The sequence below is a fragment of the Triturus cristatus genome, chromosome 7 (genome assembly GCF_964204655.1).
Source record: "Triturus cristatus chromosome 7, aTriCri1.1, whole genome shotgun sequence".
NCBI classification, from domain to species: domain Eukaryota; kingdom Metazoa; phylum Chordata; class Amphibia; order Caudata; family Salamandridae; genus Triturus; species Triturus cristatus.
The window spans coordinates 1560526799-1560774512 of record NC_140590.1 but is presented as its reverse complement, the minus strand read 5'-3'; the positions used below and the strand labels follow the sequence as shown (position 1 = coordinate 1560774512).

At 46.8% G+C, this 247714-nt stretch overlaps 2 protein-coding genes across 2 annotated transcripts; one reads left to right on the top strand and one right to left on the bottom strand.

Moving 5' to 3' along the window:
• Positions 1-75186: 75186 nt before the first annotated feature.
• LOC146812367 (ankyrin repeat domain-containing protein SOWAHA-like) lies at positions 75187-247354 on the bottom strand. Its single transcript, XM_085619367.1, has 11 exons — positions 247228-247354; positions 245735-246272; positions 242636-242697; positions 232070-232357; positions 204428-204565; positions 171840-171899; positions 171577-171690; positions 112809-112895; positions 95949-96021; positions 92027-92119; positions 75187-77739 (listed from the first exon to the last, which is right to left on the bottom strand). The coding sequence occupies exons 2-11, from the start codon at positions 245856-245858 to the stop codon at positions 77540-77542; spliced, it is 1239 nt and encodes a 412-aa protein (XP_085475493.1). The 5' UTR covers positions 245859-246272; positions 247228-247354; the 3' UTR covers positions 75187-77539.
• Positions 164847-171192, top strand: LOC146812368 (splicing factor U2AF 65 kDa subunit-like). Its single transcript, XM_085620383.1, has 7 exons — positions 164847-165013; positions 166456-166589; positions 166855-166898; positions 167003-167106; positions 167598-167749; positions 169021-169137; positions 171130-171192. The coding sequence occupies exons 1-7, from the start codon at positions 164965-164967 to the stop codon at positions 171190-171192; spliced, it is 663 nt and encodes a 220-aa protein (XP_085476509.1). The 5' UTR covers positions 164847-164964.
• Positions 247355-247714: the final 360 nt, after the last annotated feature.

Sequence of the window (247714 nt, the reverse complement as noted above, 5' to 3'; positions counted from 1 at the left end):
ATGCACCCCGGATAACAAATATACAGCAGAAACTGCAAACATAATCCATAAGCCTAAGAAAGCTGAAGTGGGACAATGATCCCGATAAAATATACCGAAAGTAATGAGAAAAAAAATAATCTACCTTCCTAAAAGAGGCTGTCCTTTTCAGGTGTATTGCAAGTGCTCTATGGATATCTAAAATATGCAAAGACAACTCCAGATCTAAAAAAAGGTGAGGGAAAGGAAAAAACACAGGTGGCACAATGTCTTGACAAACATAAAAATCTGAAGGAATCTTATGTTCAAAAGATGGTCTCATAAGAACAGACCTTCATAACACACAAGGATTCCAAATTACACCAATGGCGACCATAGAATTTCAAAGACTCTGGTCTTCTGCACTGATAAATAGACAAAACTACCTCTTTTTTGAACATGCCTGCTACTACAGTTTTACTCTCTCAAGTGACAAACCTCTAATGTCACTGGAAGAAGGGAAGATTGGAAGAGCAAAGGACCTTTGAGGTGGGAGGGATGAGTCAGGAAAAATCCAGTAGGGGCAGCTGGATTAGCAGAGGAAACAATGGACCACCTCACCCAAGATAGCACCAATGATAGGACCAGAACATGATCCTCACAGATCTTCTGTAGCACCAGAGCAATCAATGGAATTGAAAGGAAAGCAAACAGAAGACCATGTAGCCAAAATCAGGATCTGATTCAAATTCATGTTTTACCAGGTACTAAAGAATATTTGTCAACCACCAGAGAATGAGTCCCCTTTTCAGTTTGCCCAAATAATGAATATCGAAGGACAATGCTGGTGAATTCTGGGGACTGTCGATCAAGGAGAGAATTCTGCCTAAGGTGATCAGGCAAAAAGAGCTTAAAATACCTAATGAATTTAATTTCTAACTTTATAAAGACATTTTGTTTGAATCTCCCAGACGTGGAAGGGAATTTAAACAAATGATCCATCTTTTGAAGCTATGTTCATTCGACGAGCCAAGCTCAAGGTCTTGGTAGATGGGTCAATTGTAACCTTCTCAGATACAGTGTCCGTGCAAAAAAGTTTGAATGAAGTCCAAAAAAAGGTAAAAACATGAAATTAAGGTGTAAAAGTTTGTATTATGCACACATTTGCAATGCACATTTTTAGAGCCTTGGGCTTTCCTATGGGTTCAGTATATTGGTTTGATAGATGGTAATGTTGAACTCGACTGATTACATAAACTCACTATGTCTCCCATGGGGAAATACCTTTTACCACGCAGTTGGAACCATACAGTGCTTTTACAATGCGGGCACTACAACAAACACATCTTTACCACGCGTTCCTTTAGCACGCAAGTCATTATGACGACTTGCTTTAGGTAATGTGTTGTTTGACTGGTGTTGGATTTTAAGTCCAACCCATTTCCTACTGTTACAGAGACTGGAATTGGAATTGTAAATTATACTATTCCAAATTCTAGTGCTTCAATATGGCAAGCCGTTGTAACGACTAGAGCATGCTAAAGGAACACGTGGTAACGACCCATTTGTTGTATTGCCCGTGTTGTAAATGAATGCGTGGTTCTGTCATACAACCATGCCATATACATACCCCTAAAAAATAGGTGCTTAGAGTCGCACCATGAGTAGTCCGAGCGGGAGTTTCAGTGAGGATGGGTGGAATTTCTCTGGAGTGGAAGAGGGTGGCACTACCAGAATGGTAGAAAGGGGGGTAGGGAGGTGGAAAACAGATTACATTTAGGTCTCAAAAATATTTTTAAATGGTTCTCACATCAGGTATTTGGAAGTGGTTCTTCTTTTGACTCCATGAATAAGTTTGAAATGTTGTATTTAAATGTTAATGCATTCAATAATAATAAAAAAAAAAAAGAAAGCTATATTGTCGCAGGCCCGGGATCAGAGTTCTTCTACAGCTCAATTACAGGAGACACATTTTAAAAAGTCCTCTTCAAAGGAAAAACTATTTTGATTTCCTTTTATGCTAGCAGCGACTTCATCAGCTTCGGTGGCACACAGAGTGGTGGCAATTTTATTTTTAATAAGTTCTCTTTTGTTATCTTAAGAACTTCTCAAAAATAATGCTGCTAGATGGCCAGCAAGGTGCTTGAAATTAACCAATGAAGCTTGACAGCAGTGTCCCACTATGGTCCTTTTAACAGGTTAGTGACAGCATTAATAGATTTCCCTGAATTAATGATAATAGGAGGGGATTTAAATTTTCTGCAGTCTGTCGCGCTGGGCTCTTCGGAATCGCCTATGATATAGAGAAACCTTTGTGTTGCAAGAGCTCTGCATGTTTTTAAATCTGAGTTGGGGCTGGTCAATCCGTGGAGGCTCCTCATAGAACGGCACAACTCTTCACATTTTTTTTTAAGAGATTCCTAACAACTTTCCAGACAGTAATCTTTTAATTTCAAAAAGTTTGATTAATGCTTCACTTATCGTTCCGCTGAACTGCTTTTCCACCCATACAGCTTTTGCACCAAACTTTTCAGTAGCACTTAGGAAGAAATCACTGTCCAGATGGAAGCTAGGCAGATCACTACTGCTAAACAATGATTTTATAAGATAATAAAAATAGCAATAAGAACTGCTTTGAGCAAAATATGGGGTCGGTCTTGATGGAAATTGTCTGGGGAGCAATGGGACAACACCTATGTTAGGAATGTGATACCTGTGGCGAGATGTTCCTTTTACCAGTGGCCTCTGGAATCCGCATCGCGATGCTGCGATTGAGCCCCAGACCCACCTCTAGCTCCAGCCCGCCCTTTTCCCACAGTGTCCCAGTTCTGACCTGGACTCAGAGGACCCCACACTCTGCTGGCCAGCTGGAGTGCACTAGGGGCAGCAGATGTTGTCCCACCAGATCCTCACCGCACCTCAGCATGGACACCGATGGGCCTAACATTAGGGCATGCATACTGGCAGTGGCGTAGCGTGGGCGGGGCCACAGGTGCAGTTGCACCGGGCGCAAAATTCTTAGGGACACAAAATTTAAAAAGAAAAGTGGAAGGGACTCAGGAAGTGCCAACGGTCCGCAGGTTAGGTGACGCAATATTTGCCTGCCCTGTGGCACCACGCTACGCTGCTGCATACAGGTCTATAGAGACCAACCTGAGTAGGAGGAGGGTTTTAGAGGTCAAAGACAGATGCTGGCCAATCAGAGATTGAGGATCATGGCGGGGCAGTACTGGGAACCAATAGTATCGCTGTCAACTTTTGTCACACCAGCCTCATAATTGCAAGTAGTGGGTGATCGCAGCAAAGAAGCCTGATCACTGCAAGGGAGGTTTGTGGGGTTCTCCCCCCAAGGAATGTTTTTTAAATATATTTCAAATATGTTGTGATTTACAATACATTTTTTATTTCAGAATCTGGTCTACTCATTGAAATGATGAATTAAGATTGGGGACAGGACTGCATGGCTCAAAGAATGATTAGTTGGTTGACGAGGACGGGGTGGATGAATTCATTCAAGAATGTATTGTATTGTAATTGCAGTTGTATAGTGCTTACTACCCCTGACGAGGCGTCGAAGCGCTTTTTTCGGCAAGTAGCACGCTACTCCGGGACCCATGTGTGACAATGAATAGAGACTTTTAGCTACGCGGAGCAAAAGGTCTCAATGCTGCGCCCAAGGGTCCATGGGTGGATGCTCTGTTTTTCATTTTAGCTTCTGCATTAAAACATCACCCTCCCAGAACATTACCGCGATCGACACTTGAGGAACATGCATAGCTTCGATGTATTTAACACAATGCTCAGTTGAAGTGTCTCAAAGATTTAAAAACAATGAATTAAGCTCTTATCTAAAACAGGAAAGAGAGATATTCATATAGTGGCTGAATTGTACAACGTAAAACAAGGAAAACTTGCGTTACTCCTGGCTTTTGCTTGACCACAGTGTGTGATCCTTGGCAATTCGTTTTTTTTCTCAGTGCCTTCTTTATAACATAAGAACACCTTTAAATACATCAGTTCAAGTAAGTATATTTTATTACAGTTAATAAATACCATACAGGTTAAATGAGAGGGGCATAAATACAAATATCTCATTCCTTAATCTACAAAAACCATCCCTCTGGAAACCAGAGGCGCAATGTAGACTAAAATAGCGTTTCCCACCAACCGAAAATAAATTTCCAGTCATAGGCACCAAGGACCAGTAAAGTTCTATTCTTGCTTTGATCTAATCCCCTTTCATACTAAAAGTCAATGAAATCTTTTTAAAACTGCAAATTAAAAAAAAAAAAACTATGTAAATCTAAAGTGTCATTGCTAAAGTGTAACAGTTTAAGCCAGCATTACTAAAATGCCAAGTGACATAGGTCATATTAAGCATATAGTACTAAAGGGAAGAGTGACCAACCCACCCTTAAAACCGTCACGATACATCAGTTCCAGATATGCGCAGCACAGAAGCGAAAGACTTTAATGTTCCACCTTCTATAGTAACACCCTTGGACACTTATAGGGAGCAAAAGTCAGATGATTGGACTCTTGGTTCACTAACAGCATCGTCGTCTGGGCAGGTGTGGGGGCTAGAATATTCTTTAAGTGCATTATTAAAATCTGTCACTTCTAACTATTGCCAATCAATGTCAAGATATAATTTAACATACTAAACTTAGCATTGCTAAGGTTATATTATGAAGAAATACACTGATTTGAATTTTGAAGAGACTTTATATTATATTTACTTCACTATCTGTGCCAAGCAAAAGCAGATTCTTCACACACCACCCCCTAAAGCCCTGAAGGTCAGTGTTGCTTTAAAAACATTTGTTATGCATGGTTTATTTTTAAAGCGCCAAAGCGATGTGAGCAGGAAAAGCAGCCGGCCTGGCCCACAGCATCTAAACCGGCCCACAACAGCAGTGAAGCCAACCTCCACCCTGCCAGCCCATCGGGGAACACCCAGTGCCCGCAGCACCAGTCCGGGCCAGGATCACGCAAACCAGCACTTCTTGGGCAGAAAATGAAGTGCCAGTAGGGGAATCATGTTGCTTCACAACTTTCTTAGTTGTATGGTTCCTGCTGATATATAGTTCATTTGTCATATGGTTTTCCACAACTTTGTTGGCTTTCCCTCTGTTTGCGTATTCCTTCCCTTCAGTACCTCACATACTTCCCCATTTTACTCTTGGGCGATTGTGTTGACTGGTGACAATTAGTAGCACCCAGTTCCTTGGTCTCCTTAGAGAGACAATTGAAGGATTATTGCCAGAGCTCCTTGTACCATGCCCCCGCCTAGTTGTGAGTCGATGGCCCATGAGGATACTGTACAGTGCTGACCATCTGGAAGAAGCCCAGGTTTTAAGGTCGCCTTCAATCTCACGCATTCAGTGGGAAAGAGATCCAGGAGTTGGACTCAAGCACCATTGGACAGAAAAGTCTGTCTCGCCTGGGAAGTGGCACCACCACTGGCAGTCACCCTCACCCTTGGAACATAAGGACACACACAGGTTCTGTCTTCGCACTTTGAACGGTTCATCCAAAGATCCTCCAGCCCAATTGCTCATCAGTTGGCCTGGAGGCCTACATTGTGCAACAAACACATAAGTGTAGAGGGTTTCCTGGGAAGGACAGGACCCCCATGGGATTGCAACGCCAATGTGACGCCTTCAAGCGGGAAACGCAAAGCCTGATACTTTGCCTATTCAGCTTGAATCACTCTGTGCGCTTCCTTTCAAATTCTTCTTCCATCCAACTGCAAAATGTCCCATGACCGTAGGAGGGCTCTGTTTTCTTTCTCCTTCACCAGTAGATGCCCTGAGTGAACCCCTTACCTCCTCTCAGATGGAGGACATGGCGTCCATGCTGGAAGGAATCTCCAGAAACTGCTGTGTTTTTAGCAAGAGTACCAGTTCACTTTACTTTAAACTCTAATTTCTGCTTCCACTAGGGCAGGCATTCTGTGGGGCTCCAGCCAGTTAGTGCTTTACCCTAATTCTTTTCTACCCAAACTTCCATCTCTACTCCCTCCCACCCCAAACCTCCAGAAAGCCACATCACTGGAATGGGGCCCATGTGGGACTAACATCTCTTGCAGCCACCGTGCATTCCTCATTAGGTCTACCTCTGCCTCAGACCCTCTACCTCCCAAGACACAACTGCTAGGAACGATCCACACAGGATGAAGTAAGTATAATCCTTTCTTTACTTGACAATGTCCTCTAACCAACTGCTCGCGTCTGCCTACTTCTCTTCACCAACATTCTATGGTCAGCTCCACATGAAGATACTAAATTGGAGCGCGGAACATAACAAAGGGTAATGAACGGGGGGGGGGGAGTGGGACAGAAAAGGAGGGGAATGTACCATGTTAGATTACAACAACAACCTCCTTCAAAGACCCCAGCTGTTTGTTGTCAAATGTGCACTTGCAGATAGAAGCACACTCACGAGAAGGCTACATTTATTGGGGTTTGGACCTTTGCTCATCTCCCACGATCAGTAAATATGATTTTGTTTGGGTTTACTGGATGGTAGTGTTGATGTACCACACAATTGCTTTTTATGGTATTTTGCTAGAATTGCTGCCAGTTCTAAAGTTATAGGTTCCCGGCCCAGTTCCTATTGGCAAAGAGATGGTCTAGGCCCCAAAGGTGAGACACACTCAACTCACAAGCGTGGGTGGCCTAGGTGGGAGTCTGTACAAAATACCCCGACGCCACTTATCAAAACCATTTTTCCTATATGTATTAAACCAAGGTTATCCTATCAGGGGAGGGGGAGTTAGAAGAGATAGTCATCCATTCATCTTCCAAGGTATATATCGTAGATCAAGGGGGAATGGATCACTTGTAACCAAAAATTAGCGGTTCGTGAATCTGGGTGTGAAAATATTAACACCTAGATAGGTGTTAATGAGAACCCTCAATAGCGTATTTTTGAGTGGTATGGGCGGTTCTGGGCGGTTTATCTTGATTCTCCGCCTTATCAATACGCATCAGCATTATCATTGGGTCTCTTTTGTCATGCTGCCTCCACCTGGAGGGAACCACTGTTTCTTGGTAGTGATCAGGAATAATTGTGAAAAAGTGATAATAGTGAGGTTAAAAATGTCGTCCCACACTACCTTGAAGAAATAACAATTTATTCTGGTGGGCGTGTGGGTAGACTATTAAAAAAGAAGAAGTGGTGCTACAGGTTAGATTATATAACTTAAGCACTGTGGGTGTCCGTATCAAAAGGTCGACATGTTTCTGCCCGTTCAGTGCCCCAGGAGGGGGTCGTGGGGCATTCTTCAGGACCTATTAGTGTGAGCTGTTGTTGTACAGTTCAAGTATTAGAAAAAATGCTGTCTTCAGACAATATGATAGATAGCAACGTCTCAGAAATTACTGTTACCTGTGAAGAAATGAAATTGAAAACTAAGAGACAAACAATCAGGAGAAAGCCCCAATTTTGGGGTGGTAGTAGGCTAAAAATAGATAACAGAGCTAAAATCATGGACAAGCAAAAAATGGCAATTCTTATTGATACTGTCAAGCAACTTATATAATGGCAAATCTCTGATATACTGTGGGATTATAGTAGCCAAGGAATGATATATCTATGTGGGCGGTACGATTGGCCGATCACATTTCTATGATATGTTTCCCTTGGTTTATCGAGTGATTGGAACGAATATGAAAAAAATGAAAGAAATCGACAAGATAAAATAAAGGACAAACGTTACAGTCATTCCGATATTTGAACAATCGCAATACAAGCAGACCCCAACGTTGGATAGACAGAGGCAGATTACCTTGAGACGCATCCGATTTTCGGCTTTGCCGTGGCAGCGTCACTATCTTGCCTGTGTAAGTAAAAACGGGGGAGACAGGGAGGGGAAGGGGAGGGAGGTGGGGGGATAGGGTATTATAGATACCGTTAGTTTGTAGAGCTTCAGAGCGGTTTTGTTGACCACCGACGGGATGTGTCTTCCGTACCTCAGTTTCGGGCAATGCACGACTTGTGCTGACGCTGGCAGGCAGGGCTCGTGGAGAACGAGATCCTGTGCGTTGTCGGTTTTAAGCTCCGTGTATGGAGAGACACTGAAAAAAGACTTGTGTGTTGTTCAAAAAAAGGTGGAAGTGGGGTAGATTTTAATAAAAATTATAAAAAGGGCATATAGCCACTCTGAAAAAATAATAAAAATAATTAATAATGATAATGTTCTCCTTGTGTGTTTTTGAAGTGGTTGAAGAACGTTTTAACTTCAAAGAGGTCATTGCTTGTATATAGTTCAGAATTGGGAGCTGATTGGGTAGAGCAGGATGGCATTTTTCAGCGTGTTTGGTGCTATGTAACATTCATCATGTCTTATTTGAAGTTGAGCCAAGGTATATTATCGTTCAGGCCTTTCGTGTCTGTACTGAGGCGGTGGACCCACCTCTGTTCTCTTTCGAAGAGAATTTTCTCGGCATTGTTCTTGCACCCTATTAGTGTTTCTATTACGATCCAATTCAGATCGTCCACTGAGTGTTGTTGTTCAATGTAGTGACGGCTCATTTTGGTGGTTTCACGTCTGCACTTCACATTGCTTCTGTGTTCACAGATTCTCACCTTTATTTTTCTGCAGGACATTCCGATGTACCTGAGATTGCAAGGGCAGGTAATCATGTAGACTACAAAGGCTGTGTTGCAGTTGGTGTGTTGTTTTATGGTCCACTTCAGATCGGGTAGCAGTTGAATAGTTTTTGTTGGTGTTGTTAGATGGCATACGGAACACTGTCCACATGGAAAGTGACCTGTAACTGGCTGGAGGTCCCAAAGGGTATTTTTCAATTTGAGTGGGGCCGCAGGTCTTGTGTGCACCAAGATGTCTTTTAGGTTTCTAGTCCTCTTATTTGCAAATCTGGGTTTCTGCCATTTTAGGTTCCCCGAAGTCAAGATACGCCAGTTTTTGTTAATTACTTTCTTGACGGCAATACTTGCTGTGCTGTATGTGGTGACACAGGTAGGTGTATCATCTGTTGGGTTCCTTGCTGTAGTTTGGAGTAGACAATCTCTAGGTTGGTTTCTCGCTCTTTTTTTGCATTTGGAGATAATCTTGATCGGATAATCCCTTCTGAGCAGCTTGGAGCTTAGGTCGTCAGCTTGTTTTTTGTATTCTGCTAGATCGCTGCAGTTGCGTTTGAGCCGTAGGAACTGGCTGTAAGGTAGATTTTCTTTCAGGGGGCGTGGATGAAAGCTGTTGAATGAGAGGAGACTATTTTTAGCTGTTGATTTGAAAAATGTTCGTGTTTTGATGGTATCATTCTCAACATAGATGGTTAGATCTAGGAAGTCAAGCCGTACATTGTCGGCTGTGTAGGTGAATTTGAGACACTCATCTTGGGAATTCATCCATTGATGGAAGTGGTTAAGGCTTTCATGATTGCCTTCCCATATCACCATGATATCATCAATGTATCGTTTCCAGAAGAGGATGTTGTTAGTGTATGGGTTTATGGGGTTTTGTATGTACATTTGTTCAAACGCACTCACGTAGAGTCCCGCTACGCTTGGCGCAAAGGTACTCCCCATCGAAGTTCCGTGTCGCTGTTGGTAGAGTTTTCCTTCATATTCGAAGTAGTTTTCTGTGAGAGCCAAGGTACAGCATTGTAGGATGAAATGTCTGGGGGTTTGGTATGTCCAGTTTTGACCAAAGAGTATGGTTTCTAAGGTCTCGAGAGTTTTTTGTTGAGGTAAGCTGGTATATAAACTCTCTACATCGAAACCTACTAGAAGCATTGTCTCAGAGGAGAAATTCACATTTTGCAGAAGATTTAGTAGGTCGCGAGTGTCCTTTAAGTAGGTAGGTGTTCGTTGGACTAACGGTTTTAGGAAATGGTCAGCAAATTGGGACAGCGGCTCCAGGACCGATCCTATGCCCGACACAATGGGGCGGCCTGGAGGTGGTCTTTTATCCTTGTGTATCTTGGGGAGCGAGTAGAAATAAGGTGTTCTGGGTGAGATGGTTTTCAAAAACTCAGCTTCGTTGTGTGATATCCATCTATTGGTTTCGGCCTCTTCCACCATGATCTTAATCGTCTGTTGTAATCTTTTGGTTGGATCTATGGTAATTGGACTGTAGTATTTCTCATCTGACAGTAAGTCAAGACATTGATGGTTATAGCCTTCTTTGCTCAATAGAACGATGCCTCCTCCCTTGTCTGCCGGTTTTATTATTATCTCTTTGTTGTTTTTCAATGTCTCCAAAGCTTGTTTTTCTGTATTGGTTAAATTCATGAATGGCTTTTTGACTGTTAATTCATCAATCTCTTTCATTATGGCTTGTTCAAAAGCCAAAAGTTCGATGGGAACCTGATGATTTAATGGGCAAAAAGTGGACTTAAGGCGTAGGGATGTATCTCCTTCTTTGTTTTCCGTCTCTTTTCCAGTAAAAAAGGCTTTCAGTTTCAATTTCCTGCAGAATTCGGAGACTTCGCATTTTGTCTTAAAAATATCCAGATTGGGGGTTGGTACATATCCTAATCCTTTATTCAACACTCTTTCTTGGGCCTGTGTGAGGGTTGTTTCTGTCAGATTGATTATTAACGAGTCGTGCTCGTTCCCGGTTTTTCCTTGGTTACGTTGGACATGCTCCTTGTTTGGACTTGTCTCTCTGGGTCTGTCCACGTTACTCCTTTTCGTCGTCCCCTCTGGTTGGTTTGGCCACGTCCTAAAAAAGAAGGTTGTTGTTGCATATAAGGTCCCATGTATTGTCCCATGGGTGGGGGCCCTGTAGGTAATCTGCCTCTGTCTATCCAACGTTGGGGTCTGCTTGTATTGCGATTGTTCAAATATCGGAATGACTGTAACGTTTGTCCTTTATTTTATCTTGTCGATTTCTTTCATTTTTTTCATATTCGTTCCAATCACTCGATAAACCAAGGGAAACATATCATAGAAATGTGATCGGCCAATCGTACCGCCCACATAGATATATCATTCCTTGGCTACTATAATCCCACAGTATATCAGAGATTTGCCATTATATAAGTTGCTTGACAGTATCAATAAGAATTGCCATTTTTTGCTTGTCCATGATTTTAGCTCTGTTATCTATTTTTAGCCTACTACCACCCCAAAATTGGGGCTTTCTCCTGATTGTTTGTCTCTTAGTTTTCAATTTCATTTCTTCACAGGTAACAGTAATTTCTGAGACGTTGCTATCTATCATATTGTCTGAAGACAGCATTTTTTCTAATACTTGAACTGTACAACAACAGCTCACACTAATAGGTCCTGAAGAATGCCCCACGACCCCCTCCTGGGGCACTGAACGGGCAGAAACATGTCGACCTTTTGATACGGACACCCACAGTGCTTAAGTTATATAATCTAACCTGTAGCACCACTTCTTCTTTTTTAATAGTCTACCCACACGCCCACCAGAATAAATTGTTATTTCTTCAAGGTAGTGTGGGACGACATTTTTAACCTCACTATTATCACTTTTTCACAATTATTCCTGATCACTACCAAGAAACAGTGGTTCCCTCCAGGTGGAGGCAGCATGACAAAAGAGACCCAATGATAATGCTGATGCGTATTGATAAGGCGGAGAATCAAGATAAACCGCCCAGAACCGCCCATACCACTCAAAAATACGCTATTGAGGGTTCTCATTAACACCTATCTAGGTGTTAATATTTTCACACCCAGATTCACGAACCGCTAATTTTTGGTTACAAGTGATCCATTCCCCCTTGATCTACGATTTAAACCAAGGTTACCCATACCTCACCGGGTCACCAAACGCCAGTGAGCCTCATGAGCCGGAACATCCGTAACTCTATCCTACTCTCCGGCCAAGTACCCAAAATCTTGCTGCATTTGTTCCCACTGGCACAAAGCCCCGGATCTAAGGGCAGTGATATGCAAGCAGTCCCTACAGATTTTATGGAGGACATCATCAGTCTTGGGCAAAACTGTTGGCAGTAGGCTGTGGTTCACCTCTCAGGATTCAACAGGAACCATCATTACTCATCACTACTTCAGTGAACATGCTATTCCCAAGTCAAAAAGGAGATTGGACACCTGAGTCAGGTGAGGCAGGTATAGCTACCAACCATGGGACACCTGAGTCCTGGCCACATGTAAAACAACCAACCATTTGCTCGTCTTTGGAGCCTTCTTCCTGCCATTGGTTTTAAAGGAAGACCCGCCCCCTTTAGATCCTCTTCCTGCTGGGATACTTGTGAACTGTTGTTGCCATTCAGTTTGCTCTGGAATCTTTGCAGATGGCTTTGGATGCCATGACACTTCCCCTGCTGAGAATCCTACCCCTTCGCCCTTGACAATTTGAGCTACCCTATGCCAGCAGCCACTGCAAGTCCATTGGGCCAGGCTCCTGTGAGACTCCCAGTGCTGTTACAGTTCTTCAAGACAAGCACCCAAACGTTGCTCCTCTAACCTAACCAATGTAACAACCTTGCATAAGTCATACTTTTACATGACTTTACAATAGCAAATATTCAGTGCGTTAGGAGCTTAATTTGTACCAAAAAAAAGTGCCAGGGCCTTTGAGAGATTGCACCGCGAATTGCCCCTGCCAGTACCAACACAACGGGTAACCATCACACTCCTACCAGTATGATACTTCGGACTATTCTAGGCCTTTGAAATCTATCACAATGGCCAGGAGGCAGGTATTTTTAATGGCTATTGCATTAGAATACATGGGATTCTACGATTCCTGTATGAAAACCTGCCTCCAATTTCTTTCTAATAGGGGGCTTCTGACACACCCAGTCACAAATTATAAGGAAATGATGTCAGAACTCAACTGTAATAAGGTCTGCCAGAACCTGCAGCAGAGGGGGAGGCAAGTCAGGTCAAGGAGCATAATTAAAGCAACCTTTGGCCTTGTTTCTCTGTATGGTCATGAAGCTCCTCTGTAACTCGCGATATTCTTATAATATACAGCAGGGTTTCCTTTAATCCATACATTAAACACTCTGTTATTGTGCTCACCTCAAAATTAGACAAACAGCGCCACCATTTGGCGCACTTTCATAAGTGCTGGTGTTGAAAAATAAGTGAAGGTGCTGAGAGAGCACCGGACCACCCACAAACACTCGCTCAAATTAAGCATTACCCTATTAAATATAGACATATCCAGTTTTGCCACCAGGACTCTTAAAACACTCATAACATTTAAAGGGAATCTCTTTTATGGCTCATGCCAATATAATGCACATTTTATCTTGGAAATGCCTAAATAAATATTTCAGCCTTGAAGTGAAGAACATGGAGCAAAAGAGTCAGAGTACGAATAACATCCTTATGACATATGCAAAGTCTTTCCTTATGTGGAAGATGACAATAAACTTCCTTCTGACAGGGCAGAACCGATTTCCAGCCTCACAATTGAGATTAACTTCCTTATGTCTACATCTGCCTAATGACACAGGCATGGATGAATGTTTGCCATCAACTTCACTTCAAAATAGTGGGACCTGTATGCTAAGCCCCCTTAACATAAATACATTTATGTATGCTTTAAAAGAAGTAAGACTTTTCAAAGAGTGAAGATGATATACCAGAAAAAAAGACCTTTTTTTAAAAACGTATTAGAAAAAAAAACCTCTTCATTTTTAAGATGAAGCCCTTTTCATAGAGCTTCTACTGCTGGTGTCTCATTGCTATTAACTTACAATAGTGTTGTAAACAGCAGGGGCCTTTCTATGGCAACCCTTCAAAATCATTGTCTTCTTCTCTTTTAATTAACCATTCCAACTCTAATTATTACGATGCCTCTAGGTTTCCATGAAGTGTTCTGCATTTTCTGGAAGCTCTTAAAACCTTTGAATTACAACCACAGGAATCTTCCCCTAAAAGGCAAATCACTACCTATTTTATGCACAATTGCATTTATCTCTAGGCAAGTTCCATAATTTTCCCATTTCCAGTGAGAGGCAGCCTGCTCGATAGAGCTGCCTCCCCCCCTTTTTTTTTTTTTAGCTTTGGCATCCTGCCAGTTGAAACATACACCACCATGCACTCGCAGCGCACTAGAACTGCCTTCCCTTCAGTTAGTTTTGGCATCTCACATGCCACTTGAAATGTACACCACCATGAAATCACAGCTCACTGGAGTGGCTGCACTCTCTTCTGTGAGCTTGGGCATCTCACATGCCATTTGAAACACACACCAATGTGGGAGCAAAACCACACCTCAATGTTCAGGACACACCAAAATTCAAGAACACCCAAAATGTTACTTCTGACGGTTCTTCTGCTGAAAGTAATTGCATGAAAAGGTACCCTTCCCGCCATCAATTTAGCAGAGTAGCAAATATAAGTAGCTGTGACCACTCAATAATTTAGTTCTAGATCAGAGAACAGTTAAAGGTTTTTATTACAAAAAAATACAGATTAAATACCATGCATGCTTTAAATGCAGCGGATTTGGGGTTTTTTGGGGTAGTTTTATATAGGGCAAACTTAACCCGAAGGTATCATATCAGAGTGCCTTACATGAGCACCAGTTATGTTACAGATGGACACATTCGATTGTTAGGCAGGAGAAGATTAAGTGATTTGCCCAGAATCACAGGATGCTGAGCGTCCCTGCCGAGACCCGAACCTTGTTCCCCAGCTTTGAGGTCGGCCACTCTAACCGTTAGGCCACATCCTCTATACAGAGCAGTAAAAATTAGAAAACATTATAAGTCCCAGTTAAGCAGCAAAATCAAAAGACAGTCAGACAGCATCCCTAATAGATACTTAAAATCCAAAAGAATCTCTGACACCCCTAGAATCAAGGGGTTCTTATACAAAATTCTTGCATAGCAAATTAGTAACACAGCAGAATCATTGTGGTATAATTGAAATTAGCAGCTCTTTGGTGAACCAGAATCTTGACTATCATTACCTTAACACATATGCGCTATTCTATTTCAAGAAGGCATTCAGCAGCTTTGATGCTACTGCCATCCTCAGTGGCTCAAACAAAAAATGAAACATTTCAACAATGATACTTCACGCGAATAAATAAGACCAGCAATGGAGCTACAGTGGAAGGGCCTTGGAATTTGCAACAAGTAAGAACTACAGACTTCATTGAAAGGTGGAAATAAACTATTACATCAGTTTGACTTCGCTCTGCAGAGCTTGTGAGAAGAGAAGATGTGCAGGGGGACACGATGGAAGGGGAAAGAAACAGGAGCGGATAAATGACAGAGACTGCATCCATTTCGTCCAAGATGGCATTTTCATATCAATGAGGCATAACTAAATTAGAGTTATCAACTCACTTCTATACATCATACTAAACTTGTTTCAACTGTAATCATATTCACTCATCATATGCGTGTTGGAACCAACATAAAAATATTATTATTCATTATTTATTAGTAATTGCACAAAAATGTATGACTAGAAAAACACTTTCACCCCAACACGCAATCACAGTGTGCTAGAACAGCTGCCCTCAGCGGCGGCTCCTCCACAATGGCGGAGGACCATTGCCCCACTGCCTGGCTCAGAGCCAGCAGATGAAAAATCAACAATGTTCATGCATTGTTTCATTTTTCATGTGCAGTCTCTGAGCCAGTGCTGTAGGGAGGGGCGGGGCTGATGCATGGGAGGGGGAGGAGAAGTGTTATGTGCAATCCCTAAGTGCGCATGTGTGTTTGGCCGGCTCTCTCAGGCTGGCCCATGCGCACTTAGGTTTCTCCAGCCTGGCTGCATTGAAAAGCCGGGCTGGAGAAACCCAACAGACTCCCGGGTCTGAGCAGAGCGCCTTTCCAGCCCCCTCAGGCTAATCCCTGCGCTGCACTGCAGCATGGGGATTGGATGGGAGTCTGCCCCAGGGACTGCTGGGACTAGGAAGAGGACAAGAGGTGCGACGCCGGAGGTGGTCGGCGGCTTCAGGCAAGATCCTGTTTTTTTAATATATTATTACCAACCCCCGCGCCACTTGACTCCCCCTTGCTCTTCCCCTCTCGTGTTCCCATTTCTCCATCCACCCCAACCCCCTTTGTTTGTGGTGGGCGCCACTGGTTGCCGTCTCTTCTGCGAGCTACGCCATTTCACATGCCAATTTAAACACTTACCAACATACAATCACAGCTCACTGGAGCTGCTTCCTCCTCTTCTGTGAGCTTTGGAATCTCACATGTCATTTGAAACTTACCCACCACGCAGTCACAGCTCATTAGAGCTGCCTTCACTTTAGTGAGCTTCGACATCTCGCATGCCAATTGAAATGTACAGCAACATGCAATCACAGCTCACTAGAGATACTCCCTCCTCTTCTGTGAGCTTCGGCATCGCACAGGCCATTTGAAACATACGGCAACACATAACAGCTCACTAAAAGTTCTCCCTCCTCTTCTCTGAGCTTCAGCATCTAATATGCCATTTGAAACATGAAGCAACATGAAATAACAGCTCATTAGAGCTGCCTTCCGTTCTGTGAGCCTCGACATCCCACATGCCAACTGAAACATACACCAACATGCAGTTGCCTCAGTTCTTTGTGGACAATGGTAAAGCCCCTATTGGGAGCTGTAGTTCCTAAAGAGTAGATGATATCTTGGCTGTCTCTCCTTTTGGTAACACAATCTTGGTTAAAGTTTGTTCCAAAGTGCAAAACCATTACTAAGACCTACATTATGGTCACCAAAGCCTGACTCAATATGGAACATACATTTTGAAGGAAAGTGTTGCTCTTCCCCACTGAAGAATTGAAATTGAAACAGTATTTCTAAAGCGCCTGTTACCCGTGGGCATCCCCGCGCTATTGCCTGCATACACACTGAACACTGAACCATTGTTTAAGGGAAGAGGAATGTTTTAATCTGTTTCCGGAAAATGAGGTAGTTAGGTTGGGCGCGGATCTGCAGGGGCAGACTGTTCCAGATTTTAGCAACATTATCAGTGAAGAGGCAGCCACCACTGCGTGCTCTCTTTATTCTTGTTGGTAACAGTAGGTGATTGGTTTCTGACCTCAGAACCCTATTAGGGCGGTACCATTAAACAAGGGACTGAATAGCCAAGGATCCCTTACCTGAGAGAGCCTTGTGTGCTATGCATAATGCTTTGAACGGAATACGCTCCTGGATAGGAAGCCAGTGTAAAGATGCTAAAGCTGGTTTCGCCGAAGAGCGCTTTGGGATGTTCATAAGCATGCGCGCCGCGCAGTTTTGAACAATTTGTAGCTTCCTTATCGAGGCGCAGGGGGCTCCAAGATATAGGACATTAGCATAGTCAAGACAGGACAGGATGAGGGCCTGGAATAAAACTCTTCTTGCTGGAAAAGGGAGTAGAGGAAGCACTCTGCGGATCATTCGCAGGAGCCCATAGCAGCTTGCTGCTACTTTCTGCCCTTGCTCTTTAAAATCAAGGTTCCGGACAAGCCAAACACCCAGACTTTTGATTTGGTCTTTAGGAACGGGAATAGGACCAAGAGAGCTAGGCCAGAATGGTCCATTATTAGCCATTTCTTTATTCCCTAAGAGCACTATCTCAGTTTTTGACCTATTAAGTTTCAAAAATGAGTCTTCCATCCATCTTGATACTTTATCCAAACAGAGGGTGAGACCAGCACTGGTGGAATCCCGTTGGTTGAAGGAAACAACCAACTGGGTGTTATATGCATAAGTGACAATCTGGATTCCAAAAGGTAACACCACCTCTGCCAAAGGTCTCAGATAAACATTAAAAAGTGTGGGACTCAGGGAGGACCCCTGAGGAACCCCACAATTAAGAGGTATAGGCTTAGAGGAAGTACCGCCTTCAAAAACTTCAAAGAATCGATCTTCTAAAAATGACTGCAGCCAGTTAAGCATGGCCCTGGCAATTCCCACCTCGCTTAGCCTTTTTATCAGCAACCGGTGGTTGACCTTGTCGAAGGCCGCGCTCAGGTCCAAAAGAATAATGGCTGCGCAGCCTCCAGCATCTCAAATGTTTCTACCCTCTTCCACTACCACCAGGAGAGCTGTCTCAGTATCCTGTTGAGGTCTGAAACCCATCTGGGAGGGGTGGAGACAATTATTATTCTCCAAGAAGGAGGACAGTGCAAAGTTCACATGTTTTTCAGCAATCTTGGTGATCGCTGGCAGCAGGGAGATAGGACGATAATTGCTCCACACTTCCGGTTCCAGGGTTGTTTTTTTCAAAAGGGCTTTAACCATAGCCCGTTTCCACAGTGGGGGAACAATCCCTGAGGAGAAGGAGGCATTATTCAAGTTGAGAATTACTGGAGAAAGGGTTTCAGAAGCCCAATTTAAGATACTGGGAGGGGCAGGGTCAATGGGGGAACCAGATTTCAGTTTGCTCAAGGCCTCGAGCAAAGTGGACAGGTTAAGTGGAGGAATTTCTTCCATTATACCAGCTCCCACTTTGTCCACGTTCTCCTGCTTTCCAATGTTTGATTGACTTGTTATTTGAGGGAAAGAGGAATATATGATTTGGATTTTGCTGTAAAAAAATTCTGCCATGGCATTACAGCGCGCTAAAGTGTTTTCAGAAACAATGGGGGGGGGAGGGGATGGTAAGCAAACCCTTGGCTATGCGAAAAATTTCGCGTGGAGAATTGGCTGCTGCCAAAATTTTCTCTTCGTAGAATAGAGTTTGAGCCGCTTGTATTTCAGATTTGTAGATTTGTATAGCCTCTCTATAGATTAGTTTATGATTAACAGAGAAATCCTTCCTTTCAGCTCTCTTACAAATCTTCTTGAGTTCACGGAGTTTCGAGGAGTACCACGGGTTTCGCTTGGTTCCTGCCTTATTGTATGTCATTTTATTAGGAAGGACGGTATCCAGTGATGATTCCACCCAGTTGTTAAATGCATTGTAGGCTAGAGGAGAAATGAGCCCCAAATTGTCCAGGAGTATGTGTATTGGAGCAACCCAGTGCAGACTTGTTGGCCAGGGTCCCTTCTGCTGCTAAGGAGAAGCAGGCATAGAACAAACAAGAAGCCACTGGTGGCAACAGAAGAACTTATAAGAACAGGAAGAGGCCAAGCGCCCTGAGCAGGAAAGTATCTTGAGGATTTTTTGTGGGGCGTTACACCCTCATCAATGCTTCCTGGGGCTGATAGTCTGGTACACCAACTTCACGTCAGATGTGGAAGTCTGTGTCAGGACTCCCTGGATCAACAGCACTTGCACATGTATGCATTCATGTAAACCTTTCAAGTATTTGTTTAGTCCAACCTCCCCTTCACAGGACAGGACAATGAAAGGAACCAAGTAACAGGCACTGGGATTGTATTGCCCTATAATGTGGTTTCTGCAATGACAAAAAAATACGAGTTTATTGTTTTTTGAGGACGTATTTTAACACTCACATACATACCCTCCCAAATAGAGCAAATAAAATATAAAATTCCCCCAATTCATCAGTCCTTCCGTTTTTAGAAATTTGGTGGTGTGTGAGAATGCTAGAGCACAAAAAAAGCAGTCAGTATTTCTCTTTGTGTGTTCATCTCTTTATGGCAACACAGCACTAGAGTATCTCTTTGCAGCGATTTCATACTTCCCAGCTCATATTCTTTCTGCTTCCTCACAAAATTGCATTTTTCTATTGTTGGAGAGTGGAATAGAGAGCATATATTTTTCCTCAGCAAGGCGAGGAAACAGTATTTCCCGCCATCTGTAAGTGGTTGCACACTTTGGGTGTACTCCGTCTCCATTCTCTATTAGACATTGTCTAATCTTATGGTGAGCACAGCAATAGAGTGTTGAATTGAACAGAGCACATTAAAAAAATAATACCTGCCTCCCCGGCCTTTCTTTTAGATTTGGGTGTCGTGTAATAGTCTGAACACAGCTGACTATAATCTCATCTCTTCATGGTAATTCACGGAACATTTTAAACTAGTTTGTGGGTCCTTTGCTGATAGCTGCAGTTTCTATCTTTACCATAAGGTGGCAGCTAGAACCAACAGATTCTTGCTGGGTCTTTTTTAACACTAGGATTAAGTAACACGATTCTATGATAATCACATTACAGTGGGGTTTCAAAAATAGATTAGAGGCTGCTTGTGGCGTCTGTTAGAGGATTTTCAAATACGCTTGCTTTTAAAATATCCTAGCAATGTCTTTTTTAAAAGGGCAAGTCCCAGTTTCCGCTATTTGGTTCATATTTATTTTAGAGGGTTACCTAACACCGAGAAGATACGGACACACAGAGAAATAATTATACAGTTTATGCAAATAGTCCCATAAAAAAAAAACAGATTCACGCTAATAAACAAAGGAAAAACACTCACGGTTGAGCATCACACAGGTTGCAGACATACATGCAGCAAACCACACATGGAGCAGCAGCTGTGATTCAGATCACATGTAGAGAAACTGTGCAGACAAGCTGAAAAAGAACAGGCAAACACAAAACTGTGCTTGAGACGTTGAAAATGCCCCGTAGTCATTTTTATAACACTGAAACACACACCCAAAATAAACATGAGCCGCCACAACAGAAACCCTTTCACAGCTGCTGAGTCACCCTTCGGACTCTGCCACATCACTGTTTTGCTAATCTGGTACCCTCGCGACATGAATGATCAATCAGCAGGAAGGGTGTGAAAGAGAACTGAAGAATGAAACAAACTACCAGGAAATACTTCCAGAATAAACAGCCTTAAACAAACACGAGCCTGACACACAGAGGGATCGAAGATTAGAAGTGGGCTGTAGGCAAGTCAACAAATGAATAGACAGAGCCGAGCCAGAGCGCACCTAACGAATCCACCTAAGGGTGTGCTTGATTCGCGCATGGCCCGGGAACCCAATGTTTTGCATGTAAATCGTGCAACAAGCGAAATGTAAAAATATGGCTAAGTCTCTTCAAAAGAACCAAGATACAGGTCAGATGTCTTGTGCCCCCTACAAATGGCCTGTATAGTTAATATACATACCTTATTAGATCCTATTTAACCATTTACGAGAAAGGTTTATGTGCCATGTGCATCCTGAACCGAGTTATTTTTGAGGTGCTTTAAATGTAATCGAGAAACAAGCATTGAAAATGCAATAGGTCTCGCCCTCGTTTAAGTTAAAGTAATTCTATTTGTAATTAGGTTGCTTTTTAGCTTTGCTTTTATTAGTGTTTTTCAAACTTTCATGTACATAACATGCATATGTATGCATATATGTATGTATATGTATTCATGCATTTATATTTATATAAATATACAGATGTATATATATGTTTATATATGTATGTATATACACATACATATATATAAATGCATATGCATATATATACATATATATGTGCATATGTGTGCGTGTAAAGAGGTAGAGGGAGAGAGAGGTAGAGGGGTAGAGAGGGGTAGAGAGTGGAGGGGTAGAGAGGGGTAGACAGTAGAGGGGTAGAGAGTAGAGGTGTAGTAGAGAGGTAGTAGAGGGGTAGTAGTTGGGTAGTAGAGGGGTATTGGGGTAGTAGTGGGGTATTGGGGTAGTAGTGGGGTAGTAGCGAGGTAGTGGGGTATTGGGGTAGTACAGGGGTATTGGGGTAGTGGAGGGGTATTGGGGTAGTACAGGGGTACTAGGGTAGTAGAGGGGTAGTAGGGTAGTAGAGGGGTAGTGGGGAAGCAGAGGGGTAGTAGAGAGGTAGTGGGGTAGTAGAGTGGTAGTAGGGTAGTAGAGGGGTTGTAGGGTAGTGGGGTAGTAGGGTAGTAGAGGGGTAGTAGAGGGGTAGTAGGGTAGAGGGGTAGTGGGGTAGTAGAGGGGTAGTAGGGTAGTAGTTGGGTAGTAGTAGGGAAGTAGAAGGGTAATGGGGTAGTAGGGTAGTGGGGTGCTAGAGGGGTAGTGGGGTAGTAGGGTAGTGGGGTGGTAGTAGGGTAGTGGGGTAGTAGGGGGTAGTAGGGCAGTGGGGTAGTAGAGGGGTAGTGGGTAATAGAGGGTAGGAGAGGGGTAGTAGTGGGGTAGTAGAGGGGTAGGATAGGGGTAGAAGAGGGGTAGAAGAGGGGTAGTAGGGCAGTGGGGTGGTAGTGGGATAGTAGAGGGGTAGGGGGTAGTAGGGTAGGGGTTAGTAGTGTAGTGGGGTAGTATGGTAGTGGGATAGTATGGGGATAGTGGGGTAGTAGGGTAGGGGGGTAGGGGGATAGTGGGGTAGTAGAGGGGTAGTGGGGTAGTGGAGTAATAGAGGGGTAGTAGAGGGGTAGTCGTGGGGTGGTAGAGGGGGTTGTAGTGGGGTTGTAGTGGGGTAGTAGAGGGGTAGTAGAGGGGTAGTAGTCGGGTGGTAGTGGAGGGGTAGTGGAGGGGTAGTAGGGTAGTGGGGTAGTAGGGTAGTGGGGTGATAGTGGGATGGTAGAGGGGTAGTAGAGGGGTAGTGGGGTAGTGGGGTAGTAGAGGGGTAGTGGGGTAGTAGAGGGGTAGTGGGGTAGTAGGGTAGTAGAGGACTAGTAGTGGGGTATTAGAGGGGTAGTAGAGGGGTAGTGGGGTAGTAGAGGGGTAGTAGGGTAGTGGGGTAGTAGGGCAGTGGGGCAGTAGAGGGGTAGTAGGGTAGTGGGGTGGTAGAGGGGTAGTAGAGGGGTAGTAGAGGGTTAGTGGGGTAGTAGAGGGGAAGTAGAGGGGTAGTAGAGGGGCAGTAGGGTAATAGAGGGGCAGTAGGGTAGTGGGGTAGTAGAGGGGTAGTAGGGTAGTAGAGGGGTAGTAGGGGAGTAGTAGGATAGTAGGGTAAAGAGGTAGTAGACGGGTGGGGTAGAGGGGTTATAGGGTAGTGGGGTAGTAGGGGGTTAGTGGGGTAGTAGGGTAGTGGGGTAGTGGGGTAGTAGGATAGTAGGGTAGTAGACGGGTAGTAGGGTAGTAGGGTAGTGGGGTAGTAGAGGGGTAGTAGGGTAGTGGGGTAGTGGGGTAATGAGGTAGTGGGGTAGTAGAAGGGAAGTGGGGTAGTAGAGGGGTAGTGGGGTAATAGAGGGGTAGTAGAGGGATAGTGGGGTAGTGGGGTAGTAGAGGGGTAGTGGGGTAGTAGGGCATAGTAGGGTAATAGAGGGGTAGTAGGGAAGTGGGGTAGTAGAGGGGTAGTAGGGTAGTGGGGTAGTAGAGGGGTAGTGGGGTAGTAGCGGGGTAGTAGAGGGGTAGTGGGGTAGTAGAGGGGTAGTGGGGTAGTAGCGGGGTAGTAGTGGGGTAGTAGCGGGGTAGTAGAGGGGTAGTGGGGTAGTAGAGGGGTAGTGGGGTGGTAGTGGGGTAGTAGGGCAGTGGGGTAGTAGAGGGGTAGTAGGGTAGTAGAGGGGTAGTAGGATAGTAGGGTTGAGGGGTAGTAGAGGGATGGGGTAGGGGGTTGAGGAGTAGTAGCGGGGTAGTAGGATAGTAAGGTAGTGGGGTAGTAGGGTAGTGGGGTAGTAGTGGGGTAGTAGTGGGGTAGTAGGTAGTATAGGGGTAGTAGAGTAGAAGGGTAGTAGAGGGGTAGTGGGGTAGGAGAGGGGTAGAGGGGTAGTGGGGTAGTAGGGTAGTGGGATAGTAGAGGGGTAGTAGGGTAGTGGGGTTGTAGAGAGGTAGTAGGGTAGTGGAGTAGTAGAGGGGTGGGGTAGAGGGGTAGTAGAGGGGTAGAGGGGTAGTGGGGTAGTGGGGTAGTAGAGGGGTAGTGGGGTAGTGGAGGGGTAGTAGGGTAGTGGGGTAATAGAGGGGTAGTAGGGTAGTGGGGTAGTAGGGTAGTGGGGTAGTAGAGGGGTGGTAGTGGGGTAGTAGGGTAGTAGGGTAGTGGGGTAGTAGGGTAGCAGGGTAGTTGGGGGTAGTAGGGGTAGTAGTGGGGTAGTAGAGGGGTAGTGGGGTTGTGGGGTAGTAGAGGGGTAGAAGGGTAGTGGGGTAGTACAGGGGGTAATAGGGTAGTGGGGTAGTAGAGGGGTAGTGGGGTAGTAGGGTAGTAGGGGTTAGTGGGAAGTGGGGTCGTAGGGGGGTAGTGGGGTAGTATGGTAGTGGGATAGTGGGGTAGTAGAGGGGTAGTAGGGTAGTGGGGTAGTAGAGGGGTAGTGGGGTAGTAGAGGGGTAGAGGGGTAGTAGAGGGGTAGAGGGGTGGGGTAGAGGGGTAGTAGAGGGGTAGAGTAGTAGAGAGGTAGAGAGTGAGTAGTAGAGAGTGAGTAGTATGCCAAGGCCAAGTTACACGGCGCGCGTTTCAACAAAATAAATACAAAGTCATCAAACTACGACAAGCTCCGTACAGGAAATGGCATTCCCATTGCTATAACACCAAAATGCGGCAAGCTGCGTACTTCCAAACTCTTCAAACCCCGGCAAGCTGCGTACTGAAAGCAGCCCTTTTAACAACAAAAACACACAAAAATGCGTACCAAGTTAAATGGCGCGCGTTTCAACAAAATAAATACAAACTCAGTGTAAGCGGCATTTTTAAGAAACGTGACGGTTAAGAATAAATAAATAACCATTTTCGTTGCTAGGACACCTTCCACGCCGAACAGGAAACATCATTTCCGTTGCTAGGACACCAAGATGCAAAATGGCGTTGGGCTGTCCACAGTCCCTACGGACACGCGCATGCTGTTTGCTATGGACAAATGGCAAGAGCAGCCATGTTTGTCTATGCAGACGCGTGCATGCAAGCCCTCGGCAGAATCGATTCCAAAAGGTACTCGCATGCGCTGCTTTCGCTAGGCGAGACCTAAAAAGGGGGACAGTGCAGTAAATCAAATGCCCAGGAATATACAATTTGGTCAAGCAGGAAGCCGGGTTTGAACCCAGATTTGCTGACGACACATTGTGCAATTCTACCAATGGATGGAGAGCTCCTTCTTTCTTCTATTTAAGAGCAAAAGGGCAGTTCCTTGTGTTTAATTCTTTGAGATAAAAATAGTAAAGATAGGCAGTATGACACTTTAAATCAACATAAGAGGTGTTTCTAGAAAAAAGTACAAAATTAAGGGAAGGTAAGACACTATTTTTTGTTAATATCACTGGCTTCCCTTGAGTAAGCAAACAGAATGGATTCAGGAGCATCTCAACACCTCATTAAAGGCATTTAACACTTATTTGAGATCCTACAGTTACAAGTTTTTACTGCGAAAAAAGTGAAGTGCAGAACTCACACAGACTTTCACCCACAGCTCACGCGGTCACACAATAAAATGCAGTCTGTTTTTGCATTTTTGATTATCCTCAGTGAGAGGGGATAGCACCTTAGATGGGTTGATCTTGACGGCACTGTGAAAGTGCCCAGAGAGGGACACAATGTTAGCTAGATTTCAAATTATCTAATCACACAAAAGACTATTTAAAAAATCACTTGCATAACATTCCACTCAGCACATTCACCTTACTCCATTGATGATCAGCCCATCTGAACATCTCTTCCTCTCCTAACACCCCCCCACACTACTTTGGGGATGGGGGGGGGGTGAATGAAGCTTTGAGAATGAGGGGAGAGTCCAGGCAGAAGGCACATTGAAATCCAACATTATGTTTCCTCAGGAGTCGAAGAGGACTTCGGGATCAACAAGACCCAGACATTTGGCTCGAGCCAGGCTTGAAGCTTCAATGACTCGCCCACCTCAGTCGAAGATGTTGTGTATCGCCTAGATCTGAAGTGGAAAATAACCAGTCAGCAAGTCTTCCAAAGAAGCAGATAATGACCACCTGAGGATAGACCTCATCTGACAACAAACATTTGTGCCTGCTTTTGTTGCATGCCTGCTCAATGCCCTTTCACATGTTTTATGTAGGCGCAAATTGACAAAAGGGTTTGAAGTGGTGACGGATGTCATAGGATCACCATCTATATCTGAGACGTCCGGAGACCAAAGACTTCAAGCACTTCAGTGGGTCATGGCACATGCAGAGGTGTTCAGATTCTGGTGTGCGTGTTATTCAAAGGCCCTAACCATGGACATACACTCACACAAATGTTAAGAATAGAAAAAAACAAGTTATTTACCTTCGTAATGCTCTTTCTGTTGAAAATTCTATATATAACGCAGATTACTCACCACCAGAATATCCCCATGTGTAAGATGGATCTGGAGAATTCGTCCACCAATGCTCCCAAACACTGGTAGGTGGTGCTGTGAGGCTGCGTGTGAACTGTGTAACATCTCAGAATTGGCAGAATGGAGCTGCATATTAGTGTCTCTCCTGCACTCTGATGTCAGTTTCTTCTATCTGTCTCTCTCTGTATGTCAGACACGAAGCGTAAAATAAATTGTCTGAGACAGTGTACTGATCTTCTAACTTCGGACCTTTTTAGATGTTAAAAAGAATCAACTCCCATAACAGGGAGGTGGGAGGGCAGTGAGTAATCTGTAGTGAGGGAGAACCTACACTAGAAAGAGATTTGCCGAAGGCAAGTACCTTTTCTTCACATGCCACAGCAGTAGTTCCCATTGGTGAGGTTTCTGGAGAGTGGACTAAGACCACAAAGTCCTGCAGAACAGAGCAGTGGGAGTGTCTTTCCTGCCACACCAAACTGTCAAATGCCTAATGTATGCATTGATGCCCACGCTGCAAATGTCTCGAACAGGTGACCCCATGCTAAAGCAATTGCAGCGGAAATGGCCCAGGTGGAATTGGCCTGCAGGCCTACTGTGGGAATTTTCTTGGCCAGTGTGTAGCAGATTTTAATGCAGAAGACCATCATGCTTGGTAGGGTCCTCTTCTGCACTGCTTTGCCTTTACTTATACCAGAAATTTCCACAGAAAGCAGATAATGTAAACCAATGCGCTTTGTGCAGTTGATGTAAATGCTTAACGCTCTATTCCTCCTTCAAGAGGTGAGGTGGGGGAAAAAACTCAGGCATAAGTTGTGGGTGGAGATTCATTCTTTATGCTGGTTTTTCTTGGGATCCAGTACTCCTGTCAGGTTGATGACACTGTTTCTTTGATCTTCCCCCACTGACTTTCTACTCGGTCTCTGTCGTCCCCTAGTTCTTGCAGCGACTAAGAGTTCAAGTATTCACCCAGTTTCTGAGCTTCTTTGAGGAGGGTGCGGATATATTGCTGGAGTTGGCTCGTCAGTTCCATCCATGCTTTCTTCAAATTTAACCTTAGCCTGACCACGACAAGAGGATTGTCTGACGCCACGTCCGCTCCTCTCATCACTCTCACATCCAGCAGGGATCTCTAGAATTTCTTGGCAATGCAAGCATGGTCGACCTGATTCTCTGTTGAATGGTCTGGTGACACCCACGTTGCCTTGTGTATTCTTATGTGTGGGAATACACTACCGCCTATCCCCAGATTGTTCAGGGCACAGAGATCTGCATGGAGGTCCCCCATCAGAACAGTGATGTCTCTCTAAAGGCATTTCTCCAGGATGGACTGGAGTCTGTTGTAAAAATATTATTTTTCCTCTTCTATGCTGTCATTTGTAGGTGCATAGCACTGGATAACGTTCATGTTGATCCTCTTTTTCTTTGTGCGGAAGGTCGCTGTGATGACTCTGCAAAATCCAACAGAGCAAGGGAAAGAAAGATGCAGTCAACGTCAGCCAAAGAAGAGCAGAAAAAGCAAATGCTCAAGGCAAATACACCATACAAACAGGGAATTCAAGAGAAGCTTAAGAGCAGACAAGTGAAGATTCATGGATGGTCTTGCCACAGAAGCCCAGCAAACCATAGACACTTGAAAATACTCAAAAATCTAACAAGGAAACTGTCCAGAAAATACAGCGAACCAGAAAGGCCTGTTTAAGACAAAGCTGAGTAGACAATTATGGGAAACAAAGGCCAATAACAGAAGATGGGTGGAGCACTTTGAAAAACTGCTAAACCAGCCAGTGCCACCGTCTCCACCAGACATATAACCAGCTCACAAGGACTTGCCAACTGACTACAGCAGACCAAATATGGACGAAATGTGGCAAGCCATCAAACATCTGAGAAATGGGAAGATAGCAGTACCCATAACATTCCTGCCGAGGCACTGAAGACAGACATTGAAACATCAGTAGATATGCTCTACCCCGTTTGGAAGGATCTGGGAAGAGGAAAAGGTGCCATCAGATTGGAAAGTGGGATATCTCATCAAGATACCCATGAAAGGGGGACGTGGCCAAGGAGCCGACAATGGCGGATGCGTGAGCTTGGAGCTCCGCACCAGCCAGCTATTTATTAGCCCAAATCACCGGTGCCCGGGCCCAGAGACTGCCCAGAGTCTGGCCTGGTGGTGCCAGGACATTGGGGAGCTGGTTTGGACGGTCCTATCGGCTCCCAGGCGATGGGGGAGAGCCTGAATTTCCAGCAGTGGCCGGAGCCGGGCAACCACAAAATGGCAGCCCGGGACTGATCGGCGCCCAAGAAGCGCGGCGGAGCCTGGAGCTTGCTGGGGCTTGTCTCCCAATTGAGGTCTCATCACCTATCGGCTGGACTGGGCTGCGGAGCAAAGTGGGGGCCCGGTGGCACACAGTGGACGCATCGCAGCGTGGCCTCCGGAGGTGAGGAGAAGGGCGGGCGTGGTTGGAGCCCGAGTTGGGGCTCGAGGACTGGAGTGTGGGCCTTGCCATTGGCCCTGGTGGCAGAAGAGCACCTGTCGTCCCTTCTGACCATGAGGGAGTGTGGGGGTACCACACGCCGAATCCGGAGGCAAAGAGTTCCTGCCAGTGCCTGCAGTCTGATGAGAGAGTGCTGCTGAGGGGGCAGTGGGCTGAGTGCGGCCTGTGTGCTCCCCCCGGAACCGGGTCCGGGGACTGCAGTGCCTTGGCGGTGGGCTTTGGATTCAACCTTCGGGGGAGCAGCAGTGGCCATTTTGGAGGTCCGTCTATGCCCTGGCGTGCAGAGTGGGTCAGAGCACGGCATGTCTGCTCCCTGTGGTACACATCAGATATTGCCCTGGAGTTTGGCGGGCCTCTCTGAGGAGAGCTGAGGCATCATAGGGGGGTGCACCCCAGACTACGACACAAGTGGCTGTGGGCAAATCGCCGCCTGGGACCTTGCGAGGGCGTGCCTGATTTCCGGTGCGGATGGCTGCCTGGGTGAATACTCGGCCATTGGAATGACACTGAGACACAAAGGATAGTGGGCCTTACAGTAGAGAGACTGCTTTGGGGGTTGAAGTGTTGGGACCCTCCCAAGTGCCACAGGCCTGCACCATCATGCATGTGAGGGAGCCGCGCAGCTAGTTGCTGGGTTGCCTTCCCTCCCCGGCGAGGTCCATGAGCCGGGCAGGCTTTCTGGTGCCATGGGTAAAACTTGAGGCTAACAGGCTGGGGCCTCGCAAGACCCGGAGGACAGTGCCGAGGAGCAATCTCAGACTGCTCCAGAGGTTCCAATACAGCAACGGCTGGGCAAGATTCTGGAGGCTATAGCGGACACGAAGGCTACTCTCCACCAGGATATCAGTACATTGGTGGTAGGGCTCGGCCTCCTGGGAGAGGAACACAAGAAGCTTTCTGATAGGGTGAAGGAGGCAGAGTTCAACATTAACGCAATAGCTCCCGTCCAAAAGGTCTTGGAGCAGCAGTTGGGGGCCCTAACGGACAGGGTGGGAGTGCTGGAGCAGCGGGCTGAAGATGCAGAGGGAGGCAACAGGCGGAATAACATTCAAGTCCTGGGCCTGCTGGAGGGAGCTGAGGGCAGTGACATGGCATCCTATTTGGAACAGTGGCTGAGAAGCGTGGTGGCCCCGAGGGCCTGTCGACCTTTTACACTCTCGAAAGGGTCCACAGAGTCCCGGCCAGGCCCCTGGAGCCTGGGCATCCTCCACGGCCGGTAGTGGCCCAGCTGCTCTATTTCAGGGAAAGAGATGTACTCCTGCGGAAGGCGCGTGCAGAGGGCCCCTACACCGTTAACAATAGTAAAGTTTCCCTCATCTCGGATTACACCCTCGAAATGCAGAGAAGGCAGGCCTCGTTCCTAGAGGTCAAGAAGGCACTGAGTGAGGAAGGCCTCCAGTACTCCCTGATGTTTCTGGCCCGACTTGGGATCATCTTGGATGGTGACACTCACTTTTGTGGCAGTCCAAAAAGGCCTGGGATTGGTTCGAGGCCTACAAGATTGGAGCCCCCCAACCCGCGTGCCCTAAACCAGAGTCGAGAAAAACGGCGAAGCTTGGGAAGGACTCCAGGCAGCGCTGACACAGGGGAGCCCCTAAGAAACCGGCTCCTTCAAAAACCGAGAGGAAGAGGGCTGAATCCCTGCAGGTGGTGGTGGTGCTCATGCGGGGCAGGAGCCCCTCCCCGGAGGTGGAGGCCCATTCTTCGAGGGATACTGGGGACAACGACTCAGACACCTCCCGCAGTGAAATCGTAAAGTTGCCGGTAGTGACTCCGAAGACAGCTGATGAAGTCATCTGAGGTTGCTTAAACATTGTGGCGATCCTGGCTCCTGGTGTATTGCCGAACTGGTGGTGGCGGACCCTGGTCCCGAGCTGACCTTTTCCTGAAGGGTCGGCGCGTTCCGGACGGTTTGTGCGCCAGAACTATATCTTTTTCTGTTTATCCCCCTCTGAGTGCCTTACTGGGTTAGGGCCTCCTCAAGGGCTATGTTTCACATGCTGTTTGGGCGACTGACCGTTGTCAGGCTGCCCTGGGGTTGGGGAGTTGTTCAACATGGGCAATCTCAGACTGCTCCAGAGGTTCCAATACAGCAACGGCTGGGCAAGATTCTGGAGGCTATAGCGGACACGAAGGCCACTCTCCACCAGGATATCAGTACAATGGTGGTAGGGCTCGGCCTCCTGGGAGAGGAACACAAGAAGCTTTCTGAGAGGGTGAAGGAGGCAGAGTTCAACATTAACGCAATAGCTCCCGTCCAAAAGGTCTTGGAGCAGCAGTTGGGGGCCCTAACGGACAGGGTGGGAGTGCTGGAGCAGCGGGCTGAAGATGCAGAGGGAGGCAACAGGCGGAATAACATTCAAGTCCTGGGCCTGCTGGAGGGAGCTGAGGGCAGTGACATGGCATCCTATTTGGAACAGTGGCTGAGAAGCGTGATGGCCCCCGAGGGCCTGTCGACTTTTTACACTCTCGAAAGGGTCCACAGAGTCCCGGCCAGGCCCCTGGAGCCTGGGCATCCTCCACGGCCGGTAGTGGCCCAGCTGCTCTATTTCAGGGAAAGAGATGTACTCCTGCGGAAGGCGCGTGCAGAGGGCCCCTACACCGTTAACAATAGTAAAGTTTCCCTCATCTCGGATTACACCCTCGAAATGCAGAGAAGGCAGGCCTCGTTCCTAGAGGTCAAGAAGGCACTGAGTGAGGAAGGCCTCCAGTACTCCCTGATGTTTCCGGCCCGACTTGGAATCATCTTGGATGGTGACACTCACTTTTGTGGCAGTCCAAAAAGGCCTGGGATTGGTTCGAGGCCTACAAGATTGGAGCCCCCCAACTCGCGTGCCCTAAACCCGAGTCGAGAAAAACGGCGAAGCTTGGGAAGGACTCCAGGCAGCGCTGACACAGGGGAGCCCCTAAGAAACCGGCTCCTTCGAAAACCAAGAGGAAGAGGGCTGAATCCCTGCAGGTGGTGGTGGTGCTCATGCGGGGCAGGAGCCCCTCCCCGGAGGTGGAGGCCCATTCTTCGAGGGATACTGGGAACAACGACTCAGACACCTCCCGCAGTGAAATCGTAAAGTTGCCGGTAGTGACTCCGAAGACAGCTGATGAAGTCATCTGAGGTTGCTTAAACATTGTGGCGATCCTGGCTCCTGGTGTATTGCCGAACTGGTGGTGGCGGACCCTGGTCCCGAGCTGACCTTTTCCTGAAGGGTCGGCGCGTTCCGGACAGTTTGTGCGCCAGAACTATGTCTTTTTCTGTGTATCCCCCTCTGAGTGCCTTACTGGGTTAGGGCCTCCTCAAGGGCTATGTTTCACATGCTGTTTGGGCGACTGACCGTTGTCAGGCTGCCCTGGGGTTGGGGAGTTGTTCAACATGGGCGTTTATTTGTTGTAATTTTATTTTGGTTGTTTGCAGAGGAGGGTGGTTGTGCATGAACGAGGGAGGGGTCCCCCTTACGTTGCTGTGGGGCATGTTCCTGTAGCCATGGCAGGTACACCTAACACTGTAAGATTCCTCACATGGAACATTTAAGGCATGGGAACAATGGCCAAATGCCACAACATTTATTCCTACCTGCGGCGCAGGGACATGCACATTGCATTCCTCCAAGATACGCATCTTTATAGGGAGGAGGTCGGGAAGTTAAAGAGGAGGTGGCAGGGTCAGATCTTTGCGACCACCTTCTCGGCCTTTGCCAGGGGGTTGTTGATCTGGGTGAAACCTGGGGTCCCCTTCCACCTTGAACACTCCTGACTTGACACGGAGGGGTGGTATGCCCTGCTCACGGGTAGATTAGCGGGGCAGGAGGTGACCAAAGGCAATGAATATGGGCCCAATCAGGACCAAGTGGGTTCCCTGGAGCATTTCTCCGCCTCCCTGGCTCACCACTTGAACGGTTCCCTAATCTAGGGGGGCGACTTTAACTGTGCTGTGGATCTTGCAGCTGACCGTTCCCACCCTCCCCGACCGGGAACTGAGCCACACCGTATGGCACTGGGTTTCTGAACCTGGATATCCCACTGGGGCAATGAGGATACCTGGAAACTGCAGCATGCTGGGGACAGGGAGTACTCCTTCTTTTCGCTGGTCCACCAAGTTCACACTAGTCTTGATAGGTTCCTCTGTTCCCCGGCTTTTAATATTTCCATCTCCCACTCCGAATATTTGGGGTGCACTTTGTCAGACCATAGCCCATTAATCATGTCACACCAACCACCGGGGCAGCGTCCTCTGATCCCCACGTGGAAATTGAACCCATCGTTGCTCGACAATGTCCCCTTCGGGCCTCACTGCTCGCATTGGTTGGATAATACTTCCCTATTAATGCTAACACAGCCTCCTCCCCCCAGGTAGAGTGGGAGGAGTTCAAGGAGGTTGTACGGGGCCACTGTATGAGTCAAGCGTGCCGAGCTCATAGGGAGCTTCGCTGGGAACTCCTGGACCTGGAGGGGACCATCCATAGACTGGACAATTTACAGGGTAAGGATGATGTGGCCCAGGTGACCTTACAGGAAACACAGGTACGTTATAATGATGCGCTGGGCAGGCTGAGGTGCTATGCCTATAAGGATTACCTAGATAGAGTGCAGAGGGAGGAGGGGAAGGCGGGACGATTGTTGGCAAGGATAATCAAACCTGAGCTGGGGGGGAGTGCCTGTCACACGGCTTGGCCTGGACTCAGGCGTCATGGTGCATGACCCAGACGCAATTAATGATACTTCTTAACGTACTACGAACGGTTGTGTGAGGCTCCGGCCACGGCCCCCTTGCCGAATATACAACGCTTTCTGAGCCCTCTGCAGCCCAGTACACTGTAGGCTGATGCACGGGAGGACCTGGGGGACCTGATCACCTTGCAGGAGGTCAAGGCCGCCATATCCTCCAGGCTATATAGGATATCTTGAGGGTCATGGCAGGGATGTCCCCTTTCCCCACTCCTGTTGAACCTCTTGCTGAACGGTTCCGCCTAGGAGGGGAAGGGCTGGGCTGTCCCATGACGGGCGGCAGCACCACATCTCTCTATATACGCGGATGACATGTTGTTATACCAGACGGAGGCAGTTGAGGGTGCTTCTGAGGTTTTGTATATCCTGGATGACTTTGCTCTGCTCTCCGGACCCAGGGTCAATAAATCCAAGACATATCTGTTTCCAATAGCAGGTTATTGCCCAGACCAGTGGCATTGCCGATGGACATTCTTTGGACACAGCGCACCTTCAAATACTTGGGCATCCACATTTTTCACGACCTAGAGGATCTAAAGGACGGGAACCTGGGAGGGGAGTTCACTTCTCTACTGCGTCCATTTCTGGCGCACCTTACAATTACCCATCACCCTGTCCAAATAGTTATGCTGCCACGGCTGTTGTACTTTTTCGTAAATTTCCCGGTATTGATGCCGAGCAGGTGGTTCTGCCTTCTGAACACCCTTCTGCGGGATCTTGTGTAGGGAGATGGGCTACGAGGGTGTCTTTGAAAACTCTACAGCCCCCTATGTCAGAGGGAGGACTAGGGGTGCCGAATTTTGAGTTCTACATGCTGGCTGCCCAGTTAAAAGTGGTTAGCACAGTGGGTGGAGGGAGTAAACAAGGAGGGAATGTGTCTGGCGGACCCGGCGTCCAGCCCCGGGTGGGTGACAGTAAAGCTACTGCTACCGGCTACACCCACTCCTTACTGCTCCCTAATGCAATGCACGGCCTTCCAGACGTGGAGAAGGTATCAAGGAGGAGGGCAGCAATCCACAAGGTATTCCCCCATGCTGCCGCTGGTGGGGCTACCGCATGATGACCTCCAATCTATATTTACGAGTGACCAACTGGCCCGATGGTCAGAGGATGGACTGGACAATGTTGGGTTCTGCTATTTAGACAAGGTATTGATTCCTTTTGCAGAGTTAGTGGATAGTTGTGGGCTTCCCCCATGTCAGTTCCTACAATACGAGGTGCTGACGTGCACGTTTGCACACCTATTGGGCAGCAGGAGGGAAGAACCTGATACGCACCCGGTCCTCTACGCCCTATTCACCCTTGGCACCGAGAGACACTAGGTGAAATGGCTTTATGCCACGTTATTAGAAGCTTCCGTTGGCCCCCTGGATGGGTTGCGGGCGCGTTGGGACAGGATCGGGGGCAGAGTCCTTACAGTCTCTGAGTGGCGTAAGGTTTTGCATTACCCAAAAAAAATCTCCCGGAATACCAGTTTGAAATCTATCCAATTATACACATATGACCTACATGACGCCACACCGGCTTAATGTGACATATGGAGGGGAAGTGTGACAATGTCCCAGATGTGCCCACCCAGATGCCGATTTTGGCCATATAACCTGGGATTGTCAATGGTTGCATTCTTTCTGGGATGCAGTGTTGGGTAAGATCAAAGATGTATTAGGAAGGGTGTTGGCCCCAACGATACAGACGTGCTTGTTGGGCCTCTTTACTAGGCCGCCTAAGCGCAAGGCCGGGAACAGGTTGATAGATCTTGCGCTGGGTCTCGCTAAGCGCAGGATAGCGATGGAGTGGAAATCTGCGAGGGAGTCACAGTTTGCAACTTGGAACCGGGATGTTATCACATGGGCTGGAGCAGAGGGCAGAGTACTAAGCTGGGAGGAAGCCAAGGGAAAGAGAAAGCGCCCAATTGCTGAACAGTGGAGAGAGGCAATGGCCGAGTGGGAAGAAACTGGTGGGCTCTAGTAGTGAGGAGGGCGGGCCAGATCATGGACCCCACTCAGGTGCCGCAGCACAGGTCGCTCTTCTCAGATCCCCTGTGGCTTCAAGGGTTTAAACCGCAGGGGGGTTGTGCATGGGCTTTGGTTGTCGTGGGGACTGTTAGCTGGATGCAGATGGGATGCCGGTTGTCGGGGGGCCCCTCCTGGACCCGCTCGTGGGACGTTTCTGCTGTCACTTCCCTTGGGTATCAGTGATTTAACATATCCACACCACTCTTCTGCACGTTACTTTTTCTTTCTTCTTTTTTCTTCTATTCTTTTCCACGGTTTGAACCTAGTTATTACCACGATATGCACATGTCTATGAGTGGTATATGCTTACGATGGACCGACGTTGGACGGCTGCCCACATAATTGATGTACTATAACTGTAATGGTGGAGCAAGCACTGCCGAGTATAGTCAGTATCTGAAGAGGTAAAAAATTTTGTTTTCCTTTCTGTGTCCGGTGTGATGATTTGCATAAAATGCCAATAAAACTATCTTTAAAAAAAAAGATACCCATGAAAGGTGACCTGAGTAACTGCGCAAACTACAGAGAGATTTGATTTTTTGGTTTTGTTAAGCGCTTGAATGCCCTTAGGCATCTTGTCACTGCTTTCTGACTTAACAGAACAGGGGGTGCTACTCTAATGAATAAAGAGCCAGGTTTTAAAAGATTTCCTGAAGGACAAGAGGTCTGGGTAGTTCTTTGGCTTCATGGGGAAGAGAGTTCGACAACTTTGCCATACCCAAAAAGAAATTTATGCCTCCTCATGATGCTCGTTTAGTCTTGGGCATTGCTAGAAGATTAGCATCAGAGGATCTACGTTTTTTAGATGGAGTATACCAGGTAAATCTATCTCGTAGGTAGACTGGTCCAAAATTATATAATGCTTTAAAGGCTATGCATAATGCTTTGAATTCTATTCTTTTCCCCCTGGAAGCCAGTGCAGCTTCATCAGGGCCTGAGACACAGATTGATGTTTAGAAATTCAGAAGCTGAGCTGATGCATTTTGCAACATCTAGAGTGTGTGGAGAAATATTTTCTGAATACCTATGAATAAGGCATTACTGTAATACAATTTGGAGATGGTTAGGATGGTCACTATCGTTTTTAAAAAATCTGATGGGATGAAAGGGCATGATTCTCAAAGTAGAGAATACTGAGGACGCAAGGGCATTAACCTGATCTCCGTAGTTGAGTTTATTGTCAAAGACAACTCCCAAGGAGGACGAGGAGAGCAGCATACACTTGAGGATTCTGCTTTTACATTGCTACGCTGTCCGTTGGAGGGCGGGGCTGCTCAAGGAGTCGCAGAATTGCGGAGCTGTGAAGTCCTGTGAGGTGCGCCAAGAGGCCGTTGAGGCCGCTGGCTGTGGAGGCTGTCGGGGCACGAGACATCAGGCAGCTCTATCTACGGTTCCTACCTCATCTCACCCCCCTGAGGGAGTGGAGCAGAGAGCTGTGACAGTCGAGACAGGATAGTGTCAGGGGTGAAGTGTGGAGCAAGCATGTTACTGAGCGCAGTAGCCATAGCAGGCTGTTGCAGAGAGTGAGCCCAGGACCCTGCTGAGGCAGCCCAGCCAGGACTGTGTGCAGCTTGCAGGGGGCAGCCTGGAGATCTCCAGCTCGACCAGCAGCTCCCCTCGCCTCTTACTCAATCAATCAATCAATCAAGAAATTTATATAGCGCGCTACTCACCCGGAGGGTCTCAAGGCTTTTCGGGGGGGGGGGGGGGGTCTGCTACTGCTCGAACAACCAGGTCTTGAGTTGCTTCCTGAAGGAGAGGTGGTCTTGGGTCTGGCGGAGGTGGATGGGGAGGGAGTTCCATGTCTTGGCTGCCAGGTAGGAGAAGGATCTTCCTCCCATGGTGGTTCTTCGGATGCGTGGGACGGCGGCGAGGGCGTGGCTGGTCGATCGAAGTTGGTGGGTGGGAGTGTAGAAGGTCAGGCGGTTGTTGAGGTACCTGGGGCCCAGGTCGTGGAGAGCCTTGTGTGCGTGGGTGAGGAGTCGGAACGTGATTCTCTTGTTGACGGGGAGCCAGTGCAGGTCTCTCAGGTGTCCGGAGATGTCCAGGATGAGTCGTGCGGAGCCGTTCTGGATGCGTTGGAGTCTCTTCTGTAGTTTGGCTGTGGTTCCGGTGTAGAGGGCGTTTCCGTAGTCCAGTTGGCTGGTGACGAGTGCCTGGATGACCGTCTTCCTGGTTTCGGTGGGGATCCATCGGAAGATCTTACGGAACATGCGTAGGATGTTGAAGCATGAAGATGAGACGGCGTTGACTTGTCTGGTCATCGAGAGGGAGGAGTCCAGGATGAAGCCCAGGTTGCGTGCGTGGTCCGGTGGTTTGGGTGCGCTGCCCAGGGCAGGGGGCCACCAGGAGTCGTCCCAGGCGGAGGAAGAGGGTCCCAGGATGAGGACTTCCGTCTTGTCTGAGTTCAGTTTCAGACGGCTGTTCTGCATCCACTCGGCTACGTCTTTCATCCCTTCGTGTAGGTTAGTTCTGGCGGTGGCTGGGTCGTTGGTGAGGGAGAGGATCAGCTGAGTGTCGTCGGTGTAGGAGATGATGTTGAGGTTGTGTTGGTGTGCGACGGCCGCGAGGGGGCTCATGTAGATGTTGAAGAGGGTGGGGCTGAGTGAAGATCCTTGTGGTACGCCGCAGATGACTTCGGTGGCCTCGGATCTGAACGGGGGGAGGCGAACTCTCTGGGTTCTTCCGGCGAGGAACGAGATGATCCCCTACAGAGCCTTCTCTTGGATTCCGACGTTGCCGAGGCGTTGTACTAGGGTGCGGTGGCAGACAGTGTCGAACGCTGCGGAGAGATCCAGGAGGAAGAGGGCCGCTGTTTCCCCGTTGGCGAGCAGGGCTCGGATGCCGTCAGTGGCTGCGATGAGGGCGGTCTCGGTGCTGTGATTGGCACGGAAGCCGGACTGCGAGGGGTTGAGGGATCCGTTCGTCTCGAGGAAGGCGGCAAGCTGTCGGTTGACGGTCTTCTCGATGACTTTGGCAGGAAAAGGGAGGAGCGAGATGGGGCGGTAGTTCTTGAGGTCGGTGGGGTCTGCTGAAGGTTTCTTCAGGAGGGCGCTGAGTTCTGCATGCTTCCAGCTCTCCGGGAAGGTGGCGGTGTTGAAGGAGCAGATGATGATGTCTCGGAGTTGGGGTGCGATGACGGAGGCGGCCTTGTTGAAGACGTGGTGGGGGCATGGGTCGGTTGGTGATCCGGCGTGGATGGTGTTCATTGTGTGGATGGTGTCTTCGGTGCTGACCGGGTTCCAGGCGCGGACGGTGGTGGTTGGGTGCGTCGGTTCGGTGGTTGGGTGCGTGGGCTGTGTGCCGAAGCTGTTGTGTATGTTGGCGATCTTGCTGTGGAAGAACGAGGCGAGTGAGTCGCAGAGTTCTTGCGAGGGGGTGATGGCGTTGGTTTCGGCGCAGGGGTTGGAGAGCTCTTTGACGATGCTGAAGAGTTCCTTGCTGTTGTGTGAGTTGTTGTCTAGTCGATCCTTGAATGCGGTCTTCTTGGTGGTGTGGATCAGCTGGTGGTGTTTGCGGGTGGCGTGCTTGAGGGCAGTCATGTTGTCTGTAGTCGGGTCTTTGCGCCAGGCTTTCTCGAGGGTGCGGCAGTTCTTCTTGGAGTTCTTGAGATCGTCGTTGAACCAGGAAGCCTTCTTGCTGCCGGGCCTGCTGGGATGGTTTTTCAGCGGTGCGAGGTCGTCCGCGCAGTTGGTGATCCACTGTGTGAGGTTGTTGGCTGCTTGATTCGGGTCCGTTGAGCTGGCGGGAGGATTCTGGTTCAGGGATATGGAGAGCTGGTCAGAGGTGATCTTGTTCCAGCTCCTACGGGGAACCGGCTGCGGGTGATGGGGAGTCGTGGTCTTTCTGAAGCTGAAGTGGACGCAGCTGTGGTCTGTCCAGTGGAGTCCGGTGGAGTGGCTGAAGGCGATGTCCTTGCTGGAGGAGAAGACTGGGTCAAGCGTGTGTCCGGCGTAGCGGGTGGGGGTGTTCACCAGCTGCTTGAGTCCGAGGTTGGCGAGGTTGTCCAGCAGGGTGGTGGTGTTGCTGTCCTTGTTGTTCTCCAGGTGGAAGTTGAGGTCCCCTAGGAGGATGTAGTCAGCTGAGGAGAGGGCGTGTGGGCTGATGAAGTCTGCGATGTCTTCGCAGAATTGCTATTTACTATTACTGCAGCCTCCCACCATCTCTTCCTCCTGGGCTCAGCCATCAGCCCCAGGTGTCTTGCCTAGGCGTGTTGCCCATTGACCTGGCGAACGTGCCGGATTAACATGATTGGGTTCTCCGCTGAAGCGCCGCACTCACAGCACATTTAGCAGCCAGCTGTTTGCGTCCCGCAGCTCTGGCCCATGGCTTTTGGCTTTGGCAGGTCGCCGCTTTGCTCATCAGGACACCAGACAGCCATAATACAGCCAGCACAGCAGCACGGCAAGGGAATACGGCGCTCCACCCATCTCCCCATCGCCTGCTAGGCTTCCCCTTGGCCAGGAGCTCCGGCTATAGGGCAGCGGACAGCCAATAGTGGAGTATAAGTGGAGGGAGCCTGGGTGTGGCTTGGGGAAGCTAGGAGTATGGCCCTCTCGTGCAGGGTACCCCAGTCCCTGCATCTCAGTAACCCAGTGGCACAGCAGGAGCTGCAGCATTTGGTAATAGGCAGTGGCGGCACGAGAGCGCGAGCAGACCTGCTCTTGAAAAACCTCCTGAGCCGAAGGGGGGAGCGTGCCCTAAACCTGTTCGTAAACCACTATCCAATTAGAAGCTTCTCATCCCCATCACCCAAACATGCTAAAAGCAAGGGCCTAAGGCATAAAACCCAGGGGACCAACACAACGCACCAACAGAGGCGCACACCAGTTGTTTGCTTAGACCAGCATAGGTCTAAGCAAACAAGCGACAAAGTGCATAAGTACACAAGGACGCACGAACCCCAGAACTCTGAAATCTGGCAGGGAGAGGCAAACGGCTACATCGATAATAAACAAAAGGAAAAGTAAGAGCAAAAGAATTAATTAACAAAACCGTTATGAAAAAACCAGCGATGGAAGAAAATGACTCACTCCAATGCTCGCCTCTGGTAGCGGTAGACTCTACCTTATCCACCAAAGCAACAAAAACTGGCTACCAGCCAAAGATCTACACAAAATGTTCATATGTGAAGGATGCAGGGGCGGTATTATGCTCAAGCAACGAAAGCCTCAATGGTCGCCCCTCCCCAACAGGGAAAAGGGTCTCCTTTGCAGAAGACAAGGCCGTGCTAAAAGAAAGGGCCCGCGGATTGTTCGCCCTGCAGAGCTACACTAAACCTCTCCTCCAACCCTATTTAGGAGCAGGTTTTACAAAGGCAATAAAGGAAAAATATCTTCAATATCGACTGGGTATTCTCCCATCCCTGCTTCACCTGCCTCCTTGGAAACAAATACAGACATCTACTAACTGCCACCTATGTGGGAAAGCAAAAGAGGTTGTGCTTCATTTATTGTGCATATTTGGGAAATTTCAATATGAAAGTAGACTGCTATTAAAACCCATTTTCAAGATCAAGGGGATAAGAGCATGCAGGCAGGCAGTGAGAGCATGTTTTGAAGGTGGAGAAGTTCAGTTGATGTGTCGCTTTGTACGATTCATGGACATAGTGGGGGGAAAAACTTGTCAATAACCAGCAGTTCATATCTTTTTTGCCTTGCAACTATAGGCACTCAAATGTGCACCCAAGATCTGTGCTGGTTTCTGAGGACAGATGGATTAATCTTGGACTGGGAAGAAGTCGAATGGCTTCTTGATTTTCACTGCTCTCTCACGAGAGCTTCTGGCTGGGCCTCAGTTTTGGGTTACAAGAGTCCCAGAAGTGTTTGTCCTGGATCATCACCCACTTCTGGTACCTATATTTGGTCTGCTGCTCATTCTTGCACTGACAGATCAGACATTTTGCGTGAGGGCGTGTTACGCAGTTAGCTTCATCTGGTGCTCTGGGCCTTTATCATGCCTTGTTGACAAGGCTTAGGGTCAGATGCATCAAGCATTTTTCTCATCACAAAAGGGCCGATTCGCAGTAGCGGTCCGTTTGCTATTGCAAAAAATGCTTTTGCGATGCATCAAACCCAATTTTGCAAAATGGGTTCGCGATTCACTATTTGGAAGGGGCGTGTTTAGGGCGTCCCTTCCAAATAGCAAATCCTACCAGTATGCATGAATGTTTTGTGACCGTGAATGCGGTCGCAAAACATTCGCATTTTACCACCTACTTCAAGTGGTAAGACATCCGCAAATAGGAAGGGGTCCCCAAGGGACCTCTTCCTCTTTGTGAATGTTTGTAAAAGTGTTTTTAAGAGCAGGCAGTGGTCCCACAGACCACTGCATGCTCTTAAAAAATGAAAGAGAACCTTTTTCATTTTGTAAAGCATCTTGTTTTCCTTTAAGGAAAACGAGCTGTTTTTAAAAAAAAAATGACTGCTTTATTTAAAAGCAATCACAGACATAGTGGTCCGCTGATCTCAGCAGGCCACCATCACTGTGATTTTTGCGATTCCTAGGGGGTTGCAAATTGCAACCTACCTCATTAATAATCATGAGGTAGGCCATTTGCGACTCCTTAGGAATCGCAGAAAGTGTACTTCACACTTTCATGCACGCCGTTTTGAGATTCCCTATATTAGGGAATCGCAAAACATTTTTTTGATGCATCTGGCCCTAAATAACTTACTTTTATTCTTTGTCCACTGGGGCTCAGTGAATCTCTTTCATAGCCACAAGTATATCGATGTATTGCCTTCTGGAAATTCACTGTGTCTGTTTTTGGTACGCCAATATAGACTGTTCTCCAAGCCAGTGGAATCATCGGCAATGGAGGACAAAGTTTAGTGTCAGCGGTGACTAAATTATTTAAAGTGGCACATTCTGTGGCAGGGTTATTTCAACATTTTGGCCCTTATTACGATGTCGGGCGGACCACCACTGACAGGCCCTCGGTGGCGGTCCGTCTGACATCTAGGTCAGAGCATTGGGAGTGGGGGGTGGAGGACTGTTGCCTCCGACAGGCTCAAGAAGCTCATGGGGCAGCGATTGGATTGAGATCCCTACAATGGGGTAGTGCCTGCAAAAAGGAAAGAAGGCAAAAATGAAAAAGGTAGAAAGAAGAAAAGAAAGAAAAAAAGGAAAAGAGTAGGCAAGAAAGTAAGAAGGCAAGAAAATAGAAAGGCAACAAAGAACGTAAGAATTAAAGAAGGAAAGCAAGAATTAAAGAAGCAAATAAGGCAAGAAAGATGGAAATGACAAAAGGAAAGAACAAAAGAAAAAATGAAAAAAAAGAAAAGAAAATAGGAAAAAGAAGAAAAGAAAGAATAAAGAAAGAATCCAAAAATGAAAGAAAGTTTTATCTGCATTTCGGTGAGGCGCAGAAGAGTATAAACTCAGTTTTGTTCTGATTTAATTCCAGGAAGTTAGTAGACGCTCAACCTTGTATTGTTATCATGCAAGTTCTAAGTAGTCTAATGTCCTTGGTAGTGTAGAATTATAGCTATATTTGCATGCCATTTGCGTATTGGTGGAAAATCTGGATGAATGATTAGGGACCTTGTTTAGCTGTTTCAAGTAAAGGATAGTCGGCATAAAAGGAAAGAGAAGGATAAAGAGTAAAAAAGAAAAAGGAAGAAAGACAGAAAAGGAAGGCAAATGGAAGGAACGAAGGCAAATATGGAAAAAAAGAAAGAAAAATGGAAAGAAGGCAAAACAGAAAGAAGGCAAAAAAGAAAAAGGTACAAAGAAAAAGAAACTACCAAGGCAAGAAGGAAAGCTAGAAGGAAAGAAAAGAAGAAAGAAAAGAGGAAAGACAGTAAAAAAGGAAGAACGCAAGAAAAAAGAAAGTAAGAGCTAAAGAAGGAAAGCAAGTATTAAAGAAGGAAAGAACACAAATAGAAAGATGGAAAGAAAAAAGGAAAAAACAAAAGAAAAAAGGAAAAAATGGAAGAAAGAAAAAGAGGAAAAAGAAGAAAAGAATAAAGAAAGAAAGAAGCCAAAAAAGAAAGAAAGGAGAAAAGAAGACAAATAGAAAGATAGAATGCAAGAAAGAAAAAAAATAAGAAGCCAAAGAAAAAACAAAGAAAGAAAGAAAGAAAAGAAAAGCGACTCGAAGGAAAGAAAGAACAAATGAAGAAAAAACAAGAAAGAAAGAATGAAGGTAAAAAATGCAAGAAGGAAGGAAAGAAAAGGAAACAAGAAAAGTAAACAAAGAAAAAAGAAAAGAAAACGCAAAGTAGACAAAAAGGAAAGAAGGCAAAAAGGAAGAAAGAAGGAATTGAAAAGGAAAGAAAAGGGAAAGAAGGGAAGAAAAGCAAGGAAAAGAAAGAAGAAAAGGAAGCCAAAAACAACAGAAGGAAGGCAATAAAAGCAATTAAGAAAAAGAAGGCAATAAAGGAAAACAATTCAAAAATTAAAGAAAGAGAGCAAAAAAGAAAGAATTGTGGTAGGAAAGAATGGAAGAAAGGAAATAAGGAGGGAAAGAAAAAGAAAGAAAGAAAAGGAAAGGAAAGATGGTAAAAGAAAAAAGAAAGGGAAAAAGAAAAAACTGCACAAAGGCAAAAAAGAAAGAAGGAAGGCAGGAAATAAGGGAAAAAAGGAAACCTAAGGAAAGAAATGGGGAAAGAAAGGAAAAAAGGAAAAAAGTAAAAAAGAAATCAGAAAGGCAAAAAAGAAAGTAACAAGGCAAGAAAGAGGGAAGGAAATAAAGAAGTCAATAAAGAAAAGAGGAAAGATCTTAATAAAGGCAAAAAGGAAAGCAAACAGAGATGCAAGAATTAAAGAAGGAAAGAAGGCATAAAGAGGGAGAGAAAGAAAGTAAAAAGGAAAGAAGATAAGAAAAAAGGCAGAATAGGCAGAAAGAAAAAACAAAGAACGAAAACAAAGAACAAAAGACAAAGAAGACAAAAGAAAGAAAGAAAAAAGGAAAGAAGGAAAAAGAGGAAAGGAAAAATGAATTTAAGAAAGACTGAAAGAAGAGAGAAAGAGAGAAAGGAAGAAAGAAGGCAAAATAGAAATAAAAAAGGAAAGAAAGAAAGAAAAAAGGTGACAAAAAGGTAGGAAAGAATAAAGAAAAAGGGGAAGAAAAATAAAGATGAAAAAAGAAAGGCAAACAGCACGAAGGAAGGAAAGGAAACGAAATAAGAAAAGAAAATAGAAAGTAAAAAGGAAAGGAAAGAAAAAATGAAGGAAACAAGACAAAAAGAAAGAAGGAGAAAATGGAAAGTAGGCAAAAAAATAAAAAAGGAAAGAAGGCAAAAAGAAGGAAGGGGAAAGGGAAAGAAAAATGAAAGAAAGGGAGAAAGCCAAAAAGGAAGTAAAGGAAGCCAAAAAAAGAAAAAAGAAATAAGTAAAGACAGAAGGCAAAAAGAAAAAGGCAATACATCTAAATGATTCAAAAATGAAACACAGAAGACACAAAAGAAAGTAGGATGGAAGGAAAGAGACATGAAAAGACGGGAAGGGGAAATGAACAGAGAAGACACACAAGAAAGAAGAAAAGAAAGAAGGAAGGTAAGAAAGAAAAAGGAAAGGGGTAAAAGAAAATGCAAAAGGGAAAGAAAAAACTGAAAGAAGGCAAAAAAGAAAGAAGGAAGGAAATAAAGGAAAAAGGAAAAAAGGAAAGGAAAAAGGAAAGAAGGCAAAAAATGAAAAGAAAGAGGGCAAAAAGAAAGCAAGGAAAGACCGAAGAAAAGAAGGCAATAAATAAAAGAAGGAAAGAAGAAGGAAAAATAGAAAGAAGATGGAACTAAAGAAGAAAACATAGAAAGAAGATGGAAATAAAGAAGGAAGGAAAAAGAAAGATGGAAAGAGGGTTTTCAGTGTAAGATATTGTATTCTAAAACCCACAGCCCATTTATGTTTGAAAAAAAGTGTTGCAAGTGTGATCAAATTAAACATGATAAAGTTTGGTTTTCTTCCTGTGCAGAGTTTATTAAAGTACTATTGGTAATACAGAATCCAGGAACACTATATTGTATGTTGTGAAATAGCATTAGTCAGATAAACAAATGTCATTCCAAAAGGAATTTACAACAGCATTCGCAGGAGAAAAGAACTGTTAAAGATGGAATGTACCCTGTGCTCAGTTCAAGGCGTCCTGCTATCACGTCAGGCAACACTAAAGAAATGACAAAGTAAAAAATAAAAACACTCACTCTGAAGGGAACTAAGTTGTGTGCGGATGTGCCCCTTGTGAAATAGCAAAATGGAGTCACTCAGGGTGAAGTTTACCAGTGATCTCAGTAGGCTGTCCCACTGCTGCATGCTATAGTGGGAGGAAGCAACATTTGAATAATACAAATCACAACAGACCAGTTGATGAAGAGAGGTGGCTGAAAGCCCCTTTAAGAAAATATATTAGACATATTATTTTGTAAAATCAAAAACGTATGACAGAACATGCACTCAAAAATGTTTTATACTCTGAGTAAAATGACCAAATGCCCTGTGGTGGATGGGCTGTCGTCAGAAAGGTTTTAGACAACAGAGCCTGCAGTGGCTCTGCTGTCAGAAGCCCAAAGATTTATCTATCTCTACATAAGCCAGGAATTTGGAGGACGGACCATCTGCTACTGTTTGGAAAATACCCCATATCTGCAAAAATGGCCCCCTTTATTTCAATTTTAGTCCTAAGTGAAAACAATTGCAAATAGTATATCAAATGAACAATGATGTGCAAAACATAAATACATGGAAAAGACTTGGTCTGTGCAAGGTTGTTGAGTCTCTTCTCAATGTAAATATTTGCAAATCTAATAAACATTAAAAAAAGGATGGCATGAATGATATTTCACCCTTTGCAAGTGAGAAAATGTATACATAAAACAAGGTCCCTTTAAGGGACACTTTATGATATAGATTTATGCACCAAATCCATGTGGGTTGCTTGAGGGCATTTTCCTACAGTCAGTGCTTAATTTGAAAAAGAATGAGCGCCAGTGCCTGAACATGTGCTCAGGAGCCCATGGCTGATGCTATTAAACGTTGGTGTGTCAAATACTAGGCAGTAGGTCTTAAATCCACCTTATGCCCCTTTAATCCACTATAGAATACTCCCTACCCTTTTTAGGTATCGCCTGCACAGCGCATGTGCTGCACTTGCAAGAGGTATTGTTTACAATAAAGGGCTTGGAGCCTGCCCATTTATTACCATTTGTTGTCTTTATTGTCACTCTTCTATGCTTCCTACTAATTGGACAGTGCTACGCAAACAAATGATGGACGGAATGCTGAATAAATCATACATTCACCCCCAGTCTAGAGATCTGGGTTAAATCCATCGTTCTTTTGCTCACCATGCCACCCCAGTTTAGACCCAGCCATATGCAAATCAATCTCGACCCTGTGCCTCATGGGAACAGTCCAGACCAAACTGCCAAGCCAGGTCCTCCCCGGACCAGAAACAAGCATCCTGGGACCGGTTTCTGGGTGTTACCCTTCATCAGCCAGGCTAGCTTGAATCCAGTGGCACAGTGAGCAAGGGACCCACATCTGGGCATACCCATACCACTTAGGGTGAAAGTGCTATGCAAACAAATGATGGACAGAATGCTGAATAAATTATACATTCACCTCAAGTCTAGAGATCTGGGCTAAATCCATTGTTCTTTTGCTCACCATGCCACCCCAGTTTAGACCCAGCCATATGCAAATCAGTCTCGACCTTGTGCCTCATGGGAACAGTCCAGACCGAACTGCCAAGCCAGGTCCTCTCTGGACCGGTAACAAGCTCCCTGGGACCGGTTTCTGGGTATTACCCTTAATCAGCCAGGCTAGCTTGAATCCAGTGGCACAGTGAGCAAGGGACCTACGTCTGGGCATACCCATCCCACTTAGGGTGAAAAGTGCTACGCAAGCAAATGATGGGTGGAATGCTGAATAAATCATACATTCACCCCCAGTCTATAGATCTGGGTTAAATCCATCGTTCTTTTGCTCACCATGCCACCCAAGTTTAGACCCAGCCATATGCAAATCAATCTCGTCCCTGTGCCTCATGGGAACAGTCCAGATGGACCTGCCAAGCCAGGTCCTCCCTGGACCGGAAATAAGCATCCTGGGACCGGTTTCTGGGTGTTACACTTCATCAGCCAGGCTAGCTTGAATCCAGTGGGACAGTGAACAAGGGACCCACGTCTGGGCATACCCATCCCACTTAGGGTGAAAAGTGCTACTAATTGGACAGCACACACCAGGCGTCACTTCTTTTCTTTCTGGAGAGCATTGATTAAGCATAGATTGATTCATTTTAATTAGTGGCCATCTGCTGATATCTCTCTGGACTCTAGGCATCACTTAGTTTTCTTTCTGCAGAGCATGCACCAAGCACAAACTGATTCAACATAATTAGTATCCGTCCACTGATCTAGCTCTCATTCATGTATTTTTTCTTTCACTGCTGCCATCTGGCTCCATCGTCTTTATCCCCAACTACGACAATATATGTTGCTCCTTCACCCATTAGCCCCTTCCCGGTCTAAAGCACATTTAATTTTTAGACAAACCAGTTCTAACAGACGCACTGTACATGCTAACAACCTCCTGCATCAGATCAAGGGCATCAGAAGTGTACATAAATCATAGGTCGAGATAATTGGTAACCTTTTGTATTGTATTATATTTGCATCTATGAAGCACTTACTAGCCCTGATCAGGCTTCGAATGCTATAGGAACTATTGGGCAACTTTCCATACCACACAATACCACTCCATGCTACACAAGTCCACTCGACTCAACATCACACAATGTGACTCCACTGCTTGATACTATATGCTAACTCCCTTCACTCTACTATACTCCAATCCCTTCCACTCTATGCCACTCTACTCTAAGTCACTTTACTCTGTGCCACTCTGCTCTACGCACCTCTTCTCTACGCACCTCCACTCTACGCCAATCCACTCTATGCCGCTCTACACTATTCTACTATGCGCAACTTCAATCCATTTACGCCATTCTATTCCAGACCACTGTACTCTATGACACTCCACTCTACGCCACTCCACTCATCCATTCTCTGTGCCACTCTACTCCATGCTGTTCCACTCTACTCTTCACCACTTCCCTCCACTCTATGCCACACCACTAACTTTTAGCCACGCAGAAGAGCAGCCATACTGCTGTACAACACGACAAAGAGACATTGGCAGAGCCCATAGCTCTCGCTTAGGCGAGACCCGTTGTCAATGCTTGTTCTCATTCCTGCAGTTTTGTGCTTTCTCGCTTTGTGACCATTTTTCCGCTTTTCTCTTCCTTCATCTTTCCAATGTGTGTGATTTTCCCTCTTGCAAATATCTGATGTGGAAAAATAAGGGCCAGAGACCAAAAATAAGTGCCTGTTGGCCCCACCGACTCAAACTAAACCCTGCCTATACTTACACTACGGCTAGCCGTAGTCATCTGCTACTACCTCAGTGATAGTTTCTGTGCTGTCATCCAAAAAGGTCAGCAGAGGAGTGATGACGTTTTGCAGTTGGAAGTTTGGCGACTGAGTACTTTTAGAGGTCCATTTTTCACAAGGACTTCCACTCCACTTAGTGTGAAGCATTATGACAATAGTACAGATTTCTCAAACTTTTGCCTCAGAAATGCAGGTGAAATCAGGCGTTTAAAGGGGTGGCCCCATTAGGTCAATGGGGAAGGAAGGCTTTTTCTTAGGGTGAAATAGTTTGGAATAGCGGGTGACCTCATTAAAGTCCACAGAGGCATCATGTTTATTAGGCGGGTGAAAAAAAATTGAAAGAGCGATGCCTGCCAAATGCTGGTGAATTGACATGTATGGAGCAGGCTTGCCCCACGGGGTTATTGAATAAGATTGTATTTGGTGCAAAGCATTGCATTGAAGCTTGTGGGCACAGCGCAAAACTGCACATCACCACACAAGCGCCTTCAAAACGCCTAATAAACAACCTCCTTCGTTCATGAGGTTGCACTGAAAGTATACCTGCCAACTTGAAGAACAATCTTACACTGTGAGGAGGGGCCTTGAAGAGACGGGGCCTCGTCTGAGAAGTACTTAAGCAGCACCTTTGAACTCCGGTACCACCCTCAAACCCCCCTCCTCCCCTAAATTTTTTTTTTAAAAGCTTGCTGAGACTGGTGATGTCTTCCGGTGTTTTCACACCCCTTAATGGGCGTCAGCACTTCAAAGCCTTGGAAAACGAGCTGGAAAACTACTATTTACAGTGGTTTTCATTTTGTTTTCCCTTCCACCGTGTGATAACGGCTCCTCATCGGGAGGCCGTATGATGTGAGCCAATATCGTGTCTTACACGGTGGCGCTGTGTGGGTTGGCAGGTATGTGAAAGGCTGCCCAATAAAGCATGTCTGCTCATCAGCCTAAACAGACCAGGAACCATAGAGCTGTCGAATCTAGGGCGACCAACCATCCGTAAATTTTACGGACCGTCCGTAATTTGGACCTCACCTCTGTGAGGATCCTTTTTACCAGCGGCGTAGCTGGGGAGGGGGGGGCGGTGGGGGCGTTCCGCCCCAGGCGGCACTATTTTGGGTGCGGCCACGGCCGCGCGGCACTGGTGGCCCGTTGCGGCGGCCTTTATAATTTATTTGGGGACACTCACTAACACTACTGTCATTACAGTAGTGTCAGTGTCCCCAAATATAATGTAAAGGCCGCCGCAACAGGCCACCAGTGCCGCGCACGTGGCCCCGTTCGAAAATGTGTGCAAGCGCACCTGACTGACCTGCTTAATTGTCTGCTGCAGCTGCCAGTGCCAATTGCCGCCGCGATGTACCGCGTTTGTGGTCCGTCCCAGGGCCGTCAATCATGTAGCGCGCGAGCGCTACCAATGATAGCCCTGGGCATCATTTTGGCCACCCCTCGCGAAGAGAACGTATCAGTGACGCGTCACGCGCTTCACCACTACGTGCTCTCGTGAGGAGTTGATTCTGGGGCAGTGGCAGTGCTCAGTGCTGGGCGATTTGCTGGCTGCTGCAGCAGAAGAACCAACCCCTGTCATAGAGACCCTGGCTGCCACCACTGTGGAGTGCTGTGCTGCGGGAGGCTGAGTGAGGTAAGGTAAGAGCTAAACGTTTTCAGAGGGGCTATTTAGTGAGTGGCAGAGTGGCAGCATAGCTGCCAAGGTTTCAGATTGAGATTGCTGTGTGTGACATTTTCATAACTGTGTAATTATGAGTGACATTTCAACGACTATGAGTGATACTTCCTTGCAAGCAAAATCAAGCACTGAAGACGAGGGAAATATACAAATTTTAATAATTACACCCATTTGAGAAACAAGAAACTCTAAGACGTTCTTAAAACTGCAGAGCATCACAGCGACAGTGTGGACTCCAGGGCCTCTTTGTCCCACGTGGGACCCAGCCCAAACAGTATTTGAGGCCCCAACAACATTCTTTTGTCAGCCTCCTAGTAGTGTTGCAGGGCAGGCTGGCAGAAAAACAATACAACTGATTCCTGCCTTTGCCTACCGGGCCCCTGGACCCTCCTAGTGACAATCAATCAAATCAGATCCTGCAGAGCATCACTCAGTGGACTCCAGGCCACTCTCTGTCCCAAGTGGGACGCAGCCCAGGATGTAAGCCCTCAACAGCACGGATCTCTCTGTCTTCACAGCTGCAGTGCCTAATTAAAATTACAAGTTAGTCAACACAGTCAGCTGACTAGTCGGGGACAATGAGCATTGGGTAAGCCTCAGGCTAAGCCATACAGTCATGTCACATAGCTCACAGCTGGCAGCCAGGGCGATGTAGTGGTCTCAACCAAATTATTAACATGAAGTGGTTACGGTCGGTGTGCCACCTTCTGGCTCCAGCCCTGCAGTCAGCAGCACAGATGAGCTCTCAGCTCAGCTGCCTAACTATAATAAGTTTTAAGTCTAGCTGTCAGCACACAGAGTCAGTACTACCCGTTGACTGACTCGACAACAGCACCACCGGGCTGCATTGATTGGGCAAGCCTTAGGCTAAGGCACTACAGCGCAGCAAGTGCTGTAATATTTCAAAAGGTTCGTCTTCGTGTGGCTCGTCCCTGAACTTCACAGTGTGTGACCTGAGTCCAGACAGAATGAGACTCTCGCTGTCTCGCTGTGTATGACTGCAGCCGCCGTGGTCCGTTGGTTGGCTCCCATTTGCGCAAGAAAAATCATGTGCATTAAAAAAATGTAACCGCGGCGGTGCAAGCAGCACTGCCATTTGCCGCAGTTCCACTTGACTGCCTACGCAGCCACCCCCGCTTGCGCCACAGTTGGCAGCAGAACGTAGCGTTATGTACTGCCTTAGTCGGCCGGGTCGTGAGGTCAGTCTGTGATAGTGGCGCCACGCCAGGCAGGAATGCACTACGGCTTGTTAAAAAAGAATACATTGTAGCAGCCTCTCTGCTGTGCTCTGTGCTACTGGCAGCGCACGCCCGGACCGGCAAGTGACATCTGCGGGAGCAGCCCCGGCGCAGGCCAGCCACACAGGCACTCACGCAAGCTAGCAGCCTGGAGTTGCCAGTAGTGTACTGGAATAGCGCTTTTTGTGACAGCAGAGAGAGTGGAATCAAATGCGTGACTGCATTTCAGTGAGGTGATGCGGATCACCACACTGAAATGCGTTAGTCTATTGCCTGATGCGTGATACTTGGCAGGACTGCGGCAGACAGTTCACAAGTCCTATAAAAAGAAGTGGGGGGGACTAACCAAGTTAGGCAGTTGGCAAATTACATCATGACACATGCCATCTATAGCTGCCAAGGTTTCAGATTGCTATGTGTGACATGTTCATAATTTCAGTGTGGTTATGAGTGACATTTCAACCACTATGAGTGACACTTTCTTGCGAGCAATGAAGATGAGGAAACATACATATCAGAAATTAGACCCATTTGAGCAACGAGAAACTCTCAGAAGATCTAAAGGGGGGACCATGATGTATGGTCATTTAATGTCAGCTGTAGATGATGTATCCCTGAACAGTGTCATGTATGTGCATGTTTGCAATGTGCTGAGGGGATTGCCAGGTAATCGTTCACGCAGCTCTCTGATGGATGTCACATGCAGTTTTTCTGAGTCCCCAGACAGATCATGTGTTCCCTGTTGTACTGCCAGTCACCGGTGTATTCAACTGTGTAGCCTTGGACCGTGTCATGTATGTGCATGTAACTTGCATGATCAAGGTAGCGGCAATACTACGTGTCTCTCTGACCTCTTTCAAGTGCACGCCGACCTTTTTCCTCAGCAGCCTGCATCTGCATGCAGATGGTGGCTGAGTGGATGGTGCTTAATTCATTAAAACTCAATGCCGACAAAACGGAGGTCCTTGTGTTCGGCAAAGATCAAAACATCTGGTCCAATGAGTGGTGGCCTCCTTCCTTAGGAACCTGCCCTATTCCCTCCTCTACGGCTAGGAATCTTGGGGTCATTTTTGACACCTCACTTGCCATGAATAGCCAGGCTAACAGGACCGTGGCTACTTGCTGGGGAATTATTAAAATTCTAAAACGCATTATTCATTATCTGTCCCCGCAGGCACGAAAACAGACTGTCACGGCCCTCGTGGGCTCCAGATTAGATTACTGCAATGCACTATACGCGGAGTCTAATAAATATCTGATACAACGTCTGCAGGTAGTACAGAACGCGGCCGCTAGATTTGTCCTAGCACTCCCCAGGGACTCTTCGGCGACGATGGCCAGGAGGAACTTGCATTGGCTCCCTATCAGATTCAGAATTTCATTCAAACTTCTCTGTCTCACTTATAGGGCCGTGCAGGCTGGCCCCTCAAATGCGTTGGGGTCTCTGCTTACTCGATATGTTCCTGGCCGGTCTTTGCGTTCTGCAGACGCTAATAAGCTTGTGGTCCCCCGCTCTAAAAAATCCAGATGGGGGAGCAGAGCTTTTTCCACCGTTGCGCCCCTACTCTGGAATGGCCTTCCTCTAGAGATTAAGGCGCTTCCCTCTTTGTCTTTGTTTAGAAAAGCGCTTAAAACCTGGTTTTTTATAAAGGCATATCAGTAAGCTCTCATGTGTTCTTTCAGTCAGCTTTTATGTTAGGCGCCTTGACGCCCATTGGGCTAAGTCTGCGCGTTACAAGTTCCGCTTCATTCATTCATTCATTCACCCCCGCCCCCCCCCCCACGGGCGGCAATCTGAGGGATAGCCCCGGGCGCCACAAGCTCGAGCTACGCCTCTTCCTTTTATGGACGTCTTTTGTCTGGAATTGTGGGCACTGCAGGGAACAGCACTGTTCCCTGCATGAAGCCTCAACTCCCTGATGGGGCCGCCTTGCACTCCTCCTCGGAGCACAAGAGCAGCTTCACACGTCCATTGTCAATCTGTATGCTGGCTGATTGCCACATACAGAATGACAATGGGCCAGTCTGGTCTGGTAACGCATGTGGTGGGCCTCCTCCAGCCCCTGTCTCGGGCAGGGCGCTCTGTCAGACAGAAGAAATGTGCAAAAATGCAAATGCTGCTATACGAGAATCCAGTTCAAGAAAATAAGCTGGTGAAAGAAGTTAAAAAGAAGGGGCTAGAGTTCTTGCACAGTCTCGCCATTTTCGAACTGATACATTTTCAATATTATACTGAAATAAGCCATGATTGCTACTTTTTATTTTATGCAACTAACAACCATTGACAAAGTCAATAGTTCTGGCTTGTTGCCGATGTTACGTTACTTGTTGTTATATATCTGGATACAATGACAGAAGAGGCAAAATACCAGTCAGGCGGTACACTATACTCAGCACAGATTTTTAGCTTAGGTGTTTTAAGCCATGCCCTTAATTACATCGAACAACCCCTTTGGAGACACGCCTCAGTTTTTTCATCCCACTTAAAGCCCTGGAAACAACACTATGTCACAGTCACCTCATGGCCTGGCACTGTGCATCATGCATGACTCATGACTTAGATTGCCTATGTACGGGGGCATAGTGAGCCCTCCCCACCCCACATTTTGCTTTAGGAACCATAGCAAGGGTGAAATTCTTGATGGGCCTCTTCTGTCTGAGATCATAAATGTGTGTGCATGGAATATCTTTCCAGCATACATATCAAACATCATTTTTCAAATAGGTCTTTTAATGCTTCTATAGCTCTTGCCTATAATACTTCCATCGGGTACTATTGGTTTGATTTCACTGAGTTGGGACCAGTAGGTCTTTTAGAACCGGGTGCATCCGCATTTATGTGCTGATCATTCGCTGAATTGATGGTTGATAATGAAGCTGAAGATGAGGCAGATGCCAGAGAGAATTACTGAATATATTGTCATCTCCTGCATCACTCATGAGTGGAAACTTTTTTTTAGACAACTCGCACAATCAGCGACACCACTTGCAATCCTCCAACAACACTTAGGATTTGGTTCCGTGTCAGAGCGAATTTCAGAAGAACACCTATCCATTCTGCTGCAAGAGGTGCGAGCGTTACTCGTCAAGGGTGAATTTGAGAGGCTAAGGGACTCTGAGGAAAGGGTTGTTACTCTCTATTTACTTGTGCCAGTGAAGGACGGGGGGTGTCTCGTTTGTGTTTTGTACCTTTGACACCTAAATGCCTTCCTATAGAAGGACATTTTCCAAATGCTCATGCTGGCCCAGAATCTGCCTGGTTTGCATCCATGGAACTGGATGATGTCTTTGAACCTGCAGGATGCATATTTCTTATAACCTTCCTGCAGTCCCACAAACTACCTGCGGTTCAAGGTAGGGCAGAAGCATTTTCAGTTTGCGGTGCTCCCTTTGGGCTTCGTCAGTGTATTGGGTGTTAACAAAAGTGATGGTGGGGGGTCACTGCCCACTTTCCAAGGTCTGCATACCAGTTTTGCTCCTTCCTCGACAACTACCTGTTCAAGTTGGGCTCACCACAGTTAGTCTTATGCCACATCCAGACAACGGTGAACCTCCTGCATAGTTAAAGTTCACTATCAACAAGTCGAAGTAGCACCTAGCTCCTTTTCAGATGCTTCAATTCATTTAAGCTGTCCTGGATACAGTGCAGTTCAGGGCATTCCCTCCGCTGCAACAAGTCCAGGACATTCAGTCATCTGGGAGAGGTAGAGCTCATAGTACTCTGGTCTCTGCCAGAAACTCACTTCCACATCTGTCTGCTGGATTTACAAACCATTCATCTAGCTCTGAAGGCCTCCCTCCAAGGGGAGGATGGTGCAAGTCCTCATGGACAACTCCACCACCATGTGGTAGTACTGCAAGTATACTGGAGTGGGATCCTGTGCCAGGAGGCTCTGCGCCTCTTGAGTTGGTTGGAGTGCAAGGGCATTTCCTCAATAACAAACCCCCTAGCAGGGTTCCTGAATGCCAGAGCTGAGCAAGTGACATCTGTCAGATCACGTGTTGCGTTTACATCCTGAAGTGGTGCAGGACATCTTCCAACAGCGGGGAGAATCTTTTGTAGAGCATGTGCAATGTTGAAAGTTTGTATGTTGAAGCTTACGCGAGAACACTCGTTAGGAAATGCATTTGAGCTGGAATAGAACATGGGACTCTTGTATCTCCCCCACCCACCCCCACCTCTTGAAAGGGGGATTGAGGCTTCATCTGTTGGACTCTAAAAGGAGCTCAAGCTTTTACATTGATTGCACCAAGCAACATCAGGTGGAAGATCAGCTTCTTGTGGTATTTTCCGTGGTGAAGAAAGAAAAGGCTGTGCAGAACAGGGAAGGTAGGTTATTCTCTAGATCAAATACTGACACTAACTGGCCAAGAACCAGTCCCAGAAGGTCGGAGAGCCCAACTCACCAGGGCAAAGGCTGCTTCTACTATGTTGGCTCATGGAGTACCCATCCTCAACATCTATCGGATTACAAAGTGGGCCTCAGTGGATACATTTACAAAGTACTGCTGCCTTGACAGCCAAGTCTGGTGGAAGGGGTATTTTACCAGCTCGGTCCTGAAGAACTTTGTGGTCTAAGTTTAATCCACCAAACCCTCCAACTGGAGAGGTACTTCTTTGGTATCTATTGTAGGGTGAGGTATCTGCAGTTAGGAGTATACATCAGAACAAGTTACTTACCTTCATTAATGCTCTTTCTTATTGATACTCCCATCTAACTGCTGATCCCTCACTCCCCTCCCACCTTCTTGTACTTTTAGAGAGGCCTCTGTTTAACATCCAAAAAGGTTTCAAGTTATTGAGCTCCTTGGTGCCCTCAATTGTTCACGCTCTGCGTCTGAAGGCGTGAAAATAAAAAACAAGAAGCTTACATCAGCACAAAGGGGTGGTGCTTAGATGCGACTCCACTCCATCATTTCTGGGGCACTACAGAACCGACATGAAGCTGCAGGGTGCCACTGAGCCTTGTGAGGGAGCACTGCGGAAGTGTTTCTGAATCCAGCCTGGCACTTGGGGGATACTCTAAAAGGTGGAATCTGTGGTTAGGTAGAGTACCCACCAGAAAAAGTGTTCCCAAAGGTAAGTGACTTGTTCACCAGGCAGATCTTTGAAAAAAGGGAAATCCAGGGGCAAATCAGAAGTGCATCCTGGGCATGTTTGCCCCTGTTAAACAATGGGCATGTACCTGGAGCCTAGAGAACTTCTGGAGAATGCAACCGTTACAGCTACTTTAAGAAGCGTGGGCGTCATCCTAGTCCTTCTCGATAGCGCAAAAAGGATTTCACCATCCCTCTGATGTGGCTCAGAATGAGATGGGATTTTTAAAAAAGCAAGTGATCTAGACAAGAAGAGGCTACATTTTTCACCGCCTGACTCACGCCGGCCACCAACACGCCACGGACTCCCGTCCGGTGATTCACTCGCCCTTCAAATCATTCCTATTGACTGTGTCTCCCGCCCTCCATCAAGCTTTCACGGACCTCCCCAATTCTCTCGAGGCCGTGCCCCGCTGGATGATATTGTCCCCCAGTTTCTTGCAACACTGCCCCAAGTATGTGTAACCAGTCCTGATGATGGCCTAGAGTATTACAGGCCGAAACGCCGTCGACTTCAACAGCGTTACTTGTGGCGCCTTTTTACCATGGGCATTTGCTCTATTGTTCCTTGAAAGTTCCAACATTAATTGTGTAAATGCCCTAACTCCGGCATATTTAATGTACCATTGTTTTTTCTGTTGCGCCTTCTTCACCGCTGTACATACCACTTTATGTGTCACTTGTGCCGTCACAAACTCCACGAGCACTTGTGCACAGTATTCTGTTGGTTACATTGCCACTAATTGTCACGCAGTGCTTCTTACTGATATGATATGTACATATGACGTAATATGTCCATCATGTGTTGAACATTCTTAAAATATATTTTTCCCTTCATCCTTGGTCTCCCCGTGTCTTCCCTGTATGGATTCATTCCTCTAATAAGTACTCTATGATACGGTTCGCTTTGAAATAACTTGTCCTTCCAATGAATCCCACATTGAGACATTGTTGTTAGATATCATGTACCGCCCCAGTCTCACTGTGGTTTATGGGCTACCTCCTGTGGCCGGATACTGTTGTCTTTAGGTGGTACAGCAAAAAAAAAAAATAACGCAACCATTTGCTCACCCGTTGCAACCATATATTTTTTTTAAACACCCTAGACTTCATGTGTGCTTCCAAACCAACGAAAGCATGAGTGAGCTAGAGGCAAAAAAAACCACCACTGTTCCCATGATGTCGCTTTGAGATAAAGCCACAATGCCAAAGAGGAGACTTGCAGGCCACGGTGGGAAGTTAATAAATCTTTCAAGCTTAGGTAGATCCTATTGGTCGCTTCTTTAGTAAAATGCCTTCACATAAGATTGTGATAGTGTCTTGTGGGAAGCAGTAGAAATGCGATCTTCAGAATACTGGTTATGTGAACTTGATATCCGGCTGCCATGTTGTTACAGTAGGCGGAGGATGAAGACTTGTGTGGATCTGGACCAATGATGCTGTACCTCTGGGTCAGACATTGAAATTGATGAGTAGGTATTAACGCCAGAGCGTGTCTGAGCACCGTTCCTGCCACACATTCTGTGCCCCATGAGCATTGAAAAACCCACACAATGGCACATCAGGCAGTCCTCTGGCCACTGGTAGCTGGCCTGACTGACAACAAAGGTAAGGGTGCTTGATCCTATACTCAGCGGCTAACCTTTGAGCATGACGCTTCATCCCGTAAATACCTAGGCAGATCTCCGCACACAAAGCTGTGTAAAGAGGATCATCCACTTAAAACAACACCGCCTTGGCTGCAATCCCCTGACCGCTCTCTTCTCAGCCAGCACCTGACCTACTGTCCTGACAGGGATCGACCTTATCCCTGATGGGCTTTGCAGGGTTTGGATAATCCCTCGAAAGACCATGATGAGGGGGTCTTCAGCCCTAGCAGTCACAAATCCTTCACTCTGGCTGGCCGCAGCTGCCTCGCAGGCTCATGTGGCGGGGATGTTCCATTGCCACCTGCACGTTCACCGTCCTCTGCTTTTTGCCCCACAGTCCATTCAGTCATATCCCGGTGGGGTGCACACGGAGGTTGGTGCAGGTTCTCATGGAAGGGTTCCCATGATCCAGCCCTGGAAGTAACCACATCACTTTTGATGGACTCAGTTGGAACATGCACTATGATGGACACTATATGTTAAACGAATGTCATTCTTGGCATTAAATTCTGGTGGAGCAATTAATGCATGGGCCGCCTTTTTTCAGACTGGCACAACGCCTCTCATCACACAAAGATTCACCTGCTTTGTATTTCTCTTTTTCCATCTGCCGTACACTTTCTTTATGGGTTTATAGATAATTTTCAGCTTTTTCAAAAAATTGCTCTAGGATAAAGTGGCCGACCTCGAATTAATGGAATATTTCTTAAACTGCTTCAGCACTACCAGTAATTTCCATACATTTTAGAGAATGCATTTAACAAATTGTGCCGTGATATAGGCTGTTTGGGCGCATTTTTTTCCCTCACGTTTTTTTAGGTTGATTCTTCCCTCAGGGCTTGTTTCAAAAGGTTTGGCAGGGCTTATTTTGGTGTTCAATCCATCGCTGCTCCATTGAGCCATCTTTATCTGCTCTGGCGACCTCTTCCATGGCGGATCTAGAGCTTGTACTAGGAAAACCAGACTACTGTGAATTTTCCTGTTGAAACCGCATGTGTGATGTGGCACCCGTGCTTCGGTAAAGCACTAACTGCACGAGGGAACAGAAAAATCAGAATTCGATTCACCGGGCTCATCAAAGGAGAGCAGAAGTGAGGTAATCCCGTTACCGCTGACTGCTCCTCCTTTCACCAGCTGAAATCTGGGCTGTACCAAGGGTAACGGTATTCCTGCATCTGCCGCCTTACTCCTAGATTTGCAGCTACATCTTCAATCCGCATGTTTTAGGTAAAATCTTGTAATGTATCTGTCCTCACTTTACGGCATCTTCCACAGTGCAACATCTTTCTCATTTTTCCCTCTCCTCGTGGTTTTTCACACTTCACCCTTTTTTGTTTTCACTCCTTATTCCCGTTCTCTTGCTTTATTTCAGCCTTTCCTTTTATTTCTTCTACTCCACTACTCCCAGCTTCGTAAATTGTTCTTCTACACTCCTATTCCCCAATGACTTTACCTTTTTCTTTCTCCTCTGCCTCGATTACTCTTTCCTTCCCCTCTGCCTCGGTTACCCTCGGTTACCCTTTCCTTCTCCTCTGCCTCGATTACTCTTTGAATCTGTGCATCTGTCCTCGCACCCTCCTTCAGTGCATTTCTTTCCAGATCTCCACTGACCATCACCCATCCTCCTACATGCGCTGACTTCCTTGGAGTTGCTGCCCTAGTCTCTCCCATTTTATTTTTACTACCTCGCTCTTTTATTTTTATTCTTCTATCCTACAGCCACAACATTCTCCCATTTCTCTGTCCTCATACCACCCTGTTTTTGTTCTCCTTAAATCTACCCACTTTCCTGTGCCTAGCCTCCCTTAATCTCCTCCCCTGCACGCGCTCCTATTATCTTCTCAAACGTTATCTCTCCCATCCATCTTTATTTCCTCTCTCGTAACACACCATCTATACCCCCCTCCACACTTATTCTCATACTCCTTTCACTTTATCCTTTTCTACATTTCCTTTAAGTCTTATCCCTCTGATGGAATTTTCTTCTCCTCTGCCCTCCATTCCCTCACGCAGGACTTTAGGTGGGCCGGGTCTAACCGGTACTGTGCACCGGCAGTTTTTTAAAGGAGGCCCCGAAACGGGTCTCTATCCGTCTCTGTTTTGTTTGTGCCCCGTCACAGGCGGTCCATTCTTTCCGGACTGAAGTGACAGCAGGCACATTATGTGCATGTCCTCACACTGCTTAATTCTCACTTGTGGAGAAGTTAGGGCATGACGTCATGTCAGGTGAGCGTTGTAGGGGGAAGGGAAATCCTATAAAGAGTAATTTTCTCTTTGGATTTCCCTTCTCTTTTTAAAACTCAGGAGCAGCAACATTGTCGTGGTGTCATCAGGGCTTTATGTGGAAGCTATTTCAATATTATATACAAGCCATAGTTTCTGCTTATTTATCTTTTGCAAATAACAACCATTGACAAAGCCAATAGACCTGACTTTTTGTAGGTATGATGTTACTTGTTGTATCATATGTGGATGCAATGACAGAATGACAGAAACCGCAAAATACAAGTCGGGTGGCACACTATGCTAAGCACAGATTTTTAGTTTAGGTGGTTTAAAACCACGCCCTTAATTACATTAACCACGCCCCTTTGACCCCCCCCCCCCCCGTTTTTTCATCCCACTTAAAACCCTGCCCACAATGTTTAATACCTCAGTTTGTCTCCCACTTTTCTACTCTTGGACTTTTATTTTGGAAACCATTCTTATCAGGTGCCTTATTGTTCCAATTAAGTCAACGAATGCAAGCAGTGACCACAGCTCCCACAATCCTCTTCGGTGTCGAGCAGAGGCGCAACTAGAGCCACATTTCGGGGGGGGGGGGCTGAGCAAAAATTTCGGGGGGGTGGGGGGGCTGAACTTTAAGCAATAGGCAGAGTGGAGCTACAGGGGCTCTTAGAGGGGGTGAAACAACAGCAAGGCATCATTAACATGCAAATGGTCTTTTAAAGACCTGTGAAGTGCTCGGGTGCGGCTGCTTTTTTGCCCGGGAAGGTGTCTCAGCCCGGGCTGCCACACACGACTGGGGGGGGCTGAAGCCCTGTGAGTCCAATGGGTGTTGCGCGCCTGGTGTCGAGGAAGTCCCAGGGCTGCAAACATGGTGTCATGGCACGCGGAGTTAAGCATCAATCCCACTTCCTACGTCTTCCGTTCTCCCCATCTCAGCACGTTACCCTCCCTGAAGCACACAGATTACGCATTAATCACTTTTGATAACATGACCGATTAATCCCTAGAGAGTTTGCTCTTATACTTTAAACCGCGTAACACTATTAAGGGATTGAAAAGGCAGTCTCTCGTTTATTTCTAGAGTGCCGGTGAGCCCTTCTGTTTCCCCAGCTCTAGCCTCTATGGTCACTGGTCTGATTCGACTAGGGTGACCAACTGGCATGGGTGCAAATTCAGGACGGTGAGGGTCAAAATTCAGGACAGGAGGTCAAAATTAAGGACAAAAGGACACATCAGAGGAGGTCGCACAATATTGAATATGCTACTTACCAGTATGCATCTGTTCTTGGCATGTAGGGCTGCTGACATTCATATCTGTGCATAGATCGCCGCCTAGTGTTGGGTCCGGATGTTTGCACGTTGTTGTCCTGGAAGAGTCTTCGAAGTATCCTGGGATAGGTGACTCCTCCCCTGGACTACAGTGCGCATGGGCATCCTCTCCATCCTCAGATTGTTTTTCGCCATTGTGGCAGTGATGGAGTAGATACAGAAAGTGATGACCATGTTTACAGTAATTTTGAGAGCTGCAGCTGCTACAGGCGCCGGGGAGGAGGGTGGGCGATATGAATGTCAGCAGCCCTACATGCCAAGAACAGATGCATACTGGTAAGTAGCATATTCAGTTCGAGGCATGTGGGCTGCTGAATTCATATCTGTGCATAGAATACATAGCAGTACCTCCCATTAGCGGCGGCTGCCAGTGCCAGCTGCAGCGGTCTGAAAAAGAGTTTTGAGAACAGCCTGTCCTACAGCTGCCTGCTGTTTTGATTGCACATCTACACAGTAGTGTTTGGTAAATGTGTGTGTAGTGGACCAGGTGGCTGCTCTACATATATCATGCAAAGGGATGTTTCCCAGGAGAGCCATGGAGGCCCCTAACTTACGTGTTGAGTGGGCTCGGGGGGGAATCGTTAAAGTGCGTTTAGCCTTTTGATAGCAAATTTGAATACATTTAACGATCCATCTGGCTATACCTGCTTTGGAGATAGCGTTACCTTTGTGGTGTGGGGCAAAGGCAACGAAAAGTTGTTTAGTCTTCCTAAAGATCTTAGTCCTGTCGATATATTACATGAGGGCTCTCTTCACATCTAGTGTATGGAGTGCTCTTTCTGCGACAGTTTGTGGGTTTTGAAAGAAAACAGGCAGTTCAATAGTTTGATTCATGTGGAACTGCGATATCACCTTGGGCATAAATTTGGGGTTGGTACGTAGTACGACCCTGTTGGCGTGAACCTGTATGAATGGCTCTTGAACGGTTAGTGTTGGAGTTCACTAACTCTTCTTAAAGAAGTGATCGCCACTAGGAAAGCTACTTTCCAGGTAAGGAATTGAATCTCGCATGAGTGTAGAGGTTCAAAGGGTGGACCCATCAGGCGTGTGAGGACCAAGTTGAGGTTCCACATTGGAGCCGGTGGGTGGCTTGGAGGAATTACTCGTTTGAGTCCTTCCAAGAATGCTTTGATGGCAGGCACTCTGAATAAAGAGAGGTGCTGCCTGGTCTGGAGATAGGCTGATATTGCGGTCAAATGGACACGTATAGAGGTGTACGCCAGATTGCATCGGTATAGGTGTAAGAGGTAACAAATTATGTTTTGGATGGATGCGTCCAGCGGGTTAATGTCATTATTATTGCAATAAATGACGAACCTTTTCCATTTGGCTGCATAGCAAGCTCTTGTAGTGGGTCTACTGGCTTCCTTAATGATGTCCATACAGTCAGGTGGCAGGTTTAGGTAGCCAAACTCTAGGACTTCAGGAGCCAGATTGCCAGGTTCAGCTGTTGCGGATCTGGGTGCTGAATCTCTCCATGGTTCTGCGTCAAGTGCGCGGGTTTGATCTGCAGCCTTTGATGCGGCACCACGGAAAGTTCGAGAAAGGTGGTGTACCATGGCTGGCGTGCCCACGTTGGAGCAACCAGGACGAGTGTCAGTGAGTGTTGTCTGAGTTTGCGAGCCACCAGCGGTATCAACGGCGCTGGGGGAAAAGCGTACGCAAATCTGCCGGACCAGTTCATCCATATCGCATTGCCCTGCGACTGCGGATGTGGGAACCTGGCGGCAAAGCTTTGGCATTTTGCGTTTTCGCTTGTGGCGAATAGGTCTATCTCTGGATGACCCCACTGCTGGAAGTACGGTTGGAGTACTGATGGGTGTAACTCCCACTCGTGCATCTGGTGGCTGTGTCTGCTGAGCAGATCCGCCATCTGGTTGTCCTTGCCGGGGAGGTGTTCCGCCATGAGGAACATGTTCCTCTGAATGGCCCACTTCCACATGCTCTGAGCCAGATGAGACAACTGTGGAGAGTGTGTTCCTCCCTGCTTCTGTATGTAGTACATGGCGGTCATGTTGTCCGTCCGGATCAACACGACTTTGTTGCACAAGTGTACTTTGAATGCTTTCATAGCCAGGAAGATTGCCATCAGTTCTAGAAGGTTGATGTGCATCTTCTTTTGTTGTGTCGTCCATAGTCCCTGCACTGTGTAATTGAGTACATGAGCTCCCCATCCCTGGAGAGACGCGTCCGCTGTCAGTATTATCTGTGGAACAGGCTCTTGGAACGGTCGGCCCTTGCAAAGGTTTTGTGGATTCCACCAATGTAGAGAGTTGTATGCCCGACCGCTCACCAACACTAGGTCTTTCAACTGTCCTTGAGCCTGATTCCACTGACGTGCTAAGCACTCCTGAAGCGGGCGCATATGTAGTCTCGCGTGTGGGACTATGAAAATGCAGGAGGCCATCATGCCTATCAACTGCATGAACACTCGCGCGGGAAGGGAGTGTTGTGGTTTGAACTTGGAAATCAGCATTTGCATGCTGTTGATTCTCACTAAATTTGGCTGAGCTGTGGCCGCCAGAGTGTCTATAGTCGCACCTAGGTACTGTTGTACGTGTGCGGGTTGGAGATGGGATTTTGGGTAATTTAGTGAGAACCCCAGACTGTGAAGGAGGTGAATGGTGCGGGACATGTGGCTGGCACATTGCTGGGCTGACTTTGCTTGAACAAGCCAGTCGTCCAGGTAAGGGTAGACGTGTATGTGCTGCCCCCGTAGATGTGCCTCCACAGTAGCTAGGCACTTTGTGAAAACTCTGGGTGCTGTTGTCACGCCGAAGGGAAGGACTTTGAATTGGTAGTGCTGCCCCTGAACAGTGAACCTGAGGTATTTTTTGTGTGAGGGGTGAATGGGTATGTGGAAATACGCATCTTTGAGGTCCAGTGTGGCCAGGAAGTCTCCCTGCTTGAGCAGCGGGAGGACTTGCTGTAAAGTGAGCATGTGAAAATGCTCGGAGAGAATGTAGCGGTTCAGGGGTCTCAGGTCTAGTATAGGTCTGAGTGACCCGTCCTTTTTCGGTATTAAAAAGTACAGGGAGTACACCCCCGTGCCTTGTTCGTGGACGGGTACGACCTCTATTGCGCCTTTTAGTAGCATACTTAGCACTTCCTGCTGTAAGAGCGTTAAGTGCTCTGAGGACATAGGACGGTGTTTTGGAGGTATTGTGGGTGGAGTCGAGGTTAATTCTAGGCAGTAACCGTGTTTGACAATATCTTTGACCCACCTGTCCGTGGTGATGGAGTTCCACGTGGACAGGAACCTTTGTAGCCTTCCCCCGACAGGTGTTATGTGGTCGGGAGGAAGGGAGAGGGCGTCCCTGTTTGTTCTTGGGGGAGGACCTGGTGTTGCCGTATCCGCGTCCTCTGCCCTTTGTGCTTGAGCCACGATAACCACCTCGGGTGTTTTTATCGTAGGAACTTTGTGTGTTTCCTTTGTTGTAGGTTTGCTGTGACCCCTGTCCTCTACCTGCTCCTCTATTTCCGGGGCGACGAAAGGAGCCGCTCCGAAAGGACTGCGTTTGGAGAGCCCCCATGGACTTTGCAGTGTCTGTGTCCTTTTTTATTTTCTCTAGGGTGGTGTCAACCTCTGGCCTGAATAAGTAGTCGGGGTTGACAGGTTGGTTGAGTATGTTATTTTGTACCTCAGGTTTGAATCCGGAGATTCGTAACCAGGCGTGTCGTCGCAACATGACGCTAGTGTTTATGGCTCTGGCAGCTGTATCCGCGGCATCCAGTGCACACTTAATGGATGCGTTTGTGAGGAGTTGCCCTTCCCTGATGAGGATCTCTGCTCCCTCTTTGAATTGGTCAGGGAGATGTTGGAGTAATTGTTCTAATGTGTCGTAGTGTGCTCTATCGTAGCGAGCGAGGAGCGCCTGAGTATTGGCAATGCGCCATATGTTAGCTGCCTGGGCCGCAACCCGTTTGCCGGAGGTCTCTAGCACCTTAGACTCTTTGTCCGGGGGAGGAGCATCACCTGTTGTTTGCGAGTGTGCCCGTTTGCGAGCATTCGCAACCACTATGGAATCTAGAGGTAACTGGCCTCTGATGTAGGTAGGATCCCCAGGCGCCGACCTGTATTTTTTGTCGATCCTGGGGTTTATTACTCTTGCCCTGGTGGGTTCCTTGAAGATGTCCTTTGCTGGTTTGAGGACACCCTTCAACACGGGTAGAGTTTTTATATTCCTTTCTGAGGATGCGAAAGTATCCATGAGAAAGTCGTCCTCGACGGTGTCAGAGTGGAGATGCACACCATGATTGGCCGCAGCACGTTCAATGAGGGCGTTGAATGCGGCAGTGTCCTCTGTGGGAGACGTTTTTGCTCCATAGAGTTGCGGGTCCTGTGTATCCATAGGTGCACCAGAGTCTACAGGGTCATCCCAAGCTTGGTCAGGGTCCTGTTGGCCTTCAGGGTCCATCTCTCCGGGGTAGGGGACGTGGTCACCTAGGTAGTCCTCCAAAACGTCTGTGTCGGAGTGCGTGGGAGAGAAGGACTGTGGATCTTGGTAAGAGGAATGGAGAGGTTCGTAAAGAACTGGTTCCGAAGCCACTGGCAGCTTTTTCTTAAGCGGGATCCGGTAGGAGTCCAAAGCTGGCTCGGAAGTTATTCTCCTCTTGTGGAGCATCATCCTGCCGGTGTCGGCGTCGATGATGTGTGATGGTGACGTCTCTGCAGGAGAGCTTTCGGCAGGCGTGATCGTGGTGTGGGTGACCCGTGTTCGGATTTGGAACAGTTTCGGGGCCGTGGATGGCGGCAGGCCAAAAGTTATGTTGGCTGGTGCCGAAGAGGCTGGTGGATCCTTTATCGGCTTGGAGCCTGACGTGTCCTGGAGGACTGCTTTGTGTTTGACGCGTTGCGCAGCAACTGTCCACACCTGGAGCGCCATCGATTCTTTTGCGCCGACCGGTTCTGTAGAGGCGGGCGTGGACTTCTTCGGCGCCAGTTCATCGAGTCGAGGAGCGGTAGTGGCCGTCGACGTCGATGAGTGTGCCTTTGGTGGTGCTGTCGAAGCGGTGTGAGACGCAGCAGGCAGTTTGACCTTTGGGGTCGGCGCCGATTGTTTCGGTGCCGGGAGCCGAGAAGGTTTGGTGGCACCGAAGGTCTTTTTCCGGGTGTCGGCGCCGACGTCGGCTGCTGCAAGCTCGGCACCGAAGTCTCGTTTGGTGCGGTCGGTGCCGACGGGTTTTGCTGGCGTCGAAGGTGTGGTGGGCCTCGATCCGACCAGCGTCACTTTTGGTTTCGGTTTCTGGTGAACCAATACAGCTTTCGGTTTCGGTTTTGAAGAAGGGAAACCAGCCGTTTTGTGTAGTAATGGCTGCCGCTGAATGTCCGAGGCCGGGCCAGAGGACGGGGCCGAAGAACTGCGGGATAGGTCTTGGGTAAGGCCCGAAGGCGATCCCTCGACCGGAGCCATAGACTGGCGCACTGGGATATCCTCAGTCTGTACAGGTAGGCCTTGCTCGTCACCGGAGCTACTCTCTTCGGCCCCTAAGGCCTCATCGTAGTCTCCTACCTCGGTGTCGGCTTCATCTCTGTGAAAGAGTCGTTCTTCGACATCCTCCGATCCGGAGTCGTGTTCGGAAGCGGGGCTGGAGGGTAGGTTCTCCACGTCTTCGTCCTCGGCGCTGAAGATGTTGGTCGGGGCCGGTGCCGCTTGCTGCGCTTCGAGTCTCGCTGCTCGTCGATTCCAGAGAGTCTTCTTGGATCGGAATCGGGCACAGGCCATACATGTAGACTCGTCGTGATCCGGTGAAAGGCATTTGTTGCACACCGGGTGGACGTCGACATGGGGATATTTCGCATTGCATACAGGACACCGCTTGAATGGTGTCCTCGATTCCATCGTCGATGTCGGGTCGATGGTCGGGTAGGATGCGAAAAAATTGGTTCTGGAAGTTAGTAAACTAACAAAGGTACTATCGATACCGATAGGGAACAGTACCGACGCGAACTAAAGGCCTTTTGGCCTGGAAAAAGTGTTTCCTAACTTGAGTCAAGATAAGCACACCCGAACCCAATGGCGGAAAAAAACAATCTGAGGATGGAGAGGATGCCCATGCGCACTGTAGTCCAGGGGAGGAGTCACCTATCCCAGGATACTTCGAAGACTCTTCCAGGACAACAACGTGCAAACATCCGGACCCAACACTAGGCGGCGATCTATGCACAGATATGAATTCAGCAGCCCACATGCCTCGAACAATATAATTAAGCCCATCCATATCCAAACATTCAATCGTTGGCAAACCTATCCATCATGTATTCTTCCATCCATCATTTCATTCATCCATCCCCCCTTTCACTCATCCATTCATCCATCCACCCTAGTCCTTGGTCCACCCACCCATCCATTCACTTATCCATCCAGCCTTCCATCCTTTCACTCATCCATCCATCCACCCTTTCTCTTATCAATCCATCCATCATTTCACTCATCCATCCACCCATTCACTTGCCCATCATTTCACACATCCATCCATCCTTTCACTCCTCCATCCACTGTTTTACCCATCCATCTACCTGTCCACCCATACATCCATCTTTTTACCTTTTCTCTCATCCATCCTTCCACTCCCTCATCCATCTGTTCTCTCATTATCCATCCATTCACCCTTTCACTAATCTATCCAGCCATCCACCCATCCCTTCACAAGTTAATTTTTCGTTCAAAGGAAGGAGACCTGATGTATTCAATAAGTGATCATCTAATATTATTTTATTGTTCCATGGTCTGTTTATACGTGTTCCCAGTTTTTTTCCGGGCCTCATCTTTATTATTTCCCCAGCAAACACTTTATTTCCTCATATCTTGTGTCCGCTTTCTTGCCTCGTGGACCTTTCCTCCTTTGTTGTAACCTGGCCTGGTCAAATTGTATACAATAGTTCAGTGTTTGGATTCCCAGCCATTCCTGAAGCTTGAGAAATGTGTACATTTCAGTTGGCCAGTGCACTTCACGGCAGCAGGGATCAATAAATACAGCAATTCCTTAACCTGACGAGAGCAGCTTCTTTCCTCTACAACCTGTCCAAGAACGGTAGTTTGAAGCCTCATTGAAGAAGCCAGGGCAATACAGATTTTTATCCCTACAACCTCTGTCTGCCTACTCTCCAGGTGCAGGTCACAGTGGCAGCTCCTCCACAATGGCGAAGGAGCATCACCCCACTGCTGGCTCAGAGCCAGCAAATATATAATAAAACTATGCTCTTCCATCGTTTTATTTTACATTTTACAAAGGTGTTGGAAGAGGCGGGGCGAGGGAGGGGGGGGGGGGGGGAAGGAGTGCTACGAGCACTCCACTACCTAAGTGCGCATGTGTGTTTTGGCCGGCCGTCTCAGGCCGACCAAAACACACATGCGCTCTTAGGTTTTCTCCAGCCCAGCTGCATTGAGCAGCCGGTTGGAGAAACCCCACAGACTCCCTGCTCTGAGCAGGGCGTCTTTCCTCCCTGCTCAGATCAATCCCCATGCTGCAGAGAGGGATTGGACGGGAGTCTGGGTCCCAGGGGCTGCTGGGACCCAGGAAGGAGGTGAGGCAGCGAACGCAATGCGATGCTGGAGGCAGCCGGTGGCAAAAGGTTAGGTTTTTACCACCACCCCCCACACACGCGACCCCACCACCCTTTGCTGTGTTGACCGCTGCTGGCAGTTCAACCGCGTGCGATGACTGCCTCCTCCTCACCGATGACACCATCAGGTAGTCTGGTGAGGGTTGCTCTAAATAAAGAGCATTTGAGTCCAGATTCTAGGTTTTCTGCTCCTGTGGGTTTAAAGCGACAGCATTGTCTGGTAGAATGCATTCATTCTGCGAAGTAGAATCAGGAACAGTTTCATTTGTTGTTGATGTTGAATATGCCTTAGCTATCAAATCTTTCATCATGGTTCGCAATTCCATGCTAAATGATACCACCCATGGTGGTGACAATGTCACTTGGTCTGAGAAATCCAAGACATATCAGATTGGGTAACAAAAGGCTTTTCAGTGGCTGGAAGCCAAAAGTTGAAAAAGGGTCTTAGAAGAGGATCTGAATTTTAACAAGGGAAGAAACTGGGTACATACTTGGAGAACAAGTTACCTACCTTCGGTAACACCTTATCTGGTAGAGACTATCTCGCCACAGATTACTTAATTTAGAATTATGCCCAGGTGTCAGAATGGATCTGGAAATTCTTGAGCAGTACCCTATCTCACACTAGGTTGAGTTGTTCAGCTCTGCATTGGCTGCTCCGGAGTGACGTGCGTGGTGCCTATATAGGCACCACCTCAGCACGCTGACATTGGTTTCTTTTTGCGACATTGAGATGAAAAGAGTCTCTGAGCGAGAGCCACCTTGGAAACTTCAGCGCCCACAACTGATGACAATGCACATTCTCGGTGGCGGCGAACATATCTAATCAAGGTTCTCCAAACTTTCAGAAGAGACCTTAAAACACCTCTGGGTGGAAACCCCATTCGTGATTTGCTAGGTTATCGACAACTGAGTATCTCTACTCTGGAGTTCAGATGCTGACCCACCAGGGAAATGCCCTAATGTAAGAGCCATGTCCAGAGATGCAGGGCCTCCTGACACAGGGTGCACGATTCCACTGTACCGTTTGTTGTAGTACCACATGACGATGATGTTGTCTGTGAACACCTGAACTAGTCTTCCCTTGATCAACAGAAGAACGGCTTTTAACGTCAGTTGGATCGTCCGCAGCTCCACCAGGTTGATGTGGAGCTGGGACTCTGCCGGAGACCAGAGTTCTCTGATCTTCACCTCTCCCAGATGGCAGCCCCATCCCATGAGTGACAACTGTCAATACAGTCATCTCTGGGCAAGTAAGGGAGAGGGGTCTGCCAATGACCCAATTGCGGTTCGTCAGCCACCACTGCAGATCTGGACCATGTCAGAGAGATTATCCTGATGCTGTACCCCCCGAGACTTCAGGTCCCACTGTAAAGTCAGTTTATGCCAACGGGCATGCGTTGCCAGCAGGATGAAGGTCCATGAGGCTCAACAGCCACAGATCAAGTACCAGGAACAGCAATTTTAAGCAGCCCCTAAAAAATACGAAGAGAATCACTAATTTGGATTATTTTCTAATATCCAAACAGAAGTTGAGGCAAGCGTCGGTCGTTCCTCCTAGGGGACAACTGTACTGTTTTATACAAATAACATCACGTGTCAGTATTCTAAATATAATGCACATTACTTTCAGGCTTTTATACATCACTCCCCTGAAGAGCTTATCCTAACTGGAGTCATTACATCATGATGAATACGGACTATAATTAGTGCCCTTTGTAAGTGTTTACGAACTGTGATTTTAAAATGTATGGGAATTATTATTGAAAAGTTTTATTAATATGAAAAAGAATAAGTTTACTTTTTGCAATATATTGTGTTTGTAAGGACTCAATGTTAATACATTTATAATGTTTACATCTTTTGTGCCAATTTAAGTCCATTTGGTTTTCAAACAGAGTACCCATGCATTCTTGATATACAAAAAGGACATTTATATTTTTCTAGTTTTTAACTACCCAGTCCCTTTTGTCAGGTAAGAGTGACTCTCCTTTTTGGATTAGCCAACAGCCACACTCAGTCTCACTGAAATCCAGGATAGAGGTTGAAACATCGGCATCATATCCTGAATATTGTGGACACACTGTACAGGTGGCTAGGCCAGAAACTGCACTGTGTCCAAAACAGCTCTGATGAAAGGGAGCTTTTGAGAGGGAGTCAGGTGTAACTTAGGCATGTTGATTTTGAACCCCAGCAAGTGCAGGAGGTACGCGGTAGTCTGGCGATGGGAGATGACTCCCTGGTGTGAGCCCACCTTTAATAGCCACTCATTGAGGTAAGGGAAGACTGGAACCCATGACCTCTGCAGATGTGCTACAACCAGCACAATCACCTTGGTGTAAACCCGATTGGCGTGGTAAGGCCAAAGTAGAGCACCATGAATTGAAAGTGCTTGTGGTCCACCGTGAACCGCAGGTAACGCCCTCTTGCATACCAGACACTGATGGGGAAATAGGAGCCCTGCAAGTTCAGCGCTACCAACCAGTCTCCTGGGTGGAGAGCAGTCAGGACCTGAGCTAACGTAACATCTTGAAGTTCTTCTTCAGGAAGAAGTTGAAAAGGAGAAGGTCTAGAATAGGATGGAGGACTCCTTTTGAGCACCAGAAAGTAGCAAGAATAGCAACCACAACATACTTCTGATGCTGGCACTCTCTCGATAGCGCCTTTGACCAAAAAAGCCAGTTCTTTCTGACAAAGCAAAAAGAGATGGACCTCCGTCAGCCGGCTGTGAGACTGTAGCATGGGTGGGAGGAGGCTTGTGTGAGGAGGGGGTCCAGAAAGGGAATGGAGTAGCCACTCTGGACGATTTGAAGAACCCACTTGTCCTATGTTATAGACTGCCAGTGAGGCCAATGATGGTGAATCCTGCATCCCAGTGGGTGCTCGTGATGCTATGAGGTTAAACTAGAGGGGTTTAGAGTCTCCCAACAGAGGGGGAGGTTGACGGCAGACGGGGTCGATCTCTGGCTGGTTTGAATTTGCATATTTAAACATAAACCTTAGAGAAGTGGTAAAATCAATTGATGCATCAATAAACTTTCCATTATGAATTTATGTAGTCTTATCACTAGATGCCACCAATGCTGACAAACAAAATGAAGAGACTAGGAGGTGAACACAAAACATATTTAAGGCATTAAAAATGTGGTAGAAGAGATAGAAAGTAAAGAACTTCCTGAATGATCAATAGGTAATACCAGCTTCAGTGGCCCCTGAGGAATGATGCTGTGTACAGAAAATACTCTTTGCCTCCGGGGGTATTGTTTAAAATGAGGGAAGGTTTCTTTCACCAACAACATTTTGTGATGTTCTCAATTTTCATCCTTCATGAAGTTTACCGCTTTACCACCATATGAGAAAATGTCTGCAGAATAGTTCTCCTCAAATTTACCTTTTACAAAACTTCCCGCTGCACAATCTCATTGCACAGCAGAACACAGACTCCAAAGTATGTTTGGTGAAATAAGTTTGTATAAAAAAAGTGGTTGCATGACAAATTAGAAGTATCATGATTTTCACGTGAAAGAGGCAAAGAGAAAAAGTTAGCAACCATTACGAAGTTACAAAGTTTACCTATTGATAATGTCGCAAATAAACAAACTTTGCATATTCCTAGTTTGAATATCAGCAACAGTTTACACAATATATCCTAGTTTTAGGTCACGGAAACTGATAACTTTTAGCTGTCTGTTTTTAAAGACCTCTTATGGGAAATACCAATACTTACAGAGGACATTGGGGTAGTCTACAATTTACTATATGCTGGCCTTTTCATCAGACTTACTTGCTTAATTACTTGGATAGCTTTCCTTCTTGAACTTGTGTATGACCATCCCCTGCAGAACATCTTGTTTTAACCATACTTTTAATTGGATGACTTTTATCCTTCCACAGCTTACATTCTGGAAACTACTTTTTTGTTTAGCACTCCAAGTGAATGTATATATTTTCCTGCTCTCTCCCTCATGTGCCAGTGCCACCACTGTAATCCATACCCCACTAGTTGCTTGTCTTTGCTTCCCCCACCCTTCCATGTTTTGTCAGCCCACAAATAACTCACCCGTAGCTTTACAGCCTTCCCCAGCTACTGCTGCTAGTCAGCACTTACAATAAAGCTCCATCATAGTTTCCCCTCTCTCGTCCAGTCTCCTTCGTTAAAAAAAATAAAAAATGTATGCAATTTAAAAAAATATATTTTGGAGGATCTCGTAGCTGCAATTTGCTTTGCGCTTTGATGCCCTTTTATACTTATTGAATGTTTTGCTTCAAGATGGCTGCCACCAACTTGGAACAGTAAATTAAATTATATAACAAAAGGGCTGCACGTGTGATGAAGCTGTGGCTGCTGTATCATCATAATGCACGTGCGATGATGCATGTTATGAAGCACAAAAAAACTCTGGGGTTTGTAATGGAAACAGAAATAGGAAGGACTAAAGGGAGGAACTAAAAAAGAAAGACCTAGCTCAGCAGTATTCCTTTTAAAGGACGATTTCCCTCACCCACCGTAGGTGGCGTGCTTCATCATAGGGAACCTCCTCGCACCATGATGCCTAGTCACAGTTTGGGCTACAACTCCCTCACTGAGAGGGAGGAGCTCTGCAGATGTTTTTTATGGAGGTATAATAAATATCCTAGAATGAGCAGTGTGGTGAGGTCAGCAGAGCATTGACAAAGAAAACATATGAGGGTAAAACTGACTACATGGTCTGGAAACAACTTTATTAGTGCGTCCCTGGCCCATGATTAAAAAACAGGACACTACTTACTGGTGTCACTAGGGAAGGTCTGTTTCCATTGCAGACTCAGGAGTTCTTTTGTTCTTTGTGGTGTTATATTGAGGAGATAACCCCTGCTGGTCTTTAAACCTCCCCTGGCCCTTCTTTTGTGATTTGATGACGCATGTTCACATATGCTTTATTGCACAGTTTTTTTTTTTTGCCAATGCGGTTTCGCATTTGTAAACAAGCATTTTTGTCTTTTGGAAAGGTCAATGTAATGGGAGACATATCCTCTTTGACAATGATTGTTTCAGAAAGGTTTAGGTGGGTAATGGGATTTGTAGGTGGGTATACATATATGACGGTCTCGTCTCGATACACAAACTTAAGGTCACCACTGCAGTGCCTCAGAGGGCCAATAAGCCATCACTACACCTGCAGTGGTACTGCAGCCAAAGAAGTTGTCTTAACCATTCTCCTGTCTAACAGTATAAAAAGACTGTGCTTATATGGTGGTGAAATATTTTCCCTGCCCCTTCAAATACCTACCAGAACCACCTGCTAGGTAGCACCACCATTCACTTGATGCCCTCTTGCTGAATGATGCTGTTTGAGTCCCATTTCCTGTATTTCTGATTTTCTTTCTCCATTACGCCTCCTGGATTCCGGTTTACTTTCCACCCGCCAGTGTTTTATATTTCTCTCTTCTCTTGTATTTCTTTCTCTCATGTCAGATTCCCTGTAATCCAGTCGGATGTCCTGAGACTTTCACTGCCCGCCAAAACCTCCCTCTAAAGAAACAGCAGCTGCTGACCCCCAGTATTTAGGTATCTTCTGAGCCCCATACCTGGCAGCAGCTAGGTTAGTTGAAGACAGTCTGCTGTCTGAAACTTATTGTAGCACCAGTCCTACTGCATAAAGGAGAGATAGCACCGTGGGAAGGACAGTCAGCATTGGCAAAGACACAAATACAGTATATCACAAACAGCATATCAGATGTCAAAGTTGTACTAGACTGTGTGCCCTTCTTTACTTCCGGGACTTGCACACTTTCCTTCTCCTGCACACTGAGTACGACCCATAAAAAACACACAAAGAAGTCCTTTCAATCTAGATAACACATTTTAGCTTAAATCTTCAGACAGGGAAGAGTGGAAAGACTTTGATTAAGGACTCCGACTTGATATATTTATATTTATATATTAAAGTATAAAATGCATAACGAAATACAATGCTTCTTTAAAATACATCATAGTGCCTTCATAATAAATATATATTTTAAAATAAAGCTTATACACCCCGACTTAGTGGTGAAAGAAGGAAGCATCGGTGAAGGAGAGGCAGGAGGTGCAGCCTTACCAGCTCTGCAATGGCAAATAGTGGTAGATCCCAGAGGTGAGGTGCATTGAACATGTGAAGGACTGCCTGAGCATGAAAAAACACAGGTACACTGGTAGAAATGGGGGGCAGGGTGAGCTGATGCAATAAATGGCAGGAGTACTGAAAGTCGGGGTTGATATGTGCTGGTAGGGGTGTAGAATCAAAAATAGGCGAAAAGTAGATAAAGAATGAAGTGCATGCACAGACAGAAGTTTGATGAGCATAAAAGTGCTATATTCTGCAGGCCTGAGAGGCAGGGCTGTGGCAAAGGGAAGGACTGTTAGTGGATAGAGAAAGGGTACAGAGGAAAGGGTGTGGTAAAGGAATTGGAATGGACTGTTGTGGCTTATGCTATGGAATCCCTGAAGGAAGTAGGTCAAGCTGCTGTATTATGAACTGATTGTGAATGAAAAACACTGGGAAACCTGTGGATTACAGACAGGTATAAAGAACACCTGGATAACATTTCTAAATATTTGGACTAGGAATATTATGTGGTGCTCAGGGTTATGGTAACCTGGAAGCACATATATTTTAAGGCACATTAGTAATGTGGAGCCCTCATTATATTTTTCTAGGATAAGACAGGCACTGCAATATTGCAGTGAAATACCAGAGTGATGGAGGTTTTCCGATGTTTGTACTGCATTAAAAAATGGATGCCAGAGAGAAGACTTAAATCTGCAGTGATGTGATCATATGTTATGTGCTAGGCCATTTGTACAGCGCAAGTTCAGCTCTTGGCGCTATAAGCGATATAAGCTTTAAAGAACCAGAACAGTGGAAATAGCGAACACGTTCTGATCGGCAAATACTACAGGCACTTTCTTGCTTTTGCAGACCACAGTGCTGGTACTTATCGGCAATGTGTGCATGGACGTCATTTGGGGATGGGGGAGGGGGGGGGGTTGCAACTGTGACCTCCACTTGCTCCCTGCTACTCCTGACACTTCCTTTTCGACCCCTGGTCCCAGAGGAGGCAATTTGCCCCCTCTGAAGCCAGGGGTCACAAAGGAAGTGCCAGGAGTAGCAGGGAGCAAGCTAGAGGTCACAGCTGCGACCTCTGACTACCCCATTTGACGTCAATGTATGTGCATAAACTGAGAAGCAGTTCTTTGCAGGTATACTTTAAAAACATGGCATTTCAAGAGCAGAGTGTGTGCACCTTCGTGTGTGAGTAACACTCAGTGCGTCAGTGCGCTTACGTGGAGATTAGTGCCAAAACCTGTCTGTGATTGATCATTTGGATCGTGTGACAAAATGAGTGTGGCACGTCAGTGTGTGGTACTGTTTGTGTCTCTTTTATAATCTATGCAGGTATACGTGACCGCATGTATCTGAATGTATGTGACTGTGTCAAGAACAACAGAAGATAAATGATGTGACAATGTGTTGTAAGAGACAGCATCAGTTACTGTGGCCCTGTCATCACTGAACTTGTTTGGGGCTGACATCATACAGTTAAAAGATACTCACTCTCTCTCTCTCTCTGTTAATGGCAAGGGGTGTGTGGATAGTAAGTGCGTCAAATGATGGGCTATATCACCTGGCGGTGCAGGTGCAGCAGCAGGACAGGGTGCGGAACACGGGCACACAGATGCATGGAGTGTTGAAATCCAGGACTGGGACACAGCCAGATAAGGTGTGAGCACTGAGGGCAAGCGAAGAAGAGCACAGGGGCGTAGAGTGCGATTACAGCAGGGTGCAGCGGATAAAGAAAGAGCTGCACTAGATCTCGGAATTATTGTGCCAGGGCACGTGATTAGTGGGAATAATGCACAGTGGAATGGCTGGCAGGATGTGTAAGGCACAACGGCAGGAGACATACAGACAGTAAATCTAAACTTTGGAAGTCTCAGTCAGGATTGGTTTACAAGTCCAGGATATGGGGGATCCAAAGAGCAAGGTATAATGGGCACGGAAGGTTGGACGTGGATCTCGCGGGGAGAATATGGTGCGGAATCAAGTAAAGGGATTGTAGTCACAAGTGCCAACGTAGAGGGCTTCAGGGAAGTCTATGAAGAGTTGCATAGTTTATGAGGGCAGATGAGGCCGAATTCATCGAAGATGAATCTAGGCGAGCAGCCTGCATAACACAGGCAGCTGATTTCGCTGGCAAGATCCACGATTGCACCTTCTCGTCCCCTGGCTTGGTGGTTATCGCGAGAACTTGCGCACTGGGCGGTATGAGGTGGGGAGTGCTAGATGGTGTGAGTTCCCTTTTTCTTCTTCCTCCTCCTCTTCTTCCACCAGATCTTCAGCTGATCCCCATCGCTTTTTAGAATGGCCGCCGCCTTTGGCCAGAAACAAACTAGCAAGTTTCCGGTTCCTGCGTTCTCCCCTTGCTTGCTGGAACTCTAGATACGGAACACAGAAGTACATAAAGACAAGGTTTAGAGATGTGACACTGCGAGAACAAAAAGGAAAACATTAATGAGGAAAAGAAACAAGAAATTTGAGGTGTGAACAAACACAAATATGGAGTGGGTGGGGTGATCATGCACAGAAGGGAGGTTAGGACACACCAATGGTGGAGTGAGGAGAACAGATGGTGAGTACACATTAACCTGGGCACATGGACCTAGACAAAAAAGTTACTTACGTTCGGTAAGGTCTTATCTGGTAGAGACTAGATCTAGCCGCAGATTCCTTACCTTAGAGTTATCCCCAGGAACCAGACTGGATCTGGACATTTTTCTACAGCAGTACCTCTGCGCGTCAGTAGAGGGCGCCAGGCGACTCAGTACGACAATGTCCACCGGATGGGACGTCGTCAGAGTACATATAAGCCCGCTCCTGACGTCAGTTTCTTCCATGACTACTTTCAAAGAAGGGAACCGGTGAATCAGTTCGCAGAGTGAGGGGAATGGGTGGGTCGGTAAGGAATCTACAGCTAGATCTAGTCTCTACCAGATAAAGCATTACCGAAGGTAAGTAACTTATTCATCTGATAGAGACATTTAGATGCAGATTCCTTACCTTAGAATAGATACCCAATCAATACCCGCCCCGGAGCACGGATTATGAACAGATTCCAAGAAGCATCCTCGACCAGGCCATTCAGCAGCATAAGAAAAAGAAAAGGTCATCCCACCAGAAAACTCGGGGAGAACCCCGCATGGAACCAAATCCGCAGCTGTGCAACAACATGGGAAAGGACAACATGACAGAAGAACAAGACGAGTGGGGAGAACACTCCATAGAAACCTAGCACTACAGTGCCTCCCCGAATGTCAACCGGCCCAAGAGACTGTGGCGAGAGGCTAACACTATTCGCAAAGGCTCCGGGGCATAGAAAAAGAAGGCAATGAAGAGGGCACCAGTGAATAGCTCAAGAAGCATTGCAAGCCAAAACCACAATCACAGCCCCAAACCACATAAGGTAGGGGAAACACCGCAAGGGAAGCTCACTGGGGCTATGCAATGCCAAAGTCCATGAAGAATACAAAATAAAATAAAGAGATAGGTTTCAAGATAGAAAGACGTAGAAATATATCTAAATATAAACATGCACAGAATAACAATGTGCCCAAGAGGGGTACATGCAAGCTACCAGAACAGCAGTCGGGAAGAAGGCGAGACAGTGGTGGGCTGCAAACCAGCCACAGAGCACATTGAAAGAGGAATGGTAGGGTGGAAACCCCACATACACCCTAGAAAATCAAATAAGCAGACCGAAACAGCACTACCGACTGAACAGCACTATGAGACAGTTAAAAGACAACTGAGAAGTAACTCACAGGGGAGAGACACCCGCGCCAGAAGAGAGAAGAAAGACCACAATGGAGGTCTGGAAAAAAGGGTCATGTTGAACAGGGCCAACACAGGGGAGGCCTAGTCAGAGAAGTAGGCCTCATTGTAAGTGAAAACAGCATGGGAAGACCAACGCTACAACTGAATGACCAGCCAAATGCCAGTGTAAGAACTGAAGGGGTAACGTCCAGAGCCGAACAAGCATGAAGCCCAGAAACACTGCGGGCGCATAGGACAACGCGCGACTGGTCAACAAGTGGGGGAGCAACGTGAGTGAGCATCGCAATGTCACCCAAGATCGAACTCGGTTTAGGGACTAGCACAAGGGAGACGAATTCCCAAGGGGAGGAATCGCGCATGCAAGCAGCGGAGGAAACACCCCGGAAGAGAATCCAAAGGGATCACAAGCCTCCGTACCAGCAAACCCAGAAAGGATGAGCAAGGAACCCAGATCCGAAAAGAACGGAGGATGGAAAAAACAGCCATATACCCCAAGAGAGGGAGAAGGCACATCCAAGAACAGCCAGTCCAGTAACAAAACGTTGGGGTGGAAACGGAAGAGTCGAGGAAACGTCTCCGATCATAGGGAAAAACACAGCTTTGCGCAAGGCAGATGCAAGGGTAACAAGCATTTACAATGCAACGGTCTCGGCATTGTTAAAGTTAGAGCTATTGGCATTGCTCATGACAATGCCGTTTCTTTAAATGTTTTAAAAACAAAAACATAAACAAAAATAATGTCATGAGCAATGCCAATAGCTCTAATTTTACCAATGCCGAGACCATTGCATTGTAAATGCTTGTTGAACAAGGGGTCAATGTCCCCTATATCTCTGTTCCTAATCAGTATAACAAAAGGAAAAGTTGTTCAAAGGCCCAGTCAAAAGCAGTATGTAGCTGTTTGCCGAGGTTTAATTAAAAACATGCTGTGGGTAGGCTCGTCAACAGAACATGTAAATAAATGCGTATTTATTTTTCAAACACCTCGAACAGAACCGCTAAGTAACCGCTACGTACCTGCCAGGGACCCCTCCTCCCTCGATCGCTGCGGGAACAGCTCCCTTCTTATTTAAAAGGCTGAATGCACCGCTTAACTCCTCAAGTAAAACGTTAAATGACACACCTTCTGTCACACTTAAAACAGGAAGCGACCCACAACTTTCCAGTGAAAGTCCACCCTCATCCTGCAGGCGACGTCCGAGTGCCCTTCTCTACCAGTACAATGGGGGGTGGCACGCCTGTCTCCCACATGAGTCTGTGGGTACCCCTTATTAAATATTCTTCTATGTAACTTAGGCCGCGCAAATCCTTTCTCCTTATTGAAAACTGGAGACCCCCTGCTCTCTCCCAGTATAACACTGGAGACCCCCTTCCTCGTCCAATTAAAAGCTGGAGACCTCTTCTTTCGCAGTTGAGGCTCCAACGGGTTTCAACCAGGCCTTATAGTCACATCCTTAAGTTTGACGGCCAAAAACACTGGTCATGTCTAAACAACGTCACGGTAATCAACATGTCAGCGATGACCTCCATGTTTACACTTTACATATTTACTTCATCTTGCATTACTTTTTTCCATATGTTGTGTTTCTGTAGTTTTTTGTTTGTGCATTACTATAGACTCCTGTATGTGTCTTAGTGGTTTTCAGGAATGAGGAGGGGATTCATGGCAGGGCGTTACTGAGAGCTTCTAAGAGAGAGCTGGGGCTGAGGGTAGTTAGTGAGAGGTTCTCAGTGTGCCTGCCGGTGGTTCTGGCTACAAGCCCATCCGGTCACTGGCCTCTCGGCAGCGTGCACAGAGAGATGGTCACACGTGCTATTTACTGTTTTATGTGAAAGTGTCTGAAGGCGGTTTATACAGCTGTTAAAATATTGACAGTGCCAGAGGAAAGAAACTGCTGTCTCCAGCGAGACAGTGAGGAAGATAATGTGTTAGATATTCAGAGGCAGGCCATGAATTGGGCCGGGTCCCTCCGGGTCTCAGACCCGGCAGTAATTAAAAACAGACGCTGACACGGGTCTATATCGGGCCATATAATTATGCCCTTAACTTTATAGACCAACCACCCTGATGGGGTGATCAATCGCTCTAAAAAACAATCCATGTCAGCGTTGTAGCTCCGCTTGCATTTGACATGTTTTAATCAACCTCGCCTTCCCATAGAGTGGTTGCTGTTTCAAGAAGTTGTGTTTTTGTATATTAACGCCCTCCCTAGCTGTCTCTGTGAGTTCAGGCTGTGTGTAAGCATACATAGCAGGCCATTTGAGTTTGAAGCCAGTGCTAGCGCCTTTCAGTGGGCTATAAAGGGATTCAAAATACATGTACATCCAATCCTTGGCCTCTCTGCAGATCTCACAGTGGAATGGTCATGTTTGCCAATTGGAATTGTGATTGTATGCAAAGTTTCTGGAAGGGGGTACACAGCTATTAAAATACTGACAGTGCGAAAGTAAAAGAAAGTGGGTGCATTCTGTGGTGGGGACAGTGAAGTGAAGCAGATACAAAGAAATACATGCAAAAATGAGTGAAAAGAGGGTGCTTAAGAGGAAAGAGATGAGGTGTGAGATATGCAAATGGGGGATTTTACATATATGTGGGGAGTAAAGGAGGGTGGGTTGTGTGGTCTGCAGAGGAAAGTAGTGACTGTAAGAAAGGGGGTGCTTGAGATCCCAAGACTACCACACCTTTCACCGATCTTTAAATGTTTAATTCACTCATATTTTCCAAATTGAAAGGTTTTCAGTTCTAATTACTACACAATCATTGCTGTCACTCATTTATCTGTTACTGGTAACAAGCACTGGTAAAGGCAACAGGTTTGGCTTGGTTTAGGTGCATATCCATTACTGTGGGATATGTCTGACAAAAGCTTAAAGTGAGGCACCAAAATACTGGTGGGGTGGTACTATGGAAAGCATAGTATTTTACTTTACATATGCTAAGCCACACTGTTACTTAGGCAACACCCCTTGCACGGGATTCTTAGTTACACATCCTAGGCCACACCCCTTTTGGAGACCATCTATTGTTTTCATCCCGCTTCCCTGTTCAGAGGGAGGATTTCAGAAAGATGAGAGGAGCAAAAGGGTGATACCGAGCGATAGACTTCAGAGTAAATTGTTGTTAATGACAGCACGGGAATGACTGATGCTCCATGAAGAAAACTATCCCTTCCATAGACCTCAGTACTATTGAATTAATCGTTTCATATTGTCAGAATGTAAACCTTTTCAGTTATAATTTTTTGCAAGATTATCATTTTTTTAATCGTATTTACATGATACGGCTAACAGTCACTGACAATGCCAGGTCTCTTTTAGGTTATGTTCTTTGTTGTGCGATTAATTTGAATTCAGTAACCGAAAGGTCACAGGGAGCAACCTATGTACTGATTAGGTGTCGTGTGAAGCACAGGGCTCTAGTTCACATAATTTAAGCCACACCCTTAATTACAAAGACCTTGTCTCTCGGAAAGGATTCCTAGTTACACTTCTTTGGCAACGCCCCTTTTAGAGACTCCCACTTTTATTTTATTTTTACTCATACCACTGACCGAACCTCCACACCGCTTCCAGTTAAAGACTGGGGTGCAGCAGGAATTGAACCGGAAGGGCTTCTCTGCCAGGCTGATGACGCAGAAACGCACACTGCACATGTGTGTGCCACCTCCGGGGGTCGCCGCCAGCACGAGAACACACATCTCGTGCAGAAGAGCGTGAAAGTATCTCCACGTGTGCCCTCTGACCCCCCCCCCATCCCTACGTAACATGAAGGTGACAGCTGTGGGGTTTCCCTGCCCTTCCTGTACCCCCGCCCCACTACCGGATATGCAACAAACTCCGTGAGAAGCCACTCCTGGACATGGTGGCAACATCTGGGCCCCAGATGGGGACGGTGGCTGTCTGGGCCTCATCTGTTTCACCCCCCCCCCCACCCTCTCCCCCGTTTCCATCAAAAGCCAGCTTCCCTGAAACCTGAGAGCCAAACTTTCATGTGTAACACAATCCTAACCGGGTCGGGCTGGCCGCTTGAAAAGAGGAGGGAGCGGTTATCTGGGGTGGGGAGGCGTCTTTTGTGCACCTTACTGTTTGGCATTTGCCCCCCAAATCACAGGTAAAATAGGTTATATGTCATCCTCCTGTAATGCATGAAAGTCTGATTTGGGGTTCTGAACTGCGATCAGCATGTTAAAAACAAGGCAGAGCAAAAGGCACACCACCGCCTTTCTCCGAGGCAGAGCAGAAATGCCTCGGAGAAACGCAGCGTCCTTTTCGGATTCGGGGGCGTGTTTTGCTGTTGTCTCCTCCTTGAGACTTCTCGCAAAAAACACGCCCCCCGATCCGAAAAGGACGAGGCCTAATCGGAGTGACTGACCTCTTCTCCAGTGGCTGGCCAGCATTTACGAGGCCAGCCAATGGAGAACAGGGGAGAAGAGGGGCGGGTTCAAGCCCCTCTTCTCCAAGTCATTAAATCTCCGACTTCCGGTTCTGCCTTTCGGCAGACCGGTAGTCCTCGACCTAAAAAGGCCATGCAGAGGCACAGCAGAGTTAGGGCAGCCGAATAGGACACCCAGGCCAAGAAACGGACATGGGATGATCGCAAGGAATTGGAGCGAGACAAGAGAACAGCAGGAGCCCGTCTTGCCCATGCAGAGTTCGAACGAGCACAATAAGTGCTAACGCCTGAAGAGAGAAGAAGAGACACCACTAAGAACAGTACCGGACAATGCACTCTAGGTCAAGAACAATGATCATTCCCTAGTGCCTGCGAGGGAAGAAGGGGACCCGACAGAGTTAACTAAACCCCAAGCCGATGTGGAGAAACAAGAACGGAGTGGGTGGCTCTGGGGGACAGAACCCCCAGGCACCATCCACCGACTTTCACCGGTACACAAAAACACTGCATATGGAGTCCCCTATAAGGGATACTCTGGCATGAGAAACAGATGGCGGAGTACCTGTAAGGCAACAGCGCATCGCACAATACCAAGAAAATACCACAAGCAGAACTGGGGTAGAAAGCAAAGAATACCACGCAGTCACCAACGTAAACACGAAACAAGGTCAAAAGTAAGAGGTGTCCCGAGAATCAACCAGGAACCACAACAGGTCATCGACAGGGTGGAATGCTAGAAAAGAAAATGCCTGTAGGGTAGGGGCACACCAGATGCGGTGTGGAGGCGACGATTGAAGAGAAGAAGTAGTAGAAACTAACTGGCGCTGCCTTATAACAGTCCACACATAAGTTAATGCAAGAGACCATTTCTAACCCAACCGAGTACAGGGGGAGGAAGAGGATGGTATGGGAATCCGGTATTAAGAGTTCGCTCCATTCCGGCTGTCTCGAAAATGGCGTAAAGCAGAGTTCGCTTGAGAGTCAAACAGATATTGACCATCGAAAGGCATGTCCACCAAGGCGCACTGAACAGCCTCAGAGAAGCCAGTGATGCGTAGCCAGGCACGCTGGCGTAGAGCTACCGAAAGGGCAATGGCCTGCCGACAAACTCTGTGGTATCCATGTCACCACAAATCAGCAATGTAAGGCCTGACAGTCAGCCTGGAACAACTGAGCAAGAGAGTGTCTCGAGAGTCATCGGGGACGGAGGGGAGAAGGGGCAAGACCGAATCCTACAATACATGTGAAAAACGGCCCAAAACAAGTCGTATTAAGGGACCACAAAGCGGAGCAGGCAGCAAAAAGGATATTGGGCCAAAGCGTCCAGCCCTTTAGACTCTGTCCGGAGGGACGTCAGGTAAGGCACTGATGTCGGGGGAGGCGGTAGTAGCCTGAACCAAAAAGCTTCTCAGAGAAGCAGGGGCGGCTGGTGACATTTGAGAATGGCGGGGCGTAAAAGTGCTGGAGGAGTGCCCCGTCAAAACGCACTCTGAAACTAGGCCCAAAACACCCCTTCCCCTCCATGGATTTTCATCAAAACACTTGCAATCAAATTTAGACCTTCCCAACTCTCATCCCAGCTAAGCAAATCCACTCGGAACCACCTACAACACCCTACAATCGAACCCCAAAAACATGCAAAACTCACGTTTAACATGGGCTCCTATGGCAGCTCCTTCCCTTCCTCGACTTTGCAAAAAAACACCCTTCCCATCGATCGATTCCTCCCAAACTTCCTGCACACCCATCAATTCCCCCTCCCTACCACTCACAGCAGCCCCGTTCCTGTTGATCCACTGGAACACCCTAAAAACCACTTCACCAACCCAACCCTACCACCTAACCCTAAACACCACCCCAACCCTACCACCAGCAGCGGCAGAAATTAAAATTAATAAAATTAAAAGACACTTACCTGACCGCCTCTTCTCCTGGTCCGCGTTGGCGCCTCTGCCCCTGCAAACCGGTCCGGAACACCACGTGACGTCAGCACTGGAGTCAAGTGACTGGCAAACCCTCAGCCAATCCTGGCGCTGCTGCAGCGCCAGGATTGGCTGAGGGCACAGCCTACTCCTCGCCCGCCGCCTGCCCATTAGGAGACCGAGGGGCTCCTAATGGGCATGCGCAAGGCAGTTAAAACACAAGTACGCATGACTGGGCACGGGCTAAAAATTAATCTCCATGCCTACTCATGCGCACTTGTGCTGCCTTTCCCTGGCTTGTGACAATGCATGTCAGTCAACTGCATGTCAGTCAACATGACGCCGGACCGCCCACGGTCCGACGTCATGCTGACGGACATGCATTGTCAGTTCTCCCCACCCTCGGTGTCTCTGAACTTAAGTAAACTAAGTTCAGAGACACCCAGGAGGGAGCTGCGGGCGGGCGGGTGCGGGGGGAGGCAACGCCCCCACGCCCCAATGGACGCACCGCGCCTGCAGAGAAGGCTGATGGAAAAGGCAGAGCGGGTCTCCAGGGGCAGGATGGTGCCTATGAGCAATAGACCGGTATACAGAGACCCTTGAAACGGGCTTAGCGCAAGTGCCCAAAATATATATCAAAGAGGGTTTCACTGAAAGGAAGTGCAGGCTCAGTTCTCTGCTGGCTCTGCGAAAGCACCTTAAGTAAGGAATCAATTACCCTTTCCACAGGAGGAAGCTGCAGCCCCAGAACTACAACAACTCTTCGCAAAAGCGGAGCTAGCCTCCAAAGCGAGTTGAGGAGGAGAAAACAGGCCGAGGATGGGGGAAGAGTTAAGGCCACTAGCGTTACAAAGGTCAGAGACCCAATGAAACTCTCATCTATGTGAGCACGCACATCACCAAAACACCTGTGCGCCACGGAGAAAAAAGCAGGGGGCTCCTCCGAAAATCGGAGGAAGGTAGCCCGAAGGGGACTGGTCCACCGGTGCCATTACCACGTCGATTTTACACCTCAGCGTCAGGGAGGAGAGAAAAAGTGGAGGCGATTGCTGCCGTCAAAGCCGGAGTTGGCGTAGAGGATCTGATATAGGCATCGGTGGGAACCCTGATGGGCTGTGCACCGGGGGCAAAAGGGAGATGAACACGGATCCGGAGGGGCTCGCTGGCACAGAGGGAGGTCCTGCTGGTGTGGAGTCAGTTGTAGCCTTGTCGACCTCCTCTGGGCCGAGAGGCATGCCAGAGGGTTGATGAGAGACACAAATGGCATGAAGGGAGAGATAGTAGCCCCTTATCTGAGCCCCAGTTGCCTAGGAAAAACCGGAAGGTGTGCAAGACACCGCTCCGATTCTGATATCGGAGGAATAGGAGGCGAGTCAGGGACACTGTGTATACATGGTAAAGTTGGGGAAGGCCGTTGCGCCGACCTCCTACGGCGTAACTTACTAAGTGATAGCAAGAACGAAGGACTTCGGGAGCTGGCTCTTGAGCGGTCCTCGAAGGAAGAGGACCATGACCAGCAAGGGGCTGTCGACCACCGTGCGGCTACCAGTGTCATGCGGTGCACCTGAAGCACCGATGATGGAAGCTGAAGACACGAGTTGCACCATTTGCATATAGGATGAGGGCTCGACATTGCAGTCCCCAGGACATCGAAGATATCCAGAAAAAAGCACACTATTCGAATGACATCGAGGTAGGCCAAAAATGGCCAGAGGTACCACACTCTGGATCTGCATGCTAGTGCAGAAAGGAAGAATCTGACATCAGAGCGTCGGGGGTGGGGTGGGGGGGGCTTATATTGACTACGACTACATCACATCTGGTGGATGAATTCGTACGAAGACGCCCGGCGCTCTCTACCGACGCGCAAAAATACTGCTGTAGAAAAATTTTCAGATCCAATCTAGCACCTGGGGATAATTCTAGGGTAAGGAATCTGCGGCTAGACGTCTCTATCAGATGGGTATAACCAAGCAAAGATGAGATGGGGAGGATATATACACACAGCCAAGGGATAAGCGGACAGAGAGGTGGGATTAGGACACAGTCATGGGGTGGCAACACAATCATGCAAAGCCCACACAGACATAGGTGGAGTCAGTGTAATGCATACAAAGTGTATAGATAGGTTTATAAGGTCTAAAAGCTTCTTGGTAGAAGTGACCATGAAAGACAGTCAAGTGGGGAGTGGTTTGACTTTAGTTTAAGACGTCTTTAAAACAGACTTCTAATTGTTATGCTTTAATGATTATATTCAGACTGGGATCACCCAGGGGAAGGTTCTTTAGACTGCCAAAGCTGCAGGTAAGCCATAATCTTATCACAGAAAGTTAAGGCTGGAAGTGAGTAAAATTATGTGTCTGTTACAGTCAGAAGCAGTTGAGAGTTGGGATTCCGCTGAGACCCAGGTCTCCTGAAGAACTTTTATTCAAGGTGGTCCCAGGGTAGAGCTTTCGATTTAGAAACCTCAAGAAGACCCCTTGTCATGTTACTTCAAACGAGGGGTCCAGCTCCTAAATTACAGACTCATTTCAGTAGAGCCAAACCCATAGATTAAAATCGTACTGAGGTGAAAGTGGCCCAATAAAATCCAATCTAGGCACCGATATTAGAAGATTTAATGATGCTGGTGCTAACTAGTGAGACAGAAAACAATGCAAGAATGAATGGATTTAAGAGGTTCCTTGAAAAGCCTCATCCCGCGAGTATTAAAGTGTACGACTGGGAGGGGGCATATGCGGTTTCAGAGGGACACTAGCCTGGTGTTAAGATGGAACTTGAGAAGATTATTTTTCACACCATTATTTTTCACCATTTAAGAGAGAGGTCTCACTTGTCCTCAGTGGATACTTATCATAGAGTATCACTCTTCATGAAGTAGAAATGAAACTTCCAGGGTCCAAAGTCGTAGTGAACTGACCTATGTAATTGAGAAGACTCGCTTACAAAGTTACCTTCAGGACCACTGGAATTATGCGGCAGGGGAGGCCCAAATAATGCGGCATGGTTGACTTAAATTATACTGCAAGAAAAGGCAAATTACGTGGCATAATGTGCCACATTTGGTGATATTACTTCTTTATATAATAATTTTTACACTTGTTAACACTGTCTGGGCAAAGGTTGCACCTCATTAGTACCAGTTTAACCCACAAATATAGCAACAAGTAATAACAAGCATTGGCATAGCCAATAGGTCTCGCTTTTGGGACCTTTTAAGTGTTTAGTTATCCAGCACAATATCCTTGGTGCAACAACATCAACTGCATGGCTAAACACTTCTAAGGACCCAAAGGTGAGACCTATTGGCTATGCCAATGCTTGTGCTTATTTTTGTACCGGCAGGGACATTAAAGTACCAGTCATGTCGGTAATAAACGGCCAGGTGGTAACCCTAATCATGACAGAATTAGGCTGCAGAGGACTCCGCAACTTTATAGACCAAAACTGAGGAAAGATGGTCTGTGGGGTTTAGACATCTGAATCCTGATCGACAGCATCGTGTCTGTTCCAATACTGCGGTAAACGCATTCTCAGTGGTTCCCAATGGTAATGTGCAGCCTCCCCACAAGGCTTGCCACATGGATCTGGTGGCAGGAAGCCCTGTTGGCACGAGCCCTCTTTCCCATCCTCTGAATGTTTCATCGAGTTCCGGTTGCCACCTGTCAATGTTCTGCCGCAGGAAATCTGCTGGATGGGAGAATAATACAGCTCTATTTGAAAAGCTTAATTTCCAAAAGCCTGCCTGCTACGTCACCCGGAGACTCACAGAACAAATGGAACACAATGGTTGCCCAAACAATCATGTCAACGCTGTTTTTCATGAAGAGCTGGTCAGTGACGCGACAGGCGCTTTGCACGTACAAAGTATGAATGGGTGTAGGCCGTCCAGATCACGCATGCTGGCGCACACGCATATCCATGCACTCAATTCTAACCACACTCCGTGGATATGTAAATACCTCCTGGAGAAATGTCAATAGGCTAATAATCATTACTCACTCTGACTGACTAAGTGATGTAGATAGATGTCAGAAGTTAGATGACAACATCCGAACTTTCAAAACAAAACTATTCTCCAGAATACCAAACCAATTATTCACGGCAGCCTTGGAAGCCAGCGCTCAGTGACGTCGCTCACGGGGCAGAACTATGTCGGTGGCACATACTGAAGTTGTAGCTAAGTGTGGATTCTTAGCCAACTCTGCCTTTGGCACGCACAAAACGTGAAGTGCAATGGGGGTCATTGGGCCAACCAGGGCACCAGTCCTAAACAAGCCACCCGTGACGCTGGGCCATGAAGAGCCAAAAAACCCCACCGCTTTATTACAAGCGTGCTGAGCTACAAATCCGAGCTGCCAAGGGAGGGGGTGGCAAATTGTGATCACTTTCGCGGCCGCTTTGATGTTCTCAGCGGCCGCGCAGCTCACTGAGAACATCAAAGCGGCCGCGAAAGTGATCAGGCAGGCTGACAAATGGTGCGCGCGCCCGGCGCACATGCACCGTATTTGGAGGCCTGAAAAGCACTAGTTTGCACTTCCAAATCCCCCGTTTACTAAAGCTCTCACCAGAGCAGCGCTAAAGCGCTGGCTCAGGCGAAACCTAAAAAGGTGAACAGACAACCTTTGCAAAGGGCCTTCCACTGTGTGGCAACATGTGTTGCTGCGTTTTCAGTAACCGTCTGAGCTCAAAGCACGTTTTAATCTACAGATTACCCAATGCAGCAGATGGTGGATCATGTGGAAAATACAGAACTATGCAATAAACACAGAGGCCGCACAATCACATAATTCCAGTGGCCTTGGTTATTTTGTACATTGCTTCATTTACAAAAAAATTAAAACACTTTACACATTTGAATGGTGAGGACAATGTTTTTTTTTTTTTTATAATTGACCATGACAATAAAGTGTCTATTCAAAGTGACAAAGTAGCGCCACCCATACCATATAATTATGGTATGCGAAAGGAACAAATGGATTCCATACAAACAACTAGAACCATTATATTCCTGGTCGTTACTTGCTCTGCATCCCATGACCACCATTTTAAGTTAAAGAATGACTCTGGTCAGCTTAATTTTGCAAAACCAAGAGAGTGAGACCGGGTTTGTGTCTTATCACAACAAAGTCATTTGTAGACTAAAAGAGGAATCTATTATTTTGTTTGTTACATCAGAGCACCCATATCGCTAACATCTTAGGTTGAGCAAACATAGGCAGGAGGTGAGGACACAGGTGAGAGCACAAAGTAAATACAGTGACCGCATACAGAAGGGGGACACAAAGCGATGCAGACAAGAGGGGATACATACGGAATTGAAACGTAGGTGTAAAGGACACACTATTTCTAAACATCAAGCACTGAGCACACAAAAACAGTTATCTAGCAGTGTCCGCAACTCGGAGCATGTCCCAGGATTCGAGGGAGGTAAGCAATATTGGCGCAAAGAAAGAATTGTGGTCGAAAAGAACCCAGTATAGAAAGAGCTTCAAGGACAGTGACACAAGGGTATGAAGGAAGATAGGATAAAGGCAGAGGGAGGAAGGCAATGGCGGAAGTGCATCTCAGGGAGGTGTGTGTGGGGGGAGACAATGAAGGTACAATGGAGAAGATGGAAATGGGGTGAGGGAAGGGGAAAGAAAATGGCGGGGCAATGGAAAAGGGTCAAAAAGATGGCAGGAGACAAAATGAGAGAAAGGACAGAAAGTTTGAGCAAGGTAAGTAACGAGAAATGGAGAGGAAAGCAAAGCCAAGAGAAGACGCAAGAGCAAGTCAACGAGGGTAAGAAGAAGAAGGGGTGATGTAGAATGACAAAGAGAGGGAGAGAGGTACTAAGTGAGTGGCGAGGATAAGGAGAGAAAGGAGCAGGGAGGGGAGGGAACGGGTCATTAAAGAGGAAGACGGTACGAATAAGAAATAATTGAAGCAGAAGGAAATAGCGTCCAATTTAACAAGAAGAGAAGAAAGATTGACGAAAAAAAAGTGGAAGAGCAGGGTTAATACCATAGCATGCAAAGAGACATAATGCAGTAGCAGCCAGTCCTCGATGGCAAGCATGCAGTCCAAAGCCCAGTTATTTAAGTCAGCAACCGAAACCCACAGTTATTTAAGTCAGCAACCGACTTTTATTTATTTTCATTGTCACATCTATCACACATGCTTATATAACACGCATAGACCCAGCATGTTTATACATGTACGCAAATCTTGTGACCATTGACAAGACACATATGTCAGGGACCGTATAAATGTGACCATACAAATGATATTCAGTTACTGATGACTAGGTACACTCATGTACACATAAAAGGCATCACAAAAGCAGTAGTGCAAGAAAAACCAAAGCATGCAACAGAGTCCAGCAATTAAGCTAAATCAGGTGTAGGAGCAACATTTATTCAAGTGGTAGAGTGAAATATTAAGATTGGTAGTTTAGGATGAGTCACTTCTGCCAACATCGAGAAATCCTCTTAGTGGATTCAGCCCTTCCTCCACCCAAATGTTGTGGTTCACTGTCTCACTAGCCTATAAACCTTCATATCTTCATCTCTTTCCTGTACAATGATTACTTACGAGTATGTGTGGCACCTGCATCTCTTGATCCCTCTGGTTTTAAATACTGTGCTGGTAGGTGGCCACTGTAATCTCGCACAGTCTCCTTGGCACCTGTAGGAATAACCACATCTGTCTTTTGTAAAAACGGTCTTGCACACTCACTAATTCACACAATCTTCTCACCAAGAGCCGTTAGCAAAAGTGTCTATCAGCAGCTCACAAGAGAATACAGCTAAACATCACCAACCAATGACATAAAACCGAGCAACATGTCACACACACCTGAACCACCAACAAGCAACCAATCACAGCAACCTATAAACAAACATACTTACCCAGCAGCCACCAACATCTGATCTTTATCAGTAACAACCCAAAGCACACCATTAAACATTAATAGACAATCGCCATTCCCACAGCCCGAACCTCTGCAAAAAACTAGACTACAAGCAACCCACAACTGAGCCCAATTACAATCACCAGACCAGCCTGACTAAACTACAAACTACTGACTGAAAATACTAACCCCAACTACACCCACCGTGACTGAACTTCATGCATCGTGCTGTAGCATAATTCAAAAGCAATCCTTGACCAACCTAAACATTATCATCAGTAGTAACTATGAAAACAACATTAGCACATGAAATGTCGCACTAACATGAACATACAAAGGAAATCCACCATGAAGAAGCCACAGACTGATACCCAGTCCAACCACGACCTGACACAAGTAGCACACATAGATGATCCAAACCTACCATCAAACCACTATGGGATCCTACAGGTGCACAATAGGAACAAGACTCTCCAGTTTACAACCAAGACCTGGCGCCATCAGTACAAAAAATTACTACCTAACAACTATTAATCCAACACAACCTCTTGACACAGTGCCATCAATTATAACATCTGTACCTATCTCAGGAAACAAACCCAAGAAATATCTCAATAAGAGACAATCCACTATCAAATGCCACTGACACCAACCTATGATCCTAACACTTTGAATCTGCTGCACGACTGGCTTTTCAAGCACCAGCCTTTGACCTCACCCACCAGTAGCTAACTATAAGGCCACTTCTGGCAGTAGCCCTCACCACCCCCTTTAACGCATGATCGACTTTCAATGGCACTAACTGTGGACCTGACCTTCAACCAGTCTTCTAGAGGGAGGATCAGAAAAATGTTTCTTAAATCTGTTTTCATTTGTTCTTGGTAGCTGAATACATAGAAACTGATACCAAATCAGAAGCAGAAGATGCTAAGTGCACAGCCTTTGCCTTCAGCTGACCCTCCAGCACTCCAAATGCTTAAAACACTTATGGATCACCACAGTCAACACAGACCTCTGGAACGATGAGCATGGGGAGAAGCAAGGCTTGTGGCTGATTAGAACTACTGAGAAGACTAGCAACTAATAAAAGAACGACCAAGAAGAGAAAAAAGACTAACTCATTCTTTTGTACATTTGATTGAATCTTTTGTGAAAACACGTTATACTTTTAAGCATCTATAATCAGTACGTGTGCTAAGGACTGCTTTCTATTTTGTACTGGGTCAAGGCCCATGATTCTGGGAAGAAGGGTGGTACTTCTCACCTTGTAGCACCGTTAATCACTTAGTTCAAGATAAAAATACATGTGAACTTTCCCTGTGGCGCCTTTACCTAAAATAAACACCACCGTTTACAGTATTTCATGGGGAGAAGCAAGTTGAAGATACTACACATTTTCTTCCATTTCAAAATAAACAACAAAGATGGGATGCAGGGTACCATATAATTAACAACATTTACTCAAGACAAAAACGAACCCAATCTAAATAACACATGATATGTAAAGTATGTATACACAAATCTTAAACCACAACTGTGACAAGTACGAACACAAAATTAACAGAGCATAATCATTCACATTTACCCAACAGTAAATGGTCATCGCAACCTGTACAACTACCCACCACTCATAGCAAAACTCCAACCATGGACACCACACAAGGCAACACCTTTGCTCCTCATTTTTGCTGAACATGTATGTTTACACACCTTGACACAACTTGCACCCATACAGATGGGAAACAATCTACCCACATACACCAAGAGGTATACCACCTGGTAAAGTATGCACCTCCATTCACACCAACTCGCATATACATACAATATAGCAATCACCTCTTCCAGAGAGAATAAGCTAAGAAGACCAAGCAAGACTCCACAGTTAGCCAAGCTGTCAGCAGAACAAAGTGCAGTAAGCATCCTTACATCATTGAAAAATGTATGAAACGATCTTTTACATCAAGTTAAACTGTATTAGAAAATTTTAAGTATTGAACTCCAGATATTGAATGGCGATGGAAACAAAAAAAAATCCTTTATATCTGCTGTAGAAAAAACACATCTGTTCTCTTTTGACATGAAAAACAGGGGACCATAATACCAGGGGACGCACATTTTAGCCCCGATATCAAGAATGCCAATCTGCATGGTAATAATCCACAGAACATGTCATGTCCACACTCTCAAGACTAACCCATGTGCAGCTTGGATTTGTCCCAGTGGCAGGTGATTTGGAATTTTTTTCTATACAAAATTGTCCCAGATTAAAACAGGACTAGGCTAAAAAGGACAATACAATATTGATACAACAGTTTATTTCAGGCTTTCCTGAGGGTTATGTTTGAACACAAACAACCGACCTTACCAGACTACAGCATCACATGCTGCACAGAAACAATAGCACATTGGCGAGGAGATCCGCATAGCACCTCACGAAGGGGGAGTGTCTGCAGCAGTTTGCAAGTCAACAGAAAACCACCCATGTTCAACAACACACCTTGCCACAAGACTCCTCAAGGCCTAGCTGTTTACACCGTATGGCACTTTCTTTCATCCTTGTCAACAAGAAAACCAGGAGTGCACCACAGTTCTTATTCACTTTCAGCAGCCACCCAAAATTAAAGAAAAGCCTGGAGCACTAAATATGGCTTGATATGAAAAGTTTGTATAATTTAGCAGGTAAGTTCTAGAGCGCAAGAACGAGACAAGTGGAAGCAAATCATAGCCTTTCGACAAAACATGCACCACACAGATTACATGTAGATCTTACAGATACCCTGCAAGACAGCCTTCACAAACAAGCACTACCAAAGTCAACATGTCTTGCCTGTATTACCCAGGTACCAAACTAATGGCTTTCCTGCTTCCTTGCTTTGGCATGCTTTATCTCCTAATTTATTGTTCCAAAATAAGTGCCGCCATCTTGAAAAGGCAAAATAATAATAACGTATAACAAAAAGTTGGTCAATACCATCTACAACCTGAACCCACCACTACAAACCATGGTAAAACAGATGAAGTTGTAAGACCATGTTTCCATTACCCACTCCTGGCCATCAACCCACTATTGCAAAGCATCATGGCCCACTTTTCCATCTAATCATATGAACATCAACCCAAAGTACTCTCCAATTCTTTCATCAGACCCAGCAACAACCACCTACGGACCATGCCTTAACCATAACATCACCACCATCCATCTGATCCACCAGAAACCCATGCTCTAACCACACAAAGATCAGCCTGATATTGTGCTAAACCAGCACCAGCTTAAGAAGCAAACCTCTGCAGTAGTAGCTTATGCGCCAACTTAAAAAGCACCAACCCACAATTCCAAACACACCAGCAAGTGTTGTAAATGTAATCCCATCACATGCAAACACCTTCAAATCAACTCATGAGCAGATATCATCTTACAGTGCATAACTCAAACTCGAACACAAGCAGAAATGTACGACATGCGACAATCAAAAAGAAGCAAGCTACGATCAAAATCAAACGTTTGATCAATGTCAGCAATATCGTGCACCATCAATATCACTACTTGAGCACAGAGCACGAACTCGCAACTGATCCACAACAGTATTAAAATGAAATAATTACCATAGTTTGAAATCAGCAAATTCATTATCTGCTGATGGCCATGTAGTGCAGCAATATGCAGGGGGGTGTAACCCTGGGGAGAGAAGGAGACATCATGCTAGTTGTGGTATGGTATAGTATGGGTACCTATGTGCTTTCTGCAAGGACAAAACAGTCTCATAGCTGCTTTCAAAGGAGCTGTAATTCAAGTGCTTGCCCTCAATAGTACTCTAGAAAAAGTGTGAGATTCTTAGCTTGTTCTTGTTCCTTCCTTGCCAGCTGGACCAGGGGGTGGGGGTGTGAGAGAAGAGCGGGAAAAGAATAGACGATAGAAACACTAAATGTAGGAGAAGGATAAGGATGGAGAAAACAGAAAAGGAGTGAACTACAGAAATGAGAAGCTTCATAGGGAGACAAAAAGTGAATATGATGAGAAATGACAAGTCAAAGAACAAAAATTGAAAAGTAAAATACAGAAGAAAGGAAAAACTCAAAGGAAATTCTAAGAGTCAACATTTCATGAGAAAATGGTGGTGGTAGGAAGAGTGGAAATTAATCATTTTTTGAATAGGAGTGAACCCCATTGTGTTTGTGGTTGGGATAAAAAGTGACAATGGCAGTAGTAGCTAGCGCATGGGGGGGTTTCTGGGAGAGGAGATCCTTGCTTGGTCTGTTGGGCCCGTCAACTAACGCATATGGTACTCAGAACTGTGTACAATTCCAAAACCATGGGGTAAAAATACTTGTAGGTCCACTTAGCCCTACATCATTGCGAGGTTGATAAAAGGAGTGCTACTGAAATGCTTAACAATAAATATTCTTTATTTGACAATGATAATAAGAAATCCCTGTTGGTGAAGGTGCCTGCTACATTATGTTATAACGGGGAAGGGGGGGGGGGGGGGGGTAACAAATAGCGGACTTCTTTCTATAGGGGCAACAGAATACGGTACAAATTGAATAAGATAGCTATCAATAAATTGAGAACTAGATAACAGAACTAGTGTGGGACATTCGTACAGGAGAGGGATGTATGCAGCTAACCTATTCTGTATCGGAGGCGAGTTGTCAATGCTTTGTTGAAAAATAAAAGAGAGGACTTGGTTAACAACTAGTTTTCCTTGTGAGGGGGGTTGCCTAAAGAAACAAAGTTTAAGTCCAGGAGTGTGCGAGTCCACAGAGGAAGGGATTTTGTACGTAGACAAAAAGACTGGTGGAGATGCAGGCAAAGCTGTAAGTGATCTCAACCTGGAACATGAAATTAATGGATGTAGATTAGAAAAAGCGTAATGAGGTTTGATTTTTTTTAACCCTCCAATGAGGAATGCTGTGGACTGGAAGAACGCCTCTAGAGGCCTGAAAGAGGCTCAGAGACCATTAAATGAGAAGGATCGAAGGCTCAAAGTCATGGCTTGATCTTGGACAGCTGATGTAATTTGTAACATGCAGAAGAATTGTTTTATCAGGTTAGCGTGACAAACGTGTGGCAATTATGGAGGTCTAAGAATTAGGCTGACGGGGAAAGACAGAGGGTACAGATACATGGGCTTAGATTGCATAAAATGTGGACATTCCCCCAGAACATACAAGGAGAAACTGGTTTGGAGAGATTTTGCTGTAAGAACAGGCTAGTCATTCAGTTAACAAGACAAATGAGGAAAGTGCAGTCCCTTCTGATGCAGATTTTCCCTGCCATGGTTGTCCACATACGGCAGACCTATGCAGGAAAAAATCAACATGAAGTTGGTTTGTTTTCAGAAAAATTCCCAACTTTGTTTTTTTTTCTTCCTGAAAAGTGAAAAAGAATGCCAAGTGGGTTGTATTGACGTGGCAGGCCACTTAGAATTCATTTCTGATTAAAGTGTTTCAACTCTTAACTTTGTTTTTTTTTTCTTCTGAAAAGTGAAAAAGAATGCAGAGTGGGTTGTACTGAAATGGCAGGACTCTCAGAATTCCTTTCTGATGAGTGCTCCCACCATGTCGTCAGTCATCAGAAATAAACCTCCTGTTTTGTACTTAACCTGAATAGAGTATGCGGTCTGCTGCAGGGCTTTCACTAGCCGGCAGAATCAGTGGACCACTTGCAGGGGTCTAAATGTCTACCTAAGTCTTGTACTCCTCCCAGTAATGCAATGGGGAGGCATGGAAGGTTCAACTTCCAAAACTGGGATATAGAAAGAGCAGTAATTCAGTAATGACCAAGGAAGTCTATACAAGAAGAGAGTGGCTAGAAAAGCCTCATGGTCGACCAAGTTGAATTAAACCTAGAGCACGAGTAGAAATACTAGACAAAACTAACTCTTATTAAGAATATGCCGCTCATAATGCTATCCAAAACCCAGCCAGTTGTGCATTTAGAGAGCTTTAGGTAGCTGATGACAAATCGTCAAGTTGGAGGCATTTGGTTTCTTGAGGTGTGGTATGGATCCAATTTCTGAGATTGCAAATAAGGAAGGCCTTGACTTTTTAAGAAGAATATGTGTTTTACTAAGGCGGTACAATCTTGGATCTGTTTAGCTGTAACAGTAGCACCGGCATATGAGGCAAGCTTCTGTGATGAAAATAAGAAGTGATAGGAAGTCTTTCAAGAAAAGTTACCAATGGGGGGTATGTTCAATGTTAATAAAGTGAGGTGTCTGAATCAAAGAAAATCTTTGAAGAAGGTTTTAGCCAACAATTTCTGAATTTAGGAAAACAAACTGAGTTGAACCGAACTTCAGGGTGATCTAGACAAATGTATCTATATGTGGGATTTATACTATTTGAGTGTGAAAAGGACAGTCACGAGACAGAGGCAGGCATCTCTTATTTGCAGTTTTAAACTTTTGAATCAAAGTTTGGCTCTAAATACCTCCAAGATTTGTAACAGATCTGTGTGGCAAGTGTTAGTGACAACAGGTGGTGAAAAGTGGTGGTAAGAATGAAGCATCAGAGTTATCATGGTGGCTAAATCTGAAGAACAATAACCTGATGTGCAGCTCGGGAATAAAATATATTTTGCAATCAGTTAAGTAGGGACCTTGTAAAGGTTTCTCAACGAGTTTCCCATATGACTAAGGCATAAACACCCATAAGTGCAGGCTGGTAAAGGCATAAACACTTAACAATGTGCTTTGTTTTGGGGGTATGAGGATGAGGTAGACAGCAAAGAGGAAAGCAGCAAAGAGGAAAGCAGCAAAGAGGAAAGCAGCAAAGAGGAAAGCAGCAAAGAGGAAAGCAGCAAAGAGGAAAGCAGCAAAGAGGAAAGCAGCAAAGAGGAAAGCAGCAAAGGGATGTAGGAGTTGGAGTCTTGGATAATGGAACACTGAGGTGAATAAAATTGATAGGCATGCGAGAAGAGCAATACTCACTCCCTGTCAGCAAGCGCCACAACAAGAATACGAGGGGAGAGAAAAATTGAGAAACAGTTAGAATATATACTAAGCCACCACAGGTATAATGCAGAGGCCCTGAACAACCTAACACAATATACATGATATGAAAAAGAACAAAAGATGCATATTATCACAACAAATCTAACACCCACAATCAGCAATACATTGCATACCAGTGCAACATATTCGCAGCACTGAAACACATAGGATTAGACTCCCCAAAACAGGAGGTAGGATGCATATCATCACAAATACTGCATAGCATCATACAAACACATGAAGTCAACAGAGCTAAACAACATAAGGCCCACACCGCTAAACATCCCCTCTAACATCAATGGTGCTGACCACTACAAACCATCAAAACTTAGACAAAACTAACAACATGTACAAGACTGGCACAGTACATCAAAATGTGAAGTACTTTTATAGTGCACACTGTGAAGTGGTCTATCTGTGACCACATGTGTGAACCTACAGAATTTGCTTCTGATGAATGGTGCCACTTTAAAAGACGCAGAGCCTGTAGTCTCCAACAGCATTGGGAGGTTCATACACAACATACCAATGTGTATAAAGCTTGTGGGTGGGATGGACATAAGGAATATGCCTTTCTGCTGAGAATGCAAATATGGTTTTCAGTTTTGTGCCAATTATAAAGTTTGTTGTGTGATAACAAGCCTCGAGGAACGACAGCGTAATATCTGAAAGATAGGACGAGTAACAAAAAATTAGAAATTGATGGGGAAAGAAGTTGTGGAGTTACGTGGGCCACGAAAAAGTGTATCATAAATGAAGGATGAAACTGAATTATTTTGTGGAGACTGACATGCCATCTACAAAATACATTTTATTGATGCAGTTGGCGCATTCATACAAATTCTGTTACTTCTTTACTCCTAGTTTTTAGTCTCCCTTTCTCAACTCTCATGGAATATACTTTCTATTTCACGTGAGGTGACCAGAGCATCTCTGCATAGGCATAGTCTACCACTTTTAAAGACAAGGAGGAGACTGCATCCCTGCCTGTGGATAGGCTGCTCTCCACCCTCATACCCACAACTTCAAGAGCTCACTAGTTTGCGTGCAGCATATCTTTATAGGAGCCTAGCATGCCTAAGGAATCCATCTATAACTGGTACCCTAAGAGGAAAGTACAGGGCACCTACTGTCAAAGGTTATCAAAGGAATGAACTATCTTTTAAGTGAAGAAGATAATTGCTTCTCTAGCACTGGGAAGGGCTATGTATTAACTGCATCCTTACCCGGTAGAGCACTGCCTGGGAGGTATCTAGGATTTTGACCATAATTACTTGTAGTTTGTCCTTTTTTTTTATTAGGAGAAGTCATAATGGAATTGCTCCTTCCATTCAGAGGCTCCAGACAGTCACCTCAAAAGAGGGAGCAAAACATCTTTCTGTGCAATGAAGCGTCAAGAAAGGTTTAACCTCCTTTATCATGATCACATTCTGAGACTCTGGCCTGCTGAAGATGAATGTGCAGAAATTGTTATCCTGCCTCTGGCACCACATTCACTGTTAATGGGGATGGATATTGGAACGAGAGGAGACAAATCAAAGAAATACCCACCGATCTCAGATATTCCATGTGTATGGATCCTTTGGATCAAAACGCCAGCGAAATCACAAAAAAGGAACCAAGGTCAGGGATGCAAACACCGATGTTTTGTGGAGCCAGCAGTGGCACTTACAACAAGGATGACTGTGTGCTCAGTCGACTGTGTGCTTAGTCGACTGTGTCCTCTATGCGCCCATTTACTATCTAACTTGCCGCATTTCAAGTGTCAGGGTCTCGGCTGATGTCTAGGTCTATTTTAATATATGGGTAATTTATGACACAACCACATTACCAACCAGTGGCTTAATAAAACTAAACAAAATAATGGGGGCAGGTGGGCACAACATCCAGTACAAAACATACAAAAACGACTTAAAAACCTACTGTGTAATCGTAAATAGCATCACCGAATTCAACACTCAAAACAAAATGAAAATACAATTCTTCGACAGAACAAAATAACCTGCATTCATACCTCTGCCTCTAAATAAAGCATTTCCTCAAGAGTTTCAAGAAGGTACATACCACCCTAGCACAACTGAATGCACAGCAACCCAAAAATGTAGGCCTCTATCAATATTACACACACACAAACATTTTACACCAAATTTAAGCGTATATCAATCCAGCACAACACAGTACACAACATTCTAACTACTGACCTACACCACATCAACCCAAGACACAACCCAAGGCTTACTAGACACAAAATGAAATAGGACACACAGCACAATGCAATGACTGCTGGAAACATCCTAAAAAATAATCATGCAACTTACTATACCCACAGGTAACAGGTTAAAGAAGGTGTGTGCTCAATGCAATACAATAAAAAGCCTATATAATTCAAAATAGAGGATTAACAACTTTTTATTCCTTTACCCCTGTAAAACCCCTTCCACGGCTGCCAAACATTTTCCATTAAAACAATAGTAGGTGATGGCTATGCTAGACTGCTCGCACATCCAAATGCTGTTCCCAGTCAGGAAAATGTCTTGTAATGTAAACCTAAAAGTTCAAGAGTCAGTGCTTTCACGGTGCATACATGCACCCTGCCACCTAGGGTGCAGATGGCCAACCTTGAACCCCAGACCAGCAAATTTAAGGAGAAAAAGAAACGAAGCACACTAGAGAGTCCAGTGGTCACTGTGAACAGAAGGAAATAAAGTACTCCGAAATCCAAGTGTATGTTGCTCGGGTTTATTCTCAGAATATTTCTGAAAGTCCTAGTTGAACAATGCATGACATCAAAGATAGGCAGCAGCCGACACCCGTTTCGTCACATGGACTTTTTCAAGGCTGTGCTAGGAAGTTAGGATTTCAAACGCAATGTAGCGTAAAGGTAAAGTTGTATTTCGCCACAGTCTGTAGTGTATCCCCAGTTCGTCGAAGCCAAAGAAAGTGGTGAGGTTTCAAAAGTATCAAGTTCGATAGGTAAACACATCGTGAGTCGCGATTCAAAAATTTTACTTTAAAACAAACACAGTCTGATTTACGGTCTTGCAGTACCTGAAATGCGGCAAAGAAGGAGACACTCACATCAACAGTCCATATGCAATAGAAGTTAGTGGCCTTGATAAGCCTGCAGCGATTCAGTCTGTCTATTCAAGTAATCACCACTTTCTTTGGCTTAGACAAACTGGGAATACAGTACAGACTGCGGTGGAATACACATTAAACTTTATGCTACTTTGCGTTTGAAACATGTCTGCTGCATATCTTTGATGTCACGCTTTGTTCAACAAAGACTGGGAGAATAAACGCAAGCAACATACACTTGGATTTCGGAGTACTTAATTGCCTTTTATTCACAGTGACCACTGGACTCTTGTGTGCTCCGGTACTTTTTCTCCTTAAACATTTTCCATTAGAAAGCGTATATTTGTAGTAGACTGGTTGTTTCCACCAAATGAATACTCACGTGCTGTGTTCATAAGACATCGCAAACAACAAAATTATATTGCGTCCCAGCCAAATGAAGACAAACCAAGGGAGAGAAATACAGGGAGAAAGTTACTAGACATGATTAATAGGGCTATGTGCAGACAAAGGGCAATATACTGTAATTAACCACTATTACATGCTTTTTACTCCCATTTCTTGAATGCTGCACTGCCTGCTGTCTTCCCCTTCACGTTAGCATCTCACATTCTAGCATATCACCAGTCTGCAATCAGTCTTCCACCTGAAGCCCTTCCTCTCCTTCAGAGAGGCAATACTTTGCATTATGCATTCTGTCACCCACCAAGGTGGCATCAATCCCAATATCCTCGCTCCAAGCTGCCCTACACTTCTACGCTCTCACCATATTTTACGCTGGTAGAGTGAACCTTCTCATTCATCCATGCATGTACTTCCTACTCTTTCTTAGCTGCATTCAGGCATTCATCTCTCGGGCTGGAATTAGGCTCGCTCCTTCCCCTCATGGTTATATCAACTGCTCTTCCTTACAGGCAAGTTTTTATATTTTTTCACATTGTCAAACACTTACTCCGTTTTACATAAATATTCTGTGCTCTCCACCTCCACTCAGGAATACATGGACTTATCTCCTCTTCCACGCTGCAGCTGAGTTCCATCTCTAATCTTCATGCACATTTGCCTCTTTTCCCAATGTCATTGTGGGTTCTTTCTTTCATGCCGTGTCAAAAGTGCTCTTCCTCTTCTGCAGCCCCTTTCCCTCACCCCTTTCTATTTCATTATCAAACATGGTCTTACCCTTGCATGCTGCACTGTATGTGCTCATCCATTTCCTTGCTACTGTTGCCCGTTTGTTAACATACTGCAAGCAGGCACCATGCATGCTCTGTCATATTCTATGCTTTTTTGCATAATCACGCTCCCATTGCCCTTAGTGTCATTTTGTGCATCTCTCTCATATATTCCATGCTTGTTTCACATGATCCCTCACACATAGTGTAATTTTGTGTATCTCTCTCATACATTCCATGCTTGTTTCGCACGATCCCTCTCCCATTGTCTGTAAGGGGTCGATTCCGATCTCGCTTGGAAGGCCTACGAATCAGATTTGGCTTTTACGGATCCAATTCGTAGCCCTTTTACCCAACCGAATTGTACATAGGTCCGAATGACCAAGTACGATGCAAAGATCGCGTACGCGCCCACCAAATCGTCTCCCAACCCGATCCCATCCGTACGACTTGAACGCAGACGCTTCGTACAGCTTAATGGACTCTGCTTCAGAGCGAGCAAGTACGATGCACGATTCGGTATATCCGGGTCAAAAAAGCTGCCGTAATCATTCTTTTGGGGCCTTAGCAGCCCCCCCCCCCTCCATCATTTGGAGCCCTCATATTCAGACCCTTGGGGGTACCCATGGGTCCCCCTTCCCAGTGTGGGTGTACACTTTCCCCTACCCAACCCTTTTTGCTATGGGAGCCTGTCTATGCGTCCAGTATACAGGCTCCCATAGAGTTCAATGGGAGTCCGAGCGAACCGAGTCTGTAAGCATGTGAATGCATCGTACTCGCTCGGACTCCAGGTGCACGATTCACTTGTAAAGCCCTATGGATACGAGTCGTACGGAGGGCTTTACAAGCGAGATTGGAATTGGGCCCTATGGGTCATTTTGTGTCTCCCTCTTATATTCCATGCTCGTTTTGCACGATCCCTCTCCCATAGCCCTTAGTGTCATTTCGTGTATCTCTCTCATATACTCCATGCTTGTTGTGCATGATCACTCTTCCATAGACCATGCTGTCCCTGCGTGCTTTACACACATTCATGCCTATGCAGCATGTTCTCCCTGCCACAAACTAGTAGTGCATTGTGATCCTAGATCAGCATATACCTCATCCGAATAGTGAACGCTTTGATGTACAAGTGTGAGGATGTTGGCAATGTACAGTCATATCAGCGTACTCTTCCCGCGCCATGTGTGTCGTGTGGTAGTAGTATGGTTACATCCCCCATCTTGTGGTTTCTACTGAGGAGGCAGCTCACGTACAGTGCAAGACTTGCTGCTGCCACAATCCATGTTTTACCTGCCCACGTGCTAATGGTCAGTAACTAGCAGTGGCAGAATCTACTGCACACCTGACATTTTACTTGCAGCTGTCTGTCCCTTTCATCTTTCTCAGTAATCGGGAGGATGTCGATGGTAAGCTGCGAGCTGGTATTATCCATTGAAAGCCTGTGTGTCAGTGGGGAGCAAGTGGCATTTCTTTGCTGAAAGCACAATGGCTCTCGCACTACACACAATCAAAAACATCTTTTAGACCAGCACCCAAGTTATACCTCCAGACACACCATTTCACACACCTCACACAAAATCTAAGGACACACTGACTGAAGCTTGCATCACAACTACAGCAGTTGTACTTAATCTGTGTCCACAAAGCACGCAATGCTGTAGAATCTATCACTACTTTTATGGGTGCGTGATGGACGTTTGCACTACTATGATGTGTGTGTGTGTGTACGTAAACCCCTGATATCCGTGTTGTATCTGATGTGTGTGTCTGTGTAAGAGAGTGAAAGAGTCCTGCACTGCTTTCTGTCTTGTACCTATTCTTTGTATTCCTAATTTTTTTATCGCTGCTGCCCATGCAGTATCCGCTGCATCCATACTGGGAGTTTGTGAAGAATGTTAAAACCATCTAATTATATTAAAGCCAAAACGATTGTCACTGTCAATGCTTCTTTCACTCGACTACGGATGTTCCACGACTAAAGGAAACCATTCACTCTGTGTGCAGAGAGACAAATGGCCCGAGGCACTGCTTGGACTAGACTTGAGCAAGGAATTTTTTTTTTTTTTTTTGAAACCGTTTATTACAGGTCTTAAAAGTATACAAGTATGGGCCCACAACCTTCCGGCCGGCCGCTAGCAATGGTAGGAACATACGACATACATTTATGGAACACGTGGTATTACGGATGAGCATTTCTCAGTAGGTAACAATGTCAAAGGCCACATCATCCAGACCCCATTATGCGGTTTCATTTTAAATTAAGAACAACAAAAATTAAAACCACACCCACAAGGCAACCCACAATCGAAAATAGCAGCACGTGCTCCCCTAGAGGGGGGATCCCAACTATACACAGAAGTATAAAGAGGGGGAAGAGAACAGAGCGAGGACTGGGGGAACCCAATGCCCGGCAGCGGGGGAATGAGTCGGCTAAGGGGACGGGGCTGGCGAGGCATCAGGCAGCAGCGGTGGTGCACAGATACCCCCTCGGTAGGCGTTCCAGGGGCCCCATACTTTCACCCATGTCCCAGGCTTACCCCTCGCCACATACACCACCTTTTCTCGAAACATGCACCAGTCCATGTGTTCTTTCCAGGCCGAGACCGTCGGGGGCCTCTGGGACCCCCACAGTTGAGCAATATCACACTTGGCTATCATGTATCCCAGAGTCACCCACCACGTCTGCGGCGCCGAGTAATCAGTCGGTTCCCACACATTCAACAGGCATCTTCTCGCTTCAGGCAACAGCGCCACATGCGTAACCAGTCGCAGCACCTCATGTACACCACGCCAGAACCCTTCCACCTCCGGGCACTCCCACAAAATATGCAGAAAGGTCCCCAAAGCACCACACCCACGCTTACACAACCCATCTCCAGCATAGCCTATACGCAGAAGCTTTGGCCCAGTCATGTAGACCCGGTGGAGTATCTTGAGCTGGACGAAGCGAAGGCGAGCCGGTATGGCCACCTCCTTCGGGGAGGCCACCGCGGAGGTCCAGTCCTCGTCGTCCAACTCCAGCCCGTCGGCAACCCAAGCCGCACGAAGGGCAGTCAGCAGGCCCGAGCGGTCGTTTATCAGCTTTTTGTAGATCAGTGAGATCGTGCTGTCCGGGACGTGTCCATCCAGCACTCTATCCTCCAGGGGGGAATATTCTGGGATGGAGGCAACGTCCGAGAAGACGGAGCCCAGCGCATGACGGACCTGCAAATACCGAAAGTATTCACTGCCCTGCAACTGAAATTCCGTCTGCAACATATCGAACGTTTTAAATCCTCCCCTCGTCCAGAGATCCCCCACTGTACTGATACCTATTATGTCCCACTTCTCAAAGCCCTTAGAGGTCCACAGGGAGCCTAACCGCTCAGACGCGTATAGTGGTGACGCCCGGGTCAAGCGGTCCTTCCACCCCATAGCTGCATTGGCCGCGTGCCAGACTTGCACCATGACACGCGTGGGGCCCGTCAGACGAGCATCGGGCGCGCCAGAGTAGAGCGCTCGATTGTAGTCGCCACCTGGCAGGAGCATCTTGTCCATTTCAAATGCCGGGTTTAAGGCGGGCCCGTATAGGCCATGGTTAATGGCAGCGAGCTGGGAGGCCCAATAGTACCGTTTAATATCCGGGAGGGCAATCCCCCCGTCAAACCATGGGAGCGTCAGCTTCGCCAGGGCAATGCGCGGCCTCCCGTCCCAGAACAGGCGGCGTTGCAGACTCTCCACCTCACGGAAGTAGCGCGCCGGGACTAAGTCCATAGTGTTCTGCAAAGCGTACAGGAAACGCGGCAGAGACATCATCTTGAACAATGCCGCCCGGCCGAGCGGCGAAAGCGGCAGGCGCCGCCAGCGTGCGACATCTACCCGCAGACGCTGGAGGGGGGGAAGCAGATTACGTTCATACCGGGCCTCCGGGTCCAGAGTAATGAAGACACCCAGGTACCGAAATCCCTGCGGGGCGATCTGAATCGGACAGCCCCGCGGGAGAATAGGAGCCTCCCCAGAGAGAACATACACACACGATTTAGCCCAGTTGATGACGAGACCGGAGTTACGACCAAACGATTGTAAAACATCAACTAGCACTATAAGTGATTTACGTGGGGAGGCTAGGTACAGAAGGATGTCATCAGCGTATAGGGATACGCGGTCCTCATACTCGGGGGTCCAACGGAGACCACGGATGGAAGGCTCCCACCGCAGCCACTCCGCCAGGGGCTCCAAGGCAAGCGCAAAAAGAAGCGGCGACAAGGGACAGCCCTGTCGCGTGCCCCGGCCCAGCTCAAACGGGGCCGATACTCTTCCGTTCACGACCACCTGCGCCAAGGGGCCCGCATACAACAATTTGACCCAACTGATGAATCCTGGGCCAAATCCGAACTTCGCAAGCATCGCCCAGATGTATGGCCACTCAAGCGTGTCAAACGCCATGGTGGCGTCTAAGGACGCCAAAATGGCCGGTTCCCGTATAAATGGGACGCGCGCGAGCACCCCATGCAAACGCCGCAGGTTAAGGGCTGTGTTGCGATGGGGAATAAAGCCAGACTGGTCCTGATGAACCAGATCTCCCACCACACCGACCAGCCGATTGGCGAGTACCTTGGCGAGAATTTTGGGCTCCGCATTCAGTAGTGAGATAGGCCGATAAGCAGTAACCCGATCCCGAGGTCTCCCTTCCTTGTGAATCACCACGATTGTAGCCAGACGCTGGTCAAGCGGGAGGGAGCCCAGCGAGTGGGCCGCGAGGAACATTGCGCGGAGGTGAGGCGCCAATGTATCCGGTCGCAGCTTATACAACTCGATAGGGATACCATTCGGGCCCATGGCCTTGCCAGAAGCGACCGAGCGTATGGCGAGGGCGATTTCGTCGGAGGTGGGAGCGGCGTCCATCGACACCCTGTCCTCCCCGGAAAGGGAAGGCAGCGCGATATCCCTAAGCAGGGCACGGGAATCCTCTTCCGAGCAAGAAGAGACCGGGGAATACACCTCGCGGAAATAATCCGCGAAACAGGAGACAATTTCTTCTGGCTCAGTTACACACACACCATTCGTTTTCTCAATCAGCGGGACCACACGATTCGCTCTCTCCTTTTTATCCAACCACGCTATCAGTTTACCAGCCTTATCACCCACATCATACAGTCGCCCCTGTTGCTCTCTACTAAGGCCCCTGGCCGCCTCCGTAACGAGGGCCCTATAAGCCGCTTGTTTGAGCTGGAGGACATGTAGTGCAGCATCCGTCACCCCATCTTCTAGATTACCCTCCAGCTCAGCTATTTCAGCCTCCACCCGGGTCACCTCCTCCCGCTCGCGCCTCCGGGCGTGGGAAATAAGGGATAGGGCCTCCCCTCTAAGTACTGTTTTGAAGGCCTCCCACAGGGAGATAGCTGAAGGCACTGACCCCACATTCTCATCAAAATAGCGCTGGAGGGATTTAATCAAGTCAGCGCGAATGGTGGGGTCACGAAGGTACCAGGAATTGATTGGGACCACCCTGCTCTCACCCCTCGGAAAGACATCGAAATGCAGCAGAAGCGGGGAGTGGTCCGAGATACCCCGTGCCAAATGGCGCACCTCCCCCACCCTCCCGACATAGGCTGCCGGGACAAGGACATAATCAAGCCGTGAAAGACTACCATGGGCCCCCGAGTGGAAAGTGTATTGCAGCTGCGTGGGATGTTTTAAGCGCCAGCAGTCCACCAATCCCAGTGTGTCCAAGAGGCCGGATAGCCACGCCTGTGCCCGGGGGAGGTCCCTAGGGGGGTGACGGTCCACAGTCCCAGAAACCACCGCGTTGAAATCCCCCCCCACCACCAGAAGCCCCCCCGGAAGGCCAAGGAGGAGGCGCCCCAGGTCTGCAAAGGTGGTCGACTGCAACCCCGGTGGGACGTACACTGACACAAAAACAACCACTTTGCCCTCTATTCTCCCCACCAAGACAGTGTAACGTCCCCTGTCGTCGTGGAGCACCTCATCAATTTCTAACGGGAGCGAGTTCTTTACCATGATACCCACACCCCTCGAGCCTGACGTGAAGCCCGAGTGGGCCACGAGGCGGTAGCCACGCCGATTCATGGCGCAAAAGGAATTACCAATAAGGTGTGTCTCCTGCAGGAAAACTACATCGGGCGAGAGTCGCTTCAGATACTGTAGGACCACACCTCGTTTGATCCTGTCCCCCAGACCATTAACGTTCCAAGATAACAAAGTTAATTCCCTACCCCCCATCATACACAGAAACCATCATTCGTCCCCCCGAGAGCACAGTAGAACCAACACAAAAAAAGGGTTGCCTTGTGATAATAACGAACAACACCCCATCCCTGCCCACCCACCCCAACAGAACTCCCCCCTCCCTGCACCCCTGCATGAGCCCAGACAGCCCCCCCAACGTGCAGTGTGCCTGTCGCCCCATAGATAGTTAAACTAACTAAACCCCCAGAGGAGGAGGGAGAACCCCCAAGAGACCCCACACAACCTCCATAGGAGGGGAACTTAAGCAATCCGACGTATGGTCAAAAGTGGCATCATGTTTGTCCCGAGCGAGGCCTAATATTAGTCCCTCAGTCTTGATCCGGCGAGCCCTCTCCCCCGGCCGCTCCCCCCCCGCCACCCCGATCCCGATCCCGAGACAGAGTATCCAGCCAGTCCCCGGCCGCTTCGGGACGATCAAAAAAGTGTGTGCGACCATCCACCTCCACTCGCAGCTTAGCTGGGAAAAGCATGGCGTATTTGAGATTTAGGTCCCGAAGACGGCGCTTGACACCAAGGAAGCTCAGTCTCTGCTTCTGGACCGCAGGGGTGAAATCAGGATAGAAATTAATGTCCATATTGTCAAGTCTAATCGGTCCCTGTAGTCTGGAGGATTGCAGGATAGCGTCTCTGTCCCGAAAATTAAAAATCCGGGCAATGAGAGGTCTCGGAGCGGCTCCGACCTTAGGCCTTCCCCCGGGAACCCTGTGGGCCCTCTCTACAGCAAAGAATTTACTCAGCCCCCGTGGCTGGAGATGGGTAACAATCAGGTCTTCCACGAAAAGGTCCGCCGCCGCCTCCTCACGTCCCTCAGGCACCCCTATGATACGGATGTTGTTCCTCCGGGCCCGACTCTCGGAGTCCTCCAGGCGGCGATCCATCAGCGCACTCGCCCGAGCAAGCCGGCGCACCTCCGTTTGTAGGGCCGCCACATCTGTCGTAAGGCCCGATGCGGTGTGGGCCAAAGAATCGACTCGGTCGTTGGTCTTGGAGAGATCGGCCCTTACCAGGCCAACATCCACGAGGACCGAGTCGATCTTCTGCCCCAGTGTATCAAAACGCTGGCCCACAGAGGCCTTCATCTCGGCGATGGCGCCCATGACATCCCGCAGAGTCAGGTCCGTGGGCAGATCGGGGGCATCAGTAGGGCCCTCAGGGGACCTGCGTGGCACCTCGGGAGATCCCTTCTGGAGGGTATAGCGATCCATGCTGTTGGACTGATGGGCTGCGCCACGCCGGGTCGATTTTACCTTTGCCCGATCACCATCTTGTTTCGTGGCCATGGTCCCAGTCTCCCGGTCGCACCAGCCACGTCGTGAAGGGCGGGCAAGCCGGTCCACGGGCTCCGGGGGGGTGCCACCCCAGATCTGCGGGCGGATCACAGCCGGCGGGCAGGCAGGGTCCCCCGGCGAGGCCACACCAGCACACAAAGCCCCGCGACCCAACCTCGCATAGACAGCAAGGAGGGTGCGAAAGTGAAAGTGCGGGTTACGCGAGCCACCAAGCCCTGCCCGCCGCTGTTGTTCACTTCGTCACTGGATCGCCCCACAACGCAAATCCGGGGTTCGGCTAGGAGAAGGCCGCAAACCTCAATCGGTGCTAAAGTCGGTGTCCGAGGTCCGATTTGGAAGCGGAAAACGGGCGCCACCTCAGCTCAGGCTCACCAACACAGTCCCCTCATCTGGGACAGGATATGCTCAGGATAGTCATAGGAGGTCGCGGAGGTCCTCGGGAGCCTCGCACCTACGCGGCCATCTTGGTTGCGCGCTAGGCTCCTCCCGAGCAAGGAATTTTACAATTGCAAATAGGTGGGGATAGGTATTGATTTAATTCTTAGACATGCCACTAGTTTGACATAGCCCTCTTGGAGCTAGAAGTAGGATCCGCCCCCTTATTCACTGCTGAGTTCTATTTTGGTATGGATGAGTACCTTTGGAATCGTAACAGAGAAGAAAGTTTTATTTTGTAGTCTGTCTGCAGAATTCTGCAATTTGTAGTCTGTCTGCAGAATTCTGCAAACTACATTTTCAGCTCTAGTCCACGCTTTTCCTGGTGGAAACTGGCTATCGCAATAGAGCCTAGTGAGATGCGAGACAAAGGCAGCTTTCCACTCACTCCAGCCAGGTAATGTCATTGGGATCAAGATAGGAGCAGGAAGACTTTCAACTGGGGGGATGCTACAGAAGCTCAGATGAAGAACTAGATTTTTCCATTTAGAACTGTTCTTTCCAAAGGACCTCATTAGGAAGAAGAAAGAACTGGAAAACACATTTCCTCTTCCACGGAGTTGGAAGGATCCTAGTAGGTTATAGCAACTTGTCACTTTTCCCCATTGGGTTCAACACTCCACTTAGCCTCTTGCTCGTTGAATGAGAGGGGGGATTGGCGAGTTCTGATTGGTTAAATATTCAGCACTGCACCACAGCCCCATCTTTCCTAGTTAATGTGAGTTCTGAAATAAACATATTATATAAGGCAAAGTATCAGCTCTTCAAACCTCACGTGGCTTATTATCAGGGCACTGTAGGCTCTCCCCCCTTGTATTACATGCTCCTTGCCATAGTTCTTGCTGGAAAATCATTCTCTCCTGCCTCTATCCTAGAATGTCCTGTGTGCTGTTTCACCTTCATCTTCCACAGCAGCACTTCATTATGTCATACAGTCAACACACATTATTTCTCCCTTCAATGTCAACATTGCACAATTGCAATGCCCAGCCACATGTGCATTGTATGCTCTCACCATCATGCTAGAACTGCATCTCTACTCATCCAGAATGATACAGAATGGTATTGTCTACTTCTATGCTGGTAAAACTTGCTCCAACCCCATTTAATGCTGGTTTTATATGGGTTGGCCCAGCTTACCCTTTTACTGGTGTCTTCCCATGTTCTTTCCCTACCTCATTTAATGGTTTGCCCTCCTATCAACAGGTTATTACCCCTTCTTGTGACATGTACATCACTTACATCTCTTGAGTTGATTTCAGCGCCAGCATTCACCAACATCGTGACCATCTCGGACTTCCCATGCTTGGCAGCCCAGTGGAGAGCAGTCTGTGATGGGGAAAGGCAAAGTGAAAATCCATCAAGACCTCAAGGGTAAGAGTGTTGTTGAGAAAAGGAGCAAGTGGGGATGCATGCACAGTGCAGGGAAATTGAGAGAGCTTAAGTATATCAGGACAAAAGAAAGGTGGGTGGTATTCAGGATAAAAAAGACAGAGGCAGAAATGTGGGAGGAATGGAGATATTTTAACTGGTTGGGATGTGATGAATATGAGAACATGCTCTAGGGGAGGGGTTAGGTATGTTAGGACCTGGGATGTGTGAGAAGTAAGGAATACATGGCAATACAGCGGGGATACTAGACTGAGGGAACAGTGGTGCTGTGAAGGATAACAGGAGAGAACATGAGATATGATGTGTACAAGCAGGCCAGTAGAGAGATTGTGGAAGGGGTTATCTGTACACCAGTAGTACACAGACGAGGGTGGCATTATGCACTGAAACAGTATACATGTTCTCAGATGGGTCCACAGTGCAGGAAGAGCTTGAGATGTGGTAGATTTTACACAACTAGAAGGAAAAGAATGCTAAGACCAGCCAGGGTTTATGTGAGTTTTCACTGAAGGCGATACAGGTGAGCCCTCGACAAAAGTGAAGAAGGGATGCTTTGAAGAATGACTGGCAGTGAAAAAAAGGCAGGGGATTAGGGAAGATGGAACAGCAGGTGTGCAATGAAGCACCGAAGCTAAAGGTCCATTTGAAAGCAGATCACTGTTATGAAGTTGTGCTATGTGATGGTAAAGATGTGTGTGAAGCCAGGAGGATGAACAGTAAAAGTTTTAGTAGTAGAATGTCTTTTTAAGTAACTCACAAACTGTATGTCGATCGCAGCGAATCAGAGGTTAAGGTTCCAGATCATACAAATATCCATTTCGGGCGACACCAAAAAAACAAAAAGAAAACCATCAAGGAGTTTCAATTAGAAGAAGTGGGTCATTTTAACTGAATGAGGCTTGTAAATGATGCTGAAGAAAGCGGAATGTAAAATGAAATGCCACCAAACAAAAGAATCCAGCAATGCAGAAACCCATGACCATGCAACTAGAAAAAGAGATAGCGAGTGAAAGGTGAGGGTGCACACTCAGACATAATATATGGGTTATTTACAGCAGGATTCTGAGGCACAGGTTCAATCTCAGCCACAATTCTAAAAAACGATGACTGCAGCCTTTTCACTATCCCTTGGTTCCTGCTCTTCACCTATTTGCTATATCCCGTCAGGCTCAGAAAAAAATGACTGGATAAACCTTGTCCTCAAGAGTTGAGGATGAGCCTAGCAATTTCTCACAAACTGAATTGAACAATCTGAGCATCCATGATCCTTAAACATCTTGGCAGATACCAGGATCATCACTGCCATCCAAGCCAGATGGGGGAGCTGTCCAGGACACCAAGGGGCCCAGCCATTGTCGCTTAATCTACAATCACTGAATCCCATACCCAGGGGGAGGCATAATTTAGAATACAAACTTCAAGAGTCCATGTTTGCTATAATAGCTATCCCCCAGAGAGACGGGTTATCCCGGGACCTACCCAACCAAGTCTGTGGCTATTTTTAAACGAAGGGTTCTAAGGACGAAAGTGCCCAGCATATTCCCACTTTCCAATGGTTTGAGTCCAGTGTACCACATAAATGAGCTGCCCAAGTGCACCTAAGAGGAGGCCTTTCAGGAGCCTCCCAGTGGCAGGCCTCTCTCAATCACAAATAGCCTGAAACAAAAGTAACTTTCAAGTGTATGGAGAGGTGACCTACATATAAAGCTAGCTTTATAAATGCCATCCCATTCTTATTTGTTCACTTATTGTTCTTTGGAGAGATAATACACAAATATTATGTGTTAGAACAAGTAATGCTTACCCCCTGTATCAGCAACAGCACCATCACCAGACAGAACAGCAGTTGAATCAACCCAGAAAGGATTCAGAGGAAAGGAGAGAGAGAATGAATTGTCAACGACCCACCAAAGAACATTTAACAGACACTTGGTGTAAGAGTCACAACGCAAACTTCAACAAGATGTACACGAAAAGAGTGACATAATGTTGTACAAGTCAAAACATAATTTGCCTACGAACCGAATATGAATAAACTCCCTTCAAAAACACTCAGTGTGTGTCGCGTCATACCAATCAACAGTGTAGCAGTCATACTGCACCAAACATGCAGTGTCTCAAGAGCACAACAAACAGACATTATGTTTAAAAATACACTGTGTACTAATAATATGCTAATAAAGACTAAAAGGGTACAAGTGTGCAGGTTTATAAAGCGGGCCCGACCGTATAAGAGATTATTACAATGAAAGAGTCAACCACTTATCACTATCACAGTGATTAATAGTCACACTATCACACAAAAGAAAGTATGAAGGATTTGCTCCATGCCACGGGTTAAAAGTCAAAGATTAGGTAATATAGACTTATAACACGTTCCCAAGCTGTGAGAGACTCAGCATCTCTCTCACACAGGCACACACATTCTCTTTCTGTGGGAAACTTAAGTGTAACAGAGATGCACAGTAGATTCGGCACTCAGCATGTCAGAAACGCACTGTGTAAGAGTCACTGTAATGCCCCCTCACAATACTTATCATACATTTCCTTCTGGCAGCGGTGGCCAACCAGCAGGACATAGGGGGTCCCATCAGAATGAGCTTCTCTCTCGGTCAATCTCTCTCTCTCGCCACTCATAGAGCAGAGGCAGACATTATGGTGCAGTGGATGAATTGGGGCACTCTCGTCTTGCCCTTTGGTAATACGTTGTTTCAATATGTTGTGCTATGGAAACTTGGATTTTACTGTGCACTATGTAACTCGAAGGCCCTTTCAGGGCGCGAGGTTCAAAAAACACACAAGCACTTAAAAAGTAAGTAAGTGAAACATGAGATACAGAATAGGGTGAAAAATGCTCATTTGTCAAATTGAAGGTCAGAGAGATTTAAACTTTTCCCGAACCCAGTACAGTTGGTATTTCTGAAACCCACTTCCACATTATTTCCTTACTTTAAAATGACTTATTTTTGAATTTAGACATAAGCCCCATCCTTTGTTAGATGGGCTGTAGTTTAAACTATCCTACTATGAACTCTTCAGTTTCTCAAGCAGTTGCAGAAGCGGCAAACACCTTTTCATTCAAGATCATGCACTGAATAATGTCCAGTTTAAATTAATTCCTTTAGCAAGAATTCCACGGTCGTTTCTTCCATCAGCAAGTCTACCCTAAGCTTACTATTCCTGGACCCAAAGAGAGAGACAATTTTGCAGACAAGGTTCACAATGAACATCATGCAAGTCAGCGTCAAGGAAATTGTTGATATTAACCCGACAAGTAAACACAATTAAATAGCCAGTAAGAGGTTAGTCTTATGCTCATTTAATATCTTTGCTAACAAAAATCCACCAGAACATATGAAAGCCACCAGGACGGGCAGTTATAGCAGTAATAAACCCAGTACCTCAACCTCCAGCTGTGTATGTGGAAGAATTTCTGAATCCTTTGGTAAAATAATTTGAAGTCACTTATAAGTTACTGGTGATTGGTTTGAAGCATTGGCAAGAGTTAGACTGAACACTACCATTTACATTAGATGTAGTGAACTTTTGCTTGTCAACAACTCATCAAGAAGGCATGGAGGCAGTAGAAGAAATTCTGATTTGAAGGGAAAATCTAGGAGGGAACAAAGTCTTTCTGTGCAATTGCTACATATACTTCTTTATTAGGTCTTAGCTCTAGACAGCGCATGTGCTGGCTTGAAAGACATGTTGTATAAACTTTGTAGGTTTCAGCCCGCCCATAGGCTTCCAATTTGCTGGCTCCATCGTCGCTGTCCTAATCTTTCTCCCTTTTTGTCCATGGCATGCATCATGCCTCTTCCTGTGCTTCGCCCTCCCCTAGAGAAGGGACCAATTACTACTATTCATCCACTCCTCCCATTAAGTGATCATTTTAGCAACTCTTTTTTTTGTTGTTTAAGAGTCCAACTCAGGATGGGTCGTGTTTTCTCTCGCTTCGAGAGCCACACCATTTCTGTAAACCGGTCTGTAAATCATGCTCTTATCTCGTTTCTTGTCCAGTCCCCCAATTGCCCTCCTCCCGCTTTCTCCATCCAGTTCCCCCATATATGCTTGCCCTGTGCTTCCCCACTATGCATTTTTTCTTATCCTGTCCTTCAATCACCAAACTCCCTACCGTGCCCCAGTGGCTGCTCGCCCTGTGCTTCTCCGACCGTAATGGAACAGGCCTGCAAATCATGTTCTTATCTTGTTTTTCCAAGCCACAGCATGTTTTTTAATTGCGAGGAGAGCATTTGCGGGGAGAAAGCGTGAAAGCAAGCAAACCCCTCCATGGTCTCTATTGCCTTGCAAGGTCACGTGACCGCTTTCTTTCAGCTACCCTTCACTCACTCATTCTCACCCCCCTCCCTGAGATAGTTAAAAAGCACAGGAACACGTCTTAACAGTTCGCTGGATACTAATTAACTGTCTGCAGAAAGGGCTTCTTTCAATTTACTGGCTGGTCATTGTAAAACACCACATGCCCACCAATTGCACTCCTAAGAGCTAGAGTGCATCTCTATAGTAAGCGTTATGTATTTTAGAATACAACCTACAGTCCGTCAGCAATCCCTTCCATGGTCTTCACTGCCTTGCAAGCAGGGACAGTTCTAGTACTTTTGGAGCCCTAGGCAGAAAGGGAATGTGTGAGGCCCCCCTAATTTGCATTCAGCGCAAAATCACAGGAAATGACATCATAGGAAGAGCCATCAATTTATTATTGTTGAGCGACTGTAAGCAGCAACTTTCTTGGTGCGGATATCAGAAAACCAAAAACAAATATTGACACTAATAAGAAAAAAGCACATTTTAAATTTCAATTACTGGAAATACGTATTAGTCACACTGGATGGAAAGGTTTGACCTAGGTCTCTAAAATTTATAAGTTCAATCAAATGTTAACAATTTGTTTCCAGATTAGTGCATTAGATACGTATATATGTATTACAGTATTTATATCGCGCAAACCAAGCCGAAAGGCTGTAAGCACTGTACAGGGTCAAAGACACAGTCAACATGTAATAGGAGGTGTAGATGGGTTGTAGATCGTGAATGCATCATGATTTGTTTTTTCTTTAAGTTGACTATTGGCTGTTTCCTAAGTTGGAGCAGACTTCGGGCTGTCCGTGTGGATATGGGAATAACATTCCAGATCATTGAGGCATAGATGGGAAAGCCCTTTTTCTTATTTTCATCTTTTTTTAGCACATGGTCTTCTTATTACGTCTGGAGGTGTCTTAGCTACAGGTGTGTGGATTGCCACTGGAGATGGCAAGCTTGTTATACAAGAAGGCAGGGGTGTCAGTCGTATAGTGCAAACCTAGCCAAAGCAGCGGGGCACTGTACAGGGTCAATGACAAGCATAAAGTCAAGGAGTGATGGGAAAGGTAGCTGGTTTGTGGACTGTTAATGCCTTGTGATACCTTTGCAGATAATTCAGCTTAGCTTGAAGATGGCGAGGGCCGGCAAGGAGGACATGTGGAGGTCCATTACGGTGTTATGATGTGGTCATATTTCTTCATGCCCTAGTGAGGTGTGCTGCAGCATGGTGAATGCCCTTATGGGGACCAGCGTGGATTAATATTCCAAGGTGGTTTCCCAGATACCCAGTGCAAGATGGGGTATATGCAAAAAGATATCAAATCAAATAAAACAGTTGAAAATAGCTTGACTTCTATTAAAGGCTTCACCTTATTCACTGAAAAACACCAGAAACTACCAGAATACAATCATTCGTAGGCTAAAAGGGTTTAATGTCATGTGCCGTCAACGCCCCTATCAACGCCCTCTGGAGACTTTGAATGTTCTGTTACTAATAATTAGTATACACTTACATGGTTCCAGAGTGCAGTTCATTTTGTAAATTAGCATGATGCAAATTCAGTTAACAGATTTGAGATCATCTACCCTCATTTGATTTCTCCTAATTTTGAACAAAACCTGGAAAGCACACATTTAAATGCAATTAAATAATGCTGCGAGCCTGGCCCACTAACCAGCCCATTTACTTGAACCGGACAGTGCTGGACTATGGCTGCAAGGCCCAGGTGAGGAACGCCAGGCCTCTGGGTTGTGTCTGGTCAGTATTATAGTATCATGGATAGTATTTTCATGTCTTAAGCAGAGCAAAAAAAGCAGAACATCTCCTTGGAACTTCTAAGGATATAAAAATGTAGAACAAAATATCCGTGCTTCATCAGCTAAGTTTACTCTCTCAAATTTTAAGTGCACAAAATATAAACACAAATGGTGTAAACTGAGGTCTTCAACTTGTGGCGAAGCTCCCATGCTGGGCCTCAATTTATCATAGGGGCACAAGCCTCAGCAGTGGCTGAAATTAATTCACGCATTCCATCCTTTACTTTTCTGTATATTTTAGTGAGTTCCCTAAGCAGACGGTATGCCCAGATGTGAGTCCCGTGCACACGGTCACTGGAACCAATCTGGCTGATGATACCCAACTAGGGTAACACCTATCCTGGGTTGACTGTGTTCTGGGTCAGGGAGGACCTGGCCTGGTAGTTTGGTCTGGACTGTTCCCAATGGAGCAGGGTCAAGACTGATTTGCACATGGCTGGTCCAAATTGAGGTGGCATGGTGTGGAAAATAACGATGGAGTGGGATGCAGCCGGAGGAATTACCAGTTGCTGTGATTAATTGAAGCATTCCATCCATCACTTTTTGTATACTTTTTTTTTTTATAGTAAAATACAGCCATAAGTTGGGCACATTGGACCCATAACCCCACAAGGCCACGGTCTGACAGCACTTGCCACTATTGATAGCTATGCCCTTCAGAGGAGCCTCTTGCAGCCATGGACCAGTGCTTCAAGGCCCCGAACAGCAGGCTTCCTCCCTTGGGCCTCTCAGCACTGGACCATGGGTGGTAGGCCTATGGGAGGATGGACCTTTCCTGGGCTTCGCTGCTCTAGATCATGGCTGTGCGGTGCATGGGAAAAGGGCATAGTAAGGTAGCCATGGGTCCTCATGCCAGAAAATGATGCTGACAGTAAAACGCAGCCACAATCTGTGAGCATTGGGTCCAGAACATCCAGGAGCCCTGGTGCCACTGCATCGTCTACACTACTGACAGCTACACCCGAGAGAGGTCTCAGTGAGCCTCACAGCAATACTCCTGCTCTGCTAAGTTGTCTGATGCCTCCTCCCCTGTGTGTCCAACCACGGCCAGCTGCAATGCTATGGGGAAGGAATGCCTCTCTCAGGCCTCACAGCTCTGGAACATGGCTTCAATGCCCATGAAAGAGGGGAAAGGAGCACATCAATGGTGCCATGAGTGATGGTGCAATGTTAAATCGCACCCTCACTCTTGTTCACTGGCTTAACAGTAAAATAAAGCCATCATTTGGGAACATTGGGCCCTTAATACCCCTGGGCCCAGAGCCACTGCTCCTGTAACACTACTGATGGCTATGCTCCTGACCGATGGCTATGCCCGGGCGGAAAGGGAATGTGCTAGGCCCCTCATTTGCATGCAACATGACATCACAGGAAATCACATCACCGGACATGGACTTTGACATCAACCTATGTACAGAGCCATGGTACAAAGCTGTAAGACAGTTTCAATCGGGCCCAGGGGTGAGGCCCACACAAGGCGCCCCCCACCTCCAGGGCCTCTTAGACATGCTGTAGCACTGAGAGGATTAGGGGAAGCAGCCCACTAACCATGGGCATCGCAGCACATCAGCATGGCTGGAAGGCCCAAGGGAGAAGGGTCTTCCCCATTGCCTGGCAATGCTACACCATGGTTCTGAGGCATAGGGTAGGAACCTCCACTCCCATAGGCCTCACAACCATGATCTAGTGCTGCGAGGCTCAGGAGAGGAGAACCAGTATACAGGAGCCCTCTACAATTGGCCTCACAACAACAGTGTAACACTGCAAGCTGAGGGGAAAGGGACTCCTTTCCATGGACCACCCCACCATGTTCCACAGCTGTGAAGCCTATTACCGTTTCGTCCCATTCTCTGGCCTCATAGCTATGATGTAGTGCTGCAAGGCCCGTGGGATGTGACCACACTGCCTTGGGCTTCACATCCATGGTCTGGTGCTGCAAGACCCAGGGAAGGAGAGTTCCCTCCCTGAGTCTCACAGCCATCGCTACAAGAGCCACGTAGGGTGGCCAATTTTCCATTATCACGCCACAGGGCAATTTATGCCTTTGGAGAAACACTGCAGATGTGGAGACACATTATGTGTGCAGAGACTTCAGAAGATGTTTATTGAGTTGCGGGGAAAGTAAGTCACATAGCAGATTTTTGGGGTTTCATTCTAACCCCCCTACCCCCCCTCTCAAAAAGGTCATTTTAAAAGATAATTCAGCAGGAGATTGAGTTTTTCCAGTGTGATTACTCTTCATACTATATTTGAGTTCTAATCCATTTACCACCTCCTGGAGTAAGTCTGGAGTGCTTGCAATTGTAAATTTTGAGTGAGAAGTTTTGAAAATGAGCTCTGATATTCAACACAATGAAATAGTCTTAAGCTTTGAAGCATCAGTGGTAAATATTACTATCTACCATGCATACTGTCCAGTAAGTACCCACTCCCACATGACCTGGTCCAACTGGTACATTTTAACCACGGAACTAGGATATTTGACATCTAATCTCAGTTTTATGATGAAAATAATCACCATGTTCTAAAACTGAGCAGGGCTGATAACAGAGTGGGCATTCCCTTGGAGGGGCAGGCCCTTCGCCTTGCCAACAGACTCACTGACACCGCAGTCGTGGACTAGTTGGAGATATGGAACCAGAAGACACGTTTTTTTAATTCTGGCCTACCATTTGACCAAAATGTGTGCTCCTGAGCAGTCACTTTTCTGAATTTGCCAGGGCCACAGGAATTATGTGATTGTGCAGCAGCTGTATTTTTCGCATAGTCCGTCATCTTCTGCATAATCTGCAGGATTTTACAAAAACCATTTTTAATTCTAGCTCAAATGGTTCAAAAGTTCCTAATAACACAGCAACACGTGTTGCCACGCAAACGAAGATCCTGTGCAAAGCGAGACTGGTTACCTTTCAATTGCTTATTGCTACATTTGGATGTTAAACACAGGCAGTGTTAATAAGCGCAAAAATGACAATACTATCATAAAATGTGCCGAATTAAGTTGCATAACATGCCTTTTCGTGGTGCATAATTTACTTATCCCTGCCACATAATTTGACTCACCCCTGCTACATAATTCCAGTGGCCCTGCTTATTGCTCTGCTGCTCCCTTTGATTGTAAGATTCAGAGTATTTTGATTCAATGTAAAAACTATTTGATGCGGACATTTTTATAAATGTACTGAATATATCCTGAGAGATGGGAGGTGCCCAGTCATCTGTAATAGTCACCTAAATGCAGTACAGTAGTAAATATATAGCCTTGCACCAAGTAGCAGTGTACTGCAGTCCTAGTTCAACTAATTTAACAAAATGGTTGATCCTGGACAAATAATACTCTCCTTGTCCACTGATCTGATAATACAGCACCACTTTGAAACATGCTAACGTGAGAAATAGACACCAAAGCCGTACTCCCGGGCTATTGCTCAGCTCCAGGTCCAATTTGAACCACAAATCCATTAAGAGCCGAGCTTTCATGTGGCTTCTCCCTTTCACCTTCCGTCTAACCAGGATGTGGCATTACGGCTAGAGCTGCTGACATTGTAACTGGGGAACCTAGTTCCAGTCTTGGCGTCAGCTCAAGACCCTGTGATTCTGGGCAAATCACTTAATCTCCCCTTGTGCCTAAAAAAAGAATGCAAAAGACACACAGATGATGGACGGAATGCAGAGCAAATCAATCATTCACCCCCAGTCAAAAGATCTGGGTTAAATCCATCATTCTTTTGCTTACCATGCCACCCCAGTTTAGACCCAGTCATGTGAAAATCAGTCATTACACTTTACACTGTGCCTCATGGGAACAGGTTAGCCCAAACTGCCAAGCAAGGTTCTCCCTGGACCGGAAACATGCATCTTGGGACCAGTTTCTGGGCTTCATCCCTCATCAGCCAGGCTAGCTTGAATATCACTGGAGGCAAGCGAGCCTGGCTGGTGAGGGGTGAAACCCCGAAACCGGTCAAAGGATGCTGGTTTCCAGTCCAGGGATGAACTGGCCTGGCAGTTCGGGCTGGACTGTTCTCATAGGGAGCAGGGTCTAGACTGATTTGCATACGGCTGGGTTCAAACTGGAATGTCAGTGGGAGAAAAAAAAAAAGATGGATTTAGGCCCAGATCTCTGTACGGGGGTGAATGTATGATATTGTTTTGCATTCTGTCCATCGATTGTTCTTTTTGCATTTAAAATGAATGAATGAATGAAATTGAATTTATAAAAGTGCGAACTATGCCCACGGGCGTCAAGGCGTTCGATGCAAACCATCAGAGGACGAGAGAAAAGGAACAAGCTCATACTGAAGGATTAACAAAAAGCCAGGTCTTCAAGGCCCTACCGAATAGAAGTCGCGAAGGCTCTCCAGAGATGTTCAAAGGCAGGGAATTCCATACTCTGGGCGCCAAAGAAGAGAAGGCTCTACCGCCCCATTTGGCCCTCCTAAACCTGGGCACAACAAGAAGATTTTTGTCCGCAGACCGAAAAGACCTAGAAGGGGCATAATGACAAACAGTCGACTTTATACCCTCAGGACCGGCATCATAAAAGGCCTCATGGGTCAAACAAAGGATCTTAAAAATAATCCTATCATTCAACGGGAGCCGGTGCAGAGACTTGATTGAGGCTGTGGCTGAATGAGATCTAGAGAGATTCACGACAAATCTAGCCGCGGCATTTTGCACCATCTGCAACCGATGGATGAAACCTTTATTAATGCCCAAATAAAGGGCATTACAATAGTCCAGTCTTGAGGTTACCAAGGCCACTACAGCCTGCTTACGTGATTCAAAAGAAAGGTAATGAGAGATCTTTCTAAGAATCCTAATAATACCAAAGCAGGTGGAAACAGTCCTACTTACCTGCAGCCTCAGAGAGAGCACATTATCCATGATCACCCCTAGGTTTTTCCCATGGGAAACTGTGCAGGGATAGACCCCCAACGAGGTCGGTCACCAATCACTGGACCAGATTCCCTGATCATCCCCAAAGATCAAGACCTCGGTCTTCTCTCCTTTCAGCTTCAGAAAATTTTCCACCATCCAAAGGGAAACTGCCTCCATGCAACTCCTAAAATTGAGGGCTGTATCTTTCACGGTATGAGTTATAGAAACCATTATTTGGGTGTCGTCCGCATAGGACAATGCCTCCAGCCCAAAAGATCTTACCACCTCCACAAGAGGGGCCACATAGATATTAAAAAGTGTAGGGCTTAGAGAAGAGCCCTGGGGAACACCGCACTGCAGAACCTTAGGGGCAGAGAAATACAGACCCAGTTTCACCTTCTGTTCACGTTCCCCCAGAAAGGAGGCAAGGAGGCTCAGCGCTGTGCCCCCGACACCCATCTCTCGAAGGCGGGCCACCAGCCTATGGGGAGATAAGGTGTCGAAGGCCGCAGTGAGATCCAGAAGGACCAAGAGCGTAGTAGGGCCAGCACCGACCTGCGTCCGAATGTTATTAAAGCCTACCGTCAAAGCTGTCTCCGTACCATGATGTCTCCTAAAGCCATGTTGAGAAGCATCAAGCAAATGATGATCCCTTAAATATGTGCTGAGGTGAGAATTTAAGTGGGCCTCCAAGATCTTAGCAGGAACGGGAAGCAGAGAGATCGGCCGGAGGTTTTTTAGTTCCGCAGCGTCTAAAGAGGGCTTCTTAAGAAGAGGTTTAACCACCGCTGTTTTCCACAGAGATGAGTAGACTCCTTCAGAGATGGCAAAATTCATGACCCTCATAAAGGAACCACAATCTCCTGACAGTTTTTTAACACCTTGAGCTGGCAAGGATCCAAAGGGGAGCCAGAATTGACACGGTCCAGGAGCCTGTCCGTCACCTCCAAAGACAAAAAGGGGAAGGTAAGTTACCTCGGAGTCTCCTCCACGGATAGAGCTTCACCAGAAAGGGTCGGCAACTCCACTTCTGGCCTAATACTGGAGTTCGCTGCCTCCAGCAAGGAATATATATCGGAGATTTTAGCTTGAAAAAAATCCGAAATTCTAAAACAGCGTTCCTGCGAGGGCTCTGAGGGCTCCACTACCTGCAGAGAGATATGAGAGTTGATAACCTTAAAGAGAACCCTGGTGGATTTCAGGGAGGCGGCAACCCTGGAAAAATATAATCTCTTCTCCACCATAATAGCCACCTTATACTCTTTCAGGCAATGCTTATGTTGCAACCTCTCCGAGGGTTCTAAATGAGCACGCCACCGCCTCTCCTGTTTACGACAACCCTGGCTAAGTATTCTAAGTCTTTCTGTAAACCAGGGAGCGGAAGGTCTAATTCTTGCAGAGTAAGGCTTTTTAGCCGGAGCAAGGACATCCATTGCTGCTGTTAGCGTATAAAATAGCTCTATGGCAGTGGAATTGGCATCAAGCTGAGAGGCCGGCTCCAGCTTATCAAGGAAAGGCCGAAGTGCCTCTTTATCTATAAGGTTGAAATTTCTTCGTTCGTCTGGTTTCTTATTGCTAACGACAGACCATGCTGAGGCCTGACAATACAAATCAAAAGGAACAGCAAAATGATCAGACCAGGCGAGGGGGATGGGCTGCCCCACCTTAAGCCTAGGATCATTAGAAAAGACCCCATCAAGGGTGTGTCCTGCAGTATGGGTAGAACTTCCGACCCACTGGGCAAGCCCACAGCAGCTCAACGTTTCCAAAAGACATTGAGTATCCCTATAGGAGGTATTTTCTAAATGAAAATTGAGGTCCCCCAAAATCGTAATGTTGGATCTCTTCAAATAGGGTTCTACCAATTTACCAAAGTCATGACTAAAGGAAGTCCTAGGACCCGGTTGTCTATAACATAAAACACCCGAGAAACTTTCAGAGGGGTGAAAATTAATCGAGAAGTAAAGAGCCCGATACGGTTCAGAGAGAGAGGTCAGGGCCAGAGAGCGACAAATGAGGGCATCTTTATACATAATTCCCAGCCCTCCTCCCCGCCTGCCTACTCTATCCAATCTGGACAGAGTATACCCCGAGGGGATGGCGTCTACAAATCCGGACCTGACGCATCCGTCGCCCAGGTTTCTGTAATAAAGACCCACGTGGGCTTTCTGGCTGACACAAAATCTCTGAAGGCTATTTTATTTTTGATAATGAATCTAGCATTCAGGAGAAAGCCATGAATAGGCGTCCCCATACCGCAGAGCTTACTAGCAATGGTGTCAGGACAACTCTTCCTGGTCTGCTTCCAGCTAGTGTTACAGCTGTTACATCCCTGGTGTAGCTTCCTAGGGAGAGACTTAGGATTCCAGCTGTGATGACAAGGCAAAACGGCCGGTCGATACTTTAATAAGCCCCCTCTAGAATAGCATCTCCTAGGGTGGAGGTCTAAGGCCGCAGGAGCAGCATCCCTAGCCCATGGCCCGGTCGTGGCGCGGACGGGCGCAGATGGGCTTGCCTTCGGCGCCCCAGCGGCGCGCCCGCTGCGCGACGGACCGAGCATGAGGTTTAAATACCAAAGAGCTCTAGAGCGCTAACGACCCCCTAGCTCCACCCCCTGCCTCAAAGGAAACACCCGAATGTGTGCCGGCGCCCTCCACAACAATCGGGAGAACCCGTGGTAGAACGGGGCGCAGGCAAAGGATTAATAGGGAAGGAAGAGTGAGGTAAGTTTACACCCAAAGCACCCACTAAGCACAATTAAAAATCAGGCATAGCGTCTCCGTTTAAAATATATTCATTTAGAATTCAGTATGCAGCCAGTCAAAATTCTGCACGTCCGCTCGCGACGAGCCGAGCGTGAGGTTTAAATACCAAGGAGCGCTAGAGCGCCAACGACCTCCTAGCTCCACCCCCTGCCTCAAAGGAAACACCCAAATGTGTGCCGGCGCCCTCCACAACAATCGGGAGAACCCATGGTGGAACGGGGCGCTGGCAAAGGATTAATAGGGAAGGAAGAGTGAGGTAAGTTTACACCCAAAGCACCCACTTTTAAAAATTAGGCAAAGCGTCTCCGTTTAAAATATATTAAAAACAAAAGAAGAATGTATCCTTGTATAATGTAACCGGTTTCATGTAAAGTGCTCCAATACCATCGGGTTGAGTTTGCACTATACAAAACTGAAAACAAGCATTGGCATAGCCAATAGGTCTCGCTTTTGGGACCTTCTAAGTATTTAGTTATGCAGCACAATATCCTTTATGCAACAACATTAACTGTTGCATGGCTAAACACTTATAAGGTCCCAAAGGCGAGACCTCTAAATATTTCTGGTGTAGGGGAGATAAAGTGTTAAGTGTGATGGAATGAGAAGGGAAAAGATGAAAAGAGGCGGAGCTCTGAGTAAAAAAGCGAATAAAGACATGACAAAAAATGAGACATAAGATAACCAAAAATTAAATAGTGCTAGATGAAACAGAAACGTAAATGATTCAGTAATAACGTTGGTCAGCCAAGAGTAAAATAAAATAGAATAACGTGGAATCCAAATAGCTTAGGGAACAAGCTGGGATGATAGTGAGTAATCCAGGAAGGTTAATAAAAACGCGAACGTTGCTTGGCCTGATGAAATACAAGATAATAACACAAAACAGCACCAAATAAGTCTGATGGCATAAAGAAAATGTGGGTGAAGGGGTCACAAAAGAACTGTGACGCAACTCACCGCACAATGAATGCAGTGCCCTGAGCCGGTAGAAAATACAGTCTGACGGAGTTCTGCCTATAATGGAAGTCAACAGCGCGTGGATACAAGTCCCGCTAGGTGTTGATGAGAACAGGAATCCTCAAGTATCACAGGTGATAATAAAGTAGAAGAAGCGTTAAAGCGTGGCAGGTATGGGAGTCCCTAAGGAGAAGGTGAAAAAGAACAGTGCCATCATGAGGGAGAGGATTGAGGGGGGGCTGAGGGGACTGGGGGGTAATTCCAGAAATAATAAATTCCTGAATACGGAGCGCTAAAGAGGAAAGAAAAGACGCCTTCAAGTGTATAGCGTCACCCTGGTAAAGAGATGGGATTCTGCAGCAACAAAGTTGAATCCAGTGGATAAAAGACAGCGGGCGCAAATCCAATGACAGCGCTCCAGCGTCTGTTAAAAAGAAAAACGGAGGGGTGGGGGAAATCAAAATATTAAATAACGGAATCCCTGTGAGAGAGGAACAGGCGCAGGGTCATCCTCAGCAGCTCGGCGGCAGGATTACTGATAAGGAAGATGAAACAGCGCTCAGATAATAGGCTGATACAGAGTTCGGGGCTCCGGATGCTCGAGGCACGAAAAAGAGAGCTTTAAATTTTTAATATCCCACAAGTGAGTGCTATGGCCACTGGTGGGTTGGTCAAAGTAGGGGGGCAAAGAAAAAAAGAGAAAGTAACTAACGCCTCAACTAATGACGTGGAGGCACAGAAAATCGTCTCAGCCCCCTGGAGATTCCTTCGAGTACGGGAGATGGATAAACGTGAAGGCAATCGGCTTCTGAGCTGCAGTCAAACACAGTAGTAGTTTAAGGATGAATCACGTTGGCACGAAAGGGCGACATGGATTTTTTTTAAACCAGAGAAGGACGAACGTTACCATGTTTATAGGAGGCATCAGATCAGGCTAGCTGTGAAACAAGGAGCGTAGAGCAGTAGAAACATCAACGAGACAAACCAAGATATAGTCGCCCATCTTCTAGATTGTGGTGAGCTACCTAGAGCTGCATGAAACGGAGGCAATACTCTGCAATATTCATGCCTTACCTCTTCTGAACTCTGCCGGCAGGGCATTGCTCTGGAACGACTTTGAATGGACTTCCCTCCTGATCTACGTTGCAATAACGACGATATGTCCTGGCTTAAACTAACGGGAGGGAGATGATGGTAAAATTAAACACCAGAAACACCTTTCTTTCAAACAAAGAAGACTGCGTGTGTCATATTGTTCATCATGCTCAAAGCCAAAACACCGTCTCCCGCGCATTTGCGCGCTGATAGGAAAGAGCGCACTAAGGAGACACTAATAAGTCAGCTCACAGCACAAGCTCCAGATGGCGCCTCGGGCGCTGAAAGCTGCCGGCTGCACGCGTGCACGCTCACGTGAACACAAGCGCTAGGCCATGTGGCAGCACTTTTAAAACCCGTACACTAAATGTCTCGGCCAGACCAGCGCATGCGCTGGATCAGGCGAGATCTAAAAAGGAGTTTCAATCCTCATACAAGGCTGTTTGCATCTAGTCATCTGTTTGCGGCAGGTACAAAAATAAGTACAAATAAGCAAATCACTTAAAGCAGTTATTTGAGCCCTTATCTGTACATAATCAAAACAGCAAATATAAACAGAAAACATGTTTAAACATGTTCTAAAGCTGCGCTGGATCCCAGAGTAATAATTAAAGTAAACAAAGACAGAAATGTCTTGGTTCAATCTAAAACATTCGATTTCCTTTACCGTGCTATTTAGTATTGTGCCCAGGCCTTTGCAGACTCCTAAAACACAAGCAAATGGCCTGGATTTTTCGCTTGGAAAGGTGGCAATCCTATTTGCATCCTCATAGTTGACGGTGATCCTGAACCTGCATGGTGCAGGACCCCTCCTGTGCAGCAACTCCCCTCACAGACACTGATAATCATCTCTTTCACAGCTCAAAGACTAAAAGAGTGAGAGTTGCTGGTCGTTTAAAAAGGGTCTTCCAAAAGCGTGCGAGGCCCAGGAGAGAAGTGCCCCTCCACTGGGCCTTGCAGTGCTGGATCAAAGGTGTGAGGTCTAGACCGGGGGGGAGGGGGGTTTGGGGGAGGGGGCGACGACACTTGCACAAGGCTCGTGTTGGTGGGCTGAGTGCAGGGATAAAAAATTAGCTAGCATTCGCGCCAAGAATTTTCAATTCTATTAAGGACACGGAGGCGAGGATTATGCTTCTCTTTCATGTACTGAAAACAAACAGCAGCCAATAAGAGACATTATAACAGTATAACACAACATTACCAGAATGCTTAGTGTGACAGGAAAAAACAATAACCATAGAGACTAGCTCTATACAACAGTCCTCAAACCGGAACACCTCCTCTTTCTTTGCCCAACGAGCAGAGTCCAAGTCTATTAGTACAAGTCCAAGAAACAACAGCAAAACATCCAAATCACTCCAGGATGCTGGAAGCATAGGAACCGTAGAACTGGAAAGTGAAGAACGTCGAACCAACTCCTCCAAGGACCCCACCATGGTCTAATCTCCTTTCTGATCAGTGCCTGAAACAGAAAGATCATATTCGTAGTAGTTGCCACTGACCGGTAACTCAGGGTGGGTAACATGACATTATGAATCATAACAGTCAGTCTGTTTTACCTGGGCGGGATAATCCTCGCCTCCGTGTCCTTAACAGAATTGAAAATTCTTGGCGCGAATGCTAGCTAATTTTTTATTCTATTACAGGACCCGAGGCTTCAGATTATACTAGTTTAACGCTTATGTAACACCACAGAGGCTACATCGCCCACAGGTTTGTAATAAAATAGCTTGAAAGTAGAACTGGAAGACCAGTCAGCAGCTTTCATGATATCGTGTATACTGGTATCAAGCATGAAGGACTTAGAGGCCATAGCACCTCTAACTGAATGTGCTCCAAAGAAATGAATGACAATGTCTGCTTCTGACATAACAAATCTCAACCATCTGGCAATAGTAGCGGAAGTAACCGGTTTAAACGGTTTCTGTAAGGAAATAAGCAACCTGGAACAACCAGAAGGGCGAAGAGAATGTGTACAATCTTCATATACTTTAAGACATCTGACCACACAAAGTTTCTCATTCAAATGAAACGCATTGTAATCAATAGACCTGGAAAAAGTTTTAGTACGAGCAGTAATAACAAAGGACACTCCTTCAGGGGAAAAAATTCTACCCTCCAAATCAAGCACTCTAACATCAGACACCCTGCGGCAGGAGGATAAACATAACATGGCTAGCTTAGCTGACAATTGTTTACGAGATAATAATTCATTATTAGGCCATGCATCAAACAGATTCAAAACTTTTGAAACATCCCACAAAGAAGTATACTTAGCCTTAGGTGGATTGGAGACGCGAATTCCTTTCAAAAGCTTGCACACCACCGAATGCATGCCCACCGGCCTGCCATCCAGTTGCGCGTGACCTGCTGAAATGGCCGACCGAAAGTTATTCACTGATCTGTAAGATAAACCTTCGGCAGCCTTGTGAGAGAGAAAATTCAATATGTGAGAGATATCTGCTTCCACGGGATCCAGGTGTTTTTCCAAGCACCAACCCAACCAAGCCTTCCAGGCAGGCCCGTATCTCTTTCTGGTTGAAGGTGTCCAGGCTTGTTGAATAAAACTGGAAGCTTGCTCCGAAATTCCTGGCAACGACCACTGTTGCCGGAAAGCCTGCAGGCCATCAGGGTTAGTCGACCCGCTAGAACTAGCGGGTGGAGCTCTACCTGAGGGCCCTGAAGCATCCGAGGGAAGCATGGGAGGCGAAGTGGACAATCGCATGCCTTCTCCAGGAGAACTGGGAACCACGGCTGCGATTTCCAAATCGGAGAAATCAGCACAATCTCCGCTTCCTGCCGGGAAACCTGCCACCCTGGGTATCAGAACAAAAGGGGGGAAATGCGTAATGAAGACTCAGGGACCAATCCTGAGTGAATGCATCCGTTGCCCTCGCTAACGGATCCGGCCTCCAGCTGAAGAACGTCTCCAACTGAAAGTTCAGTCTGGAGGCAAAAAGAGCTTGGATCTGGAGAAACAGGGATGGGTGAAGCCTCCAATCGCTGTAATCCTTCAAATGGCACGATTGCCAATTCGCCACCGCATTGTCTCGCCCCGGAAGGTATTCCGCAATCACCGATATCTGGTGCGCTAGGCAATAATGAAAAAAGTCGTTGGCGGAGATCGCCAAAATCTGGGATCTGGTACCCCCCCAGTTTGTTGATATAACGTACAGCTGAAATGTTGTCCATTCGCAACAGAATACAGCATGAAACCTTCCTGGGGGAGAGAATGCGAACCGCAATTGAGCCCGCTAGGAGCTCGAGACAATTGATATGAAGGTCCAACTCCTGGAGAGACCACCTGCCCCCCGTAGTCACCTCTCCGCAGCGGGCTCCCCAGCCCGACCTGCTGGCATCCGATTCTATGATCACCTCCGGGTGAGATCCGAAGATCGCCCTACCGTTCCATGCCTCCATATGGGTCAACCACCATTGGATCTCCACACGGGCTTCCTCCGTGAGTGGGACGAGGTCTGAATAAGAGTCCCTTCTGGAGGTGTCTGATTTTCAGACGCTGTAGGGCTCGGTAGTGTAAAGGACCCTGAAATATCGCTTGACTGGATGATGCCAGTAGGCCCATCAGAGGCGCGATCGCCCTCAGTGACAACACCTGCGTGTCCAGAGTCTTCCTCAGTTCCTTCTTCAGGTCCCTGATTTTCTGTTTGGGCAGAAGTAATTGTGCTGACTGCGTATTGATCACAAACCCCAAGAACTCCAAGGATTGCGTCGGAGTAAGCACTGATTTCTCCATGTTTTATACAAAATCCAGACTCTCCAGTAGCGACATTGCTATCCGAAGATGAAGGGATGCTATATGCGCTGAGGGAGCCATAATCAGGATATCGTCTAGATAGATTATGAGACGTATACTCTGCTCCCGGAGATGCGCCACCACCGGCTTCAAGAGTTTGGTGAAACACCACGGAGCCAAGGAAAGACCAAAAGGCAGGACCAAATATTCCAGGCGCCTGCCGCGCCACAGAAACTGTAGAAATCTGCGATGGGGAGGAAAAATGGGCACTGTAAGGTATGCGTCCTTGAGATCGAGGCGGACTAGCCAGTCCGCCTGCCTCAAGAGATCCGCCAGAAGATGGATACCCTCCATCTTGAAGTGACGATAAAGAACAAAGCAATTGAACCCCTTCAGGTTGAGAACCAACCGAAAACCTCCACCCCTCTTTTGCACGAGGAAGACGGTGCTGCAGAAGCCCACTGGACCATCGTCTTCGCAATAGGCCACCGCGTGCTTCTGCACCAACTCGTCTAGTTCTTGATCTATAAAATGCACGTCTTGTTGGAAAAAATATAGCGGAGGGAGAGAAGACCCTTGAAAAGGAGTTTGATAAAAGTCTATGTGAAAGCCCTGCACGGTTTGAAGAACCCAAGCGTCCTGAGTAATGGCCTGCCAATTGTGAATGAAATGGTGAATCCGACCCCCCAGAGGATAAACAGACAAAGGCATTGGGCTTACCTGAGGTAATTTGAGGACGGGAGTTTCTTCTCTGGCCCCCTTGGTGGAAACCACGATGGTTGAAGCGCCTCGTGGGATAGAATGTTCCGCCTCTGATAGAATCTTGAAAGTCTCCGCGGCCTCGTCCGTAGGAACCTCTCGCGGGACCCTGGTGGTACTGGCGAGCGGCCCTGCCTCGCCCGGCCCTTCCAAAAAGGCCAGTAGTGAATACTCTCTTGAAATTCGATTGGGCCTTGTCTAAGCTAGTGAAAGTCCCCACGTATTTGGAGACATCCTTCACAAAATGGTCCCCGAACAGCAAGCCGTCCGCCAGGGGACCCGGTTAAGCCCCAGTCAACTCAGTCAAGTTAGTATCCATGCGCATCAGGAGAGATTTCCTGCGTTCGGCTGAAATGGCGCAATTTGCATTGCCTAAAAAACAGATAAACCGCTGGGTCCACCCTGCGAGGATGTCAGCGTCAATTAATGCTCCAGACTCTTTGGCCATCTCCAAGATCTTAGACAAGGGGCCGATGGTGTCTAATAACTTATCTTGGCACCCGCGCCAGGCACGGTCGATGCCTTTCTTAGGATCCTTCTGGAACTTCAAGAAAGCCAACATATTAGGATCGATATCAGGGGTTTCCGCGACTTTGTTCGGAACATACGGACGGGGCATTAAGATCTTAGACGGTTCCTAACATCCCTGTCGAAGCTACGACGCAGATTTTGATGGATGTAATCCGCCACCTCCGGCGGAGGGGCCCAATCCGAAGACCTGGGGTGCACTATGTCTTGTGGATTGAAGTCAAAGGGGGTGGAAGGCTGATAGACCGGGGGAGACTGAGGACCCACCACCGACTTTAGCTTTTTCTTTTTGGGGGACAGAGTGTGACTGGAGGAGTCCGTGTCGGTATCTGTATCCGTGACCACCTTGGGCGCAGCGGGTAGAGGATTAGGAGCCCCCGAATATGGGTGATCCCTGGTCGACGGGGGGGGGGGGGGAGGGAGGGGGGTAGTGAGGTGATAGTTTGGGCATGCGGCCACTTGGAGGCTTTGGAAGACTTAGATATACCCCCAGAGGAAGTAGAGGCCTGTGTTGCATCCTGCTGCAATAAGCCATGGCGCTTCGCAAAAGTTTCTAGCTGTGCTGTAATAGGCTTCAGTGCAGCAGCCAAGGCTTTATTTACGGTCTTAGGGACCGCCACTTCCACCGCCTTCGTGACGGAGTCTTGGACAGAGGCGTCTACAGCCGCACAAGGTTGTGCTCAAGGAGGGGATCATGCTCCTCCTCATAGTACCCATACTCATCCTCCTGAAAATAGGCCCAGTCTTCCATGTCCACCGAGGAGAAGGTGACAAGTTAAGACCAACTATATAAATATGAATCCCAAGGGGATTAGTCAAGGGGGAGCAACCCTGGTGCAAAAATCACTTTCAGACCCAAGATAACTGTGCTCCTCAGCAAAGCTGTAATCATAAACCCAAAGGGCAGTCAGAGCCTCAAACCTTCTACCAGCCTGCACCCAGCTGGGGGCCTGCAACGTTTTTTAGCCTGGACAAGGCGTCAATCAAGGGTACCCCAGAGGAAAACAACCTGTAGCTCCGACGCGCGAGGGTCTAAGCGCGCGGAGCACGGAGGAAACGAAGTAGGCGTCGCGTAGCCCAAAAGAAGCCCAAAAGGAGCCCAATTGGGCTACGCGACGCGAGGCTCACAGATAATGCGGGCTTGAATCAGGGGAAGCACCGCCCGCCGCCGGTAACGCGGCGAAAACCACTGGACATTGGGGAACGACGATCGAAAGGTGAGGCGAGTCTTAGAAACTGAAAGGCCACCTTCCGATTGGCCGCATAGGTGCGCGAGCACAGCGCGATGCAAAAAGGTCAAACCAAGCGCGCCGAGCCAAACCAGCGCCAATAGTCAAATGTTAAAACAATACAAGCTGCAAATATACAATAATACAGACATAAACGAAGCAAGAGACAAAGCAAGATGTAAATCGAGCACTTATCTCTGCGAAGAGCAGCAAAGAAAGAGGAGGTGTTCCGGTTTGAGAACTGTTATATAGAGCTAGTCTCTATGGTTATTGGTTTTTTCCTGTCACACTAAGCATTCTGGGAATGTTGTGTTATACTGTTATAATGTCTTTTATTGGCTGCTGTTTGTTTGCAGTAAATGAAAGAGAAGCATAATCTGAAGCCTCCGGTCCTGTAATAGAATCTGGACAGCTGCCCGTGCTTAGCACCGACCCTGCTTGCAAGGTCATGTGAGCGCTTCATTTCAGCTGCCCTTCACTCACTCATTCTCAACCCCTCTCCCCACCCCTGAGATAGTTTAAAAAAAAATACACGAACATGTCACAATGGGCTTGCTGGTTACTAATAAAACAGGCTGCGGGAAGGGCTTGTTTCAATTCACTGGATGCCACTGTAATGTACCACATGCCACCAACCGCACTCCTTGGCGCTGGAGTGCATCCGTATAGTAAGCATTTTGTTGTTTCGAATACAGTGCACAGTACATAAGCAAGCACATGGTTTATGTTACAGAATTTCGGGTTAAAAGCAAATGATCTGAAAAAGGCTTATTGCACGATAAAATAACCAAAGGTATTTCCAACAGACGGCACCCCGCCTTTGAGATGTAGGTTTGGTAAATGTTGATGCCAGCACCCAAGCAAATTCACATTAATCAGATTTTGAAAACTGCAACCTACCAGGGGCACCAAAGAGGCATGTTGCACGTGCACAATCTCTAAGCCCTGCACGAACCATAATTACAGTGGGAAAAAATAATACAACACTTTAAGGCTGACATATCTAAGTACTGCAAGAATTTGTTACTCTTGGTGGAGAGGTGTGGCTCACTGGTTAGAGGTGGCAGACCCGTAAGCAGAGAATCAGCCAGGGACCAGGGTTCAATTCCCGACGCGGCAGGGTCATGGACCAGGGTCAAAACGGACTCGATAATTCTCGCCTCGGTACCTACTCTAACCAGGAACACACTCGGCAACTCTGGGCATTAAGCTTGCCTCATCTCTACAACGGCCCCCCACAGACGCCGGGGATGCCTGGTTTCACCTTGGAGATACCCAGAAAGGGACCATCTCACAGGGATAGCCAGGACGGGTTCCCCAGCGGTCTACAGCGCTGGGACGCCCCGTTGCTGGGGCAGCTGTGCGCTTTACAAGTCTACAACATTTACATTATACAAATTAGCGGGACTCACTTTATCAACAACAGAATGTCCAAAGGCCAAGTTAGCCCTGCCAGGATCTGGCCACGTGAGCCAGTGATTACCGTACAGTGGCCTAATGAGCTGGCTTACTGTACATCTGCTGGGACCCCGGAGCACTTTATCCAATATAACTTCTTAAGTGCTGAGGTTTGCCTTTCTTCGGGAAGGCCTTGAAATGGCATTTAAGAAATTCATAATTGGACAAGGCTACAGTGGCCAAAATTATTCATCGTGGAGTGGCAAAAGAACAGGTTGCAATGGAGTATGAGCCCAGTACCTGAATAATTGTGTAAGGGCACAGAAAAAGAACCTTCACAAACCCTTTTGCTATGTGAGAAACAGAGATGAAGAAATGCAAGGCAATGTAGCCCATAGGCTGCCATTTTAATTAGGGCTTTCGGTTTTATAGGATTTTTTTTGTTGACATTTCCGTCTATATCTATCCATATTTATTTTGGGTTTTGTGAAAAAATGAAGTTGAAACTGGTATATTTCCATATTTATTTAACCTATAAATGTTCACTCAAGCGTGAATGTTTGCCAGGTTTCAGTGATATGAACACCCACAGAAGATAAATCAATGCACTTAAATGAAAATATGCAAATCTCACTATCAACTGTGTCCCTAACGAACAAGTTAGTTACCTTCGGTAACGATATATCTGTAAGAAACATTAGTTAGTTAGATTCCTCACCTTAGAATATCCCCAGGCGTCAAACTGGATCCGGAAGATTTTTGTAGCAATACCCCTTGCGCGTCGCTAGGCGTCGTCTGCGGCTCCACGTCCGTCGTTGGCGTCGTGCGCCGGAATGACGTCGTCGGAGTCCTTAGACGCCGCCCTCGCGCGCTGACGTCAGTTCTTGTACATAGCTTTCCGCACCAGGAACGCAGAGCCATGCAAGAGACCGACACTGGTGCCAAAAAATCTAGGGCCCTGAAAAGGATAGCCTTAACCCTAGATGTCAGTTCGCAGAACGGGGAGGATGGGTGGGTCGGTGAGGAATCTAACTAACTAATGTTTCTTACAGATACATCGTTACCGAAGGTAAGTTCATCTGAAAGAAACACGTTCGTTAGATTCCTCACCTTAGACTAGATACCCAAGCAATACCAACCCCGGTGGTGGGTCTGCGAACCAAGATCACACCAGAAAGTCCTGGAGGACAGAACGGCCAAAGAAGCCATCCCTCCGGACTTGGCTGTCTAGGCAATAGTGCCTGGCAAACGTGTGCAGCGAAGCCCACGTCGCCGCCTGACAGATGTCCTGCAAAAGAATGTAGAATGGGCTCGCAGCCCAACAGGAGGGACCTTTTTTGCCAAGGAATAACAGGTTTTTATACACAAAAACGACCCACCGGGAGATGGTCCGTTTGTGCACAGCTTTCCCCTTCTTAGCACCCACGTAGCCAACGAAAAGCTGGTCGTCCACCCGGAAGTGTTTCGTGCGGTCCAAATAAAAGGAGAGCGCACGTTTTGGGTCCAGACGGTGGAGCCGCTCTTCCTCTTTGGAAGGATGCGGAGGCGGAAAGAAGGTGGGCAAGGTGACAGATTGCCCAAGATGAAAGGAGGTCACCACTTTCGGTAGAAAGAAAGGACGAGCCCGAAGGACAACCTTGTCCGGATGAACAGAGAGAAAAGGAGGCTTGGACGATAAGAGCCTGGCGCTCACTCACCCGTCTAGCCGAGGTGATGGCTACCAGGAAAGCAGTTTTAAGAGTCAGAAGACGAAGAGGACAATTGTGAAGAGGCTCAAAGGGAGCGCACATCAGAAACGTTAAGACAAGATTCAAGTCCCACTGAGGCATTACGAAAGGGACAGGAGGGAACGTGTGAGTAATGCCTTTAAGAAAGCGTGACACTACAGGGGACTTGAAAAGAGAGGGCTGATCAGGAAGCCGTAAGAAGGCAGAGATGGCAGCAAGATAACCTTTCAAGGTGCCCAGGGCAGAGCCCTGCTGGGCCAAAGAAAGAAGAAAGAGGAGAACCTCAGAAAGAGGGGCGGAAAGGGGATCCACAGCCTTTGCTGTGCACCATGCCACAAATTTGTTCCACCGGTATACCGTCTTTGTGGAGGGACGCCTGGCTGCCAGAATGATATCACAGACTTCAGGAGGCAGGTCAAATGGCATCAACTGCCGCCGCTCAATCTCCACGCATGGAGGTGGAGGCTGGACAGGTTCGGGTGGAGGACCGTCCCCTGCTGCTGCGACAGAAGATCCTCCCGAAGGGGCAGACGTATCGGAGGATCGGTCAACATACTGAGTAGCTCGGGATACCAGTACCTTCGTGCCCAATCCGGAGCCACCAAGATGACTTGGGCCCGGTCGCGCCTGATCTTCTTCAGCACTCTGGGCAGAAGTGGTATAGGCGGAAAGGCGTTCAACAGACCGCAACTCCACTCGTGACGAAAAGCGTCGCCGAGAGAGTGCCGCCTTGGAAATTCCAACGCGCAGAACTGCTGACATTGCGCGTTCTCGTCTGTGGCGAATAGATCTAGCCAAGGCTCTCCCCACTGCTGAAAGAGACCTTGCGCCACCTTGGAGGTTAGACGCCATTCGTGATCCATCATGCACCGGCGGCTGAGTTCATCTGCTCTGGCGTTCAGAGAGCCCGCCAGATGTTGAACCACTAGGGTGACGCCCTGGTGTTCCAGCCATGTCCAGAGGCGCAGAGCCTCCTGACAAAGGGTCCACGACCCCACCCCGCCCTGTTTGTTGCAATACCACATGGCGGTGGTGTTGTCCGTGAACACCTGCACGACACTTCACCGGACAGAGGGAAGGAAGGCTTTCAGTGCAAGTGTGATCGCTCTCAGCTCCAACAAGTTGATGTGGAGGCGAGACTCCGCCGGAGACCAGAGGCCTCTGATCTCCGCCTCTCCCATATGGCCACCCCATCCCAGGAGGGACGCATCCGTCACTACGACATGCTCCGGTAGGGGTAGGGAGAGGCTCTTGCCCGTGACCCAATCGCGGTCTGTGAGCCACCACTGCAACTGCTGTGCAGTGCCCTCCGAGATCAAGACATGGTCGGACAGGTTGCCGTGATGCTGGGCCCACTGAAACTTCAGGTGCCACTGCAGAGCCCGCATGCGCCGCCTGGCGTGATGCACTAGTAGGATGCAGGAGGCCATCAGCCCCAGAAGCCGCAACACTAGCCTGACCGAAACCCAGGATAGAGGCCGAAAGATGGGAATCAGGGCCTGTATATCCCGGACCCGCTGTTCCGGTGGGTGAACCCGGAACTGCGCCGAATCGAGAACAGCTCCGATGAAGAGGAGCTTCTGAGAGGGGCTCAGGTGTGACTTCGGCACGTTGATGGAAAACCCCAGCAAATGCAGGAGATCCGCCATAGTCTGGAGGTGGGAGACTACTGCCTGGGGCGAGCCCGCCTTCAACAACCAGTCGTCGAGATAGGGGAAGACTGGAACCCCTGATCTGCGCAGATGAGCTGCGACCACCGCCATCACTTTCGTGAACACCCGAGGGGCACTGGTAAGGCCGAAGGGGAGCACGGTGAACTGAAAGTGCTCCTAACCCACCGTGAACCGCAGGTAACGCCGGTGGGCCGGCAGGACGGGGATGTGGAAATATGCATCCTGCAAGTCCAACGCTACCATCCAGTCTCCAGGGTCTAGGGCAGCTAGAACCTGAGCCAAAGTCAACATTTTGAACCGTTCCTTCTGGAGGAAGGCATTGACGTTCCGGAGGTCCAAGATAGGGCGTAGGCCCCCTTTGCCCTTCTTGGGAACCAGAAAGTAGTGGGAATAACAACCACGACCCACTTCTGGGCTCGGAACGCGCTCGACGGAATCTTTGGCCAAGAGGGCCGAAACTTCCTCTTTCAGAAGATTCAAATGATCCTCCGAGATACGGTGGTGCTGCGGTGGCATGGCTGGAGGGGTCGTCTCGAAGGGAAGGGAGTAGCCCCTTCGGACGATTTGCAGCACCCACCTGTCCAAAGTACGCCAGTGGAGCAGGTGATGGCGAACCCTGCCTCCCACTGGCGAGGAATGGGCCTGAAAGCTCGGACTAGGAAGGCTTTGAGGCGGATGCTGCCGGGGTGGATGTGGACTGACCACGTTGTCCTCCAGTACCACTTCGGCGGAAACCACGTCCGCGACCGCGTGCAGGCTGGTTCTGCGGCCGGTGGCTAGGCGGACGTGAGGAGGTGCCCCTTCCTTAGCCACGAAAGGAGCGAAAAGCGGAAGGTTGTGGCCGCGGGGCCGAGAGGCCCAAGGACTTGGCCGTAGCCCGGCAGTCCTTGAAGCGAGCCAGCGCACTGTCCGCTTTCTCACCAAAAAGGCGAGCGCCATCAAAAGGCATGTCCATGAGAGTGCTCTGGACATCCCCTGAAAAGGACGTGGACCGCAGCCAGGCGTGACGTCGAAGCGCCACCGTGGTAGAAATCGCCCTACCCAGCGAGTCCGTAGTGTCGAGTCCACATCGGATGGCATGGCGCGCTGCATCTCTCCCATCGGCCAGAGCCGAGGAAAGCCGTGCCCGGGCCTCCTCCGGGCACAGGGGCAGCACGTCCTCCACCGTATCCCACAGAGAGTGGGAATAACAGTCCAAGAGACAGGCGGTGTTCAAAGACCGCAGGCCCAAACTGAGCGAGGAGAACAGCTTTTTACCGAACTGTTCCAGTCTCTTGGAATCCCAGTCCGGAGGAGCGGACGGGAAGGAGGATTGGGAGGTAGAGGCCTAGATAACCAGACTCTCGGGGGTGGGGTGTTGGGACAGAAAACTGGGGTCGCCCGGAGCAGGGCGGTGACGCCTGGCAACGTTCCTATCCACAGGAGGGACTGTGGAGGGCTTGGACCTGGTGCCCTGCAGAACGTCAATAAGGGCCTCATTGAATTGCAGCAGAGGCTCAGTGGAGCTTGCGGCAGACTGAAGCACCTCAGTGAGGATGTTAGTCCTCACAGCCACGGCAGGCAGCTCAAGCCCAAGGGCCGCGGCCGCCTTGCGCAGCATCACAGAAAAAGCTGCACCCTCCTCCGAAGCCACAGTCGGAGGAGAGTGAATCCAGTGTCCAGTGAGGTATCCAAACCACTGGCCTCCCCCAGTTCATCTGCCCAGTCCTGTGAAAGTTGGCCCTGAAGGGCCAAAGGGTCCACGGACCCCTCCCAGTCGCCCCCGTCATCCGATTCCTGGTAAACAGGAGGAATGATCGGAGCCGGACGATAGACAAAAGGTGTCTCTAGCGGCGTCGGATGTGGCGTCGAGCGGCGCCGCACCGGCGTCGGGTCCGGACAGGGGCTGAACCGGGGATAAACGTCGACCGGAGTCGGCGTCAGAGGTGGCACCGGTGTCGACGCCGGCGGAGGAGGCCTCGGGGACCGTCGGGGCCGGAGCCTCCAACGGCGCCGGAGCCGCCGGCGCACAAGGTCGCCCAGTCGAGTCAGCGGGCCCCGAAGGCACGCCAGCGGGCGTCGACGGCAGGGCCAGGCTCCTCATGGCCGAGAGGAAGGCACTGACCTCCGCCGGCGCCGCGTCAGTCCCAGGGACCAGCGGGTATGGGGACGTGCGCGGTGCCTGCGGCTCCGGCGGAGCCGCGGGGTGGAACCACCCTGACCCTCGGTCGAGTCGCGCGACCGGCGAGGGGAGTCCGAAGAGCGGTGTCGCCTCTTGGACTTCTTGGAGCGCTTCGACTTACCCAGAGACTTCGAGCCAGACGAGCGATGATGTTGAGTGCGGCTCCGTGACCGATCCTTGGACCTTCTCCTGGACCGGGATCGAGAGGGGCACGGAGCCGAGTGGTGAAGCTCGAGAAGCTTACGGGACCGCTCCCGCCTAGCTTTCGAGGTCAGGGCCATACAATCGGAGCACGACTCCGCGTCGTGGTCGAGGCCCAAACAGTACAGGCACCGGTGGTGATGATCGGTCACTGACATCAGTCGGTGACAGTCGTAGCAGGCCTTGAAACCAGGCATCCTACCGGCACCAGAGTCGAGAAAGTGACCAAAAAGAGTCAAAAAAGTTAGTCAAAAAATGACTAAAGGGGTAGCTCTCCCGGATCGGCGCTTACTGGCGCGGAAAAAAGAACTGACGTCAGCGTGCGAGGGCGGCGCCTAAGTACTCCGACGACGTCATTCCGGCGCACGACGCCAACGACGGACGCGGAGCCGCAGACGACGCCTAGCGACGCGCAAGGGGTATTGCTACAAAAATCTTCCGGATCCAGTCTGACGCCTGGGGATATTCTAAGGTGAGGAATCTAACTAACGTGTTTCTTTCAGATAACTGCTGTTTAAGCCTCTTGACTAAAATTCCTTTCTTTAACACTCTTACCCATCAATCCACGCAGCAATTGGCCTGGCAGTCATGTCAGACAGTATTTAGAATCACTCAAAAAGCAACCCAATTTCTGTTTTTATCCACATTAAAAATAAATACAGACAAGAAACCAAATCGTTTTTTGTCTGTATTATCTGTAAAAATCAGTACAAACTGAAAAATGGGAGCCTTTATAATCAGAAAAAAACAGGAGACTGTGTCTTTAAGAGCAGAGAGACCTACAATATCCCATCATGCTCAGCCAGAGGCAGTTACCTCAGTTATTTTTTAAGGCTGTACTAGAGGAGTACTAACGGAGAATGAAAATTGTCTGTCTACTCCATCGGGGAGGAGGCAGGAATGCTTATGACTATCATGGAAATATCCCTACGAGAGAACGGGAGTTACAGGTAAGTCGTAGTGGCTGCCTTTCCTCTAGTGGAGTGAGCCTTGAGCCTACCAGTGAGAGATTTATTAGCTAGCTCATAACAGAGAATGCAAGAGGCGATCCACCTGGAGACTGACTGTTTGGAAGTAGCTAGACCAGTGCGAACTGGGCCATAGTTGATAAATAGCTGCTGAGATTTGCGAATAGATTCGGTTCTGTCTAGGTAGAATTGTAACACTCTTTACATGCAGCCAGTGGAGAGCTCTCTCTGCTGGAGAAGAAGGGTTTTGAAATAAAGTAGGTAAGATTGTCTGATTTACATGAAAATCTGAGACCACTCTAGGAAGGGACCTGGGATGGGTACGCAACACTACCTTGGAAGTATGGAATACTATGTATGGCTCATGAGTGCAAAGGGTCTGTATCTCACTAACTCTCCTAGCTGAAGTTATAGCCACAAAGAAGGCAGCTTTCCAAGTGAGATGCTGAAGTGAAGCCCTATGAATCGGCTTAAAGGGAGGAAGCATGAGGCGAGAAAGCACTACATACAGTCCTGAGATAGGTTTAAATGACCATACTGTACTATCTCGGGTGCTATGCTGCCAAACTCAAGGAGGAGAAGTTGGGGTGTAGAAGTTGACCACTCAACTTCGTTAGAAGGTCCAGCCTGCATGGCAGCCTGAGATGTGGATTGATAGACCGGTGAAGCAGGTCTGGGAACCACAGTTGTCTTGGCCATTCTGGCGCTATGAGTATCATCTTGGCTGTCGTGGTGGACAGTTTGCGCTGGACTGCCAGTATCAGAGGTATTGGAGGGAAAGCGTACACACATTTTTGGATCAGTCGGTCCATAGGGCATTCCCTAATGACCTTGAATGGTAAAATCTAGCAGCAAAGTCGCAGCATTTTTTTGTTTTCCACTGTGGGGAAAGGTCTATAGAGGGTGTACCCCACATGTTGAAGATATATCTTAGACAACCTCTTCGTTCAGTATCAACTCCTGGGTTTCATCGAGAGACGTGCTGAGGGCATCTGCCTGGATGTTTTGCACACCTCGGAGGTGGACGGCAATCAGGTTCAAGTTCCTGGAGAGAAGCCAGTGCCAGATCGTTTTGAGCTTCTCGTGACAAGCCTCTCGACCGTGTTCCCCCCTGCTTCTTCAGGTTGTACATGGTGGTGGTATTGTCCGTCTGAACAAGAAGGGTGTTGTTCATGAACGAAGGCTGAAACGCCTTGAGTGCCAGGTGAACTGCACGGAGTTCCAGGAGGTTGATATGGTATGCCTGTTCTTTCAAGGACCAGTTCCTTGTATTTGTAGGTGATCCATGTGGACTCCCCACCCTAGCAGAGAGGCATCCGTCACTATGGTCTGTGTTGGGTCCTGCTGGTGAAACAACATTCCCCTCAGGAGATTTTTCGGGGAACACCACCACTGCAGGGATACTATAGCATGAGTGGAAAGGCCGATCTTGTCCTCCGTTACCTGATAACTGGTTCCACTGATCCTCCAAGCACTCCTGGAGAGAACGCATGTGAAGGCAGGCATAAGAAGTCAGAAATTTGCAGGAGGCTTTCGAGCCGAGGAGACTAAGCAAGCTGTTGGAAGGGCCATCCTCTGGAGGTTGTGGCATTCTGGAGAATGGATAACCATGGTTCCTCTGAAAGACACACCTTTTCCTGTAGCATGTTGATGGTAGCTGCGAAGTAATGCAATGTCTGGATTGGTGTTGATGTGGACTTTTGAAAGTTGATGTGGAGACCCAAAAGATGGAGCAGATCGCAAGTCCACTGAAAATGCTCTTGGGCTTCTGCAGACGTGGAAGCTTTGATCAGCCAGTCGTCCAGATAGGGCTAAAAAAAAGATTATGTATTTTCTTAGATACGTCGCCACCACAGCCATGCATTTGGAAAATGTCCTGGGTGCTGATTTGAGGCCAAATGGTAGAACCGCGTATTGATAGTGGTTCTACCCCACAACGAATCTGAGGAATTTCCGATGTAAAGTTGCGATGGGAATGTGGAAATAAGCGTTGTGAAGGTCTATTGAACAAAGCCAGTCCCTCCGTTGAAGTTGAGGGTAAATTTGATGTAATGGCAGCATCCTGAACTTTTAATTTCGGATTCACTTGTTTGCGATTCGGAGGTCGAGAATAGGCCTGAACTCGTCTACCCTTTTTTGGCACGAGGAAGTACCAGAAGTAAATACCTTGGCCTCATTGGTTTCGAGGGATCATTCCACTGCTTTCTTTTGGCATAGCGTGTTGACTTCCTCTTGTAGAAGATCGAGACGTGGGCGATCTTGGCGGAATGGAAGGCGGTGGGGCAGTGTATCTGGGACGATAGCCACGATTGACAATATTCAAGACCCAGGCATCGGTTGTAATGTGTTGCCACTCTGCAAGGTAATTTACAATGCTTCCTCCTACCGGAGTGGGTAACGGAAGAGGGGTAAGAGAGGATTCAGCATTTTGATGACACAGGTTGTCGGCCTCCCTGGTTAGCTGATTGAGAGGTACGTCCCCTCTGTTGCTTGCGTTGAGACTGGTAGGTCCGTTGAAACTGGTGTGATACACCAGACGGCCATTAAGGGGTTTGAACCCTCTGTGATTAGAAACAACGGTGGTAGGGTCGGAATGGACATCACTGGTCTTTAAGTTTTTCTAAACCGACAGCTTTCAGAGTATCCATCTCCGTCTCTATTCTCGCCATTTCATCAACGGCGTGTGAACTGAAGAGAGTGGAGCCCGAAAAGAGTCAATTCTGGAGACGCCGCTGAGCATCAGGCTTGAGAGATGTTAGTCGAAGCCATGCATGTCTCCGCAGGGAGACTCCGTGACAGTAACTGTGGGCGGCTAAAAACTAAAACTATGCCGCCGCGCATTTGACCTGGTTGGAGACCATCTCTCCCTCATGGAAGATTTCCAGAAAACTGATTTTGCCGCAGCTGGAGTGAGGAACAACTCCATGGCTGGCTCAAGAAGACCCGGCACTAGCAGAAGTAAGGGTTTTGAGGCTGTGCATTGGTGAAGAGTTTCGAACATCACCGAAGTCGATGGAGGGGTGACCACCATAGGTATGTTCAATGTTGCTGCGACTCGAACCAGAACCTCCTGAAAGGTGTTGATGTCATCAAGTGGTGAGGATCAAGGTTGAGGCGAGTCCGACAAGATCGGAGAGTATCATCTAGTGGAAGATCCCGCTGGTGATGGAAAGTGAACTTGACCTGCGATGAGATCGGCGATGCGACCTTGAATGGTGTGATTCAGTAGAGGAACGTGAGTGTCCATGGTGAGATAGATTGTGTATCCTTGATTGAGATCTCCTAGGTGCTGGTATAACAGGAACCTGAGATACCACAGGAGGTGGAATGACTGGTGTTGGTATAGCTGGTGGAAGAGGAGGATGCAGGTAGCGCCGGAAGCGAGGGCACTAGTGGAGACGATAAATCAAATTGAGTCTCTACCAGAGATCGAGATCTGGAGTGAGAATCAGATGAAGAGGAGATTCTCCTTCTCTTGGATTTTCGCTGTCTCCTCGATGTCAACCTCCGTTGCAGTCGAATGGTTTTCGTCGACGATCTGCTCCTCGACATCGACTGTTTTTTGACTAGATCTGCCCCTCGATCCCAGGCGAGGTAGGCTCGCTCCTGATGTCAACTGGCTTCTCGACGTTGACCGCCCACTTCTCAGTTACGCAGAGTCGGAATCCCTCAACGCTGATTGATGTCTGGACATCGTTTGTCGTTGCAAGGTAGTTCTCGGCATCGCTTCTTGTGGTTTTTGACGTCAAGCGTCGACGTTTGTGGGACGTCGAACCAGTCAATGATGGCGATCATATCGGCGCCATAACTCCTCTCGACGTCGACCGGAACCAATAGCATTTTCTGCATGAAAAACGCCTCTCAGACCTCCCACGACCACTGGAGGCTCAGGGAAGTGCTCTGGGATACTGCACTATCTCAGGAGCTATGCTGTCAAACTCGAGGAGGAGATGTTGGGGTGTAGAAGTTGACCACTGAACTTCGTTAGAAGGTCCAGCCTGCATGGCAGCCTGGGATGTGGATGGATAGACCGGTGAAGCAGGTCTGGGAACCACAGTTGTCTTGGCCATTCTGGCGCTATGAGGATCATCTTGGCTGTCGTGGTGGACAGTTTGCGCTGGACTGCCAGTATCAGAGGTATTTAATTACCACTCCCTCACTCTGAGGTCACACTGGCTTCTTGCGGTCTTCTTTCTTCTCTTCTCTGCAGGCGAATCTTCTCCCCGTCATGCAAGGTACGCCTGGAGAAGGAGGCAGGAAGGTGAGAAGATGGTAGACAAATAATACAGACCTCGAGGGGGGGTCTGTCTTGGACTTTTTGATGATGCAGCAAGGGTATTTTGTCAGGAAAAGACCTCACTCGACAGAGATAGATAAAAGAGATTGAGAGAAGCAAAAAAGACTGCGTTTTAAAGTTCTATACTGAAGAAAAAACCTAGAAAGGTCAAGTTCAACTCCATGGGTCCTGTCAGAAGGAGCCGGAAAAAAGAACATAGTAACTGCCTCTGGCTGAGAATTATGTGATATTGGAGGTCTCTCTGCTCAAAGACGCAGTCTCCTTTTTAGGTTGAGCCTAAGGGAAGAGCACATGCGCTGCTCGCTCTGTGAGGCATGCTGTAGTAGGGTATGTTCTTTAAGCATCTCCCACTCTCTGCCCATATAGGTCATTGACTTATGTCTTTGCCCTTCATAAATTCTGGCTTGTGATTCGTAAGTAGGATCGTTAGTCCCTCCTTGTCTCCATTTGCCGCCCTTAACGACTGGACCTTTTACTTCCATTGTTAAACGGTATGTTTATTTTTGTCTGTGAGCACTATTTTCTTCAATTAGTTTCTGGTCCTGCAGGCACTTCATGCAGCACGCCATGCGCGCTATGTTAAACAATCCCAGCTGCGCCTACGCTTATATCTTCGCACTGTAAAATCATTGTTTATAGTGCTGAACATTGTGAAAGTTAGTCATTATCGAGATTTCTGAAGTGTCTGTTGCAACTGATAAGTCAAGTGCTTTTTAGGCGCTATCTAAACACTTATAAATAAACTTTCAATCAAGCCTTGCAATCCATGCATGCAGCCTGTTTTTTTTTTGTTTTTTTTAACAAACACTTTTTTTGCCAGTGTTATTTATGGTGGTCCAAGGCAAACTCTTAACGTATGTTTTAATTTTTTTCATTCAAACAGTAATTCTTATTAAGCATCATACAAAGACTTCATTGAGAGATTTATCACAGCTACGCCCCCGTGAAAGGAGGGGGGGCGGGGGGGGAGAGGAGGCTATGAAATTAAAGTTCCTGTAAGTAAGAGCCAGTTGGACCAAACCTGACATTCCGTTTTTTTCGTCGTAGTTTGTTGTAGACAGCCTGTTGTACTGTATTCAATCAGAAGTTCATGTCCTACTTTGGAAAGGTTGGTAATTTGCGGTCAGATTCATCCTGCTTTTTGAAATTGCTTGGTGGAATAAAGTTCTTTTTTTTGTGTACATCTTGCTGGTTCATAATATTTTTAAATAGCATGGGTTATCAGGGGGAAGGGTGGGGAAGCATTTCGCATCCTGGGAAGTCTGCCGTTTGTGCGTTATATGTAGGAATATTATTTTGCAACCATGCTCATCAGTACTTTGTGGAGGCTGACAACAGACGTGCTTATTAGGATAGTGGTTTTCAGTGGCGTGCTCATCTGGGATTTGGAATGGGAAGAGTACGAATGCTAAATTGTGTCTATTACTTGCAAGTGATTGGCCATTGCTCCCACACCGTCTACAGGTGTTTAATGGTTGCCTCGAATCGCTGCTGGGGAGCTTGCTGTGCTCTTCTGGCGCGGATACACGAAAGAGACTCATGGAGATGAAAACCCATTCCATGACTAGCCATGAGAGTGGTTAACAAGTGGAAGACAATCTGCAACAGTCGATGGTGTTCCTATGTGTGGTTAAATTCCCAGACCACTGACAGTTATTAAGGCCGCAGCGTTAACCACATAATTATGAATTTACTCGCCATATGATTCACCGTCCAATGCATAGCGTGAAGACTTCTACCGTATAGTTTCTAGCTAAAACCTATGCAATTTTGCTTTTAAAAAACGTGCCACCACACAGTGGCAGGTCCTTACGAAAGCAAAATGTTTCACAATGGCTAAATAATACTCTTATGGAACGTGCTCGCCCACTCACCTCAGATTTGTCATTTGCTTGTCATTGTCCTTCGTAAATGCTGGCTTCTGATTCCTTAATAGGCTTGTTAGTTCCTCTTTAGTACCACCTTGTCTTTATTTGTAACCTCCCATGAGGACTGGCCCTTTTACTTCGGTTGTTACATGGTATGTCTTATTTAGTCTGAAGCACTATTTTGTTTAATGAGTTTCTCCTATGCAGGCACTACATGCTTTCCTGCAACATTCAGCGTGCCATTCCCGCTTTCACTGGGCGCTTTTAACAAAAATGCCTTTTTTGGTAAGGGCGCCCCATACCGCGATTTCACTTTAATAGCGCGATTTCACTTTAATAGCGGTTGCAGACCTTTCTTTAGAAACAACTCATCTAAAGAAAGCGATGTGGCCTCTATTACCGTGAGAGCGCAGCATGGCGCGCTTGAAACAACACGCATTTGCAATACAATAGGTCTCGCATTTTAGAAACCTTGACCTACTGGTATTGTAAATGACCATGCCTTTTTATTATTGCTGGTTTTTTTAAACACATAAATAAAAGTCATTATCATTTGCATTGGCTCACAATTCACAATTGTGAGACCTATTACATTGCAAATGCTTGTTTCTTCTGATTATAACGGCAGCTCATGGGCTACATTGCCTTGCACTTCTTCATCTCTGTTTCTCACATAGCAAAAGTGTTTGTGAAGGTTCTTTTTCTGTGCCCTTACAAAATTATGCAGGTACTGGGCACATATTTCATTGCAACCTGTTCTTTTGCACTCCAAGATGAATAATTTTGGCCAAGGTAGCCTTGTCCTTGGCTGCATTATGACTTTGAGTGACTTATCAAGGCCTTCCTGAAGAAAGGCAAACTTCAGCACTTAAGAAGTTATATTGGATAAAGTGCTCCAGGGTCCCCGCAGATGGCCGGGACTATTCAACGCTTATGACTATAAGAATGGGATAGGCTGGATTTCTGTATTTGCTAGATCATCTACCAACTGGGGAACTGATAGGTATGTGACCCTTGAAGAGTGTATTGAAATGAAGTCGTTTCAGGCATGCATCCTGGTATGCCAAAATCATATAACTTATCAAAAAATCTGCCCATACAAGAAGCCACTAGAAAATAGATTTCTAGATGTATGGTTTTGGGAGTCTGAAAGTAGAAACAATGTCAAAGTGGCATTTCTAATGGCAGCAAGAAAAGACAGAATTGAGACCATGGACATGACTTGATTGAAACACAGAGGACTAGAGGTTTTCTCTGCATAGGAAAGTCTGCAGTGATGCAATTTTAAAGACCTGCATAGGACTTAGCAGTCCCTAATGGTTATGAAACAGTTTGATACAGAGCAGTCAGGGGAATGGATTAGATGCGTAGTTGTTGATTGGTATGTTTCTTCAACTGGTATGGGGGTGTCTACGTAGAAAACATTCTGGAAGGGAAACGTTTGAATCTAGAGATTTCATACCCATGATCTGTGAAATCTTATAATCTACAGCATGTAGTGGACTTTATATTTATAAAGAGAAAGATGGGAACCATTTGAAAAGCCCCACAACTGGCACACCTACTAGAGATGGACTGTTTTGTTGCATCATTTTTTTATTTTATAAACAATTTTATTGGTTTTTAAAACAAAAATACCAGCAGTACTCGAATACAGTACATTACAGCATTGTACATACATGGGGGAAGACTGGTTTGTTATATACGGTCCCACAGATTTCCCCACAGTGCACACAGTTCCCAGAAGGAGATATGTTTATTCTATCTGTCCCAGACATTTGCCCCAGACCCTATGGTATTTAGCCGGACACCCTTTGGCCTCGAACTTTGGCTTCTCTTGTGCTGCGCACCAGTCTTCACCTCTGCCCATTTTGCCATGCTCAGGGGTACCGGATTTATCCACTTAGCCGCAATGTCCCGCTTGGTCACCATTATGGCAGTAGTGAGGAATAGCTTGTTGACACGGGAGCAGTCTAGCCCAGCCGTTATTCCCAGGAGTATATTTAAGGGGTTATGCTGGACTTCCCAGCCCAGGACCTCTGTGAGCTCCTTTTCTATGGAGTTCCAATATTGTGCAATGACAGGGTAGGCCCATACCATGTGAAAGAAGTCTGCTTGGTCGTGGTCGTAGCACGTGCAAGATGCAGGAGACTTCATACCTGCGCTGAAGAGGCGTGTAAATAGTATAGTTGGACCAGACCGGAGCCTGGCTGAGGTGGTAACTGTTTTGGGTGTCAATAAAGCGTCCCTCCAATCTTCCTCTTCGAGAGGTCCCACCCATTGCTCCCATAGGTTTCTTAACCAGTCTGGTGTGTTTGGAGTGTTGTTAGTTAGTGAGCAGTAGATACAGGAGACACCCCCCTTTCCGAGGTTACCTGTCACGATTTGCGCCTCAGGGGGACTATACTCTGGGAAAGATATGCCCTGTGATAAGTGCATGTAGAGGGCATGACGTAGCTGTAGGTACCGATAGAATTGTGAGGGGTGCATGAAATAACGGGTTTGCAGGTCTTGGAAAGTGCGCTTATGGTCGCTCATCCACACGTCTCCAAGCTGTGAGATACCAATGAGGTCCCATGCCCGGAATCCCTCCAGGCCGCTGACCTCCCGGAGCCAAGTCCCCTGCCAAAGTGGCATGTATTGGGTCAGTTTATTCATACATGGAGTGTGGGCAGGGAGGCGTGTCAGGCAAGGAGAACCACCTGCGTCACCGTTGGTAATGTCCTGGGGATAGTTCCTCCATACAACATCGTCTGGATTCCAGGTAGGCCCAGATCGCTCAGTTCCACTCTGAATGCTGGGTCTGACCAGCCACCATTGAATCAGTCATGCAGCGTGAGTAAACCGGTTGCCAGGTAGTATAGATATAGATTGGTCATGCCCATGCCACCATCAAAGGACGGGACACGGCACTGGGACAGGGCCAAGCGGGGTCTCCGTCCGCCCCAAAGGAATTTGATGGTCAGACTGTCTAGCCCTGTAAACCAGGATTGTGGGAATTGGAATGGAGTGCTTTGGATCATGTAGAGGAGCCTGGGGAGTATCATCTTTTTGAAGAGGGCGACTCTTCCCAGGGGATTAAGCGGAAGCGTCGGAATTGTTGCATCTCTTACAGGAAAAATCTGGTCTGCTGCATTGGGAGATGGATAGGACAGAAAGTGAAATGTGTGACAAGTAGTTATTGATAAGAAAAACCTGCTGCACTGGGAGGCGGTGAAACTAGAAGGTCCAATTTTCCCAATTTCATAATTCTTAGGATTATACGATTGTATAGCATCACAGGGATAGGACAGCGCTTTATTTCCTATGCGGATGCATTTTTAATCTTTAGAAAGATTGTGCTTGAGATTGGCGTGAATCCCCAATGCTTTGCAGCATGGCTAAGTAAGAATAAAAAAAAAAGCTCATTGTGCCATTTTGTAGGTGTGCGCACCACACGATTGTGTATAATAAATGGCATGGTTGTTTTTTTTCTTTTTATTTGCTGATCCAACCCTTTTTTTTGTAAAACGGGTTGAAGAAAGCAACTTGGGTGGGGTGTCAGGAAGCAATACGAAGGTGCTAGTGGGAGTTAAAGCAACACGGGGCCAGAAGCAACACGCAAGGTGCTGGTGGGAGGGGAAGCAACATGGAGAGCACAGGGGAGCACACGGTAAGACGGAGAGCAACGTGGAGTGCAAAGGCCAGGAGAGAAAAGCAAACAGGCAAGAAAGAGTTAGCAACATTGAGCTGGTAGGAGGGAGAAGTCCATAGGCCAGAAAGCAACGCTGGCAGGTGTAGCACACGAGGACGAGCGCATCACAGAGGGAATGGGAAGAACAACACAGGTGAGAGAGCAGCATGGAAGGGGGAAGAAAAGCACATTAGGGAGACAGCTGGAAAACAAATGCACTCTCATGGAGTGCTTAAACAAAAGGGAAAAAGAAGCACCAGAAATGCAAGCAATCAATACTCAATACAAGGTCACAGTTAGGCATGCATGCTCTGGGGGAGGAACAAACACATGTAGAGGAAGGAAAGACCACACATGCTAACAAATAAGAAGTAAGCAAATTACAGTGAAGATGAAGCCAACTAATAGTAAGCAAAGAGGCGGGCTGGATGCACACTGAAAGCAAGCAATAAATCTTGCAAGAGAATGTCCATGTACTCTCTTGTAGGCGATACCCAAGCATGAACACTTGGCTCAATCTTGTATTATCTAATTTTTCTTCAAAGAGTACAAGCCACTTTTGGTAAATGATGCAATGCTAGGCTGAGAAGATAGAATGTCTCTGTCTCATTCACAGCCTAGATTTGACTAAGAGCATATACCAAGCTATATCAGTGCCTTCACACACACACACTGTATCAAATGCACAATGATGGCACAAGAATACAGGCAATGCACTGTAGGAAAGTGCCATTTTTTGTCATGGTCACCCTCACGTTTTGCCACCTGTACTGATGTTTTTCGACTGATGTGCACTGGGTCCCTGCTATCCAGGGCCCAGTGCTAGTGCACTTCCCCTAAAACAAGGTAAAATGGTCTAACTGGCACGCACTTTGGCACCCCTGTAAGTCCCTGGTAAATGGTACCCTGGTGCCTAGGGCATGGTTACCATAAGAGGGTTTCTAAGGGCTAGAGTATGTATTATGCCACTCTAAGGGACCCCCATACAAATTGCCATTGCAGACTGCGTGTCATGGTGCAAGCCATGAGTGAAAACACAGCATGGCACCTTCACTGTGTGCCATGTCAAAGTTACTGCATGGAATATATGTAAGTCACCCCTTCAGCAGGCCTTGTAGCCCGAAGGCAGGGTGCATTATATTACATGTGAGGACATATCTGCATGAGCAGGATGCCTGCTCCGGAGTAAGGTCTTCACACTTCCTCAAGCAGGATAGCTAGTGATTTAGCATATCTAGACCAGGGGCTTAAACGCCCCTGCTGCCTTTGATATGTGACCCTGGCTTCCCCCAGAGACCCTCAAAAACAAAGCCCCCACTTTGGGTTCCGACAGACTTGCCCCGAAGTCCCCACTTGCAGCCCTTTTCTGTTACAGGTTGTTTCCATAAACTTCAGCAGCAGTGTTCGAGGTTACCCTTGCGACCAGCACCTCTGCACTCGGACACACTGGGGGCAGGTAAACCAAAACTGCTGCTGGTTCTCAGAACTTTGGCTCCACCAGAAGAACAACCCTGTAACTCAATTGCAAGTACCACTATGCAAGTGTATGTGTCTCCCATAGGATAACATTACCATGCACGAGGCTCATGCCTCAAATTTGACAGCTGTATTTTCTAAGTGTATGAAAATCGCTAACTCGAAAAGTACTAACCTAATCTCGTATATCTTGGTGCTTAAATTAATATAAAAGTCTATGCTATTTTTCTAAATTGGTGTTGGATTTCCTTACTGAGTGTGTGTCTCATTTATGGACTCTGTGTGTGCAACAAATGCCTAACACTCGCCTCAGATAAGCCTAGATAAGCCTTAGTCTGATAAGCCTAAGGCTGCTCGATCACACTACCACAAATAGAGCACTTTGGGATTGTTAAAGCATGCCCCTATACACTAATAAGTGATACATAGACTCTCTGCACAGTGCACAGCTATATTGAGAGCCAGCTTCCTACAAGCATGCACTGACATGTGTAGACTTATCTCATCTCAGAAGCACAGAGTTTTAGGTAAAGGTGGCACAATATCCCCAAAACAATTACTTTAATTGACCATTTTGAGTTGGTCAGATTGGAAGACTATATGGCCTCACTACTCATCAAGTTTTACTTGGCAGATCTGTGCACCCAGTAAAACTGAATGCGTTTTGGTGCACCTTTTCCTGCAGAAGCAGAAGAAAATGTGCACCGAAACGGACCCCGATTAGGGAAAAACGTGGCACAGCAATTCTGTTTCCAGCATGTTAATCTGCATTACGGGCCCAGTACTTTGAATGATGAGTAACTTAAGTGGCAGTACTTGCCAGAATCACAATTAATGGGAGACTCAACTAAGAGTCACAGCATATATGAAACTCGGGCTTCAAGTTCCAGCATGCTGAAAACAACAGATCATAGTGCATTTCAATTACACAGAGTACAAGGAGTATTAGAGATAGAAATGCATTAGGCCAAACACAATTGAACTCTGTGCTATTTCAGGGTATCGCAGATATGATCCCTGTGCATGGAGAGAGGCACTTTATCACCATTTTTTGTTGAGGTTTGTTGCACCTGAGAGAGACATGCAGCTAATTTCTTCTAACACAAATTATGTGATAGGACATGCTATATATAGACGGCACCAATATATCACACTTCAGACACACAGTGTATAATCCACATCAAAAATATCAAGACTGCAACAACACTTAAAAAACATAAATATGAAAGAATCCAACTACATCAAACTCGGTAGGGACTTGTGTAGTACTAAAACTAATAACAGATGCTTAAACACGACTCTTCAGCCCCAGTCCCTCAAGCAATAGCACATGAATCAGTCACAAAAACATATATGCTTTCAACAAAATTTCAAGAAATGTCAAGGCTGTTCTGGATTTCTGACATGTAAAACATCACAAGAGTACTCACCGAGGTGAAGTCCTGCACCGAAAGCACAAAGAAAGGAGTAGAAAAATGAAAAATACATATTAGAGAGTTCAATGAGAAATAAAGATTCTAGACATGCTTTAAGACAGGGCACACTGCATGTTTGTCATGGAGACGTCTTTTCTGCCCTTCTCTATCTGCTACAGAGGCCACCGTTGTGGGATGGAAAGGGGCAGATTGTCACAAGCAATGCGATATCCGCAGTGTTTGGTTTGCTGATTCTGTGGGTTCTAAAAAGAACTGTAGCTTTTATTACCTGTGGTCTACTATGTATATTGGTGACCTTTAAAAGAAAATCTACTGTTTCAAAACAATCATAAAGCAACAGCACTGTTAGACATAAGCACTTGTGAGTTGAGCACAATACAGGAAAACAGATGTGCTGGATTTCCAAAGAATTGGGAAGTTAGGAATATGGGGTCCTGCCAAGAAACCCAACTTACCAAGCTCTAAGCACATAATACTTAAGTATTACTGGAAAGGTCAATATTAAACTATTTGGGAAATCACAATCCTACTATTTAAAGCAGATGAGAAGCACAAGCTACTTACTTGTGTAACGATATATCTGTAAGAGACATTAGTTAGTGATAGATTCCGTACCTTAGAATATCCCCAGACGTCAGACTGGATCCGGAAAGTTTGTCAGCAGTACACCTGCGCCTCGGTAGGCGTTGTCGTACAGCTCCGCGTACGTCGCAGCCGCCGAGATGACGTCGTCGGAGCTACTTATACGCGCCCACACACGCTGACGTCAGTTCTGTACACAACATTTCCACGCCAGGAGCGCAGAGCCATGCCGGAGACCGACTACTGGTGCAATAGAACTAGGGCCCTAAAAGGGATGACCTGAACCCTAGAGAACAGTTCGCAGAACGGGGTGGATGGGTGGGCGGTAAGGAATCTATCACTAACTAATGTCTCTTACAGATCTATCGTAACACAAGTAAGTAACTTGTACATCTGAAAGAGACACGTTAGTGATAGATTCCTTACCTTATAATACATACCCAAGCAATACTAACCCCGGTGGTGGGTCTGGGAAGTGAGATTACACCAGAACGTCACGGAGAACTGAACGGCCAAACAAGCCGTCTCTCCGGACCTACTGTCAAGGCAATAGTGCTTAGTGAAAGTATGCAATGAAGCCCAAGTGGTCGCCTGACAGATGTCTTGCAGGGGGACACAGTGTCCCAATGCTGTAGTAGCTGCTGTCGCCCTTGTAGAATGGGCGCGTAGCCCAACAGGAGGTTCCTTTTGAGCCAGAGAGTAACAGGCTTTAATGCACAAGACAACCCAACGGGAGATAGTTTGCTTGTGCACAGCCCGACCTTTCTTGGCGCCCACGTAGCCAACAAAGAGCTGGTCATCCACCCGGAACAGTTTGTGTGCGGTCGAGATAGAATGAAAGCGCACGTTTTGGGTCCAGACAGTGGAGCCTCTCCTCTTTTCTTGAAGGGTGCGGAGGCGGAAAGAAAATGGGCAGAGTGACAGTTTGCCCGAGATGAAAGGCAGAGACTACTTTTGGTAGAAAGGAGGGACGTGGCCAAAACACAACCTTGTCCGGATGAATTGCCAGGAAGGGAGGTTTACAGGAAAGAGCCTGGAGCTCACTCACCTGCCGAGCGGAGGTGATGGCCACCAGGAAGACAGTTTTCAAAGTTAATAACCGCAAAGGACAGTTATGAAGAGGTTCAAAGGGAGCGCACATCAAGTATGTGAGAACCAGGTTCAAGTCCCATTGAGGCATTACAAAAGGAATAGGAGGGAAAAGGGGAGTAAGGCCTTTGAGAAATCTATTAACAACCTGGGACTTGAAAAGAAAGGGCTGATCAGGCAGCCTAAGAAAGGCTGAAAGAGCAGAAAGGTAGCCCTTGATAGTGCCCAGAGCAGAACCCTGCTGGGCCAAAGAAAGAAGGAACAATAGGACCTCAGAAAAAGGGCCAGCAAGAGAATCTACAGCTTTCGCCGTGCACCATGCCACAAATTCTTTCCACCGACAGGTGTATACCGATTTAGTGGAGGGACGCCTGGCTGCCAGAATTACATTACAGACTTCAGGAGGCAAGTCAAATGGAATCAACTGTCGCCGCTCAATCTCCACGGAGGTGGAGGCTGGACAGGTTTGGGTGGAGGACCGCCCCCTGTCGCTGCGACAGGAGATCCTCCCGAAGAGGCAGTCGGATCGGGGGATCTACGCTCATACTGAGTAGCTCGGGATACCAAACTCTTCGAGCCCAGTCCGGCACCACAAGAATGACTTGGGCCCGGTCGCGTCTGATCTTCTTCAGCACTCTGGGCAGAAGTGGTATCTGCGGAACGGCGTACAATAGACCGCAACTCCACTCGCGACGAAAAGCGTCTCCGAGCGAGTGCCGCCTTGGAAACTCCAACGCGCAGAACTGCTGACATTGCGCGTTCTCTTCGGTGGCGAATAGATCTAACCAGGGCTCTCCCCACTGCTGAAAGAGACCTTGCACCACCTTCGAGTGAAGACGCCATTCGTGATCCAACATGCACCTGCGGCGGAGTTCGTCCGCCCTGGCGTTCAGTGTACCTGCCAGGTCTTGAACCACCAAGGAATTGCCTTGACGTTCCAGCCACGTCCAGAGACGTAGAGCCTCCTGACATAGGGTCCACGACCCCACCCCGCCCTGTTTGTTGCAGTACCACATGGTGGTGGTGTTGTCTGTGAACACCTGCACTACTCTCCCCTTGAAAGAGGGAAGGAATGCTTTCAGTGCAAGTAGGATCGCCCTGAGCTCCAAAAGATTGAAATGGAGCTTGGACTTTGCCGGAGACCAGAGGCCTCTGATCTCTGCCTCTCCCATGTGGCTGCCCCATCCCAGGAGGGACGCGTCAGTCACTACTGTGTGCTCCGGTTGGGGAAGGTAGAGGGATCTGCCGCTGACCCAACGCTGGTTCGTGAGCCACCACTGCAAGTCGTGTGCAGTGCCTTCCGAGATCTGGACGTAGTCGGACAGGTTCCCACAATGCTGCATCCACTGGAACTTCAGGTCCCACTGCAGAGCCTGCATATGCCATCTGGCATGATAGATCAGCAGAATGCAGGAGGCCATGAGGCCCAGCAGCCTCAGGGTCTTCCTGACCGAAACCCAGGACCAGGGCCGAAAGATCGGACTCATAGCCTGAATGTCCCGGACTCGATGTTCAGGAGGATAAATCCGAAACTGCGCCGTATCCAGAACCGCTCCGAAGAAGAGGAGCTTCTGAGAGGGAATCTGGTGCGACTTCGGCACGTTGATGGAAAACCCCAGCAAATGCAGGAGATCAGCCGTAGTCTGGAGGTGGGAGACTACTGCCAGGGGCGAGCCCGCCTTCAAAAGCCAGTCATCGAGATAGGGGAAGACTGAGACCCCAGATCTGCGCAGATGAGTCTCAACCACCGCCATCACTTTCGTGAACACCCGAGGGGCACTGGTAAGGCCGAAAGGGAGCACAGTGAACTGAAAGTGCTCGTGGCCTACCGTGAACTGTAGGTAACGCCGGTGGGGCGGCATGATGGGGATATGAAAGTAAGCATCCTGCAAGTCCAACGCTACCGGCCAGTCTTGCGGGTCTAAGGCAGACAAGACCCGAGCAAGCGTGAGCATCTTGAACTTCTCCTTCCGTAGGAAGCGATTTACGATCCGGAGGTCTAAGATAGGATGCAGGCCCTTGTCCTTCTTTGGAACCAGGAAGTCGTGGGAATAACAACCACAACCTACTTCTGGCTTCGGAACGCGCTCGATGGCCCCCTTGGCCAAGAGGGCCGCAACTTCCTGCTTGAGAAGTGCCAAGTGATCCCCCGACATGCGGTGGTACTGAGGTGGCATGGCTGGAGGGGTAGACTCGAAGGGAAGGGAGTAGCCCCTTCGGACTCTTTGCAGAACCCACCTGTCCGAGGTGATGGTGCGCCACTGGGGAAGGTGATGGCGAATCCTGCCACTCACTGGCATCTGGTGGGCCTGAAACACCTGACTAGGAAGGTTTTGAGGTGGCGGCTGCAGGGGCGGTGGTGGATTGACCTGCCCACTGTCCTCGGGCTTGGGCGCCCTGACCCTGACCTCGAAAGGAGCGAAAAGTGGACCCTGAGGGAGTACGCGAGGTGGCGAGACCCAAGGACTGGGCCGTAGGCCGAGAGTCCTTAAAGCGTTCCAGGATGCTATCCGCCTTGTCACCAAAGAGGTGAGTGCCATCAAAGGGCTTGTCCAACAAAGTGTTCTGGACATCCCTGGAGAAGCCAGTAGTTCTGAGCCAAGCATAACGGCGGAGTGCCACTGTTGTGGAAAGTGCGCCGCTGAGGGAATCGGCTGTGTCAAGCCCACAACGGATAGTAAATGTAGCAGCATCCCTCCGTTCGGTAATGGCCTGGGAGAGAACCGTCCGTGCTACTACAGGGCACTGAATCAGCACCTGTGCCACGGTGTCCCACACAGAATGAGAATAGCGGTCCAACAGGCACGCAGTATTCACTGCTCGCCACCCAGAACTGAAAATCTTTTTCCCAAACTGCTCCAGTTTTCTCGATTCCTTGTCCGGAGGAGCAGAAGCGAATGCGCTTGGCGAGGCAGAAGCCTGGACAACCAGACTCTCAGGGGTTGTGTGAGAAAGCTGGGGTCGCCCAGCGCCGGGAGATGGCCGCGTGCCACACCCTTATCTACAGGGACCCCTGAATTAGGTTTGGTCCAGGTGCTCAACAGGATGTCAGTAAGCGCATCGTTGAAGGGCAGCAGCGGCTCCGCGGAGGACGACGGTGGATGCAGCACCTCGGTCAGGAGATTGGTCCTGATAGGTACAGAGGGGAGCTCGAGGCTAAGAGCCTCAGCCGCCCTACGCAACACCACTGAAAAAGTCCCAACCTCCTCCGTAGCCACGGAAGAAGGGGAAAGTGTACCAGGGTGTTCCCATTCAGGCTCATCCTCGCATTGAGCTGCAAGAAGGTCTTCAGACCCCTCCCAGTACTCCCCTTCATCCACCGGTTGTTGAGGAGGCCGGTAAGGACTAGGTGCCCGGGGAAATGGGACGAACTCCCCACCCATAAATGGAATTGGGGGCTAAGATACCAGTCCCGGTTCGGCGTCGTCCGGCGTCAGCAGTGGCGCTGCGCCCAGTGCCGGAGGCGGCGCAGAGGCCGGAGCCGGCGCCACCGCAGGGCATGGTGCCGGCGTAGCCGAGGCCAAAGGCGGTGGCACAGGGGCAGACCCACCCAACGGGTCCGCAGGGCTCGAAGGCGCTCTGGAGGGACCCGATGGGGCAAACAACTGGCACAAGGCCGACACAAAGGCCTGTGCCTCATCCGAAGTCGCGTGCAGTCCTGGAAAGGGTGGGTAGGCCGCAGGCAACGACGGAGGCTCCAACGGAGCCCCCTTCACCGCGTCCCGCGAGGGGGTAGAGGAAGAGTGACGTTGCTTCTTCGCATTTTTATGGCACCTCAACTTACCTGTCCCCGATTCCGGCAAGCGATGCTTGATCGGCGCGGAACCGATTGCCGGACCTCTAACAACTTTCGGGAATGCTCCCGCAAAGCTTCCGGCGCCATGGCCCAACAATCGGGGCACGCCACGGGGTCAACCAAGCAGAAGAGACACACGCGTGTGGGTCCGCTACCGACATGCTCCGATGGCAGGCCCTACAGGACTTTAACCCGGGCATCCCTACTGCACCAGGAGTCAAGTACTCGACAAAACAAGTTGTCAGAAACCAATTAAAACTTTTAACTAGGGGTACGGCTCTCTCTAAGGTCTGCGCGGAAAAAGATAGAACTGACAGCAGCGCGCGTGGGTGCGTCTAAGCAGCTCTGACGACGTCATCTCGGCGGCTACGACGCCAGCGACGTACGCGGAGCCGTACGACGACGCCTACCGACGCACAGAGGTACTGTTGACGAAAACTTTCCGGATCCAGTTTGACGCCTGGGGATATACTAAGGTAAGGAATCTATCACTAATATGTCTCTTTCAGATAGGAGTGGTTTGAAATCTTGAAAAAGAAGTTGAACTTTCTAGAAAAAAGCCAGTTATCTTTTATGAAGACATTTATATATTCACCCAAGGGCTCCCAAATTGATCTGCAGCCAGATAAGGCTGGTCTGCTTGTTTGGGGGTGGGAAGTAGGGGGGATTTCCTATAGGCTCTTATGTACTTTCGGGAGCATATAAAAGGACAGGTACCATTGGGGAGGAATAGTAGTACAAGATGTAGAGGACTATGATGCTCTGAAATTCTAAAACAACTGTCCAACCAAAACTATTATTTGAGATTGGCACACAATCCCATTGAATCACCTAAAGCTAGGGTTCTGAAGTTGAAAATGTGGGTAAAAGAGAGTTGCTTCCTTACCCCCAAAATAGTTTGAATTCCTTAATAGAAGTATCCCAGGGTACCTATCCTTCTTAAGCTACCTAAAGTACTTGAGAGTTTAGAACACCCTCCTAGCTGACCAATCTTGTCTGGCTCAGTTCTGGAGCCCTTGAGTGAATATATAAACGTCTTCATTAAAGAGGTTGTCCCTACACTGGAATACTATGTATGGGTTGGATAGTATGTATATGATGAACCCGATAGAAGGCTTGTCCTTTGACTCGCAGAAGGAGATGTCAGTAACTCTGGATATCATCTCCTTATATACTAATACTACAGCAAGAGAGCTTACAAACCATTGAACAGGACCTTAATGCACATCCCAGACCCCATAAGGTACCCACAGAGTACATTACCAATCTTTTGACAATTGCTCTGACTACCAATCACTTCAAATATGATATTCAGTAATACCCACAATGTGGCGTTACTTTGATGGGTGCTGTCTCTGTCCCAAATCTAGTGAATATTTTTGTGGATGCCTTTAATCATCAATTTGTCTTGACAGATCTTAATCCCTGTAGGTCTTCCATAAGATGTTGGAAACTGTATACTGATGGCGTGTAATGATATGGGAAGACTCAACTACAAAGCTAGAGGAGCCTGTGACATACCTTGATCAGAAACGGGCCAACTTACATTTCACTTGTCATTGTGACAAACAGATTCCTTTTCTAGATCTCCTAATCAAAAATGATGATGGTTAATTAACATCTCTGTACAGGAAGCCCACTGAAACAAATACTCTTGCCATATTATATGTCCCATCCATGGTCCCTCAGGTAAGGCCTTCCCTTTAGCCGATTTTTAAGGTCAAGACGCAGCTGTAAATGAAACCCACAAAAGGTGATCGGAGGCCGCTTATAATAAGTCTAACCACTGGCAATAGCTCAGGGTAGCACTCCAAACCCATCGTTCTTTTGCTTACCATGCCACCTCAGTTTGCACTCACCATATGTAAATCAGTCTTGACCCTGCTCCTCATGGGAACAGTGCAACGTGAAATGCCAAGCCAGGTCCTCCCTGAACTGAGAAACAAGCAACCCAGGACTGGATTCATCCTATTCAAGGGCTCATCAGCTGGGTACAGCTTGGTTCCAGGGACAGTGAGCATGGGACCCACATCTGGGCATACCCATGCCACTTAGGGTGGTACATAAAACCCACAAAAGGTGATTGGAGGCTGCTTATAACAAGTCTAACCTCTGGCAATAGTTTGGGTTAGCACTCCAAACTATTGTTTTGCTCACAATGCCACCTCAGTTTGGAACTAACCATGTGCAAATCAGTCTTGACCCTGCTCCTCATGGAAACAGTCCAGTCCGAACTGCCAAGCCAAGTCCTCCCTGAACCAGAACACAAGCAACCCAGGACTGGTATTGCTCTGTTTATGGGTTTATCAGCCAGGGTCCCCTGCTCATTGTGTCACTGGACCCAAGCTGTACCAGGCTGATGAGCCCATAACTAGGGTGAATCCAGTCCTGGGTTGCTTGTCTTCTGGCTCAGGGAGGACCTGGCTTGGCAGTTCGGACTGGACTGTTCCCACAAGGAGCAGGGTCAAGACCGATTTGCTTCAAGCCTCATTTTGTAGAAATCTTGTATGCTCCTTCCTAGCGTATGTTCACTCTTCATCACCAACAGTGAAGGGTGCTCCATGCTGCCAGCTGTCTTATCCGAGCACAGATTCCTCACGGCAAGTTGCCATTTGGTGGAACCTATCCCACCTATAACTATTATGTAACTTTGCACTTATTGCTGGCGGCAGCTCTTGGTCACTTTGGGGTAAGTTTCTTTCACAGTCAATGAGTTTATTGGGGATTGCCCTTTTTAGGTCTCGGCTGCGAAAGGCTGCGCTTGCGCAGTCTCGCTCCGAGATTTAATGAGTTTGAGTGACTTTGAGAAGAGGGGCTTGCACCCGCCCCTCTTCTCTCCTGTTCTCCATTGGCTGGCCTCTTAAATGCTGGCCAGCCACTGGAGAAGAGGTGCAGTCACTCCGTTGAAGCCCCGTCCTTTTCGGATCGGGGGGCGTGTTTTTTGCGAGAAGTCTCAGGGAGGAGACAACAGCAAAACACGCCCCCCAATCCGAAAAGGACACTCCCTTTCTCCGAGGCATTTTCTGCTGTGCCTTGGAGAAAGGCGGTGGTGTCCCGGCGTCCGGACGCATTTGTTAATTGCCAGGTCGCGATCTTCTCATTAGGTGCGTGCTTGTTGTTGTATTTTGTCAAGCTGGACATTAAGGTCTATTTATATTTTAAACATTTTTATATGTGTGTATGTATAGCCTCACGACTGCCTCTACGTAACTAGCGCGTAGGACATATCGTCAGTGGCGTGGAGCGAAGACTGCTCCGTTGATTGGTTTATTTTGCTCGCAATTTTTGTTTTTGATTGGCCGCAAATGTTACAGCTTATCCTCAGTGGTTGCCTTCTTCAGTGCGGTACATGATTGGCTGTTAAGATTTGCGGGGCGGGCGGACTCCGCCCCCAAAACTACTCGAGCACAGGCTGTAGGCCTAGAGCGTCCTCATACCGCCTCTTTTTTTGCAGGAGATAATCGTTCGGATCCCCGTCTTCTCTTTCCTTGGCTACGGCAGGAGGGGTCGAAAGAAGCCCCCGGCAGCGGCACCACCACCACCATCAGGGTAACCAACATGTCCGAGTTCGACGAGTTTGAGCGGCAACTGAACGAAAACAAACAAGGTGAGGCGCGCCTGGTAGAGGGGGGGGTACTTAAGCGGCCCCGAAAATCGATGCGCGCAGCGGCGTATCACAGGAAAATGGAGGACGCTCTAGGCCTACAGCCTGTGCTCGAGTAGTTTTGGGGGCGGTTTTCCCAGTACTTCTAGGCTAATTACGCACGCTGCAGAGACTACTGACAATGGTATCCGTGAACGAATATTGGTCATGGGGCACGAGATGCGTTTAAAAAAAAAATGTATTAGTGTACACCGTGGTCAAGCGCACGTACTTGACCGACAGGATGTTTTATTGTTCGCCCCGTTCCCTTTAACCAGCAATCACCCAGCCGCCCCTCCACTCTAAGCGTACTGCTTTTTAGCACAGCGGGGGAGCACTGATGCTAGAGTTCTGCCCCGGTCTTGCACCTTTTTTCCACCCTTTCACCAGGCGGGTCCCCCTGCACGTGACATTTGGACTATACTAGCGAGCACATGAACAGTGTTTTTGCCCTGAACTTTCCACGGGTTAGGGGTACAGGCTCTGAGGTGGTAATAAAACTAGCCACTTTTATTAGTATATTAGGACTATGTTTTTGATCCTTTCATAACACACTCGTTAAGATGCATTTTAAACACTGCAATGTGTTACGTGGACCGGATAGCGATAGTTCCTTGAAGGTATGTGGTCTGAAAACATTGGGTTGTGTTTATAATGCATTTAATGCCACTGAGGCAAATTGCGTTTTGAGATGAGCACCGAGGTTTACTGTGGAAACCGGATGAAGGCACGACTACTCTTTACATTAGTCTGGCAAAGCAGTACGGTTGCTGGTGCGCTCTCTGATTGGCGTATTTTATGCAAGGCAGTTTGTCAGAGAACTTCGGTCATTACGACCATCTAAGTGCAGCGAAGTACAAAACAGTGTATTTACAAGCGCATGTATTGCCATAATTATTTCTACAGATCAATGTTAACTGACGGATTAAAATATATCCACTTCATAAACGGGTAAAATTGGGACGTAGGGTGGCAAGTTAGCCGAATAAGAAGCTCGCACATAATAGAACCCTACGAAGGTTACTTAAAAGTGCAAGCGTGTATTTTGTAATGATACATAGTTGGGAGCATAGCGTTAACGCGTTACAAGTGCAACGTCCGAATTCCTATTAGGTGGATCCATCAGCTAGACTGACCGCTACAAACTGATTTATAAAAAAAAAACAATTCATTGATAAGTCTTCATGCAGGTAGAAAGAAACTTGGACAGAATTACACGGCGATTACTCACGCGTTGGACCTCATAGGCAGATGTAAGCAAGTGCGTTTAGTGCAAGGGGTACCATATTGCATACATATTCGGAAAACCAATGGGAGCCTCTTAAGTTCATCCGACCTACCTCATCTTGCTCATAGTCACCACGTTGCTTTTTGTTTGAAACTAAATCATTGTTTTCACTTTATAGAACGTGACAAGGAGAACCGTCACAGGAAACGAAGTCATAGTCGCTCTAGGAGCCGTGATCGAAAGCGTCGTAGCCGCAGTAGGGATAGGCGTGGCAGAGACCAGCGTAGCGGCTCCCGGGACCGAAGACGTCGCCGCAGGTATGGGGCTGCCGTTCGTTGGCTTAGACCAGTGAAAGGGCGGGACCACCGTGTTTATTTCCATATCTTTTATAAGTCAGTTACATACTTTTTTTGGTCAGTAAACATTCACATACTTGCTTTGCCATAAATCTTGTGCATTCTACCTGTGCGTTTTAATTGCTTTGTTAAAGACTGCTTATTCCTTTGTGATGTATGTTGTGTGAATGACAATGGGAAATTTATTAATCAATCGTTTTACTCCTTATAGATTTTTGTCTAGGGATAACCTTGTAGAACACATACAGCCTTCGTTTGATAAGAGGTTAGCATACCAATTCCGGGCTCCTGACATAGTTGGGTGCTTTCACAAATTTCGCTATTTCTGTCTCAGCCACTGCAAGTCTTTATTCTTTCTCCTGTTCACAGCAGGTCTCCCAGGCATGAGAAGAAAAAGAAGATCCGCAAGTACTGGGATGTCCCACCTCCTGGGTTTGAACACATCACACCAATGCAGTATAAAGCCATGCAAGGTATATATCTTAACGAGCATTCCACACCAACATACCAAATCGCTTGTTGTATAGATGTACGTGCATGTATGTACACTACCACAATTAGCTAGTTCCCTTTAGGCATCTATTGGATGTCGTCATTGGTGGGCTTTAGTATGTGTCTATGGATGTAACGTTGAAGCATATTTGCAGTTCAATTGGGCTCCTTAAACCCTCACCTAGCAAACCGCAACTCGGTGGTAGAGTGTCTGTGTATATATACACACTGTACAGACATACACACAAGCAACTGGAGCAATCCTCTGGTATTCATTTTGTATTCACGCTACACCCATGTTTTGTGTATGAACCCTTTTGATCTTTGGAAAAAAACTTGCTTCTCTTGGTCCATAGTCTTTTTCTTTATAACAGGTTTTCTCTTGTCTTGCTTCCTTCGGCGAATCGTATCCACCTCTGGTACAGGGATAGTGTTTGTTTTGAATGTTTGGATTGGTGTTTCTCTCTCCGAGCCGCGGGTCAGATTCCAGCAACAGCTCTCCTTCCGACTATGACCCCAGATGGACTGGCCGTGACCCCTACCCCTGTGCCCGTCGTCGGCAGCCAGATGACCAGGCAGGCCCGCCGACTCTACGTTGGAAATATCCCCTTCGGAATCACTAAGGTACCCGTGGTTTCCCTATGCCGTCCTCCGTTCTCTCCTACCGAGAAGCTTTGTGTGCAGTAGGTGTATAGTAAAGATTGCATTGGAACCTGGTCACAAAACTAACTACCTTTTTCCCCCATTTTCAGCTCCTCGTATCTTATATTTCAGGTTTTGGGGCCGTTCAGTTAGTTCAACCAGGATTCTGTCCGTGTTTCACTCTCCTCTAGCGGTGCATGTTTCAGATGAACAGATTAATTATTTCTGCCCCAGAATTTGATGGGTATAGACACGAGTAAATGGAATCTTCTTTGGAATCCAAGCTGTTGCATTTTAATTAAGCTTGGTGCACTGAAGCTCTATTATTGTGTCCTTTTGTTTGAACCCGCTGCCACCTGTTGGAATCCAGCTGTGCAACTCCGCAGCTGCTTTCAGCTTTTACACCTCAACTCTCTGTAAACTATTTCTGTGTAATGGCAGCCGTTCAAATAATAAAACCGCCATGGCTAGATTGTCAAGGCTTCATTCACTGAGGGAGTCTTACCGCCACCTTTAAAAGTTGTGCAAGATAGATTAAACAGAAAAGCTCTGATCGTAAATAGTGTGCATAACATAGAAAATGTACTTTTAGTAGGTCAAGAGGCAGTCTGTCGGGGCAATTGAGTGCAAATACCTCTGCACAATAAGAGGACGTAGGGATTCAGGATTTAACAGAGTATATATTTAATCGTGCAGTAAATTTTAGGGGGTGATGATGTTACTGCTAGACTGCCTGGACGGTTCCCTTTGATCTAGGCTTCTAAACTGGTTGTGGGTTGCTTTGCATCTCTCCCGCCCATGGTGGCTTGTGAGGGTGGGTGTTAGTTGTTCCTTTTCGTGGTCACCTGGAAATAACCATGTAATGGACTGACTGCATCAGGATAACCCATTCCAAAATTACATGGCTGACTAATGTGTTTATTTGACCATAAGCTTCTTTTGCAGCTAGCGATCAAAGGTCAATTGGTGTTAGATTTTTATTTAAAAATGGAAAGTATACAAATAAAATTGACTCCCGCTTAATAAAAACAACGATCAAAGAGTTGTTTCCATTTCTTTTTTAAGTGAATTGTGGGTCTGAAATGCCTTCGTAGCAAAATAAGTTGGCTGCCATCGTCCAAGGCAAGTAGGAGCATCTAGATTTTAAGCCTGCTCTTTGCTATATATTATTTCAGCGGGTTGGTGCCACATAAACCCTATATCATGTTTGTGTTATTTTGTGTTTCCTTCTTCATTTTCTGCCTCCTCTGCAGGAAGCCATGATGGATTTCTTCAACGCCCAGATGCGCCTTGGAGGTCTGACGCAGGCCCCTGGAAACCCTGTGCTGGCTGTCCAAATAAACCAAGACAAAAACTTTGCTTTCCTGGAGGTGAGATTCTAATTCGTGATATATTCTACGTCTTAGTCTCTTTACTTTCACACCCACCCCTGCCACATAAGCGATCTCGGCATGGTTTTATAGAAGGTGCACTTTTCGAAAGGGGGTTGGGGCTGCATGTGACTTCATTCATGCCTGTATCACAGTGGCCTTAGTTGCCTCTTTACTAATGATGGGCTCCAGCATCACTTCGATACTGGAATGTTCTACTCCTATTTTTGATCCATCTCGCTCTTTCTGGGCGTGAGGATTTCTGTAGAACAGCAAGAAGCATCCATCTCTATTTTACTGCCTGTGGTGGTAAAGATCCCGTAGGAATCATTTGCGGGGAATCGCACATTGCCCAATTTGCTTCTCCAATACCTTTCCTAGTAATGTAGCTTTTTTTATTTTTGACAGATTTTAATTGTCAAGTTACACATATATAGCAGGGCTCTACCCCAGAGGCAACTGCACAAAGCATAGCCTGACTTTGCCATTATCATCTTAAGATCCAGGAAAATGAAGAGCAATAAAAAATAAAATCTACCCCCCCACCCCCCCCCCCCACCCCAGATCGCCCTGAACATCCATGCATAGGCAGAACCATTATGATAGTACAACGGTCTATCCATTGGAATTCCAAACCACACCGTACCCCCCTGAATCCTACCAGTGGTAGAGGAATCATGTCAGTTGGGGGTCCCTTGCCACCGAGACCGGCTCCAGCAGCAGTCCACGATAGTCAGCCCACCTCTTCCAGATCTTAAAGTGTTTGTGTGAGCACCCCCTGGCAATGAAGATGGGTTTCTCCAGGCCCATACAGAAGTCCAATCCATTTTCCACCAGTCTACTGAGGGGGCCCTCGGTGCTTTCCATGCCCTTGCTATATCCCTTTTCGCCAAAGTAAGGCCTAACTGCAGTAAGTGGCGTCTGTGAATGTTATATCCTATCCCCTCCATGACATGCAACAGAGCAAGTTTTGGCGAGCTGGGGAGATCCCAACCCAGTAGTAATGTAGATTTTGAGAATGACTTGAGTTGGTATTGAATGGGAGAGAGGGCGGGAAGAGACAAGGAGTGATGCACTACTAGTAAGACGCCCCTAGAGGAGTCCTCTGGGAAGCCGTGAGTTTTGAGAAGGTAAACAGCCACTCCCCCTACAGTCCCCATCGAAGCGTGCAGCCAGTGCCTGCTGGTGGTGTACATTTCCACTGTCCATCCTACGCAGCACCCTCAGCAGCTCCTGCACGCTTTATCTTTAGTGGTGAAGTTCTCTTTTTATCTCCTTCTGATGTTGGCATTTAACTCCTTCGTTTCTCGAGCCTTAAACACTGTTAAATGCTGATTTATTGCTAATCTCGTCACAGGTGCTGGAAGGTTTGTGGAAGCCACTGTGTGTGTGGCTCTGTGTGTGTGGCTCTGTGTGTGTGGCTCTGTGTGTGTGTGGCTCTGTGTGTGTGGCTGTGTGTGTGTGTGGCTCTGTGTGTGTGTGTGGCTCTGTGTGTGTGTGGCTCTGTGTGTGGGTTGCTTTATGTGAGTGGCTCCGTGTGTGTGGGTGGCTCTTTGTGGGGCTCTGTGTGTGAGTGCAAATGCAAAAGGTCTCGCATTTGAGAGTGATTAAGCTATTGACATTGTAAATAATGCCGTTTCTTTAAATGTTTTAAAAACAAACATGAACAAAAATATTGTCATGAGCAATGCCAATAGCTCTAACTTTACCAATGCCGAGACCATTGCATTGTAAATGCTTGTTCTTTACTTTTGGGGAGTATTTACCCATTCACGTTATTCTTACCCCTTCAGGCCATGCTCCCCTGAGTACATATCTTCTCCCTTTAACTAGGGTGCACTTGCTATTTTATTAGAATACAACTGTAGCAGATGTCAGCATTTTCCATCCCATGTTAACTAGGAATGTTCAGGTAAACTCCTCTCATATCCTCACGTCTCACACAATATAGACCACCACCTCTCTCTAATTCTGTTCTATTAATCACTACAGATGTCTAATGAGAATCTTGGAATCATCATCAAAATGTCATCAACGATGAGTATCAGAAAATGAAGAAACTGTTAATTTGATCAAATCAACTGATTGAAGAATTCTTAGCATTTTTCTGTTATAAATACATAAGCCTTCCTGAATACTCTTACTGCTGTATTTGGTTTTGCTGTGGTTGTTACACAACGGACACAATACACTGTGTTGTTGTTTGTGTTTGTATGGGTATACTGTATGTATGTAATATCTGAAGAAATACATTTCTTTTTTGTTTCACTTATGATTGTGGTGGTCTTTGATGATTATCAAATTATCAATACTACAGCAATCATTTGTTGAGGTTATTTAGCCCCCTAATGTAGTATTGTAAGTCCAATGACACGAATTAGAACCATTCTCATTAGGGAGTATCCAAGCAGTGGACATTGGGTAACTCATTTGCATCACAGGCAGAATTACCTTTTTCCATGCTAACGCAGGTTCTTGCTTGAGAAGTTGACTGAGGGCAGGAAAGTTGCAACTGGCTGCTCCTTGCAACCATTCTTTCTCCACTGGGTCCAGCTACAGACAGAAAACAATGGGTTATCAAGTGGGAGTGTGTACCCACGTTACATAAAAAGGGTAAGAAGGCAGCCCAAACAAGATTATTATCAGTGAAGCAAGGAGACATCAGCACACCTCAGACACCAAAAAATGTTTGTAATACTCACTGCCACCGATGCTGATCCCACACTGCTGCCTCCATCTTCAAAGACGTCCTGCTCCAGATCCTTTGTGGAAAAAAGACGATATTACTGTTCAAGCCAGATCTCCCCTTTCTCCTTGCTGCATCTACAGTCTGTAAGTTACGATTATAGACCAAATTGATCGTAGGCCCATCCAAGAGAAAGTATCACTTACTTTCGGTTTGTAATACCTTCATAGATTCACACGCTGTTCCCACAGTTCTCTTCTTGTTCTGGACCCGGAAATTAATAGTCTTGGTCTTCAAAGGTGACAGTAATAGTCTTGGTCAAGCCAGATTGGTCTTTTATTAATGCTGGTAAATTTTATATGAATGTATGAAGGATGGTATGCAAAAAGAGGTTACAGGCAAGTAACTTCTTTTGCAGCAAGGGGTTTCCACAAATTTGCATTCTTTTCAATGTGTAGCAAGAAGCATCACCTCCAATAAGGCGGTAATTCATGGAATAGTTGTGATATCAGGAAGCAGAGTTACTTCTGGAGATGCAGCAAAGCTGAACCCACAGGACATTCTTAGGTTGGACCACACTGGATTGCAGTAGTCTATAAGGCTTTTTGGCTCACTGCAACACCAGCAGAGGTAGTTAGGGTTGAGAACTCACAGACATAGTTCTGCCGGGGACCACTGACACCCATGCAGGATCTTAAGGTAGCTAAATAGAAGGCTAGCCTCCCTCTGAGCCCATTCATGAAGAAGCATCAGGGCGGGCCAGTCTTTCTCTAAGTAGTTAGGCACCAACTGTTACTGCCAATGTTGAAGCATGAACAGCTCAGTGGGACTGTGGAACAAATCATCCAGCAAGTAGCCATGCGGTACGGAGACCACCCATTTACAACAGCTTAACTTACAAAGATAGTTCTGCATGAGGGAGGATGGTACTGGCCGAACGTGCTTTTCATGCTTTGTGAGAACTCGGGATACATTGCCTTGCTAGAGGTAAGTTAATGTCGGGCACAGGTGATCCTTGTTGGTGAGCTCTATTAGTGGGAGTTAAAGACCACCTAAGGTCATTAACACTTGTATAGTGAGGTGAAGAAACAAAGCACCGCCTCTTCAGAATCTACGGTTCTAAGTATGACTATATGATCTTCAGCAAGTCCTCACAAAATCCCAAAAGTAGACCTTGAGAGAAATCAGTCAACAATAATAGCCTTGTGTGGAAAATGTATGTGTGCCACTTGATTCAATAACTTGTGGACCCTTATTTAGCAGCAACATCTTGAAGTAAACTTTATCCTGTGATTGCTTACTAGTCCCTCAAAACTTCTGGGAGAAAACTCATATCACTCAATTTGTTGAGACTGAACAGGAAAGTAGGATCAGTAACAAGGCAGCTCAATACTGATCATGCAAAGATGGCCATAAAAAATAAAGCGGGAAAAATTGTTGAAATAATTTTTTAAAAGAGGTAACAATTGAAGATAAAACGAAATAAGTTTACATTTTGCACCTGTTCGTATACATTTTATACACTGCCCTTCAAAGCCTATGGAGGTCCCTTCACTGAAAAGCGGTTTCTCCATTGAGGCCTCTGCTGAAGGAAGATGCGAGAGCCAGATTGTTTTGACCAACTTTCATTTGATAGTTTCGCTTTTAAAGATGGGAACCATTTGTGAGCATAGAGTGTTTTATCTTATCTTACAGGATGTTCCCACTGAGCTTTAACCCCTTCTGTGCCACGCCCTTTCCCCCTCCTGTGCCGGGCGTTACATTAGTGGGTGGGGTTCAGGACGAGATAGTCTCGTCATGGGCACAGCGCGACCGTGCTCCATGACGAGGCTATCTCGTCATGGGCACAGAAGAGGTTAAGAACAACTGCATCATCAATTATCTAAATCGGAAGATACATGTAAGAAATCGTATAATTATTTGGGGGTGGGGGACCGCCCTCGTCAGGGTGAACATTCGAAGTCACTAAATTAACCTGAGCTCAATCCCCTTGTAACTATGGCACGGGCTTAATTTAGGGCAAAGTGTAAAGTATTCATGAGGAACGGATACGCTGACAAAGTCAAAAAGCAAAACAATGAAAATCCCTAACAAATATAGAAAATAGAGTAACATTTAATAAACAAAAGCACACCACAATGACAAAAATACAAAAAATAGTGCAAGAAAAAACAAAGAGCCAATGATAGTCTACCGTCGCAGTCGACTGGGACCTAGACACCATTTCAGGCGGACTGCGATGGAGTGGGTCAACTAACTTAGGGCCCAATTTAAATGCTGGCGACAAAGTATACATACCGCCAATATGAAGGTCTGCCCCCCGGATTCAAATGAGGGCGGACATTCAGTTTGGCCACGGTGGAGACAACTCCATCACTGCCTTAGCCAAATCTCTCTAACGGCTCGGCGGAGTAAAGGTGGTCAGTGAAATGGCAATATGTCTGCTCGCCCCCTCAGGATGAACAGACATGTAGCCATTTTTATTTACTGCCTGTCACCGCCAGGCAAACCCTGATGGTGAGGGACAGTAAAAACCAAATCATGTTCCCCCCACCATGGCAGAAGTCTCCCATGAAAAGGAGAGCATTATTATTTATATTTTCAGAAACAATCCAGTTTTGTGATTTTTCTTTTTGGAATTAAAAAAAGAATACTGGGGGGGCGTGGCTTGCCACCGACTACGATGGCCGCAACCTAGAGGAGCTCCGGGGACGGGGTAGACTCCCCTGACTATCCGCCACTCTATCCGTATATTAATCCTGCCTTTAAGGTGCCCAGCAATGACCGGAATCGCCGGAGCACCGATCGACCTGCCCTCCGGGCGTCTGCAGCGCCGGAGGGACTGAGGGAGGCGGTGCGGCCTACTTGCGCGGCTGGAGCCGGGAACTGGCCTGCGACGCGGACCCGATGGGCGGCACTCGGCTTCGTGAGTGCGCCCGGCAGCGACATCACCTGGTTTTGAGGGGGGGGGGGCACGGTGCGGTGCGGTGCAGAGGGGGCTCGCGGACGAGCGTGCTGGCTCCCTCCCCTCCCTATATTCCTCCCCCCCCCTGGACTTATTGGTGAGGGGCGGCCGGCGAGGAGACGCCCGGGGCGCAGGCTTCTGCTCGCCATGCATTGTGATGGGCTCTAAGGTGCTGGGGAGGAGGGACGATCGTGCTGCCAGTTGCTGCGGAGCCCCGTGATGAGTTGGAGCCTATCGGGGGATGAATCGGACCCCGGCTACGACCAGGGGAGGTGAGATGCGGAGAGACGGCGTGGGCGCTCGCCTGATGAGATATAGGGCCTAGTAGGCCTGGCAGAGACCCGGCTTTCGCTGCCCCAGTGCCCTTTCAAGAAGTGCTCTCCTCCGGGGGCCACAGCACACTGGGATCTTGTGGCAGAGAACTCTGGTGACGACCCCTGGGACAAGTGGGGCCCTGATTGCCAGGACTGAATAAAAGGGCACCGCCCCGAGGAGAACCGGCTGGCTTGGTGCCCGGAGTCCATTAAAGAACTGACCAGATGAACTAGGTTCTCCCAGTCGTGATCCCTGTGGATCGGGTTTTGATTGTCGGTGCGCCAGGAGTGGTTGATAAAGATCATCCGGCCCGGTGAAGTGCCCCTCCCCGGGGACCGCCCATGCCCTAGTGGTGTGACCGACCCGGGCCCTCTGCCCCGCCATCTTGTAGGTAACTGCGCGGAGGGAAAACCGACAGGCCGCGCATGGACGACCCCTCCAGCGGCTGGTGGCTGCGATTACCGGCCGACGCAAAGTTCTCCAGGCATAAATGGGGGGCAGGGACCCACGCACGGCCGCCCAGGGCAAACTGGACAAATACGCTTATGCCAAAGATTTCCCGGCCTTGCCGGACCGCAGGGAAGCACCTGACAAAGCCCCGGAGGCAGAAGGTACAACTAAAGTGACGCTGGACGACATCATGGCCGCTCTCGCTAAGGTACAGTCGACGGTGGGCACCATTCCAACGGATGTATCCTTTCTACGAGCCGACTTCCAGAAAATGAACGCTAGGGTCACGGAGATGGAACAGGTGACGAAAACCCTGGCAGGGGACACGGCCACATTGCTTAAAAAAGTGAACCACCTTGAGGCGGAAAATAAGCTGTTGGCGGCGAAACTGGATGACCAGGAGGGGCGTTCTCGTCGCAATAATGTCCGCCTCACGGGCGTTCCCGAGAGTGAAGGGAGCCAGGCCATGGACCTTTATGTCGAGGAACTTATAAAGACAAGACTCCAGCCAAGGGGGCTCTCCGCCTTTTTTCTCTGTAGAAAGGGCGCATAGGGTGCTGGGCGGTAGGCCTAAGCCTGGAGCGCCTCCCAGACCAATCCTGGCCCGAATTTTTTATTTCCGCGACCGGGATCTAATCCTGCAAACAGCGAGAGTGGCCTCACCGATTCGCATCCAAAACTCAGTGGTATCCTTTTTTACGGACTACACAGCTGCGGTTACCAAACGCCGCAGGAGCTTCTTGGAGATAAAAAAAGGAACTTCGGCGCAGAGAAGTCACTTACTCCATGCTATTACCGGCTAAGCTACGTGTAGTGGCGTAGGGAAAAACTTGGTTTTTTGACACTCCGGAGGAGGCCCATGACTGGCTGGAGGGATGGCGACGAAAGGACGGATCCGGGCGGTCAGAGAGACGCCAGCAACAGCAGGTGGCGGAGGGGAACCTCAGGGATCACGGCCGGGAACAGAAAGTCGACAGCACACAAGGATCGAAGGCTAATGACTGACCAAATGGGAAGCGGCGCTAATTGATGGTGTCGGCCTTCCGGGATGTTTCCACGGGCCACCAATAAGGAAGTAAGGGCCGCGCCGCCAGACGACACCCGGTTGCTGGGACTGCCTTTATCAGCTGGGAGGGTGGGCCGCGGTTGAGGGACTAACCGTGAGGCTGCGGCGAGATTCGAATGAATAGTGCTCTTCAAGGAGGGGGGTTGCTGCAGTGTTCCCCAGACTTCTCACCCCCGAAACGAAAGTACTGTTACAGGGACTGGGTATTAAGCGCTCTGTGATGTTGGGGTGGCAGGTAGTTTTAAATCCGTCTACCAGGGAGGCAGGGAGGGAGGTGGAGGGAATGGGACCGTTGCTATGGTTTGTTTTGTTAGCACGCAACACACAGGCACTTGTAGGTGGCACCTTCCCAGGCATGGGGTGGCAGTGGCACTGGTCATGTGAATTCGTTATCCTCATTACACACCCTACCAGTACTGACAACACCAAACTCGCAGCCCTCTGAAAGAGAGCAGGTCCCCAACACACAGGTGGCTACCCTGTCACTAGTTACGTGGAATGTACATGGTCTGGGAGACAAAATTAAAAGAGGTTTAGTCCTACAATATCTTAAGCGATGCTCCCCGGCAGTGATTTTGTTGCAGGAGACGCACCTCACTGGTGCCACCTGTCGGGCGTTGGACAGATGGGGGTTCAAGATGATAGCCCACTCGGAGTTCACATCAGGTTCCAGAGGGGTAGGTATTCTAGTGAGAAAACAGTCCCCACTTATAATACATAGAACGAAGACTGACGGAGGTGGTCGCTTTGCAGCTATCATCGGGAAGTGGGAAGGGCACCCTATCAATATAGTATCAGTTTATGTTCCCCCGGCACTACATGCAATCACACTCCTGGCACTCAGCGACTTCCTACTCGACCTCTCGGAGGGAGAGCTACTAATAGGGGGAGACTTCAATGCCACGTTGAATGTGACACTAGACAGACACCCTGCAAGGGAACAGACCAGGGAGTTTTATGGAAGCATTGGGGCTGACGGACGTATGGCGATACCGCCACCCCGTGGCGCGGCAATTCACTTTTCATTCTGGGGTACATAACAGCCTATCCAGAACAGATTACTTTCTGGCATCCCCAGATAGCTTGAAAAATGTGGACAAGATTGAAATTAGACCCAGGGGCATTTCGGACCACTCTCCAATTCTTTTAACAAACACACATTATCAAAGGGGGCGGCAGCGAATTTTTCCCATACACCCTGGATACTTGGGGGTACCCAGGATCATGAAAACTATGGTCACCACAACACGACATTACTACCAGGAAAATGTTTTGTCCGTCCACTCTCCGACCAGCCTATGGGAGGCATATAAGACCGTACTGAGGGGGCAGGCCATTGCATCCATAACAGGATATAGGCATGAACAGTAGCAAGAACTCCCTGTTATAGAGTTAGACTTACAGAGGGCGGACACCCTACACTCACACAGCTCAACTCCGACAACGGCCCTTCAACAAAAACGACATAGGGAATATCTCAAAGAGATGACTGAACTCCGACTCATGGCTACGAGGCATAAGCTATATGAGACCGGCGACAAAGCCGGGAAGCTTCTGGCATGGCTCGATAAAAGGGAGCGAGACAGAAAGTGGATAGCACAGCTTTGCACAAGAGATAATCTAACTGTGACCGATCCGCGTGCAATAGTGCAAGAGTTGGCACTGCACTTTCGGCAGGTTTACGCATCGCTATCTGAAGTGTCCGTGGAGGAGGCGCTAACTTATATAAAAGATATAACAATGCCCAAACTTACGCCGGAGGTGGCCCTCACGCTGGAAGCAGAGCTTACAACCGAGGAGCTGCAAGTGGCAATTGGTTCCTTGCAATCGGGGAAAGCGCTGGGGCCTAATGGCATACCCGTAGAACTTTATCAAAGGCTGGCAGGGACGGTGGCTCCGCACCTGCTTAAGATGTACTGTGACAGCTTGCAGATGGGCGAGCTCCCGCCGGACCAGCGCCTAGCCACTGTGGTGGCGATCCCAAAGCCGGGGAAGCCCCCGGAAAACTGCACCTCCTATCGCCCCATTTCATTAATCAATGCTGAGGCCAAAATTCTAGCAAAGCTTCTCGCGATCAGGCTGACTCCACACCTCACTACCCTGATTCACCCAGACCAGTGCGGATTCATGCCCAATAGAAAGACCGCATTGAACCTGAGGCGTCTGCACAGAGTGATGGCCCGCATACCATATCTTCAAGAGCAAAACCACTAGCGCACGTGACAGCTAATGGCCACATATCCCATGACTTTTCGTTGTCCCGTGACACGCGTCAGGGCTGCCCCCTGTCGCCGCTGTTATTTGCCCTAGTCTTGGAGCCGTTAGCAGCATGGATCAGGTGGGAACCAATGATCCGGGGCCTCAGGTGGACTGTCGGCTGGGAAGACCGCATCTCGTTATATGCAGACGATGTTCTGCTATACCTGACCTCCCCCAGACGATCCATTCTAGTGCTCCTGAATATATGTGACCAGTTTGGTCGAGCATCTGGGTACACTATAAACTGGTCTAAGTCGATACTCTTTGTACTTCGAGGCCCGCCACCGCAACTCCCAAGGGATTGCCCTCTACAGATCTCTGGGGACGCCTTCAAGTATCTGGGTATCTACATTACGGCTAACCCGGGCGAATTTATTAAACAAAATCTTTTGCCTCCCCTAGAGCGTTTAAAAAGGGATGCAACTCATTGGGGGACACTGCCTTTGACTCTGCTGGGAAAGGCGGCACTTTTTAAAATGATGGCGATACCTCGATTCCTGTATACATTGGAAAATACACCATTCCCAGTGCCATCTGACTACTTCAAAAAGATAGCGGCTCAGGTTTCCGGGCTGTTGTGGGGGAACAAACCGGCACGCATAGCGCAGCGCAAATTAACTAAAGGGTGGTACGATGGCGGCATTGCACTCCCAGACATAAAACTATACTACTGGGTGGCCCAACTGAAAGTAATCAATCAGTGGATACATGCCCCACAGACAGATCCCACTTTCAAGGCAGATAGCCATGGACTAGGGACTGGGGGTATGATGTCCGCACTTTACAGCAGAAAGCGGATGCCAGCGGTGATCGGACCTACCAGGCAGGCGATCGACCTATGGCATGAAGCTCACGCTAAACTAGGCTGGAAGGGAACGATAACCCAACTTACCCCTTTGTGGAATACACAACGTCAGGGCGGCCTACGACAATGCAAGGGCTTTGACAAATGGGATGCAATTGGTATATCCACGGTGGGAGACATGTGGCACAAGGGGGAGGTGATAAAATTTGAGCGCCTTCAAATGCAGTATGAATTAGCACCCGCAGAACTCTTTCGATATCTGCAAATAAAACATGCGTTGCAGGCAGTTCTACCGTCCGGCACTGAGGTTCCGTGGGCCACCCCCCTGGAAGATAGACTTCTGACAGAATACATGCCGAAGCAGGCGACTTCCTTTACCTATCGAAAATTAGTAAACAATTTACTCGACCCACACGTGGCGCTCAGGGAAAAGTGGTCCCGGGACACGGGTGACTTTGAGGATGCCTACTGGCGGGAGATACTAGCCTCCCCGCGAGAGGTGGGAATACCCTCTAGACTTAAATTAGTACAGCTTAAAATTCTACATAGAACCTATTACACGAGGCACACTCTTCACAAAATAGGGTCAACACAGCTCCCGTACTGCCTGAGACGATATGGGGAGGAGGGTATATTCTTCCATACGGTGTGGGAGTGTCCAAGGATTAGGGAATACTGGGTAAAGGTAATGAGGACCATATCGCAGGCGGTGGAGGTGTCATTAACGCCGGAACCCAGGAGATGCCTGTTAAACGTGTGGGAAACAATCGATCTTACGCGACCGGCACAGGAGTGGGCCACACTGGGGATACTGATAGCGAAGCGCAACATCGCACAAAAGTGGGGTGGGGGAGAAGCACCAAAGCTCACTACATGGTGCGGGGACCTAGATACTGCCATGGTGACAGAAAAAGCAGTTTTCATCAATCGAGGCTGTCCTAAGAAGTGGAGTAGAGTCTGGGGGGCCTGGAATAGATTCAGGGGATACTTCTGCGAGCCTCCTGAGATACGGGCGGAGGGGGAGTCTGAAGAAGAAAATGACGGGGAGGTGGGAACTTAAAGGAGGGGAAGTAGTCCACTGTTACGGTAGATTCAATATCACTATGCTACTTGCCAAAAACCCACAGATGTCTGGATGTAATGTATATATGTACTGTGTGATTTATTTGTGCCTAGCTTATGTTTACAATAAAATGTTTTAAAAAATAAATAAATAATACTGTTTGGTGCAGGGCTGCACCATGCTGACGCAGCCCTGCACCAAACAGCAAGATGCATTGACAGGAACTGCCGGAACAGCATTTCCAACCAATGCTTTATAAATGACTGCCTGCCTGCTTGGCTGTCATTTATAAAGTTGGCAGGCGAACCCTCTGTAATTGGGTCTAAATAATTTACTCCATCCCCTAGGCAGAACAGCGGGCCGTCCGCCAAACTATGAACGAGGACCATAGTCTTAAGTCACAAGCAAATGAAGGAGTAAACTTCTAAAGTCCACTGGGGCCTCAGGGGATGCATTTAGAGACTCACAGCGTGTCAGCCAGAGGTCAGCCCAGGTCCAGTTGCCACTGGTTAGCTGGGTACATCCAGGAAAGGGCTTCTTACAGCTTGTTATCTCCTTGTAGCTACAATAGAGATCTGTCAATTGACCTTTGAAGTCCACTTCTTTGTCCAGAGTACAAAAGGGAGTTGGAACAGTTCTTCACTGCTCCTCTGAGGTCACAGACAGCATGTTCAGTCCTCTCCTGATTTTCTGCAGGTCTAGGAAGTGTTCTGAAGTGGATGCCTGCAGACGCCACATTTATGCCTGGCACTAGCTAACAGGTAAGAATGACACCTGGGCACACTCTAACCAATGGGTTAAAACCAAATAAACTTTTGTGCAGTTCCTGTTTGCATTACTGCAAACTGTCCCAAAATACCACGTGTCAGGGCATTTACAGGATGGTGAATGTCTTAGGCCAGACTGAACTTGGGCTTTGAAGGCTTGTGGTTTGTGTGGTGAGAGTACTATAGAGGTCCAAGTTTCCTACCGCGTCTAACACTAACACCCAGTTTAAGGCAGCCACTGTAGCCACAATAAACCCAGACAGAAGTCTGGACAAAAGGCAGGGTCTCCTTCTCTGTGGCCTTTATGGACCTTTTAACTGCATAAGGCTGAAGATATGCCCAGTTTAGAAGAACTGGCTCTGAAAATAATTACATTTTTGTGTGATCGTTACTCAGCGTAGGTAAGGTATGCACCAAAGAGTGCAAAGAATGGTTTTCCTAACTGAGACTTGTCCCATCCACATCCACTTATCAATTCCATGGATGCTACTCTAAAAGGGCAATGTAGTTCTCTTTTCCTGAACCATGAATTATCTTTAGTGCACGGTTTCTGGCTATGCCAGCTACACAGAAGAACAAAAGCTCTCAACTAATGATACCAAATCAGAAGTATTGTTTAGTTGTTTTAGGGAATCTAAATCAATATTGTATACGTCTAATGTCCCAGAATAAGTCAAATCCTTTCATTACCTTGGGATAAATATCAGTAAAAATGGCACAGACACCCATGTGACAAAAACAAATTTCCTTACTGTTGAAAGCAATGGAGTTGTTTTTCACTATGGTAAAAAATAAAATGCACTGGTCAACCAGCAGACCCTATGATGAGAATACACACTACAAAACCGCTGGTATCTGCTATACATGTATTTCATTGAGAGTATCCTATGCAGCACAAATCTGTATAGATTTCTTTAAAGGGAGTATTATTTTCAGGCTGAGTCAATGCCCACGTACTAGCATATGATGGAAACATAAATGGTAGTTCCTCCTTTAACATTCTGGTTTACAGTTTGGATTAATTCCAGTGTCTGTCTTGGGTAATTATTAAAGTTTTTCATTGCTGCAAGAATTACAGACATTAATTTGCATTTCTGAAAGTTATTTTTACTTCTCTGGGTGCCACTTCCTATTTTACAAATCCACTAAATCTAAAAATAAAACTGGTTTTAACAATCAACTAGGTGTTTTGCCGGCAGACGAAAGAGAATCTATAGAACTTAAGACGATTACAATAGGACCACATCTGCCAATGAAAACGTCATCTGGAGGACCAGAGATTTACTTGAGCATGGCGGATAATGCCTACATAGGGAATTTGCTCACATTCTTTAATCTGGGATTGTTCCCACTAGCAGCCAGCTGTATGCAGGATTAAAATCGTCCACACGAGCTACATTTGTAGGCATCAAGAAATTCCTTTTAACTTATTCGTACATACTAAAACCTACATCTGAAGAGGTAAGGTTTTTTTTCATCTATATTTTTAGGTGTTCTTATGTTGTTTGTTTGAATGAAATCGCCAATTTTGAACTGAAATGTGGTTACTCTCCAGAGGAAAGTTAGGGACATTATTGGGGGCCATCTTACAATTCTTAAGAATCTTTTTAGGATCGTTTTTATGATTATTATTTTGCTATATTGCGCAAATATGGTCATTTAGCGTTGTAAAACAAGTTAATGCTTTAAACTGTTTTTTTTTTTTTAAGCAAAGTGCTTTTGAAAAAGCGGGAGGAAAAAGGCATGCAGAAAACATTTTAGTACTCCTGCGGGACATCATCTTGGCAAAGTAGATGTTGTAGTTTGCGCAGTTGGGTGGGGCTCTTGGAACTCCCTCACCCTTATAATGAGCACTTTAGCGCGGACAGCACTGCAAATGCACCGAAGTCAAGCCTGTCTGTGCCCATCAGCGACCATAACGCTTCCAGCGCCAGCCATGCTGCCCATTTTTCTTCAGATGGAAAGAGGATGCTAGTATATAACAAGGAACTAACTACTCATCTCTTTTAAGCAGGCAAAATGTGTTGAACGCATGTGTGGGGACGCGTTTGAAGGGGGCTTACCTGCGATACCCTCCAAGAGCCGTGAGGGCAACGGCATCGCTCTACCCACAGGCAGAAGGTCCTTAACTCCACGGTGACAACACCGCTCCAAAATCCATCGGGATCGCCGTGAGGGCAACGGCAGCGGCAGAACGGTGAACTACAACTCCCAGGCTCCCTCACCCGGCGCTAGCAGGTGACGTCAGTGGCAGGCGTCACCTGCCTACATCTTCGCCGCACGCCTCCCGCAGCGCGGGACGCGTTTGAAGGGGGCTTACATGCGATACCCTCCAAGAGCCGTGAGGGCAACGGCATCGCTCTACCCACAGGCAGAAGGTCCTTAACTCCACGGTGACAACACCGCTCCAAAATCCATCGGGATCGCCGTGAGGGCAACGGCAGCGGCAGAACGGTGAACTACAACTCCCAGGCTCCCTCACCCGGCGCTAGCAGGTGACGTCAGTGGCAGGCGTCACCTGCCTACATCTTCGCTGCACGCCTCCCGCAGCGCGGGACGCGTTTGAAGGGGGCTTACCTGCGATACCCTCCAAGAGCCGTGAGGGCAACGGCATCGCTCTACCCACAGGCAGAAGGTCCTTAACTCCACGGTGACAACACCGCTCCAAAATCCATCGGGATCGCCGTGAGGGCAACGGCAGCGGCAGAACGGTGAACTACAACTCCCAGGCTCCCTCACCCGGCGCTAGCAGGTGACGTCAGTGGCAGGCGTCACCTGCCTACATCTTCGCCGCACGCCTCCCGCAGCGCGGGACGCGTTTGAAGGGGGCTTACCTGCGATACCCTCCAAGAGCCGTGAGGGCAACGGCATCGCTCTACCCACAGGCAGAAGGTCCTTAACTCCACGGTGACAACACCGCTCCAAAATCCATCGGGAACGCCGTGAGGGCAACGGCAGCGGCAGAACGGTGAACTACAACTCCCAGGCTCCCTCACCCGGCGCTAGCAGGTGACGTCAGTGGCAGGCGTCACCTGCCTACATCTTCGCCGCACGCCTCCCGCAGCGCGGGACGCGTTTGAAGGGGGCTTACATGCGATACCCTCCAAGAGCCGTGAGGGCAACGGCATCGCTCTACCCACAGGCAGAAGGTCCTTAACTCCACGGTGACAACACCGCTCCAAAATCCATCGGGATCGCCGTGAGGGCAACGGCAGCGGCAGAACGGTGAACTACAACTCCCAGGCTCCCTCACCCGGCGCTAGCAGGTGACGTCAGTGGCAGGCGTCACCTGCCTACATCTTCGCCGCACGCCTCCCGAAGCGCGGGACACGTTTGAGGGGGGCTTACCTGCGATACCCTCCAAGAGCCGTGAGGGCAACGGCATCGCTCTACCCACAGGCAAAAGGTCCTTAACTCCACGGTGACAACACCGCTCCAAAATCCATCGGGATCGCCGTGAGGGCAATGGCAGCGGCAGAACGGTGAACTACAACTCCCAGGCTCCCTCACCCGGCGCTAGCAGGTGACGTCAGTGGCAGGCATCACCTGCCTACATCTTCGCCGCACGCCTCCCGCAGCGCGGGACGCGTTTGAAGGGGGCTTACCTGCGATACCCTCCAAGAGCCGTGAGGGCAACGGCATCGCTCTACCCACAGGCAGAAGGTCCTTAACTCCACGGTGACAACACCGCTCCAAAATCCATCGGGATCGCCGTGAGGGCAACGGCAGCGGCAGAACGGTGAACTACAACTCCCAGGCTCCCTCACCCGGCGCTAGCAGGTGACGTCAGTGGCAGGCGTCACCTGCCTACATCTTCGCCGCACGCCTCCCGCAGCGCGGGACGCGTTTGAAGGGGGCTTACCTGCGATACCCTCCAAGAGCCGTGAGGGCAACGGCATCGCTCTACCCACAGGCAGAAGGTCCTTAACTCCACGGTGACAACACCGCTCCAAAATCCACCGGGATCGCCGTGAGGGCAACGGCAGCGGCAGAACGGTGAACTACAACTCCCAGACTCCCTCACCCGGCGCTAGCAGGTGACGTCAGTGGCAGGCGTCACCTGCCTACATCTTCGCCGCACGCCTCCCGCAGCGCGGGACGCGTTTGAAGGGGGCTTACCTGCGATACCCTCCAAGAGCCGTGAGGGCAACGGCATCGCTCTACCCACAGGCAGAAGGTCCTTAACTCCACGGTGACAACACCGCTCCAAAATCCATCGGGATCGCCGTGAGGGCAACGGCAGCGGCAGAACGGTGAACTACAACTCTCAGGCTCCCTCACCCGGCGCTAGCAGGTGACGTCAGTGGCAGGCGTCACCTGCCTACATCTTCGCCGCACGCCTCCCGCAGCGCGGGACGCGCGCGGGCAGCGCCCGGGCGAAGCCCGGGCCAAGGGCGGGCCCGTCCTTGCCCGTCATCGCCAGGAAGAGGCAGGGCTGGGCCGCCCCTCTAACATCACTCCCGTAAGAAGGAAAACTGACAACCAAAGCCTGATTCCCGCACAGTGCGTAGCTGAGAACTGTAAGTACTGCGGCGGCAGAACAGACTCAGTAGGGATACCACCTGACTGGAGACTTAATATTGTTTATTGGGGTTAATGTGCTGGCAGCGTAACCCAGAGGCAAGGTGGCTGGATTGACATTACGAACACCTCAAGCCATAGAGGCCACAGCTGCCCTTTCTAGTACTGTGGGTGTGATTTGAAGGGATTACAGTTACCAAGCAGAGGAGCAGGGGATAACCTGGGGTATAGAAGGCTTTAAAGGGTTGGTGTAGGTGAGGGGTAGGGTGAAGTAAGTGGTGGGTGTTAAGCTGACTAGATTGCCTGGTAGCCTCACCAAAAGACAGCGGAAGTATGGCAGGTACAGCTAGAACCCGCTCTACTAAATCAAAGTTGAGGCAAACTACGCAGCTAAACCCGCCCCCCACGGAACAGGGTCTTTTGCCATTACAGATTCAACCAACGGCAATAGATCGAATGTTGCAAAAAGCTATAGGGGCGGTTTCTAACGAAATCGAACGCACAGAGAGACGCTTATCACTCACACCACTACTAGACACACCATCCCCGGTTCAAATAATAGTGAGTGACAATACGGATTCTTCCCCCCCCAATCACAACAATGAATGTCTCGGATCTTCCTTGTGCCCAGCGGACTGCGGAGAGGGATAGTGAGGCCCATATTAGGGGTCCACCACTAGGGGCAGGCAGGAAACGAAGAGTCGGCCCTGCAAAAGGTAGGACTAAATCAAAAAGTCGTAATGCCCCCCCAACAATGGAGACTACTATAGAGTCAGGGAGGGACGACGAGCCAAAACAATACTCAATCCCACCATTATGGTTAGCTCAAATAATGGCAGATTTCCAATCTCAATTAGAAACTTTTATAGCCAGTCAGATTAGACCACTCACCAGTAGATTGGATAAGATAATTAATGAAATAAAAAGCAGGGAAAGGGTAGTAAGGTCAACCCCAGAAATAGCCCCCATCCCTAATGTAAGTGGTATCAACAGTGTCCGCACGAATGAGGGACAACTTATTAACTTAGAGGTTAATCAAGTACAAGTTATGCAGACCCCAGAATGTGAGACTCACACATTGTTGCAATCCAAACCCACAAATCTAAAGGGGAAAGCTCAACAAAAAGAAGTGTTAGGGCAAGCTTTACACGTGACATCTGGGAACAACCAAAACCCCCCCGCACACAGCGTATAGGAATCAGGTCACCCAACAACCAACGAGCATCTCTAGGCCAGCTGTTACAGTCTCCCTCCCGACAGTAAATTTACCGCCACAGGCATGCCCACTAGTTGTTATCCTGGCTGGGGCACCGGAACTCAATGGTGATCAGAAGGAGTCCCACCAGGAATTAAAGAACAAGGTCATACACTGGTTGGGCAGCCATAAGCCTTTACCACACGGGAAAGATGGCGAGATTCTTTTAGTAAGAAGGGTGAACTGGCTCGGAAATAGGCACAAAGACATCCCGGGAAATTGCATAATCATTAATTTTAGGGATAGCAGTGTAGTCAACCACATTCTCAGAGAGGACATAGGGGTGAACAGTAAAATTATAAAACCGTTACCCCTAGACTATTTTTACCCCTGCCAAAACGTCCCATACAAGGGAAGTCAACATGAGGATGGGCAATGGGAGTTAACCCGCATAAAACCCCACGAACCTCGGGAATGGCGGGGAGAAAGGCCGAGGTCGTGGGACGCCGAGCAGGCTAGGTGGGAAAATAGGTATGCACCCCTTATGTCCTTAGAAGTTAATGACTGACTAACCCACGCTGTCTCGATAATGGAATATAGATGCATGGAGGGCAAGGTCAATAAGCCGGGAGACAGGGTGAACGAACCGACCATTGTACAGGTTGCCCCAAAGAAGGTAATTGCCATACGATCTATTTAGATTCGTTGGTATCGCCCCAAGAAACAAGAGAGGCTGATTTGGTCGATAAGCCATATGCCACCTGTGACGAATTGCCAGGAATTAACAACGCGGTAATGGCATTAGATGAAGGCGGGACACCCCAGGGTTTGGAGGGTACAAGCGAGGAGTTAAGAGTGACAGGGGATTTTGACGGGTCACAAGTAATTTCCCAACAAACGGACCAGTCAAGGAAGTCAGAGGGTGGTCTAAATGTTATCTCCTGGAACACGGCTGGCCTGGCAAGCAAGTTCCACATCCAGGAGTGGAGAGAATACATTACAGAATTTGAGATAATAGGCCTCCAGGAAACCTGGGTAACAGAAAATAGCCCCTATCACATACAGGGTTTTAAATGTTTTTTCATTCCAGCCCTGAAATCAAGATCAGGGAGAGCCATGGGGGGTTTATCCCTATATGTGGATCTAAGGATAAAAGGCAAGTGGACGAACATATCAAGCCCATCGCGTAATATACAGGCCGTAAGGTTTGAGGGGCAGGGTCTAGGTCTGTTACTGCTCAACATATATAACCCGGGTGAAGCTAAAGAGGAAGAGGATTTTGTGAGAACATTGGATACCCTATTGAGCAAGAACTATACACAAGCAAATGGAGTAATTCACCCACATTATATAATAATGGGTGATTTAAACATCCATTTATGCTCTTCCTTGTTCCCCATAAACTTTGAATGGTCACGCTGCCCGTTGGTCAAGGGGCCCCATTTTGCCCACACGATAGCAGGCAGAGAATTGAGTAACCTCTTGAATAGCCATAACATGGAACATACTTTGGACACGATGGCCATGGGAAGTGATGGCTCCCTCCCTCCGACCTTTAAAGGCAGAGGGTGTTCATCAATTATTGATTACCTTTTGGTGTCTAGATCCCTCAAGCGCATGGTTATAGCGGTCGGAATAGAGTGGAACCCATTCAGTGATCATAACCCCCTAACACTAAAATTACAGTACCAGGTAGTAGCCAAGATAGGCACTATGGATGGGGTTCTCGAGAGGGCAACAGATCAAGGAAGGCGGATTAGGTGGGCCAAGATTGAGGGTGCAGTATTCTACAGAGATCTGATAGACAAAGGGAAACAACCTATTGAAGATTGCCTCGATCTAACAACTGAGGGTCCCCAAGTATTGTGAGCCTTTGGGCAGATTACAAGTTTGGTGGACAAACTTTTAACTACACGATCTGTCAAAAGAACCATAACGCAACCAAAATGGTTCGATAGCGATTGCTCTCGTGCACTCAGAGAGCTAAAATGCTGTTTAAAACAAAAGCCCAGGAATAAAGATAGGGATAAGTGTAGAGCAAAATACAAGGCTGTTACTAAAAGAAGGAAATCAGCTCTACAGGGGGAAGTGTGGGCTGACCTAAGGGAAGCGGCCGAATCTAGGGATCTTGCTAAATTCTGGAGTATTATTAACAAACCCTGCTTTCATGAAAGCAATACACCAGAAATCAGCGCAAATATCCTACCGGAGCAGTGGGTCGCACATTTTAAGAGTTTGTACAATCATGAAAAGACTGCCCCTGTCACCGTGGAAGATATCACATTACAGACCCAGAGGGTAGAGTTCACTTTAGCAGAAATCATTATAGGAATCGAGGGACTATCAAAAAAACAAAGCGCCTGGCCCCGATGGGGTTCCCCCCGACTTGTTCATCAGCAATGTGGAATTGTGGGCTCCCCTAATGACCAGGGTAATAAATGCAGCAATTACGTTTGGTTTGCCAAGGTCATGGTCAATGGCTACCATTATCACCATCTTCAAGAAGGGTAATAGGGATAACCCCCAGTGCTACCGGCCCATTTCTCTGATTGATGTCTCTGCTAAGATCTTGGGAAGGGTAATCCTTAACCGACTAACTGAATGGACCGAGGAGAACAATATAATCTCGGACATTCAATATGGTTTTAGATCTGGGAGATCTACTAGTGATCAATGTCTCAATTTATATATGCTAGTCGCCAAGTACACCATAGCAAGTAACGAATCCATTTATTTAGGATTCATGGACTTGGCGGCTGCCTTTGATCATGTAAATAGGGAGAAATTGTGGCTAATGATGTCCCAACTTGGTATTGACCAGGGATTGATCATCATTCTCAGGGAGCTGCACAGAGATACCACAGCTAGGGTACGCTACAACAATGCTGGGGGCCTTACTGAAGCTTTTGGGAGTTCAAGCGGGGTAAGACAAGGGTGCATCCTTGCGCCCTTTTTATTTTCCCTCTGTATCAACAAACTTGAGCAGACCCTGGTTGCTTTAAATACTGATTGCCCGAAAATTGGAATGCGCCAGATTCCAGTCTTACTCTACGCCGATGATGCGGTATTGTTAGCCCGCACCCCGAAAAGTTTACAGGTTTTAATTGACGGCTTTGTGAAGTTCATGGGATCCCTAGACCTCTCTGTAAATCTGGGCAAATCATTTGTGATGAGGGCAGGGAAAAAATCATGGCCCACATCTACACACAGAATTGGGTCTCACAAACTAGAAAGAGTACAACTTTTCTCCTACCTAGGGATATTGTTTGATGAGAGATTAAAATTTACATCCCTGGTAGAAGAAAGATGTGGGAAACTGATATCCTCTAATGGTGCAGTGATGAACTATGGGCGTAGACTAGGTAGATGGTCCCCTGAACAAGTACTGCATATGTACAATTCCATCTGCTGTTCTAAAGCTCTGTATGGAGCCGAAGTATGGGGCTTTGTAAACACCACACAACTACAGCGGGAGGAAAATAAAATATTGCGGTCTTTACTTAAAATCCCGCAGAGCACCCCAGCTATTATTGCCCATAGAGAGTTAGGGAGGCCATACATTGAAGACATGGTCAAGCTCAGGCCGATCCTGGCGTGGCTCAATATCTGGTTAAATACAGAAGCTAAGTTAAGCAGACTAATTTTGAGCGACTGTCTAGGCAGAGAGAAATGTATGAAGATACCCTGGTTCAAATATGTCATGGATACTTTAGAGAAGCTGGGTTACATAGAACTCTTCACTAACCCTTCAGAGATTAGAGCCCAGGATAAACTAATGGTAAAAAGCCTGTTTATGGCCCAAAGGAACACAACCAGACTCACGGAAGAAGGGTCTAAAAGGTCAGTGAACTTGTATACTCACACTGAGACCACAGTGGGCATGGAACCCTATCTTTGTTTATTGCATAATGCCCAAGATAGATTTTTAATAACCCGTTTTAGGCTCAATCTTTTACCGTATTTATTGGCGGACCCACAAGGGTATTCAGTACCGATTGAGCAGAAGGGTGCCTGCGGCTGCGACAATCGGTCTCCGCAGGACACCCTTCATTTTGTATTATTTTGTTCTTATTATTCCACTCCCAGGCGAGGTTTTTTAATTGATATCTTGAAAAGGGCTAAACTGACCCAGGCACACTCAGCAATACTGTTCTTACAAAGGGCAGCTGACCCACTGACTCTGTGTTGTATTTTGAACTTTCTCAAAGTGTCTTGGAGACTAAGATTAACCAAAGGTTAAGTCTAAACAGCGTCCGCCTAGAAGTAGTGTACCTGTGAGGGGACACGATTGTTTTATCTTGTATTATCTTCATCAAATGTTCTTTCTGATTGATTTAATTGTTTTTTTAAAATGGATAATGAATGATATTTGTACTGTGCATATGTGCTTTTATGGTGTTTTTAACATCCGAATAAAGAACTATTGATTGATTGATTGATTGATTGTGTTGAACGCATTAGTTATGAAGTGAAGTGAAACCTATAAATGTAAAAAAAATATGGATTCACCTGGACACCGCAGTGGAGGTACAGGGCTCAAAGAGATTTCAAGTAATAAAGTGATAATAAGCACTCCAGTCTTTTGACAAAAATGTAAAACTAAATGCATGTCTAATTAATGCAAGTTCTCTGCCAAAACATAAAACTGAGATCTGGAATTTATTGAGTGACAACGTATGGGACGTGATGTTTCTTACAGAAACTTGGTTAAACAACCATTCAGAACAAGATGTAGCACTAGCCATTGCAGAAGGTTACACCATCTCCCACTTGGATCTTAACGACAGCCAGGAGCTGGTGTTGCGATCATTTACTGATCGTAATTTCAATGCTCCAAAGAGAAATTACAGGGCCTGGAGGTGGCTGAGAATGGCATTTTCTCTATTAAATTGTCTGAAATGTTTCTTAGTCAGGAACCCTGCTCTACATTCCTCCGAAATATCTTCAAAATGTTAAGGAGTTGCTAGCCAACAGAATAACTCCATTCTTTGTGCAGTATGCAAATTTCACTGTGCTTGGAGACTGCAATTTTAATACTGATGACCCAGAATGTAAAAATGCAGCACTATTACTTTGCAAGATTTTAACCTAACACAGAAGGATACTGACCCAGACATAATGGTGGCCACACATTGGAGCTTATACTTAACGTTTCTTAACTAGTTGCGGAAAGTCCTCGTCCGTTAATTTGGTTCGACCCTTTCCTAGTTTCATTCTAATGGACAATACTGGAGGCAGCAAGGCACACTTGTGTAACTCGCACTTGGCACTGTATATCAGAGCCAAATTTAGAACAACTTTGCTCACACATTGCCATAAATTCATCCGAGGGAATTGAGGAAGCAGTAAAATCTTTCAACATGGCCTTGACTCAAGGTCTAAATGTAGCTCCATCAGCAGTTTGTTTTTTTAAATTTCTGAAGCTTGAAAAATTTAAATGTACACTGTTGGAGCGGGCATGGAGTTGTGAAGATAGGTTAATTTACAAAATAGTATTAAAAAATGTACGGAAAAATATTAAGAAAAAGAAGGCACGGGTATTTACAAAATAGTATTAAAAAATGTACAGAAAAATATTAAGAAAAAGAAGGCACGGGTTTTTACTAAACAAATTGCAGAAAAGACGAACTTTTCTAGAGCCATTTTTCACATTGTGAAAAAAAATGTAGCGCCAAAAGCAACCAAACAAGCGAGCCTAGCCTCTTAAACTCTGGTGGATAATCTCTCTTTATTTTTCCATGAAAAGTTGGAAAATGTTTACTTTAGCTTAAATAGAAGAAGAAACAACATTCAAATGGCATCACCTCATAAATCCACCATGGATCACACTGGTGGCCGACTTAATGCCTTTGAACAAATATCACTTGAAGACTCTGAATAGATAATGCTAAAACTCAAATAAGGCTCCCCCTAGAGATGTGTGCCCTCTCTACATCTTTAACCGGGCAGCATCCTTTTTTTTAAACAAATGTTTTATTGGCATTTGAATAAGAGAAACCATGGCAGAATACACATTCGAGGAGACAAAAGCGAAGTACATAAGAAAGTAACAATAATGACAGGAACCGCTCAGTTAATTGAACTCCAAAAGAAGCATCCACCAATGCCCCCATCCCATATTTATAATGCCAAGGGAACTGTAACCTAGGAGAGCCCACAGAACACATTGGGTGAACGTGCCACTAGAACAGTCAAACATATCGGTATATCCTATACCAAAAACATAAAAGTCTGCTCGCCTACACAGGGGCCAGGAATGTGACCATAATGATATAATCTAAAAAAAAAAGGGAACACAAAATAAAGAGTGAACACAAACGAAAGTGCATTTGTGCATAAACTACTGTCCCAGGGGGTATCACAATGTCATTAGGAGAAAAAGTGGAGGGAACGTTGGAGGGGGAGGATTAGACCAAGCAGGTCAAGAGAGGGAGGTACGGGGGGGCGTGAAGGCCCCACCACAGGCGCTGCTTCACTGGCCTCCAATGGTTATGGACACTAAGCTGTCAATCACCCAACAGGTTCATGCAGGCACTTCCAATGCATTACATCTAGGAGCAAGAAATAAACTGATAAATAGATTGCAAGGAGTGAAGAATGCTACAGCAAGACTGGTTTTAAACATCCCCAAAAGATAATCAGTACGACTAGACCTGACACGTTTGTATTGCTTATAGGTTAGGCAAGGAATACAATTTAAGGCTCTAATGATCACCCGCTGAGCCTTATACAACAAGCATTTGCAATGCAATAGGTCTCGCATTTACGTGACTGTAAGCTATTGGCATTGTAAATGACAATGCCTTTTATTTATGTTTTAAAAACTAAAACAAAAATAAAAGGCATTGTTATTTGCAATGTCAATAGCTGAAACTTGCCTGAATGCGAGACCTATTGCATTGCAAATGCTTGTTATTACTGCTACAATGCACTGTAACACATCTCTGCGTTTCAAGAATAAAACAACATGAATGAACCATGCAGGTACGTATTTCTATACCCATTACAATAACCAAAAAAGCTGTCTCTGGGTAGCAATACTGTTTTGTTCAAACTTGCGTTTACTACAACATCTTCAAGCGGAAGTGGGCGGGGAGAAGGATTACAGCAACTAACTATGCATAGGCACCTGGGAAGCTTCAGGGCCAATAATTAGTCCATTGTGACAAAGATGCTCAGATGTACCCTCGGAATTTTATAATCTCCCATGTCCAGGTACACAGCACTGGACAGCGAACTACTGCATGCATTTAAGAACATGTACTGGAATAGTTATCTGGTCTGGTTTTGGCAAGTCTGTGATTCTTTTGCTAATATGTGCAAGAGGCTTTACAAGTATATAAGTAATACAAAATTAAAACACTGCCATCTAAAGGTGGCATGTATATGCTTGCGAAAGTAAAAAAAAAAAAATGCAGTTAAAAAACAAACAAAAAAAAAACAGAACCAAAGCAGAAATTAAAGATGTTGACTCATCAGGTCCGACGCTAAAGTGTACTATTCGCAGAGAGCCAATGGATGAAGCAGGCTGACCCACTGCCGCCTGCTGTATGTTGTAGTCGGGTGGGTGGAAGTAAAATGTGATTGCCACGAACCGAGCAATACCTGAACTGATTTGACTGAAAGGTAGTGTAGGTAGGTGTGTGTATTAGGTTTTTTTTAGGAAAACTTAAGGGTAGCGAGACAACTAGCACCATGATGCCCACGGGTATTAACGCACTTTAGAAATTAGAACATTCATTCACTACAGAGACTTAAAAATGCCTATAGACCTGTCTCGAATGAAATATGTAAAGTGCGGCACTTTCATGTAATGTGCAACTCAGTATGCCTGTTGGTATTGTAGTTACTTATTTGTAGGGCACAGCACTGTTCCAAGTAATGCTGTACGTACGTCAGTGCAAAAATGACTACAGTGGATGGCTCCATCAATACAGGTCACCTAATGGTAGCGATAGTTCAAGGGGTGTCCTTGGTTCTTTGTGGGGGTCCTCCTTGGTCATTAGGTGTGCTCTGAAAGCCTTCTTGGAAACCAAGAAGGAGAGGAGTGCCTTTGGGTCCACTGGGAGGACGCTCTGCTGAGTGTATAAAGTGATACACAAGCACAGTAAGCATTTCACAGCATCCTCCACAGAGGTGCTACCCATAACTGCATTCACAAGCAGAAGCAAGAAATCGATTTAGTCCTAGACATCAACAGAAAGATGAAGGCTACTTTATCACAAGAGTGCTCCTCTGATATTTAGAAAGAGCTGACGAGGGGAAAGGTAAACATTTATCTATTTTAAGGAAGAGGAGCCCTGAAGGAAAGTTGCATTTTCTAGGCAACTCAAAGAAAGGGGAGGAAAGGTGTGCACCTCGCATGTAAAAGTTGTTTCAAATGTTTATACTGTTTGCGAGCTACAGAAAAGAGTTACAGACATCGGTTTATATTGCACATCTACCTTCATTTGGTCTTTTCTGTCAGATAAATAGTATGACCCAGTCTGTAGTGAACTTTTGCGCCAAAAATTGTGATCAGGACATCTGGCTTTATTGTTTAAAATCAAAATATAATAAACAAAGAGCAGATAGGATCATATAAAGCTTCTTACGAGATCACTGCCCACACAGGACACTTGTTTTCATGGGCCTGTCGCAATTAATCAAGCAACGTTTTGCACTGGGGCTCGACTGCACAGCATATTCTGCATGTGAGGAAGGAACCCACAAACATTCCTATCAACAATTCATAATCTGATTAATAAAATACAGCAGGAGCTGTGCCTTGCCAATGACTGGGTCTGAAGTCTGGACTGACTGTCGTTTAGTTTCTTATGCATAGAGAGTACATAAAATGTACAATGACTTCAAGTTGGGGGCCTGCGCCTACTAATAATACTTGTGGACCACAGACAGCAATAATTCTGGAACGCAGAGAAATGTATATCTCTTTTAATAAAACATAGCACATAAGACAAACATTACAATGCTATCGTATTAAGGCGTTTACAACTGGAGTGACATTTAATGAGAAGAGATAAACTGCAAATAAGCTGCACCCAGAATGTCTTGCACTTGTGTTCACACCGTCAGAAGCCATCAGATATATACAATGGTGCGCGCGCGCCACAGCGAGCCATGTGGTTTCAATTATCGCGCCTGTGTCTGGGCACGTTAATTGAAACCACATGGCAGCGGTGCGCGTAATCGACACCAATAGGCCATGGGCGGTGCAATGCGCCCGCCTTTGGCCAATTGCGTGCTATCTTTTATAAAAAGATGCACACAAAGACCAATAGCTTGGATCAAAAGGAAAAGCACATGCACGAGCGTGTGCGATTCCTAGGTCCGTTTTGAAACCCCCTACAAGAGGTCTCTTGCTCCGCGAGCAGTGCTGCGCACTGCCACACTAGGCGCGAGACCTAAAAAGGACCAATGTATGTTCAGAAGAGAATAAACAAAAACACACAGCTTTGAACACTTCGCTCAGCAATTCAAAATCTCTGGATTGCCCCCGGGATACACATGGCGAGAGCAGGTGGGAGATCTTTTGCCTTTCAGATTGTTACTCTTTGGAACTCCCTGCCTGAGCATCTTCGAGGCATGGCTTCTGAAACAGTTTTTTAATGTTAGTTTAGAGAAGTGTAGCGTTTGTTTTCAGCAGAGTGCAATCGTTAAAATCCTCAGTCTGTCTGCTTGTTTTAGCACCGGGATGCTTCCTTTGGAAGCAGCTGTTGGCGCCTTACAAATTTCTTTTCATTCATTCACCAGTAAGATCAGCACTAATGATTACTAAGGTTACAGAACAGATTTACTATGTATGCAGCTGATCAATATCTGCTACAGGCCCTCTGTGTTCGGAAAAAGAGACTATGTACCCATTATATACATGAATAATTCACATCTTAATGCGGACTTGAGCTAATATTTTATTGTTTTATTTATTATGTTATCATATATTGTCAGATAAAATTTGATGTTTAGTCTTATTCAACAGAAATGGTAATTCCAAAGGTGAAGTAGTACTTTGAATCATGGATTTGTTCATTCTTGCCTTTTGGGATGTTATGCTATTTAGTCTGGTACCCCTATTTAATTTTATTAAACTAATGATCAACTATATACTGACCAACGGTCTCATTGATTGTAATGCTGCTATTTTGCATAGTTTATTACTGTAAAGCCTCCCAAATGCTAAACATGGCAAGCTTCACACTTAACCAAAATACAAAAGTAAAATCAATTGAAAAACAATTGTAAAGTTGAAAACCTAAACTATAGTGGTAAATGCTAAAAATATTGTGTTAGAAACCAAGTAATATGTGAGACAGAGTACAGACTTTACAAAAAATGGCACGGTCGGAGTCAAGAAACCCAATGCTTAAGCAAGGAACAAGTGTATCTACACATTGATGAACCCAGTATATAGATAGAACATCAGAGGACAAATACCTAAACGCATTGTTAGTAGTAAAAATATAAGACAACACCAGGAACATCAGACCTGGCAATACAGATTCTAGGACTCAAATGACCAGCATGCCACAAGAGCCTAAACCACAAAACATGCACGCACTACTATATCTACAAGACACGACCTGAGAATTCGGCCAGAGTCCAGAAGTCAAAACACTTGTGCAATGCCAGGGCCCAGCATCCAAAGATGTGATTAAACACTACAGCCATAAAAGAAGACTGAGTGAATCAGCAGCATCAAAAACTGAAAACCCCAACTGAAAGCTATAGACCAGAATCCAAAATGCGAGTACATCACAGGAGCCAAGAATCTGTGTGTGGAGGGCTTTCCTGGTAATACATGAATGCAAGCGAAGTCTGATTATATTTAAAATGAAGGGCACCAACTCTTTAGAGTGAGTTTGTAAAAGGTTACGGGTCTGGCAAATTAGCAGTTTAGACAGTAACGCAGACAAAAATGGTGTGTGCAAGATCACTAGATTTTAGCTTCAGATGGACATTAGTCGGAGTAACAAAAATAACACAAATGCAGCCAAAACACATCAAAGAAGTGTGCACCTAGTGTAATATCATGCAGCCAGAGACCATGGGAGTATATAGCCTCAGCCAGATGGTAGGACTTGAACCTTCTGCCACAGCACAGAGCAAAAAGGGCTACTTCAGAGCCATGAAAACATAACATGGCATGCACTAATGGGACTCCAAATCCTAGATACAGCCATGAACCAGAAGCCACAAGCTAAAATGAAAGCGCACCAACATAATCCATATCTAGGATGTGTTCACAAGACCAAAGGCCAGAAACCAAGACCAGAGCACATAAACAAGAGGACCTGACAAAAATCCAGTTGTCCACTTTGAGAACTTAACCAAAGCTCATATTCCTAGACAAAGGCATACTACAAGACAAGCACCAACACATAAGCGCACCAGAGGTGAAGAGAACCAAAAATATACTTGAAGTACTGAAGTTCAAAACCAAAGAGGCGCGGGCACATTACTAAACCGTAGAATCCAAGACCGGAGCAATACTGCCAGACCCCAGATGCCAGAGGTTACTATGCCCAAATGAACACAATACCCATGAGCCGAATCCTTTGCCAGAATGCAGAACCCAAAAAGTAAGCACACTGCGCTCTTCAACAAAAGCCATGAACACACTAAAAACCCAAGACTTGAGTAAACTGCTAGTAAACTACATGAGATCCGAGCCCTTCAATGAAGCCACAAAAAAAGATCCATATGCACCGTTGTCGGTTGCGGGCAGGGTTGCCCTGGTGAAGATGGTCACACTGCCCAGACTCCTTTATTTATTTGAGACGCTGCCGATCTGGATCCCAACTAAGGTGTTAGCGCAACTCAACACACTGCTTACGGGATTGTTATGGGGTGCAGGGCAACGCAGGATGGCCCTGGTCACCATGCAGCGGCCCAGGGCGGAGGGGGGCTTTGCCTTGCCGGACTTAGAGGCCAATTATCATGCAGCGCAATTACAATGGTTCACCAAATGGGTGGCAAGATTAACCCGGCACCGGGAGGAACCTGATGGGCCGGACCCTTCCTTGCTGCTGCTCTCCTGGGTGCTGCTCCGATTGCCCATGAGGAATAGAATGGTCCCGCCTGAACTAAAGGTGGTGTGCCAGTGCTGGAACCGGCTGGCTAGGAGTGCGCGTATGCACATCCCCTATGCTCCGGAGATCCCGCTGACTGTATGTGAGGCTTTACCTCACGAAGGTGATTGGGGCAAGCTACAGGACTGGGAGAATGTGGGGATCACTACTATACGGGACCTATTTGAGGATGGTAACCTTCTACCTTTTAATGACCTATTGGAGCGCCACGACCTACCACGAGGGGGCTTTCTTCTTCATGCCGCACTGACAGCAGCCATTTGAAAACATTGGCGAGAGGGGATGGCGGAACCTCCGACCTCTCTGGCCTGCCAATATGTAGTAATGGCGATGGGAACTTTTAAGGCGGTTACGTGCCGATATAGGAGGATCATCCACAGCCTGAGACAGCCACTGACAACCCTGCGGCTGGGAAGAGGATTTGGGTGAACCCATTGAGGAGAAGCCTTGGGAGGGAATTGGTAGAACGGGCCTGGAAGTGTTCTAGGAATGCACGCTTCCAGTTAATCCACTTCTACGTGTTGCATAGGGCATACCTCACTCCGGGCAAGGTGAATGAATACTTCGGGGGTTCGACAGTGTGTCCACGGTGTAACCTGGAGGGGGCGGGGTTCCTCCACATGCTTTGGGACTGTCCACATCTGCGAGAGTACAGGAGGGGAGTGACGACTGAACTAGCTGCAGCAACGGAGAGAGGTGTGGCACTGACACCAGGCTGTTGCTTATTACATTCGTTCCTGCATACTGCCAAGACCAAAGTCACTAGCAAGTTTATAGACCTGGGGCTGGTCTTGGCCCAAAGGGAGATTACCGGCCACTGGAAGGCTAGGAATGGCCCCGACTTAGGGCGATGGTCCAGGGAGTTAGTGAAATGGGCAGAGGCAGAGGGGAATTGCAGATTGCGAATGGCCAGGAGAACTGGGAGCGACAAGTCCCTAGAGACGGCGCACACATGGGTGGCACTGGTGGAGCTGGTAAAACACCCACCGGTCAATACTGTTGGCACTCCCGAGCGGGGGGACCCTGCAGCAGACGACCGACTTCGGGAGGCACTGATAGACTAGAGAGCAGAGCGCAGATAGGGCGAGATGACCCTGGGAGAACATCTGCCCCTGACACCGAAACTTGAGGTCTGGGACATATAGGACACAGAACATTATTGTCCTACCCACAGGTCCAACAGCGAAACATTGTTAACCCAGCGGCATGTCCGGGGGGGGGGGGGGAGGAGAGGTTAGTTGAGGGGGGTTTGTTAGAGTTACATTATATGGATGATAACCGGAGAGATACCAACCAGTAGATCTTACTGATTCATATTGCAGGACGGAGGGTGGGGTACGGGGGGGATAGCCCTACTTCAGGTCACATTACCCCACGCCAGGAGGGTCTTTTTTTTTTTTTACGGATGATGAGGATGTAATGTGGAAATATAGTATCCTGCTAAGTTCTATTTCCAATTTCAGATGTGTCCATTTGCAGCCCTATTCAGGTAATTCTCTGTGCCTATGTTTTTTTATATCTCAATAAAAATTTGTAAAAAATGAATCACCATGTGGCCTTTGTGAGCTAACTGCAGCACATTTTTTCTCAGCCACCAACTGTCCAACCCTTTATTCTTCATCACATGTTAACTATTGCCCCACTTGCACCTATAGCGTCATTTACTGGGCCAATTTCTTAATTCTTTGGTCATCCGTTCATTGGCCATGATATGATTTGTTTAAGAATCACATCTTCTTTCTAACAATTTCTCCAATTTTCCTCACCAAGGTCTCCCTGCAATATTCCCCCAGGATGATTAGTCATGTACGCTATTTCATCATTAATATTGATCTTCTCACATAAGTTCACACAGAAGCATCCTTGAAAGAACATCTGCAACCACATGCCTTTTATCAGGTACATATTCAAGACTACAATTGTATTCTTGCAGGCGAAACTTCCACTTCGCAAACCTGGGCTTGACTTCCCCCCCAATTTGCATGCTGCATAAATTGATCAACAGTTTGTGGTCCATCCCCAGGACAAATAAAACACCCAAAATATACTGTTGGAATCGTGCCCCCCCCCCCCCACCACAATCGCAACAATTCTTTTCCAATGGTAGAATACATTGATTTAACCATGCAGGGTGCCCAGGAGGAAACAGTCACATCCTCTTCTCTTATGTCAACCCTCCTTTAAATCAGCACAGCCCCCACACCAAAGTTGCTAGCGTCAATTACAATGATGCTAGTATCCCTAATATCAAAAGGTTTCCACTGTCTTAATGAAACTATGCCCATACAGACTTTGTCAAATGCATTTCAGCACTCCTTACTCTGTGCATCACTTATTTCTAGAGCAACCGGTTCAATAAGGCAATCATTGCCCTGAAATAAAGGACACTTTTCGAATAAAACTCAGTTAGGACCAGAAAGGATCTCAATTGATCTCTATTCATAGGAGATAGGGCTTCCTTAATTGCTTTTGAAAATGTCATTTTTTGACATCCCTTTGGGCATATGATGTCTCAAGTAGTCTACCCTGCCTCCTCGAACTTGCACTTCTCATACTGGAGGGTGAAATCTCTCCTTAAAGGCTGCAGAACTTTCATCAATCAGGCATCATGCTCCTCAGCGTTACTTCCACACACCAATTTGTCATCATGAAATGCAATACTCCCTGAATGTTTTTGAACATCGGCTTCATTAATCTCTGGAATAACGAGGATGCTGAAGCTAATTCAAATTGCATTTGCTTGTAGCGAAATGCCCCTACTGGTGTAACTCACAAGGTCAGATATTTTAAATCTTCACTAAGGAACACTCAGTGATCTGCATATCGAAAGTCGTGAACATAAGTGCACCCCTTCAAGGTACACAACATTTAAGATAGTTTTAACAAAGAATTGCAAACAATTCAAATGTTGTGTTTGTTTAGATACACACATACAATTAATTGTAGTTCTTGCCTTCCATGCAACCGGGGCTAACCACTCGGACCCCTTGATGGGCTCTACAATATCAGTTTCTCATAGGTTGTCTAATTTTTACGCATGTCTTCTCCTAAAGACAAAGATACTTTCCACACTTTGTAAACTAGAGAAATTGCTTCATCTTTTTAATAAAAATCTTATATTGAAAGCCCCTTTATTTGACGAAATGTTCAAACATACTTCAGGGAACAACGCGATAATCATACAGCCAAATTTAGATTTGGAAATTACTCAGTCGAGACGATTAGGGTTTAGAATCAAGTCCAGTTCTCCTTGGTCATTCCAACCCAACAAACATGATCCCTCTTTCGCAACATACACCACAATTGACACACTTCTAATCAAATTCTAACATTCCATCAATATCGTTATTTTGTTTGCCATCTGCTTGCTATTACAGTTGCACTTATTTTCGACTGTCTTCGACCCTCTTTTTCACAGGAACCTTTGACCTCTTTGTAAAACAAGGTATCAACAGGGGTAGAGGCCTCTCCTAGATAGGTTTCTGAATTTTCTATAGCTCTCGTAATACTCAAGATGTTCGCACGGTCAGGGTTTTCAGTGGAAAGCAACCTTTCCTGGGTTTTCTCATTTCAAGTTCTTTCAATTAATTTTTCTCGGGTTATCTCATCTTTAAGTTTTAGATAATTGCCAGTGGCAGATAATTTTCTTAGAGCAACAACAAAATTGTCAATAGATTCTCCTTGCAGATGTTCTTAATTGGCTACAAGCTCGCCTCCTGTGCCCTCTTGATGTAATTGTATTTTCCTTTCTTGTATTGGTGAAGTTTTTAAAACAGATATCATTTTCAGGGCCCAAATTGTGAATCAGGAGAGCTTTTCTATTTTTATTGGTGAAAGTAACTTCATACATGGCATTTAAGTAAGCTCTGAAAGCGTCTTTCCATCTTGACCAGTCTACTCGGTGCGTACTTGCTACGATCAAAAATGGGGAAGTGGCCGAGATGCCATCCATAATCCAAAGAAGCGAACATTAATGCCCTATGTATGCACTGGAAATAAAGGTTTAAGAATGGCATGCTAAATAAAGAATTAGTATATAATTAAATCTTCCAGTAAAGACAATGCTTACCCTGTATGCCTGCCAACTTTGTCACTAAACCGCATTGGCCAAATAATCAGCATTTGTCCCAATCCAAAAAGCCAACATGGTACAATTGACATCATGTGTTGCGCAGACATGTCATATGACGCAGGCCTGTCATATGACGCAGGCCTGTCAATGTACAGGAGCCGCCTGACCTATGGCGGCTCCTCTGCATGTTCCGACAAAACCCTGCAAACTTCATCTCAAGGATATGAGCAGCTTGTCACGATTCTCTAATATCCGTGGAAGGACAGTCCTCAGTTTTTATAGATCTCCCCTGCGGAGCGTCAAGATCAAAACATCATTATCTGAATGATGGAAAGCGGGTGGTCGACATCACAGTGTTTCCCTACCCTTGTCGCCAGTGACAAGCAGTGAAGAACCTCAGAAACTTGTGGGAAGTGCACTTTATTGATTAAAATTAGAGTACACTTAATGACCACCATCACCTCACACACAGGTAACAGTCACTTGGGGAATGCCCAACATATAAACATTCTTGCATGTTGACCTCATAGGAGGAGGACTGCCTGACAGATTCTACATAGAGCTGCAGGTGGAAACCCAGATAAGAGTGCAAAAATAAAGACAAGAACCACAAATGGGGAATGCGCAGGCAGAACCAATTGCCCTGGTAGATTATTACCGAAACAGGGCAGTATCACAATTGTGAACACACCAGTATAGCCACATCCCAATATAGAAGCATACAGCCTGACCTTAACTGAGGCATGAGTGCATCCAAACGAGAGCTTAAAACCCAAAAGACAACTGTACCACCATAGCCAAAACAGGAGTATGCACTCAACAGGTCAGCTCAATGCAAGCTCACTTCTCGAGCTAACACCAAAGTTTAATTACCAATAAAGCAAGAACATAATTCATGAGAATGCCTAAAAGAACAGGGTGTTGCACAGGTTTTTCAGATGGAAAAACAGTTCATTTCAACCAGAGCTGTGTAAAATAAAAATAGTTTACATGGACCACACAGCAAAGTAATTAGTTGTCAAATCAATGCTACATACTTTGGGGCTGTGCTCTGCTTCTTCATCCTCCTGTGATACTGCTGATTGACATTTGGCACCTCGGCCCTCTGGAGAGTCTGGCCTGCTAGATGGACGTTCCACAGGATGAGCCCAGCCAACGCTATGAAGACCTGTCCACTATATTAAGAGACAACACATGACAGAAGGGAGTGTTAGCATCAGTACCAATCAGCAAAAAATGAAGCTTGCTCACTACTCACTAAAACGGATACCATCATAGCTAACACAATGCCAATGAGTAACAATAGAAAAATGAAGATAAATAAGTTTAAAAAAAATACATGTTCAAATAGTAAATATTATGCGAGCTGCACATTGACTAAAAAGAGGATATTGTAAAAAGCTTTCTGATATTTGAAGTGCAAGTTTCATCAGCTCATATGGAGATGTTTACCCAGCCAGCACAAAAACCATAATAGTTTCTCAATTGAGAGAGGATTTAGCAGAGACTATGCATTTACAAAACGTTCTACAGAGTGTAGTGGGGGCGAGGACAGGACATTTCAAGGCGGCTTAACTAGCACTCGACCTGGATTGGCCATACAGGACACGTTAGGAGATATTTTTGGTGGGGTACAATAGGCTGCTTTCATGGCTGTGTTGGCTGAAGGATCCTCATTCCTGAAAGCCTCCCTTGAAAAACAGCCTACAACTTTGTGTACAATGATCTTTTTTAGTGTGTCAAACCCTGAAATAGGGGACTGGACTCACTCAGTGAAGTATGGGACACGAAGGAGATCTGTTGAAGTGTATAACTTGGGTGTCTTTACCCCCAGCACAGACCAGATTATCATTCCAAAAGTCACTACCACTAAACACGGATGCTGCATCCCAACTCCTAATGTCGCCACCCCTTACAGTTCCTTCAGTGGGGTTGGTTGGTCCCTGATGGGCCCTAGTGAAGCAAATCAATGGCGGTTCATAGCTATGATACAGCAAACTGCTAAAGATTTTCTTCTCTGCATGTGTAATTGTCTGCTCTCATGCTCTCTGCATCATCTTTAAATGCACTGCGGAATGGATGACTCCCTGGGCAGCCGCCATCCCCCATCACCTTACCCTTGCGCTATGGAGGGCTGTAGTAACGCCATCATTATTTTATCATCCTTTTATAGTATGTTTGCAGTTATGTGTTAACCCTGTCCTGAGGAGGCCGAAGGAGGAGTAAGGCCGAAACGCGGTCGCGTAGACACTTCAAAAGGAGGAGTCGTGGAAATATAATATTGCGTTGATTTTGTTTGATGGTACACTAGGATGGTCTATATTAGTTAAGAGACCTTAAGTGTATTATCTAAACAACCTCCTAGTGGTCCCTCCATAAATCGTAAGGAGGACACTAGTAGAAATACATTTGTTTTAGGGTTAGTATTGATGTCCTACTGTATGTTTTGATTTATGTCATGTTATTGTGTATGTACATTTCTTTTGAGTATACATGTTCTTCTTCATGAGCAGATGTCATTTTCTATGTAGTATGTGAAAATAATTTGATAGAATCTTTTTAGAGTAATAACCTAAGAGAGAGTAATTAAACGTGCTCAACTCAAAAAAAAATTATTCTGAGTATCATTTCCTTTAGACCAATACTGTATTGTATGATACTCTGCATCATCTCATGCTAATGTGCTGCAACATTTCCTGAGCCACGCTTACACCAAATTTTCAAATCTCTTGCACAATACGTCTTATACAAGCCAGACAGCAAACAATATCATTTCAGCCATGCTCTCCAAAGACCAATCTAGCTAACCGATACGAATCCTCATAATGGGCTCGAAGCCTTGTATAAAATATACACAGTATATTGTAACTCGTTAGTCTATCCCTTTCACAGGGATAGGAAAGTACAATGCAAATACCTGTATAATACCAGCAAACACCCAAAAAATACAGCTAAGATTACAGTGGGGGTCTCTACAGCTAGCCACATATCCCAGATAAGGTAGTGCCTGATTGCTACCAGTAGAGTGACCCAAGATGAGGCAGTACCAGGCCCAATGGCTCCTCCAGTGCATGAACCTCCTATTTTATAACCAGCAAAACCACCAGGGTGCCAAGTAAAAACAAGCATTGGCATAGCCAATAGGTCTCGCTTTTGGGACCTTATAAGTATTTAGTTATGCAGCACAATATCCTTGGTGCAACAACATCAACTGTTGCATGGTTAAACACTGAAAAGGTCCCAAAGGCGAGACCTATTGGCTATGCTCGATGACTCTCAATTATGTGGTGTCCTTCTGAATTGTGTGGCATGATGTGGAATTCTGTGGTTTGGAATGGATGTATGTGGCGTGTAGTGTAATTGTGCTGAGTTGAATTATGTGGTTTAGTGTTGAATTATGTGGTGTGGATTGGAAATGTGTGGAGTTAAATTCTGTGGCGTGGAACTGTGTGGATAGCTTTGCCTTTTTGGTGACATAAAAAATAAATAGGTAGGAGCTAAGCTCCAAATCTGTGTTTTTGGATGTTAATTAAAAGAAAAGACAATTTTTCCCCACCATTGACATAATAGTTGCCTCTGTATAGTAGTTCTTTTCTTCTCCTCACTCTAGCCAAAGCCTGCATTTTTCAAGTGTTCACTGTCACCTAATAAAAACTGTAAAGTTGCTTTTAATTAAAAATTGTGTTATTTTTTTATTTCTGCATGGCTGGTTAAAAGGGTCGGAAAGTGAGTGAAAGGATGGATGGATGAGTGAAATGGTGGATGGGTGGGTGATTGAAGGGGTGGATGGATACATGCATGGATGAATGACTGTAAGGATGGATGTAAGGATGGATGAGTGAAAGGGTGGATGGATGAGTGAAAGAGTAGCTGGATGTATGGGTGAAAGGCTGGATGGATGGACGTGTTGAATGGGTTGATAAATGGATGATAGATGGATGGATGTGTGAGTGAAAGGATGGGTGTAAGGATGGATGAGTCAAAGATTGAATGAATGAGTAAAAGGGAGGACAGATGGATGGCTGGATGAAAGGGTGGATGAGTGAATGGATGGAAAGCTGAGTGAAAGGGTGGATGGATGAGTGAAATGTAAATGGATTGATGGATGGATAGATGTGTGAGTGAAATGGTGGATTGCGGGTGATTGAAAAGATGGATGGATACATATATGAATGAATGAGTAAAAGGATTGATGTAATAATGCATCTAATCACAGGCATTTACAAATGCAGTTTAGCACATTAAAGCCAGACAATTTGCCAAAAAATGATTGGTTTCTTATTGGTTGCATATACAAGAAAAATAAATGAATATGATACTGTGATGACAGAGTGTACTTCTCACTGGCAAAATAGTCCCTCGAGCATTTTAATGGAATCCCTTTAAAGAAAATGGAATGATACACCTGAGGTGAGATTAAACACTCCTCTGAGCGGCGTCCCAAACCTTCTCTAATCTGTACTTTAAACCTTTAGTAACAATTGGGCAGTACTGTCAAACCATAGCTAGTAATAGTGGTAATTACATCTTGTAATGCCTTGAAAATGCTTAATTCAGTTTAAAGCGTTGGACGATACAAGTTCCCAAAGCAGATTTCACATAAACAGAAGTGGAAAGTAGTCGTCCATTTGGAAAATAGCAAATGTTGACAGAGGGCCTTCTAGAACCTTCGCATCTTTAAAAGAAGCTGTTAAAGTACCCAGACGTCCCTGGCCTGTCCAAAGAATCAGCTGGAGGTTATGTGTGACCTTGTGCAGCCCAATAGAGTCCAATACCAAGACGCGCACGCATGCGAACCATTTCTCTCTCCGTTGCATTAAACGGGATATCTAGATTAAAGATCTCGGTTTTTTTGTGCATATTTCACCTAAACAAGCCCTGCACGCTCCCAAACCACAAGAATGGCGGTTCCACCACCTCTGACAGACGGGCAGCAGCTGCGAACAAAATCTGAGAGAATGGTACATTCCAAAAGCGAAAGCACGCGATGATTTCACTCGAGAGAGAAAAAATGCCAGTCATGTAATGCACGAGATAAAGGAATGGCTTGTTGATAAACGGAATGGGCCAGATGTCCGATTATGCATAAACCAGTCATCGCCACGCTGACACTTTAGATTTTGCATCAATATGTCTGTGACTTTAGAGTGTTGCCCTTAGATAGAGAGATGTTGTGTGTGTGACAAATATCAAGGGCTATGTTGGTTTGACTTTTTGAGCGGAGGGCGCCCTTGATATTTTCTCAGTCTCTGTCTAGCTCCTTTGTGATTGTCTTCTAAAATGTGCCTTGCAGCCTTCCTGCTCATGGCGAGTCTGCTGGCATAATTGGTGTTCCAGGAGAAGCCTGGTAGTTCTGTCTAGGGGGGCTGCTCGCTCGGGGCAACCTCCTCACTGTCTGTGAAAGTGAAAGTGATCGCGTTCGCGATCATGATCAAACATCAAAGCGGCCTTGTGGCCGCGAAACCGAAAGTATTCGCGGTAAAACGCGGCGCGCGCGCCCGCTCACATGCACTGTAGCTCTAGGCTGGCCTGGTAGCATTTTTTGGAGCCCTCTCAATAAGTCTCGCCAGACCAGCGCATGCGCTGGGTCAGGCGAGACCTAATCAAAGCGAAGTCAGAAGGCAAGAGTCTGCTAAATTTCACAGCCAAATTACACATTTTAGCTTCACTTGAAAATGAAAATGGACACCTTTGTTTTTTGCCACAAAGCTTGTTGATCAATTATTACTTTTAAAACCAGCCAAATCTGTAGTACCCATAAACAGGAAAATACATGATTTGCTAGCCTGTATCAGGACATTGTTTAACATTACTACCAAGTTGGCTCCAAAGAAGCCACACACAGGTGTTTGCTTCTTTCAAATTCAAATAACTTCCATCTCTTAAATTCTTCTTTTTTTTTTAAAACAACTGCAAAGAAATTAGAAATTCAAAAAGCCACTTCAGGAACTGCAGGAATATTCTCTATCAAGGGATCCCAAAGAGTAGTACTAATACTGTCCCAAAATTAAACAAGCATTGGCATAGCCAATAGGTCTCGCCTTTGGGACCTTGTAAGTGTTTAGCCGGAGCTATTGGCTTTGCCAATGTCTTTAAGCCATGGTGTAGAGCAGTGTGCCTGCTGTGAAGCTTGTTGGAAAGTTATAATAGAAAAGTGTTATAAGCATTTTTGTTACCTTATATATAACCAGGAAGGCATTATGTACAACCACCCTATTAAACCAGCATTAGAAATGCAATAGGTTTTGCACTTGCTTGAGTTAGAGCTATTGGCGCTGTAAATGACAATTATTTTTACCTATGTGTTATGTATGTGGTGTGTAATGGAATTATGTGGGTTGAATAGGAATTATTAGTTGGGCAAATGTGTGGTGTAAAATTTTGTGGTGTGAAGTGGATTTGTGAAGTGGGATTATGTGGCATAGTATGCAGTGGAAATATGTGGATGGTAATTGTGTGGTATTGAGTGTACTGGAAATATGTGGAGTGGGATTGTGTGCTATATAGTGTAATTATGTGGATTGGCATTTTGTGCTGTGGAGTGGTATAGTTTAATTATGTGGTGCGCTGTTGAATTTTGTGGCATGATGTGGAATTTTGTGGTTTGGGTTGGATTTATGTGATGTTGAGTTGCATTATGTGGTTTGTCAAATTTTGCGGTGTGGATTGGAAATGTATGGAGTTGAATTGTGTGGTGTGGAATTGTGTGGATAATCAACACTAACTTGTTAAAAGCAGCACACCACAGAAGCAACCAGCTTTTGCAGTCTCGGTCACCCTGCTGCCTCGACCTATTATTTAAATTAACAAGAAGGGAACTCATGAGAGAGAGTGAAAGAGAGCGAGAGAAAGAGTGAGCGAGAAAGAGTGAAAGAAAGTGTAAAAGAGAGAAAGAGAAAGAGTACAAGAGAAAAAGAAAAAGAGAGAAAAAAGGAAGAGACTCTTTACAGATTGCCTCTGGGATAATCCCGATTGCTCCGCCAAGCTACCAAGGGGGTGAGCAGGGGTTATCTTGGGTGTGCGACTCCCCTACTCTAACTAGAGTGGTGGGTTCTGCATGGTTTAGGTGCATACCCTAGCCAACCAGAAACCCCATTTCTAACACTAAGCTACAGAGGGGCGCATGAAGCAGTTTGCAGTAATGCCATGCCACAAGCAGTGCCATTCTCACCTCGCTCCAGTGCTTCTGTGTAAAGTGGTTATAATAGCTTATTAACGCCACAAGCGCGGTTTATAACGCCATACGCCACCTTTCTATCCCGCTCAACTACCCCATGCAGCTACCCACCCCCCCTCCCCCCACCAATACTCACCTCCCACTAGCCCCAATACTCCACCAGGGTGATGGAGATATTCAGTGGGTGATTCAGGAGAGTTGTGGGAGGTGCTATGGTGTCTGTCAAGATGCCTGATGCTGTTCTGCTAAGGAGACTGCCTTATGGACATAAAAAGGGGGGCCCTGCTTCCGAATTGTCTTCACCAGCAATAACGAGGGAGCTAAATACACTTCTGCCCAAGCCAGGGCACTATCGAACAAAGACCGACCCTGGGTGTACGGCCAAAGGGGGAGAGAAGCAGCTGGCCAGTAGTGTTTGCCCTCATGGTGGTTAGGGGTGGAAGTTGTGGACGTTTCACAACACAATGTGCCTCGCACTGACCAGCAGAAACTGCAGACCAAGGCGAAAATTACATGTACAAGTGTTTGGGTGGATGGCATCATCGCTGTGCCAGCGACGGGCAGTGCCGCACACATTATACTTCCTGGTGACAGTTCAGGGTGCCAACTCGAGGAAGGGGCAGCGCCTCTGAACACTGCTCCGGGCAGTGAAACCTGGCCTGCTTCACCTGGCCCAGCAGCTGTCTCGGGTTACAGTACACGGAGGGGGCACCCTGTGCTCTTGTTCGGAATTGGGCCGTCAGAAAGGGGTGGGTGGGGGCGATAAGCGCCCGTCAGCATAGTTCAGCACCATGATTCTCTGCCAGACAGATGTAAGCGCAGCCAGGGAATAAGAGGGCAGAGAGTACCAGGGTGGTGCCACACGAGGCCCTATCCATGCACTTAGAGGCCACAGATAAGGATGATAACAGGACACTTCTCAGCCTGGGTATACTTCTAGGTAGTGCTTAATTTTTGAAAGAAAGTGCTGGTACCCAAAGCTCTGCTCAGAAACCGGCAGAATTTAACATAGGCACAGGGAATACCAAGGCTGGTAGTCTCATCCGCTACCACACACTCCCAGGCACGTTTCTCGCTCTTACAAGTTTTTCCCTTTGTGATGGTTTTGCAGCCTTTCCCTCCCTCAGTCTTTCCGATCTGTGCATATTTCCCACTTTCTTGCACTAGTAAACATCTGACAGGGGAAATAAGTGCCAGTCCCAAAAATAAGTGCCGGTGGCACGCCCGGCTCAAATTAAGCACTGCTTTTAGCTTCTGTAAGGCACAAGATGGAAAGGTCCTGGTAACAAGCCCGTCAGATAGACGCTACTGGCAGATATTAGTGCGGCAGGCGGAGCTGGGACAGGTCCGAGACATGTTCCAACCTCTGTGGAAGTCAGTCCTTGCAGCAGTCCGCTGCCTTCGAGAAACGACTACGGTTTCTGCTGCTGAAGTGTCAAAAGCGTCGGCTTCTCAGATTTCCGCTCAACCATTAGTATGAACGCTTGTGGCTTGTGCCCTTTGCAACACAGATCCTGTTTGCTTATTTGATGTGCGAACGGACGTGCAGCCCCACCAGATTCTTCGCCGCCAACTATAAATACCTCCATCTCCCTTTAATTGCCTTCAACATGCACAGCGTCCCCGTTTAAATTAAAGCCCACAGTTACAGTGCAACTAAAGCAAGCTTCAAAGATTGTGATGAATCTGCCGCCAGTGTGCAAAACGTGCCTTAAAGCTGGCTTTGTGCGAGTGGACTTGGTGAAAATGGGTACCCTGCTGTATCACACAAGACCAGTGCGTGAGGACACAACCTCCGCCCCGTCCAGGAGTGTCTATGACATGTATTGAAGGGATGGGACCAGGAAACCGGCTGACAAACCTTGTGACCTGCAAAACTACCACTATCGACGTTATATTAAAACAAGTTTTCAGATTGCATTTCAGGAAGATGTTAAAAAAAAAAGCCCGGGAGTGGTGCACGCACAGTAAGGAATGCAGCTGCTATCGAAACGTGATCCAGAACAGATGGCACCCTGCGCGCATCCGTGACCCCTAGGCCATGGGAGTGCAAGATTTGAGGAGAGGCGGGACAAGCACCCGTCTTTGGCCATTTGCGTGCTTTCAATTATTGAAAGCCACATGCAAAGGCCAATGGGATGTGTGGGAGGAGGCACACCCACACGGAGAAGGCTCTTGGAAGTCTGTAGTGATTCCAAGAGCCCTCTCCTAGAGCAGCGCTTGCCCGCTGAGCTCTAGGCGAGACCTAAAAATTTGGAATTGATTTGGAGTAGCAAGTTTATTTGCTGCATCTACACCAAATTTTCCCACTTCCATGGCTGCCAGGGGCATTTCAGGAACATATTCAAAATAGTGGCACAAAGAACCAAATTCTACAGACAGCATTTCTCTAGTGCCTTAAAGAGTGAAAAACCGCATGTGGTGACACACCCTTGGATCCTCGAGCCAGTAAATGCACAACAGTTGGAGATGTGAAAAGGGCAATAACAGGAAGGCTACAGAAAAAATATCTGGAACGATCACCACCACAGCCTGGACAAAACAAAACCTCCTTATTTCAACAGACCACTCAAGACACTGCTTCATGAGCATATTTGAAAACTGACAGCTGTTGGTTGCCAAATAATAATTACCTTCCTTAGGGTTCTAAATGACGGTTCTCCTCCCCAGCAAATGGCTGAATTGGAATATAGCGGACTCCTTTGACAGCCCTACTTACCTTCCACTACCATAAACAGTGAATTGCTCTACTCCAGCAGGACTAACCTGAGGCATGAGGTGCTGATCTGCATGATAAGACCATACCTCAGTCCGACAGTCTTTCAGAGATGATATTGCGATATGGGAAGACTCTGGACTGGTCCAATTGACTATTCAGAGTCTTCAGGGAGCACACGGCCTCTCATCCCAGCACAGTTCACTCCATTGCATTCTGTTAAATGCAGTACGCTTACTTCAAATTTGCTGTAGTTTTTGATCAAAGCTGGTGCGGGTAGTGGTGTTATTGTTAGACACGCGTTTCTGGGTTTAATCCTTCATTAGTAGCGAGCCGAAGTAGTAGAGAGCTGAGAAAAGTCATCTGGGGTTGCTGAAATGCTGCCCAAGTCATCACAGGTCACAGAACCACTTCACAGGCATACTGGTGCATCCCAGGTGAGTTCATCAGCTCACTGGCTCAAAGGAGCCTTTCAAACACAAAGAGTGAGGGAGCACACAGCCTCTCCACCCTGCACAGTTCACCCCATTTTATTCTGGTAAATACAGTATGCTTACTTCAAAGTTGCTGCTGTGTTTTTTACTAACGTTGCTGCAGATAGTGCTGTTATTACTAGACACATGTTTCTGGGTTTAGTACTTCATCAGTAGAGAACAGAAAAAAGTCATCTGGGGTTGCTGAAATGATGCCCACGTCTTCACAGGTCACCGTACCACTCCACTATTCAGTCATTGGCCCTTCAGTTTACCTCTTAACTTGCCCTTGTGTGCATCATCATCTAATTGTCACCCTGATAACTTATGAAATGCATTTACAGACTGTATAGGAGGTTACTACTGTGAATCACAACACGTCTAATCACCTTTTCAACTATTTGAGGTTGATAAAATGAGTACCGTTGAAATACACAAATGCCATCCTAGAAACGTGCCCTCAGAGAGATTAGTCTGAAATATCACTATCTCTGAACTACCTATTTTGGCCTTTCAGAGCTAGTAGTGATGCCACTCATCATGCCGCAACACCGCTGGCTCTGCACATGAGCGTGGCATGTGAAGAATCCCTCACTTCAGTTCCCAAGATGAGAGCCACACCTATAAGTGACTACTCCAGTCCTACTGGCATTTCAGGCATGTGGTGAAAAGTGGATGGTGAATGCTCATAGCCTTGCACACCAGAAGGGGTCCTGGCCCTCAAATCAAACAAAGATCAGGGTGCAGTAATGTAACACTGAAGAGGGGTAGGATTAAAAAACTTTTCCTGGACATCATATCTTGAGGTAATTTTCCAACGTCATGTATGAAATACATTTTTGTTTTGCAAAGAGCTACCTACAGAGTAATGGCGGTAATCACCAATCTAGATTTTAGGACCAGTTTAACGTCGCAGATTAATACGCTTCGGTGCATCTCCAATAAGGAGTCTCTTACTATTGTGTATCATAAATCCCCACACTCTGCAATATGCACATTCATGTGCCATCAAACAAACTTTTCTTGGGCTTATTAATATATCTACACCAGCTGGCTTCTCTGCACTTAGACCTCATGAGAAAAATGATATAATTTTTAAAGCATTCAAACACAAAACACACGCAGCCACTCAAAGGAGCACACATTCACTGTTCACAATCATCTTTGCCTTGGCCCCAACAGGACCATGCCTCTCACGAACGTGCATAACAATGGCTGCACAGTGCTTCCACAGGTGACAAAACTAGGCCACTGCTAAATGGTCCTTTCATTGTCCTTGGCCACAGGGCAGCGTCAAGCAGAGAGGCAACTGGCAATGGTGGGCGACATTCGGTGAGAGGTGGGCTTCGAAAGTTCCTGCTTCAGGAATGGCTGCAAGGTCTTTTGGAGGCTGGGATAGTAAGGTAGTCGCACCCTTTCCCAACTAGTCATAGGTTGGGGTGGGGTCCGTGATGCTCAATGACCCCACTCTATGACGTCTAGCGAAAGAGTGGGGAGGTAATGATATTTTGGCATGCAGACATGCCCGGGCTGATACTAATTCCGCCCAGGGCTGCTGCAAAAAGTGACAATATTGTGTGACATCTTGGGGTGTACCCTAAAGACCCGAGATAGGCGCCGGCCAGGGCTGTAGTGAAATATGCCTTGGGCATCCTCGAAATCTGGCAAAAGAGCCCTAGTGCATGTGTCAGTGAAAGTGCCTGCCTGATCCTCGCGTAACATGACGATCAGAGTATGACGTAGGAGAGTACGCAGTTCCCCAGTGGAGAAGGTGGATGAACCAACGTGGGTGGAGACACACAGGAGGGGAATCCTCCTTGTCGGAACTAGAGTCCTCACACACCCAGCAAGCTAGGTGTCATGCTTCATCATATGGACTCGCTTCTCGTCGTGTTGGCGGTGCAATACCCGACGGGCACCCATAAAGGGGCTCTTTAGCGGAGATCTTCTGATCCTGCCGTATGGTGCTGTGAGTGTGAGGGCCCTAGGTGTGAGTGTAGATGTGAGTGAGTGGTTACAAAAGGTTGGATAGTCCACAAGGAAAATGTAATAAAGTGGTAATCCACCTTGTTAAAATACAAAAGAGAGGCTGCTCGCTGGCTCAATGGTCCAGAGGAGGAATGCTCTGCTCTAAACTGGAGGTCAACATGTTTCACGCAGTGTTTTCAGAATGATCCAGTGCATTTCATCAGGACCTAGAAACTATCTACACATAGTAGTCTGGTGGAAGAGTTCCTACCTCCCACTAATCTTGTGTGCGAGCACGTGGTCCCGCCAAATATAGTGAAAACCTAGACAGGGATGACACAAGCAAAAACATATGGGAAAAGGTAAGCGGGGTCATCGTTACAGCCCCACAAAACGTGGTTCATCAAACAAGAGCATATGAGGCAGAGGTGTGTGCTCTTCCTAACAAGCGAGTATAAAAATAGGGTATAAAAACACTTTAGATGACTGGAAGAAAACGCATGAAAAAACTGTTAATCTTGTAAGATGCCTCACCCTACTAGGTGGAAGCGCTTGCTTTAACGGTCTTCTCAGCAGTAAGCACCTCAGTTGTGGGTGTCCTGTATGACGGGGAATAAAACAGAAAGTGGATCAAGGGCCCCAGTGCCCCTTGCAGCAGCGTGTGGGGCAGTGGGAACCCAACTCAAGGAGGTAGCGTGCTGATTGTCCACCCTCACCATCGCTCACTAAGTGCAGAGCCCTCCGATGCCGTGAGAATGTCCGGCATGCTAGGTGCAGTGTAAGGGACTGGAGAGGAAGTGGAGGGTACAAAGCGCATCCCTACCGGGCAGAGTAGCCTCGGTGTGCGCTCCGATATCCCCAGCACACCTGCCAATCCCAGCACCATACACCTGCAAACTTGACTTAATCAAAACAAGCGGGCGGCGCCCGGTGGAGGTGCAGCTAACAGGCAGGCTCAGAGGTCCTCAGAGAGTAGGGACACACAGCGTGTGGACACCTCTACGTCTAGCAACACTTATAAGAACACCCCCGCACAGGCTGTGACCCCGCCTGTGCACTCACCTGTCCGTAGTAGGACGAACGCCGGTCATCTACCCCTGCGCCAATGCCGAGAAGCCGGAGCGGAGTAGAGTCGGCTTGATGGCGTTTAAATACATTGCTGTATTGGAGAAGCCGCCTGGTCAGGTGGTATGACTCTAGCATGGCCCAGCGTGGGTCCTGTGGTGCATGGTGCGAACATGCAGCGAGCAATGGGTGGCGGCCCCGGATCCAAGTTGGCAAAATTGGAATGTGTTCAGAAGGCCTAAGAAGGTGGCGAAATGGCGATCAAAAGTGTCACCAGGCCGGTCGGTGTTAGGGGGCAAAATAAGTCTACCCTTGGGAAATGTAACAAATGCGCTCATAAAAACTCTCATTAAAAGAAAACACAGATTGGTTTAAGGGTAATCAGTTTCATTGGGTAAAAATGGCTGTAAATAGAGTATTGACTGGCGTATCACCTGGGGTGCCAGTGAGTAATTAAGGGCGCCAGGGTAGGGAGGTCTGCATGGACCTGGCGCTACAAAGTAGGTAGTCCCAGGAGAGGGATCTCTATTAAAAATGTCATTGCAGTCGAGCACGTCATTATAGTGGAGACCTTGGGATCAGCAGATGGTGTTGTCATAAGTTACCACTAGTGTTAGTAGTTGCGGTATGTGATGTCCGAGTCCAGAGTGGAACCCACGGCATCAGCTACTTATTAGTCAAGGCAGCCCAGGCTATGTTGTCTTTAAGGCCACAGGTGTCGGTAGACAGGCGGTGCACCCATCTCTGCTCAATCCTAAAGAGTGCTTGGTGTGTAATCCTGGGGTGTGACTCGAGAACCATCCATTTTAAGGTTTCAGCCTTATGGTTGCGGTCCCTACTGTGTGTGTTTTGCTTAGTAGCCTTCTTCATGCATCTCACGTTACTTTTGTGTTCAGTAATTCGGAGCTTGATCTGTCTCATCATTTGCATTTTTTATCACAGGGACATATTAAGAGGTATATACTTCTGGCTGTATTACAATTTGTGTGCCTCTTGAGTTGCCATGTAAAGGTGTCAGACAGTTGGATCTCCTTGAAGACATTTGTCTGATCACAGCCCGAACATCCCCCGCAGGGATAATGACCAGAAAAGCGGTGGTAAGTCCCATAACGTCCTTTGGGCGCCTGGTTCCTTGGTTCTAGGACTGGTGTGTAACAGGGTGTCCTTAAGGTTGGATGTACGTTTAAAGGCAAACCTGGGACGTGGGAGGTTAAGGTCCCCTATGTTGACTATACCCCAGTGTTTCTTAATCGTTTTCTTAATTTGAGATGAATTGTGGGTGAATGAGGTGACACAGGTGAGCGCATCAGTGGGTTCTTTATCGGAGACCTGAAGTAACGCCTCTCTTGGGTTATTCTCAGCCCTTTTGTAGGAGTGCCTGATCTGTTGGGCTGGATAGCCCCTTTCCCTTAAGTTGTGTTGTAGGTGTTAGGCCTCCATTTTGTAGTCAGATAGGGTGGTACAGTTTCTCCTAATAAGGAGAAACTGGCCAAAAGGAAGGTTGTTTCTGAGTGACCTCGGGTGATTGCTACCGTATAGGAGAAGACTGTTCCTGTCAGTCGCCTTCCTATAAAGGTTGGTGCTAAGACCCGTGTTGGTGAGCCATACCCTTAAGTCCAGAAAGGGGATGTTGGAATCGGATAGTGTGGGTAAATTTCAAGAATACGTTTTGTGTATTGATCCACTTACAAAAGGCCTCACAGGTTAAGTCGCCTTTCCATAGTATGAGGATATCATCTATGTATCTCCTCCATAATGTCAGGTTGTCTCTGTATGGGTTGTTGGGATTCATAATGACATCTTCCTCAAAGGTAGCCATGTACAGACAGGCCACACTAGGGGCGAAGGTACTCCCCATGGAAGTACCTTGGGTCTGATGGAACAATTGTGTGTCAAAATCAAAAAATTTGCAGTTAGGGCCAGAGTGGCACAGTTCATGATGAACGGGATGGGCGTGGGCGAAGTCCAGTCCTCTTTAAGGAGGCTGGACTCTATTGCCTGCAAGGTTGCTCGTTGTGGGATATTAGTATACAACGCCTCCACGTCCAAGGTGACCAGTAAGTCCACCCCAACCCTCCCCTCGATGTTGTCGATCAAGCGGAGGACATCAGTAGTGTCCTGCACAAATGAGGGTATCTTCCTCACCAAGGGCTGGAGAAAATGGTCGCAGAATTTTGAAAGGGGTTCGAGCAAGGACCCTATCCCTGACACTATTGGTCTCCCTGGGACCGGTGTAGTGTTCTTATGGATTTTGGGGAGGGCGTAGAAATATAGAGTCTTGGGGTCTTTAGTCAGTAGGAAGTAAGCCTCCTTCCTGCTTACCCACCCATTAATCTCAGCCTCAAAAACCAAAGATGCCATTTCAGCAGACAATCTGGCAGTCGGGTCCACAGTTAAGGGGGTGTAGTGGTTGGCGCTGCCGAGTTGACGTCTACACTCTCTATCATAATCCGTGGTGGATTGGATTACAATCGCCCCTCCCTTGTCCGCCTGCTTAATAGTGATGCTCTGGTCATTAGATAGTACCCTGGCAGCCTCTCTCTCTGCATTAGTCAGGTTGTGGAACAGGGGGGCTCTGGGGATGTTGGTCAGCCCCTTGAGTACAGCACCATCAAATGCCAGGATCTCAGAGGAAACCATATTGTTGTTTGGAGTGAACGTGGATGGATTGCGTAACCCAGTGTCATTGTGCTCAGGTAGGGCCTCGTCATGGAAGAACGCTTTGAGTCGTAGTTTCCTGAAAAATTGTTTCAGTTCACACATCTCATTGAATTTGTCTGGTACGGGCGTGGGAACAAATCCCAGACCCTTTTCTAGAACTGTCTTTTCAGTAGTAGTAAGGAGTCTAGTGGAAAGCTTGACTACTAAGCCCTCCTTCCCCTGCTCATGCTCCTCGTCTCTACTGACTGTGGTGTCTGATCCTGCCACTGTACCCCCTTCTGTGTTCCTGTTCTTCGCCCTCTTCCTTTGCCCCTGCCTCGTCCTAAAAAAGGGTGGTTGTTTATTAGATAGTAGTGTGGTGGGCCCTAAGGATATATTGGATACTGCCATGGTGGACGAGCGGGACCGTGGAACATCGGCCCATTATCAAAGCTGGGGTATGGTTGGAAGTTGGGTCTCCGTTGGTTACGGTTGCCCCAACTCCCAGTGCTGGAATCTCTGTTGGATGAACCTCTTCTGCTGCCAGTGTCTGAGCTTTCGTCTGAGGAATAACTATTCTTGGATGTGGTATAGTCATCCTTGAGGCAGGGGTAAACTCTCTCCTTTTAGCTACATCCTTTTGCAGTTTGGTAACCTTTTGTTTCAATCGAAATTTTCTGTTTTCTGCGATTTCGTGGTTAATCTCCGCTAGTTTAGATGAAAAGGCAGTTTTGGGGATAGATGATTTTAATGCAGCCTCTGTCACCTGTATCCTCACCAGGAGGGCATCAGCCAGTCTTTTAGCGGTGTTAATGATTAAGACCAACAGGTCTTTGGTGCACTTCTATGATACCTGGCACCAGTCTTTTTTTGAATGGCCCATCCTCTAGAAATATTCTAGGCAAGATGTTGACAAGGAGGCCGCGGGGTGCGATGTTCGCCCGCAGGTACTCAGTCATTAGGGCTTTCTTCAGTTGCGTAATCGAAGTCCAGTCATCAGAAAGTGATCCTGAGGCTACAGCCCCTCCAGAGCCTAATAAGGAAGGAGCTGTTCTCAAGATGTCTGCTATAGCTTCCTCATCGAAGCTAAGTCCCGGGGTATCCTCCATCACAGGTAGGGGAACCAGCTATCCGCACTCAGTGGAGTGGTATAGCGTGTAATAAAAATGGGCCATCAGTATAGAGATATACTTCTTGGTAACCTTACGGCAGGAACAGAAGATCTCCGCTAAAGAGCCCCTTTATGGGTGCCCGTCTGGTATTGCACCGCCGACCCGACAAGGAGAAGGTCCATATGATGAAGCATGACACCTAGCCTGCTGGGTGTGTGAGGAATCTAGTTCCGACAAGGAGGATTCCCCTCATGTGTGTCTCCACCCACGTTGGTTCATCCACCTTCTTCACTGGGGAACTGCATGCTCTCCTTTGTTTTACAGTATTTGGGCACATACACTGGACCCCGTTAAACAGCCCTCTCTGTCCCTCTCTTTGTTTAAGACTAATTAGCACGGGCAACCCCCGTGGGACACTTCTTTAGGTTACCAAGAAGTATATCTCTATACTGATTGGCCCATTTTTACTACACGCTATACCACCACTCCACTGAGTGCGGATAGCCGGGTCCCCTACCTGTGATGGAGGATACCCCGGGACTTAGCTTCGATGAGGAAGCTATAGCCGACATCTTGAGAACAGCTCCTTACTTATTAGGCTCTGGAGGGGCTGTAGCCTCAGGGTCACTTACTGATGATTGGACTTCGATTACGCAACTTAAGAAAGAATGGCTGAAGATCACCCTTCATGGTGCCCTAATGACTGAGTACCTGCGGGCGAAAATCGCACCCCGCGGCCTCATAGTCGACATCTTGCCTAGAATCTTTCAAGAGGATGGGCCATTCAAGAAAGACTGGTGCCAGGTATCATGGAAGTGCACCAAAGACCTGTTGGTCTTAATCATTAACACCGCTAAAAGACTGGCTGATGCCCTCCTGGTGAGAATACAGGTGGCAGAGGCTGCATTGAAATCATCTATCCCCAAAACTGCCTTTTCAACTAAACTAGCGGAGATTAAGAACGAAATCGCAGAAAACAGAGAATTTCTATTGAAACAAAAGGTTACCAAACTGCAAAAATATGTAGCTAAATTCGATAAGGAGGGGGTTTACCCCCTTCCTCAAGGATGACTATACCACATCCAAGAATAGTAATTCCTTAGACGAAAGCTCAGACACTGGCAGCAGAAGGGGTTCATCCAACAGGGATTCCAGCACTGGGAATTGGGGCAACCGTAACCAACAGAGACCCAACTTCCAACCATATGCCAACTTTGATAAGGGGCCAATGTTCCACGGTCCCGCTCCTCCACCATGGCAGTACCCAATATATTCTCAGGGCCCACCACACTACTATCCAATAAACAACCCCCCTTTTTTTAGGCATAGGTTGGGGCAAAGGAAGAGGGCGAAGAAGAGGAGCACAGAAGGGGGTACAGTGGCAGGATCAGACACCACAGTCAGTAGAGACGAGAAGCATGAGCAGGGGAAGGAGGGCTTAGTAGTCAACCTTTCCACTAGACTCCTTACTACTACTGAAAAGACAGTTCTAGAAAAGGGTCTGGGATTTGTTCCCACGGCCGTACCAGACAAATTCAATGAGATGTGTGAACTGAAACAATTTTTCAGGAAACTACGACTCAAAGCGTTCTTCCATGACAAGGCTCTACCTGAGCACAATGACACTGGGTTATGCAATCCATCCACGTTCACTCCAAACAACAATATGGTTCCCCCTGAGATCCTGGCATTTGAGGGTGCTGTACTCAAGGGGCTGACCAACATCCCCAGAGCCCCCTGTTCCACAACCTGACTAATGCAGAGAGGCTGCCAGGGTACTATCTAATGACCAGAGCATCACTATTAAGCAGGCGGTCAAGGGAGGGGCGATTGTAATCCAATCCACCACGGATTATGATAGAGAGTGTAGACGTCAACTCGGCAGCGCCAACCACTACACCCCCTTAACTGTGGACCAGATTTCCAGATTGTCTGCTGAAATAGCATCTCTGGTTTTTGAGGCTGAGATTAATGGGTGGGTAAGCAGGAAGGAGGCTTACTTCCTACTGACTAAAGACCCCATATTTCTACTCCCTCTCCAAAAGCCATAAGAACACTACACCGGTCCCAGGGAGACCAATAGTGTCAGGGATAGGGTCCTTGTTCGAAGCCCTTTCTAAATTCTGCGATCATTTTCTCCAGCCCTTGGTGAGGAAGATACCCTCATTTGTGCAGGACACTACTGATGTCCTCCGCTTGATCGAAAACATCGATGGGAGGGTTGGGGTGAATTTACTGGTCACCTTGGACGTGGAGGCATTGTATACTAATATCCCACAACGAGCAACCTTGCAGGCAATAGAGTCCAGCCTCCTTAAAGAGGACTGGACTTCGCCCACGCCCATCCCGTTCATCATGAACTGTGCCACTCTGGCCTTTACTGAAAACTTTTTTGAATATGACACATAATTGTTCCATCAGACCCAAGGTACTTACATGGGGAGTACCTTCGCCCCTAGTGTGGCTTGTCTGTACATGGCTACCTTTGAGGAAGATGTCATTATGAATCCCAACAACCAATACAGAGACATCCTGACATTATGGAGGAGATACATAGATGATATCCTCATATTACGGAAAGGCGACTCAACAACCTGTGAGGCCTTTTGTAATTGGATCAATACACAAAAAGTATTCTTGAAATTTACCCACACTGTATCAGATTCCAACATCCCCTTTCTGGACTTAAGGATATGGCTCACCAACACGGGTCTTAGCACCCACCTTTATAGGAAGGCGACTGACAGGAACAGTCTTCTCCTATACAATAGCCATCACCTGAGGCCACTCAGAAACAACCTTCCTTTTGGCCAATTTCTCCGTATTAGGAGAAACTGTACCACCCTATCTGACTACAAAACGGAAGCCCAACACCTACAACACAACTTAAGGGAAAGGGGCTATCCAGCCCAACAGATCAGGCACTCCTACAAAAGGGCTATGATTGACCCAAGAGAGGCGTTACTTCAGGTCTCAGATAAAGAACCCATTGATGCGCTCACCTGTGTCACTTCATTCACCCACAATTCGTCTCACATTAAGAAAACTATTAACAAACACTGGGGTATAGTCAACATAGGGGACCTTAACCTCCCACCGTTTGCCTTTAAACGTACATCCAACCTTAAGGACACCCTGGTACACACCAGACCTAGAACCACGGAACCAGGCGCCCAAAGGACGTTATAGGACTTACCACCGGTTAATGGTCATTATCCCTGTGGGGGATGTTCGGTCTATGATCAGACAAATGTCTCCAAGGAGATCCAACTGTCTGACACCTTTACATGGCAAATCAAGAGGCACACAAATTGCAATACAGCCAGGTATATACCTCTTAATATGTCCCTGTGATAAAAAATACATAGGGATGACGATGAGAGATCAAGCTACGAATTACTGAACACAAAAGTAACGCGAGATGCATGAAGACAACTACTAAGCTATACACACACTGTAGGGACCGCAACCATAAGGCAGAAACCTTAAAATGGATGGTTCTCGAGTCACACCCCTAGGATCACACACCAAGCACTCTTTAGGATTGAGCAGAGATGGGTGCACCGCCTGTCTACCGACACCTGTGGCCTTAATGACAACATACCCTGGGCTGCCTTGACTAATAAGTAGCTGATGCCTTGGGTTCCACTCTGGACTCAGACATCACATACCGCAACCACTGACACTAGTGGTAACTTATGACAACACCATCTGCTGCTCCCAAGGTCTCCACTATAATGAAGTGCTTTACTGCAATGAAGTTTTGAATAGAGATCGCTCTCCTGGGACTACCTACTTTGTAGCGCCAGGTCCATGCAGACCTCCCTACCCTGGCGCCCTTAATTACTCACTGGCGTCCGAGGTGATACTCCAGTCAATACTCTATTTACAACCATTTTTACCCGATGAAACTTGATTACCCGTAAACCAATCTGTGTTTTTTTTTTATGAGAGTTTTTATGAGCGCATTTGTTTAAATTTCCCACGGGTAGACTTATTTCGGCCCCTAACACCGGCCTGTTGACACTTTTGATCGCCATTTCGCCACCTTCTTAGGCCTTCTGAACACATTCCAATATGGCCAACCTGGATCGGGGCCGCCACCAATTGCTCGCTGCATCTTCGCACCATGCACCACAGGACCCACGCTGGGCCACGCTAGAGTCATACCACCTGACCAGGCGGCTTCTCCAATACAGCAATGTATTTAAACACCGCCAAGCCGACTCTACTCAGCTCTGGCTTCTCGGCATTGGCGCAGGGTTAGATGACCGGCGTTCGTCCTCCTACGGACAGGTGAATGCACAGGCGGGGTTACAGCCTGTGCGGGGGTGTTCGTATAAGTGTTGCTAGACGTAGCGTTGTCCACACGCTGTGTGTCCCTACTCTCTGAGGACCTCTGAGCCTGTCTGTTAGTTGCACCTCCACCGGGCGCCACCCACTTGTTTTGATTAAGTCAAGTTTTCAGGTGTATGGTGTTGGGATTGGTGGGTGTGCTGGGGATATCGGCGCGCACACCGAGGCTACTCTGCCCGGTAGGGTTGCGCTTTGCACCCTCCACTTCCTCTCTAGTCCCTTACACTGCACCTAACATGCCGGACATTCTCACAGCATCTGAGGGCTCTGCACTTAGTGAGTGATGTTGGGGGTGGACAATCAGCACGCTACCTCGAGTGGGGTTCCCACTGCCCCACATGCTGCTGCAAGGGGCACTGCGGCCCTTGATCCACTTTCTGTTGTTTTATTCCCCATCATACAGGGCACCCACAACTGAGGTGCTTACTGCTGAGAAAACCGTTGAAGCAAGCGTTTGTGAGGCATCTTACAAGATTAACATTTTTCATGCGTGTAGATAGTTTCTAGGTCCTGATGAAATGCACTGTATCATTCTGAACACACTGCGTGAAACATGTCGGCCTCAAGTTTAGAGCAGAGCATTGCTCTCCTGGACCATTGAGCCAGCGAGCAGCCTCTCTATTGTATTTTAACAAGGTGGATTACCACTTTATTAAATTTTCCTTGTGGACTATCCAACCTTTTTTTAACCACTCACTCACATCTACACTCACACCTAGGGCCCTCACCCTCATGGCACCATACAGCAGGAACAGAAGATCTCCGCTAAAGAGCCCCTTTATGGGTGGCCGTCGGGTATTGCACCGCAGACCCGACGAGGAGCGAGTCCATATGATGAAGCATGACACCTAGCTTGCTGGATCTGTGAGGACTCTAGTTCCGACGAGGAGGATTTCCCTCCTGTGTCTCTCCGCCCATGTTGGTTCATCCACCTTCTCCACTGGGGAACTGCGTTCTCTCCTTTGTTTTACAGTATTTGGGCACGTATGCTGGACCCCGTTAAACAGCCCTCTCTGTCCCTCTCTTTGTTTAAGATCAGAGTATGACACCAGCACTGAGGGAAGGCACTGGTAAAAAGGCATCAGGTGTCTGCCAGCTACATTTCCCTGCTTTAATTACCACCCAGACTGAATTAAATTATCACAAAACACAGCGTGTAATGCAATTATTTACCACTGTGGATGGCACAAAGCAAGCAGGAGGAGCCCACCCGCTCAAAGTAAGCAGCTGGCCCTGCTTGATATTCAACACAACAATCACTGGTAATGCTGACACAGTTTCCACTCTCTTACTTTCCTACTCCAGAGCTCACAAACCCATAAAGGACCCCTACACCCTCAACACATTCAAGCAACTTTTTCACCATCTAGAGATCATTTAACCAAAATCCAAACCAGCCACAGTCTTTCAACTGTACCACACAAACCATCATAAAGTTCTTATCTCGGCCCAAAACTAGAATTTGTGCCAGAAAATTCCATTCTCACTTCAACTAACAGACCTCGAACTTGCCTGCATTGAGTTGAGTTCTCACATACCCTGCCCATGATCTCTGCAACAACGTGCACAATTTCAACACCGCAACCAATGTTTCATTCAAACGTCAAATTAAAACAGCCAAGTGTCAACTTCCCATTGTGCATAAGCAATGAGACCCCACACCTAACGATCTAGCCACCAGATCGAGGTGACAACCTTTAGAGCAGTGCTCTTCAAACTTTAACGCTGCCCCCCACTGCCCCCCCAGACCCATGAAAGAAAGAAAACACCCCCCCCCCCAAAAGAATATCACTATTATTCTATTAAATTGGCACTGTCTGAATATGTATAGACTTACTTAAACATTGCAGTTGCATTCTGTTACCATTTTAAAAATCAAAATCAAATACATGATTGGCAAACATAATATTCCGGTCAGGCAGGCCTTACTAACGTGTAAACCTGTTCACAGTGTGACAAATGATACCATGAACAGACTCCAATGCCAAACTTTCTCTCTTCCCCTACCCTAACACATACACAGCAACACAGCATCTCTCTTTTAACAGCCTCTCATCCATTTGACAATTCACACCCTTACTACATGACCCACATGCTGCACCACCACCAACTCGTACACCTTCCACCTAAACAGACGCAACCAAAATAAGCAACATGCCACTCCTCATAACTTTGCTTCTCCATGTCTACTGCATAACAAGGTTACACTACAAAAACAACACAGCTCACCAACTCACTCTCAACCACCGCCTCCCCACCCACACACGCAGACCCATCAAATGCCTTCTTACCCTGCTTGACAAGGAACACGATACAGAACAGCTACACAATTGCTATCCTCACACAGCTAATACCAACACTAAGGACACACCTGCTACAAGCCCACAAAATACTGATCACTCTTCTACAAAATAAAGTCACACTATCACCAAAGCACATTCTCTAAACTGTCTGCTAATAAATGCTCAATTGCTCTCTAAAATGAAACATCACATCTGCGACCTTCTCACTGACACAAAACCATACTCTTCATAACTGAATCATGGGTGGGAGATGATATGGCTCCAGTCCTGCATAAAGCCGTTCCTCTAGCCTATCAAACTATCACCCAAAATCGTATGGGAAAAAAGACGGTGCCATAGCTGTTGCGTCAGGCAAACATTACAAATCACTAAAGCGGACGACGTCTCCATACAAGGTTGTAAGGCCCTTTAACCAGATGCAATCCTAGACCGTCTCCCTCCTGTAACTTCCTGCTCCTTTAGAGACCTACACATAGCAATGCAACATTACCAGACACAATTCTAGACACGGTTTAAAACCTGATAACACTAAACTCCAACCTGTGTATTCTAGTTGACCTCAAAATTTGGTTTGACAAACCCAATATGCCCAATCTGAAAACACTCATCACTGGCCTAGACGCACTGAACCTACATCAGATCGTCTACAAACCCACATGCATCACTGGATACATCCTAGATCTAATTTTTGCAAATACAGAACTAGTTACCTTTCAAACAATTAATCCAGTCAAATGGTCAGACCACCAGCTGCTTGATTTCCAACACAAAACAAAACAAAGCAACACAGCTAAATCCAGCTTACATGCATCCACCTATCGGCCGTGGAACAAACTCAATTTGGAGCACTTAGAAACACAACTAACATCCAGTACAGATCTAGGCACAATAAATTGTGTTAAAAAGCTATAGGAGTGGCTACTGGAAGCTTCTGATATCCTAATACCACTAAAAATGACTACAAAAGAAAACAAGCACCTTGGATAAATGCAGAGATAAAAGAGATAAAAAAAACAAATTAGAAAGCTGCGAAGTGAATGGCTCAAGACCAACTTCACCCACAGAAACTTAACAAATTATACAAGTAAGCTACCAAAAAATCAAAGAAAAGGTGCTATTCAGACAGAACTCAAAAAGTTAAATGTGCAAATAAAGAATTCTATAAAATTCTCACTGAATTTTGTAAACCAAATTGCCTAGAAGGAGCTCATCCCATTACTCAAGATTTTACAGACAAACTGGCAAATCATTAGATGGCCAAAGCAGACACGTTAGACTCAAATTAAAAACAAAGAAAAAGCACCAGCATCGACCCTTTTCCAAAACAACAATCCAAGAATACTCTAACCCAGCTTCTCCATTTCTTCCAATAAATTTCGCACGATGAATTTATGGACCTGGTCAAAAAAAGCAGGCCTGCCGGCAGCCCTTCTGGCCCCTGTCCACACTAAACCTTCAAGACAATTCTTCTAACAACCTCTGCTGCCACACCTGTAAGAAGAATCATCAACAATTCCTTAACTACGGGAATATTTCCAGAAGAACTCAAAAAGTTATACATACGCCCATTACTGAAGAAAACAAACCTGGACCCCCTGAACCCCGACAACCACAGACCGATTACAAATTGACCTTTCCTTGGAAAACTGATAGAAAGAGCAGAATTCGCCCAAATGCCACAATTCATTGAAGGTAATGCCATACTTTCAGACTTCCAAACGGATTCCGTCCACGAAGAGGCACAGAATCTGCCCTCGTTGCCATCTGGGATGACCTTAACACAGTTGACTGCAACGGGGTTGCTGCGCTACTTCTCTTGGACCTTTTGGCTGCCTTTGACACAGTTGACCAGGACACTCTGGTACAAAGACTCTAGAAAGCTGGCATAGAGAGGACTGCTCTAGACTGGATCACATCCTACCTTCACAACAGAACTAATTTCATCCATACCCTACCCTTTCTCATCCAAACCATACTTCACAAAAGCAGGGGGTCCCTCAAGGTTCTATCTTCTCACTCATGCTTTTCAACATCTACATGAAGTCATTACTGGCACCAATCAATCAATATGACCTCACATGCTTTAAATATGCAGATGACACGCAAATACTTCTTCAACTGAAATGCCCCAAAGACATTGAAACCTCACCAGTTTTTAGTTGTCTCAGAACCGTGGCTCAATGGATGACGTGGAGCCATCTCAAATTGAATGCTTCCAAAACTGAAATACTTATGTTTGGCGATTGGCAAATTTATGGCCCACTTGCCGTCTGGCCTGATAGTCTGGGAACACCGCCTAAAGTATCAAAGGAAGTAAGAAACCTCGGAATGACCATGGACCCCAAGCTATCAACGAACGCCCAAGTGGACAAACTTGCAAGATCAACCTTTGGTACTATCAACACTCTGCGATGAATCTTCCCCCATCTGGGATTTTCACACAAGGTTCAGGCTACCATCTCTCTTGTTCTATCCAAACTCAATTACACCAATAGCTTCTACCATGGATCACCTTTAACGAATATGAAAAGACTACAACAGATTCAGAACTCTGATGCCAGACTACTTGCATATAAAGCTGCATGCCCACATCTCCCCTGCCTTGAAGGCCCTGCATTGGTTACCGGTTGCCAGAAGATCCACGTTCAAGCTGATTTGTATCACCCACAAAGCGATACATGGAACAGAACCACTCTTCATCAGGTATAAAATTATCAAAAACATTCAACAAAGGAACCTCCGTTTTAGAGTGGCACCTCGCCTCAAAATCTCAACATACAAGGAAATAAATGGGTGGAACATCCTTCTCTGTTCAGGCAGCCAAACTATGGAACTCTTTACCCCCGAACATAAGAGCCACGGATAACCACCTTATCTTCAGAAGACTACTCAAGAATTGGCTATTCCCCACATAACCACCATACACAAATATAAATATACAGCATATCCCTCTGTATATAAGCATTTATTTGGACTATAGATGTGTATCTACATATGTCTATGGGAAACATCCTGAACGACGACTCCAGAACAACGAGTTCCGGAGTCACGCAAGCCGAACGACGACTTGCCCGAACGACGACTCAGCCTTAAACACGCATGTGAATCGGTAAGGCTGAATCAGTCTAGTGTTCGTGCAGGGCGTTGTTCGGAGGAGCGTCGCAGAGGAACAGGTAAGAGGGGTTAAGCTTCAGGGGGTGGGGGAGTTTAGAGTTAGATTTTAGGGGTTGGGGTTTAGTTGTTAGGGGGTATGGGTGTTCGTATTTACTTAAAGGGTGGGTGAAATAATTTATAAGGTGTGGAGATTGTTTTAAGGAGGAGGGGTGATCGTGAATATTTTTAGGGGGGGGAAATTAGTTTTATAGGGGTTGAGTTAGTTTATTAAGGGGTGTGGGTGAACGTGTATGTTTTAAGCGTGTGTGGGTGATTATTAATAGGGTGGGGGAATTAGTTATTAGGGTTTGTGGGTGATCATATTTAATTTCTAGAATGGGGGAATTCGTTTTTAGAGGGCGGGGGTTTGGGGTTAGTTTTTAGGGGTTGGGGGTTCGGGGATAGTTTTTAGAGGGGGGAAGATGATCGAGATTGTTTTTAGGGTGCGTTAGTAATTGTGTAATCGTGTTTATTTTTAGGGTGGGGGTATTTCGTTTTTAAGGGGTGGAGGGATCGGGGTACTAGATGGAAAGCATTTGTTTTAACAAGCATTCCTTTACCATGAAAAATCGTGGTAAAGGAATGCGTGGTAAAAACAATTGTGGTTTAAACAAGGTCATGGTTGCGACCTCGTTGTTAAAGAAGTCGTGGTTTGCAAACTCGTAGTTCGAACATAAAACCATGTCTATAGCTTTGTATAAAGGTGTATAATAATTATGTTTTTAAAAATATAGATGTTCGTTAGTTCAGCTTAACACATTTCCATATTACATAGTTACATTATTCTAGGTTTTTAACATGTATATAAGTGACTGCATAAATAAGTAAATATTTTATCATAACTTTTTATCTACAATTGCTTCACTACTGAATTACAAAAAATAAAAAACAAATAAATTAATTTAAAGTATAACACTTGAAAGCCGGAGTTTATTAAAGGTCTTGTGCCCACGCCTGTCACGCCCTCCTTCCGATAACACCAGAGCGATCTGTATTACAGAGAGGACTGTGCAAGGCTCTTGCCCCCTTCTGTAATCCGTAATTGCTCTGGGGACAAAAAACAGGCAACCACTCCTGTCGCACCCCTAATGCACATGGGATTGATTATACACTCTCAGGTGGCCAAACTATGTCTCTGAAAAAAGGGATCACACACAACAGGCATGCAAACACTCCAATGGTTCCCAGGAAGTCCACAATTAAATTCAAAGCTCTTTCCACCACACACAAAGCCTACTAAAAGAAAGGCCCTGCCTAATTGCAAAAGTTGCCTCTAGTTGTACTCCAGACAGGACTCTATAAACAGCCAACTTGTACGTGATTCTTCAACAAACTTCCAGATGGCACAAATATGAAATCAGACGATTCAGCATCTAGGCCATCTGGAATATCTGGAATATCTTCAATCACTACTTGAGGGCAGACTGCAATGTTCTATGCTGGAGGATACTCATGGAAGCAGACATTTTCAGGATGACAACACTAGTGAATTAAGATTATGGCCAAAACTGCGTATTTGTGTGGACTTCATATATCCTGGACGCCATTGTTATTCCCAGTCAAGCTTATATTCGGTACTGCACAAAACTCCTAAATAAAATAAAAAATAACTAAACACTACCCATTTGTACAGTGCATATTAAAAACACATATGTAACGTTAAGTTTATAACAAGAGTGGACAGGCACACTTGCCATGATTTCCATGCATGCTTACCTGGGAGGAGAGTTGTGACTGGAGTACTGCAGAAAAGTCTTTCACTTGGGTGCGCGGAATGGCACCATGGAGTTTCTCCTTTGGTGAAGCTCGTTCGGCTGGGGGACTGGGAGCTTGGACAGGAGACTTAGTGGCACGACTCTCGCCCTCCCATTGCACCAGGCCGGAGCCTGGTGGCTGCACTCGGGAGCACATGGGAGCAGGCACTGTGGCCACTGGTGTAGCAGTACTGGCTGTGTCACCGACAAGAGGTTGATACCGCTTCTTAAGGATCACATACTTTTCCGTCTACAAAAAGGGAAAGAAATCAAATCAACAAAAAAAGATATCACAGCAAAAAACTACATAAAATTGGAGGTGCATCTTGTTTACAGAGGCACCCTCGAGATCTGGATCAGTGTGCCATGGGACAGCCAGGCCCACCTCCTCCCTAAGGATCTGTAACCTCCCTACGCTGTCTGATAGACCAACTGTTACCAATTCATTAAAAGATACATAGAGTGTGCTTTACCTTTACCCAGAGGATTATTGCCCCCTCACCTCCTGCTATTTGGAGTGTCACTCCACCCTCTTTGTAGTGTTTGCAAAGTAATGCATTAGGGACTATTGTACATCTCAAAGGTACTTTTAATCATTACAATTTAAATGATTTTCCTCATTGTATACTGGAAGCAATCATTTTTGCTTTGCATTTTCACTGCAGAAGGCTGCTTTTATTGTTTTAGTCAGGACTCAAACGCAAGCCAAACCTATTGGCTTTGTCAAAGCTCGTTTTAATTTCTTGCACTGCAGGTGCTCTATGGTACAGATTTGTTTCAATACAGTGACCGTTTTCACTCGCATCTTTTCTTATGTGAGACTGGTTGATGCACTATCCTTTCTGCGAAGCGATACTTTTCTAATGACACAGAGTAACCGGCCTCCACAATCTTATATTGTGACCTTTAACTAGAAGCCCCCTCCAACTAAGGAATGCTTGCCTCATACTATGCGTACACCCTCCAGGAATGTGACTCTCCATCGTTATCATCAATCAGGCTTGCAAAATCAGTGCAAAGGGAAGAGTGGGCAGTTCCTGTACAAGTAACACTTCATTCGAGCAGCAGTGGCAAACAGATTCCTGTGTACATTAACAGCCTAATTCAGCATGTCTAGAAAACAGCAAAGTGCAACATTTCCCAGAAACAAAAATTCAGTGACACCAGCTGCTTAAAATATACGCTTTTTGTGCTAGCAAACCTCTGCTTGAAAGAAAGTGCCAGTGGCACACTACCTGGCGTATATGCAATTTATATGTTCCTTGGCATTTATGTATTGCCAGCATGTAGCGCCAGAGTGTTTAATGCGAATGCACTATGATGGTCGTATTCATACACCATATGTACACCTCATATAGTATGGTTCAGGTGCACACATGCAGCAGCTCTGGCAACTGCTAATATGTATTTATTATACTTGTATATTGGAATTTAGACCATTTATAAGGGTTTCTAGTTCAGCACAGTAGAGAAGGGCAGTGAGTAGGGTAACATAATTTTCCTCAGGATTGCAGAATGTGGTCAAATGAAGAAGCCAGGATTAGAACCTAGGTGGATACATTCAGCAAGTTATTGCCCTGGAGCACATCTCCTTCCAAGCACAAGTAAACCACTTTATAGATAAACGGATATTTTCTAAATATGCCAGTTCATCTGCAAGCCTGGAAGGGCAGGGCAGGGCAAGTGATATGTGCTTGCCTGGCATGCGACTGAACGAGTCCTGGCCCAGCCAGCCTCGATCCTGTCGTCCTCTACAAAAGCATGATTGGCCATATGCATAGGCACATATGCTACTCGTTTTCGTTGAGTTCACATTAATATGAATGCACTAAGAAGAACAAGTCACACATTAACATAACAAAAGGAAAGCTCAATCAACTGGACATCCCTCGCAGGCCTCAATAAATCTACTCGCCCACTCGCTATGGCGAATCAGATTTTATCATGTCTGGCTATTTTGTAGCACCTACTCATCTGTTTTGGCGAGTGAATTTAAGCTGGAAGGAACATGTGTTCCGTTCATTCAGAACGTGAATTAGCAAGAAAGACGACTTTAAATCTTGCTTTTATCTTGACACATTTGCTATCTGTTCAAGGACACAGGCCACGTGCCAGTTTTTCTTTTTACTAATTGTTTCTTATCTTATCCTGGAGGTGTTTGTCTGACAATCGTTGTGAAACAGAAGGCTGATAGATGTCAGTTTTTTTTCTAACACAGAATAGTTTAACTGCTCGTAACTGAATTGTACATATATTTCAGAATATACCAGAAAAAACTAAATATATTTTTATATAATTCAGAAGTGTGATGCAAACAAAGATTTAGGTAGAAGGAAAACAAATCAGAACACTTTACTTGGTGATGTGCAAATTTGCTGAAACTTGATTTTCAAACATTGTACACTATATAGTTTTAGCAGCAAAATCACGTTAGTGGGAAATGTGGTGGCCATGGAAAATCTGCTGATTGCAAATAAGTGTGCTATCACTTCATGCTTTGGGTATCTATTAAAAGTGATAGTTTTTAAACATGATTTGAGAAACATTCCTTCTCCCACCATAATGACAATGCAGTTAAGGAAACTAAGAGGCAAGTCAAAGGTTATGTGTATCCTGCGTGTGGCTAAATTTGTATTCTATATGGAGCAAATGTTTAATCTATTAGATCAAGCAAAATTGTTTTTTGTACAGCAGATATGCTGAACTTGTGTATTTGAAGGTTCTCTCATAGGCGATAAAGAAGAAAATGGCGGCTCGGTGAATTAAAATATTTGCCCACGATCACATCATTTTAAACCAGTATATGGGCCAAGAGCATTATAATCAGGTCGAGTAGATTTTTTAAATCACTAGACCTGCAGGTTAAGTAAACGTTTTAGAATTTTTCGAGGCTTGTCTCGTCAAAGGTAGCGCTGGTGCGCATTGCAAAACTAGTTACAGAAATGCTTCAATCAGTAATCCTATTATTATTATCATCATTATTATTATTAATTCAACACTCAATTACCCTCCCCTCCCCCCCCCCCCCCCCAAAAAAAAAAAGCTTATTGCCATTAAGAACCAAAACCAGACGAAAATAGCACCTAAAAGAGCAAATAACAATTCATGGAGTATTTAAAAGAATTCAAATTAGCTATGGTTCGCAAACTCAAAAGGAGATTATTCTCCAGAGTAGAGCATTTCCGTGCTATCCCTTCCAACTTACCCCCTGACACATAACCCAGAATCCCGCCAGGCTGGGTCCATCCAGGCTCTTTTAACTGGATGCAGGGCTGATCCCCTGCTCTATGTGGCTTTTAAGACGATGGTGACTTAGGTTCATGGGGAGACATGGCCACTAAGTTCAGAAAATCCCCAAAACCTGGCTATTCAACTCTCAACTATAGGTCTTCATAACCCAGTAAATCATTGCCATACTGTGACTAGCGCCAAGACACCCTCATGGGTAATCAAGCGCTTAATAAATGTTTATAACATAACACTGACCAGGAAAAACACCTATAGGTTAAGCCAGGTCCTCCACTGGGAAGGAAGGCCCTCACCACGGCTGGTCCTCCAGCGCGAGCCTACCCCTATAAAGTCCCTTTATCTTAATAATACCTGCCAAAGAGGCATATAGTGGCTGTATCAATTCATTCTTTAATTCATCACTCCAACAGAAAAAAAACACGCTTATGTCCTACAATGGGAAAAGGAACTGGATGTCGAGATTTACACATGGGGCGCCATATGGCAAAGAGCGGCTAAGTCTTCGATTTGCATTAGTTACACAGAGAACACTTGTGAGAAATTGGCCTGGTATATGCTGTCCACTACTTATAGTGGGCACCTTGTAACAGTCCAAACGACCCTTATTGATGATTAGGACAACCTTTATTGAAAGCTATCCTAGTGGTAGCTACGGAGAGCAGCCTTCAGGCTAAGTCTCGAAGGAATGTAAAGCACCTTGGTTTACCAGATTATAACCTCCTGAATGACCAAATGAAAGGAGAACCACACAAGGTATATATATATAAAATATATGTATTTATTACTAAACACTCTCTACTAACTTCTTTGTGAGATTAGAGAGCAAGGCACACAATATTACAGTACTAAAACGACAGTAAATAGCACAATACACAGTGGGACCCGGGGGGGGGACACCAAACCATATATTAAGAAAGTGGTATAAGAACCACACCTTGACTAGACCGTGCCTAGAGCACGTAGAATCGCTGGGACCCCAAAGAACCACCCAAGGTAGTGACACAGGGGACCCACGGGGGACGCATGCAGTGTGAGAACACAGCGGCGAACTCCGTACAATCCTATGGGAATGTCGCAGTTGGAATTTTAAAGATTAAGTACACTAGGAGAGGACTTTGAGCAAACCCTTTCCAACTTAGAAGGTTCTAAGGCCAGCACCCATGTGAGTACCGGAGTACTTGTGTTACCTAACCCAGGGAAGCCGGGTGCATAGGTGTCAAATGGTGTCGGGAACTTAGTTGTTTTCAATGGCGTGATGCTGCAAAGTGCTGCTGCCAGGAAGATGAGAAGTGTCTGGGGTGATCCAAGCCTGGATCGAAGATGAGAAGAACATGAAAGCAGAGGGGACAGAGTCTGGGTCACTTGCCAGTGACACGATAGACGAATGCCCACCGATGTTGGGTGTTTCAGATGCGATGAGGTGAAGCTTGACTCTGCAGCCACGGGGACCAGGAGACGTCGACCAAAGTCCGCAGGCGAGCTGTCCCACGAAGGATGTCGAGTGCTGGGGGGTCAGTGTCCGGATTGGAGACCAACAAGCCTTAGCAACTGCAACCCATGTGGTCAGAGAAAAGCTGCTTCGGTGTGGACCAGAAAGGACCTGGGGGCTCCCCAAGCGATGAAGAGTCAGGGTACGTCTGGAACAACCAGGTAAGCCCACTTAAAATTACAGTTCCCGCCTCAGGGACCCACAGGTCAACGGACCAGGGATCGCGAAGGGATCTCGAGAGGAATCACTAAATACCAGCCCACGGAACACTCGTGGAGTCTAGGCCAGTAATCTTCGGTGGAATCACTGCTCGGGCCTGGACTACAAGTAGCCTAAAGCACAGCCTCAGGGATCGCCAAAAAGCATATGCTGCTGCAAATGTGCACGGTGTCCAGGGGTTCGGGTTGCACGGTCTCCACGAGGGCTGCGGATCTCAGGTTTGCTTGCTGAGAGCACTGGTTGGCCCGGGGAAGCTTAGGAACCCACCTCCTGTGTTGCAAAATCTTCGGAGTCCGTCAGGAGCTGCGTAGATGAAAACCGGTCAGATGCGTTTTAGGTGCTTGCCTTGCAGGGGAGTAACTCCTTTACTCCAAGGGAGATTCTTCCTTCATTCAGGGTAGTGTAGATAGTTGAAGTACTTGGTTTCTGTAGCAGAGTTTCGTCCAGGTAAATCTAAAGTTCTGTAGCCAGGGGTTCCTACTTTATACCCAAGGAAGGGGTGGGACAAGCTCTGGGGACCCACCTATGGGAGGGTCAGGACAGAGGGGTGGCTACACCCATGTCCTTTGTCCAGTTTTGCGCCAGAGCAGGGGCTGGTAGCCCCTGCAACCGGTTTGAGCTGGACTATGTACAGGGACACCAAATGTGCCCCCAGTGCAGACATCAAAGCACTCTCAGAGTGCACCCACCCAGTCCCAATACACTAAAGCCTGTCTGGGAGGTGGTCACACCTCCCTGTGACAGGAAACCTATTGTCCAGCCATCTCCTGCCGCAGTTTCATCCAGCTGCAGGAGGGCAGACTTGTGTCTGTGGCTGGCAGCATCCATTTTGTGATGCCAGGGTTTGCAAAGCTGGTACCGGTGCGGTCATATTTCTCCCTCTAGTAGGGTGGAATCATACCTCCCACACCAGTTACTAGTGTGGGAGGTATGATTCCAAGGTGTTTGACACCAAACACGACACGTTTCCATGCAGCCGTTTTAAAAGCTAGTATTTACCGCGAGGTTATAATGCACTTAAGTATATATGGTGTGGCTGCATCACAAACAACCCCGGAATAGAAGTTCCGAAGGCTGCAGAGGGGCTCTGCTCATGCATGGGCACCCTCTCATATAAAACCCAGCACCCTGCCTTCAGGATTGATAAGGCCTGCCATTGGGGTGACTGATAGGTTTATATGTGCAGTGATATAGATAGATATAGTGAACCTATATCTAAGTAAGGGGTGAATGCACCACCTTACACGGGCTGCTGTAGCAGACCTGTTGTGTCATTTTGGATGGTCTCCCAGGGGTGGCAAAATACATGCTGCCGCCCCTGAGAAGCCTCTGGAGTACCTATGCCCTGGGTATATAGTATACCATATACTAGGGACTTATAAGGGTACCCCAGAATCCAATCTGGAGTGTACCAAAGGTACATGAACAACCAATTTAGGGAGAAAGCAGATAGACTGGGGTCCTGATTAGCAGGATCCCAGTCAAACTAAGTCGAAAACCAGCAAATCACCAGGAAAAAAGTGGGGGTAACCATGCAGTCAGATTCCACCTTCCTACAACGCTTATAAGATACTGACTCGTTAGTACCTCATGTCCATCAAACTTTCAAAGATGTTCAGGGGCTCTGACCTATGTTAGAAGGAATGTAGTGAACCAGGAACATTTTTGCACACTTGGTAGTCCTGCCCACTGATCTGTACTTTTGGGGTGGAGATCCAAAGCACAATACAGACCATCACGAATCTCTTCCTACCGCTTGATCCACTCATGATCCTCTTAGGGGATCCTGGGGCAGATAGGCTATTTCCATCAAAGACCCCACAGGGCCGCCTGTTTTCTCACTTACTGTTGGCAGCATGACTGTGTGGCCCAGATGTGGAAACAGTCTCTACCCCCCTCTCTGCGTATTTGGTGGAAAAAGATCTGGTCACATTACGCCATAGAAAAATTAACTGCTGTTATACAGGATTGAGTGGCCAAGTTCAATGTCATATGGCGCCCCATAACGACTTACATACGAGGCCTGCAACTGGTAGGAGGGCTCCACATGTTACAAAAAAAGGGGGGGGTTTCCCTAATACTCCACACGCACCTGGGCAATGGAAACAGCAAAAACAGAACTTGATGCGGCGGGATCAATACAAAATAATGGCAATTTCTAAAACTGAAGGAAACCTTAATTAATCCCTCAAGCGAAAAATATTCTCATCAAATCATTTATCTTATTAGAAATGCACTCACACCGGTCCGTGATCCAGATGTTTGTCTCTGTGTGTACATTTGTCAAAGAAACACAAAGTATCTACATAAACGTACAATAAAGTGATACAAAAAATATATTATATGCATATACAATTAACATACATTAACAATCATACGATATCTTCAGTCACACGAACAGAATCCTTGTTGCCCTAATTTCTTAAGGGGCTGCGAAAAAACAAATTTTTACCAACTATGGTTCGCAACCCATATCAAAAAGATAACCCTTGCGCCAGCACCTATCAGGGGAATAATAAGTCTCAACCTCTTTCTATATTAGATGGTGCTGTCAATTTCCTTTGTTAAAGAGTCAAATTTGTAAGGGCTTGTCTATCGGGTCGACGCGTTTCAGCCCGTTTCGTCTGGGCCTCATCAGGACACGGGGCACAAAGGAAAACTCAACAACTCGCCGGTAGTGTTACATCAATTGGGACACAATAAACGGCACCGGGGACACAAAACTACTCGGTCGGGAGCTATTTTCTGGTGGGTGGTAATCGAATAAGCGCTCCTTCACCCGTCCGAAGTAGAAGGAGATTACTGCGGCTCACCCGTAGTCTTATTTTCGCCTCGGGGAGATCGGGGAAATGAATTCCAAGGGAATGCGGTCCTCTCTGGCTGAAATTTCAAGAAAAGTTGGAGGCAGCACCAGGGATAAAGTCACAAATCAGCCAGTATGGTCTTTTCAGATTTCTTTATTCTTCTTCGTATAAAAACACAAGACAACAGCCAACGTGTTTCGTTCCCTTTATAGGAACTTAATCAGGGCTGGAAACAACACAAGACAACATATAAATAACCACATATACATTCAAAACACACACACATATCCTGTGAAGTTCGCAGTGCATTCAGGAGCGATGTTACCAGTTTAGCAAGGCAGAAGAACTGCTACACTCAGCTACGATCTAATCAGCGGCCCAACGGGATTGTATTAAAGAAGGAATTGTACAGCGGCACTACTATTGATAAAATCAACCAAACTGCAAGACCCAGAGTGCACCAATGCACACGCCCTAGAGGGCGGGACTATAAAATTACTCGCAGGTGCGAGAGACTCTGTATAGCGGTCATTTCACCAGAAGCCAAGCCAGAGAACAAGGGGAAACCTGAAACGCGTATGGCAGAGGGCAGATTTGACGCTGTGAAGTCGTACCTGTAGATGTTGCAGCCTGCTAAGCAATAAATGGTGAAGTGTAAACATCGCGTGTGGTGTCTTCAACTGTGGGAGCAATGTCGATTGGAACACACACATATATATATATATAAGAAACCAACTTCACATATATATAAATATGTCCAATGTACATAAACACAACAGTTACATAACTAATGGCACTAATACTTAAAAATAACCACAAATAACAAAACCAAAGTTATATTCACACAAATATATCTAAACAATTACAAGACAAACCAACATAGTTTCCACTATTGTTTAAAAACATACATTTTGAACAGTTGTAACCTCCGTGTTTATATTAATTCACACATCTTTTGTGACAAAGTGTACTTCTTTACTGATTGGGGTATATAACAAAAAAGTAAGCAAAAGAGGAGGGGGAAGTGGAAAAGAAAGTATAGAAAAGAGGCCATTTTTTTCCACTCTGGCCTCTTTTCTATACATTCTTTTCGTTTCCACTTCCCCCTCCTCCTTTGCTTACTTTTTTGTTATATACTCCAATCAGTAAAGAAGTACACTTTGTCGCAACAGATGTGTGAATATCAACACTGAGCTTACAAGTGTTCAAAATGTATGTTATTAAACAATAGTGGAAACTATGTTGGATTGTCTTGTAATTGTTTAGATATGTCTGTGTAAATATAACTTTGGTTTTGTTAATTGTGGTTATTTTTAAGTATTAGTGCCATTAGTTATGTAACAGTTGTGTTTATGTACTTTGACCATATTTATATATATGTGATGTTGGTTTTGTATATATCATATATATGTGTGTGTTTTTGACTGTATATGTGGTTATTTATATGTTGTCTCGTGTTGTTTCCAGCCCTGATGAAGTTCCTATAAAGGGAACGAAACGCGTTGGCTGTTGTCCTGTGTTTTTATACGAAGAAGAATAAAGAAATCTGAAAAGACCATACTGGCTGATTTGTGACTTTATCCCTGGGGCTGCCTCCAACTTTTCTTGAAATTTTGTCTCTGGATTTCCAGTGGGATCTAACTGCAGCAGGTCTCGGAGGCGACTGGCACAGGATTTGATTACTTAGTGGACATTGAATCTGAGGTGCTTAACATATAGTCAAGCTGCAGGATCAATAGTTGTTCTCTCTGGCCGAAATGTTTACATTTCCACCGCATCAAGTTCTGTTTTTCCTGTCTTGAACTCTAAGGGCATCTGATATGCACAACATGTCCAAATCTGACAACGACAGAGGCTCACCAGGAACTGACTTTCCAACTGTCTGACAGTATTGTATTTGAGTCGTTTGAAAGGAGTGATGTTTTTCTGTATGCGCTCTGAGTGACACTGTAATTCATGGTTGCTAACTGCCTGGGTGGGGGGCTCGAGCTGTGCTTTCCATTTTATGTAATTCTCACTGCTTCATTTTGAAATATATTGGGTCATGTTCTTTTTTGAAAATGCTAAATGAAACAGTTATAAAAAATGTTTTAAAAAGAGATCGCTCCAGAGCCTAGTTCACCAGGTATACATAGTGAGGCTGAGTGCAACCAGTCGACAATACTTTGCAACCACATATTCAGCTCTAGTGTTCTGTGGCATAAGATGGTTTGTCACGATGGATTAAAATCATAGCTACACATCTTTCAACTATAAGAATGGAGCAGATGGATTATTTTCCTAGGGCAACTTCAAGAGATTTGACTTCTTTGCTTGTACCCTCTACTGATCCTGCCTGAAAGTAAACAAGAGATTAACTCCTCCACACCTTTCGGAGGAGGACATTACAGAAAAAAAACTGGTCAACTCAAGGCTCTTGGTCAGGATTACCACTTTCAAGTTGGCATCTCCCTTTGATGGCCGTAGGTCTGGGAAGTTACTACTAAGATTCTTCCGCTCTGAACTTCTGCCTGGACTCTCCACAAGGATGTTTTGCCAGCAGAACTGTGAGGCGACCTATCTGGTAAGCATTGATGCACTGGCAGAGTGAGAGTGGGCGTGTGGTACTCAAAGAAGATCTGGTGGAGTGGAATGGAAACGGCACTGCTGGTACCAACATGTGGAGGGGCTCTGTTCATACTCACACCTGCAGTGCTAGGAGAGATGGTGAGGTTTCGCTACTCAAAGCTGGAATGGAGAGGGTGAAACAGTAATGAGGTATACTTACATCTTCCTGTTTTACCACAGCCACTTTGTTGATGATCTCCTTGAAGGTTTGGCGGTGATGTGCTGCAACAATAAACAAATGCACAAGTGTGAGAAAAGACACCTTCATTGTTGGCAGTTAATTGGTATGAGGTTAAACGAGACAGGTACTAACCACGAAAGAAATGGAGGCAACTGTGAAGACCAAAGCCCATTCATATCTCAGAAAGCAAAAAGAGGTGGCAAGCATTGTTCATTACTGACATGGTGCTTTGCAACCCATCAATATAGCACTGTAGCCTTCTGAAGCAAGCTCTCAGTCTTTCAGGCTCTTTATGTACGCAAGCCTCAAGAGAGGGTATTTAAAGAGGGTGGGTTCTTTAATGACTGGTACAGCCAGAAGCTTAAGGAGTAAAACATTATAATGTTCCACCCACCGATGGCAGGATATCCCCAATTAAAAAGGAGGAAACAGAAAGACAAGCATTGGAATTCTGGTGCAGAAGATCCACAGAGCCACTGCCATCTGTCATGCAAAAGTCTTCAATGGAGCTCCCAACATGTAATGTTCTAATCAAGAATTTCCCCTGAAATCAGGACAAGTGTTCAGATCAATGTCCTGATCAAAAGACCGCATCTTTTTAAATGTCACTGGCATTTGTAAAAGATAATCAAAGGTTTACACGGTTTGACGTGGGGATGAGGATCAGTGTAGTGTTGCTATTAACATGCTCTGAGAGTGACGAGTATAGAGAGGAGGCAAATTGTGTCAATTTTAACATTATCACAGACTGAAGAGCATTAGCAAATGTCTGACTTTCTATATGCATAGATTGCTCGTGTTTAATAGCAGGCTTGCAGCAACAATATTAAAGGGCTATATCAGACACTGACGAATACATTCGCCATTAAACAGCGCGCACAACCTTCAGATATCATCATATATTTGGGAAAGCCTCAAAAGCCCAGGTGCTCACATTACACGACAAGTAAATTTAAGCCAGACATGCCGGGTTGTGTCTCATATGCCAAGGACATCAGTACATGTCACGTTCTGCTACCACAGGCCCTCATGCCCTGTAAAGCTATTGCATGTACATGTATATCCTCATATTCATAGGTGCAGCAAACAGTAAGTAATTACAGACTTGTAAGCTCTAGTACAGCTTCACATGCCCAGGTGGCTTCATATGGCAGGAAGAACTGTATGCTGAACGTACAGGCATAGGCCTATGTACAGAGAGATTCTCTGCAATGCATATATACACTCACATACTACGTACACTTACACACCCAGGTACTGTCATCTTATGTTGGGTTCCGTTATCGCGTCGAGGTACAGCCTCGTTTAATATGTGCAGATACATATGCTGCTTATAGTATCACCTGCCTGTTGCAGCCTCCTACTCCACGGTACAGTGATCATATGTCAGGTTCTGATATTGTACAGTAGGGCACATTCTCATAAAGTTTGCGCATAACAAGCCTGATATAATTTAAAATAAAAAGGTACAGCCATAAGGCTGAACACTGCCTTTCTAAACTGAAGTACAGCACTCTGAAGTCATGTATGCTAAGAATAGCTTCATAAGCCATGAACCAACATATGGTAAATTACCTCCATGCTATGCTGGAGACTGCAATCATATACCTAGCTACAACTTCAAGTGCCTGGGAATAGCGTCAAACTCGTAGGCGCAGCCTCTATTGCCCATGAATCACTACAATATACCGACACAGCTTCACTGGCCCCGGTTCACCCATTACATGCCAGTTGCGTTCTCAGCTGCCATTGCACAGCCATCTTTGGTGAAAAATGCCAATTGTGTGCGTCAGTCTCATATGCCAAAGAACTGACAATATATGTCATGTATTTATTTACGGTGCAGTTATATCATGCCATGTTGAGACTCAAATGACCAATCGGTACTACAATGATAAGCAAAGAACAGATCTGTACACCAAGGTACCTTGCATTCCTTTATGCGGGACGGCACTCTGAACAACCAAAATAAAAACCACCACACACTGAAGCACCAAAGAAAAATTGTGAACAGCATCTGGTCACAGAATATGCTTAATAAACGTTTTGCAACGTAGCTTTTTTCAACTGATGCTTCACATTATTCTCTCTCCTTAATTTTCCTACCAAAAACGTCCCTTTCTCTACAAATATTCACTTTTCCCACCCCTCACCATCCAACTGTTCATGTTACAAGTATTCTTTACTTCAACATTTCAGATCCTAAACAGTTATGCATCAATGTCTGGCTGTTGTAATTCGAAAGTGATTGAAGATACATGTATTATGTGGGCACTGAGGTGGGTTAACATGCAGGGGGAAGGGACCACAAAGCAAAAGGTTTGGTGAAAAAAAAACGAATACAGATACATGATACCTAATCAGAAACAGCTACAGAAGAGACCCTCTATCGCACTGCTTACATTTCCTGCACGCTATAGCTTGTCACACATGACATTCACTAACAGGCAACCCTTGGTCTAAACAGAGACAGAAGCACACAAACACATATTGTCCAACTCTTCTAAAAGAAGATACACCCCCCAACGCCAAGTCCTAGGGGGAAAAAACTCACTCACACTATCCAAAGGCCCTAGAGAAGAGAGTTACACACTGCCACAATATCCTACATAGGACTCACTCAAACACAACAAAGATTTTGAAGACAAAACTAACAGACCAATGAGAGGAGTGTTGGGAGTCACCCTGCAGATAACTATCTCAAGCTTCCAATTATCTAGGCCTCGGAAAAACAGTACACAGCTTGTTAACTCAAACGTCTTTCAGGGGCTCTGAGCAGAAATCTAATGCAGCGAGTCCCACAAAAGGTACAAAAAAAAGTATTTTTTAAACATCAACGTTTGCCTAAATGCTAAACAACTTACCAGTAACACCCGCTGCTTGGATGTTCACTGCATGGGCGTCACACGCAAAAGCACACAGGAAAGGAAACTAACAAGCTATGCAGAAGTCTGACGACTGCCAAAGGAATAGGAGGGGCGAGGCAAACAGATTCAGCGTAGGAATGAGAAGAGAAGGCAGAAGAGAGAATGAGGTGCAAATACCCACTTAGGAGCACCCACCATTTTAAAACCATACCTCGCAGTTGGGGGTCTACATGGTTGATAAGTGGCTGGTATCGGGCAAGCAATTCAGAGTTTTTGGCTTTCCCTCCTTCTGCACGTAGGAAGCAGAGCAATTCTTCTTCACCGAGCTCCTCCATTGGATTAATGCAGAGTCAATGATCTTGCAGAGCCAGTTCTCAATCCCAGATGGCAATCTGCCTGGTTAAACGGAGCAGGTGGCAAAGGAGTTCTCCTCCTATGTCCAACAGAGCCTCAGGCAAATCGCCAAAAGCATCTACTGCTCAGCAGTCCATCCCAGGTGCAAAGGGGAAGACCCAACCATCAGTTCCAGGCTTCAGCACTCAGGGTGGGGCATTAGGAAACTGCTCTAGATCAATTATGTGCCAGCAAAAAAAAATGTAATATGAAGAATTTGTTTAAAATTGTGTTCAGCTCCAAACAGCCACAGATAGGTCCAGCCACAAACCGCGAAATCCTACCACTATCCAGGCCAAATTTCAAAAGTGGTTGACAACGGGCAATCTCCAAAGCTAAACAGTACGTTCACTGTCCTGCAAAGATATTAAAGAAAAACTTCAAAATCAGATCCCCGCACGCTGATTAGCAAGAACTGCTGTAATAGTTATATGCAAAATAATGTCTATTGGTGCAAATTTCTTGGGGTATACATGGGAAATTGAGAGTTTTAAGTAAGAAAGAGTACCGGCTAAGTACTAAGGTCAAAACCATGAACCAGCCATTCCCACATCAAAACACGGGTCAGGTCATAACTATACACTAGTTAAACGATGTTTATCATAACCTTCCACGAGCTACCCATGTGCATAAGAACAACTGAGCAGATAAACCCAAGGCTCAGGACCCAAAAAGGCAGATTACCCCTATGAGGGAAGACCCCTGGCCCAGACAAACAAGAGTAAGTCAGTATCATGGGCTGGCTTCTCGCGGAGTAAGAACCACGAGGCCTCTTAGTCTAAATACCATTGTGCAGCTAGGCCCTGCTGGTCAGAATCATGGGACAGATCCAGTAAATGAAAACCGTTGGTGGTTGCTTCATGGGTTGGGTGTACCCATAGTGTTTACCCAATCCATTTAAGGGAGTACTATGTCAGCCATAAAAGTTCTCGGGGTCAGAACCAAGAGGCAGCAAAACACCAAGGGTCAGCTATCATGCTCAGGTCAGACTCATGGGCCTTGAATCAGAACTATAAATAAAACAAACCCCTGCGAGTCACAGCCATCAGGCAGTTAAGCTCGCAGCTCGCCCTCTGGGTTATAAGTATAGCCTATTCAATCCCATGAGAGCCTTAATCACTGCCAGTCAAAACCACCAGGCAGCTAGCCCGCTACCATGAGTTTATCAAACTTAACGCTGCGGGTCCTAACTTAAGGCAGGCTGACTAGCCCTTCTCTTCGACAGTCGGTGCTCCCGGACATACCTCAAAATGCCGGACCAAAACCCAAGCCCCAGCCCGTCCCCCCCCGTCACAGGCGACTCCCTCATACCGGGCACACGAAATCACTGAGGTGCCCTCATGCGCGCGCGGGAGACAGGCATCACTGCTGAAGCTGCAACAGTGAGCTAGCCAGCGAGGTGGCAGAGACAGGGCGCATGCGCATGAGAGCGGATCTGTCGCGCTGCGTGCGCGTGCGCGGACGGATTGCTCGGTCTCATGGGAATGTAACTAGCTCAGAAAGGAGAGCGGATAAAAGTTTGTGGAGCGAGAGAGAGAGGGGGGGGAGAAATAGCGCGAAAGTTAAGAAAGAGAGTACGGAATAATGAGTAGAAACTGAAGATAATACAGAGAAAGGGTATTGAAAAGGAGGGAGAACAGAAGTGGGAATGTGAAAGGTGGACCAAAGAGGAAAAAAGCAGAGGGATGTTAAAAAGAATGACAAGAAGTGATAGAGGAGTGAGGAGCGAGAGGAGGTAGAGTTAAAAAGATGAGAGCAGAATATATTAGGGCCGTGAAGGACGGGGAGAAAGAGTATC

Coding starts and splice junctions, on each gene's coding strand:
- LOC146812368 (XM_085620383.1), top strand. CDS start 164,965: ATGTCCGAGTTCGACGAGTTTGAGCGGCAACTGAACGAAAACAAACAA. Junction 166,590..166,854: donor CCCGGGACCGAAGACGTCGC/CGCAGGTATGGG, acceptor AGATTTTTGTCT/AGGGATAACCTTGTAGAACA. Junction 166,899..167,002: donor CAGCCTTCGTTTGATAAGAG/GTTAGCATACCA, acceptor TCCTGTTCACAG/CAGGTCTCCCAGGCATGAGA.
- LOC146812367 (XM_085619367.1), bottom strand. CDS start 245,858: ATGGAGGAGCTCGGTGAAGAAGAATTGCTCTGCTTCCTACGTGCAGAA. Junction 204,566..232,069: donor AGTCACAACTCTCCTCCCAG/GTAAGCATGCAT, acceptor CTCTTAATATAG/TGGACAGGTCTTCATAGCGT. Junction 96,022..112,808: donor CTGAAATCAACTCAAGAGAT/GTAAGTGATGTA, acceptor TTCTCTCCCCAG/GGTTACACCCCCCTGCATAT.